We start from the raw sequence: 288,358 nt of genomic DNA, 5'->3' as shown, positions 1-288,358 counted from the left end.
CGTTAAAGGTAACCCATCATGATAATGTAGGTCATCCAACAATCGCCTACCTGATGTGCAATATAGTAGGAGGCCCAAAATTAAGTTCTTTTAGATCCATGCCATGTACTGGGAAGCGGGAAAAAAATTCCAAGTGCAAGGAAATTGGTGAAAACATTTTCTTGTGGGCTTGGATTTTACATCATTGACTGTGCACCCCAAATGACATGTCTACTTTATTCTTTGGGTTGGTACAATTAAGGAGATATCAAATTTATATAGGTTTTATAATGTTTTCATACATTTACAAAAATTAAAACCTCCTGTACAAAAAAAAAAAATCTTCATTTTGCCATATTCTAGCGATAATAACTTTTTCTTACTTCGGTGTACGGAAGTGTGGGTGGTGTCATTGTTTGCGAGATGATATTTCCAACGCTACCATTTTGAGGACTGCATGGCCTTTTGATCACTTTTTATTACACTTTTTTATATGTTACAAATTGGAAAAAAAGTGTAATTCCAGTGCTATGAGCACTATTTTGCGTTACAGGGTTAAACGGTGGAAATAACAGTTATTATATTTTGATAGATCAGACATTTTGAGATGCGGCCATACCTGACATTTATGATTTTACTGTTTGTTTATATCAGTTCTTTGAATTTTTTTTAGGTTTTTTTATTCGTTTATTTTTTAAACTTTTAAAATTTATTTTTTACTATATTTCTGAACCCCTAGGGTACTTTAACCCTAGGTAGTCTGACTGATCCTATTATATACTGCCATACTGCAGTATGGCAGTATATATGTGGATTTTCCATGTCTTCTATTACAGTGTACAAATCGCTAACAACAGACTTTGTATGACCTGAGGCTGTTGTGGTAAGAAATCTCTATTCCCTGATGGCGTCACGGGGAACGACGATTTGACCCAATATGGTGGCGCCTACATGCTGCCAGCTTTTTAATGTTGGTGGCGATCGAAGCCTGTGAGCCCTCTCCATAAGCCCGCAGCTGACATGTGAAGTACTGTTACATCACATGTCAGTAAGGGGTTAAAATATAATATAACTATCCATGCTATTTTTTTTGCTGAATAAACATCAAGGCCCTTTTTGTTGCCCTATGCTTTATCTGCTGTAACCAGCTCCTAAGTTATACTATTCCACAGAGTCACAGTTCTTTTAGTAAAGAAGCCTCTGGAGATTAAAGAGATTTTATCCAGATAGAGACTATCCCCCTTGTCTTTTTTTCAACTTTTTTCAACATTTTTATTAACCTCTTAAGGACGGCCTACATTTGTGAAAGAATACAGAGTCCAAGTAATTGAAGAAGAAGACTCAGGACCTAAGGCATCTTTTTGCGGAAAGAGTTTGGAGCTGTAAAAAAGACTAACAAGGGAAAGAGGAAAGGGAGGGGGAATCAATGGGTCCAAGGTTCAAACCTCAAGTTAGGTAGGTGAAAACACTCTGTCTTCCAAACTGCAAGAAAAGAATCCATCCGGTCATGTAGATTAGCAGAGAGGCGCTCCATAGAACACACATCTCTAATATGGGAAAGGAAGTCTGCCGCAGACGGGAGCTACCCTTTTCCAGTAGAGTGAGATAAGGTTTTTAGATGCTGATAGCATGTGGACAAACAATTTAGACCTAAGTTACCACAAACACTTTGGTGGTAAATTCAGAAGAAAAGCTAGTTCTATCCTAACTTCCATTAGTATTTCCAAAAACACCTGTAATACGGATCAAAGGGAAGTATGTTCAGGAAATATGGTATTGGAAAGCTTCAGTTACTTGACTGTGCCAGAAGACATTAGGAAAAGAGGAGTTCAGGATATGGAGAAGCTCAAGAGTGTGGTACCACATAAAAATCTTGTATTGGTTCTCTTTATATGCTGTGCACAGACAGCAATTCAGGGCCTTGTCCCAGATTATTTATTTTATCTTTTTATTCTTCTTCTCTTTTACAGGTATATATCTCTGATTGCTGAATACATTTTTCACCCATGTAGGTGGGACACAGACCAGGCAGGCAGCCTACTGACCATGCAGGCAGGCGGCACACAGGCAAGATGGGCAGGCGGGAAACAGTCGAGATGGGTGGGCTGCACACAGGTGAAATGGACCAGCAGGCCGCAGAAGGGGTGGGTGAGTGGCAGGCCTAACCACATACGTAGTTTGCAGGCAAGCGCCTAGAGATGGGTTGTGCTGGGTTCATGCCGTGCTGTGTGCCACTGTAGGTGGCAGGGGTAGGGAAGGGCCAAGGAGAACGTCAAATATAAATTTTGTTTCACCGTCATCCCGGGCCCCTGGGTAGTGAGGGCTCTGTAGTAGCCACTACAGCTACTACGGCTGTTGTTACGCCACTGTCTGATTGCTAAATAAATTTTTTACCCATGTACTCTGTCTTTTAACCTACTCTCACCTTCTGCAATTGTATATATCTCTGATTGCTGAATACATTTTTTACCCATGTTTTTAACTCAGTCTCACCTTCAGCAGTGCTATATATATGTTAATTACCTTTGTATTGCAGGTGTCTGTTTCTTTCTCTAATATTTAACCATTTTCTTTCCTAGCTAATTTAATTAGTTTATTTTCCCTGTTTAGAACTTGATCCACATGTGTTATGTCTCCTAAAATAATTGTTTTACAAGCTAAATCACTCACCTTTGTACACCACTCACACACTCTTTACTTTATGTAACCATAATAACTTATCCCAGTGTTCTGTTGTGAAGCAAGAAATGACTTCTTATATATCTTTGAAGCATCTTTTATCTCTTCTCTATCTCCTTCTGCTTGCTGCAGGGGACACCTCTCCTAACCCAGGCACACCTAATACTTATTTTAATACCTCACACAGAAACCCTAATTAACTTGCCTTCTCCTCCAACTGTTACCCCTTTTAAATGTGCTCTATGGAATGCCTGCTCTGTGTACAATAAACTAGAATCGGTTCATGACCTCTTTCTTTCCTTTGACCTGCTGCCCATCACTGAAACATGTACCCAGCAGGATGACTCTGCCTCCTGTGCAGCATTGTCTTATGGTGGCTTAAACTTTTCTCACTGCTCCAGACCTGAGAAAAGGCAGGGAGGAGGGGTAGGCATACTACTCTCTCCAGGTCGTTCCACCTGTACCCTCTCTTATTTTCTCATCTTTTGTGGTCCACACCCTCAGACTTTTCCACCCATTATTTCTTTGGGTGGCTGTAGTACGCCGTCCTCCCAGCTCACCCTATCAGTTCCTTGCCCACTTTGCCTTGTGGCTCCCTCACTTTCTATCCTGTGACATTCCAACCATCATCATGGGAGACTTTAACATCCCTATTAATACTCCTGTTTCACCTACTGTCTCTCAGCTCTTGGCACTAACTACTTCTCTAGGTCTTTCTTTTTGATTCCCCCACTCATAATGAGGGAAACATCTTAGACTTGGTCTTCTCCCGACTTTTTTCAACATCTAATTTTAGCAATTCTTCCTTTCCACTTTCAGACCATAACATTCTTTCTTTTACTTTCAATAATCCTTCACCTTCTCAGAATCCTTCCACCCATCACTCATACTGGAACCCACGTGTCATTGATACTCACCAACTCACAGAAACCTTACAGTCTTTAGTAATAATAATAATTCATTTATATTTATATTCCTAATTATTTATATAGCACAGACAGATTACACAGTTCTACACAGAGCTTGCCAAATCTGTGTCTGTCCCCAATGGGGCTCACAATCTAAATCAACCTACCAGTATGTTTTGGAGTACGGGAGGAAACTGGAGGAGCCGGAGGAAACCCATGCAAACATAAAGAGAACATACAAACTCTTGTTGAACTGGATGGGACTTGGACCCAGGACCCCAGCACTGCAAGGCTGTAGTGCTAATACCTGAGCCACCGTGCTGCCAAATACTGTCCCCCATCTCCTCTTTCACCTGTCCAAACCTGGCTACTATCCATTATAATCATACTGTCAAAAGCGCTCTAGATGAGATTGCACCACTCTATATCCGAAAACATAGACACAGGCAACCTCTGCACTGTTTCCTTCGGCAGTGTTTCAGGATTTTCCCTCATTACTGCCCCATTGGACAAACCATCAGCAGATTTGGTTTCCAGTATCATCTCTATGCTGATGATACCCAGCTGTATACTTCTACATGTAACATCGCCCGTGCCTTAATCCAGAACACTAGTGAATGCATCTCTGCTGTCTCATCATGTCCTCTCTTTTCTTGAAACTTAATCTTTTTAAGACTGAACTTATCTTCCACCATCTACTAACCGACCCAACGATGATTTCTCCATCTCGGACTTTGGGATCTCTATAGCACCAAGGCAGCAGGTCCACTGTCTTGAAGTTGTGCTGGTCTCTGACCTTTCCTTTCCACCACATATTCAATCTCTTGATTGCTCTTGCATCTCTAGAATCCGCCCTTTTCTTGCACTGGAAACCTCTAAATTGCTAATAGTTGTTCTGATTCACTTTCCACTAGACTACTGTAACTCCCTACTAACCGGTCTTCCACTCACTAAACTCTCTCCTCTACAATCTATTCTTAATGCAGCAGCCAGGCTAGTCTTTCAGACCAAACACTACATGGATGCCTCCAGTTTGTGCCAATCACTGCAATGGTTGCTCGTCTCCTCTGGATTCAGTTTAAAATAATAACACTCAACCCCAAAGCTCTGCATGATGCTGCACCTCTGTATCTCTCTTCTCTCATCTCAGTCTATCCCCCAACCCGTGCTCTTCAATTTGCCAGTGATATTAGATTAATCTCTACCTTAATTTGAACCTCTCATGCACATCTGCAGGACTTTTCCTGAGCACCGAGCACCAAATCCCTTGATTGACCTTCCCCTGAGTATTAGACTAGTACCCATTTTCCAAAGTTTCAAACGTGGTCTTAAAACCCATCTTTTTAGATAAGCCTATCACACTTGCTAACTGCATGAAATGTGAACTCTCTCTTTACTAATCTATCCTATGTCCTCTACCTTTGGTTATCTGGCAAACACCAGATATATTGCAAGCTCCAGGCTTTTCTGCATTCATTTTCAACATGGAAATGTATATAAGATGTGGGATGATGGCTGGTTCAAGCAGCATAATTTTTATTAAATTATTTTATACTGTTCCCTTATAAATAATAGCTGGACCATTATACAAGCTCTTATACCTCTTGTGTCACCCCCTCATCCTCATAGGCTGTAAGCTTTTGTGAGCAGGGCCCTCACCTATTGTTCCATATGAATGTTTGTACTCTGTAATGTAATATTATATTTGTATATGTCCCCTATGATTTGTAAAGCGCTGTGGAATTTGTTGGCGCTATATAAATAAAGATTAATATAATATTATTATTACGATAGAAATGTGCCCCTTGGAAGGGAGCATTGTAGATAGATGCACTTAAAAAAAGCACACAAAAAGGGTATGGACTTCTAGAGCAAAGTGAGGGAACACAAAAGTGCAAGAGACTCAAGTGTAGGTAAATAGTAAGGTGTTAAATAGAACAAGGTAACTTCCTCACCTTCTGAAAGGAAGAAACAGGCATGTAGGTAGATTCTTTGTTGTCTCAAGGAGGAGTGGCTGGTAGTGGGAATAAGGTTTCCGGAGTTAAACGTCAAGGAGTTTAATTTACTTGCAAACAAAAGATATCCACTGTGGTAGCGCATCCTCACGGTTATCAAATATTTAATTTTACAATCAATGGGTATATAAAGACAACGTGTTTCGGCATTGGACCAATGTCTTCATCAGGTTAAAAGCACATATGTACAAAGAGATAGCAGTGTATATGATTAAAAGCCTTATATACATACAAACAGAACCTCTTTTTCATTCTGTGTGTGACATCAGAGTCTCACTACAGGGTATCAGCTTTATCATAGGATGCACTTGTCTGTCTCCTCCTGTGTTTTTTTCCTTTATTTATAAAAATAACCAGGAGCAAAGTTTGTTTTCCACACAGCCAATAATGGATACAACTATATACAAACAATACAAAAAGAGAGGCTTGGATTCATATAAATACATCAAGAATAAATAAATAAACAAATAGGTAAATGTGAATAAATACATAGACCGTTCTGTAGCCGCATGAGCATAAAAATGAAACTATCCTACCTATCCTACTAAATGCATAAGAGGGAAGGATAAAAAGTATATATCTCAGGAAAGTCTTCTTAAGGGGATTTTTGGTCCTCATGTGTAATTAAATTGGTCCAATGTTAGACTGTGGCGTTCAAATTTCGGAGCTGACGATATTCCTGCTACTAAGGCTCAAAGGGTTCCCAAAGTCGCTTTCCTCCAAGGTGGAAGTTGGTTTGTTCTATACTCCGGTAAAAGGTACATAAAAAGGGGAGTTCTTTATCAGCAAGAGGGTTGTTTATTTTTAGAACTAGACCCAGAGGCAGTATCCATTTTAGTTTTCTAATGTTTCTATAGATTCATTCAGACCTTCAGGTGTTAGATTGTGCAGCCTATAAATCCAATATGCCTCCTTCTTGTTTAGGGCAACAGCTCTATCTTTAACATCTGTATGGATTTGTTCAATAGGAACAATGGAAACGCTATAGAAATCTTTATCATGGGCCAAAAATAGATGTTTAGATGCGCTTTAGTTTAGGAAGCCTATTTTTGTTTTATGCCTATGCCCATTTAGTCTTGTTCTCAGAGATTGTGTAATTCGGCCCACATATTGTAGCCCGCATATGCAATTGATAAGATATATCACAAATGATGATTCACATTTCATCCTTTGTTTAATGGGGAAGGATTCCTTTGTGATGTTGGAGGAGAAATGTGTTCATTTATCTTTGATCGTTGTAGAACAAAGACATTTCTTATGTTTGAACTTATAAGCTCCTGTCCGGGTTTTATACACAAAGAAAAAAAAACTGCAGAAGACAGACAAGTGCATCATCCTATGATAAAGCTGATACTCTGTAGTGAGGCTCTGATGTCACACACAGAATGAAAAAATTTGGAACAGTGGAGGAACATAGAATAAACTTACAATATCGCTAAGGTCAGGTAAGGTAAGTCAGGTAAGTCCCTTAGGGTTAGGCAAAGTCCAGTGGTAGGGTGTGCTAAATCCCTGATGTGAAACACTTTTAGGGTATGCCAGAAGCTGACAGAGGAGGACACTATATTAAATCGTCATCAACATATCTGCCAAATATCCATTCTGAAAGCCATAGGGGCTAATAAATCAGGAGCTGGAATATCCAAAGGTGGAACTCCTATCAAGATCCCTGGATGGACTGTGGCCAACCACAACCTGATTTCAGTCCAGCAGCTGTAAGCCAGGAGAGAGGTCCAGGATACTAGATGGCAGAGGTGTGCTGCATAATAGTAGAGAAGGAAGTCCCAAAAACATAGATTGCATACTTTGTAAGCTAAAGACTGGGACAGAATTGGAAGAGCCTCAAAAAGGTAAAGAAACTTTGGTAATATGGACATCTTAGTGCCTGCTATCCTCCCCAGGAGGGAAAGGAACAAGGGGCACCTATTATTTATCTGTTTACAAACGAAATGGGGAAAATAGGGATTGTTAGGGTGAGGTGGACTCCTAAATAGATGAGGACCTGAAGACCGTGACCTGAACAACAATGCGAAAGGAAGCACAGTGCAGAACTCCTGACACCAATTCTGAGAACTAACCTGTATTGCTATTGGGGATCACCTGCTAAGCCTTCGCTGCTTGCAGCTGCCAGACTAACTTCTGCTGGGCAGCAGACCTTATGCGGCAGACTTTATTGGGGAGTGTAGGTACTGCGGAAGTTGAGGGACTGTAGTCCGTTGCTGCCTTCTCCAGCCTTGCAGCCTCGCTTCCTACAATTTAGATAAGAAATTCCGGGAGGGGGAGATGAGAGCAGGACTAGGAATCTCTCATCGCTTCTTCCTGTCATCTACGTGCACCAGGTGGTCAGAAATGTGATTGTGATGTGTATATGCTATATACACTCACCGGCCACTTTATTAGGTACACCATGCTGTATGTGTAATAATATGATGTATATATACTATATGTGTGTATAATGATGTGTTTATATTGTATGTGTATATAAGATATTGTATATACTGTGTCTGTAGAACATGTATATATATTGTATGTATAAGTGCATAAATGTGTGTGCATGAGTTTATATAAATGTGTGTATGTGTGTATGTGTGTATAAATGTGTGTGATTGCATTAACATGTGTGAGTATACAAATATGTATATTTTTAACCCCTTAAGGATGAAACCAATGTGTATGTTAAGGCTCAGACCTTTGATTTCAAAATCTGACTGTGACTCTTCTTGAGGTAATAAGACTTTTTTAAAGTGATTTTGAGATGGTTTTATAACTTTAAATTATAACTTTGCAGATTGGTTATGCTTGCGGGGGTTAAAAATTATTATCAAAACAATTTATCAAAAATTTGAAAAAATTGACATTTTTCAAGGTTTAAAATTAAACGGTATAATACAAAATTTTTGCCATTTGTCTTCTTTTTCTTTCCATAACGTTTTTTTACATTTGGTTATTTTTTACTGATGTTATAATGTTTATAGTTTTAGTAGCAACTTCTCAGATTTTCAAGAGATTTGAAAAAAATATATATTTTTGTAGACCAATTTAGTTTGGAAGCTTAAGTACTATAAAACCACATAAGCATCACCATTTTATGTTCTTAAAGGGAACCTACCACCACGGATCTACCTATCAAGGTAAATCGGTTGGTAGGTGCATCTATAGGACGTGAGGATAGTCCTTTTAAGGGCTAATCCTCACGTCTCCGCAATATTTTAAAAACTTTTATTTCGCTAATATGTAAATATTGTAAAGAGGCTACTGAAGCGTAACCGGAGCTGAGGCTACACGGCACAGCTATTCCACGCCCCAATAACCTCTTTGACCCTTCTACCAGAAGTCTTCGGCGTGCAGCTCCTTGTAGCTGTGTGCCCTCGTCTGCAAAACCTACCGCCTGTGTATGCGCAGAACAGCACGGCTGTACGGTCACTGCTCCAAAGCCGGTGTCAGGTTCGCTAGGGAGAATGCAGGGACTTCTGGTTCTTCTGGTGGTGCTAGCAGCGCTCTCCGACCCCCGGTGCGTATCCGCGCAAACTCCACCTCTCGTCCTGGGCAGCGGCTGCTAAGACCTCGCACTGTCTAGGAGTTGTGTTCGGAACTGCTGGGACATGTGGTACCTCTGCATGGTGCCTGGTTATTCTGCACCATTAGGGGTTAATTCCCAGAAGTTTTCCAGCTCCTATCAGGTTCTGGAGGTGGGGTTCTGGCTGCATAAATTGCAGCTTCACTAGTCACCTGTGCCAGTGTTTGAAATCCCTTCATCACTCGCTCTCTGCATTAGGTTGACTCGCTCTTTATCTGTATCTGTATCGTTGTGACCTCGGCTAGTTTTTGACATTGACTCTTTGCTTACTGACTTTGTTCTTGACGTACCCTCTCGTTGTGACTCCGGCTAGTTTACCACTCTTTTGTGTTTTATGTTTGTCAGTTTGTTTGTGTTTCCCTTCCCACACTTATCCAGTGTATTTCGAGTCTTCAAGTAGTCGCCCCACAGTTTAGCGTGGGGGGGCTATAGGTTGGGGCAAGCTCAGGGCACACTATCCCCTGTCTTCTGTGTTATCCAACCCTAAGAGAAACACTGGCCCACACATAGGTCTGCCTCCTGTATCCGACCTGCCACATTCACTCCTTCCATGGAGCCTTTGTCAGCTTTGGTCGCTCAGGTCCAGACCTTAACTAAGCATGTTCAGAGTCTGTCTGCCCATCTTCAAATGCAGGTTTCGGGGCAGAAAACACCGCCACCTGCACCAGAACCTAAGGTTCCACTCCCTGACTTGTTTTTTAGTGACCCTAAGAAATTTTTTTCATTTAGGGAGGGATGTAAACTTTATTTTTCTTTAGACCCTCACTCATCGGGCACCGAGACACAAAGGGTGGGCGTGGTCATTTCTCTTTTGCGCAGTGATCCGCAAAATTGGGCCTTCTCCCTCCGACCTGACTCTCCATCCCGCTCTTCTCTTGATGCTTTGTTTTCTGCTTTAGGCCAGATTTATGACGAACCTGACGGCCAAGCACTTGTAGTTTCTCACCTTAGATCTCTGTGTCAGGGAAAACTGACGGCGGAAGATTATTGTGCCCAATTCAGACAGTATGTAAAAGACCAATTTATGTCCGGACTGTCAGACCGAGTACAGGACTTAGTCTTAGCTTATGCCGAGCCTCAGACATTAGATGAAGCTATGATTCTGGTCATCCGAGTTGATCGTCACCTAAGATCCAGGTGATCACCTCGGGTGTCCACTGACTGTCAGCCAGCGGCCAGTCTGTCTCCAGGCCATCAAGAATTGGAATCCATGGAGCTGGATAGCATCTCTCCTGCACAGCGGAAGCAACATCAAATAAGACACTGGGGCACATTTACTAAGGGTCCGCAGCCGCGAATCCGTCTGGTTTTTCCCGAATATTTCCTCTTTGCGCTGTATTTCACGGAATTGTGGCGCACGCGATCGATTCTTGGCGCCGACTTTCGTGCGACAGAAATCGGGGGGCTTGGCCACCGGACAACCCGAAGGATTCGGAAAAACCGCAGAATTTAAAAAGCCATTTGTGTCGCAAGATCAAGCACTCACATACACCAGAAAAAAGCAGGTGAACTCCGGCGGACCTCGGCGCAGCAGCGACACCTGGTGAATATCGGCGCACGGACCTTAGTGAATCCCGGCAGAACCCGAATCAGCGTCGGAGAACCCGCCGCTGGATCACGACTGGACCGGGTAAGTAAATGTGCCCCACTATCTTTGTTTCTGCTGTGGAAGTCCTGATCATCAGATACACACCTGTTCCAAGAGGCAGCAGCAGGAAAAAACTTCCGCTCCTAAGCAGTAATCGAGGGGACTGCTTAGGAGCTCAGGTACTCCCAGTTGTGTCTAGAATGTATTTACCTTGTACGGTTAAGTTTCAATCTGTTTCTTGTACTGGTCGCGCCTTCTTGGATTCAGGTGCTGCAACTAATTTAATTGATTATAATTTTGCTTCTCAGTTATCTGTGTCATTGATTCCATTGTCCACTCCTATCCAGATGTCAGGTGCGGATTTGACCCCTCTACATGCAGGGTTGATAAAATTCTGAACCGTGCAGATAAAGCTTGTGGTAGGAGCTATGCATGAAGAATGGTGTTCTTTCCTAGTTATGGAAAATTTGTCTGAAAATGTCATTCTTGGTTTACCCTGGCTCCAGATGCATAATCCGGTAATTAATTGTGAAACTCTGGAGCTGGTTCATTGGGGTCCTCACTGTAAGGATCACCTGTCCAGAGTTTCATTATGTACAGTAGTGGCGGAAGATCAGAGTCTTCCAGGTTTTCTCTCTGATTACTCAGATGTGTTTTCAAAACCCTTGTCTCAAGTCCTTCCTCCTCACAGGGAGTTTGATTGTAAAATTGACCTTCTTCCTGATGCTAGATTGCCAAAGGGTCGTATATATAACCTGTCAGTACCAGAACGGGAGTCACTAAAGAGTTATATTGATGAGAGTTTGGCAATCAGACATATCAAAAAGATGGTGGTTTACGGCCGTGCATTGATTATAGAGAATTAAATAAGATAACGGTAAAAAACTCAGGTCCTCTCCCCTTGATCCCGGATCTCTTAAATCAGGTTTCTGGGGCCCAAGTTTTCTCTAAATTAGATGTGAGGGGCTTATAACCTGATTCGGATCCAGGAAGGGGATGAGTGGAAGATCGCATTTAATACACCTTTGGGACACTTTGAATACCTGGTTATGCCCTTTGGTTTGAGTAATGCCCCAGCGGTTTTTCAAGGGTTTATGAACTCCATCTTTCATGATTACATCGGTGTGTTTACGGTGGTATATCTGGACGATATTTTGATTTTCTCTCCTGATATGGTTTCTCACCAGCAACGTCTCCGCCAAGTACTTACCAGTTTGCGCAAAAACCACCTCTTCGCTAAGCTGGAATAGTGTGTTTTTTGTGTCCAGAAGGTTTCCTTCTTAGGTTATGTTGTTACTCCCTCTGATGTACAGATGGATCCGAGTAAGGTTCATGCGCTCACAGACTGGGTTCGCCTACCAATCTGAAGGCCTTACAACGTTTTTTAGGTTTTGCTAACTATTATTGGAACTTTATTAAGAACTTTTCCATGATCGCCAAACCCCTCACGGATCTAACCCGTAAGGGTGCTGATCCGAACAATTGGTCCCCTGCCGCTTACTCTGTGTTCGAAACTCTAAAAGCGGCATTTGCGTCAGCCCCAGTTTTGGTTCAACCTGACCTCTCTCTACCGTTTGTTGTGGAGGTAGATGCCTCCGAGGTTGGAGTAGGTACAGTGTTGCAGTGTTATGATATTGGTAATCGGGAGCTCCTTGCCATTAAGTGGGCATTTGAAGTCTGGCGACACTTTTAGGAGGGAGCTCTTCATCCGATAACTGTGCTCACGGATCATAAGAACTTAGTATATTTGGATACTGCTAAGCGCTTGAACTCACGTCAGGCTAGGTGGGCCTTTCTCTCGCTTTAATTTTGTGGTCACCTACCGACCTGGGTCAAAAAATGTGAAGGCTGATGCCTTGTCCCATAGCTTCAGGACTCCTGAGGTTCCAGAGGCTACTGACAGTAATATTTTGTCTCCAGCTGTCTCCTCCCATCTCTCCTCTCAAATTTTAGCAGGACAAAGATCTACACCTAAATTATTTTATGCCTATATCCAGACCTTATAAAAACCATCTAATTAAGTAGACAACAATTGTTGACAAAATATATGTTTTATTAATAGTTAATACACAAATTTTACAGACGTATGATCACCAAGATTAAAACCAGCCCATTAAAATAATCCCTGGTGGACTAAAAAAAGTGCATGGCCATTCCTGTAGTAATAGTATCATAATACAAGTAAATACATAGCCAGAGGGACAATAGATATAATATTACAATCAGGATAATTAGAATAGACAAGTTGAAGAAATGTTACACCGGTCACACAATATAGTGCTAATGAACCTCCAAAATATATAGTTTCGTGTGAACACTATTACCCCTAATATATCACTGGCTATATACAGTATGGATCCTGGTAGGCAAACGCCTAGTAAACACAAATATATAACTATATAAAGTGCATAGTGCAGAGAAATTCATGTATACCGACCAGGCAGCATCATGCTCAGGAAAAATGGCGATGAACCACAAAAACCCCGACGCGCGTTTCGCCGTCGCTTCCTCAGGGGGTGATCTACACCTAAAGACCTTCCGGAAGGCAAATTATTTGTTCCTCTTTCTTGTCGTTTGAGATTGTTGGAGGAGACGCATTGCTCGGTATTGGCAGGTCATCCGGGAATGCGGAGTACCTGGGATCTCTTAAAGAGAAGTTAATGATGTGCACGCATTTGTTCAAGCCTGTCAGGTCTATGCGCGAGGAAAGACTCTCAGGAGACATCCTGAAGGGCCTCTTCTTCCGCTTCCAGTTCCCACCAGGCCATGGTCTAAAGTTTCTATGGATTTTGTCACTGATCTGCCAGCATCTCAAGGCTATGCAGTGATTTGGGTGGTAGTGGACCGTTTCTCTAAAATAGGACACTTCGTTCCATTAAAAAAGTTACCTTCAGCTGAAGAGTTGGCTGAATTGTTTATACAGAATATTGTACGCCCCCATGGTATACCAGATGATATTGTGTCAGATAGGGGCGTACAATTTGTTTCCAAATTTTGGTGAGCATTTTGTTCTAGACGGGAAGTGAATTTGTAGTTCTCATCGGCATTTCACCCTGAGTCACCCTAATGGTCAGTCCGAGAGAATGAATCAGGAGATGATTCAGTATCTGCGACTCTTTGTCTCGGACAGTCAGGAACAGTGGGTAAAATTTCTTCCGTTGCCAGAATTTGCTATTCATAATCACTGTAATTCTTCCACTCAGGTTTCTCCGTTTTTCTGCAATTATGGTTTTCATCCTCGTTTCTCCTTTTCATCTGTGCCTGTCTCTAATATTCCTCGGGCGGAAGCTATTACATCCAAGTTGGGCACGCTCTGGTCACAAGTTCAGGAGAATATTCAGAGGGCACAAAATTCTATGGTCCAACAGACTGAAAGAAGGCACACTAACTCCGATACGTTTGTGGTGCGGGATAAAGTGTGGTTATCCACAAAAAACCTTAAATTGAAGGACCCCTCTTTGAAGTTTGCGCCCAGGTTTGTAGGTCCGTTTGTTGTTACTCAAGTTGTTAACCCGGTTTCCTTCAAGATTACTTTTCCAGCAGGGTGGCGGGTTTATAACACCTTCCATAAGAATCTTCTGAAGCGCTATTTTGAGCCTGTTTTGCCTCTTCCTGACCCTCCTTCTCCATCTATTGTGGAGGGGAATCTGGAATTTGTGGTGGAAAAAGTTGTAAATTCCAGATGGGTAGGTAACTCCCTGCAGTACCTGGTCCATTGGAAAGGTTTTGGTCCTTCTGGTGGTGCTAGCAGCGTTCTCCGACATCCGGCACGTATCCACGCAAACTCCACCTCTCATCCCGGGCAGCGGCTGGCAAGACCTCGCACTGTCTAGGAGTTGTGTTCGGAACTGCTGGGACATGTGGTACCTCTGCATGGTGCCTGGTTATTCTGCACCATGAGGGGTTAATTCCCAGAAGTTTTCCGGCTCCTATGAGGTTCTGGTTGCATAAATTGCAGCTTCACTAGTCACCTGTGCCAGTGTTTGAAATCCCTTCATCACTCTCTCTCTGCATTAGGTTGACTCACTCTGTATCTGTATCGTTGTGACCTTGGCTAGTTTTTGACATTGACTCTTTGCTTACTGACTTTGTTCTTGACGTACCCTCTCGTTGTGACTCCGGCTAGTTTACCACTCTTTTGTGTTTTATGTTTGTCAGTCTGTTTGTGTTTCCCTTCCCACACTTATCCAGTGTATTTTGAGTCTTCAAGTAGTCGCCCCACGGTTTAGCGTGGGGGGGGGGGGCTATAGGAAGGGACAGAGGTTGGGGCAAGCTCAGGGCACACTATCCCCTGTCTTCTGTGTTACCCAACCCTAACAGCCGGAACTGCGGGCCTCCTGGTACCTGAGTGGCTGGCTTTGGCGTGGCCTAGCGCAAACTCGTAGTCCAGGTAGAACTGGCCTCGTCAACGCTGGGCAGGTCCAGTGAAGGGATGCAAGAAGATGGATAGGCCACAATAAGGTAAAAGTTCTCCCTGGGGCACTCCAGGTTTATGTGTGATGTAGAGATCCCCGATTAGATAGTAGAGGGGAGGCCCGTATTGTTAGCCGCAAACAGGAATCAAACCTGGAGACAAGATGTAGTACATCATACTTACAGTCTTTTTACTCAACGACTTCAACACAGCAAACGTAACAGGCTGAAGTAGAGGTACTATCTGCCAACATCCGAGGTAGCTGCTTGGATGCAGTCTGGCAGCCTAGATAGTTTCACAGCCCAGATTCAGGAACTTGGGGCTTAGGGCAGACTGGCCTGAAGAGGGGAGATTGCCCTCAGGTAAGAGACAGCAGAGGCAGGCTGCTAGTTTACAGGCCGTGTGTCTAAGATTGTTCTGAAACTTCCAGCCAGAGGGAGTATATCAAATCTCCACTCTGGGCGGGTTTCAGACATCCACCAATAGGGAACCTTGGGCAGAAAATGATTCACAGTAATGGAGCACAACAAGGTGAGGTAACAGGGTCCTGTCAACCGACATAGACAAATTTGTATAAGAAAGGGAGAACTCCCCAAAATAGTTTCTTAGGAAGATATATGTAACAAACAGAGAAAGAAAAGAAAGAAGAAAATTCAACCGATGGGGGGCAGGGGAGGGGGCTCTGACAAAGGACTAGAGACATGAGGGAGAAGGTATCTAAATTAGCTAAGTAATGGGCACTTCCTGTTATGGAAGCTATCTTTTAACAGACATTTTGACCCGTCCAGTAGTCATCCCATGAGGCCAGGCAGATAATACTCAGCTGCATTACCAGTTATAGGCAATAGATGGTGTCAAATATACAAGACTCTTAAACGCACCTAGCTCTGTACAATGAAATTGGCCAGATACCATTGATTGACCAGGGACCAGATAAGTTGTTAAATTTATTACAATGGCAACACTCCACAGGAGGGCTTAGAAGGTATGGAGTGGTCGTCGTAGCACAGACATTTCACAAATGTTTTTTTTTGCAGTGTGCAGCATTTGTAGATTCCTGAGGGACCAGTACAGTAAAATAAAAACTTAACAATGACCCCTTTTTGCAAACTATATCCCACAGGTGAAGACCCAAAGATAATACAGAATGTATGGTGTAGAGTAAAAATAGCATTATGCCATTTTAATCCATATATATTGGGGCACATTTACTTACAATACCGCTGGAGTTTACTGAAAGTGCATTGTCTGTCTAGAATGCAGCGTGCAGCGATTCACTAAGATCGTGCGCCTGAAATCATAAATGTATGGCTTCACCGCTCAGATCCTACAGAGCTCACCATCTTTTTTGTGGTGTATCTTTAACATAGAACAATGATAGAAGAAAAGACATTTGCGGCACTCACCCGTTAGAAGTTACTTTATTTCGATTTCAGAGTAAAATCAGTCCGACATGATTCAGCCAAAGTGGGGCAGAGGTAGGAGCAGGGGGTCAAGCAAGGCGACAGCCGTTTCGCACCGTCCGGCGCTTTCTCTAGCTTTGCTTGACCCCCTGCTCAAGCATCTCGGACTGATTTTACTCTGAAATCGAAATAAAGTAACTTCCAATGGGTGAGTGCCGTGAATGTTTTTTCTTTCTTTCATTGTTCTACGATATCTGCATCCTACACGCTGAGCACCACCCTCACGGTCGTTTCATGACTTTTTTGTTATACCATCTCTGAAGATATAAACACACTGGGGCAGATTTACTTACCCTGTCCGTTCGCGATCCAGCGGAGCGTTCTCTGCGGTGGATTCGGGTCCGGCCGGGATTCATCAAGGTAGTTCCTCCGCCGTCCACCAGGTGGCGCTGCTGCGCTGAAAAGCATCTGAACGCACTCAAGTTCACCGAGCCGGACCAAGTGAAGGTAAGCGCGTCCCAAGCGACACTTTTATTGTTTTAAATGCGGCGGTTTTTCCAAATCCGTCGGGTTTTCGTTCGGCCACGCCCCCCCGTTTTCCGTCGCGTGCATGCCAGCGCCGATGCGCCACAATCTGATCGCGTGCACCAAAATCCCGGGGGAAATCGGCGCAAATCGGAAATATTCCTTAGTAAATGACCCCCACTATAGGGAGTTACGATAGTGCCCCTGTTGCAATCACTACTTCGTCTTTTGTATCTTTAACATCTTTAACAAAAAAAGGCAAGTTGGGCCACAAGGTCAGACTGGCCCTCCAGTGGATCGGTGAATCCACCGATGGACCCGCACACCTGGCTCTATGGTAGGGGTCTTTGTCCCCATAGGAGGCCGATGCCAGTTATAGTAATAGTCCACAATGTGGCTGGTACCGCCCGCTTGTGTAGTACTACTAAAGTGAAAGCTGTCAGTAAGACTTCCCTGGTGCACGTTGCTCTTTGACCCAGGATTCACAGCTATTGGATGATGAGATCACGTGGCCGCGCATCCTGTCCCACTCTGTTCTGACTCCCGCAGCACAGAAAAGAGATCCCAGAAGAGAACCAGAGCTGGTGTCATGGGTTATAATTTAGGATAGAGGAATTACAGATAACCTTGTCCTCTTTTGCAAAGAAGGTACTAAGTATGGATGGCACTGGGTAAGTTAATACAAAATTTAGGTATATCGGTATCTAGACTTCAATGTGTCAGGTTATGATAATCCTGACCCCAAAACTGGGTAAAGACTTGAGATATCCTGACTATTATCATCTGTTATCTCTAGTTACAGCTGTTGTTAAAATCATAGTCAAAGCATTAGATAACTGCCTATTAGGGATGCTCGTGTCTCTAATACATCCTGATCAATTAGGCTTTATGTCAGAAATGTCCACTAACCTAAATAAAAGATGCCTATATTTGAAATCATTTTACACAAGAGAAGCAGAAACAACTCCACCAAAGAAGGGTGAGCAGCATGTGGAATAATCACAGCTCCATGTGATTTAAAGGAAACCTACCACTTCTGAAGGTAGGTATGAGATACAAACACCGGGCACCAGCTCAGGGTGAGCTGGTGCCGGTGCTTAGTCTCGTTAGTGTTAAAACCGCGGTATCGCGGTTTTAACACTTTTGAAACTTTCTAGCAGAAACTGCTTCGGCGCTTCGTGCACACGATCGTGCGCGCGCCTACATTGGAAACGCCGCAGGCGTTGCGCGCGCACGGTCGCGCGCAGCGCCGAAGCAGTTTCTGCTAGAAAGTTTCAAAAGTGTTAAAACCGCGATACCGCGGTTTTAACACTAACGAGACTAAGCACCGGCACCAGCTCACCCTGAGCTGGTGCCCGGTGTTTGTATCTCATACCTACCTTCAGAAGTGGTAGGTTTCCTTTAACTTGGAAAACACTTTTTACCATTTTAATTTTTGCACAGGTAATTTATATACTTAAACTTGCCTTAGATCCCGGTGTTGCCCATGATACTAAATAACTGCTCTTAGCTGTCACAAAATAGAATAGGTTAACAAAAAATATTTTCTATCTAGCTATATATCTCTCCCTGTCTGTCTCTAGCTCACTCTCCCTCCCTGCCTCTCACTCTGCCTGCCTGTCTTTCTGTCTCTCACTCAACCTGCCTGTCTCTTACTCTCCCTGCCTGTCTCTCACTCACTCTCCCTTCCTGTCTCTCACTCACTCAGTCCCCTATCCTGTCTCTCACTCACTCTCTCTCCCTCACTCACTCAGTCCCCTATCCTGTCTCTCACTCTCCCTGCCTGTCTCTCTGTCTCTTACTCACTCACTCACTCACTCTATCTATCTCTCACTCACTCTCCCTGCCTGTCTCTCACTCACTCTCCAGTCCCATCATCCTCTCCTTCAAAGCTGCTTGTGCGTGTCCAGCGACAGGCTGCTTGCTGCGAATCACGTGTGTGCTTGACTACAATATTCTCCCCCGTGTCTCAGTAGATGAAGGGGAACAAAGACTCCACAGCACAGAGAAGTTTGCATGCAAGCGTGACAGAAAAATTAGGCAGGATTACAAGTTACTGAGGGGATGGGGATGAGGGAGGGGGGTACACAAATGAAGGTAGGGTTTTATATATTATTTTGATTACTAGAAAAAGGGCCAGAATTTTAAACTTCATAAAATGTTGGAAGTGTATTAAATTCACTATATTCACACAACGCTATGATGGACCTATATACGTCCGACATATATATGCCACAAATATGTCCCCCATAGACAGCAATGGCCGCACGGCGCCGTACTGGACCGGTACGATGCCGCACGTGCGGCACCGTACCATCCCGTGTCCGGGAGAAAGATAGCACAATTCAAAACCCTCAAAGGGGGTAGTTTTACTGACCCTTTTCGTATTTGGCCACAGGTGGATAGGGTATGCGCACTATTAATTAATTTCAAGAAGTCGCCCGGCTAGCGACCAAAAAAACCCTTTTCTTATCAATGCCGTATGCCATACAACACTGTGGAGAGGGATGGGGGTGAGCAATGCCGACGTGTGCCCGCCAGCTACTATATGGCAGGCACACGTTGTGTGAATGTAGCCTTAGGAGAAAATCTTATGAGGGGCAATGTTATGACCGGACAACCCCTTTAAGCCAGCTACTTAAGACAGTTCTATGGCTGTTGTTCTTATGCTCCACTTGCTGTTAGCAATTTAAAAAAAAAGTTGCATATAAAGCCGCAAAATGTTTACTCCATGAGTGTGTAGTGGCTATGCAAGTGAAATCTGGCTTTACACAGCGTTACACTAGCCATGCTTCTAAGTTTAAACCATTATATAGAGGTGGGGGAACAGCCACATGCAATTTGTTCAAAACAAACAAAAAAAAACTGCAGCTTTTCACTGCCAAAAAGTAAGGAAAATCCTATAATAAATGTCCATCAGTTCGTCCAAACCAGCTTTCAGCCGATGAACATCCTCCATAGACTGCACTATACTATGTATACTGCTACATACTGAGAACATTGTAGAATAATGCAAGTGCTGTAAGTAGGGTGAACCAAAAATAATATGTCTCATGTATATTGATCAGACAAATATATTAGAGGTGAGTTCTCCTATTTTTGTAGGTAAACACAAAAAGATATCTAGCTAAATGGATACATAACATATCACATCACTTTAAAGGAAATCTACCTTCAAAATAAAGCATGATAAACCAGGGAAACTCAAAATCAACTTTTAAAATTCTTTTAATGAGCATAAAGGGCTCTAGTGGGTGTTTCCAGAGCCCCTCAGTATTGTAGCTTCACATGCTTTTACAATGAGCAGAACATTGGCTTCTTCCCCTGCATTTCCTGCTGCTAGGTAGAGAGTAGGGAAGTCAGTGACAAGTTTGTAACAGCCTGTTAATCTTCAGCACTGAGCAGCTCAGACTCATTAGCATAATTTTAAAGGTTGATTTTAGCATGAAGGAGACCGAGTAAGAGCCCCTGGTTTATGATGCTTGATTTTGATGGTAGATTTTTTTAAGATAGGAGATAGCTTTCTGTAAGTAGGAAATGGTTAGCATGATGAGATCAAACAAGCATTTATTTAGTTCTAATTGAAGACCATAATCTGTACTAGTGTTGAAGTCCCTCAGGGTATATAGGATTGTGTACTGCAGGCTGACACTGAGACACTTACATCACCCACACAGCTGCACCCACCTCCCATGCTGAGGCAGGGCCTGGGTGCCGGCTAAGCGTCTGCGACTCCATAGCAACCACCTCACTGCCTCCATCTCTACCCAACACAAGCAGCTCCTGCCCTCGCCATCCGGGGAGGACTTCCCTCCATATACCGCTCTCTCTGAGCTTTCCATACACTTGGCAGCTCCACACGATGTGACTTTCTCTTCGGCGTTCAGGTAAGTCTCCCTCCTGTCAGCGTATTATTTACATTGCTTTGTGTGTTTCGTTTATCTGCTGCTCCAGCTTAGGTTCACATATAACAAAGTATATGTAGCATGTGCTGCAAACTCTGCAGAAGCCCTGCCTTATTCTCTCTTCCCGGGCGTTGTTTGTGTTGAACTGTACATGATGCTTTACCGGGAGTACAGTGGTGACTATTGTCCTATGTCATCCCCTGACCAATTCATAGGGACGTTTACAAGACCCTAAACCCCGTCTTTCATCGTATAAATCTGATATTTTGGATGTCTTTCCTGTATATTCATTATTTCTTGTCACAAACTTGCAGTGTTTGGCATGTTACAGGAAAGCCTGTAATAAAGCTTTTTGAGCATTACCCTGTGCTGTGCCCGGCTTCCTATACAAGTGTCCACACGAAGTGATCACCTCACACGTCAGCGCGGTAACAACAACACAGCGGCCTCTGGGTGCAGGCACGGTGCTGCCCAGGACTGTGGAGGCGGTGGCACAACTTGTTCAGTTGTTGGGTGTCCTTCTACTAGGTAATTTCCAGGGGCTCGGGGTTATCACCGGTTCACGCAGGAATTAGCAGTCGGTCCCGGAGCCGTATACTTATGTTATCTTGTGATGAAGACTAGTGCTCATTGCCATGGTGACAATGCACGCCGCTCTCAGTCACTCCCTTGCTCTGCGCGTGTCACGTTACATAGTGATGGCCGCCATGTGCCCGGTATTGTGTCCTCATAGTTGGTCCTGAATTATTCAGGCTGGTAGAACATGTGCCCTAAACTTACCTATGTATGTCATTTGGGAACCACGGGAAACAGCCACAAATACCCCACAACAGTCTACAGCAACGAGACCTACCCAGGGATAGAGGGAACATGGACAGGTGCCCATAGAAAAGTGGCCATATATGTGCCAGCCTAATCACAAAGAAATGACTGCACTGCCCCCTCCAGCCCCCAGGAAAATGCTTCATGTCAAAAATAGGATGTTTTTTAATTTCAATTTTCTTATTTTTCCTATAAAAATATCAAAATTCCATTAGTACTTTTTTTTATATCCCACTGTGTATGATATGGAAAATCATGATGATGTGACAAAACTCTCATAATCCTTCCATTATAAAACATTATGCTGTATCATACTCAAGGTAATGGGGCACATGATAAATCTGGGTCTAACTTGGCAAAGAATAGCACCATAGCCTGCACCTGAACAAGCAACACCTCGTGCCGGCCCACTGCACGGCACCACGCCCAACAGGCGTACAGGGGGTAGAAGTTGCAATTCTTGCACAAAAAATCACAACTTGTATACCAGTTTTGGGCATACAAGCTATGATGTGCTACATGATAAATAGTTCATGATTTAGAAAATAATCTCAGACAGCATGAAATTTTATTTATCAACCATACTTGACCATGTTTGAGAGAAAGTATTGTCCGATTTCTTTTTTTTATTTTTTTCACAGCCGGTTGGCATCCACTTAGCTTCCTTTTTGGCCCATCTGTCCATTTTTAATGGTTGAGTTGCATCTGTCTGTCATCACTTTTTTTTTTTACAGTAGCTTTGTGACACTCTAGAACAGTGGTGGCTAACCTATGGCACGGGTGCCAGAGATGGCACTCAGAGCCCTTTCTGTGGGCACTCAGGCCATCACCAGAGCACTCCAGGTATCTTTCTGCAGTCCCAGACAGCACAGGACTTGCTGTTCACAGAGCTATTTTAAAGTGACAGTGCTACCTGGAACTACTGGAGGAGTGTAAAGGTGTGGAAAGATCTGGATTATCATTGTAGCTCCTGCTCTGGCCCTGACAATTCATCCTGTTTATGGGATCATCCAAATTTCTTCTATTTTCTGCTTTATTGGTGTCCTCAGGGGGCTGATATCAATGAAAGCTGTGACAGAGAAGGGAGTATAAATCACAAATGAAATTTCTGTGTTGGCACTTTTTGATAAATAAGTGGGTCTTGGTTGTAGTTTGGGCACTCGGTCTCTAAAAGGTTCGCCATAACTGCTCTAGAATATTTTAGCAGCCGGTTTTTCGTGGACAGCATTTCATAAAAAGTTTAAAAAACCTAATTGAGTTCTGATCCCTATATTAGTTTTGTCCAGAATGGGTTTACCATTATTCACCTCTTTGTTTACCTGAATAAAGAAATATAAATAAACAAACTTAACCCCAAGCTCATTTGCGCCTTGATGACCAAGACTTATTTTTATCATGTGGTGTAGGGGGCATTTTATCCCCCTGTCACTGCCTTGCTTTTTCCATTTTACTTTCTGTTTATTGCTCCCCACTTTCAAAAATCAAGGCAGCGGCGATCCATCGTCATGGCAGCCTCGTCATTGTAATGAATGAGAAGGAAAATCCCCATATAATGCAATACTGTAGTACGGCAGTATATGATAGGATCAATCAGACAACCTAGGGTTAAAGTACCCTAGGGAGTCTGAAAAATAGTAAAAATTAAAAAAAAGTTAAAAAAAATTATAATAAAAAAACCTAAAAATTCAAATCACCCCCCTTACCTTAGAACTGATATAAATATTAATAAACAGTAAAAATCATAAACACATTAGGTATCGCCGCGTCCAAAAATGCCCGATCTATCAAAATATAATAGCAGTTTGTCACTGCCTTTAACCCCGTAACGGAAAATAGTTACGAAAATGGCACTTTTTTGCCATTTTTAAAAATATAAAAAAATCAATAAAAAGTGATAAAAAGGTCGCACAGTCCTAAAAATGAAAGCAATGAAACAAGTCGCAAAAAATGACACCACCCACAGCTCCATAAACCAAAATATGAGAAATAAGAAAAAGTTATTGGCGCCAGAAGATGGTAAAATTAAAAATTATATATATTTATATATTTAATTTTTGTAAATGTATGAAAACATTATAAAACCTATACAACTTTGGTATCCCCGTAATCGCACCGACCCAAAGAATAAAGTAGACATGTCATTTGTGGTGCACAGTGAAAGCCGTAAAATCCAAGCCCACAAGAACACGTCGCAAATGCGTTATTTCACCATTTTCACTGCATTTGGAATTTTTTTCCCGCTTCCCAGTACACGGCATGGAATATTACATACCATCATCATGAAGTGCAATTTGTTATGCAGAAAATAACCCGTCACACAGGTCTTTATGTGTAAAAATAAAAATGTTATAGATTTTTGAAGGGGGGGGGGGGTGAAAAATAGAAATGAAAAAAACAAAAAAAGGCCAGGTCGTTAAGGAGTTAAAGGAGTTATTCGCATGTGGGTTCTATTTTTATGCTTTCACTGTACTGTCCATATAACACCTCCCCTTTATTATTTGGGTAGGTACAATCACTGAGATAACACATTTATATAGTTTTGTTATGTTTGAATACTATAAAGAGGCAATAACATTTTAGACAGTAGTTCTGGAAACATTATGCAGCAGGTTTACAATGAGCTTTGTGTATTCAAAGAAATGCTGTAAGTGGATTGCGAAGAAGGTGTGTTTATGGCAAGCCAGGAGTATCTATCCAGGGACCCCATACATGTTCAAACTTTGTACTGTACCATCTGATATGTTATCGCTGTCTATGTTACCCAAAACACAAACAATAGTAGTAGCCGGCAGAACCATTCCAAACACTCGTGACATGAGGTTCAATACGTCTTTCCAGAATTGCCCTAATCTCCGGCACTCCCACATCATGTGCATTAAGCGTGAATCATCTCTTCCACACCTAGGGCATCTGGCATCTCCACAGAGGCCCTGAACAACCATTGTGGTGTGCGATATACCCTGCGTAATAAATAAAGTTGTGACAGTCGGTGGGCTTCACATGGTGTTAACGAGGGACCCTCTCCAGTATATCCGACCACTGCTCTTCGGAGATTGTAAGCATGTTTGTCCTCCTCCTATTTATTATGGATAATGAGAGGGTTTTGTTTGTGACACTCTTCAAGTAGTATGGTATATATTCAAAAACAATCTTTTTAACAGCTCTTTATCCTCAGCTCACATTCCTTAACTGTCTGTATCTCTTATTCTAAAACACACAAAACCACAAGCCTGATGCAGTTTGAAAGTCAAACTCTCCGCCTCCTTGACTTTATACAACCAATTTACATCTCACTTCAAAGTTGATTTTCTGGATGATGCCACCACACTGGGTCATGAAAGAAACAAAAACTATGAGGTGTTACGCTGCTTGACCATTTGCTGGTAGTGGTTTATTAGGCCATTTGCTGATGACAGGCTACCTTACATTACCTGCTCCCCTGCCAGAAGTGTTTGGTGAGTCCCAGGGGGTGACAGCTGTATCCTGTGTCAGTCTCATTTCCTCCACACAGGAGGATGGTGTGGAGGATAGGAAGATTGCATAGGCACACACAGGCAGCAGCTGCCCCCTACCTTGGGACTCGCCACACGCTGCTAGCTGGGAGACAGGCAATGTAAATCAAACTATCATAAACTACTGAAATGATTCAGAATGCTGACAAAGCATTTTTAAAATCAGCATAGCATAGGCTATTGGAACTTGTCACCAGCGTCGGCTCCAGGGTAAAGTAGACCCCTGGGCGACAGCTTTGTAGTAAACTCACATGGCGGCAGAGGTCGCACTAACATATTTCTAGAAGGGTAATAATACTCCTCTTACTATTTTTGAGGAGTATTTTTAGCCAGGAAAGAGTATGAAATTTTCAGTAATACAAGTATATAACTCATAGCTGTATATAATGTTGATAGACGCTAATTATATAATCATGTGTCAGTATCTTCTGTGTTTAAATAGCAAATTGAGGCAGTTATAGTGATGTTACATCATGCATTGCCCAGACTGGAGCTGACGCCACCAAACCCCCTAACCACAGTCACCGAAACCTCCCACCACCACGCAGCGGCCCGCCGAAACCTACCACCACCGCGCTGCGGCCCGCCGAAACCTACCACCACCACGCTGCGGCCCGCCGAAACCTACCACCAACACACTGCGACCGCCAAATCCTCCCACCACCACACTGCGGCCGCCAAATCCTCCCACCACCACACTGCGGCCCGCCGAAACCTACCACCACCACACTGCGGCCCGCCGAAACCTACCTCCACCACACTGCGGCTCGCCGAAACCTACCACCACCACACTGCGGCCGCCAAATCCTCCCACCACCACACTGCGGCCGCCAAATCCTCCCACCACCACACTGCGGCCCGCCGAAACCTCCCACCACCAGACTGTGGCTAACGCCGCTGACACCAAACGTCCAGACTGTATCCCCCTCCCCATGTGACCAGACTGTGGCAGCCGCTGCCGAGCTCCAGTGGCCAGACTGCAGCTGACACTGCAAATCCTCGATAGTTGCTTTGTAAAATGCTTTTTTTAAAAATAAATTTTGGTTTATTTTTTTTGGTGTCTGTGTTGGGGAGGAGGCGTTTTTTTTTTTTTAGGTTTTTTATTAATTGAATTTGCGTCTGTCATTTTTTACGTGTTTTTACTGTTTATGCAGTCCTGTTTCACATACACCTCATGCCACCTCAGCACCAGACACGCAGTCCCACATAACATACACCTGCCACCTCAGCACCTGCCAGACAAGCAGTCCCACGTAACATATACCTCATGCCACCTCAGCACCCGCCAGACACGCAGTCCCACGTAACATATACCTCATGCCACCTCAGCACCAGACATGCAGTCCCACGTAACATACACCTGCCAGATACGCAGTCCGACGTAACATACACCTGCCACCTCAGCACCTGTCAGTCCTATGTAAAATACACCTCATGCCAACTCAGCACCTGCAAGACATGCAGTTCCATGTAACATACATGTCTCCCCTGACCTTATCACATCCACTCCTATCAAGCCCCCTCACCTCCATACACATGTATGCACACAGTACCTGTACACGTTTTACTTGCAGGCAGCCATTACAGCTCTACTTCCTGTGAGGAGACTGCGTAGTAAACCACGCCCCCTTCCCTGATGCTTCGCCCCCTCCCGTGACATCACGGCTACCCGGAGCAGCTCCTTTCTAGAGGCTACCAGCTCTGTAGTGTGTGCTGAGTAGTGCCGGCCCACGCGCTGCCAGTGTAATGTCCTGCACACCATTGCTGTGCGCTCCGGACCGCTCAGCTCACACACTACAGGGGATAATTGCCAAGCGTACTTTGACGCTTGGCAATTATTCTGGGGAGTAATGGCGCCTCATCATGCGTCTATGACGCTTGGTGAGGCGTTAATGCGATCTCTGCATGGCGGCATTAAAAATTCAGAGACTAAATATTTCCTAGGTTATTATGATAAACACCCCCTTATGATTATTTTATATACAGCCCACTCATGGGTATTTTATATAAAGAACCCCCCACTCACACCCTATGGATTCATTAGATACAGCCCCCCTCAACCCCATGGTTTCCTTGTACAGCCTAATATGGGTCCCAGCAGCTCTGGTCCCTGGCACTTGCCTCCATTGTCTCCTCAGCTTCCTATTTCTGCAATAAGGGTTGCACTACAGAGAGAACAACACTAAATATTTGGTGGGCCTGCCCAATAGCAGAAAGATTCTGGAATCGGACAACAAACCTAATATTGGAATTTATTGGTTGTAATTTTCCTCAACACCCTAGAGTTTGTCTGTCTGTCATGGCTGCTAGTATATTTTTGGCAAGTGCAAGTGTTTGGTAAATTGAAGGAAACCCAATTTAGTCTTCTCCAGAGTTATTGATTGCGATAAATTCTCACATAAGAAAAGGGAGTCATTAGGTTTGACACTATGGATCAGTTTCAGAAAATCTGGTCCCTCATTGTCCCTATTTATAATAGAATGGGAGGAAATTTATCAGGGCTTGCCCTGAAACAATAGTAATTACTTGCAAACTGCCAGAGGTGGAGTGGAGTGCCCCCGCCTACGCCCTCAGTATAGCCTCTGACCATTCAAGTCTGAACAGTTCTACGCCAAGCAGGGCCTGATCGCACTCCACCACTAAAATAATGCTATTCAAGAATGACACCTGCTGTCAGGAATAGGAAATTGCGTTCCTTTTATTCTTTTGTTTTTGTTTTCTTTTGTACCTGCAGAATGTGCTGTGTGTTCACGCATGTGTTTATTTTTCATGTTTATGCCTGTGCATTTCAGTTATATTTACATGCTACTGTGCCTAGCAAACGTTATGCTTCAGTCAATAAAGTTTATACATACTAAAATAAAAATCCATTTTCACTGTGGCCAGGATTACAATATATTGATAACATTGTAGATGGACACGGTCCCCTACTTGCTCAATGGCCTCTACATAAGTTACATAAAAGTTACATAAAATATGTAGAAATCAGACTATTATGCCTATGATTCATCTAGCTTCTACATAATAATTTCTCTGAATACTGTGTATAACAGCTCAGTGTAACTGAAAAATAAAAAAAAAAACTGCTTGTCTTGTCTTGATACCAATAACAGGACATGTAATGTTCAGAAAGTGGTTATAAAAATAGAAAAATATTTCACCATATGGCTAGAACTAATGAAACATAAAATGAAGATGACACCTCACATTCACAAAGGATCCATTAAATATATTTTTTATTTTTTGACCATGATCTTTATTTATTTGCCTTTTAGTATTGTGTCTCCACATCAGTGTCTACAAAAGATGTACTCTTCACGTGATAAGAAACCAGATCCTTTTTATAAACCTCCAAATCCTGCCCAAAAGACAAGCGCTGAAATAATAAATGAAGCCAGAAATTCTCTTCGGACACTGAAAACTAAAAGACCTTTCACACCAAGAGAAGATCAAAGGAAACTATTTGGTACTTTATCATCTAGGACACCGGACAACAGGCCACCTTCATCATTCAGGTTAGTTCTAACTACGGTAATTCGATTTTTTTTGTTAAAAAATTGTGCTGAAATGTTCCAAAAAGTCAAGATATTCTTGGTAATATGAAAAACATTCAAATAACACCTCCTAGATCTAAATGAATGAAATATTCTCATTGAATACTTTGTTCTGTCACGTCTGTCACATGTGCTCAGTGTGAACCTGCTTTCAACTTTGAAGAGCACTGGGCAACAGTGGTGAATTTGCTAATCCTGGTCTTCTCTGGGCAAATGCTTAGCATCCTGCACGGTGTTGGGCTGTGAGCAAAACCCCAATCTGTGGACGTCAGGCCCTTATACCATCCTCATGGAGTCAGTTTCTAATCGTTTGTGCAGACACATGCACATTTGTGGCCTGCTGGAGGTTATTATGCATGCCTCTGGCAGTTCTTCTCCTTACGCAAAGGAGAAAGTGGGTTGCTGCTGGGTTGTTGCCCTCCTACGGCCCCCTCCACGTCTCCTGGTGTACCGACCTGTCTCCTGGTAGCGCCTCCAGACACATCAAACCTTCGAGCCACAGCTCGCTTTGATGTGCCATCCTGGATGAGCTGCACTACCTAAGTGGGTTGTAGAGTCCTTCTTATGCTACCTCAAGTGTGAAAGCATCACCAACATTCAAAATTCACCAACATATCAGCCATAAATCATAGGTCCTGAGAAGTGGTCGGTGGTCCCCATCTGCAGAACCACTCCTTTATTGAGTGTGTCTTGCTAATTGCCAATAATTTACAACTGTTGTCTATTCCGTTTGCACAACAGCATGTATTATTGATCAGTGTTGCTTCCTACACAGTTTGATTTCACAGAAGTTTGATTTACTTGGACTAATATTGAGTTGTTCAAGTGTTCCCTTTATTTTTTTAGCAGTGTATATCTGTTATCCGCAGTCCTTCAATTCTTACTACAACTGATTCTAAATATGTAGTGTAGTTTCAAATTGGGGGGTGGGGTGTCACTTTATGTTCTGGTATTGCAGTAACTGCTTCAGTTAGGTGCAAAGGATGAACCTGACCTCTGCACCTAACACTGTACAAGGGAGCCGCCATCTTTAAATTCCGATCAGTGCCTACTGTGACATCATTCGAGGAAGCTGCACAGTTGCAATGAAAGCTGGAAGACAGTTAGAGACTCCCTTAGCTGTCACTAGGCATTCTGTAGTATAGAAGCAGTATGTTTACAATATAGTGCAATTCAGTTCTATTTCAGTATATTGTATTCAGTGACCAGACCCCCTATAGTTCAAGTACCCTAGGGCGCCTGAAATAATAATTAAAAAAAAAAAAAAAAAAATGTAAAACTTTATTTATGCCATACATTGAGGAGCACAATATTTAAAAAAAAATAAAAACTGTATTTGTATTTAACATCCTTCAAATGAAAGAGTTAATAATTATTATTCATTAACTGAAAAATAATAGTTATGGGTTTAGGATGGTGATGATGAAAAATGTAGATATATCCTCGGTCTTAAAGGCCAAAAATAGGTAAGTCATGAAGCCCCTACTGGTCGCCTTCATTGGTTTTAGAGGCACTTTTTAAAACGGCTCTTTTAAAAATCAAGCTGATGCTTAGGGAGTGTTGTTGTGTTTGAATTGCCCCTTAAACTTTCTTCATACTAGAAAAACCAGGCTCCCTGTGGTCCCATAACTTGTCATGGTGCAGAACTCTGTTTCCTGCGATAAAAGAGGGCCAGTACCGCACAGCCCGCTGTGTATGGAGTAACATGGTCAGAGAACCAGGATGCCCATGCTAAACCCTTTACATTGCTGTTTTCTATAGAAAAACAAGTTGCTGGATGAAAAAACCCAGTCTATTACGTTATTTCATGCTGGATGCGACTGAGTAGACTGGAGCCACAAGTTGGCCTCCACCAGCCAGTATATGTCTATGTCCATGTATGTACTTTTCCCCTATGTTAAGATGAGATTTTGAAACTCACTTTACCATGTCATGTAGAGTTATTATTTGTGAATTTCTACTAATGTGTCAAATCTTAAAAAAAAAAAAATTATGTTTTTTTAAGGAAGGCTTTGTTTTTTGGCAGGACAGTTGCTATGACTTTTATAGATCAAAGTAGAAGTTAAACACAATAGAAGAAATCCAAAATCTCTCCCTCACTTGTTATCGCTTAGCCATAGAGCCACACTTTTTTTTGTTTATGGAGATTTCCAAGGATCAGTTGTGGTGACTAGTATCTCAACACTTCTATGACAATTATGATATATTGATTTACCTCTGTGGTCATCTGTAGAAAAAAACCCACCCAGAATAGGTAAGTATCATGCAGTCAGGAAAGCATCTTACAGTGCTGGATTCAAGACTCTCCAACACTATTCTTATACATAGTAAGGTTAATTTTCCTTTAAGATAGAAAGGGAAGATAGATTTTAATGGGAGACTGGGACTTGGAGACGACAAACCGGACAGTAAGCCTTAAAGGACACCTGTCATCAGGTCTCTGTTACTATTTCTGTCACCTCTACCTGTTGGAGCAACTCACAAGGATTCCATCACAGCCTTTATCTAGTCAATTCATACATTAATCATTGTAAAATCATCTTTTCTTTATTATGTAAATGAGGCAGGTCACATGGTCAGAGGCAGTGATGTTGCCCCTGTAACCCCTCCCCTGTGTATAAAATTTTGTAGAAGTTTTCATAATTTAATCCATTGTAAGGGTTAACCAACTTCTTAAGAGTCGTTTTAAATGTGGAGGGACTGTGGCTGTGAACAGATGTGTGTTGTTGCAGCTGCCCCCCATTTAACTGCATATTATCCTATTTTCCTGACTTTGTTTATCCACTGCTCTGCACCTTGGTGACCAGAGGGAAGATACAGGCATGTCAAGTTCCGACAAGAAGCTAGAACTTTTACATTTAGGTGGTATTAACTTACCATCTCCTTTTAACAAGCAGATGGAAGCACTAGAAGCTCCACTAGCTCTGGAAGAACTGGAGGAAGCCTTACCCTCCTTCCAAAATTATAAGGCCCCGTGCATGGATGGCCCCCCTGCTAAAGTATGTAAAGAACAGAAAGATATCCTACTGTGTAAAACACTGGAAATTTGCTTATGAAGTTGATTGAGTAAAAGATTAATACAGAGAAGAAGTATTGTGCTTCTTAACCCCATAGCGCAATAAGACGTACCCTTACGTCTTACTGCGCATGGGGGAGTATGAAGAGGGCTCACGGGCTGAGCCCTCTTCATACTCACCGGGCATTTGCTTCATAATGAAGCAAACGCCCGTCGCTAACACCCGCGATCGGTGCTTGCACCGATCGCGGGTGTTAACCCTTTGATCGCCGCCGGCAAAGCTGCCGGCGGCATTAAAGAGCCGGCGGCGCGTGGGCGCCGCCATCTTGGCTCCGATCGTCACTCCCCGTGACGTCACCGGGGAGCGGCGATCCGTTGCCATGACAGCCTGGGATCACACAAAGATCCGAGGCTGTCATGATCGAGGCTATCTATTACAATGTGCGATCTGCACATTGTAATAGATGGTATGCAAAATCCCCATATACTGCCATACTGTAGTATGGCAGTATATGGTAGGATCAATCAGACAACCTAGGGTTAAAGTACCCTAGGGAGTCTGAAAAATAGTAAAAAAAATAAATAAAAAAAAGTAAAAAAAAAAAAAATTATATTAAAAAAACATAAAAATTCAAATCACCCCCCTTTCCCTAGAACTGATATAAATATAAATAAACCGTAAAAATCATAAACACATTAGGTATCGCCGCGTCCGAAAATGCCCGATCTATCAAAATATAATAACCGTTTTTCACTGCGTTTAACCCTGTAGCGGAAAATAGCGCCCGAAGTCGCAAATGGCATTTTTTTGCCATTTTGAAAAATAGAAAAAATTCTATAAAAAGTGATCAAAAGGTCGCAGAGTCCTAAAAATAGAAGCATTGAAAACGACATCAGAAGTCGCAAAAAATGACACCACTCACAGCTCCATACACCAAAGTATGAAAAAGTTATTAGCGCAAGAACACGGCAAAATGAAGAATTTTTTTTCTGTACAGGAGGTTTTAATTTTTGTAAATGTATGAAAACATTATAAAACCTATCCAAATTTGGTATCCTCGTGATCGTATTGACCCAATGAATGAAATAGACCTGTCATTTGGGGCGCACAGTGAAAGCTGTAAAAACCAAGCCCACAAGAAATGGCGCAAATGTGTTTTTTCATAATTTCCACTGCATTTAGAATTTTTTTCCCGCTTCCCAGTACACGGCATGGAATATTTAATACCATCACTACGAAGTGCAATTTGTTACGCAGAAAATAAGCCATCACATAGCTCTGTACACGGAAAAATAAAAAAGTTATAGATTTTTGAAGGTGGGGAGTGAAAAATAAAAACGCAAAAACGAAAAAGGGCCTGGTCCTTAAAGGCAGAAACACCTGTGAGTATTTGTGTTCTGACCCACAGCTTTAACTATATACAGTTCCCCTTTAACAACTATATACAACCCCCAATAATAACTATATACAGACACCCATAATAACTATATACAACCCCTATAATAACTATATACAGACACCCATAATAATTATATACACCCCCTATAATAACTAACTATATACAGTCCCCCTATAACAACTATATACCTCTGGAAATAACTATATACACCCCCCTATAATAACTAGCTATATACAGTCCCCCTATTATAACTATATACACATCCTATAATAACTCACTATATACAATTGCCCTATAAAACATATTTATAGTCCAAGGTAAAATAATAAAATTATACTTCACCTTTCTCCGTTCCGCCTGATGCGCACCGACCTCATTGTCTTCCCTTGCAGTGTCCTTCGGAGGTGTACCAAGATGGCAGCGCCCTGCTGACAGGAAGCGCAGTGACGTCACACTCTGCGCTGGCTCATTGCTGTCTCACATTGCGCCGGTACCAGCAAAGTCAAAGTGGCGCCCGGGAGCCCCCCTTCCCCCCTATAATCCAGCCCTGGTGCAAATTGCCACTATCTTTGCTTGACAGAACCAATCTTATGAAGATGATATTAATATCTGTTGACCATTATTAATTCTATTATTTATTATACTCAATGCGCCTATCTGGCTCCCCCTGAGATATTTCTTTAAATTTCAGGCATTGTTTAGAGGAAAGATTCACATTTACGACTCTATAGTCAACAGCCTTCATATTCTTGAGCTGTAACCCTCCATCTCTTTGAGAATTCCAAAATACAATGGATAAAGGGGTTTATACAAAGCAAAAATCTGTGATGAAATATGATTAAACTGTGGGATGAGTGGCCTGGTGTAATTAAGGCAGTTGGTCATGTATCCTAAACGCGTTATATGCCACTATAGTTTACCAAATAACATTTGAGAGAGAGACTTGTATAATGTTACATTCCAATTTGGGGAGTTATCTGGAGGGAGGGAGAAATCGAGGTCTACATGAAATTACATCCAAAGTTCTAAGCCTCATAACATCCTAAGAAAATGAGAGTGTACATTAAAAGCATTCCAACACAAAGCAGACATTCAGGAAATGTTTGTTATTAAGTTACTTGGGTGCTATGATTATATGGAAAGCAGAAAATTTTGGATTTGAATAATTTTTTCCGTTATTTTAATAACTAAATGCAAAAGACATCACCCAAATCTTTCAAGTAACATGAAGTACAATGGAGATATGTATGAATGTGACAGTTCTCTTCTGCTGCTCTGATGCTTGATGATGAATCAGGTGCAGTATAAATCTGGTGCTTTGTACCTCCTATTACTTGGTCTAGTTTGCTGTGCCACAATGTTGAATTTTCTGTTGCACAGGCTGAAATTTGTGCCGCTCTGGCTATTATCGGTCTGGTCATTATTTACAGATGACACGCTCCTTTTTCGTATAAGTTTGAAAACTGCCTAAAATGGTATCATTTGCTTGTACTATTCTGCTCTTTCACTTCTGTTTTTCTATCATGCACCACTTCCCAATTAGCCTTGGGTTTTAGAAACCAGCACAATAGTGCACCACCCGATCTCTGCTCTACATTGTCTGTTTGAAAGACCCTGGGCTAATGGATGATGTGTATGCACTTCAACATTCAGAGCATAAGAAAAAGTGTCCCAGAACATATCATCTTAAAAATGCATTTTGCTTGCCATGATCCAATGATTATTTGGCATCTCTGCTCTTTTGTTCTGACCTTATCAGAACCAAGCTACAGTATAGTTGGCTTAGTGGTTCTTAAAATAAAGTGTGTTTTTTATTTCACCCATATCTGTACAATTTTTATTGTTAGCATTCATAAGCTATTTTAAATGATAAAGAAAATGTTAGTGTCTTAAAGAACAACCAACCAATGAATGTGCCAACTGCATAACACAAGCATCTTGGAGATCTGTTGTTATTTTACCAAAGCATATGGTTTCAGTTTAGTAATGTCTGATATTACTTCAACTCCCACATGCTCTTGTTTTCTATGTGAGATAGTTAGTCATAACTATTTATATAAAATTTCATGTTGAAATGAACAATGCACCAGTGTATGATTCAAGTACTATTAATCGTCAGTTAATCAAATACTACAATATGATGGATATTCGTTCTCTGCGACAGCCGTGTACTATGAGTGAAAGTGGGGCCCCAAAATAAAACTATTCTATGACCAGTCACAGTCAGGAAGAGGCTCCCTTTAGTATGGTAAAACAAACTGTAATATGGGAGAATTTTATAGGAGATAGATATATGATAGGGAGATTGATGGGCAGCATGGTGGTTCAGTGCTTAGCACTACAGCCTTGCAGTGCTGGTCAACATCTGCAAAGAGTTTGTATGTTCTCTCTGTGTTTGTGTGGGTTTCCTCTGGGTCCACCGGTTTCCTCCCACATTCCAAAAACTTACTGGTAGATTGATTAGATTGTGAGCCCCATTGGGGACAGGGAGTGATCTGGCAGCTCTGTGCAGCACAGCGTAATCTGTGTACGCTATATAAATAAAGAAATTATTAATTATAATGATTATGATAAAGATAAATATGAAAGATGAGATTTCTAGATGCAGAACTATAAAGTATATTACATATACAGTACAGATGGATATGAAAGATAAATATAGCAGAAAAGAGAGAAGCAATTTTTACAATTTTGATGTTTACAAATAAAATCGAAATTACAGCAAAAATAATTAAAGTAAACCGCAGCAAACCACATATTTTCTAAAAGCAGACACTTTTTTTCAAAAAGACGTTCATTTTCAAAATTGCATTAAAGAGTTTTTAGACATAGGCGCCTTCTTGCAATTTTGATTCAAACTGAAACATTTTATGAAACATACTTAAATAAAATATACAGTTCCGACTTACATACAAATTCAACTTAAGAACTAACCTACGGACCCTATCTTGTATGTAACCCGGGGACTGCATGGTATTCTCCCTTACACAAAGGTAACACAAATAAATAACCATAAACCAAGCTAATGAGATAACAAAAGTCACTGGGAGATGTGCGCCATTATATTAGCCGCACAATAACACAAACCTTCCTGCTTCATAAGAATGAGAGTGAGAACGTCATAACATAGGTGTAAATAATGGAGGATGGTGTGAAATAAAAACTTTAATCCAGAACATGTGTGTATTTTTTGTGTTACATATAACTTTATGGACATGTTCTGGGTTGCATTGTTCATATATAATAGCGACATTAGGCGAAGAGGATTGAATGCTCATCAAACAACCACAAAATAAAAGGCAAGAGTGGATAGGAGAGGGTTAAAAACATGAATATTAGTTGATAATATCCCTTATCAAAATGTAGTAACATATAAGGTGAATATTTCTATTATCTGTGAGGTTCAGCAGCTCCTGTGTACAGTGATTTCTCTCTGTAGCCTGATGGCTAAGTTTCAGGAAAATGGAGATATTAACTAAATGTCATTGGGAGTGATTTTTATATATTAAAATCGCACCTGATATTCTCACTTTAAACCTGAATATCTCTGGATCCATGGCACTTAGAACACAATTTTACATTCATTTGAAAGAAGAGATTCTCCTCTTTCAGGCGCCCACCCGTAGGGCCGGCCCTGCCCACTGCATACGAACATGCTTGGTATAGAGAAACGGACCTATCTGCTAATCAGATCCCACAGACAGAGCAAGGTGCATTGAATGGGAATCCTTGGATCATAGTAATATATAATGCACAGAGTCCCTGTCTGCTGGCCAAGCTGCAGTACCAACATGTGGTGGCGCTGCTGTTTGGCAGTCAGACAGGGAGCCTTTTAAGGCTTTCCTTATAAATTACGTATTCCTTTTACTCATTGTGATAACAAATTTATATAGGTTTGTTAACCTCTTAAGGATCAGGCCATTTCCGTTTTTTGCTTTTCCATTTTTTTACTACCTGTCTTACAAATTGTACTTCATAGTGAAAAAAATTCCAAAAGCTATGAAATTGTAGAAAAAAAATACATTTGCCCCATTTTCTTGTGAGACTGTTTTAACGGCTTTCACTTTGCACTCCAAATGACACCTCGTGTATTCTTTGGGTCATCAGGATCACAGGAATACGAATTTTTTATAGGTTTTATTGTGTTTTTTATCGAATCAAAACCTTTTATACATAAAGATTTTTTTTAATTTCGCCCTACACTCACACCATTAACTTTTTTCATACTTTGGTGTACAGTATTTTTATACTTACCGTATTTTTTGGACTATAAGACGCACTTTTTAGCAAGTGGGAAGTGGGTGATATGAAATCTTAGTTTTTTAGCATTTACTTCTTAAAGTTTCCTAGGTGCTTGAACCCTAGGTTGTCGGATTGCTGATGCAATAATGCATACAAACATATATGAAGAGAGTTCAGCCCATAAGGCCTTTCCATAACCCATTAATGATTCCATGGCATACTATTCTATCATGGATCATTAAGGGGTTAAGAAAATGTAAAAATAAACTGTGGTAAACTTTTTATAAAAAAGTTTGTATCCTCGTTAGTATTGCATTGTGTTACTTCCTCATAATGGTTGAAAATTGCATAAATAGTATCTGAGCTCGGTGCTGTTCTATATTTATGCATGCATTTACTTCCTTATTCTATATTTAAGTTTTCATAAACTGATAAAATAGCTTGAGTAGCCCTAAACATACAAATCCAAATAGAGACTGTAAGTATTCCTAAAAATATATGCTATCACAAAAACCAGCCACACAGAACCACCAGCCTTGAGACCATAATACAATACCTTAGAGCAGTGGTGGCGAACCTATGGCACGGGTGCCAGAGGTGGCACTCTGAGCCATTTCTGTGGGCACTCAGGTTGTCACCCCAGGACAGAGTTCAATGGACAGGAACAAATCCACCAAATCTTCCTGCAGTCCCAGGCAACTTAAGAGATGCTGCTCTCAGTGCTATAAAGCGACACTTCATTGGCTGTTTGGAACTGTGGGAAAAGTGAGAAGTAGTGGACAGGGCTGCATTATCTTTGGAGGTTATCTTGCCGGACCCTTTATTCTTCCTCTACAGAGAGACCCTGGAGAGAAGCTACAATGATAGTCTGAATTTGTCCTCCTTCTTTTAACTGTATTGGGGGCCTCATGGGCTAATATGATGGAAAGATGTGGAAGAACAGGTAGCAATAAGTTACTGCTTAAAATGCCATGTTGGCACTTCACAGTAAATAAGTGGATTTTAGTTGTAGCTTAGGCACTTGGCTTCCAAAAGGTTTGCCGTCACTGCCTTAGAGAAACCTACAACCCTACTTCACATCTGTCTGGATGCAACAGAAGAGCAATAACCCATTATACTACACTGTATGGGGTCACAGTACGGCAGTGCACAGTGTCCACTTCTGCACAAAATCACTTTATATTAATCTGATGTTTCCAATGTTTCTTTTTTGTGTAGGTTGCTATCACAACTATATCTGTTTTATAACATATAATAGCTTAGTAATACACTAGGGTTAATACACTAGGATGAACCTTAATGCTCAGTTTTTTTTAGCATTTACATTAATATATCATTTTCCTATAGAATGAGTTGAGGCATGTAATCTATTGCTCTAATTTCGCATAAAATGTAAATGCTGTATAACTAAAGTGTTAAATCATTCCTTCCCTCTTTCTTCTCAGACTAAAGACATCCTTCTACAATGTAGAATCTACTGTACATGTACGCTAACTGGTATAATTTCCATTCATGACATGTGCAATCACATCTTCTTTCTGTTTTTGCAGCCTTCATTCCTGCAGCTTTGAATCTCCTGATTCAAGGCCGGTGTCTGGAACGCGTTTAAGCCCTTTGCCACATGTGAGTATCTTACTACAATCTCATTTTTAAACCCACTATAGAGATGTCTTAATGATGAACTAAACATTTTTATTTGTTTTTACCTGTATATAAGCCAAGGTACCTAATTTTAACACAAAAACATTGGGAAAACCTATTTACTCGAGTATAAGCCTAGAGTAGGAAATGCATTGGTCACAGCTTCCACCCAGTATATAGCTAGCCAGCCCGTCAATGCCCTCTAGTATAAAGATAGCTAGTCCCCATTATATATCCAGCCAGCCCATACCCCAGTATATAGCCTGCCAACCCATGCCTCCTAATATATAGCCTGCCAGTCCCTTGCCTCCTAGTATATAGCCTGCAGCTCCTGCTCCCAGTATATAGCCTGCAGCCCCTGCCCCCAGAATTCAGCCTGCCAGCCCCTGCCCCCCAGTATACAGCCTGCCAGCCCCTGCCCCCAGTATACAGCCTGCCAGCCCCTGCCCCCAGTATACAGACTGCCAGCCCCTTCCCCCAGTATATAGCCAGTCAGCCCCTTCCTGAGGTATACCCATCCAATAAGGAAATAAAAATATGTGGTCTTCTTTCATACGTCCCCGAGCTGGGTTTCTTCTTTCCTCCGTTGCTTCAGCTCCTCTGCGCGTCCTCTGCGGACGTCAGCCGCTTACTGACTGCCGATGGCAGTGTGCGCACTATAATGTCAGCAAGTGGCTGACATCATGGTGCGAGTGAATGCATTGCGCTGCGGGCCTGGAGCCAGAGCATCGAAGAAAAGAAGAGGACCTACTCAGGGACGATGGAAAGTACAGATTTATTTTTTTAACAGACTCGAATATAAGTCAAGTTAGGGTTTTTCATAACATTTTTTAAAAAAGTCTGCCTATACTCGAGTATATACGGTATTTCAGAAATTAATAGCACAGTTGATGATGGTAAACTTTGTAATATACGTTATTAACCTCAATGTTGCAGAACTTTCCTGTTATAGAGGTTTGTTTTCTGCAGTATATGGCTGGGTTCACATCACTTTTTTTGCCATACATTGTAAGGACACATCAGGGGAATTCGGTATCAGGTATGTAGGTCAGTGATTGGCTTCTGCTTATATGGACAATAACCTCACTGGGCACGCGAGTCTTGAGGAGGGAAGCAATATGCTGCATCCACTGCCCATAAGCTTATATTGCCTCTGCTGAGCTCAGGGTGGAACAGGATGGAAAAATGTAGTTTGCTACGTCTTTCTATGTTGCCTTTTTTGCCAGTTACAACGTGTAGTGGTTAGACAGAGGTAAAAACTATGCCTCCATCTGCCACTGTGGGACACATTTACTAAGGGTCTGTGGATCGCATTTCCGTGGGGTTTTCCGACTATTTCCCTTTTGCGCCGCGATCGAATTTTGCCGCAATTGGGCCGACTTTCATGCGACACAAATCGGTGGGCATGGCCGTCGGACAACCCGACTGATTCGGACTAAGCGGGGTTTAAATTTCAAATTGTGTCGCAAGACACGCACTCACATACACAGGGAAGAAGAGGGAGAACTCAGGCGGACCCGAGCGGGGAAGCGACACATGCAGGATCTCGGGCGCACAATCTTGTTGAATCGCGGCAGACTTCATCCTCGTCAGACAACACACCTCGGGGATCACGAAGGAACCGGGTAAGTAAATGTGCCCCTAATGTATACGCTCAACGTATACGTTCTGAGTTTTCCCGACTTATACGCTGAGCGTACACAGAAAAGGCAACGTGAACCTAGCTAAACTTGTACTTCCTAGGGGTACCATTTTTACTCCTTGTGGTGTTCTGTGAAGCTGTTAATGTGTACTATGAAGCTATAATGCCTCTCTGATGACGGGCTAAATGTGTGAGGTTTAAACAGTTCAAGGGCTATTCTCATCTAGGCATTGACATTTAATTAAATTCATCTACCATTTCTTCAGTTGGATGTTATAAAAATGTACCTGTGTGATGATAGTTTCAATTAAATGTAGCCATGTTGTCCCTAAGAAACAAGATTGTTGTCCTTGGATACGACCACTGCTGCTGGAGTGATTGCGCAAAATAGTTTTTGCATAGGAAATATCTGTGAGTTACTGCATGTCCCACAGCCATCCTGTGGTAATGAGCGTTGGTCAGGCAGGGCGGAATAGCGCATGAGTGGCCACCACTGCTAGGCTGTGGGGTAGTCATTACCTAGGAAATATATCTTGTTTCTAAGGGACAATATGGCTACATTTATGGAAAATTATCTTCACGCTAGTATTTTTTTTAATAACATGCAATTGAAGAAATAAATGTATATGGCAGATGAATTACATTAAATGTGAATACTGAAATGAGAATATGACTATAAAGAAAAATACTTCTTTGTCCTGTTTTTCCCTACCCTCTTCCCCTGCAGTGAGCAGTGTATATGAGAGCAAAGAGGGTAAATCTTAACCACTGACACACCTGAAAAAATTTCTATTAATTTGGCTCTTTAGACAATGTTCAGACGTTTTTATGAAGTTGAGTAAAAAAATGAGGAGCCGTACATGTCACTTATGCTTACTCTACCTTTATTATACAAACCTGATTTTTGCTTCAAAAGCTGCATCAGAAAACATGAGAATGCAACCTTAACCCTTTAACAACCCGTGATGTAATAGCACGTCATGAGTCGGCTGCGGGTGCATGGAGAGGGCTCGTGGTCTGAGCCCTCTCCATAGCCGGTAAGTCTTTGCTGCATATCTCCTGGGATCGTCGTAATACCTGGGATCGTCGCTAGCACCGATTGCTTGAGTCAACCCGCACATCGCCGCCAGTTGCTTCAAAAAGATGGCAGTGCATGGGCGTGACGTCCTCATTTGCTATGACAGAGTTGGGTCTTCCGAAGACCCGAGGCTGTCTCGTTTTAATCCATTGATTACCTGTGCGATTCACATATTGTAATGAATGAGGAGGAAAATCCACATATACTGCCATACTGTAGTATGGCAGTATATGGTAGCATTGATCAGACAACCTAGGTTTAACCCCTTAACGACTTGGCCTTTTTTAGTTTTTTCACTTCCATTTTTCACACCCCACCTTCAAAAATCTATAACTTTTTTATTTTTCCACATAAAGAGCTCTGTTATGGCTTATTTTCTGCGTAACAAATTGCACTTCGTAGTGACGGTATTTAATATTCCATGGCGCGTACTGGGAAGCGGGAAAAAAATTCCAAATGCAGTGAAAATGGTGAAAAAACACATTTGCGACGTTTTCTTGTGGGCTTGGATTTCACAGCTTTCACTCTGCGTCCCAAATGACATGTCTACTTTATTCTTTGGGTTGCTACGATCACAGGGATACCACATTTGTACAGGTTTTATAATGTTTTCATACATTTAAAAAAATTAAAACCTCCTGTACAAAAATTTTTTTTTTGATTTTGCCATCTTCTGGCGCTAATAACTTTTTCATACTTTGGTGTACGAAGCTGTGGGTGGTGTCATTTTTTGCGACTTTTGATGGCGTTTTCATTGCTATCATTGTTAGGACTGTGCTACCTTTTGATCACGTTTTATTAATTTTTTTATATTTTCCAAAATGGCAAAAAAATGTCATTTTTGACTTTGGACGCTATTTTCCGTTACGGGGTTAAACGCAGTGAAAAACCGTTATTATATTTTGATAGATCGGACATTTTCGGACGCGGCGGTACCTAATGTGTTTATGATTTTTACTGTTTATTAATATTAATATCAGTTCTAGGGAAAGGGGGGTGATTTGAATTTTTAGGTTTTTTTAATATAATTTTTTTTTTTTAAACTTTTTTTTACTTTTACTTTAACTATTTTTCAGACTCCCTAGGGTACTTTAACCCTAGGTTGTCTGATCGATCCTACCATATACTGCCATACTGCAATATGGCAGTATATGGGGATTTTACTCCTCATTCATTACAATGTGCTGATAGCACATTGTAATGAATAGGTTAAAACGAGACAGCTTCGGGCCTTCGTGAGGCCCGATGCTGTCATGGCAACGGATCACCGCTCCCCGTGACGTCATCGGCGCCATCTTTTTGAAGCCTCCGGCAGCATTGCCGGAGGCGATCGCGGTGAAAGCACCCGCGATCGGTGCTAGCACCGATCGCGGGTGTTACCGGTAAGCCTTTGCTGCAATATGCAGCAAAGACTTACCGGCTATGGAGAGGGCTCGGCCCGCGAGCCCTCTCCATGCACCGGGACCCGGCGTCGGGAAGGGGTTAAAGTACCCTAGGGGTCCAAAAAATTGTAAAAAAAATTATAATAAAAAAACTAAAAATTCAAATCACCCCCCTTTCCCTAGAACTATTATAAATATAAATAAACAGTAAAAATCACAAAAACATTAGGTATCACCGCATCCGAAAATGCACTTTTTTGCCTTTTTGAAAAACAGAAAAAAATTCTATAAAAAGTGATCAGAAGGTTGTATAGTCCTAAAATGGTAGCATTGAAAAATTCATCAAAAGTCGCAAAAAATGACACCACCCACAGCTCCGTACACTGAAGTTCGAAAAAGTTATTAGCACCAGAAGATGGCAAAATTACAGGTTTTAAATTTTTTGTACAGGTTTTAAATTTTTGTAAATGCATGAAAACATTTATAAAACCTATACAAATTTGATATCCCAGTGATCGCACCGACCCAGTAGGCAAGTCATTTGTGGCGTACAGTGAAAGACTTAAAATTTTTCACCAATTTTACTGCATTTGGAATTTTTTTCCCGCTTCCCAGTACACAGCATAAATACCAATAAATACCATCACTATGAAGTGTTATTTGTTATGCAGAAAACAAGTTGTTACCTGTAAAAAATAAAAAGTTTTATAGATTTTTGATTGTGGGGAGCAAAAAATGGAAATTAAAAAGGACAGGTCTTTAAAGGGTTAAAGGATATGTACCACCAGGATAAAGGATTGTAAACCAAGCACACTGACATACTGTTGTTAAGTTTTTAGAAAAAAAGTCTTATTCATCTCCTACTGCACCAAAATAGAAAACAAAGTTTAGGTAGAAAGAGATAATAAAGCAGACCAATGACCTAAGGACACCCGACTTACAGACTAATCCTGGTAACCTCTGGATTTTGGTAGTTTATTATACTTTATACCCAGGCTAAAGTATAGCTGTAAGAGTTATCCAATGTCTTACTAAACTTGTATTGGGAGTTTGAATGGACTAAAGGACTAATAAGGAGCTTGTAGTAAATAAATGCCTTGCTTGTCTGCTTTCAACATGCTGAATTGCCTTGAGTCTCAAATAAATTTAACTTGGGCTTTATATCAGCAGAAACCAAAGGTGTCATTCTAAAACTGTTCTAGAACTGTGTGCTACAGAACCAGAGAGATGGGCCGTTGAAGACATAGACCGGAATTTGATATTTATTTGCAGCTCACATTCCCAACTATATTTGCTTTGATGGCCTGTATCTCCGGTTGTAGCTGTAGCTACTGTAGCTTACAGAAACATAAAGTTTCTGAAGTGTTTTGAAAGATGAGATCCTCATCTTCACAAAGACACCATGGTTCTAGTTGCCATAGTGCCCATGATAGGAGCTCAGCTTATCAAAAATCTGTAAATGCAATTTTTTTTATAGGTATTCTGTCACATTTTAACAAAAGAGGGAATGCTAGAAAGGATAAGTATATCCTTCCTGAGTGGGCCAATATTTTAGTTATATAAAGTATGGTGACGGAAGCCCTGTATGTGTTGGTTTGACATGTTGTAAGTTTCACCCCTCTACACCAATCACAATTATAGAGCCAAGAGCTCTCCCATCAGGTGGACATCAATGGGCAGTCTGGGGACCTGTGGACCAATTTCATCCACTAAAGTACATCAAGGTAGCTTAAGACACACGTTTAAACACTATGTTATTTTCATTTCATAGAAGCCTAAACTTCCATCTCCAGATACAGAGGATGAAATTACAGCAGCAACCCCCCAGCCTCCTTCGCATGCAGTGCCACTTAGAAAGCCTAATCGGACACGCGTATTGATTGCTTCATCTCATGGAAATATTGTGGCCGATTCTAGAAATCACTATGTAAAGGGTATGTCTGTATTTTTCACTTAACCCCTTAAAGAATACTGTTTACCACCTTTATTAACTCATTCCACTCTACTGATTCTGGCATAGTGGGAATGGGTAAGATCAGTGGAGCAAGACTGTTTGCTTGTTTGCTCAAACCGTTAATCACTTATCAGACAGTCTTATTTGTAAGTTAAAGGGGTTGTCCAGTACTAAACTTTCCCTAACTATTCTACATCTACCTGCAATCTAACTAACGTTGTAATATACTTACCTTTTCAAAAGTGTCTTCTTTCCGCCGCTCAGGAGTTGGTGACGTGACGCCAGGTCTTCTCTTTTCTCCACTTCCGCCGACGTTACTGCCACTTCGCTCTCAACTCCTGCGGGACGGATGGGCGGGGTTTTGGTCCTCTTCAGAGTCTGGGAGCTGGCGTTGTTGAGTCTCCATGATGCATGCGCAGTCGGAGCGACACTTTGCTCTGTCTACTTCCCAGCATAACTCTGCAGGTCCCCAAAGTCACTGTGCATGCTGGCAAATCCACACGCTCTGCAATCCACTGCAGGTGCTGCGGATTAGGCGAGAACTTTAGCAGTAGTGTAATCACTTATAGCCACATTGAGAAACAATATGCATATATACCTGTGTTCACATAAGTCATAGGGCAATGGTCAAATAAGAGCTTCCTAAAATTAATGTGTGACCAACCCTATGACATACTGTATGTGAACACACCAACATACATGTACCATCACATATGTGGTGGGGGAGGTGGGATATGTTTGTCACGTATGAAGTAGTATACAGCCAGCTCCCATGTAGTATACAGCCAGCTCCCATGTAGTATACAGCCAGCACCCTGTAGTATATAGTCAGCACCCTGTAGTATACAGCCAGCCCCCTGTAGTATACAGCCAGCCCCCTGTGGTATACAGCCAGCCCACTGTAGTATAGAGCCAGCCCCCTGTAGTATAGAGCCAGCCTGCCCCCTGTATTCCAAGCACATAAAAAAAAAAAACTTAATACTCACCCTCCGGCGATACTCGCCTCCGATGCTCGGAGCGGCTCCCGATTCTCAGCATGGTACCCGGTGGCTTCTTCTCTAGCCGGCAGAGTCGCGTCCATGCCATCTGCTGGCGGGCACACACTATGATACGGCTGTCTCGTCGCTGATGACGTACCTTACAGCACAATGCGCTGTGGGTAGTGTAGTTTCTGCAGCAAAAAAACATCCATACAGGAACTGGGAACTACAAGGAGGACACTTCTAGTTTAGCGGGGTAAAAGAAACTGTGTCCCTTTTACCATTTTGAAAACAAAGTTAATAAATGATTCTAAGAATTGTTGTTTTTTTTTTTAATTGTGTACACATACAGGAGACAGTTTAATTTCTCATACACAATTTATGAAAGAGAGAACCTCTGAAGAAGAAGAAATAACTTCGCTTTCTCCCGACAACCCTCAAACCCAGCTTGCCAATAAAACTTATGGGAACCGAGAAGCACAAGGAAAAACCGAAACAACAAATCCACCAAATAACAAGACCTGGTTTGTTTTCTGAGAATGATTATTCATGTTTTAGTTACCAACACTTAGTTTTGACTAATTCACACTATACACACTGCTCAAGCATTTAAAGGAACCTTCTGCCATGAAAAGACAATATGATCAGCAAGCAACATGTTAAAGAGCTGGTGAATTTGAGCAGATTGTGAGATATATATGTGGGGCTGTCCTTTCTGTGTTTGATATCCTCCATGAGGGGCTATGCATACAGGGTTCGTAATCGTTCACTGATGGGTCTGTTTCTAGGCTAATCGAAAGCAGAGAAAATATAGGGTATACTGAATCTTATTTTCACAAATCTATATGCTTTTATGCTTGCACAAAGTGTTCTACCAGTGGCGTAGCTAGGAATGAGTGGGCCCCAAAGCAAATTTTTATCTGCCACCCCCCCGACCACAGCACCTCCTCTCATCTCCTGCCCATTTTGCACATATAAAAGGCCCCACAGAACACACACACTTCCACCTAGTTGCAGAGAAGATCTGGGGGTTCTCTATGTCGCTGGTCTGTCGGAGTACATCCGCTGAGCCAGAAGGATATAGAGAGGGCTAAGGGAGAGACAAGAGGCGCTGACCTCGTGAAATACGTAATGGACTTGATTGTCAATGATGATGAAAGGTTACTCACCTTGTACTAGATAGAGAGAGCGTATAGAGTCCCATATAGCAGACAACGATCCCCTGATAGTATGCAATCCCCGGTCCAGAGTACGGGGTTGTAAACACAGTATAATAGGAATCCCAAGTGAAAGGCAGGAGTGGATCAGGCGCTTGGGAAGAAAGGTAAAAAACCTCTAGGAATCGGCAAGTTTTAGTTCCAAAAAATAAGGTTTTTTATTGTGTCTTAAAAGATTTTTTTTTATAATATTGTTTTTAAAAAAAATCTTTTAAGACACAATAAAAAACCTTATTTTTTGGAACTAAAACTTGCCGGTTCCTAGAGGTTTTCTACCTTTCTTCCCAAGCGCCTGATCCACTCCTGCCTTTCACTTGGGATTCCTATTATACTTCCACCTAGTTGCAGTTGACGCGATGTCGGGTGAGTCGGGTAAGTCAGTCACGTGACCAGGGCAGGTTGGATCAGATGGTGGGCGGACTGCGGATGCTAACAAGGAAGGAAGGCAGGTCTTGTAAGCACTGTGGCCAGCTCCAGTTTTGTGACACATCGTCCTCCCCCGTTGCGCCATAGACGGGCAATCATATGTTATGATTTGGTAGTTCACCAGGGGCCCCAGCTTCTATGCTTCTATGTTCTACAAAAGCACTCCACTTTCAGAATCATGTAATTGAAACCAACTGCTTTGATTGCACTGATGGAAGTGATGTTAGTGTCTGTCTAGCCTTGAGGTCATTTAATATTTTCCTTACAGTTAACAAATCTGAATGTCTTTTATAAGTTCCTTGAGCAGTTCACTCATTGACTATTTTTTAGTTTAGAAATCCATAAATTATTTTCTTGCAGCTCTTAGCTGTTAAGACAGACCTCTAGTTGTAATAAAATGGTTTGTCTTTAAAGTGTGCAGTTCTACCCTATATCTCAGTAAAAACTGAAAAAATTGTGTATTTTAATTTATAAATATATTTGTTGTTTTTTTTTTATATTTTATTTTATATTTGTTTATCAAAACATTTGGAAATATTAAAGTTTTTTTCTTAAAAATTAACTAGAATACAATGAACCACCTAGGTCAGTGATGGCGAACCTTTTAGACAGAGGGGGTCATTTACTAAGGGCCGATTCGCGTTTTCCTGACGTGTTACCCGAATATTTCCGATTTGCGGCGATTTCCCCTAAATTGCCCCGGGATTTTGGTGCATGCGATCGGATTGTGGCGCATTGGTGCTGGCAAGCACGCGGCGGAAATGGGGGGGGGCATGGCCGAACGAAAACCCGATGGATTCGGAAAAACCACCACATTTAAAAAAAAAATGTGTCGCGGAGCTTGCACTTACCTTCACTCAGCCCGGCTCGGTGTATTCCAGTGCGTTCCGGGAAACTTCAGCGCAGCAGCGCCACCTGGTGGACGTCGGAGGAACTGCCTTAATAAATCCCGCTGCTGGATTGCGAATGGACCGGGTAAGTAAATCTGCCCCAGAGTGCCCAAACTACAACCAAAATCCACTTATTTACCGCGAAGTGCCAATGTGGCATTTTAAGCAGTAACTTCTTGTTACCTGCTCTTCCACATCTTTTAATTGTATTGGTAACCTGAGGCCACCAATACAGTTGAAAGAAGGAGGGAAAATTGAGACTATCATTGCAGCTCCTCTCCACAGTCTTTTGTACAGGAAGATTGGTGGGTCCAGCAGGATGACCTCCAAAGATAATGCATTTCTTTCAATACCTTCTCACTTTTCAAGCAGTTCCAAATGTTGCTTTAATATAGCGCTGAGAGCAGCATCTCTTTTAAAGAAGTATTCTCACCTCACCTACTACAGCTTATTCAATCCCTTACCCCCCCAAAAAAAACATCTCTTCAATTCATTGTTATTTTTAAAAAATTACCCATATTTTCATAATATACTGTAAATATGGATTATCTCCCCTAGTAAAAGCCTTTTGTTGACACTAGATGCGGCCACCGCCGCTCGCCAGCAGCAGTAGCTGCGCAGTCTCTTAGAATGAGGCTTCTCTGAATCTGCCGGGAATATATGAACATGCATAGCTAGTGCATGTGCAGTTTACATATACCTCACTCACTAGATCAGGACCGCTGTAGTGCAGTAGCTTCACAGTTGTCCTGCTTATTCAAGCCTTACCTCAGGACAGCTGTAAAGCTACTGTGCATGCCTGGCAGTCTTCCTGATCTTGCGGGTGAGGAGGCCAGGAATATGTGAACTGCGCAGGTGCCATTTAGAGTATATTATGGGAATACATGTCATTTTTTTAAAATAGCAATGAATTGAAGAAATGTTTTTGGGGGTTAGGGATTGAATTAATTGTAGTAGGTGAGGTGGAAATATCCCTTAAAGTTGCCTGGTCTGCAGAAAGATTTGGTGTATTTGTTCCTGTTTGATTAACTCTGTCCTGGGGCAATGGCCTGAGTGCCCAAAGAAAGGGCTCTGAGTGCCACCACTGACCTAGGTGCAGTGAAAACTGTTGCAAAAAGGGCAACAAAAACCTTTGTCAGTAACATAAACTTATATTCTTGGAATATTAAAAATAAAAAAACTGAAACCTGTAAAGATACTCGAAGTGGGTATGGGTTAACACACTGCCTGCTGTATCTCTGTAGCTGAGACTCATATATGGAGAGGGTATCGGTCACTTGCATCTTAATAAACTGGATATAGTTATCCATGCAAATTGCCTGTCTCAAAGAATAGGATACTTTTTAATACATCACTATTGATAGAATGTTTTTATCATCTTCATCAATGTAGTAGGCATCAGAAAAAAAGTTATCAGCAGTGTATATTGACTTTAATTTATATGACCATTTATTAACGGTTTAACTAAAAAAAATTCATAAGCAACATTTGACCTTAAAGGACACCTGTCATCAGGTCTGTGTCACTAGTCCTGTCACCTCTACCTGTTGGAGCAGCTCACAAGGATCCCATCCCAGCCTTTATCTAGTTATTTCATACATTATTCATTGTAAAATCATCTATTTTTTATCATATAATTGAGGCTGGTCACATGGTCAGAGGCAGTGATGTCACCCGTTACCCCTCCCCTCTCCTCCCCCTGCTCATGTCTGTGTGTAATGTATAGTAAAGCATGGCTAGTGTGTGTCCTGCATCTGCTGACATGCTGCATCCTCCTAATACACAGACATCAGCTACACATGTATCTGACATGTTCTGCTGTAACATGGCTGCCTGGAGCTGCTGTATCTCTCCTAAACACACACACACACATGCACACACAGTCTGCAGGGGGCACCAGCACCAGGAAGCACATCATTATACAGCCTCACATCATTATACAGGCTGTCAGTCAAGCACTGGGGGTGTGTCTGTGCCTCCCACTCATGAATAGAGTGGACAGCTTGAATATGCTAATGCTTCATTGGACATTTCGCAGGTCATTTGCATACAGCTTTAGGACCTCATTGCTTAGGTTTACAGGCATGTAGAGGGACAATGAAGGTATAGAGGCAATGCTCTCTAATGGCAGTTTATGAAAATATATTTAGTTTAGGGGGGTTATTTTCCATGACGGGTTCTCTTTAAGACTTCACATTAATTTTCCTGCCTCAATATGGCAGGGGATGATGTTCTGTCACCAGAGACCAGATGCCAGTCTTGACTTTAAACACTTAATAAATAATATAATAAATATAATTTGTCTTTTTTGTACAAATGAAGACCTATATGGTGCAAATCAGGCAACCTAAACATTGGTTATCACTGTACAAAAGCCAGTAAAACAATTCTACTTGAAAATATCTGAATGCTGTTATATAAGGTAGATGCTGTCCACTGGGCCATACTCTATGCTGAACATATGCCTTTCAAAAGCAGTTTACTTAAAGTAAATCTACCATCAATATCAAGCATGATAAACCAGAACCACTTACTCATAGACTTGGGCACCGTTAGTGTGGTAATCTTCTTATATTCTTTATCTAGATTACCACAGTCACAATGCCTTGGTCTATGAGTAAGTTTCCCTGGTTTTTCATGCTTCATTTTGATTGTAGGCTTATTTTAAATACTGGCAGGTTGTTTTTAAATCTCCTAGCATTTCTCACATTTCCAGCATTCAGGGACATAGTAATCAAGTCAGACACTGTACTGATGAAAAGCCTTTCAGCATGCAAGATAGAAAACTCAGTGCAGTCCTGGACCATGCAGTAAAGTAATACAATCCATAAATTGTTGCTGGTTCATAGACCATTATTTCTAAACTTAGTAAAGAGTAAGTAAGAAACACCAATTTGTTTGATTATAAAACTACATTAATTTACAGTACTGTGTTGCTATGCTTTTTTTTCAAACATTAACCCTCATACTTTCTATTGTTGTCTGTTTAGTGACATTGGTGGAAAAAAGAGCAAATCTACATCTCCAAATGGATCCAAGAAGTCCTTACTAAAAGGTAAAAATTTTTTCAGAATACAGAAAAATGTCGCCACTAGCACATGTCTCCACTATTCAATAGCCAATCCATCCAAAGATACCAGGAATATCGAATCAAATGTATAAATGGTGGTGCACAACCCTCAACAACAGGCATGTAGAAACTGATGAAATAAAGACAATAGAGGTGGCAATCACCAGCGATACTTCTTTATTGAGAATTCGCCATAGGACAGGGAGGGAAGCCGGACACGAGCTGATGATGATGGGCCGTTTCACGTACTCCTGCACGGCTAGATTAAGTGCAGGATTACGTGAAACGACATATCGCTGTCAGCTAATGCCCGGCTACCCTTCCTGCACTTACTAAAAGTTAAGATCACTATTATGTGTTTGATTCTTATACCCTAGAATTTCTATTTATACATATCTTCAGTAAAAGAAAGTAAAATGGTATGAGAAAAAGTCTTATGTCTACCATGTATATACTATGTATATGTGATTTATCTTAGTATGTTATTGTCCATTTATCAATAGAAAACTTCTAACTGTTTTCAGGTAGCACTACAGTAGAATAAACATCATCAGGGCCGAATTAAAGGGGGGGGGGCGGGTTGCACACCCTGGGAACCCCACTGCTTTGTCCTTAAAGGGGCCCCCACCAAATGTGGGCAATGTAGGGGGTCGCATGACCCGTCAAATTGCCCACAGTATACTTTAGGGATGCTGTATATAGTTATAGAGGGCTGTATATAGTTATTATAGCTGGCGCTGTATTTAGTTATTGGGAGGCTTTATATAGTTATAGGGGGGCTGTATATAGCTATTACAGGGGGCTGTATATAGTGATTACTGGGGGGGGGGGCTGTATATAGTTATTATAGGAGGGTATTATACGGGGCTGTATATAGTTATTGCTGGGGGCTGTATATGGTTATTATCGCGAGGCTGTATATAGTTATTATGGGGGGCTGTATATAGTTAATATGGGGGCCTGTATATAGTTATTATCGGGGGCTGAATAAAGTGATTCCTTGGGGCTGTATATACTGGGAGCTGTATATAGTGATTACTGGGGAGACTGTATATAGTTATTACTGGGGGGCTGTATTTAGTTATTATAGGGGGCTGTATATAGTTATTGCTGGGGGCTGTATATAGTTATTATTGGGAGGCTGTATATACTTATTATAGGGGGTTGTATATAGTTATTATAGGGGGCTGTATATAGTGATTACTGGGTGCTGTATATAGTTATTGCTAGGAGGCTGTATATAGTGATTACTGGGGGGATGTATATAGTGAATACTGGGAGCTGAATATAGTTATTGCTGGGGGACTGTATATAGTTATTGCTGTGGGCTGTATATGGTTATTATTGGGAGGCTGTATATACTTATTATAGGGGGTTGTATATAGTTATTATAGGGGGCTGTATATAGTGATTAGTGGGTGCTGTATAAAGTTATTGCTAGGAGGCTGTATATAGTGATTACTGGGGGGATGTATATAGTGAATACTGGGAGCTGAATATAGTTATTGCTGGGGGACTGTATATCGTGATTATTGGGGGGGCTGTATAAAGTTATTGCAGGGGGGACTGTATATAGTGATTACTGGGGGGGGGCTGAAAATAGTGATTCCTTGGGGCTGTATATACTGGGAGCTGTATAAAATTATTTTAAGGGCCTCTGTATATAGTGATTACTGGGGAGACTGTATATAGTCATTACTAGAGGCTGTAGTTATTATAGGGGGGTATTATAGGGGGATGTATATAGTAATTATCGGGAGGCTGTATATAGTTATTATAACTGGCTGTATATAGTTATTATAGGGGGCTGTATACAGTGATTAGTGGGGGCTGAATATAGTGATTACTGGGGGCTGTATATAGTTATTGCTAGGAGGCTGTATATAGTTATTACTGGGGAGCTGTATCTAGTTATCATAGGGGGTATCATAGGAAGCTGTATATAGTTATTGATGGGGGCTGTATATAGTTATTATTGGGAGGCTGTATATATTATAGGGGGTTGTATATAGTTATTATAGGCGCTGTATACAGTGATTAGTGGGGGCTGAACAAAGTGATTACTGTGGGCTGTATATAGTTATTGCTAGGAGGCTGTATATAATGATTTCTGGGGGGGATGTATATAGTGAATACTGGGAGCTGACTGATAGCAGTCCATTCTTGCACAATCAATGCTTGCATTTTGTCACAATTTGTTGTATTTGTTTGTCCACCCAACTCTTGATGATTGACCACAAGTTCTCAATGGGATTAAGATTTGGGGAGTTTTCAGGCCATGGACCCAAAATCTCTATGCTTTGTTCCCTGAGCCATTTACTTATCACCTTTTGCTTTATGGCAATGTGCTCCATCATGCTGGAAAAGGCATTGTTCATCACCAAACTGCTCTTGGACAGTTGGGAGAAGTTGCTCTTGGAGGACATTCTGGTACCGGTACAGCCAGCCACCCCCATGTAGTATACAGCCAGCCACCCCCATGTAGTATACAGCCAGCCACCCCCATGTAGTATACAGCCAGCCACACCCATGCAGTATACAGCCAGCCCCATGTAGTATACAGCCAGCCCGCCCCATGTAGTATACAGCCTGCCCCATGTAGTATACAGCCATCCAGCCAGCCCCATGTAGTATACAGCCAGTCAGCCCCATGTAGTAAACAGCCAGCCGGCCTCCCCCATGTAGTATACAGCCAGCCAGCCACCCCATGTAGTATACAGCCAGCCCCATGTAGTATACAGCCAGTCCGCCCCATGTAATATACAGCCAGCCCCATGTAGTATACAGCCAGCCACCTCCATGTAGTATACAGCCAGCCAGCCCCATGTAGTAAACAGCCAGCCACCCCATGTAGTATACAGCCAGCCAGCCACCCCCATGTAGTATATAGCCAGACAGCCACCCCCATGTAGTATACAGCCAGCCAGCCACCGCATGTAGAATACAGCCAGCCCACCCCATGTAGTATACAGCCAGCCAGCCCCATGTAGTATACAGCCAGCCAGCCACCCCCATGTATTATACAGCCAGCCGCCCCATGTAGTATACAGCCAGTCAGCCCCATGTAGTATACAGCCATTCAGCCCCATGTAGTACACAGCCAGCCAGCCCCATGTAGTATACAGCCAGCCACCCCCATGTAGTATACAGCCAGCCAGCCACCCCCATGTGGTATACAGCCAGTCAGCCCCATGTAGTAAACAGCCAGCCAGCCTCCCCCATGTAGTATACAGCCATCCAGCCAGCCCCATGTAGTATACAGCCAGTCAGCCCCATGTAGTAAACAGCCAGCCGGCCTCCCCCATGTAGTATACAGCCAGCCAGCCACCCCATGTAGTATACAGCCAGCCCCATGTAGTATACAGCCAGTCCGCCCCATGTAATATACAGCCAGCCAGCCCCATGTAGTATACAGCCAGACAGCCACCCCCATGTAGTATACAGCCAGCCACCGCATGTAGTATACAGCCAGCCCACCCCATGTAGTATACAGCCAGCCAGCCCCATGTAGTATACAGCCATCCAGCCAGCCCCATGTAGTATACAGCCAGTCAGCCCCATGTAGTAAACAGCCAGCCAGCCTCCCCCATGTAGTATACAGCCAGCCAGCCACCCCATGTAGTATACAGCCAGCCAGCCACCCCCATGTAGTATACAGCCAGCCAGTCAGCCCCATGTAGTAAACAGCCAGCCACCCTCCATCATGTAGTATACAGCCAGCCACCCCCATGTAGTATACAGCCAGCCAGCCACCCCCATGTAGTATACAGCCAGACAGCCACCCCCATGTAGTATACAGCCAGCCAGCCACCGCATGTAGTATACAGCCAGCCCACCCCATGTAGTATACAGCCAGCCAGCCACCCCCATGTAGTATACAGCCAGACAGCCACCCCCATGTAGTATACAGCCAGCCAGCCACCGCATGTAGTATACAGCCAGCCCACCCTATGTAGTATACAGCCAGCCAGCCCCATGTAGTATACAGCCATCCAGCCAGCCCCATGTAGTATACAGCCAGTCAGCCCCATGTAGTAAACAGCCAGCCAGCCTCCCCCATGTAGTATACAGCCAGCCAGCCACCCCATGTAGTATACAGCCAGCCCCATGTAGTATACAGCCAGCCAGACCGCCCCATGTAATATACAGCCAGCCAGCCCCATGTAGTATACAGCCAGCCACCCCCATGTAGTATACAGCCAGCCAGCCACCCCCATGTAGTATACAGCCAGCCAGCCAGCCCCATGTAGTATACTGCCAGCCAGCCATCCCCATGTAGTATACAGCCAGCACCATGTAGTATACAGCCAGCCAGCCACCCCATGTAGTATACAACCAGCCAGCCACCCACATGTAGTATACAGCCAGCCAGCCACCCCCATGTAGTATACTGCCAGCCAACCCCATGTAGTATACAGCCAGCCCCATGTAGTAAACAGCCATCCAGCCCCATATAGTATACAGCCAGCCAGCCCCATGTAATATACAGCCATCCGGCCCCATGTAGTATACAGCCAGCCACCCCCATGTATTATACAGCCAACCACCCCCATGTAGTATACAGCCAGCCAGCCACCCCCATGTAGTATACAGCCATCCGGCCCCATGTAGTATACAGCCAGCCAGCCCCATGTAGTATACAGCCAGCCGGCCCCATGTAGTATACAGCCAGCCGGCCCCATGTAGTATACAGCCAGCCGGACCTATGTAGTATACAGCCAGCCAGCCCCATGTAGTAAACAGCCAGCCAGCCATCCCATGTAGTATACAACCAGCCAGCCACCCCCATGTAGTATACAGCCAGCCACCCCCATGTAGTATACAGCCAGCCACCCCCATGTAGTATACAGCCAGCCACCCCCATGTAGTATACAGCCACCCCCATGTAGTATACAGCCAGCCAGCCCCATGTAGTATACAGCCAGCCAGCCCCATGTAGTATACAGCTGCCAGCCAGCCCCATGTAGAATTCAGCCAGCCAGCCCCATGTAGTATACAGCCAGTCAGCCCCATGTAGTATACAGCCAGCCAGCCACCCCATGTAGTATACAGCCAGCCCCATGTAGTATACAGCCAGTCCGCCCCATGTAGTATACAGCCAGCCATCCCCATGTAGTAAACAGCCAGCCACCCCATGTAGTATACAGCCAGCCAGCCACCCCCATGTGGTATACAGCCAGACAGCCACCCCCATGTAGTATACAGCCAGCCAGCCACCGCATGTAGTATACAGCCAGCCCACCCCATGTAGTATACAGCCAGCCAGCCCCATGTAGTATACAGCCATCCAGCCAGCCCCATGTAGTATACAGCCAGTCAGCCCCATGTAGTAAACAGCCAGCCAGCCTCCCCCATGTAGTATACAGCCAGCCAGCCACCCCATGTAGTATACAGCCAGCCAGCCACCCCCATGTAGTATACAGCCAGCCAGTCAGCCCCATGTAGTAAACAGCCAGCCACCCTCCATCATGTAGTATACAGCCAGCCACCCCCATGTAGTATACAGCCAGCCAGCCACCCCTATGTAGTATACAGCCAGACAGCCACCCCCATGTAGTATACAGCCAGCCAGCCACCGCATGTAGTATACAGCCAGCCCACCCCATGTAGTATACAGCCAGCCAGCCACCCCCATGTAGTATACAGCCAGACAGCCACCCCCATGTAGTATACAGCCAGCCAGCCACCGCATGTAGTATACAGCCAGCCCACCCTATGTAGTATACAGCCAGCCAGCCCCATGTAGTATACAGCCATCCAGCCAGCCCCATGTAGTATACAGCCAGTCAGCCCCATGTAGTAAACAGCCAGCCAGCCTCCCCCATGTAGTATACAGCCAGCCAGCCACCCCATGTAGTATACAGCCAGCCCCATGTAGTATACAGCCAGCCAGACCGCCCCATGTAATATACAGCCAGCCAGCCCCATGTAGTATACAGCCAGCCACCCCCATGTAGTATACAGCCAGCCAGCCACCCCCATGTAGTATACAGCCAGCCAGCCAGCCCCATGTAGTATACTGCCAGCCAGCCATCCCCATGTAGTATACAGCCAGCACCATGTAGTATACAGCCAGCCAGCCACCCCATGTAGTATACAGCCAGCCAGCCACCCACATGTAGTATACAGCCAGCCAGCCACCCCCATGTAGTATACTGCCAGCCAACCCCATGTAGTATACAGCCAGCCCCATGTAGTAAACAGCCATCCAGCCCCATATAGTATACAGCCAGCCAGCCCCATGTAATATACAGCCATCCGGCCCCATGTAGTATACAGCCAGCCACCCCCATGTATTATACAGCCAACCACCCCCATGTAGTATACAGCCAGCCAGCCACCCCCATGTAGTATACAGCCATCCGGCCCCATGTAGTATACAGCCAGCCAGCCCCATGTAGTATACAGCCAGCCGGCCCCATGTAGTATACAGCCAGCCGGCCCCATGTAGTATACAGCCAGCCGGACCTATGTAGTATACAGCCAGCCAGCCCCATGTAGTAAACAGCCAGCCAGCCATCCCATGTAGTATACAACCAGCCAGCCACCCCCATGTAGTATACAGCCAGCCACCCCCATGTAGTATACAGCCAGCCACCCTCATGTAGTATACAGCCAGCCACCCCCATGTAGTATACAGCCACCCCCATGTAGTATACAGCCAGCCAGCCCCATGTAGTATACAGCCAGCCAGCCCCATGTAGTATACAGCTGCCAGCCAGCCCCATGTAGAATTCAGCCAGCCAGCCCCATGTCGTATACAGCCAGTCAGCCCCATGTAGTATACAGCCAGCCAGCCACCCCATGTAGTATACAGCCAGCCCCATGTAGTATACAGCCAGTCCGCCCCATGTAATATACAGCCAGCCATCCCCATGTAGTAAACAGCCAGCCACCCCATGTAGTATACAGCCAGCCAGCCACCCCCATGTAGTATACAGCCAGACAGCCACCCCCATGTAGTATACAGCCAGCCAGCCACCGCATGTAGTATACAGCCAGCCCACCCCATGTAGTATACAGCCAGCCAGCCCCATGTAGTATACAGCCATCCAGCCAGCCCCATGTAGTATACAGCCAGTCAGCCCCATGTAGTAAACAGCCAGCCAGCCTCCCCCATGTAGTATACAGCCAGCCACCCCATGTAGTATACAGCCAGCCCCATGTAGTATACAGCCAGCCAGCCCGCCCCATGTAATATACAGCCAGCCAGCCCCATGTAGTATACAGCCAACCAGCCACCCCCATGTAGTATACAGCCAGCCAGTCAGCCCCATGTAGTAAACAGCCAGCCACCCTCCCTCATGTAGTATACAGCCAGCCAGCCACCCCCATGTAGTATACAGCCAGCCAGCCACCCCCATGTAGTATACAGCCAGACAGCCACCCCCATGTAGTATACAGCCAGCCACCACATGTAGTATACAGCCAGCCCACCCCATGTAGTATTCAGCCAGCCAGCCACCCCCATGTAGTATACAGCCAGACAGCCACCCCCATGTAGTATACAGCTGCCAGCCACCGCATGTAGTATACAGCCAGCCCACCCCATGTAGTATACAGCCAGCCAGCCCCATGTAGGATACAGCCATCCAGCCAGCCCCATGTAGTATACAGCCAGTCAGCCCCATGTAGTAAACAGCCAGCCAGCCAGCCTCCCCCATGTAGTATACAGCCAGCCAGCCACCCCATGTAGTATACAGCCAGCCCCATGTAGTATACAGCCAGCCAGCCCGCCCCATGTAATATACAGCCAGCCAGCCCCATGTAGTATACAGCCAGCCAGCCACCCCCATGTAGTATACAGCCAGCCAGTCAGCCCCATGTAGTAAACAGCCAGCCACCCTCCCTCATGTAGTATACAGCCAGCCAGCCACCCCCATGTAGTATACAGCCAGCCACCCCCATGTAGTATACAGCCAGCCAGCCACCCCCATGTAGTATACAGCCAGCCAGCCAGCCCCATGTAGTATACTGCCAGCCAGCCACCCCCATGTAGTATACAGCCAGCACCATGTAGTATACAGCCAGCCACCCCATGTAGTATACAGCCAGCCAGCCACCCCCATGTAGTATACAGCCAGCCAGCCACCCCCATGTAGTATACTGCCAGACAACCCCATGTGGTATACAGCCAGCCCCATGTAGTAAACAGCCAGCCAGCCCCATATAGTATACAGCCAGCCAGCCCCATGTAATATACAGCCATCCGGCCCCATGTAGTATACAGCCAGCCAGCCACCCCCATGTATTATACAGCCAACCACCCCCATGTAGTATACAGCCAGCCAGCCACCCCCATGTAGTATACAGCCATCCGGCCCCATGTAGTATACAGCCAGCCAGCCCCATGTAGTATACAGCTAGCCTGCCCCATGTAGTATACAGCCAGCCGACCCCATGTAGTATACAGCCAGCCGGCCCCATGTAGTATACAGCCTGCCAGCCCCATGTAGTAAACAGCCAGCCAGCCACCCCATGTAGTATACAACCAGCCAAGCCACCCCCATGTAGTATACAGCCAGTCACCCCCATGTAGTATACAGCCAGCCAGCCACCCCCATGTAGTATACAGCCACCCCCATGTAGTATACAGCCAGCCAGCCCCATGTAGTATACAGCCAGCCAGCCCCATGTAGTATACAGCTGCCAGCCAGCACCATGTAGAATTCAGCCAGCCAGCCCCATGTAGTATACAGCCAGCCACCCCCATGTAGTATACAGCCAGCCACCCCCATGTAGTAAACAGCCAGCCCCATGTAGTATACAGCCAGCCAGCCATCCCCATGTAGTATACAGCCAGCCACCCCCATGTAGTATACAGCCAGCCACCCCATGTAGTATACAGCCAGCCCATCCCCATGTAGTATACAGCCAGCCAGTCCCATGTAGTATACAGCCAGCCATCCCCATGTAGTATATAGCTGCCAGCCCCATTTAGTAAGCAGCCAGCCCCATGTAGTAAACAGCCAGCCAGCCACCACCATGTAGTATACACCAGCCCCATGTAGTATACAGCCAGCCAGCCTCATGTAGTATGCAGCCAGCCAGCCCCATGTAGTAAACAGCCAGCCAGCCACCCCATGTAGTATACAGCCAGCCCCATGTAGTAAACAGCCAGCCACCCCCATGTAGTATACAGCCAGCCCCATGTAGTAAACAGCCAGCCACCCCCATGTAGTATACAGCCAGCCCCATGTAGTATACAGCCAGCCCCATGTAGTATACAGCCATCCAGCCCCATGTAGTATACAGCCAGCCAGCCCCATGTAGTATATAGCTGCCAGCCAGCCCCATGTAGTATTCAGCCAGCCAGCCCCATGTAGTATACAGTCAGCCAGTCAGCCCCATGTAGTATACAGCCAGTCAGCCCCATGTAGTATACAGCCAGCCAGCCCCATGTAGTATACAGCCAGCTAGCCCCATGTAGTATACAGCCAGCCAGCCACCCCCATGTATTATACAGCCAGCCGCCCCATGTAGTATACAGCCAGTCAGCCCCATGTAGTATACAGCCAGTCAGCCCCATGTAGTACACAGCCAGCCAGCCCCATGTAGTATACAGCCAGCCACCCCCATGTAGTATACAGCCAGCCAGCCACCCCCATGTAGTATACAGCCAGCCAGCCACATGTAGTATACAGCCAGCCAGCCACCCCCATGTAGTATACAGCCAGGCAGCCTTATGTAGTATACAGCCAGCCCGCTCCATGTAGTATACAGCCAGCCCGCCCCATGTAGTATACAGCCAGCCCGCCCCATGTAGTATGCAGCCAGCCAGCCATCCTCATGTATTATACAGCCAGCCAGCCACCCTATGTAGTATACAGCCTGCCAGCCACCCCATGTAGTATACAGCCTGCCAGCCACCCCATGTAGTATACAGCCAGCCCGCCCCATGTAGTATGCAGGCAGCCAGCCCCATGTAGTAAACAGCCAGCTGGCCTCCCCATGTAGTATACAGCCAGCCCCATGTAGTAAACAGCCAGTCAGCCCCATGTAGTACACAGCCAGCCAGCCCCATGTAGTATACAGCCAGCCACCCCCATGTAGTATACAGCCAGCCAGCCACCCCCATGTAGTATACAGCCAGCCAGCCACATGTAGTATACAGCCAGCCAGCCACCCCCATGTAGTATACAGCCAGGCAGCCTTATGTAGTATACAGCCAGCCCGCTCCATGTAGTATACAGCCAGCCCGCCCCATGTAGTATACAGCCAGCCCGCCCCATGTAGTATGCAGCCAGCCAGCCATCCTCATGTATTATACAGCCAGCCAGCCACCCTATGTAGTATACAGCCTGCCAGCCACCCCATGTAGTATACAGCCTGCCAGCCACCCCATGTAGTATACAGCCAGCCCGCCCCATGTAGTATGCAGGCAGCCAGCCCCATGTAGTAAACAGCCAGCTGGCCTCCCCATGTAGTATACAGCCAGCCCCATGTAGTAAACAGCCAGCCACCCCCATGTAGTATGCAGCCAGCCCCATGTAGTATACAGCTAGCCAACCCCATGTAGTATACAGCCAGCCATCCCCATGTAGTATACAGCTGCCAGCCAGCCCCATGTAGTATACAGCCAGCCAGCCCCATGTAGTATACAGCCAGCCAGCCCCATGTAGTAAACAGCCAGCCAGCCACCCCCATGTAGTAAACAGCCAGCCAGCCACCCCCATGTAGTATACAGCCAGCCACCCCAATGTAGTATACAGCCAGCCACCCCCATGTAGTATACAGCCAGCCAGCCCCCCCATGTAGTATACAGCCATCCACCCCCATGTAGTATACAGCCAGCCAACCCATGTAGTATACAGCCAGCCCGCCCCATGTAGTATACAGCCAGCCAGCCCCATGTAGTATACAGCCAGCCAGCCCCATGTAGTATGCAGCCAGCCGGCCACCCCATGTAGTATACAGCCCGCCCCATGTAGTATACAGCCCGCCCCATGTAGTATACAGCCATCCCGCCCCATGTAGTATACAGCCAGCCACCCCCATGTAGTATACAGCCAGCCAGCCCCATGTAGTATACAGCCAGCCAGCCCCAATTAGTATACAGCCAGCCAGCTAGCCCCATGTAGTATGCAGCCAGCCAGCCCCAATTAGTATACAGCCAGCCAGCTAGCCCCATGTAGTATACAGCCAGCCAGCTAGCCCCATGTAGTATACAGCCAGCAAGCCAGCCCCATGTAGTATACAGCCAGCAAGCCAGCACCATGTAGTATACAGCCAGCAAGCCAACCCCATGTAGTATACATCCAGCCAGCCCAATGTAGTATACATCCAGCCTGCCAGCCCCATGTAGTATACAGCCAGCCAGCCAGCCCCATGTAGTCTGGAGATGCCATGGAGAGCGATCTGCCTGCAACATCCTCCAGCATGATTGGTTTGGCAGTGAGTCAGCAATGGTAGACCTCATGTGGCTGGAGTGTGTCAGCAGTTACTGCAAGATGAAGGCATTGAATCTATGGACTGGCCTGATTAAGTCCAACTAAGCACATCTATAACATTGTGTTATTTTGTTGTCAGCACATTAAGCTTTGTACAAGTATTCAATGAGAATATTTCATTCATTCAAATCTAGGATGTGTTTTTTGAGTGTTTCTTTTTTTTTTAGCATTATATATAGACCGTGATGTGATAGCAATGTGATCCCTCAAAGTATTATAGAATATACTAGATTTTCTGAATCAAATTTTATATAGTACTCTCTGAATAAATCAATATTTTTATTTATTTTATATATATAAAATATATATATATCTTTTACCTGCTACGTTAACCCCTTGCCGCTGAGCATTAGCGCCGCCATCTTGGCTATGATGGTTACTCCCTGTGACATCGTTGAGGAGCGACAATCCGTTGCCATGACAGCTTGGAGTTTGTACGAGGCATTGTCATTCTAGTGGCATATTGTACCAGATCATCAGTAAATCCACCGTATATTGCAATACAGCTGTTAAAGTTAAAGTGCTTAAGAGGTCTTAAAAATAGTAAAAAAGAAAAGCCAGACTTACCCTTGTCCCCATATAAAATGAATACAGTTGCGACCCTGCTTCTTGGGCCACAGGTTTTTTTGATGATGAAACTGCCTGAATTTTACCACACAGACTTGCCAAAGATGGGGCAAAAACTGCTATCACGGCTACTGATAATGATTAGTCGGGTTTTTGTCACATAGTTGTAATTCCAAAAAATGACATTATAGCTTCTCTGACTGTATATCTATGTTATATTAGATAGTTTGAGAATCATAATTTTACTATCCTCCCAGTAGGCAGAACATGTATTTTGTCTCTAGGTGTCTATGTGATGCTGTCCTGGGGAACAAAGGGATAGATAGCCTCACACAAAGGAAGTACAATGTAAATATCAAGATGGTGTCTGATCAGAGCACTTCTTTTATGTACATGTAATTGAGTAAGGGTTGTATGGATAGGAAAAAGTTTTGCTAGTATGGCTCCTTAAAGGGGTTTTCCCACGAAAGAAAATTCTCACATCTCAATCCCTAGTGATGTTTACACAATAAAGATCATTTTAACCCCTAACTTTACAATTTTACTTAGTTTTATTACTGTTTTAGGTACTATCACTCCCTAGGCTGCTCAGTGCAAAATCCCAGGGTGTGGGCGATGACTGTCTAAGCAGTCACATAATGATCCCACTAGTTCTGTGGGGTGACAGTGTGGTTACATTATCAGGGTACAGGTGCATATACACTTTCATCTGGCTTCTGACATTGTACTAAAACACTGACACATAGAAAGATAGAGATGAAACAGATCAGAGATGAGATGCATAAGATACCTATTAGACAGACATGACAGACAGAGGCTGACAGACTTTTGCAGTGTTACACCTTTTCCCCCGGAACACTTATCTCCTTGTAGTTTGTAGTTTGCTGCTCCTCTCTCTTCTCTGACAGGAAGTGAATCAGTGAGTGTCTCTGAGCTCCGTGCAAGGTGCGTGGCTACAGGCTCAGAGCAGAAAGACTTAGAAATCTCAGCAAACACGGCTGTTACACAGAAATCTAAGATGGTGGCCCAACCCTAAAGTCAGAAGGATTATTGGGTTGTGTCTAGGGGCAACTGACATTGTGTACACCAGGATTGATAGAGACAGGTTGGACTTATATCTGTGAAAATGCTGTTTTTTTGTTAATAACAGTAAATTAGATAATGTGTTATTTTGTTAGTCTGAGTACATATAAGAAACTTGTCTTTGTGGGGATACCCCTTTAAGTATTTCTCTTGTATACATGAAGTATAGATGGGCACCAAGAAAAGTTTAACCAAAACTCATGGTAATTTTTTAATTGTAAAAAAATTACTTGTAGTTCTAATGTTTTAAGCAGTGGTGGATCAATTGTTCCATGGGCCCTGGGCTGTTCTCACAACTAGAGCTCCCCATCTTCCAAACCAACCACTCTTTATGCTTAGGGTGCTGTCACACATAGCTATTTGGCTCCATTTAGAAATGGAATCAAAGCGCATGGGGGTGTGCCATGGCCTGATCTCATGGCATGCATTTCCATAGAAAGCACAATTGACTGGGCCGTGGCACACCCCGTGCGCTTTGATTCCTTTTTAAAACGGAGTCAAAGTGCTACTTGTGACTGCACCCTGGATCTTATACCTTTTTTTTCAAAATTTTTTCTAGTCTCAGCTGGCAACAGGAAAGGCCTTGTTGTGATGCAGGAAGCATGTTATCAATCACATGCTTCTTGCAACTCTTAAGGTCTTTAAGAAATGCATGTTAGGAAGGCAGGACAAGGAGAGCCCTGTGGAGGCTTTGCGGTAAAATGCTCCATCAGCGTTTCATCCAATCTCAATTACAGTGGTTCGGCCCGGCTGCCGGGTACAGGATGGTGTCAGTGATGTTGCTGCTACAGGATGTGAAAGTGTATTTGCAGTGGCGCCACTGACTTATTTAGGCATCCTATAATCTTCAGATGAGGCCTGAGTTTGGGCAGGCATGGGCCCCTGGCAGTCGAGTGCCCTGTGCCCCCATCCATATGAAGATCCGCCATTGTTTGTAAGAAATAAATAGTATAACTGTGTCTACTGGACCCCCAATACAACTTGCATCAACTTTGCACTAGCCATAGGAGCAATATTACACTGTTTGGTTGAAATATTTCTAGAAATGTGTTTCTGTAGAGATTGTATTTTTATAGATTGGATCATTGATTGCTAGAGAAACCTAGATATGGAGGAATGCCCTCCTTAAGGAAATATAATGTCATAATAGTGTGCAGGAACAGGTTAAATGAGAAGAACATGATATACATTTTGTGTAAAATGCCTTTCTTTAGCACCATAGTCTACAACTGATGATAATATTAGCACCGTTCATATTTGATTCATATATGATTATTTTGGAATGTAAATTGGCTCATGTTATATATGTATTCTTGTCTTCCTATCTATTTGTTATTGTCTGTTCTGCAATTTCCCTCTTGCTACAGTAAACAATTGCATGCACTGTTTCATAGTTATTTGATAACCCCCCCCCCAGTAATTCATTATTCACATTTATACTGTAATCGTGGTTGTAGAATTTTATAATCGGCAGGCTTTTAGATGTGTTTGTCAAATTATTTCTTTTTGATGTGGTGCACACTAGAGGAGACAGTCATGGACGTTGTACAATTTAAGTATATGTGGGAGAGGCTGTAAACTACTGCAGTGTTGCTAAGGCTCCTGAAACTCTGTGCTAAAAACAGTAGCCAATCGCTGAAGGCTGGGTAGTGTTTTTGTGACCAATAGAGTTGTGTGTGTTCTGAGTACACTACTGAAACCGCAATGACTCTAAAATCTTCAATTCTCATTTGTTTTTTTTAAGTTTCCTGAGTGATATATGTAAAACCACATCTGAGTTATTGACATTGTTTGAAACAGAAAAATAGCTGCATATAATTGTGTAAAAAACATATTTTTATTAAAGGAAACCTACCACTTGAAGTGGCAAGTTTCAGATGGAAATACCGAGCACCAGCTCAGGGTGAGCTGGTGCCGGAGCTTATTTTTGTTAGTGTTTTAAACCGCTGTATTGCGGTTTAAAACACTTTTTAAACTTTATAGCCGGCGCAGGGAGGTACGCGCTCGGCGCTTACCATGCGTGCGACCGTGCGCGCGGCTACATAGGAAGTGAAGGAGAGCCGCGCGCATGGTAAGCGCCGAGCGCGTTCCTCCCTGTGCCGGCTATAAAGTTTAAAAAGTGTTTTAAACCGCAATACAGCGGTTTAAAACACTAACAAAAATAAGCTCCGGCACCAGCTCACCCTGAGCTGGTGCTCGGTATTTCCATCTGAAACCTGCCACTTCAAGTGGTAGGTTTCCTTTAAGCCTCAACTCACTATCGGTTAAAATCCACATGCTCTGGGCTTGTCCTGCTTACCTTGGCTTTGGTAATGTGTGGTACCAGGGCTTATTTTGGCACATTTCCCCCCCCCCCACCTCCTCCTCAGTAGCCTACCTCTATTCCCCCACTATATTTGGCAGGGGAATAGAAACAAATCTGACAAATCCACAGATTCTGAGAGGCATTGTCTGCATCTAGTACCTTATAGAAGGCAATCTTTTGCATAAAAAAGAGGACTTTATTTTGGGTTCCCCCATTCATGACGTATCCCTGCTGATTCATGGCCAGATGTCTTTAGCTCCATGCAGCATCTCAACCCAGCTTCGCTAAAAATACCACAGTCACTTACTGTATAAAGTCACCTAGATAAGAACACTTTGCTCCTAAACAATATATACACCCTCACAACACAACTGACCTCACACTCCCACACATTTAAAACATCCCTTCATTAAATACTGTGTGTGTATATATATATATGGCTGCCTTCAATGTATTTAAAGGCTTTAATATACAGCCCCCTCCAATTAAATTATATACAGCTCCAAAATGCAGATCTCCTTCATCTTAAATAAAATCGGGCCCCACATATACAGCCATCCTAAGTTATTTATATACTGTATCCCATATACAGTTTAATTATATACAGCCTCCCTTATAGTGCTCCCAGTTTAATTACTATCTGCCTGGCCATATTAATATCCCCCCTCAGTTTTATATTATACAGCCTCCCATGTAGCCTCTTCCTCCAGTTCAATTACTATCTTGCCCCCAAATATAGATTTCCCCAAATCAGTTTTATTATATTCAAAAGCCCCCCCCCTCACGTCAGTTATATACATCCTCCTAAAAAGCCACCTCCAATTTATTTATATTATATCAAGTCCATATATATTCCCCCATCAAGTTTATTTATATACAGAGGCCCCCCAGTATAAATAGTATCTGTCCCCCATATGTATTTACTGTTTATATAATATGTAGATTCCTCTCAGTTTCATCAATATTTTGCCAGCAAAAATAATAAAACTTATACTTACATACAGTCCATTGGCTCCCACAGCTCTCTTCTTCTCGCGGCTCTTGTCCAGCGCTTGCTCCCTTCTGAGACACAGGAAGCGTGACATCATCACACGCCACCTGTGTCCCTGCACAGTACCGAGCGACGCAGGCAGCTGGATAGGCGCTGCGTTGGTATGCATATAAATCGCACCTCTGCGATAAATTGACAGGTACAATTTATTTTCCCAAAGTGTCCACAATAGTAGTAGATTTTGCATTTTAATAAAGCTTTGAGCCTGTGTGCTAAGTATGGGGTTTGCAAAGATCTTAACCCCTTCACGCTCTGCGGCGGATATATCCGCCACAGAGCTATGAAGGGTGTATGAAGAGGGCTCACGGGCTGAGCCCTCTTCATACAGAGATGGGCTTTGCTGCATATCACCCGCGGCCGGTGCTTGCAACGTTCACGGGTGTCAACCTTTTCTCTGCCGCCGGCAAAGTCACCAGCGGCACTTAAAACTTGGCGCAACATGGGCACCGCCATGTTTCTTCTGATCGTCGCTCACCCGAACGTCATCGGGGGGCAGCGATCGGTTGCCATGACAGCCTTGGGTCTTTGTCAGACCCGAGGCTGCATGGTTTCTGCAGATTCGTCACAATGATCCAATCATTATAATTAATCATATCAAAAACGCCATATACTGCAATACAGTAGCATTGCAGTATATGGTAGGAACGATCGGACCATCTAGGGTTAATGTACCCTAGAGGGTCTAAAAAAATAGTGAGAAAAAAAAGAAAAAAAAATTTGCAAATGTAAAATATTAATAAAATATTAAAAATTTAAACCCCCCTTTCCCTAGAACTAATATAAAACATAATAAACAGTAAAAATCACAAACACAATAGGTATCGCCGGGTCCCAAAATGCCCGATCTATCAAAATATAAAAACGGTTATTGCCGACGGTGACCTCCAAAACGGGAAATGGCGCCCAAATGTCTGAAACGCGGCTTTTACACCTTTTTTACATGACATAACAAATGTAATACAAAGTGATCAAAATGTCGCACAGTCCTCAAAATGGTAGCATTGAAAACATCAGCTCATTTAGCAAAAAATGGCATATTACACAGCTCTTTACACCATAGTATGAAAAAGTTATTAGTGTCAGAATATGGAAAAAAAAAAAGTAAATTTTATGTACACATTGGTTTAATTATTAAAAATGTATTAAAACTCAACAAAACCTATATAAATTTGGTATCAACGTGATCGTACCAAACCAAAGAATAAAGTTGAGGTGTTATTTGGTGCGCAAAGTAAAAGTCGTAAAAACTGAGCCCACAAGAACGTTACGCACATGCGTAATTCCACATATGGAATTTTTTTCCTGCTTCGCAGTATACGGCATGGAATAATAAATAATATCACGAGAAAATAAAATTTGTTATGCACAAAATAAGCCCTCACACAGGTCTGTACATGGAAAAATGAAAAAATTATGGATTTTTTAAGGTGGAGAGTGAGAAATAAGCGAAAAAAACCTGCATCCTTAAGGGGTTAATATCAGCTGCCGGTAATCCTAATAGTTTGTGAAAAGAACATGAGAAATGTATGTTTCTTTTTCATCTTCACCGTTAGCTAAGGTTTAGGGATTTCCATTCACTAATGTCTAGGCAGCTGTAATGGCTGCTGTGGTGAAAACTTTTAGAAGTATTTATATTTCCTAAGAATCATAGTAAACGGTGGTTATGAGAGGGAAGACTAAGAACCCTAATTCTTAATAATTTAGTTTTTGCCTCTGCAAAAAAAAAATCCTGCAAAATAATAGAACTTAAACATGGGTTAAACATAATTCATTCTCCGAATTAGATAAAATGTTCACTATGTTTTTGTTCCTTTAAATTCAGAAATTGATTCACCTTTGAATGAATTAGAAACTGAATGGGAGAGAAGTTACTGGGATGAACATATTTCTCCAATTTTACAAGATCTGGAGGAAGTACAGCAAGGTAATGAGATTGTTGATGTATTTTATAACACAGAATATTATTAAATAGCATTTGTCAGCAGATTTCAAAGTACCATACATACCATAAAGGAAAGACCTTATGTGGCTGGTGTTCATGGACTTTCATGAAATAATGATGAGCATTATGAGCATTGTCTGTGAGCATTTTTTGGCTTATATACTAGTAAGTCCAATAATATTCTATTTCTTGAACATCGGAAATTGAATCCACATGCCTTCAACAAGAAGACTGTGGGGAGAAAGTTTAGTCTCAAGGAAGTACTTCAATAAGAATCGTGGGCCATGCCACAAGTTAATTTTTTTAATTTAAAGTTATGACACCTTTGCCCACCAAACAGTGCAGTGTTACATATTCAGCTTTTTAATACCGGTTATGTCTACATATGCAGGATAAGAGTAGTACTGCTGCATAGTCCCATATATACTGATTGTTGAAATGACGATTCCAATTTATTGATGTTTTATTGAAGTTAATTGATTGATTCCAAGTTCTGAAACAAAAAGTCCATACTTATAACAAGATATGTGATATAGGTCAGCATCTAATCGCCTGGGAAATTCCACCTCTCTACATTAAAGCGAACCTTTTTTACAAGGAAACTCATTTTCACAAAAGATCGGTTGCAGAAGCCTATAACAGCTGGATTGGGAAGTTGTCTTTCTGCCTTTTCTGTGCATTTGCATTACAATATAATTGTGAGTTTTAATTTACCTTGCACCCTGAGTCCCAGGTTTCCTTTGGTTTCTATGCATTTAAAATAACACTTGTCTTGTCTGTGCTGCTCACTCCTCAGCTCTCAGCCATGTGACCTCTGTCCTTGTATGAGTGAAGGAACAGGAGGGAGGAGTTGTACAGGAGCACTAAGGTGGGGGCTGAGAGTTGAGGAGTGATTTAAGCAGCACAGACAAGTACAGACATGTTTTTTCTTAATGCATCCAAAACAAAACAAACCTGGGACTCAGAACAGGATTTTGTCAGGGTGTAAGGTACATTAAAACACACAATTATATTGAAATGCAAATGCACAGAAAGTCAGAAAGGCATCTTTGCAATGCAGGTGTTATGAGCTTCTGCAACCCATCTCGAGTGAAAATGAGGCGCCTGGTGACAGGTTCCCTTTAATTTGTCTCTTTTGCGGAGGAGGCATAGGAGGAGTCTGTTTCCTTAATGCTAAGCGGATGATGAGTACACATTGTTTACATTCTTCCATAGAGCAATGTACAAGCAATCTGCAGAGCATCTTTAGAATAATAGAGGGAATACTGCCAGCGGGCATAATGAAAACAATTCTATTAGTACATACTGACAACTTGTTGAGTGGATTTGGTGGCCCTGGTCTTGGATCCTAGGCTTCCAGCACAAAAATAAATAGTTTCCAAAATGTAACTAAGCTCAAATTGTTTACATCTCTGGGTAGACAACTGGAGAAAGTACCCCTCTATAACCAGTTCTGTAGCATGGGAACCTCTGCTTGATGAAGGTTAGCTGATACACGTATAATTTATTAAAATACTTGCAAAATGACATTTCCCTTTTAAAAGTTTAATAACAGCATTAAAAGTGTCCAGTGTTAAAAGGAACAGATATCAGATATCATTTCTCATTACACCCAAGCTCTGGTCATCAGGAAACATATGTGGATGGATAAAGAACCTGTATAAATTGTATACATTTATTTGTAAAACGTGTTACTGTATTATAAAAATGAAGTGAATGTTATTAAGTAAAGCCTTCATTATTCAGTTTTAACCAGAACTGAAACCTGATCGGATGTAGGAAATGTGAATGTTTCTTTGATTTTATCACTTTTTGTTAATGTTCTGCTAATGTTCTCCTCTGGCTTGGGTACTTTTCCTTTTGAAGTTCTAGGAATTTCCTTCTATGTATTTTATTGCATTGCAATTACTGAATTGGCAAAATGCGTGTTCATATGTACAAAGAACCAAAATGTCTGGTACTGAGTAAACAATGTGAAGATATGGTTTTAAGATACATAGTTATTTTGGACAAATTAATATTCAAGAGGAATTTGTAATTCTGGGAAAACCAGAACATATATCATGTTCTTTTCGTCATGACTACTTCACTTCATGACTACTTGTTGTAGTCCTGTATAATAAGGGCATTTTTTGTGTTTTTCCTTTATTGCATTCTATTTTTATTTTTCCATCAGTGTAACTGTATGAGGTCTTGTTTTTTGTGGGACAGGCCATAATCTGTAGGCGGTAATACAGGCTAAAACCTGGGTGGTCACTGGTGATCTATGAGAGATAATATGTAATGCCCTCGCCCGGTGAAGGTTTCTTAATCAAGTGCATCCCAATTTATGAACCTAACACGTCAAATATTTAAGAATCCTTTTTATACGCTTCTATATTTTATATAAAAAAAGCGGCTTGGTTTTAAAGGAAAGGAAACATGTGCCAAAATTGTGGCTTATGTTTGTGGTATAAATAAAGCCAACTGTGCATAGTAAGACCAGTCCTATATTGTATTGTATTTATCATGGAGATAAAACTGGCACACTTTTGCATTGACATTTATGCAGTATTGTTAAATTGTCGATTCCATTGCAGTTAAAAGGTGGATAAATATAGAGCTTCCTAACCCTTATAGTACTTGTATGCTTTAAACGTTGTGTTAATACACCAAATACAGACTTCTGTAACATTGTGACAGTCGCACCATTTTTATCACCCAGTATTTCATGGTAAGAAATCCTCAAATCTTGCAATGAATCCAAACCCATTTATTGATACATTTGAGCCAGACTGTCTAAAATGCCTTATGCCATTCTGGCTGACCTCGGTGCAGTAGCGACACCTGCTGGATATTGGGCGCACGACCTTAGTGAATCCCATCAGACCCGCGGGATCGCGACTGGACCGGGTAAGTAAATGTGCACCATTGTGTCTGATGCTGGATGACAAAACTGGCATATAAGACCGTTGAGTTGTACTTTACTGCTTTTATTAATCTGTCTGTTTTTGTCACATGGACTTTTTTCCCTGTGAGGTCATCCCCCTTTATTGTAAGTCAGAAATGTGTCTAAAATGGTCTAAAGCCCTTAATGTATGTGGAACAAAGCATTTCAGTCAGTTTTTTTACTACAGAATTCTGGCGCAGACCGCTTGATACATGTCCACCAGTGTAGTACTCTCTGCACTTGTCTATTCACTGACACATTGATAAATCTCCCCCATTATATATATAACTTTTATTTTTTCTAAAAACTATTATCCACATTTAATTATGCTCTTGTTTTTATTGATTTATGGCAGATGGAAACCCTGAAGACCTCTGCAGCTTGTGTGTCAAGTTGTGGAAGACTTTGGATGATGGCAACATGTTAGGAAAGAAATGCAAAAGACGGTCTCACATCTTGAAGATTTTGTACAAGTTGGTTGATGTTCATTCTGATAGACTTGGTCTTACCCTGGCTAAGTTAATCTTTGAGGTAAATATACAAAGTTTTATGCAAAGCAAGCAAATTGGATTTGTTAAGATTGAATTTGTTAAAGGGAATCCATCACAACTATTTAACTACTGGAACTAACTCATATGTTATATTGGGCTGTGCCCACACATGCCACCCATATCTTTTTTAGTGTTCAGTTTCTCAGTTTGCAAGCAAGATTTTCACTTTAGAAATGTCCAAATTGGTTTGAAGTGCTTTAGCAGAGAAACTCTGGGCTCTGCCCCTGGGCGGACTGGGAATTTAAAATGGCCCTGGAAAAAACTGTAAAAGTGGCCCCATTTTATGGGCGGAGTCAAAACAAGTGGGTGTGGTCAGATAATGTGGGTGGGGTTATAACCGACAAATTGTTGGTAGATGGCCTTAATGCAAAACAAGAACATCTTTTGCTAGTAAGTGAATCTAATGTGCAAAGAATGTGACCTGTCGATCAGTAAATGATGCAAACACACGACCCAGTAAGCCTTATATACCTTTCTCCTATGTACAGGAATATAACTACTATAATACTGCCCCTATGTATAAGAATATAACTACTATAATACTGCACCTATGTACAAGAATATAACTACTATAATACTGCCCCTATGTACAAGAATATAACTACTATAATACTGCCCCTATGTACAAGAATATAACTACTATAATACTATATATACATATATACACAGATGCGAACATGCAAAAAATCTGTATTTATCATATACTGCACAGAAAACACATGAGAGATCCTCACCTATTGCATCCAGTGACATCAGGTGACGTGTCCTCGGATTGCACTCGTTCCTCATCTTCTCCTTTAGTTCCCCCATCACCTTGTCTCTTCCTCCAGGTACACAGCTTTCCTGCAGAGTTTACCACACAGACGTCTTATGTTCTGCACTTTCCCATTGTCCCTTCTTCTGCTACCACCAATACTGTGCCCCAAATACTGTAATAGAGCCCCCTGAAATATTAGTACCACACAAATAGTGCCCCATAATGTAAGGATAATTTATTTCTTCTTTCTATCCTTTAACCTCCTTAACCCCCCACCCCCACCCCAGTATTGATAGAGCTCCAACTATGACCCAGGTGTAATACTAATGGCCCCGGCCTACCCCAGTCATAAAATTAATGCCCCCAGCCTGCCCAGAATCAGACAGAATCAATGTCACAGTATGATGCAGGTACTATAGATTAGATGAAAAGTTGTAGGGAGTACAGACCGGCCCCGCACCAGCTCCGGACCGGCCCAGGACTGACTGGCCCACCGGGAAAAGTCCGCCCCTGGCTCTGCCTCCACATCTTGCTGGGCTCAGGATTGACGTAGGTGAAGGGTGAAGGATGAGAGAACTCCAACACCAAAGTGCACTCTTGGTGCACTCCCTCCTACTCCACCTGATCAGTTGCTGTTCTTTATGAAGAACTTGTGAATAAAGATTATGGACATATAATCGGTGAGTGCCACAGTTTTCTTCATGCTTTATACCCCTATGTTCAAGCATTGGAGAAGGCACTGGGTGGTGGCAGTGTAGCAGGGATTGTTGTTATTGCCGTGGAGCCGGTTCCCTGTGGTGCTCTTCTCACAACCCTAGGAGCACTTCAGCCTCATTTGCATTTGCCATATTCTGTAACTTTTGTTTGCTTTGTTCCAGTTGCGAGTAAGTGGCAAAAACCTCTTGAACATCTGCAAACTTGTATTTAAAATAAGCAGAAGTGAGAACAATGATTCCCTCTTCCAAAGTGATAACATGATGGGTGAGATCAGTTTTTCCCATTTTATGCTTCTCTTTTTTTCAAAAAATGTTAATGTGCCAGATTTTGTTTTTATTACTTTAGTATGACTTATTTTGTTGCATTTTTATATGTAACATTTTGCTTATTAGAATACAGGGATGCAACCTTTCATCTGATTTAAAGGAAATCTACCATCAAAATCAAGCAAGACACTTGCTCATAGAGCAGTCACTGTAACTGTGAGCTTCTTATATTTTTTATCCGTGGCCTCCTTTTCTTCTAAAAAAAACATTTAAAGTTATGCTAATTAGCTTGAAGGGCTCAGGGGGTTTCTCCAGACCCCTCACTGTTATAGTTTCCCAGGCTGTTACAATGAGCAGAACAGGTCTCCCCCTCCTCCTGCACTTCCAGCTGATACTAGATTACAGATGTAGAGGGAGCAAGCAGGGGGAAGTGTGATTGATGGTAGTTTTTAAGCCAAATTAATACACTATGTCAGAACCTGGTTGAAATTGATTTTCTTCTTCTTTAATTGTTACTTGGATAATCCATTCACATGTTAATTAGTAGTTATGCAGAAATCCATGTAATTTCAAAAGGTTCACTTACTGTGTTTTGCAACTGTATGGGGGACATGTATCTGTTTTTATATGTTTTTTTCCTCCTCTTTTTGCATGTTTTTTTCTACATTTTTTCTGGACTTTTAAGGTGCATTTTTGCTTATATGACAAGGTCTTAAGAAGTTAACAGCTGGTTGTGTCTGCAGTGATCCTGCAATGTATCTTTCCAAGACAGATGTTTTCTTTGTTTTACGACTTTTTAGGTGCAAAACGAAGTACAATTGACCCCATGTTTAGTTCCATACATGCACCTAAAAAGTCGACAAAAAATGTAAAAAACCTGCAAATCGGAGACAAAGATGAAAACAGATCAGAACAAATCACAACGGCAAATTTAGAAAGATACATAGGACTGGTAACGTATGCCGACTTCAGCCAACTTTTAAAAGTCGCAAAGGAAAACAAATGATACATGTGCCCCTATGTATTGCAAAGCCTAAATGTGTATCCATAGACGTCTTATTTGTCTTGCTTTTATAAGTTGCTCTGGCCGATGTTTTCACAGGTGTGCTGCTAGAAGTCCTGCAGAATGAAGATGCACATGCCAACAGTGAAGCTTTTTTGTATTGTTTGGGAACTATAAAATTCCTGTCTGGGAATACATTACTACTCAATGAATTACTCAAAAAAGAAGCAGTGGAAATACTAGTAGAGTTAATGGAGCAGATTCTCCATTTCAACACAGTTCCAGAAAATATTTCAACAAATATGAGCCATCTACTAGTTCAGGTCAGTAAACCTGTAATACCTTGTTTACTAAACTTGACATTTGTATGATAATCATTATGTTATATTAACCTATGGACTCATGCACTACCACTTGCATTTTCCATTAGTTTCTGAGCATTCACATTTTTACTTGTCCTTGGTCATGCTAGTTTTTGGAGTTAGATTTTCTTTGTGATTACTTACTCACAGATCCAGGCACCATGCCTTTGGTAACCTTCTAATATTTGTCCATTTACTCCTTCCTTCTAAAATAAACTTTAAAAATTATGCTAATGAGACAAAGTCTCTGTGGACGTTACCAGAGCCCCTCAGTGTTGCAGTTTCACAGGCTGAAACCAATATGTCTCTCCCAAGCCCTGCTCTCTCCATCCTACCTCTACCTGTGTAATCTAGTAGCAGCAGAAATATTCACCAATATCATGTGAGTTTAATTTTGTACAAGGAATCTAGAATTAAGCTACATTCACACGACTGTTGGGGGGCATATATATATACAGGGGCCATATAGACTCCCCCATAGGCCGGCAATGGGCGCACTGTGTGGTACGGTGCCACACATGTGTGGCACTGTACCATTCCGAACCCGGGGAAAAGATAGGACATGTCCTATCTTTCCCCATAATACGGCACCGCGTATCTCTATGGAGAAGGGCGGAGGCGAGCGCCCTCTCTCCCGTGCGCCGAGGTGTGCCCACCATGCCAAATAAGACATTCAATTGGGTCGATTGTATAACAGCGACTTTGCACAAAATTTGGTCTCCAAAACAACATGATGAGCTGGATTATGGTAGGGAGGGATGGGGAGCACTTTTTTGGCTATACCTTTTAGGGCATAACAGTACACCGATCTAGGGACGATTCGGGTACTGTCCTTGTCAGGACGGGAGCATCTGGGGTGGTAGGGACAGCTAAATATATAGGGAGAGAACATTAATCCCCCCTTAGGTCTCTCAAGGATACCCATCCTGCAGCCAGATACTCCACTTGGTAAGACTGCTCCATTTTTAAATGTTTGTTTATTTACTGCATTTATAGATACAAGTGGTTTTTAAAGTGATTAAGTAAAAGTTAAGTTTTAAGGGACCAAGTCCGATGCTTTAATATACTGGATTATGGGCCCACTGGATTCTTTAGGATGAGGTACACATAAGTAATGAAACTTAACCGGATGTCCCCTTCCCCTCTAATTCTAATCCCTCAAACACTTTGGGATCCATCTCTTACCTAACATTTATTGGTTGAACTCTCCCTCACTACTGAGGTCCATTAAAGCTGATTTATGTAATTTATGGATTAAAGGTACTTTTAATTGGTTGCGACATTAAATGTAATACTAAATATACCAAACACCAAACATTTTGTACCTTTTTCAAGTCTTTCCCACTCTTTTCAAGAGGATGTGCCCTTGTCCTACAGGCCAACGGGAACAAGGTGGACTGGCGAAGCCACCAGTGAGCCCCTTACAGTACATCATACAGATATTCAGCATACAACCACCCTATTATAATATGGAAAAGATTATCTAGTAAACTCCCTGGTGTAAAACTCTGTAAGTGACGGTCTCCGACCATCTCCGCCTCTGACTGTCCCTGACTATCTCTGTCTGTCTCTGACTATATCTATCTGTTGCTGACTGTCACTGATTCTGGTTTTCTCTGACTGCCTCTGTTTTTGACTGTCTGTCTCTGACTGTCTTTGTCTGTCTCTGACTATGTCTGTCTTTGACTACCTCTGTCAGTCGCCGACTGTCTCTTTCTGTCTCCATCTCTTACTTTCTCTGACTATCTTTGTCTCAGACTCTCGTTTTCTCTGTCTCCGACTGTCACTTTGTCCGGGGAAAGATTTATCGTAAGTGTCTGAGAGCAGAACTGTTCTAGTTGCTCATAGCAACCAATCAGAGCTCAAGTTTCATTTTCCCACAGCTGTTTATAAAATTACAGGTGATCTGTGATTATTTTCAAGGTGCAACTGGAACATTTTTACCTCAGACATTTCTGATAAATCTCCCCCTATCTATGTATCATTATCCATATTACCTCACACATACACTATACTCATTGCCTATAGTAATCAATTAAAGCTCAGAGCTCATATTAATGACCTGTGGCAAAATGGCAACCAATCACAGCTCAGCTATCAAAAATGTTCACTTATAAGCAGTGAATCCCCAAAGGGATTTTTCCATTCCACATGGACTCCTAGTGGCCATGCAGCAGAAATCGGCCATATGCCTATTGTTATTTTACTTCATCAGTCACATGCTTATTGTATAGAAACTGTATAATGTTCCTGTTTAAAAAAAATTGAGAAAATGTTTTCGTGTTACTGTCACTCAGCTCACCGTAACACTAAGGAACCTTGCGGATCTTTCCCAATCACGTCCAAAGTTTCTTGCAACTAATGCCTTCATGAAGTTGTGCAGTCTCTTGGAGAATTATATATATGATAAAGATATATGCACAAATGTTTCTCGAATACTAAGGTATGGATCATTAGTTTTCATAATTGTTAATTGACAATACATTTTATCATAAACCATGGGTTTCTCTGCAATATATTACCATATATTATGGCAAATCACAGTTTCCTACATAATGTTTCTATCCCTTCTTTTTTTGTAATATTATTTTTATATAATGTGCTATAAAGTGTCTGATTCAGAATTTACCTTGTCTTCACATGTACATTGTTTTGATAAGCATTTAGTTTAAATAGATATCTATTTGCTGAATACAGGCAGTCCCCGGGTTACATACAAGATAGGGTCTGTAGGTTTGTTCTTAAGTTGAGTTTGTATGTAAGTCGGAACTATATATTTTGTATACAAGAAGAGAGCGTGTCAAGACAACCAAACTATAAGCAAAATATCAAACTTTATTTACACATACTAAATTTTTGACAAACACTGACCAGTTTAAAAACACTTAAAATGTGTGACAAGTACACAAACACAAAAAGACTCAATGGGATGAGAAGGTATAGGAATCATCCCAAGGAAACCACCCTGGCTACAACAAATCTTATCTGGTGTTGATAAATATATACAATAAGAGCTCCCAGAGGGAATCAGCTACATAAGGTGAATAGTAACACAAAAGTACAGTAAACTTTCCTACATAACAATATTTACTGTACTTTTGTGTTACTATGCACCTTATGTAGCTGATTCCCTCTGGGAGCTCTTATTGTATATATTTATCAACACCAGATAAGATTTGTTGTAGCCAGGGTGGTTTCCTTGGGATGATTCCTATACCTTCTCATCCCACTGAGTCTTTTTGTGTTTGTGTAATTGTCACACGTTTTAAGTGTTTTTAAACTGGTCAGTGTTTGTCAAAAATTTAGTATGTGTAAATAAAGTTTGATATTTTGCTTATAGTTTGGTTGTCTTGACACACTCTCTTCTTGTATACAATTGTTGGCATTCTATGTCTATAAAACAACCGGTACATATTGGCTGTGCAGGGCCCACACTCTTTTGTTGTGGAACTATATATTTTATCATTGTAATCCGAGCCAGAACTTTTTTGGTCTCTGTGACAATTGGATTTTAAAAATGTTGGGTTGTCATAAGAATCAGGATTAACACTAAAGCTTCATTACAGACACCTTTGATAACTGTTACAACTGATCATTGTAGCCGAGGACTAAAGCACAATAAATTACCAATATCCAGAGGTCCGTTTGTAACTAGGGGTCGTATGTAAGTCGAGTGTTCTTAAGTAGGGGACCGCCTGTATGTTGAAAATGTGAATTCACATAATTCTCTCCTTATAGAAAGGGCTGTACATACATTAATTACTGATGTTTTTGGTTGTTTTTCTTTAAGCAAACTTTCTCTCTACCATGATTGTTGCATGGCTTTGGCAGAATGCTCCGGCTGTTATGCCATTATCTTGTCTGCACTAAACAAACATCCAGATAAACAGGTTTGTTACTTTGTTTTCATTCCTATTTAGTGAATTAACATTTTCTTATTTATTTTCAATAAATCTCTTCCATTAGACATGTCTCTGCTTGTATATGTACCTGTACCTTTGCCTCCTTTGAGAGCTTCAGCCTTTCCCTGTTCTCTCCATGCTGTCCTTTACATACATATATACACTGCTTCCTGTTTCTTACTCCATCAGACTGTTCTCATGGCGTCTCCCACTGTGCCTCTTTCTGTCAAAGTCTGTCCCACTGACAGACTCAGGAAGAGGGTAGGGGGGTGAGCAGGGTGAGTCTTAACTCTCCTGCTTCAGCCCTCTCCTATTCATCAGTGTTCAGATATGTAAACAAAAAACCAAGAAGAGTTTTCAGACAGCAGTTAAGTAGCAGGAATGCTTAATCACTTGATGAACATTCTGTGATTATTATTAAAGGGGTTGTCCACTTACAGCAGATAATTTTTTGTGCCAAGTAAAGTTGTAAAATTTTCCAATATACTTTATGTATAAATTCATCATCATTTTCTATATTTACTTCCAGTGGATTGAAATTGGGTCCTTGATCATGTGATGGAAAAGCAGATGCACGAGCCGTTATTATCACAGCGAGTAATCAAAGCTGTGTGATACTAACTTGCATTTCCATCACATGAATATGGACAGATTTCTATCCACTGGAAGCAAACATAGAGGCTTTCAATAGAAGGACAGCAAGCAGAAATATTGAAAATGGTGAGGAATTCATGCAGAAAGTTTATTGGAAAAAAGGCACATCAGCAACATATATAAAAGAGTGGCCAACCACTTTAAATCTGAGAATGTGTTTAAGTTCATTTTATGTGATCAAGCAACACAAAGTAGGTAGGTTGATGAAATGAGAAACGAGAGCATTGCTTATGCAGCATTTCCTTAAAGGGAACCTACCACCACGAATCTACCTATAAAGGTAGATCGGGTGGTAGGTGGATGTAAGGGACGTGAGGATAGCTCTTTTTAGAGCTAATCCTCACGTCCCCGCTAACTTTAGGTACACTTTATTCCCCTAATATGTAAATTTCGTTATGCGGCTACTGGGGCGTGGAGTAGCCGGCACGAGGCTACACAGCGCGGCTACTCCACGCCCCAGTAGCCACATTACTCCTCCTACCCGGTTGCTTGCGGCGCGCAGCTCCTCGTAGCTGCGCGCCCTCGTCCGAGAAGCCGGCTACTGCGCAGTAGCTCTGGCCTCGGAGCTGGGACTGCTCAGCCGTCGGCCGGCGTTCTGCGCATGCGCAGAACGCCATCATGACGGACGAGGGCGCGCAGCTACGAGGAGCTGCGCGCCGCACGCAACCGGGTAGGAGGAGTAATGTGGCTACTGGGGCGTGGAGTAGCCGCGCTGTGTAGCCTCGTGCCGGCTACTCCACGCCCCAGTAGCCGCATAACGAAATTTACATATTAGGGGAATAAAGTCTACATAAAGTTAGCGGGGACGTGAGGATTAGCTCTAAAAAGAGCTCTCCTCACGTCCCTTACATCCACCTACCACCCGATCTACCTTTATAGGTAGATTCGTGGTGGTAGGTTCTCTTTAAAAACTACTTTTCCCTTATTTATTAAACTAAATTTCTTTAGGTTTCACACATGTCATGGCAGCAACTCATAGCTAGGTGGACGCTAACAAGACTTTTTTTTAGCCACATACACAGTATCACTTTAGTTATGCAGAAACAAAGTAAGTGTACAGATCGTTCTGATTGAATGTTTTTTAAGACCTGCTGCAGCTGGTTCAGCAGCTAATCGCAATACAGGCTATTATAAACCACTGTGAAAAATCTACTAAAATCCACCTCCCCTTGAAACCATAGGGCATTTTTCCCCATTCACGTTAAAGAAGCAATGTGAACTATAAATTGATGGAATCTGCTGGACATGTTGGGCATGTCAGTCAAAATTGGAAAGCCTAAATGAAGATTTTAACACATTTGTATATCAAATTTTGTCATGTGAACATATCTAAATGTTCTTGGGACTTCAACAATGCATGAGACCCCACTTCCTTTTCCTAAATTCACCCAACCAACCCCTTCTCTTTGGCTTCCTCAGTCTATTACCCCGAGGGACGCTTAGGGAATCATAGTTGGTTTACCACAAGAGCAATTTTCAGACTGGTTAACATTTGACCCCTTGAAGCTCATCCCATGTAAATTAACATTTTACAGTGCTGGTCCTTCTGCCTGTAGAACGTTAATCTGCGTAAAGTGATTATATTGAGGAAGAAGGCAGCACAGCAGAGATGTGTCTCTCACACACTGCTAGTAATAAAAACTGTGATAGCACCTCCCCCCCCCCAGTGCAATAAAACTATCCATTACCTCCCCATAGTTTGTCCAGTAAATGCAGTTTAGTTTGTATATAGTATTTTTGTATATAGTGTACTGTATACTGAGAAAATCAACCTGTAATCATAGTCATAGCAAACCATAGAATAAATATTACCTATTATTTTTTTGGCACTGCGGACAAAAAAATCTGAAAATTCTAAACAAGTATTTGTTTTTATTGTCCTCCACCAAGAAATGGTTAAAAAAACTATCATCAATAAGCTATAGACACCTCAAAATAAAGCATCTGAATAGAACATCTGACCCTTCAAAAAATAAGTCCTCAAATGTCCCCATTGCTTAAAAAAAATAAAAAAATTGTATAGCCTATTCAATGTGATGTTGTAGATCTGCTTCTGAATGGCTCTTGAATGTACTATCGAGTTTACCAACACATATGGGGTATTGCCAGAGCTTTTCAATATTTGATTTATTGTTAATGTGTATTTTTCGGGCACAAAAGAAAGTAATTTCCCAAAAAAATACCGTATATACTCGAGTATAAGCCAAGTTTTTCTGCACAAAAAGATGTGCTGGCTTATAAAAATGTGTACTCGCCTCCCGTCGCCCCCCCGGCAGGTCCTCTTCTTTCCATTGATGTCTGGCATCGGCTCCACGTCATGATGTCAGTCGTTCGCTAACATACTATTGTGTGCGCTGCCAACGGCACACACTATGATGTCGGACATCGATGGAAAGGAGAGGACCTGCCGGGGGGTGTCAGAAGGTGAGTACACATTTTGTATTTTTCCTACAGGCTATACACTGGAGGGGGGGCTGCTTGCTATATACTGTGGGGCAGGACTGCTTGCTATATACTGAGGGGCAGGGCTGACGGCTATATACTGGTGGGGCTGGGCTGCGGGCTATATACTGGTGAGGCTGGGGCTGCAGGCTATAAACCTGGGGGGTGGGCTGGAGGCTATAAACTGGGGGGGACTAGGGCTGCAGGTTATAAACTGGGGGGGGAGGGGCTGCAAGCTATAAACTGGGGGGGTAGGGGCTGGCAGGCTATAAGCTGGATGGTAGGGGCTGCAGTTATATTTTGAGGGGCAAAGGGCTGGCTATATACTGGGGGCAAAGGGCTGGCTATATACTGGGAGCAAGGGGCTCTGGCTATATACTGGGGGCATGAGTTGGCATCCTATATACTAGGCTTATAAGTGAGTCAATAGGTTTTCCTATTTTTTGTGTTAAAATTAGGGGTCTCGGCTTATACTCAGGTGTGTTTATACTCGAGTATATACTGCACAATTTCTTAATTGCACTTCCATTCTGTTTCAACCCCTGTGAAACACCTAAAGAGTTTACCTAGTTTCTAAAAGTTCTTTTAGAACTTACATACATTAAGAGGTATAGTTTCTATAATTTCTGGGTTTTTACTGTTATTTAGACCTCTCAAAGTCAAAGTTTTGTTGATTTTCATGAAAACATGTAAAATTGCAAGTTTTAAGCCTCATAATATCTTTAAAAATTAGAGGACATAAAAAGAATCATGGCAACATGAAGCAGATATTTGGCAAGTGATTGTCATGTTATTTGGGTGGTATGACTATCAATCTAGAAAGCAGAAAGTTTTGAACTTTGAAAATGGAGAATTTTTAAACATTTTATTCAGATTTTCATTTTTTTATAGCTAAATGCAAAACATGTCACCCAAATTTTTCAACTAACAAAGTATAATTTATTGCGAGAAAACTCAAAATCCCCTGGATATGCTAAAGCGTTCCAAAGTTATAACCACTTATAATGAAACACGTTAGATTCTAAAAATAGACCCTGGAAAACTGGCTTCAGAGTCAAGGGGTTAAACCAGACAGGACTGGATTCTTTCACAACGTAATAATACTGGAGCAATGGGCTTTCATATCCTCTATTGCACACTGCTCTGAGCCAATTCTTCCATATAACTAATGCCCTGGCACTAGATATCTCTGGCTTTTTGCTTTACCTGTTATACTCCTTCTAAAAGGAGCAGGGTACATCAGGGGGATGTGTGACGGTTATCGGCCTGCAGGCATAGATCAAGTAGGTTGGTGTTACAAATGTTAAATATAGCTTAATATATGTCACATTGTGTGTTTAATGCAATGTTTACTTTAATATAAAAGGGGTATTCCAGGAATAAGCATAATTCATATAGAAATGGGTCATTAAAATATAACCTAATATGTTATTAGTTGCTGATGACATAGACAGTAATGGAGTATTAAAATGCTACTGGCCCTTTAATAAGTCAGTTAATTTCGTCCGTGCGGTCCGTTGTGGAGCAGACACAGGATTAGAAGATGGCCGCTGGTCACATGTCCTGCACCTGCCTGGGCAGGTCATGTGATCACCACTAGGTTTGGCTGTAGTTGGTTGGTTGCAGTGCATCTAGTATGGCCAGTGTTTTGGTGATGGCAGTTACACATCATTACTATGGTAACAGAGGTAGAATGCCTGTTAGATCATCACTGGGAGCAGAGCATAAGAGGGAGGAGGAGTTACTAAGAACTGAAGGATCTTGGGACTTGTAGTTTCCAGTGGCAGCCATCTTGGTGATAACTCCTCATACTTTAGAGAAGCCATAAATTTTGTAAATCATAAAATCAAACTATTTAAGCTCCATTTTGTGACTAATGACATTGAGTATTGTTGTATTCATTTATTTATATCATCATGGGTTTTTGTGTCAGACGTTCATATTCTCGGAATATGTCTTTTTTTAAAATCAGATATTTCTTTATTTATTTTCAATTTTTAAGAACATATAAACAATAGAAGAAAAACAGTCCCGGCTATAAATTTTAAAAAGTGTTTTAAACCGCGATACAGCGGTTTAAAACACTAACAAAAATAAGCTCCGGCACCAGCTCACCCTGAGCCGGTATTCGGTATTTCCTTCTTACACCTGCCACTTCAAGTGGTAGGTTTCCTTTAAGGCAGCACCATATCTCGCCTATTGGCCTATATTAATTTGTAACAGCCTTTTCCTTAGTATTTCTGCTGATACTACTCCCGGTGTATCCAGCCATGGGCCCCATAGCTTTTCATATTTGCCTTCTGTCTTCCTTTTTTTGTATATAGCCCTCTCATTTATTAACATCCCTTCTACCTTCTGAAGAAATTCCATCTTTGTAGTGGAAATCGGTTGAATACACCTTGCTGCAATTGATTTCCTGGCCATGTATAATAGTCTCCCCACCGCAATCTTGCCTAGGTGTTCAAGGGTAACTTACTCATTACACCCTAACTCGCATGTAAAGACATTCCTAGGGACCGAAATTGCATTTGCTCTATCTATCAGTTCCAGCACTTTCGCCCAAAAGGCTCGTATAACAGGGCAGTTCCAAAACATATGTGACCTATACCTCAATTTCTTCAGAGCACTTTGGGCATAATGCGTTTGAGCGCACCCCATCCCGGAATACGTCTTTAAGTATAGATTCTATTGTCCAGTGGTGGCAATTAAGGCCTTCTCAGTGAAGACCCAGCCAGGCCATCGACTCAGCACAGAGTTCACCAGACAGACTCAAAGAATCTTCCTGCAGTTCCAGATAACTCAAGATATGCTGCTCTCTGCTCTATTTTAAAGTGACACATCCTTGACTGCTTGGGACTGCAGAAAGAGTAAGGAAGGGATGGATTATCTTTGGAGGTCCTCCTGCTGGCCTCATGTTTACTCCTATACAGGGGACCCCGGAGAGTAGATGTACTGGTAGTCCAAATTTGCTTCTTCTTTCAACTGTATTGGTGTTTTCAAGAGGCCAAAAGTTGTGGCAGACAAGTAGCAATGACTTACTGCCTAAAATGCTGTGTTGGCACCTTGTGATAAATTATTGAGCTTGTTTGTAGTTTTGGTACTCTACCTCTAAAAGGTTTGCCAGCACTGCTATAGTACATTAGTACATAGGAAATCTGTTTACAGCTACAACAAAGTTTTCATTTGATTAGTTTCAATTCCCACTAGGTTTACACACCCATCCACTGAGCAACCCAACAACAACAGCATTAAGGAAAGCATGGAAAAAATCAGTCTGCCAGTATTTAATACAAGCAAGATGGGATAATCCTGTGGGAAAAGCCATTTTTTATTTGAGACAGACACAAACATTTCCTAGAAATCTGAATGTAGCTGGCAGAGTGGCTTGCTATTAAAGCAGTGACTGTGATAATTTATTGCCATACCAATCAGTTAAGTCTCTTACTCAAGTTTTATATTTTCAACTAACCAGGACTTGTTATTGGAGTATATTTAGTATCTCACTGGTGGAAAAATACACAGGTATCTGTTGACATTTAGTCAGTCAGTGGGTGTTTATGGGTTAATCTAGCCCTACATTTGGAAGTATTTTGTCTTTTTAACCCATTCTCGACATTTGACGTAATAGTATTGCATGGTGGGAGATGCATTCCTGCGTTATTAAGTACTATTATGTCAAGCTCCTGTTAACCGTTTACACTCCGTGGTCACGCTTGATTTAGACCCCCCTTTGGATGTCTGCCAGGGGCCCCGGGGCTGCGCAATCTTCTGGGAGCCTGCTAATGCCTTCTAGCAGGACCTGGGTGTAACTCACAAATTGTAATAGATCTGTTTTATACTATGTTATATGAATGAGAGCTTGAACAAGCGATCAAAGCATCACTTGTTTAAGCCAACCTGTTTAAAAAAAGCTTAAAATATTTACTAAAGTTTTTGTAATAAAAAATAATTAAATAAAGTAAAAGTCCCCTAAACACAAACATCCCCTGTTCACATCTAATAAAATAAAAACCACAAAGTCGCCCAAAAAAAACTTTCATATTTGGTATTGCCACATTCGTAACAATCTGTACAATAACTCAGAAACAGATTTATAAAAATGGGCGAAAAGTGAAAAGGTGAAAAGTGGCTTTGGCGGTAAGGGGTTAAATCATGCATGGCATTGCATACACTTTATATGTAGCAGCAGGGCACTGCTTAATAGAAACCAATGTATTGACAAACACTGCTTCTTAATATACATTACTCTCTTATTCTGTCAAAAAAAACTTTTACTTTTTTTTTTAACATTTCTAATGAAACTTTGCACAACTTATTTTGTACTCGGCTTATAGCAAGTTGATTTTTAAAATAAGCAGGACTATGAAATTAGTTGTGAATAAGAACAGAGAACAGCATGCTGTAACTAAGATTCTTCACGGTTTATGAACTCTTAAACCGGTTTTCAGGTTTGACTACAGTGATCTCACTAGATAGGAATAATATTTGCATGTTTATCACATGTCAGAATGGATGCAGCACACTGTAGGGATAGGAAACATGATGATGGGTCTATAAAGCAGTAATAAACACAGATTTTACAGTACAGATAATAAACCTTAATTTCTCTCAATATCAAGTTCTCGTAAAGGGAACATGTCATCAGCAATTAGCCTAATAAACCATTACCAGAATATTATCGGTAAATTATAGTTTGTTTTTTTTTTTCATTTCTTTTGTTGTTTTTTGCTTTGTTCCCAGTGGGATGTGGGTATATATATATATATATATATTAATCGTGATAGAAAGAAAATAAAAAAGCAAAAGGTGTGGGTGTGGGAGGTCTTCAATTTATAATAGGTTAATAAGATAGAAATGTTATGTAATTTTCATTCTGTATTTTTTAAGGTATATAATGGGATTTATCAAGCTGTCTGAAAGTCAGAATATTCCTAGTTGCCGTGGCAACCAATTACAGCTCAGCTTTTATTTTACCAGTGCTCATGAATATTTTAAAGGGGAGCTGTGATTGGTTGCCATGAGCAACTAGAAATATTGTGACTTTCAGACAGCTTGATAAATCTGCCCTTAAATGCCTAATGGTATGTTAAGATTTTGCAATGTTAACATCTTGACTATAACCCGGACTATAAATATGTTGGTTAACATTTTAATGTTTTGATGGAATTTTGATTCAATTTAATAAAGAGACTTTATAAAAATAATAATAAAAAAAAAACTGGTTAGTAATCTCTCTGGATGCAGTACCATCTGCAGTGAAGTGCGCTTTCTCAGGAAAAGAGAGCTGGAGAGTGTTAAACTCCTTTTATTGCAGCATAACCCTTGGAGCGTTGACACTTGTGGTTGAAACCATGTGCTAATCATTTATGCCCTAGAAATCCAAGAATACTGTCTATGTGCAGTTTGTTTAGTGGAGTAACATGCTAAGGGTATACCTTATATCCTAAACAGCCTATTCACTCATTATAACCTTATATACTCGAGTATAAGCCGGCCCGAGTATAAGCTGAGGCCCTTATTTTACCAGCCCCCAGTAGTATATAGCCAGCTAGCCATCTTTAGCATATATAGCCAGACAGCCCCCTGTAGTAGATAGCCAGCTAGCCCCCTGTAGTAGATAGCAAACTAGCCCCCTGTAGTAGATAGCAAACTAGCCCCCTGTAGTATACAGCCAGCCAGCTAGCCCCCTGTTGTACATAGCCAGTCAGCCCCCTGTAGTACATAGCCAGTCAGCCCCCTGTAGTATATAGCCAGACAACCCCCTGTAGTATATAGCCTGCCAGCCCTTTGTAGTAAACAGTCTGCCAGCCCTCTGTAGTATACAGCCTGCCAGCCCTCTGCAGTCTACAGCCAGCCAGCCCTCTGCAGTCTACAGCCTGCCAGCCCTCTGTAGTATACAGCTTGCCAGCCCTCTGTAGTATACAGCTTGCCAGCCCTCTGTAGCATACAGCCTGCCAGCCTTCTTTAGTATACAGCTAACCCCCTTTAGTATACAGCCAGCTCTTCAGTATACAGCCAGCCAGACCCCAGTTCGCCCAGCACATAGAAAAATAAACCGACATACTCCCCCTCCGCTGGTCCCTGCTGCACAGTGCGGCTCCCCGATGCTCCCGTCCCCATGGCTCCTCTTCTTTCTTCTCTCTGCTGTAACAGCCGGCAGAGACGCGTCCACTATGACTTCATCAGTGTTGACACATCATAGTGTGCGCCAGTCGGCAGAGCACATGGCCGTGCCTCTGCTAGCTCTTACAGCAGAGAGAACACTGAAGAAGAGCCAAAATGTAAATTTTTTTAATAGACTAGTGTATAAGCCGAGATGGCATATTTTTTTTGTACTGAAAAACTTGACTATATACGGTAGATATAGTAGATACGGTAGATCTACTACGGTAGTATATACGGTAGATGATTTTTAGTTGAATCAACTGATTTCCATTGGATCAGTCAATTATCTCATTTGTACACAGGGCCTTCAAAACCTCCTCCAACAGCAGTTGTTTTTTTATTATTATTATTATTTGCTCCTTTTGCTTTCAAGATATTGGCTGCTTGCTCTACATTTCTCCCTTTTTCATATTTAAATATGTAATTACCAAGTGTACATATGTGTGGGGATACCAAATAACCACTGCAGTGGTCTTCCAGAGCAAAGGCACTCCAATAGAGTAATCTAATAGATCGAAAATCCAGCACTCTCCTTTAGTTGTAAAAATGAATATTCTTTATTGATATTCCATTTAAAAAAGAGAAACATACTTAATGTGTAGATCATGCAAGCTTACATATAAGAAAGATATTTTTATATACAGTTATCTCTGCACTAGCCTTGCCCCGCAGACACTATGTAATAGTGGGACAGTGGAGGTGCTAACAGGTAATATACAGGTGCCTAACCTGTACCAATATACAAAAAGGGATTGAAATTAAAACACCTAGCACCAACTCGCACTGTACACCAGATATACAATAAAAAAGAGAAACATACTTAATGTGTAGATCATGCAAGCTTACATATAAAATTGGAAAATATGTCATTTTCTGATTTTATATGCAAGCTTGCACAAAAAGAAAGGAGAGTGCTGGATTTTTCATATATTGGATTACTTACCCAACTTACACGGGACATTTATCCGAGCACCGTTCACAAAGAATATGGAACTTGTTGGTGAACCTTCTGGATCTACTCTAATTGAGTAACCAGGTCTATTTCTTGACACAAGCCGAGGGTTGCATGTTCAAGAGAGGTTTCCAGATACAGATGGCCAAGATCCTTTTCATTATACAATCATGAAGTTTTGGAGACTTAAGACAAATGATGCTGTGAAGGCTTTTTGGTAGAATACATCTCTGAAAAGTTCTACATACTGTAAAAATTACATAGATTTCTGAAAGTCTTATATTTGTAGCCATTTTTCAGCTTACCGAAGTTTTTTTTTAAATTACCTGTTTTTTCTCTACATTTTATGAAAGCAAAAGTAGAAAATGTGGCACAAATATACCTTAATATTTCATATTAAAATTCCAAATTTTATTATGAATCCAAAAAAGATATACAAACATTGAAATAGACCAGATACAATTAAAAACACGTAACAAGTGTAAAAAGTGATATATTCACCCCAAAGACACCCTAGCTGCCCACAACAACAATAAATCAAGTATTCCTTGTTAGTACACTGAGTAGCCTATATCATAAGGTCCCAATACCTCTTGTAAATGGATTGGTGTCATGAGTAAACAGTTCAAGTGAAAACCTAGAGCTTCATTCAGAAATTATTGGTCACTTATTTCTAAATCTGATTTCTCCCTAGGACCTTCTTGTGCGCATGGTTTTCACACTTGGAAATCTAACAGCTAAGAGTGATACAGCTCGAAAACAATTTCATGAACTGGAAGGAAGCATTAAAACTGTTTTATGTTTACTGCACACTTACTGTGACCTTGATAAAAAGTCACAAAGTACAATGTCTTCTACAAAGCAAAAACACGAGGGCCGAAAGCAGCCCACTGAAGTAGAAGACGTATTAATTAAAATAGTATGTCTTCTGGCTAACCTGTCCGTCCATCCGAAAGTTGGTGAAGACCTGGCAGCTGACCAAAATTGTGTGTTATGTTTGATGCAGATTATTAGTAAGTGCTGCTTCTAAATACATTTATTTTTACCTCCAGTACTTGGACACCGCAGTGTAGTGCCAGATCTGTTGTACAAAGAGAGCCTCCAATATAAATGTTGGAGTAACATGCATGCTCCAATAAAGGGTACCTATCATGCTAAACTTTGTGTCTGATCTGCCAGCATTATGTCATTTTCCAAGAGGCTACACCTAGAGTTCTTGTCATAGATTCTGTATAAAATCTGCTCATCTCCAACAGCTATATAACATGCACTGCAGAATGGCATGGTGCGCATACAAAATCCCCAAAAAGCCCTAGTTAGAATATTCATGTGTAAAAGGATTACATGTATCTTAAGGATTTCAGTAATGTAGCCTAATCGAACAGCACAGGACGTTTTTGATGCATGGAGTCTCAGGTGGATTTATTATTCATTGACTTTTTTAAGCTAAAAAAAGGTGGCAAAAAAAATCACAAAGGCGTTTTTTTGGCAATTTTTGTTTTTTAGAATAAAAAAATTGCAAAGGCCTTTTCCCGCCACTCAGAAATAATGGCTTAAATATAGACCCTCAACTAGTGCAATGCCATGTAAAGCCAAATTTATGACTTGCAATTTATTTATTTTTTTAAATATTCACAAATAAATCGCAAGGTCACTCCAATTCACTCCAATGTGAGGCTGCAAGGAGCTGTGTTTGTATCCAATACACAACAGTACAAAATTCTATGGCAATTTCTCTGAAATGTTTAAAGACTCTCTTGCCCTTTTGACTAAAATCCTCAGTTTTCTAATTATTTCAATATTTTTAATGTTTTTCATTTTTTACTTTTCAATTAGAATACAAGCAAATAGATGAATGTGAAGAATTAGTGATCAATACTCTGGCAGCATTGAGCAATTTATCTTACTATCAAAATGAGAGCTCTGTAATGAGCAAAATGAGAAAGGATATTTCTAATTGTAAGTGTTTATATATATTTTATGTCGTATTACTCTAATTGAAGTGTTAATGTTTAACTACATTAGAGCTAAAGAGTTTACCCCTTCATTTTCAAGTCTGTTTTTCTATAATTGATTTAGTTTTTTATTGCTATATTGATAGAGCTGTTACCTTTTCGTTTTCTTTGAAGAGTTTAAATAATAAATATTAATATTAATTCCTTTATTTATATAGCACACACAGATTACACAGCGCTACACAGAGCTTGCCAAATTGGTCAAATAACATGTTTACTGTTATATGAATTGTTATGTTTGTGGTAAAACTACATTTCTCAATTTTAACCCTGCATATGGCAAATTTTAGGTTTTTAAATATGGCACTGAAAAAAATTTTGTCCAGTGAAATTGATTAAAACATCTGAACATGGCCAGATGCATCTTGGATTAGCTTTTTTTCATAGTAGTAAGAAAACATTGTGCCTTTGTATTTAGAAAAAAATTCCTGTCAATTTTCAACAGGTTCTTCTTAGTTGTAGCACTAATCCTGCTTTTGAAAATCTGATAAAAATTTTTGTACATTTTTTCTTACAGTGCTGCTCAAATACATGCTGTCTAACAACATGGAGGGAATACTTGAAGCTACTCGGGTATATGGCAATCTGTCTCAATACGAGGATGTGCAGGATTTCATTTTGGAACATAATGGTGAGTTGTATGCCATCTGTCTACTGACATACAGTATATTGTTGGCATCTCTTCACATCGGTATACATAACTACAGGCGGTACCCTACTTAAGAACACCCGACTTACAGACGACCCCTAGTTACAAACGGACCTCTGGATTTTGGTAATTTACTGTACTTTAGCCTTAGACTACAATAAACAACTGTAACAGTTATCACAGGTGTCTGCAATGAAGATTTATTGTTAATCCTGGTTCTTATGACAACCACACATTTTTAAAATCCAATTGTCACAGAGACCAAAAAAATTCTGGCTGGGTTACAATTATAAAGTATACAGTTCCGACTTACATACAAATTCAACTTAAGAACAAACCAAAAGAACTTATCTTGTACGTAACCCGGGGACCGCCTGTATTCAAAAAAACTGTTGCAGTCTAGTTACATCTTTTAATTCATTGAGGTAGATTTATCATTAGGCAGGCTTTTTGGGACAGTTCTATGTCTATTTTTGGAGCTTCACTGCCCATCACATTCATTTAAGGTGGCTTTTAAGGTGGCCCTTTAATAAATGTTCTTATGCTCTACCTGTGTCTGGGATTTTTCTTTCAAAAAGTTCCAATAAGGTGCAAAATGCATAAAAAGTTGTAACGCATATACCAGCAGGGGCAGGAGTGACTATGAGACTTTATTTGTTACTTTAAAAAAGTCATGAATCCGGCTTTGCACTAGCAGTAGTTCTATGTTTACACCAGTATAGTGAAAACTGTGATGAATTGATACAAAATACTAGAAAATGTTATAACTTTTCCTTAATCAAGACTTTTTTTTTAATTATTATTTTGTTGAAAGTGGACAACCCCTATAACTTACAAATGATTGCACTAACCTATACTTATACCAATTGTTTAGCTCTAGTATGACATCTAAATAATCTGCAGTAGCTAATAGTTAATCTAGTACAGTCTTGTTGAGGTCAGCATTTCCCCTTTTTTTAGGAAATAAGATTATAAGAACATGGAAAAATTGCCTTACAAGTAGAAACCCTACTTTCTTAGGTCGGTTTCACTGGAATGTGTTTAGTCCTTGAAAGACAGAAAGTGTTCTGCCTGATTTCACTTAATGAGCACTGTCCTGCACCCCCACAGGATCTACATTTTCAGTACAGCATCATTCTCTACACCGTATGAATACAGGAATTTCATTGTATGGTAGTCCATGGTAGTCGTTCTTTACTTCAAAATGATAAAACTGACACGGTCCGTAAAAATTAAGTTCCATCTTTATTTAAGCGTACTCGGTAAAAGTACAGTAAGATACAGTAGGTAAATATCATCTTATACGTTTAAGACAATTTTGGTCCTTAATCATAGATGTCCAACTTTGTTGTGAACACACCCTGACATATATATTTGTTTACTGAACTTTGTCCTGTGCTACATGTTCTTTACAGAGCCTGGTTCTGGTGCCATATTTTGCACATATCCTAGTTTTGTAGCTTTATTCTCCAAGGAACCCATTTCTGGTGCTGCATTCAGTGGTTCTGTGCAGATCCTAAATTCTGGATTTCTATACAGATCCTGGTGCTGTATTTTTGTATGAATCCTTATTCTAATACTGTAACCTATTTATTGAGCCCTGTTCCAGTGCTGTATTTCTGTGCAGAGACTGGTTCTGGTGCTGCATTTCTGTACAGAGCTCGTTTCTGGTGTTGTGTGTATATACAAAGACTGCCTAGTGTTTACAGCAAATGAAATAAGTATTTAATTTCTAAGTAAATATATTTTTACTGTTGCCATTACCATGAAATCCTCACCACATTTTGGTAACAACCCATCCCGTCGACAGTGGCAAAGAAATCAAACCTATGAAATGAGCTAAGTTCCTGTCTTCTATTTCTGTAAGCAGCTCAGCTGACCTAGATGAAAATGCATGAACTTTTAACCTCTGTAACTATGTGAAAGTCTGTGTGTTTCTGTTTTCTACTAGTATATAAATTCATAGTTACCTTACTGGATTCTGGACAACAAGATGTCTGCTTCTCTGCCTGTGGGGTACTGATTAATCTGGCCACAAACAGGAAGAAAAAAATGTTACTGAAAAAAGAAGGAGCTGTTGAAAAGTAAGAAATGTTTCTTTCTTCCAAACTGGCTATAGATTATGCAGTCTATGCTTAATTTTACCACACCTAATTTTACCACAAAAATCTTGGAAAACATATTGATTTGAGTATGAGCCTAGGGTGCAAAATGTATTGGTCACAGTGTCCCCTCAATAATGAAATGCCCTGCAGCAGCCTCCGCTCACTAATGAAATGGCCTCCATCAGACCCTCTTAAAATAAAAAAATAAAATTAGTACTTGCCTCCATGTTCCCCGCTGCTCCTCTATGCACTCACGTTCCTGTGTAATAGCACGGGCAGAGACGGGCTTGTAGATTTAGCCTCATTACACTTGAAGTGCTCATGTGAGCACCTGTGTGTGTGCTTGTCTAGGAATGCTGCGGGGGGTTGCAGAGGTCAGAGACACTTCTGGGAGCCGACACGAGAAACTATTCATGAGAAGAATCTGTCCTGCCCGACCCTAAATCAGAAAATTTATGGTCAGAATTATATCTGTGAAATTCTGTATTTTTGTTAATAACAGTGAATTAGAGAATGTGTTATTTTGTTATCCTGAGTACATTTAAGAATCTTGTCTTTGTGGGAATAACCCTTTAAGACAAGACAATGTTTTATTATGAACATAACCTGAGTTCTTTTATTGCAGATTGGTTGAGTGTTTGCAGGACTTTGGTTGCTCAGACTGGCAGTTGGCTGGCTTAGTGTGCAAAGCTTTCTGGAATTTTGTGGACAGTACAAAAGATGTAGGACTGTACCTTGGATTTGAAGAGACCAGCAAACTTTTAAACCTCTTATCATCCTTCCTTGGTAAGATAATACGGGGATTGTATACTGCATTGTATTCTGCCCCCTTCAAAGGAAATCTACCATCCAAATCAAGCATGATAAACCATGGACACTTACTCACGGGTTCTGACACTGTGATTGTGGTAATATTATGTTCTCCATGACTCCCTTCCTTCTCCCTTACCACCGCCCATCTGTGTTTTAGCTACACAGTCTGAAGCACTTCCCCCTACCACTGTGTGGTCATTGGAGGTGGGACATCAAAATCCTTCTTGGTAGTAGCTAGGAGGGAATCTGAACCCCCAGATACTTTTATGGAGTGAAATGGAAACGTTTCTGTGACCTGTCTCACCAAAAGGTGTAGAAGGATCTTTTTGATGTGAGTTAAGCAAATAAGGGACATGGTCTTTATGGTATTATCACAGGCTTCTTGCCGAAACCCACTGTCTAAGGGGGGCATATGAGAAACCAACATCAAATAAGCATCCCTGGTCTAGCTTTTAATCCACATAAAACCATAAAAAAATGTATTTTAATGTATAACTTTGGTATCATAACTCAACAACACAGCATTACCTTAAATACCATGCAAAACTTCAAGGGAAGCTTGGAATTTTTGGTTTCACTGTACGCCCCAAATTACATGTCTGCTTTATTCTTTTTGGTCGGTGCAATCACGGAGATACCAAATTTGTATAGGTTTTATAACGTTTTCATACAATTACAAAAATTAAAACCTCATACTTCGTTGTATGGAGCGGTGGGTGGTATCTTTTTCTGCGACATTTTCAATGTCATTCCGACTGACATTCCTACACCTATGTATGCTCTGTGCTTTTAACCGAATAAAGCTTTGGATTAACTAGTCCCTATGCGTGCTGGATGCCTTTTCTAAAGATTTTGGTGGACATGAGGCTCAGGAATTGAGAGAGGTGAGCTGGACTCTTTTCTTTAAGATTTTTTATACAGAGCTGAAGTGTACACTTCAACTCTACCACTTCTGTCCCCTTCTCAGCACTGCTACATGACCTGACCCTCAACTCTGCTATAATGTAATAGGGCAGATCATGTAGCAGCAGACAGCAGTGCTGCCAAAAACGTTCAGGGAACACGACACAGACCTGGCTGCGCTGGTGCTGCTGCTTAATGATGCTGGCCAGGAGTCGGGACACACTGGGTGGCATGGCTGCTGAGGTGGCGGGCGGCTGACTCCACTGGCGCGCTAACGACGTCACACCTCACAAGGTTAGCAGCGCAGTGCCAGCCTGTGCGCAACCCCACCCCTCGCCCAGCAGCCTCTGCGCGGTACAAAAATTCTGTGCTGCGCACGCACAACTTGGGGAAGCGAATCCTCATTACGAGCTGCTGCGCACAGTGCAGCTAACCTACATTCTCAGTGCCGCCCCCTCCTCCTGCCCGACCCTCCAGCAAGCCTCCTGGACATGCAGTGGTCTAGGTTATTTTAACATGGCATGTCCTGGCTTACAGTATCACCCGCCTACAGTCCTGCTGGCTGCCGCTCCCAAACTGTCCACCAGGTGGCGCCGTGCGAGGCGAAAATCTCAACTCGTCTCATGGGTGGTGCGCCCCTACATGACAGTAGTCCACTTCAATCTATCACACTAAAATCTGCCATATATTTACGTGGTGTGGTACTGAAGGGGTTAATTTAACAAAATTAACCAAAAAAAGCCCAGACAACCCATTTAGATTTCTAAAACAAATGTCTAAGAAATTCACTTATAAATTATTTGTGATTTTAGTAATTGTGAATGTTACCCATAGATGTTCTTGTTAATGTTATGTTATTCAATTACAGATGAACAGACTGCACTTGATTGCCAGTGGAATGTAGACATAATGGATTATCAAAGGGAATGCTGGGAAGCAGAATTTAAACCTGTTGCTTCACTGCTATTGGGCAAAATTCAGAGCCATCATTCTTTCCTGGAACCATTGCCAGGTCCATTGTAAGAGTGCATTGGAAGAGTATGAACATTCTTGGGTCATCTTGAAAATGTGTGCCTTCTGCCTTATCTTGTGATTCTGAAACCATAACGTAATTTGTTTTTTTTTATGGAGCAATTGGCTGTGGTGTGGATCTTACTTTCTATGGTGATTTTCTAAGTTTTTTAAGTTATACATATATTTTCTGTGGACAATAACAAACGTTATATCAGCCACAACCACTGATTCTTGACATGTTTTTTGTTTTATTGTTAAGAAACATTACAACTATCATATTCTGAGTAAGTGCTAAAGAAACATGAAACAAGATGCTGATTGCGTGCACACTATTACTCTGTACCTTTTATAGTCTTACTGCCAGAAGCAATTGCTGGCCCTGCAGCCTTCCTATGTGTTTCTCCAGATTACATTTCAGGGAATTTGATTGGTTTTATTGAATGAGCTTAACAGTTTGACAATCATATATACAATATTTACGATGGCCCACATACAGCGTATACTGTGTCACAGCAGAGACTGAAACATAGCATACAAAAAATTAAGATTGGCTCTAAGCATTTACGGCACACAGGAGTTTTCACATAGACTCCAGTTTTCCATGTTAATAATTTGCATACACCAAAGTCAGTAAAATCTAAAAATGGGTTCCACATGACCCCAGGGGAGTGATTTGCCCCAAGGAAGATGTTGTGCTCTAGATCTCACCGCAGAAAGTCCATCACGTCCAGCATTGCCTGACCTATTGTCACTACATTCTTGCAGTAAAGATATTAGACTTCTGCTTTAGTAGCCATCGCTGCTGCAAACTATTACACATCACAGGAGATACTCTGATCATTTTCTGCGGAGACCTTTAAAGAGGCTATTACAAGAGAGCTGCTTGCTCTTGGTTCCTAAAGTGGATGATGAGACATCCCATCCACATATTATTGGTACGTTCGATGAGGCTCACACTAAATTATGGAACATCCTGACAAAATACTACGGTAGGGTATTTTCATAAAGGATGATGATTTCCACACACATTTAGGCCCTAGAACACTTATCAGGTACCATAAGGGCAAAAGTTATTATGTAAGACTATGGGGGTAATTTATCTGTTTGTTTTGGCTAGTTTTTGCCTGTCTTTTTCCGTCTGCTTATTTGGTAATTTATCAATCTCACTTTTTCCTTTTTCCCACAAGACGATGGCACAAATGCGGTTTCTTGTAAATTTTACCACAACAGTTCTGTACACGGAAAAATAAGTTATTGATTTTTGAAAGTGGGGAGTGATAAAGTAAAATGGAAAAGGCCCAGTGGCAAGGGGTTAATATGCCCCCAAAACCACATCATAAAAAGTTTACAAATTCTCTGGGATAAGGGTTTGTGGTACCTGCCGCACACGTGGCATTTAGGTTACATTTGGAAACGCAATCCAAAGGCTCCACTTGTGATCACATATTTTGGTAACATTGTGTTTCCAACACGTTAACTAAACGGAAAGTAAATGCAATCTTACCTCAACGTGTGATGGCAGGTGGAGCCTTTGGTTTTTGTTTCAAAACGCAAACAAAATGCCACGTGTGAACGTGACCTCAGGGGCTCTACAAACACATCTTGGTACCTGAAAACTATCCTGTCCAACAAAAGCTCAATGGTGCTCCTTCCCTTCTGCGCTTCGCCATGTGTCACATAAGCGGTGTCCTCTTACTTGGAAAAAAGCTGCACAATATATTCCTTGATGCATTTTCTACTTTTATTCAGTTAATGTGGGTACATTTTGCAGCTAAATGAATGTGCTAATCATGAATTTAGTGAATTCCAAATCAAACCTTCATTTAGTTCATTTAGTATTTCTGTACAATCATGAAGGGTTAACAAGCTTCCTACCTGCTGTTTTGAATAATTTGAGGGGTGAAGTTAATAGAATGGGGTGATATGTGGGGGGTTTCTATTAACAGAACTTCCAAACCCCTATAGACATATAATAGTTACTAAAATAATTGATTCTAAAATTTTCTTTAAAAATTTGAGAGAATGCTGTGCGATTTCTGATCTTTCTAGTGTCCAAATAAAACAAAAGGACGCTTATAAATGACGCCAACATAAAGCTGAGATATGGTAGTCAGTAACTAATTTGGTTTGAAAGACTTCCAGTTTGAAAAACAGAACATTTTGAAGTTTTAAAATAGCACATTTTTTGATAATGTTTTCCAAATTTACATTTTTTTCATAAATAAATTCAAAATATATCAACCAAAATTCCCCACTAGCTTGAAGTACAAAATGCCACAGATAAACAAACTCAAAAACAATTGGTAAGTTAAAGCCTTCTAAAGTTATAACATGATAAAGTGGTGGTTTTGAAAAATAGGCCTTGGTCATCAAGGCGCAAATGAGCTTAATCACTAAGGGTGATGTCACACATGGTTTTTAGGACGTTTTTGGGCAGTTTTCAGTTAGTGCGTTTTCAGATAGTAAAAAACGCATGCGTTTTTGTCCGGTTTTCAGAATTTGCACAATTAAAAACGGACAAAAAAACATGCATTTTCAAAAAAATCAGATCTGACAATGCCCTAAGTAAAAATGGCCTAAAAACGCCATGTGTTACATCACCCTAAGGCAGTGGTGGCGAACCTATGGCACGGGTGGGCACCCGGGCCATTTCCCCAGGACACCAGACAGGACTCAAAGAATCTTCCTGCAGTTCCAAGCAACTTAAAAGATGCTGCTTTCAGTGATATTTTAAAGTGATACGTACTTGGGACTGTAGGAAGAGTGAGAATGTGTAGAGAGAGACGAATTATCTTTGGAGGACCTTCTGCTGGCCCCATTGGTTCTCTGTGTAGAGAGGGACACTGGAAAGAAGCTACAATGATGCAAATTTTCCCTCCTTTCTACTGTGTTGGTGTCGTCAGGAGGCCAGTATGATTGAAAGTTGTTGAAGAACAGGGAGCAATAAGTTACTGCTTTAATTTTTGGTTGGCACCACGGGATAAATGAGGGAGGTTTGGGGTTGCAGTTTGGGCACTCGGCCACTAAAAGGTTCACCATCACTGTCAAGTATGGTTTCATCTTGAGTTTTTTGTATCAAAAAATGTTGCAAACTTGAAATGATTAATGCCATTTGGGACATTTAGCAAATCTGAAATATAAGATAAATGTGTTTTACTGGAGAAAAACAAATTGTCTGGTGGACATTTAACAATGTCCCCAAAAAGGCAGAAAGGGTGAGAGGCATCATAAACAAAAAAAATGATATCACTATAGAACCTTATTGAATCACAATGGAACCTTATATAACAATTAAGTCATATGACATCACAAATGAAACATGGTAAACATTCAAACATGCAGCCTTTTTTAAATGGATTGAAAACGCATGCTTTAAAACCGTCCAAAAACGTGACTTGTGGCACCACCCTGAGGCTACGTTTATATGTTCGGTTTTTCAGGTGAAGTTTTTGATGTCCAAACCATGGAGTGGAGTGGAGTGAAAAAGAACAGCTTCTCACCGATATGTTCTCACCCATTATCATCCACATCTGCTTTTGGCATCAAAAACTGCATATGAAAAACTGAACACGTTGCAGTTATAACTGCATAGCAATCAGCTTTGAGGTGGTTTTAGGTGCAGTTTTGTTAATTTAACAGGTGAAAGATCTGAACTGAACGAGTGAATTTGATTCTGAAGGAGAAACCTGCTCCACAAATGTCTTTCATTTATTATATTAACAAAACTGCACCTAAAACCACCTTAAAGCTGATTGTGACGCAGTGACTGCAAGTGTGACCGCAGCCTTAACCCCTTAGCGCTCTGCACCTTTGCTGTACTGTGCGGGCTCCTGCAATTAGCGCTTCAGCGCAGTACGGCTACAGTGCAGGGCGTCAGCGGTAATCTACCGCTGACATCCCTGGGTAACACCCGCGGTCGGAGTGGGCTCTGACAGCGGGTGTTTAACCTTTTAAACAGCACGACTGCAGCATTTAACTTGCCTTTGGGGGCGGGGGCGGGGGCTGTCTTTCCTCCACGATTGCCCCCCGCGCCGTTTTTGATCATTGTTATGGCAGCACTGGGGTCAGATCAGGACCCCAGCACTGCCTGCAGGCATTGCCAGTGATGTCATCTTCAAGGCACAGTGACAGCCTGTGCATATGTATAGGCTGACACTGCTAATACCCTGCAATACAACAGTATTGCAGAGTAATATCAGGAACAAGTAATCAGATGATTGCTTGTTCATGTCCCATGGTGGAAATAGTAAAAAAAAAAAAAAAAAGTTTTTCAATAAAAAATAAAATAAAAATGTCCCATAACATCTAGAGAAATAGAATGCTAAAAGAAGTCTAAATCATAATACAAACCCCACATATATAGTATCACCGTATCCGTAGATTAAAATTAATTATTGAACCCGTATGATGAACGTGGTAAAAAGGTATTAAAAAAAAAAAAACCCTTTAAAAACCCTCCAAAAATTTTTACCTATTGAATCCCACAAAAATGCAATAAAAAGTGATCAACAAAACATATGTACTCCAGAATGATGCTGCTGCAAAGAACAACATGTCCCGCAAAAAAAACAGCTCGGAAGCCAAAAAAGTAAAAATGCTATGCCACTTGGAAGATATCAATGCAAAAATGATCCCCACATTAGGGTTTAATTTGGCAAATTTAGTAAAACACAAGAAAAAATATTCATGTACGGTTTCCCTGTAATCATATCGACCCATAGAATAAAGATAACAGGATTATTAGGCTAAACGGTGAACACAAAAAAAAAAGTAAAAAAAATCCAGTACGGAATTGATGCTTTTCTACTCCTGTCCTCAAAATAAGTTCCTTAATTTTCAACAATGGGTGATACCAACCCCAAGATGGTAACACTGGAAAAAGCAACTCATCTCGAAAAAAAAAAAAAAAATGCCATCACATGACCCCAATAACGAAAAAGTGAAAATGTTATAGCCTACAAAAGGGGCCAATGAGAAAACTAAAATCCTGGCAGCTGCAGGGCTCTCCTTCCTTTCTGCACCTCGCTGTGCCCCCATAACACAAGTAACGACCACATGTGGGGGATCTCTGAACTCAGGAGAAATTGCAGAACATATTGTGTGGTGGGTTTTCTCTTTTTATCTTTTGGAAATGTGTAAATTTTAGTGCTAAATGAACGTATAACCGACAACATTTGACAATTCTAAATTTCACCTCCATTTTGATTCAATTACTATGAAGATCAAGGGGTTAACAATCTTCCTAAAAGCTGTTTCTAATAGTTTGAGGGGTGCAGATTTGAAAATGGGTTGGTTATATAGGGGGTTTTAATGCTAAATATGTAAAATTTCATTCAAAACAGTATTTATCCCAAAAATACTAAATTCTGAAAATACAGGAAAAAATTTCCAAAATTATGAAAGTGTTAAGTAGACAAATGGGAAATGTTATTCAGCAACTTAATCACTAGGCAACACCCACCCACTGACCAATTTGATTTAGACTGCCCAGTGACCGTGATTGAGTCATGACTGATCTATATCATGACAGATGTAAGTCAGGACAGATCCTCTCCAGCACCGCCATTCTGCATTTGGTGGGATTGAAGAGATACATGTGATCTGTCCTGTAGGTACTGTTTCACAATCAGTGTTATTCCCAGCACTGTCCGTTTTTGTAAGCTTACCATGTGTTTGGCTAGTTTTAATCTGTTTCACAGCTGCTTACATTTCTAGAAATGAAGATAAACAGGTTCAAACTAGCCAAACGCATGGTAAACATAGAAAAGTGCAAGCATTTTCTGTTTCTGTGACAACACCCCAATCCTCCTGTGCTCATCGGTTCTAACAGACACACAGTCCAAACAGGAGCATTGTGTTCTGTGTGAGACATCAATCCTGGAAGACCAGCTGCACCAAAAGTCCTGTCCTGCCAGCACCATAACACCCCTGAGGCTAGGAGATAGGCATGTCTCTTTATGCTCAGGTTTCCTGTCCCAAGGTGGAGGATCCCTCTCAGTTATTAGCGTCTGAAAACCGCAAAACAAATTTTTCTGTGCACATTTAATACATGAAAACACCTTTATAAATTTTGTATCACCGTGATTGCACTGAACCAAAGAATAAAGACGTACAGTGCAGCTGGGGCTCACTGTTCATCCGAATATACTTCTAGTTGTATCAAGAAAATAAATAAGCACAAAATACAACTTTTTATTTTTCTTTATTTAGAAAATATCAATAATACTGAAAAAAAAAAGCTTCAAAAGATATTTACCAGTCTATACAAACACTTCCATACAGCTATGTTTTCATTTAACATTCACATCTTGATCAAGTCTGAAACTGTAAACCCCGGGTGTTATTCAGCAGCAAATGACTAGTGAATCAGTCCAACTGCATCCCTCTACCCGACTGCTGCCATAGAATAAGCATTGTGATCATCCAGAGTGTGCATCCCACTACCAAGAGATATTCCACTTTCCCTGTAGTCAGCGGACTGAACAGACCTTTTAAAGCATGAAGAGAACGGTGTAGAAACACGCACATTTTAAAGGAAGACAATTTCAAATGTAATATTTCACAGCTTATTGTACAGCAACACACAGCCAACGATTCAGCTGTTAATCTGCCAAGTATGAGATGTGAATATTTCCCCTCTTTATGGCAAATTCATGCACAAGTGTATGAGAATAGACATGTGCAGTATATTTTATAACAAGGCTCAGGTTGTAGCAGTATCCATGTGTGTTTTAGCTTGTCTTGTCAACAGGAGAGCAGCACCACTAGTCCCAGTGGGAAAACAAAGCACGCATTTCCCATTCCATCCTCTATACTTCCAAAGAGTCCATCACTGCAAAATCACACAACACTGCTGGATTGGAAAGACCAGACATGTATGTGGTGATGGGTTGCAGAGCAACATTCAACTGTCAGCCCAATAGATACCAACCAGCTGATATGATGGGAATTATGGCACAATGGACTTCTGAAAAAAGTAGCTACCAAAAAGGCAAGGGAACCCGGCAATCCAGATTCCCTGTGGAACATTCAGTATTGGATTCACTGAAGACTGAAAAGTCAGGTCATATACCAAGTTATTGCTCGCAGAGCATAAAGGAGTTCAGCTTGCATTCTCGCTTCCATAAGAAGCAAATTAACATGAACCTGTAGAACAAGAAAAAAGAAAAAAATGTGTAAGAGTACATAACGAGCTGAGAATGCTACATAATATACATTATATTTATATAAGATACAGCTGAAGTTAGAACTAGAGGAAAGCAGTAAATAGGTCTCAGTATCATTAGGTAACGCAGTTACTAGTCAGGGTTATTAGGAACTGAGCTATGGAGGTACATTTGACCATGGCTCACCTTCTCAGAATGCCTGAACTGCCTCCAGAAGCTGTCATACATTCTTTTGGTTGTCTTTTCTGGACTACACACCACATTTTTAATGTAAACTTTAAAGCTCCGGTCCAGTAACTGATTTATTTCTCCGTAGTCATAATCATCATATCTGTGAATAAGAAAAATATGGTAAGATGTGCAAAACAGACTACATTAAAGGGAACTTGTCACCAGGGACCTCATTTTGACTAAAGACAGGTTTCAGAAGCCCATCACACCGGCATTGCACATAAGTCTTTCGACTTTTTCTAAGCATTTGCATTACAATACTGTCACACTGTGTTAGGGTTCTGTCAGGGTGTAAGCCATATGTGTAGTCCCATGGGTTGGGCTTTGGTTTGGATGCATTACTCATTCCTCAGCTCTTGGCCCCACCTTTGTTCTCCTGTAAAGCTCCTCCCTCTCACAGATGTCATCTCACCAGGCTGGAAGCTCTGTGATGGAGCAGGAGGGAGGAGCTGTACATGAGCACAAAGGTGGGGGGGCAAGAGCTGAGCAGTCTTCAGCACAGACATGTCACATGTTTTTTTTAATGAATCGAAACCAAAGCCTAACCGCTGTGACTTCATAGGATTTTGTCAGGGTGCAAGGCAAGTTATAACACACAATTATATTGTGATGCAAATGCTTGGAAAAGGCAGAAAAACATTTGCACTGCAGGTGTCATGGGCTTCTGCAACCTGTCTTTAGTGAAAATGAGGTCCCTGGTGGCAGATTCCCTTAAAGAAAAGCACCAAAATCATACAAGTAAGTAGGGAGTTATGGTGTTCTTGTTGTGTACGAAATCCATCTGATATCCAGGCATCTCAAATATGGATTAATTTTTTTCATTCTTTGATTTTTCATTCACTACTACATGACTCAAAACTAATATTAAACAGAAAATCTCTTACCTTATTCCAAACATACAATGCACATAGTTCCATATGGCCCGCCGCAGTGTTGAGGTATCTACATCATTGTGCATTGCCATGGTGTTATAAGTAAGGTTATATGCAATATGAAACTTTTCATCTAGTAGCTGCCCAACGTCTGGATAAAGACGATTAACTAAGGAGTAGCCATGGTCTTCCCAGCTGAAATCCTGGTGGGGGTGGGGGGTGGGGGGGAAATAAAAAATAAAATCATGATTAAACGTTATTATGTTCTACCATTTATATTGAATTTTTAAGACAATAATTCGTTAAGCAGCACTGAGATATATATATTATATATATGTTCCAAGTCATCACACAACAGTCACCAGTTCACCCAACAGGCAAAATGACCAACTATGGGGTTTGTGTGGTTTCCTCACATGGTGCAAGTTAGTTACTATAAGCCAAAACCAGGAGTTGTAGAACAGCCAGAAAAGGTGCAGGTCTTTCCAGCAACTCTACAGAGGTAAGAGGTATAATGGAAAGATCTGCACCTGTTCTCGATGTTTGACCTCTCCGAGTTCACAATGTCAGATGCAAATAACTGAATAAGATCTAAGCGAGATGTGAGCGAGGCCTGATTGTACTAAACAAAAACGCTGAGCATTCCGCTATATTTTGTCCAGCGTTTTTGATGAAATCAGCAGTGCTGAAGCGCTTTGGAAAAATACAGATTTCAGTTTTCTTCACTTCCCATTGGAAGCAAGCAGTTCTGTGCCAGCTCATGAAGGGGACTTCCCTCTATGATGTTCATAAACACTTCATTATATAAAGAAATGATCTTGTCTGAAGGCCTACCTGTACTCGGAATGTGGGAACATGCATCCCACGACGGGAGAAGTCTTTATAGCCATAACTTGTGTCTTCAAAATGTTTTGAGACCTCTCTGCCAGGAGGAGGGTCTTCATCTTCTATGAAGAGTAGCAGACAGACAATCATCTAATGTGCCAATACTATAAAGCTTACATGCCTGTGTTGAAATGGTACATAAAATAAGTTTGTAAGCCATCTATAGAAAGCATTTGTACCTATAGCAAAAGTGAGCATGCTCTCAGTCTTCTCCCTTTCAAAACGAGTAGCCATTTCTTCCTGACTTGCTTCTTCTTCGTCTCTACATTCTTGAAGCAGTTTCATTTTTTCCATAAGAACTTCCACTTCAAAAGAAGAATCTGAACTCTATAGAATACAAATAGAAAAACAATTCATCTAAATTCAGGAAACATATCATGTGCTAAAACATAAAGGGGTTCATATATTCAGGGGTGCTCAGGTTTTCCTAGCCAAAGAACTTAAGGCCCCCAAAATTCAGGAAGAAACAGTCTATACAACATGGGCTATATATTAACATATGAAAACAAAATCACATCAACCTACATAACTAACCAAGGGCAAGAAACGCATACATCTTGACTAGTCAGGGAAAAAGGGGCAAGGCCACAAAAAAATTTTTTACTCTTAAATGCGTACACAGCCAACTTACTAGGCTTCCTGCTGTATGGCGGCTCTCATCCCCTCTATGGTTGCCATTGGTAATATCACAAATGCAGTAGTTACCGACAGAAGGTGGGCGGAAGGTGTGCCCCCCATCACTATGAATTTCTGGACTTATTCCACAACCAAAAGTGAAGGAGGCCAATGAGTGATAATGAGCAAGAAGAACGACTGCATGGATCAGCTCAGCCAAAGACCAACTATGCTCTCCGGTTTTTAGCAATTGCTGTAAAATACAAAATAAATATCAGTCTACACCAAGACAGCCACAAAACTGGAAAACAGGTTTTACACCATGAGTGCTGGTCTGATAAAGATGAAGTGAGCAGTGTTTACCTCAATGTGTTCTTTTGTGATCAGCCAAGGACGGTGTGCCAGCAACTTGTTCAGCTCTCCCAAGTTACGAAGCTTTAGAGGAGCATTCTCAAGACCATTTAACCACTTCTGGTCTCCTCCACTCTGGATGAAGTCATTGACATGTTGGTTAACAAGGTAAGAACACTGATGCCTAGCTGCAGCCTAAAAGAGAAACAGATTGAAAAATCAGTACATTGTAGGAATATCCATGTGGCCCTGCATTATTGATGTACGGTACAATAAAACTTCCCAAAAACCAAATCCCTCTTTTTCCTGAGCAGTCTTCTGGTTATGTATGGCATCTAGCAATTGAAAATTAATATTCTATGAGAGGACTGCAAGATTTCCTTATTCATCTGAGATTACAGGTGTTCCTTCTGTGTTTATGATAAGCCTGTGACCACAAACTTTACTTACCATAATCCCTATGTAGTGCTGATACGAGGCAGGTAATGGGCCATCCATCTGCAGTAAGTAATGCTGGGTCTTTAGAAAGCTTTCTAAGTACTGTGGGTGAAAAACCATCACCAGGGTGATATTATCCAGGCGCCCCATATCAGAAAAAGCATCAGCAAACATGGAGTGCATATTGGAGTCTTCTGTTCCAACTTGCAGAATCTATAGAAAGTGCACAGACAGTTGGAAGGTTAAGCTGAGTAACTGCCATGGACTATACACCATCTATGGGAATGGATAAATTCATCAGCGAAAACTTCCAAGGTATGGAGTACCTCGGTGTCATAGTTACTATGCATATGTAAAAATACACACACAGAACAGGTTTCTACTTGATTAAGTGGGAACAAGTCTTAAAAGAAGTAGAAATCACCAACCTCTTCTTCAGGGAGAAATCTGCTGGGCCCTTGACCAACTGGACGGGGTATTCGGATGCCCAATTCCTAAAAGATAGATCAAACCAAACATTAATGTCTCTGCATGGTATTAAAGGGGTATTCCCATTTCAGCAAATTAATGTTTTTATGATAAAAAGTTATACAATTTTCCCATATCCTTTCCTCGGTTTTCTGGATTTCGGCTTGCCATTCTATAGAAAGCTTCTGTTTACTGCGGACAGAAATCTGTCTGCACGGCTCGCTATATCACAGAAGAATCAAAGCGCCATTTACTAACAGTAAATAAAGCAGTTTTCTACAGAATGACAACATAGATCTAGAAAACAGCGAGTAATGGATACAGGAAGGTTATTGGAAATTTGTATAACTTTTTATAATACAAACAATAACATTAATTTTCTGAAATGGGACAACCCCTTTAAGGGTTCACTTCATACAGGTTAATTCACTGCTGCAAGACAGCGAACTCATTGACAGGTGAGGGAACCCTGTGCAATGCCAACCAGAAAAAGGAGTATACTTTTCTCATGTATCATGGAAGGGATCTCTGTGGTACACATTGGGATGCAGTGACAACCTTAGATGCCATTTAGTGCCCATAAGAAGAAAGAAATGTGGATCATTCCCAGTATATTGTTTACTAAGTGATGGCATGGTATTCCACTGGAAAGCACCAAATACAAGGTGGGCCTTTCTATAGCCCCACCATCATCATCCCATAGATCTGTACATAACAATGACGTCTTCACCATCTGCCACATACATACGATTCATGCAGAAATCATAGCTGCCAAGACGCAAGTGTATTAGTTTGTTATCCTAGTTACTCCCCTTTGTTTCCCTACAGATGTCCTGGGCTTACTGCAGAGACCATACAGTAGGGATCTGCTGTATGTGAGGGCTCTTATGCGCCATAGGACACTATACTTGCACCGGACCTGCCCCTACATGTCTCACCAGACAATCGCTTACAATACGGTCTCCTCATACAGTAAAACGCTTTGTCCTTAGTTGATGCAACACTGCGAAATCGCAGACACAGGCAGCTGCCCGATCTCTTCAATGAATGACAAGGGCTTTACTAGAGAGCGAGGACGACACAAAGATCCCAGAGACGATCGGCACATTCCTAGAAAGCGGCAGTGCCCCAGACCAGACTGCACACGACGCGTCTTCGCTCCGTTGTTTTTGGGGCTCACCTTGACTTTGTTGTTGCACACTCCGCTGCAGCGGCTGCAGATGATTTCCGGAGCTTGCACAGTAGTGGCCCGTGGTGACAGCCTCATGTTATAGTAGTCAGTGACACATACACAGCTCTGGGCACTGGGATAGGATGGACCTATTGTTAGGACTCGTCCAGCGCAGCTGAACCTCCTCACAGCCTCTCTGCAGCACGGACGGCGAGCACTGCCCTGCTCCAAGCTTCATAAACAAGTCCTGGTGGGCCGCGGCCAACGCTGCCATACACACCCCCACAGGAGGCTTGACCAATCCCAATACACTTCGCGTTACCAGCTCCGCCAATGAGGGGAGCTGTCAGCAGCTGATTAAACGAGGCGGGGCCCGGGGGCAGCCTGACGTAATGTGGGCGGGAATCCAGTCTGTGAAAAACAAGATGCTCTGAAAAACACCAGGCTCTGCAAACAGCTCTCTCTCTCTCTCTTTTTTGTCTTAACTCCTTGCAGGCTGGAGCAGTGCGCAAATACACATATATACACACACTGGTCAACTCTCCTTCCAGGGGCTCAAGGCTGCTTCAGAAATGAAAAAAAGCAACTCCTATGTAATTGAAGCCCACATCTCTGCACATAAAAAGTACACAGGGGGGAAAGCCTTTGCTTTTTGTGTTATTCTTAATCCAGTGGCCACACAGTCAATGCATATTACAGCCCCGATGCAGACCTCATACACTTGTTAGGGTAAATTTTTCTGTCACACTTGATTTCAATGTAGGCCAGGTGACAAAAGGGGAATATAACTTACTCACTGCTACTGAAACACCACCATTTTGTCATAAGAAGTAGCCTAGGCAAATTATTTACAGTAAAAAAAGACTCCTACTGTGTAGATCTAGTACTGCACACATCAAGGGTACATTCACATAGCCGTATTCCCCCTGGCTGCGTACTGCTGTGCGCTGAACCGCATAGTCACCAACAGATGAGTCTCCTTGACGCAGGTTCAGCATTGTAGTCTCAGCTGAAGACGCCCGTGAAGGTTCCTCAAAGACAGACCGGAACTCAGCGAAGGAGGTGATGTTAGCCGTTACCGGGTCTTTTCTGTCCCAGAGAGGAGTAGCCCATGCCAGGGCCTTCCCGGAGAGGAGGCTGATGATGAATGCCACCTTAGACCGTTCCGTGACGAAATTAGCAGGCATAAGCTCAATGTGCAAGGAGCACTGGGTGATAAAGCCCCTGCACAACTTGGGGTCCCCATCATACTTTGAGGGCGCGTTCACACGTTGCGTTTTGACCTGCGTTTTCATTGCGTTTGAAACGCATATACAACAGCTGAGGAGGGGCGATTTGCCTAATTACATCACTGTTAACATTTCCATTTACAAAACGCATCGTAAATGCGTTAACGCATGCGTTAACATTGCGTTTACAAACGTAAACGGTAATGTAATTAGGCAAATCACCTCTCATCATCTGTTGTATATGCATTTCAAACGCAATGAAAACGCGACAAAAACACAATGTGTGAACGCGCCCTGAAGGTATGGAGAGTCTCAGCCTAAGTTCAGTGGCAAGCAGGCAAACTGGAGTAGCAGAAGAAGCAGCAGGAATCTGACGCTGTTGCTGGGTGGCAATCAACTGCTGCAGCATGGCTGTGACGTGTCCGAGCTGTTCACCTTGCGTGGCAATCTGGACCACAACGGTGGTAAGATCAGCCAGTTAAGGTAGCGGAACCTTGGCACGGTCCATCTTACTGTCAGGCTCCAGAGGTAGTGGACTCGGTTTCACCAGAGCCTGCTGCAAAGCGGGTTGGACTTGCTGCGGCTTGGTACCACCATGTCATTCCAAAAGTTCGACTTTGTCCGCAGTGGCAGCCAAGGCGAGGTACACAGACGTTAGGCAGAATCATAGTTGGGAGGTCAAGGAACAGGATCAAAGTCAAACACGGAACCGGGTCAAGGGTACAAGTTTTTTCACTGGCATAGAGCACGAAGATCTGGTAGGGAAGCCAGGAAGGGGCTGAGAATTTAGGTTGAGGGCGCGTGCTGGGCTGTAGAGACGTGAGAGCCTTGGCTGAGGACAGGGGAAGGGAAGCCCCATGCAAATATCTGCTATGGGGCCCTGCCTCTCCTAGTTACGCCCCTGGATCTGTTCCTTTGGTGGTGGTCAAGTCTGGTATTGTGAATCACTGCTGCTTATTGCAGCCTTCTGATCGTGGGTTGTCCATTGTCTGGGTCGTCCATCAATTGCTAGATAAGATGTTATAAGCACATCTTGCACACATTGAGTAGATGGCCTGGAGAATATGTCCACGAAAGCCTTGGTGATATTGTGTTGATATTGACATCATTAGCTAAAAATAGTTGATCAACAAGCTCAATAATATAATACTTCCACTGTCTGCAGAATAACTGGTTTTCAGGCTGCATCATGCAAAAATCAAGCCTGAGTCACTTTCCACTGTGCAAACATCTTGTCAACTGTAGGTTACATATTTCTTTCAGTCTGAACATGACCTACACAATAGTAGAAGTAAATAATGAAGACATCAGGAGCGCTCTCCATTGGTCAAACCTTACCACCTCATAACAGCTGACTTCCTATTCATCACACCTCTATACAGATGTATTTTCCAGCTCACATGGAGTGTGGTTTCTCAGTGTGACTTGGTTGTCATAAAAGTTGTTCTGGTCTCAATTATTTATACAAAACAGATTTTTTTTCTACAGAAATGTCTATACATTTTCATCCTAATATGAATACATCATTAACATACATGCTACATGCACTGAGGGTGGCTGCATATGACCATGGCCGCTCTGAGGATGGGCCATTTTCTGTTTTTGCTTTTTACTTGCCATATTCTAAAGCAGGGGTCAGGAACCTTGGTGGCTGAGAGAGCCGTGAACGCCACATATTTTAAAATGTTATTCCGTAAGAGCCATATTATATGCACATGCCCCTCAGTAAATAGGTAGTCCAAGCAATCTACGATCTACATCACACCCGTGCCCTTCTCCATGGTGGTGCCCCTTTCAGAGTTCACTCAACTCACCACTTCTCGGCTCCCATCCCGGCTGGCTAGCGCGCGCGAGCCGGCACTCTCATATTTAAAGGGCCAGTGCGCCGCTGATTGGCGCTGCCCACTTCCCGGGTTCCTATAAAGACCGGCGGCTTCCAGCATTCCCCGCAGAATCTTAGTGCTTCATGCCTATGAGGAAGCTTTCCACAGTGTTTCCTTCCCAAGTGTTGACCTCCCATTGTGACTCCGGACCTGTTCCTGATTCTGCTCCTTCGCTGCCAGCCCTGATCTCTTGCTCAGTCCCCAACCTCGCATCATTGCCGCCTGCCTTGACGGTCTGCCTGACCACGAGACTGCCTAGGGATCCCGTACCTTGAGCTTGGCTTCCACCGCGGACAAGTCACGCCTGTGGAACGACCTGGTGGTACGACGTTGCAGCAAGACCATCCTGCTTTACGTCACGCTCTGATGAAGACCGGGTGCCACTTAAATTCCGGGTCCAGCTGTCTGCTTACATCATTGTCCACGGTGGTCCAAGGGGTTCACTACTCCATATCCTGACACCCACAACATGCCTCCCAGTAGATAGGTAGTCCCAGCACATACCCCCAATAGATAGGTAGCTACAGCAGATACTCCCAGGAAATAGGTAGCCACAGCACATGCCCCCCCCCCCCAAGTATATAGGTAGCCACAGCACATGCCCCCCAGGAGATAGGTAGCCACAGCACATGCCCCCCAGGAGATAGGTAGTCACAGCACATGCCTCCCAATACATAGGTAGACCCAGCACATTCCCCCAGTAGATGGGTAGCCACAGCACATACTCCAAGTAGATAGGTAGCCACAGCACATGTCCTCCAGTACCACAGCACATGCCCCCCCAGTATAATGGTAGCCACAGCACATGCTTCCCAGGAGATAGGTAGTCACAGCAAATGCCTACCAATACATAGTTAGCCCCAGCACATACCCCCATTAGATGGGTAGCCACAGCACATACTCCCAGTAGCTAGACAGCCACAGCACATGCCCCCAAGTAGATTGGTAGCCACAACACATGCACCCCAGTAGATAGGTGCTCACAGCAAAAAAAAAAAAAAAAAGAATATTCACTTACCAGTGCTCCCTGCAGCCAGCTCCTCATCACTCCCACGCTCTTCTCTTTGACCCAGGCTCAGGCGGTAACATCACTGCCTGTGTCCAGTGATCAGTCTAAGAGACACAGCAGTCATCACTATTTATGAAAGATCTGTCTGAGAGCCGGATGCAGCCAACAAAAGAGCCATATCTGGCTCCCGAGCCGTAGGTTCCCTACCCCTGTTCTAAAGGCTAGGTCTTGATAACAGTGGGACACATGTTACTTTCTAGTGTCATTGCTTAATGTATTCGGAGAAGGGAAAAACCTTCTTTACACTTGCAGCCCCCTATTATTCTTTGGGTACATAGAATCATAGGCCGCGGTCACACGTACCGCTAGCGCACAGCGGGAGGTCCTCGGCCTGAACGCACATGAGTTTCCAGGGAAACGCATGCGATTGATAAGCTGATCGCATGCGTTTAAGGGCGCGTTCACACGTTGCGTTTTGACCTGCGTTTTCATTGCGTTTGAAACGCATATACAACAGCTGAGGAGGGGTGATTTGCCTAATTACATCACTGTAAACGTTTCCGTTTACAAAACGCATCGTAAACGCGATGTTAACGCATGCGTTTTGTTAACGGAAATGTAATTAGGCAAATTACCTCACATCAGCTGTTGTATATGCGTTTCAAACGCAACCAAAACGCAACGTGTGAACGCGCCCTCACTGGAAACGCATGTGCATTCGGGCCGAGGACCTCCCCCTGTCCGCTAGCGTCGCGTTATGAATGGACGCCTAGCGGTACGTGTAAGGCCCCTTCCACACTAGCGAGTGTGATGCGATGAACTCGCATCACACTCGCAACGCAAGCTGCCGGGAACGCACGGCCCGAACGCTGCACCACGGGAGTGAACTGACATGCTGAGTTCACTCCCGCGGTGCAGCGTTCGTGCCGTGCGTTCCCGGCAGCTTGCGTTGCGAGTGTGATGCGAGTTCATCGCATCACACTCGCTAGTGTGGAAGGGGCCTAACCGTGGCCATAGAGGTAGTAAATTTGTTCTTTTTTAAAATGACATTTCTCTTTATCGTTATATTGTGACACCATTAATCTTTCTATATTTCATATTTCAGTTCTGTGTAAGGTATCATGATTTGAGGGATACGCTTTTCACTGATACCATTTTGGGAACTTTTTTGATAAAGTTTTATAAAAATTGTTATGGATGGTAATATGGCAAAAAAGCCATTTAGTGCTGTATGGGATAATTATTTGTATGATTAAATATAGGTATCAGGTATTTTCAGACATGTTTTTTCTTATTAATTTCATATTCATATGAGGGGGTTTGTGTCTATGTACACTTCCTAGTGATTGTATTTAATATTCCATGCCATGTACTGGAAATCTGCAAAAACATTCCAAATCTGGTGAAACTGACGAAAAAATATTTGCGCCATTTTGTTTTAGACCTTGTGTGATAAATGTGACCAGGAGGATAGGGCCATATCCTACTCAAATCCCCCACTTTCCCCCAGCCTTTGTTTCATTATCCTAATGGTCCATCTCAGCCCAAGGGCAACTACATTTTTGGATTTCTTATCGTCAGAAAATCTAACATTCTTGGGTCCAGAGATATAAATATCTCTGGATAGGACCATAGCAAATGGGCCAGGTTTGGTATCAATGTGATTCAGGGATTCGCCTGGATTGCATCACCCTAAGGCTATGTTCACACTGCCGTTGCCCGCCTGTACCGCACCGTAGCGGGCAACGGCAGTGCACGGGGAGAGGAGGAGGAGGTGAGCGCAGCTCACCCCCGCCCCTCTCCATAGGAAGTAATGGCGCATGGCGTCGTACTACGGGTAAAGATAGGACAGGTCCTATCTTTTTCCCAGGTACGGAGCGGTACGGTGCCGCACGTGTGCTGCACCGTACCGCTCCCGTAGGGTGCCGTGCGCCCATTGCCGTCTATGGAGGACGTATATCGGCTGTATATACGTCCTCCATGCGTTAGTGTGAATGTAGCCTAAGACTTCCCCTTGAGAAGCTATGATTTCTCCAGGGTTCTGGATGTAATACCAGGTAGGATGGACCCATGACCCCTCCTTGGGGTAGACAGAGGTGTGTCTGCACCTGATATAATCAGAAAAACCCTGATGCTGCTTGTCTTAAATCCTATATATATTTAGTATGTTTTAGTAGATTAAAATCTTTTGTACAAAATTTTGTTTTGCATTTTCCCCTATTCTAAGGCCAATAACTTTTCATACTTTGGTGCACAGAGCTGTGTAAGGCATAATTTTTTGCAGAATGAGATGACATCTTCATTGCTTCTGTATTGGTAAATGGCAAAAAAAAGTGGCGTTTTGGACATTTGGGCTCTATTTTCCGCTTTGGTTGTTCATTTCCGGGAATAACAATACCTAACATGTTTATGATTTCATTTATTAATTTATTTTTATATCAGTTCTAAGGGAAGGAGGTGATTTTACTAAAGAATGGAGGATGTGCACTCTTATATACATATTTTGCTGCATATTGTACAGCATGACATGTATATATGCTGTAGACTCGCGCTTGTCATAGTAATGCTCGCAATGATGTCACCCAGGGGCCATCTGGACCAAGATGGCATTCAAATGCTCCTGTTTAAATGTTAGTGATGAGTGTTTGCTGTATTATGCAACAAACACCCAGGGTGCATGAAGATGGATCAGCCCATGAGCTGGTTAAAGGAAATTCACCATCAAAGTCAAGCATAAGTTAAACCAGGGAAACTTGCTCATAGTTTACTCATAGATCCAGGCACCGTGACTTTGTAACTATTTGTTATCCATGGCCTCCTTCCTTTAAAATTATGCTAATGAGCCTCAAGGGCTACTGGGGCAGTTCATGCTGAAGATTCACAGGCGAAATCCGGGCGGACTGGGGATCCTCGGTCGGCTTCGGCCTTCCCTGCTGGCTGCCATCCGGTCCGCGTCGGGGCCACCGCACCACGATCCGGAGGTTCGTGTGCGGCGGCTGAAGAAAAACTACACATCTCTGTGTCCTCGAGGTCGAATGACGACTTCCGGACGCGACCGGAAGTGGCGTCAAAAAAGGCGCAAAGCATGTCTGGGAGTCGGGAAGGCCAGCGGTAGCCTCTTCAATGGGGGATGGGCTCCCCATTAAGGTATTTAAAGCGGGCTAGTCACGTTGATCTTAGGTCTAAGATCTCTGTGGATTACTGCTGGTTCTCGTGTCTCCTGCGCTTTGGTAGTCTCGTTATGGCTGATGAAGCAGACCTGACTTTCCTGCATCCTCCAGTCTCAGTAAGTGGGGTAAATTGTGCAGGAATGGATTTTATGTTATGTAAAAGATATCGGGTCACTTATTATCCTCCTATTGCCTTTTAGGAAAAAGACCATGGGTCTAGGGGAAAGGGCAAGGAGGATAAAGGGGATAAGGCTAGTAGGCCTGAAAAACCCGAAAAATCGGAGAAAAGCAGAGTAAAGAAATGCAATATATGTTTTCGTTCTATGCCCGAATCTTACAGGAAACCAATATGCAAAACCTGTATAGATAATTTTATGAGAGAAGAAAAAACTTCTTTCCTGGATGAACTTAAGGGATTTATTGAAGAAAAAGTAATATCTTCGGTAGCTGCGGCTACATCCAGACCTCCCCCATGTAAAAAAGCGAGAATTGAACCTGACTCATCGCTATCTGAGGAAGGCGAAGATTCTGAGGTTCCGTCATGTTCCATGTTTGAAGGTGATGATCTGACAGACTCGCAGGAGTCAGTTAAAACTGTGGATTCAAGACACCTGTTCCAAATAGAAGAGTTGGACAATCTCCTGAAGGCCATCAGACAGACCCTAGAGATAGAAGATGTTCTTCCTCCAAGATCTAAGGAAGAGGAATTGTTTGGTAGCCTAAAAACAAAACGTCAGAGGGTATTTCCTTTAAACTATACCCTAAAGGAACTTGTATCTGAGGAATGGCGTGTACCGGAGAAGAGGATAGTCTTGTCCAAAAACTTCAGGAAATGGTTAGCATTTGAACCGGAGGAATCAAAGCTATGAGATTCCTGTCCCAAGGTAGATGGTGAAGTCACAAAGATTGTGAAAAAAACTGACCTCCCATTCGAGGATTCAGCGCAGCTAAAAGATCCTATAGATCGAAAATCGGATTCCCTATTAAGAAAGGCTTGGGAGACGTCGATGTTAAACTTAAAATCTAACCTGGCGGCTACGTCCGTAGCAAGGAACCTACTCTACTGGCTCAATGAGCTAGAATCTGACATTAAGGAAGGAACACGGAGAGCAACTATCCTGGAAAATTTTCCGTTACTAAATCCTAGCGGATTCCGTGGCAGAAGGGATTCGGTTTTCTTCCAAAGAAGGACCTCTTAATAATTCAACTAGAAGAGCACTGTGGTTAAAACAGTGGAGTGGAGACATGCGATCAAAGACGAAATTGTGCAGCCTACCATTCTCTGGAGAGTTTGTGTTTGCTCCAGAACTGGATACGATTCTTGAGAGAGCCTCAGACAAGAAGAAGGGGTTTCCGGAAAAGCCAGCGCAAAGGAAACTGCCCTTTCGGGACTTAAAAAAACAAAAAGACAGAAACAAAGGAAAGAGGGGGCGCTGGGGCTACCTAAAAGGAGGTAAAGGAAGGGGGTTTCTCTTCTCCACTCCCACAGATACGAATAGAAATAGAAAACAATGACGCCAGAGTAGGAGGAAGGTTCTTAAAGTTCAAAGAGAAGTGGATAAAAGTTACTTCAAATTCCTGGGTTCTGGATATACTACTCAATGGATACAAAATAGAATTTATCAGTCTTCCTCCTACGAGATATATATCACCATCTTCTTCTATGTCCTTTACATCCCAAGGTTTGATCTGGCAAGAAGTGTTGTCTTTGTTATCAGCAGGGGTAGTGACTCCTGTTCCAAAAGATCAGGAACAATCTAGATTTTATTCTTCTCTTTTCTTGGTGAAGAAACGGTGCAAACAGATTGATTCTGAACCTGAAGCGACTCAACGACTTCATCATCTACAGGAATTTCCGGATGGAGTCGATAAGATCTGCCACACACCTCATTCACAAAGATGCGTTAATGTGCACTATAGATCTAAAAGATGCATATTATCCACCCACTTTCACAGAAATTTTTAAGGTTTGCGTTCTTATCTCCAGTTCCAGTTTTGTGCATTCCCCTTTGGCATATCCTCAGCCCCAAGAACCTTCACCAAGGTGATGGTAAAGGTAGTGGCCTTTCTCCGGCAACGAGATGTACTTCTCGTTCCCTACTTGGACAATTTACTTATTATTGGAAAGACCTAGAGAATTTAATTTCATCAAGAAATTGCACGATAGAAACCTTAGAGAATCTGGGTTGGATATTAAATTATCAAAAATCAGAACTCTTGCCAGCCACAATAAAAAAGTTTCTGGGTGTAGATCTGAACTCGAGTTACCAAATGTCATTCCTTCCACAGGAAAAGGCCGTACACATCAGGAAACAAATAACGAGGTTCAGGAGAAGATCTACGATCTCAATCCGAGAAGCCATGAAGGTTCTGGGATCCTTGACGGCATGTATCTCCTCAGTGGCCTGGTGTCAGGCACACACCCGGATCCTTCAGGGGTGGATACTGAAGTCTTGGAACAAAAGACAGGAAGATCTAGACAAAAAGGTCTTGATCCCTCCTGCGGTAAAAGAAGATCTCCTATGGTGGTTGGAAGAAAAAAACATGAAAAGAGGGATATTCTGAACAAACAACCCATACGTGTCTATTCAAACAGACGCAAGTCAGAAGGGATGGGGTGCAGTAATGCCTCATCATTTCTCCCAGGGTACCTGGACAGACAAGGTGGCCAGAAGGTCTTCCAATTATCGGGAACTGCGTGCAGTATGGGAGGCTCTCAGCTCAAATGTATCTCTCTTAGCCCACCATCATCTTCTGGTCTTATCAGACAACATGACAACCGTATGTTATATAAAAAGACAAGGGGGAACCAGATCCCCGCTTCTGAGCACTCTAACTCAGCGAATATTTTCTTGGGCAGAGGATCACGTCTTCTCGATATCAGCCACTCACCTAAAAGGGGCAGAGAATATAAAAGCCGATTTTCTCAGCAGGGAGAAAATTCTCCCAAACGAGTGGTGTCTGAAAAAAGGAGTCTTCCACAGCCTGGTATCCCGCTGGGGAAATGATCAGATAGACCTATTCGCTATGAGAAGGAACACCAAGTGCCATCACTACTTTTCGCTAGAAAAAGGGGAGAGCAAGGAAAATCTAGATGCGTTCTCTCATCCCTGGAACGTTCCCCTAGCCTATGCCTTCCGCCCTATTCCCCTGATCGCCAGAGTTCTTGCAAAGAACTATATTCATCTGCCCGAACTGGGCGGAGAAAAGCTGGTACCCGCTATTAAAAAGGATGTCCCAGCAGGATCCGATAATTCTTCCGCTGTCATGGGACCTGTTATCACAGGGTCCGATACATCATCCGAACCCGGGAAGGTTACAGCTTGCAGCCTGGATCCTGAATCCAGCTACCTAAGATCTCAAGGACTTTCCAGTAAAGTTATCAAGACTCTAAAGGCAAGTAGGAAACCAGTCACATTTGCTATTTACCATAAAATCTGGAAGAAGTTTTCTTCTTTTTGTAAAGACAACCCACCTATCCAATCTAACCCTAATTTTTTACAGGTCCTTGGTTTCCATCAAGGTCTGGAGTTGGGACTATCCATCAGTACCTTGAAGGTCCAGGTATCGGCTCTTAGCGCCTTTTTTGACCAGCCACTCATTGAACACAGGTGGGTTAAAGTAAAGTTTTGCTGTCTAGGTTTATGGATGAAACTTTGTATGTGATTATAACATACTAATAAAACTGTTGTATCCTCCTCAAGTGTGGTTATTTTGAAATCACTGGCGGGAGGATGAGGGGAGGGACCTTTTAACCTCTCTTCTTCCTGTCCCTGCAGAGGTCAAGGGCATCCTCCAGGTGGGCCGTCATGGTGGACTAATGGAAATGGAATTACCGGTAGGTAACTAATTCATGATTTTATGCATCTCCATAGACTTGAATGGGGCATGAAAAATGCATGTAAAAAGTAAAAATGCATGTAAAAGTAGAGCATGCTGCGATTTTTTTCACGCGTGTGAAACTTCAGGGATAGGTTTATTCTGTAGTCTTGAAGGAACAGGAGAGGGTCTAACACCTACTTTTCAATGGGACAATACTGTTGTGCTTTTACAGCAGAATCCACCATTCTCATCATGTGGTTGTGTATGATACTGTAGCTCAGCCTCCTTCAAGTAAGGGCTAAGTAGTGCTTCGGTACCACATATAGGTGAATTGTTAAGAACAGTGTTGTGTTGCAAACTAAGAAGGTTCAAAGTTTCAGAAAAATGCAGCCCCTTTTCCTAGGTGATGATTGGATCTCTTTCAAATAGCAATAATAGAAATGAAAAAAAGTTGCTACACAGAAACAATTGCTTCTTTCCAATCTAACACCCAGTATTGCTGTTATGTTTCTAGATTGCTGCTTGGGTTAGATATCCTGACTAGACCAAAGGTGCTTCCCTTTCACTCTGCTCTCATGCTATAGTTGTGCAGAAGGTCATTTACTCGAGTAGCAGCGGAAGGGTGTGCAGTGTATCCTTTCCTTGCCAAGTCATGTCACTTATGCTTGCAGGAGAGCCAGACGTCTCAGAAGATTTTTATTTCAGTTTTTCCTGACTACAGACTAACTTTACATTTAAAACATTTCTCTAAAAAATATGGCCAACTAATCCAATAAAGAATGATTTATTACACTATGATTAAGAAAGTTCTCGTCAGGCAAATGAACCCCCTAAACTAAATATATTTTCATAAACTGCCATTAGAAAGCATTGCCTCTATCCCTTCATTGTCCCTCTACATGCCTGTAAACTTAAGCAATGAGGTCCTAAAGCTGTATGCAAATGACCTGTGAAATGTCAAATAAGTCATTAGCATATTCAGGCTGTCCGGCTTATTCATGAGTGGGAGGTACAGCCATACCCCCAGTGCTTGACTGACAACCTGTATAATAGTGTAATGACTCCTCCATGTGCTTCCTGGGGCTGGTGGCCACACCCCCACCTTCAGCCTGTGTGTGTATAGGAGAGCTACAACAGCAGCCATGTTATAGCAGAACATGTCAAGTACTTGTCTAGCTGATGTCTGTGTCTCTCACATTTGTATTAGGAGGGAGATCATGTCAGCAGATTAAGCACAGACACTGGCAATGCTATACATTACACACAGACATGAGCAGGGGGAGGAGAGGGGAGGGGTAACGGGTGACATCACTGCCTCTGACCATGTGACCAGCCTCATTTACATAATAAAGAAAAGATGATTTTACAATGATTAGTGTATGAATTGACTAGATAAAGGCTGGGATGGATACTTGTGAGCTGCTCCAACAGGTAGTGGTGACAGAAATAGTGACAGAGACCTGTTGACAGGTGTCCCTCAAGGGTAATGTCACACGTTGCCTGTTACCTACAGACTTGCACGTAACACTGAAGCATTCCAGTGGATGGGATTTATGACAATCCCATACACACATTACAGAAAAATCTTTTCACCCGCAGCAGCTAAGCGACTTACCATTTAGTGCTGTGGATGCTGTTGCCGAAATTACCAATGTCCCACCAGAATTACAGCATTATCCACATCAGAAACAAGCCGATTGTGGCTTCTTTCTGATGCTTGTGGAATAACGTTGTTGAAATGGCTTTTTGGCCAAACCCCCTCCCACTTGCATTTTGCATGCATTTAAAAACGCAAGAAGAAAATGGCACGTGGGAAACCACCCTACGGGTGCTGCCACCCGGTGCATTCTTAGGCCGTTGGCACATGTGGCGCTTTGAACCCATTTTTGGGCCATTTTTAAGCAGTCCGTTAAAAAAACCTCATACGTTTTTGAAAAAGCATCAGTTTTTGTCCGTTTTACCCCAATTATGATAATTATGGTAATTGGGAAAAGCGGACAAAACCGAAAAAACTGATGCGTTTTCAAAAATGCAAGCTTTTTTTAGCGGACTGCTTAAAAACAGCCCAAAAACGGATTCAAAATGCCACGTGTGCCACTGGCCTTAGAGTGATGCCACACATGGCGTTTTGAACCCGTTTTTGGTCCGTTTTTAAGAAGTCTGTTTGAAAATGCCCTAAAGCCGCGTTCACGCATGGCGTTTCGGTTGCGTCTTCATTGCGTTTTGAAATGCATTACAACAGCTGAGGAGAGTTTACAAAACGTATTGTAAATGTGATGTTAACGCATTCATTTCATTAACACATGTGTCAACATAGCGTTAACAAAAGTAAGGCAATGTAATTAGGCAAATAACCTCTCCTCATCTGTTGTAATGTGTTTCACAACGTAATTGAAATGCAAACAAAACGCAACATGTGAACGCAGCCTGAATATTACAATGTTACACACTGATTAGTGGCTGCTGTTAGCTGCAAGAAATGCTCCTCAAAAACAAAAGCTGTATTAGCTATCCATTTATAATACGTTAGTATTTAAGTATATCCTGGTCTTGGCTGGAGAACTGTAGCACGAGTGAAAGAGACTGTACTTGTCACAATAAGCTGGCATACAATCACGTCATTGAACAAACATCATGTGCTGTAAGGAACATGAAAACACCTGTGTTCTTACCAAAACTGTGCAGCACACATTACAAAGTGTTTGTGAGACTCTCATATCTGCTATGTCAAAATCTCCTTTCAATAGGTCTCAGCACACAAAATACATCATTTCCTGACTAAGGCCGGTGCCACACGTGGCACTTTGTCTGCGCTTGCAAACGCAGACAAAGTCGAACCCACCGGGACGGGCCTCGGCCCGATCGCATCGGCGTTTCTATGGAACCGGCTGCGATCAGGAACGAGCCGCCGGTGTTTTGCATTTAATTTAACGCAAAACACCGGCGGCTCGTTCCCGATCACAGGCGTTTCCATAGAACCGCCGAGGCCCGCCCCGGTGGGCGCGACTTTGTTTGCGTTTGCGGTTTTTACGATCTGAAAACGCAACTAAAAACGGCCCAAAAAACGGACTAAAAACGCCATGTGTGTCATCAGCCTAAGGGCGTGTTCACACGTTCCGCTATCGTCGCGTTCATAACGTGACGCTAGCGCACAGTGTGCGGGGCTCAGGCCGATCGCATATGCGTTTACCGGGAAACGCATGCGATTAATAACCCGATCGCATGCGTTTCTCTGGATACGCATATGCGATCGCCCCAAACTCCGCCCCCTGTGTGCTAGCGTCGCGTTATGAACGCGGCGCTAGTGGAACGTGTGAACGCACCCTAAGGCCGGCGCCACACAGGGCGCTTTGTCTGCGCTTGCAAACGCAAACGCAGACAAAGTCGCGCCCACCGGGGCGGGCCTCGGCCCGATCGCATCGGCGTTTCTATGGAAACGCCAGCGATCGGGAACGAGCCGCCGGTGTTTTGCGTTAATTTAACGCGAAACACCGGCGGCTCGTTCCCGATCGCAGGCGTTTCCATAGAACCGCCGAGGCCCGCCCCGGTGGACGTGACTTTGTCTGCGTTTGCGTTTGCAAGCGCAGACAAAGCGCCCTGTGTGGCGCCGGCCTAAGGGTGAAGACACACATGGCGTTTTTGGGCCGTTTTTACTAAGTGCGTTTTCAGATCGTTAAAAACGCATGCGTTAAAAAACGCATCGGTTTTTTTAAAAAGGCATGAGTTTTTTTAAAACGCGTGCGTTTTTGTCCGTTTTTCATTGCGCAATTTCGGAAAAACTGACAAAAACGCATGCGTTTTTAAAAAACAAATGCGTTTTTTTAATGCATGCGTTTTTAACGATCTGAAAACGCACTTAGTAAAAACGGCCCAAAAACGCCATGTGTGTCTTCACCCTTAGGCTGTTGCCACACGCACCACTTTGTCTGCATTTGAAAACGCAAACAAAGCCGTGCCTACCGGGGCGGGCCGATCGCATTGGCGTTTCTATGGAAACGCCTGCGATCGGGAACGAGCCGCCGGTGTTTTGCGTTCCTCGGCCCGAATTGATAAGCCGAACGCATGCCCAACGGCTGGTGCCACACGTGCCGTTTTGTCTACGTTTGCAGATGCAGACAAAGCCACACCCACCGGGGCGGCCCGATCGCATCAGCGTTTCTATGGTAATGCTGATGTTTTGCATTAAATTAACGCAAAACACAGGCGGCTCGTTCCCGATCGCAGGCGGTTCCATAGAAACACCAATGCGATCGGCCCGCGGCCCGCCCTGGTGGGTGTGGCTTTGTCTGCGTTTGCAAACGCAGCCCGAACGGTATGTGTGTCACCAGCCTTAGGGTGATGGCACACGTGGCGTTTTGAACGTGCGTTTTTGATGGACAGCTTAAAAATGGGTTAAAAATGCCACGTGTGCCACCACCCTTAGGCCGCCACCACCCGTTTTTGGACATTTGAAAACACATTTTACCAATTCTCTTGATTAAAAAAGGTTAAAAAAATGATGCGTTTAAAAAACGAATGCGTTTTTCAAAGGACTGCTTAAAAACGGCCCAAAATAGGGTTTTATAACTACAAAATGCAGACCAACTCACGTTTCAGAAGACAGACAGATGTTTAAAAGGATGTGTTTTCCTGGACCACCAGATACAGAAATACACATTTTCTAAAATGATGTGTAGGAAAAGCTGTGGAAAGTGGCTGGTTTCTGTTGCCGCAGCAAGGGGCACAGCTCAATGTTTGCATCAAAAGAGTTTAATTCACTTCCCTGGGGCCACGGTAACGTTGAGGGCGCGGTGACACGGTGGGTTTTGGTTGCGTTTTCAGCTGAACCAGCTGAGATGAGGTGATTTGCCTAATTACATTACTATTGACATTTGTTTTTACAAAATGCTGTGTAAACGCGTTGTTAACGCGTGTGTTAACAAAATTGTTAACACTTTGTTATCATATGTGTTAATATTGCATTTACACTGCGTTTTGTAAACGCAAATGTTAACAGGAATGTAATTAGGCAAATCACCTCAGCTCAGCTGTTGTAATGCGTTTCAAAGCGCAAGGAAAATGCAACCAGAATGCACCGTGTGACCGCGCCCCAAATGTTATTTTTTAGTTTAGACACATTAGAAATCTTCTAATGTATAAGACATTAACACCTGCAACAGCAAAGTCTCCACATGAGCATTACATCAGTCTTCAGCACAGTGAATTATTTATTTCCTGCCTGGCACAAGATCAGAACATGGCAGCCAGGATTAAACTGCAAACACAGTCAGACTGAGGAATCAGTGGCTTACTTAGTTCCAAGGGCTTCAACCTTGATCACATGTTGACGTAACATTGCGTTTCCATAGCATTTGCTAAAACGCAATGTTACTTCAACAAGTGATCAAGGCAACAGATCTTGTGAACGCGCCCTGAGGATTCATAACGCGACGCTAGCGCAACGTGTGAACGCGCCATCAGGGTTTGGATATTTTTCTTGTTTGATCAGTTTTCAGTAAGGTTGTGTTCACACATGGCGTTTACATTGATGAAAAGCAATACAGCAACTGAGGAGAGCCAAAAAAAGTAAAAGAAAACCAAGTAAGGGCGCCTTCCCACGTGGCGTTTTTCTTGCGGTTTTAAATGCATCCAAAACAAAAGTGGGAGGGGGGTCTGCCTAAAACACGTGCGTTTCCAATGAAGCGCATGTGTTTCAATGCATATGCGTTTTGGCAAAACTTTAGTTTTGGATGCGTTTAAAAACGCGAGAAAAACACCACATGGGAAGACGCCCTAAGGGTGAAGACACACATGGCGTTTTTGGGCCGTTTTTACTAAGTGCGTTTTCAGATCGCCATTTTTGTTTTCCTTACTGCGTCTGTTGAGCGTTATTAATGAAGTGTCATCACCACAACATTGTCCCTTTTCCGTCTTTTTTCCGGGCACAGCTTTTAAATCCCGACACTCTTCCTGCGCTTCTAGTTTCCTTACGCTTTTTGCGCACACTAAGAGCTACATAAAGCAGGTCTACCAAGTTCTACTTCACCTTCATTAATATCTTGCAGCAAAATCTAACATCCCAGTGTAAATTACCTCACAATCGTACACCTAAAACACAGACCCTGCACAAAACATGAGAGAAAACTGAATGAGAAAGTTTTACAGTCTCTAAAACTGGAGGTTTACATTGTTGGACAGGATATGAATACTACACAGGTGGGGTAAGTGAGTTCACAGTCTACATGGTAAAACAAACGTAGAACTGATGTGAAATATGCAGTTGTTATGATGAAATTTAATGAGTCTCTGTTGAAATCTAATTTACGAGACCATTCAGAATGATTTTTAAACATCTCTTTTGCACAGCACATTTAACATCTATTTCAACCAAGCCTTCTTTGTCTTTACTTTTATTTATCTTTCTGCCCATTTAGGAATTATATTGCTTCAGAAAAGGTGCAGTCAAAATGAATTGTTTCTAAGATGAACCCTTTTCTCCAGATGGATTAGAGAACACTGAAATATTAGAAAGGCCATGCCACATACAGTAATACTGTCATTTTATCAGAATGCAGCAAACATCCAATATGGTGACTGATGGGACAGGGACAGGGGAGCCTACATTCAACTTGTAAACATCAGTTTTTTAAATCAACAATATTAAATATTTTTTATAATTTTATAAATATTTTTTAGAATATAACTGATATATTTTTAAATAATATCAGTGTAATGTCCAACTTTACTGACTCTACAGCCCTGGAAGCCATACCAGGTAATTTCAAAGAATAATTCCATGCAAATGGCTTCTCTATCTATCTACAGAGTTGTAACCAGAAGAAAATAGGCCTCAAAATAATTCCTTGATTTACCATCTAGCCATAACTTTTCATCCAGAATTTGATTACATTACACATATAAAAGGGTACTCTCAGAAATATCACTACAATCTACATAAAGGATATACAAAATACTCAAAATATTCCGGCCATATTTAATGTTTCTATATATGTCCATCTTAAACCTTGTGGCTGCTAAGAATACAAGTGAACTAAGTTTAAAAATACATGTGTGTGTCATTTACCACAAGGCAAACCTCTTACAGAAATTCTAAATTCAATATGCCCTGAGGAAAATGTTAATCCCTTGTTCAAATATTTTTGACACATTTTCTTCACAAACTCTTTATACATCATATGATATATTTCACTATTCATTCTTAAACTGGAGACTAAAAGTAGGCCAGTTGAAATTAACAAAGCAAAACACTGTACTCACCTTTACAATGCCCCCTGTAGGTCCTCTTCTTGCTTTGGATCCTCTTTGGGTCCTTCGGATCCTCTTCAGGTTGTTTCCCCGGCACACACAATGACGCCGGCCGCTTGCTGACGTCATTGTTTTTGAGCTGCCGGCATCGCGAGGGGACCTGAAGAGGAGCGGAAGGACCCAATGAGTCAAAAACGGGGGAGTCAAAAAGGTGTATACAGTGTTAATTTTTTATAGACTCGAGTATAAGCCGAGTTATGATTTTTCAGCACAAATTTTGTATGTACGGTAATAACAATAAATGCAAAATAACAAGAAAAAACCCTGTTTGTCACTGAAATGCTGCTGAAAATCGGTTTCTCTGCAGAAAGTTCAATTTGGCAACCATGCATTTTTTTGCTCTAAAACACGGACTGAAATATTAAAACTGACACACCCATCTGAATGAGCTGAAAAGGCAAAAAAAATCAGAGAAGAAATAGAACAGCTGTTGTGGAAAGCAGTTATAGGACCTGCTATTAAACTGGTAAGGACCACCTGCTGCCTTCAGCTGTCCAAACTGGTGCGTTCACACGTTCAGTTTTTCATAAGCAGTTTTCGAAGCCAAAAGCAAGTATGGATCATAATGGTTGAAACTATATCATTGAGAAAAGCTGCTCCTAATCTTTTTGCACTTCAGTTTTTCAGATGCAGTTTTTGATTAAGAGTGAATGACCCACCCTTAGGTTGCTGTCACACAATCACTTTTTTATTGCATTTAGACAATAAATCACCGGGTGCTGATTGTATGTGTTTGCATACAAACGCATATGCGATCGGCCATAGCCCAGCCCAGTGCGTTTTTATTCTGTTACAAAATGGAATCAAAATGTGATTGTGTGACAGAACCCCGAGGGTGATGCCACACATGGCGTTTTGAACCCGTTTTTGGTCAGTTTTTAAGCAGTGTGATAAAAAACCGCATGCGGTTTTTTAAAACGCATCCGTTTTTGACAGGTTTTACCAATTATCTAAATTAAAACAGGTCAAAAACGAATGCGTTTTTTACCGCATGAGGTTTTTAATGGACTGCTTAAAAATGGGTTCAAAACGCCAGGGGAGGAGACAGAAGACCACTTTTGACATCCTTTGTCCACATTAGGCCGGTGATACGTGTGACATATTTGCATATTGGCTTTTTCAATGGGTTTTTGGTTAAAGTGTCTTAACTTGGCGTTTTCTCCCCTGCATATTTTTTGTCTGCATTTTTGAGGTGCGTTTTCAAGGCAATTCGGTTTTTGAAAACGCAACTGCAAGCAAACATTTAAAAAACCCATCCACTTTCAATGCGTTTGAAATCGCAACAGAAACGCAACAAAAACACCGGCCTTACAGAGTATTGAAACGTTACAAATTTCTCATGAAGGAAAGGACTAAGTTCTAAGTTTTGTCATTTACTTACATAAATGCAGTAAGATACAGTGACCCAGAAATAAAAAAAAGGGAAAAAAAGCAATTTGGTCAGATAAGATTATTATTAGTACACCATAGGTATCAGCCTGTTCGAACCAATGCCTTTTTGAGCACTACAGTGGTAGAAAATCGCAGCCTCACAATCTTTGTATAGATGCTTAGCTGGTCATTACAAGAGTAAGTTCAAACCCACCAATATTTTTCCTTTATTATTAGAAGATTTCCTGTAATTCATATCTGAACATATAAAATGTGAAACGGGTGACATGTATCCCAACACTAATAATCTCATTAGAACTGACCCCAAGCTTTAGTGACATGGTATCGACATTACAATGAGAAGTATGACAAAACAATAAGACTGCTCTGTACTGCATACAGCAACTACAGTACATAACGCAATCTTGTAAGGATTTGCCAAGTCACTGTTGCTTAAAAACTATGACCCAGACAGGAGAGGTCATTATCTGGAACATATCACTACATATATTTCATAATCACAATTGTTTGAAACTGCTTTTAAAGCACAAAAAATGCCATGTAGGACGTTTTAAACAGCAGACTTATTATATTACCGTATATACTTGTGTATAAGACAAGTTTTTCAGGACAAAAAATTAGCCGTAAAAACCTCACCTCGGCTTATACACGAGTCAATTTAAAAAAAAAAAACATTAGATACTGTATATACTCGAGTATAACCCAACCCAAATATAAGCCAAGGCCCCTAATTTTACCACCAAAAACTGGGAAAACCTATTGACTCGAGTAAAAGCCAAGGCTGAGAAATGCATTGGTCACAGTCTCCCAGTATATAGCCAGCCAGCCCCCAGTAATATATATTCAGCAAGCCCCCAGTAGTATATAGCCAGCCAAACCCCTGTAGTATACAGCCAGCCAGCCCCCTGTAGTATACAGCCAGCCAGCCCCCATTAGTATACAGCCAGCCCCCTTAAGTGTGCAGCCAGCCAGCCCCCTTAAGTGTACAGCTAGCCAGCCCACAGTTTACCAAGCACATAAAAAAATAAACTTACATACCTTCCGGCGGTCACCGGGGCTGGCTGTATACTTAAGGGGCTGACCGTATACTAAAGGGGGCTGACTATATATTGGGAGGCTGTGACCAATGCATTTTCCACCCTCAGGATATACTCGAGTAAATAGGTTTTCCCAGTTTTTGGTGGTAAAATTAGGGGCCTCTGCTTATACTTGGGTCGGATTATACTTGTGTATATACGATAAATAAAATGTGTATAATCATACAAACCCAATAGTATACAGCATTGTGTAAAGTAAAATCAGTGCTGCCTTAAAAATGCTTAACTTGATAAACCCCTGAAAAATAGGGCCTAAAACAAGCTAGGGGACAGCTGCAGATGTGCAGAACTCTCATATCATCATGCCCACTGAAGGAAATTTTACTGCAACCACCAGCCTAAAAGCCAATAGAGAAAAAATAGTCTAGAGGAGCACTGCTAAATATCAATTTCACCAAAGGATGCTTGGTGAACTACATGTAATGTAGATAGAAAAAAAATTAACAGCACTACAAAAATGTGGAAAAAAATCAAAAAATTTTTCGAAGCGCTGTTGACTTTTTCTGTCTATAAAACTATTTCCTTTCAGGGGTCAGACACTTTCTAATTATATTTAACAAATATACAGGAAACTGATTTAATCCACCTACTTATACAGAGTACAGTCTAATTCGCTAATAATATGGCACTCCTGACTGACTGGAACATGGCTGCTGATGGAGGGATATCCGCTGAAAATACTGACCATGGCATTACACGCAAGCGCATGTGCTGAGCCATACACTGTGTTGGCATCATTAATAAATGATAAAGCGCGATAGCGAAACACGTGTCGGGGTCATTTGCGTGTGGTCCATCTCTTTGGTATGGTTTTCTATTTAAGTCATTTATTTTGTGCTGCTTCATTGGTGTCTTTTTATGTACTGCACTCACCATGTGATATTCGCTGTTCCCTATCCTTATACCTGTATGGGACCTATTATTGTATATTGACTGTATTACCTACTTCCATGCCATGTAGGCGATTAATTCTTGGACACGTGTATTTTAAACCTCATTGTAGTCCATCTAGCATTGTCTTTTAATGACTGTGTTTTTATGTCTCAATAAAGAATGATATTTGGTTATATCTTGGAGGGTTGACCCTTCTTTATTTTCAAGCATTTGGTGGTATTCATTCATGCTTTTGGTAGTTTTTCGGTCCTCTACCATAAAGCTAATCATTTTTGGTGTATACATCAGTAATGAAGGCATCATTAAAGGGGTTCATATTATCATAGTATATAAGGCTGGAAAAAGACCCAAGTCCATCAAGTCCAAACTTTACGCATTAAATAAATGTTTTATTCCCATAACCCGTGATATTTTTTCTCTCCAGAAAGTCATCCAGGTCTCTCTTGAACATGTACATAGAGTCCGCCATAACAACCTCCTGCGGCAGAGAGTTCCATAGTCTCACTGCTCTTATAGTACAGAACCTTTGTCTATGGTGATGGTAGGATCGCCTCTTCTCTAGGCGTAGAGGATGCCCCCTTGTCCTGGTCACAGGCCTAGGTATAAAAAGATCTTTGGAGAGATCCTTGTACTGTCCGTTCAGGTATTTGTACCTTGTAATGAGGTCTCCCCTCAGTCGTCTTTTTTCTAAACTGAATAATCCCACATTTTGTAATCTGTCACTGTATTCTAATCCCCCCATTCCCCTAATAATCCTGGTTGCTCTCCTCTGCACCTGTTCCAGCTCTACTATATCCTTTTTATACACTGGTGCCCAAAACTGTACATAATATTCCATGTGTGGTCTGACCAGCGATTTGTATAAGGGCAAAACTATGTCCTAATCATGAGAATCTATTCCTCTCTTGATACAGCCCATAATTTTATTTGCTTTAGCAGCAGCCGCCTGGCTCTGGTCACTAAAATTAAGTTTACCATCCACCAATACCCCTAAGTCCTTTTCAGCTCCAGTTTTACCAAGTGATTGACTGTTTAGAACATAACATACTTTTTTGTTTCCATAGCCCAAGTGCATAACTTTACATTTATCTACATTAAACCTCATCAACCATTTCTCTGCCCACTCCTCAAGCTTCCACAAATCCCTCTGTAATGCTAAACTATCAGCCTTAGTATTTATTACTTTACACAGCTTAGTATCATCTGCAAAAATTGAAATTTGACTGTGTAAACCCACTACAACGTCATTAATAAAAATATTAAAAAGAATATTAAAAAGGGTTTTCCAACTACAGGTGGTCCCCTACTTAAGGACACCCGACTTACAGGCAACTCCTAGTTACAGACCGACCCCTCTGCCCCTTTGACCTCTGGTGAAGCTCTCTGGATGCTTTACTATAGTTCCAGACTGCAACAATCAGCTGTAAGGTGTATGTAATGAAGCATTATTGATGATCCTTGGTCCAATTACAGCAAAAAATTTTGAAGCTACAATTGTCATTGGGGCAAAACATTTTTTTGGTCTAGATCTACAATTATAAAATATAAAGTTCCGACATACATACATATTAAACTTAAGAACAGGGTGTCCCTTAATGCAATCCATCGGAGCCGCTGCAGGAGACGAATAAAGCTTTATTTTTTTAGAAAGCCCTCCCCAGTCGTTCTGCTGATTATTTTGAATAGTTGGACAACCCTTTTAATCCTTTTTATGTATGTGTTAGCCAAGTACAAAGTAGTGACATAGAGTTTTCTGGACATGGCAGGAAGGAAGTTGTGTTTCCACTAAAGGTCTTCTTTAAAGAGAACCTGTCACCAGAGACCCCCGCCCTCCCACAAACCACATGGCCAACAATGGCTAGCTTGACTGTTTACTGTATATGACATCAATAAAAGTCTTTTTTTTAGAGACTGCCGGCTCTTATCCCATGGAAAGAGGGATCAGTGGAACATGTGTAAGACATCTAAAAGGTACTGTGTGTCACTGGTGACAGGTTCTCTTTAAGATCATGCCCCACATTTACCAGACTTTAAATGCTTCAGATGTATCATAGTGGGTCAGGTTGAAAAACATGGTATATACAATGCCTTTAAGAGGGTTTACATTGCCTATTTGTTGGTCTGTACATACTAAACTTGTTACCAAACAATGTTAACTTTTTTTTCTATAAATCTTTTTTATTTTTGTTTTAAGAAAAACAGTAACAAGTCGCTTAAAATTCAATGACAAGCATGGTACAAATCCAATCCAGTATGACAGTTAAGTACAGAGCATTGTAAAGTGTATATATCTTGTCAGTGGTAATGATAAATATTAGTTATATTTAAACAGTTTAACAGAGATGAGTACATAAAATATTAAAGACAATTTTGATTAAAGCTCGCTTGTCCATCCGAATATCTTCATAGAGTATTGAAGACCAAGTGTAGAAAAATATTGGTAACCTTGTCATATCTAAGTATGGAGCCAGTGTAAGGGACTCAGGTTGTTAGTGTTATGTAGATTCTATTGTTAGTGTGGTTTAGTTGCTAATGTTGGCCAGTTGTTGGTGGGTTGGAAATCCTAAATGTTCGCAAAAGAAAGCCATAATTTTTCAAACTTGTCATGGCTTCTTGCTTCCCAGCTTGCTAGTTCCTCCAATCGGTAGATGTAATTGAGGCATTCTAACCATTCTCTAATGGAGGGTGGTTCTTTTTGTAGCCATCTTGGGGGTATGGCTAGTTTGGCTGCTTGGATTAAATGTGTTTCAAGATCTCCCTTACTGGGGTTCCAAGTATTATTGGGAAGCTAAAGCAATACTGATTCAGGGCTAAGTTTGATAGTTTTCCCCATTATAGTGTTGACGAGTTGTCCTATCTCCTGCCAGAAACGGTATAGTTTGGGGCATCTCCAGAAAATGTGGCCAAGAGTTCCCCCCAGTATTTCCACATCTCCAACAGGTGTCTGTCTTTAATAGCCGCTTTTGCACCAGGACTGATGGAGTGTTGTACCAGCGTGTCATAAGCTTATAAGAATTCTCCTGTATTTTAACTCAACGAGAGAGGCCGTGTGACCTAGTGTGTATCTTTTTGATTTGAGTAGTGCCCAGAGTGATATTAAGATCATTTCCCCAGGCTCTGGTGTAGCTGTGTTGCCTTGGCCAAGTATATAGTCATAAACAATGTTTACTTTTAAACCATGTCCCTCTCAAAAAAGTCACACCCCTCTAATCCAAGTCATGCCCCTTGTTGGGCCATGTGAAAATGAATGGCCTAAAAGTAGGTAAAAAACGATGATGCAGAAAAGTGTAAATGTTATGCCACATTATATCTGCAGACACATTTGTAAATCTGATCAATGACTGCACAATTAAAAATCTTCCTGCATTTAGAAAACATATTGATGCTGCCAGGTTTACATATTTTTATTGGTGGGCTGTCAAATGTGAGTACTAAAATATTATATGTAAAATCTAATTAACCTTAACATTGATAAAAAGGCTTTTCTCTAGTCATTTACTGCTTTAATTAAGCTGCAAAACATGTTGTTTTCATGCTATGATGGGGACACCGTGTCCTAGTGTTACAGCTGGTAACCACACTTTATTTGTTTCTTGCATTTATTATGCCATGATACTGTCATGGAAGTGAACACAAAGTCCGGGGAGCGGCAGTCAAGATACAGGATTCACTTGTAAAGGTGCACATTGTATACAAGTCAATGAATGAAAAGAGCAACATGCAAGTCGATAATATTTAATAGTGACATCATCCAGAATTATATACAGGCAGTCCCCTGGTTACATACATATAGGTTCCATAGGTTTGTTCTTAAGTTCAATTTGTATGTAAGTCGAGACTGTATATTTTATAATTGTAGATCCAGCAAAAAATTTTTTTGTCCCAGTGACAATTGGAGTTTCAAAATTTATTGCTGTAATTGGACCAAGGATTATCATTAAAACCTCATTGCAGACACTTTACAGCTAATTATTACTGTCTGGGACTATAGTAAAGCATTCAGGAAGCTTCAACAGAGGTCACAGGGGGGGTCCACAGAGGGGTCCATCTTTAACTAGGAGTCGTCTGTTAGTCGAGTGTCCTTAAGTTCGGGACCGCCTGTACTGACATCATAAAGCCTTACGTAAATGAGACTTTACAAGTTCATGTAAAGTGCAGAAGCCTTACCATTGCTGCAAAACCCTGACTCCTTTTAAAGCACTCATACCCATAGTGAATATATATTCAGACATATTTTTCACATTTCAACAGACTGCTTTGGGAAGGCACAAGGCTCAAACATGAGCAGGAATAGGAATTAGGACATAGACAAAAACAATGTTTTTGTGTATGTAGCCTTAGGCTCTGTTCTCATGTAAATTTTTGCTACACTAGATAAATACTTGTACATATGAATCCTAATAAATAACACAACTTATAGGAGTGGCCTCACCATTTTTACACACAATAGTTTTTGGATGTTAAGGACTTTAGAGCTGTTGAGATCTTAGCAACCAAATTTTTTACTGAGCCTCATGAATTTTATAGGTATTTCTAAACATATCCTTAAACATATCCTTAATTGTAAAGGGTTTGTTCAACTCACATTTGAAATAATACTTTAACTGCAATAAGGGACAATAACAAGATAAAAGGAACCAAAAAGCATGGTCAGGAATCCGAACCACTTCTCCTTTGTCCCATGTCATGTACTGTTTCTTTTATGTTTGTAATATGTTTAAAATGCAATAAAATTATGATAAAGAGCACTAATGTGGCTCTAGACAGGAAAAAATGTAAAAACATGGCTGCAATATTACAAAAATCAGTTTGTATACCTATATGCAACTCATCTGAAGTCCAATCAGGTATGGAAGTAGCGAACTTAGGGAACTACAGGCAGAAGTTTTTTGGTCTCTGTGACAATTGGATTTTAAAAATGTTGGGTTTTCATAAGAACCAGGATTAACAATAAAGCTTAATTGCAGACAACTTTGATAACAGTTATAGCTGTTTATTGTAGCCTTAGGCCAAAGTACAGCAAATTACTAACATCCAGATGTCCGTTTGTAACTAGGGGTTGTCTGTAAGTCGGGTGTTCTTAAGCAGGGGACCGCCTGTACAGACATTAAAGGGGTAATCCAGGAATAAGCATATTTCAAATGGGTCATTAAAATATAAGCTTATTTGTAATTAGTACTGGAGAATTAAAATGCTGCGGGACCTTCAATCAGTCCTCTAAATTTGTCCCAGTGGAAGACAGAGGACAGAAGATGGCCGCTGGTTACATGTCCACATCGCTTGTCCTGCACCTGCCTGGGCAGGTCATGTGATCACCACTATGTTGGGCTGTAGTCTAGTATGGCCAGTGTTGTGGTGAGATGTCATCTCAGTGAGGTAATCTGCACTGATGGCAATTACACATCATTACTATGGTAACAGAGCAGGACAGTCTGTTACATCATCACTGGGAGCAGTACATAAGGAAGGAGTTACTGAGAACTAAAGGATCATGGGACTTGTAGTTTCCAGTGGCAGCCATCTTGGTGATAACTCCTTCTACTTTAGAAAGCCCGTAAAATTTTGTGAATCATAAACTCAAACTATTTAAACTCCATTTTGTGACTAATGACATTGATTTTTGTTATATTCATTTATTTATAGCATTATGGGTTTTTGTATCTGATGTTCATATTCCCGGAATACCACGTTAATTACATTAAGATTTGTTGTATTCATTTATTTATAGCATTTTGGCTTTTTGTATCAGAAGTTCATATTCCTGGAATACCTCTTTAACATTTCCCTTTGTTTTACTTTCAAAGGGGTTAATTCCAGGGGTTGCTATCAGGCCACACAATGCCTTTTTGGAACCCTAAGAGAGACAGAGAGAGATATAGTGATAGTGTGTGACTGGCTCTGCAACATTATTAACCACTCCCTTGGGAAGGAGGGGATGAGAGTGAGCTTAAATAAGGACTCCAGGCTGGCTATTTGATTGTTTGAAATTTTCCGGTTTAAAGGAACCGCTTTATCCGTTTCGCTGGAACCACATATTGCTCCCCAAACCATGACACTTCCTCCACTGTTCCCAATTTGTTGACAAACATAATGGGGCAGTTTTATCAAGTGTCTGAAAGTCAGAATATTTCCAGTTGCCCATGGCAACCAATCACAGACACTTGATAGATCTGCCCCAATGTTTCTCATCAAATAAAAAAAAAAAATTAAACTTACCGTACTTTTATCACTAAAATAAACTGTAGCCCAAAGATAAGTTTAGCCTTTTAACTCTTTCTGGTAATCAGAGGTTTGGTCTGCAGAGTGGGCTTTCAGTCCAAATGTTCTTAAATGTCGAGATATTGCACAATGAGACAGAAGCAATTCCAGCTGCAGTGTTGAAATGATTACCCATGGAGAGTCTCTGCATTATCTTGTCCTCGCTTGTCTTTCCGGAGCAAACAACTGTCTTGGGGTACTTGAATAAGTGTGTGATGTTGTAAAGATTCCGAGCCGTAAGTAAGATTGATGGGCCATGAGTAAGAGCATATAACGTGCTCGAAGCGCATAGGCGAAGATTTGTAGCCCTCGCTGTGGACGCAGTGCTCTTGCATATGTGATGATGTACTGTCTTCATTGGAGTCAATAAAAAAATCGACAAAGATTTTCTACCACTTGCGCTGGATCGTAATACCTATTGGATTCTCTCCTGTTGGACACGCTGGTCACGTGCAGATTCGAGCTGCCGGAGTGAAAGTCTCCTTTTAAGAGTCTCTTATCTGGTGAGCGTTGCCAGCTTTCCATGCATTTTTTTCTTTTTCTTTAAACGATGATGGCCTTCATCTGGACAAAATGTTTCTGGAGGGTTTCAGTAGCATTGGAAATGCACGCCATTTCTGCAAAGTCAGTGGGGCAGATTTACTTACCCGGTCCAGTCGCAATCCAGCGGCGCTTTCTCCTACGATGATTCTGGTTCTGCCGGGATTCACTAAGGTTGTGCGCCCGATGTTCACTAGGTGTTGCTGCTGCGCTGAAGTCCGCCGTAATTCACCTTCTTAGTCTAGGTGTATGTGAGTGCTATTTTTGCGACACAATTTTTTTTTAATTCCACGTTTTTTCGAATCCGTCGGGTTTTCCGACAGCCATGCCCCCCGATTTCTGTTGCGTGAAAGCCAGCGCCGATGCGCCACAATCCGATCACGTGCGTCAAAATCCTGGGACAATTTGGCAAAATTCGGGAAACCCGGCGGAAAACCGCGATTCGGACCCTTAGTAAATGTGCCCCAGTGAGTCAAAGTCAGCATGATTTTAGAAATTAGTTGGACAACTCTGTTGGTTACTCCTCTCTAAACTTCAGCAATTCCAACAGAATTAGCAGCCTGTGCCAATGACTGTTTATTCACACATGACCACTCATGACACTGACTGGTTCAGCCATCATGAGAACATAACATTTTCCAGATAGTTGGGAAAATAACTAAAGAGTACTAGGGTTGGGTGTACTTAATTTGCCCCCCCCCCCCCCCCCAACGAAACAAATGCTGCAAGTAAAACTTGGTGAACAAGCAATCCCTGCATGCACACAAAAACACAACTGAGACTGAATGCAGGAAGAATGGCAATAGAGCAGACAAGAATAGTGGGTAACACCCAGAGCAGGTCTCTAAAACTCTCACTATAAAATAAATACAGACAAAGGGGAACAGACATTAAAGTGGTGAGAGAATACAAGAGAATAGACAAACTTCACAGAATCTCTCACCACAATCAAAGAAACAAGCTCCTTAGTAAAGATAGATGTGTTAGACTTGCAGGTTTCCAACAGTTAGATTTATAGTCCGGTGTATGTGCAGTGTTAAATGCTATCAGCTGTGTGTGCTCTAAGCGAATAGACTGCACCAGTCGCACGTATGTTTAACATCTGCTCAATTTCTGCCTTTTTGCGATGTTTTTGCACAGGAAATTTTCAGATACCTCAAACATAAAATTGAGCAAAAACTTCCTCTGTAGAAGCAATGGACCCACATACACAACCTCCTTTCTTTTGAAAATTCTCAGTTGATAAATGTAGTGTTGCACACTCTGTGGTGTATTTTTTCCGCTATTGTGTGACTTTAGAGTTGTGTTTTTTTCTTGCTGAAAAAAACATGTTTGTTCAAAAATTAGCGACAATTATACGCCAAGAAGCTACATAGGACTAATGATAAATCTCCCCCAATGTGTTAATGTAATTAGTTAATAAAATGCAAAGAGGAAGGAGGGCATCAGCGGCAAAGGGTTAAAGGCCACTGTACTGCCTTGCATCCTACACTGGGAATTCTGGGTAATAAATATGCACATATGTTTACCTGGGTGTTAGAAGGGAAATGTTGCCTCAAAGCTACCTTCAAGGCAGCCCCCATTTTCAAGAAGTCTAGTGACTAGTGTATCATGCTTTCCTTATCACACCATGGAAACATATCAAAACCCTCTACATAAAAACCTGCTTGTGGACTACCTGTTAATTGATGAGCAGGTCACATAACACAACATTTGATGTATGTTATTTCATAAGAATTTATAAGGTTTAGACATATCCTAGAATCATGCTATCCAGTGAAATTATATAACCAGTTCAGTAGAAAAGGCTTCTTTATTACCTCCAGTCTGTATCTCAAGTAATTCTTGCAGTCGTTGTGTAAGATATTATAAAAAACGTAAATATTAAATTAAAAGTCTTTTTTACATAATACATTTTGTAAAAAGGCCAACTTCTATTTACAATGTGCTTTTTGTTGAAACGTAAGATAGCCGGCATCACATTATCAGATTAGCCATCCTCTAAAACAAGTGCCTTTTTTTCTTTTCTAAAGTTTTTGAGAGTATTCCTTTTCCACTCCTTGTTTTATCTACGATTTCTTCTTGTAAATGGAATCAGGCAGGCATGGGTAGGTGCTTGCCTGGGGCACCACCCTGCTACCTGATTTGGGGGTCTCAATCCCACACCAAAAATAAATCAATCAATGGTATGAGCATACCATTGAATACACAGTAACGGCTCACTGTCTGTGCCCTCTGCACAGTGACGTTGTTGGTGCCTCCTGTGTCATGGAATGGTCACAGGTAATGGTAACACCAGAATTCCTCTGTCCTGTGTGAGAAGATAGGGTGTTGTTCTAAATGTTACAGAGGTTTGCTGTGCTCCTTTCAAAGGGGAATTGCTGAGCTACATTTTAAAGTCGAGTTCAGTGCTGTATTTTAAAAGGGGGATGCTGAGTTAAAGGAAACCTACAATTTGGAAATGGTCTTGCTGACCCACACTAACCTGCACATAAGTGGAGCTGAGCTGATGCAGGCACATATTTTGGTTAAGCATATAATCCGTCCGTTTCGTTATATAGATTCTTATCTTTGCTAATCACCCACTCGGCGCTTCTCTGTGCGTCACAGCGCTTGGGCATTAGCATAATAGGGCAGGCATGTAGAGTGCCGTCACTCTGCGAGCCGGCAGTGACACTTCAGGGGTCTCCTCGCCGAAGTCTCGCGATAGCACGTTTGCAAGACAACGATGCACATGCCCTAATTCTCCTGAGCGCTTGGTGACGTCACCGGCTCTCAGGAGCGAGGAAGAGAAGGTGGGGGAGGCGGGGACGGCACTCTACATGCCTGCCCTATTATGCTAATGCCCAAGCGCTGTGGCGCACTGTGAAGTGCCGAGTGGGTGTTAAGCAAAGATAAGAATCTATATTTATAGGGAAACGGACTGATTATATGCTTAACCAAAATATGTGCCTTCATCAGCTCAGCTCCACTTATGTATAGATTAGTGTGGGTCAGAACGACGATTTACAAATGGTAGGTTTCCTTTAAATTCCAAGTGGAGTGCTGTGCTATATATCCTTTGATATGTAGGGCAGTGCTAAATTTCTACTGGGGGCGCAGTGCTAAATTTCTAATGGAGGTTCCGTGCTACATTTCCAATGGGGTGGTGTGCTAAATGTATACAGTCCTTATACATTCATACCTTTGTGTTCGTTCCATGCCAAAACTTCACTTTAGATTTATGCTAATAAGACTGAAGTGCTTTGGCAGAGCACATGAAGGCTCTTACTCCACAACTTTATAATGTTGCTGGAGGGGGAAGGATGACAGGAGGCGATGGACAGTGGCAGTATTGAAGGGGGTGATGTTATTACAGTGTTGACAATGCTCTGAGGTGCCCTGCTAACAATCTCCGAAGCCATTCAGCCTAATTTGCATATTTCTATAGTTAACTTTTGGCACAGAAAAATTTATTGATACAAAAACACAGAAAAGACTTGGTTGACCATTTTATTTGTTAATATACTGCGGATTATTTGTGTAATCCTTTGAAACTGAAGTAGTCCACACCAGGTACAGTTCTGTAGAACAAATAAGACTAACAAATAAGACTAAGACTCCCCCTTGTTGCCAAGGGGGAGTGGACATGCTCGTTGCCAAGGGAGAGAGGACATGCTCATTGCCAAGGAGGAGAGGAAATGCTCATTGCCACGGTGAGAGGACATGGTCATTGTCTAGGGCAGGGGTCCCCAAACTACGGCCCGCGGGCCACATGCGGCCCGCGGACCGTTTCTATGAGGCCCCCGGCAGTCAGGCAGGGGCTTCCGTCCGTCCGGACAGGAAGCTCCTGCCCGTCACAGTATAGTGCTCGATGTGGCCGGAAACGGCCGCTCGAGCACTATTATTGCAGGTGGAGCGATGTGGCCGGAAAACCACCCCGGCGCACATCACTCTTTGAACCTGCATGCGCGGCCGCGTGATGACGGCCGTGCACCTTTTCCTGTCCGGCAGCCGCAAGAAGAAAGAAGACGCGAGAGCCAGAGGTGAGTATAGGATTTTCAAAATTTTTTTTAAGCAGCAGTAAAAACATTGCGCCAGCGGGGGGCCCTAATATATGAAATAATTCATGATGGGAGCATCATATAAAATAACTAATGGTGGTGGGACATATAAAATAACTAATGGTGGGGGCAAATAAAAAAAATAATAACTAATGGTGGGGGGCATATAAAATAACTAATGGTGGGGGCAAATAAAAAAAATAATAACTAATGGTGGGGGGGATATAAAATAACTAATGGTGCGGGGGGGGGGGACATATAAAATAACTAATGGTGCGGGGGGGGACATATAAAATAACTAATGGTGTGGGGGGGGGACATATAAAATAACTAATGGTGGGGGGGTATATAAAATAACTAATGGTGCAGTGGGGGGACATACACTCACCGGCCACTTTATTAGGTACACCATGCTAGTAACGGGTTGGACTCTCTTTTGCCTTCAGAACTGCCTCAATTCTTCATGGCATAGATTCAACAAGGTGCTGGAAGCATTCCTCAGAGATTTTGGTACATATTGACATGATGGCATCACACAGTTGCCGCAGATTTGTCGGCTGCACATCCATGATGCGAATCTCCCGTTCCACCACATCCCAAAGATGCTCTATTGGATTGAGATCTGGTGACTGTGGAGGCCATTTGAGTACAGTGAACTCATTGTCATGTTCAAGAAACCAGTGTGAGATGATTCCAGCTTTATGACATGGCGCATTATCCTGCTGAAAGTAGCCATCAGATGTTGGGTACATTGTGGTCATAAAGGGATGGACATGGTCAGCAACAATACTCAGGTAGGCTGTGGCGTTGCAACGATGCTCAATTGGTACCAAGGGGCCCAAAGAGTGCCAAGAAAATATTCCCCACACCATGACACCACCACCACCAGCCTGAACCGTTGATACAAGGCAGGATGGATCCATGCTTTCATGTTGTTGAAGCCAAATTCTGACCCTACCATCTGAATGTCGCAGCAGAAATCGAGACTCATCAGACCAGGCAACGTTTTTCCAATCTTCTACTGTCCAATTTCGATGAGCTTGTGCAAATTGTAGCCTCAGTTTCCTGTTTTTAGCTGAAAGGAGTGGCACCCGGTGTGGTCTTCTGCTGCTGTAGCCCATCTGCCTCAAAGTTCAACGTACTGTGCGTTCAGAGATGCTCTTCTGCCTACCTTGGTTGTAACAGGTGGAGATTTGAGTCACTGTTGCCTTTCTATCAGCTCGAACCAGTCTGCCCATTCTCCTCTGACCTCTGGCATCAACAAGGCATTTCTGCACACAGAACTGCCACTCACTGGATGTTTTTCTTTTTTGGACCATTCTCTGTAAACCCTAGAGATGGTTGTGCGTGAAAATCCCAGTATTTCAGCAGTTTCTGAAATACTCAGACCAGCCCTTCTGGCACCAACAACCATGTCACGTTCAAAGGTACTCAAATCACCTTTCTTCCCCATACTGATGCTCGGTTTGAACTGCAGGAGATTGTCTTGACCATGTCTACATGCCTAAATGCACTGAGTTGCCGCCATGTGATTGGCTGATTAGAAATTAAGTGTTAATGAGCAGTTGGACAGGTGTACCTAATAAAGTGGCCGGTGAGTGTATAAAATAACTAATGGTGGGGGGCATATAAAATAACTAATGGTGTGGGGGGCGGAACATATAAAATAACTAATGGTGGGGGGCATATAAAATAACTAATGGTGGAGGGGCAGCATAGGAAATAATTAATGGTGGGGGTATAGGTAATAATTAATTATGAGGGACAGTCTAGTAATTAATAGGGGGGCAGCATATTCAATAATTAATGGAGAGGGGTCCCAGTATATTAATAATTAATTGACCTAATTAATTAATTCATTGGGCCAGTATATAAAATAGTTCACAAGGGGGTGCAGTATATTAAATAATTAATTGGGGGGGGGCAGTGTATTACAGATGCGGTCACATGTACTGCTATTTATCCGGCCCTCCAACGGTCTGAGAGGGACAATGAACGGCCCCCTATGTAAAAAGTTTGGGGATCCCTGGTCTAGGGAGTAGGGGGGACATAATCGTTTAGGTCTAGGTAATGTTTGTTTCTTCGTAAATGTGCCCCAATGTGTGCACAGGTCTCCAGACTTGTCCTACACATCCCCCACAACATATAGTACTTTCCAAACAAAAACAACATGCAGTTAGAATTGCTGGCCTCAGACAGCCGGCCCCTGTTCTGTAAGCTGCTTAGAGTAGGTGTATTGTAGCAACTGCATAAACACAAGTTTAAAAAAATAAATGCAGCACAATGAAGGAAACCAAGCTCAAGGCAGAAAAATTGCTCAATTTTAAAGTTTTGGTTAAATTTTAACATTTTTGCTCAATTTTATGTTTTGAGGCATCTGAGAGTTTTCTGTGCAAAAATATTGCAAAAAGGCAGAAATTAAGAAGATGTTACACATTTGTGTAGCCACACAGCACACACATACTCATACTCGCATCAGAAGGCATTTAACACTGCATCAGACTATAAATCAGATTGTTGGAGACCTGCCCGTCTAACACATAGACTTCTGCACAAAATTCTGCCTATTGATAAATCTCCACCTGAGTTCCTGCTGGCAGCAGTGTGAGGAGTGTAAAGCTACAGACAGATACTTCTTGTGTTCTTATGTGTGATCTCATGGATCTCATCATCTCTGATCTGTCTCATCTCTCTTTCTATGTGTCAGATACTAGTACAATGTTCAGAAGCTAAATAAAAGTGTATATAAACCTGTACCTTGATAATCTAACCACATTGTCAGCTCACAGAACTAGATGGATCATAAAGGGGCTTATTTACTAAGGGTCAACGGATCACATTTCCGCCAGACTTCCCGACATTTTCGGGATCTGCGCCGCTGTTACAGGTATTTAGCAGGGGATTGTGTCACATGTGTCACAGCGGCGGCGGCTTTCATGCGACAGAAATCGGACAAACCAACTGATTCGGACTGAGCGCGGGATTTAATATTCAAATTGTGCCACATCCAATGCACTTACATACACTGGGAAGAAGATGGTAAAAATGGCGGACCTGAGCGGGGAAGCAACAGATGCAGGATGCAGGCGCACAATCTTAGTAAATCGCGGCACAGTGCATTGTCGTCAGACAATGTACTTTCAGAGAACTCCGATGAGCCGGGTAAGTAAATGTGCCCCAATGTGTTTGCTTAGAGAGTCCCTGCCCAAACTGGAATTTTGCACTGACCATCACAGGAGCTAAAACAGCAATAAAACTGACACAAATTAAGGGGTGTGCTGTCGGACTGTCAGACTGACTGATTAGAGTGTGGTATTTAACTTTTAAATTGTGTCGCAAGCCCTAGCCCTAAGATGCACCACTAAAAAGATGGTCAACTCTGTCGGACCTTAGCGGAAAAGCGTCAATTCTCAATTTTGGGCTCAAAATCTTAGTGAATTATAGTGCATTATAGTCGGACAAGCACTTTCTCTGAACTCCAGTAACCGGGTAAGTAAATGTGCCCTAATGCGTCTGCTTAGAGAGTCCCCACCCACACTGGAATTTTGCACTGACCATTACTGAGTGATAGGAGCTAAAACAGCAATAAAACTGAGTAAAATTGTAAAGTAAAGGGTTTAACTTATCTTTATTGTGTAAACACTAGGGAATTGAGATTTAAGAATTTTTTTTTCGTGTGCACCCCTAATGCAGCAATGATACCAACTCAAATGTGACTTCCGTAAATAAAGCTGAAATGAGTTAGCAGTGGGATCGTAAACGATAAAACAGTTTTCTTCTGTAACCTTATAATTGCAAAATTCTTCTCTGGCAAAACATGGTTTTGTGCTGAACCTGTGTTGAACTAGTGTAAAATCAGGAGGACTAAGTCTTTAATAAAGGGGTTTTCCCATGAAAGAAAATTCTCAGATCTCAATCCCCTAGTGATGTTAACACAATAAGGATTTTTAACTCTTTACTTGACAATTGTACTCAGTTGTATTGCTGTTTTAGCTCCTATCAATCCCTAGGCTGCTCAGTGCAAAATCCCAGGGTGTGGGCAGGGGCTCTCTAAGTAGACACATTATGGTCCATCTAGTTCTGTGAGCTGAAAATGTGGTTAGCTTATAAGGGCACAGGTTTATATACACTCTCATCACTGGCTTCTGAACAGTGTACTAGTATCTGACACAGAGAGATAATGGCTTGTGGGAGATTTGGCCCAGTAGAGACCGTGGTAGCGGGGTGCTGTGATGCAGTTCAAGACAGTGACACCAAGGTACAGTCCAAAACAGGTCTCGCCTGCGTTTATTGCAGCAGCAAAATAAAACAGCCTTTACATTCAGGCATTACACAAACAAAATCCTACCCGTCAGGGTGCTAACTAAACAGAGTTTCTCTAACTCATCACTAGTACATAAAATAAGTCGCTGCTCCAGGCACAGAGGTCAGGGCTGCGTGCTCTCCAGCCTCCTTTCAGAGAGAGACCACACTCTCAGCTCTGCTGAGCAGCTTTATGCAGACTGATTAGGCTGCTCCCATCACCTGTGTCCAAGGTGCTGGACAACACAACCTCAGCACTCAGGCCTCGCATACTATGAAAACCTAGGGGAAACATACCGCCCATCCACAGTTAACCCCTTCAGTGTCTCACATACCCTCCCCCTCTGTTTGACCCTGTGGGGGCGAACACTTTTGGCCATCAGACAGTGGGTACGAGACAGGGCATCGGCATTCCCATGCAGATTTCCTGCTCGATGTTCTACTGTGAACTTGAAATTTTGTAACATTAGGAACCACCTTGTGACCCTGGCGTTCGTCTCTTTAGCGTGACTCATCCAGGGGAGGGGAGAGTGATCGGTCACTAGTGTAAACTGTCGCCCTATCAAGTAATATCTCAGGGATTCCAGAGCCCATTTTATCGCCAAGCACTCCCTCTCAACTATACTATAGTTCTTCTCAGGAGGTGTGAGCTTGCGGCTCAGGAATGTCACGGGATGTTCCTCACCCTCCACTACTTGGGACAGGACAGCCCCTAAACCCACGTCAGAAGCGTCAGTCTGTACAATAAAGGTTTTGGTTAAGTTAGGGGTGATCAGTACCGGTCCCTCGCACAAAACCGTATTAAGTCGCTGAAACGCCCCCTCAGCCTCTTCACTCCACTTTACCATTACCGACCTGCTACCCTTGGTCAGGTCAGTCAGGGGTGCCGCTATTGTCGCAAAATCGGGAATAAATCGGCGATAATAGCCCTCACTTGCTTTTTGCTCACAGGTCTTGGCCACTACTGTATCGCCTCCACTTTATTTACTTGGGGTTTGATGACACCTCGCCCAATACGGTACCCCAGGTAACAGGCCTCTTCCAGACCAAACACACATTTTTGGGGGTTCGCTGTCAACCCTGCTGCCCTCAGGGAGTCTACCACTACTTGAACCTTAGCTAGATGACTCTCCCAATCGTTACTATAGACTATGATGTCATCCAGGTAGGCCGAGGCATATCTCCGGTGAGGTTTTAGCACGAGATCCATTAACCTCTGGAATGTGGCGGGAGCCCCATGTAGCCCAAAGGGGAGTACCACATACTGAAATAGCCCATCAGGAGTAACAAAAGCTGTCTTCTCTCTAGCCCTGTCAGTAAGGGGTACCTCACGTATGGCAAACATCAGATAAGGCAACAAACAATCCCAGTCCTTCCCATCTTTGCTGACCACCTTCTTTAGCATCCCCTTCAAAGTCTTGTTAAACCACTCGACCAGGCCATCTGTCTGGGGGTGATATACAGAGGTGCGGAGCTGTTTAACCTGCAGTAATTTACACATCTCCTTCATTACTCTAGACATGAATGGGGTACCCTGGTCAGTCAAGATTTCCTTGGGGAGGCCTGTGCGGGAGAATACCTGGAACAGCTCCCTAACAATGTTTTTGGAGGTGTTCCTTAATGGAATCGCCTCTGGATACCGAGTAGCGTAGTCCAGGATAACCAGGATGTACTGGCGCCCCCTTGTGGATTTGACTATGGGGCCAACCAAATCCATTGCAATCCGTTCAAACGGCATCTCTATGATTGGTAATGGGACCAGAGGACTCCTGAAGTGGGACAAGGGGGCAGTAAGTTGGCACTCAGGGCAGGAACTACAATACCGGTTTACCTCCTCCCATACCCCAGGCCAGAAAAATCTCTGCAGGATTCTCTCTCGGGTCTTCTCAGCACCTAAGTGCCCTCCCAGCACATGTTTGTGTGCCAAATCTAGCACCATCCTACGGTGAGATTGGGGTACTACAAGTTGCTCAACCTCCTCATCCTGTATCTGGTCAACCCTGTACAACAGTTCCCCAACAATCACCATTCGGGGGTATATTTTGTCAGCCCCTGGTATTTGGAGTACCCCATTTATCACTTTAACATTCTCCCGCGCTTTAAATAAGGTAGGGTCCTGTAGCTGTGCAGCCCCAAAATTTTCACGGGAAATCTCAAGGTCCGGCATGTCGGCCCCCTCCTCGTGACCCTCGACCTCACCAGCTAGGACCTCTAGGGGAGAGAATTCATCACCGGGGGTCACCCCTAATGCTGGTGTGGGCACATTGGCCTCGAAGGGTTCAGGGGCCAAGGCTGGGCATATCCGATGTCCATTATCTGTAATAGCACCTGAGGTGGGTCTTCGTCTGCAGAGGTCACAAAACACCGGTAAGTCTCTGCCGATAATAGCCTCATGAAACAGGGTCCCCACCACCCCCACTTCATGGGTGATAGTACCACAAGGTGTATGTAGGTTGATGACGGCAGTGGGATATTCACGAGTGTCCCCATGTATACATAACACTCCCACTTTACGCCCACTGTACAGTCCAGGATCAACCAAAGTTCCCCGCACCAGGGTGACCAGACTCCCCGAGTCTAGCAAGGCTTCCACCGTGTGACCACCGATCGTGACCATACACACTTGGGGTTCTGCATCTGTGACTGACTCGGCTGCCAGAACCGGCCGGGCAAACAGTGACACTCGCCGGGTCTGGTTGCAGTCCATTGGCTCCACTGACAGGGGACAGTTGGCAGCAATATGGCCCATTTCATGGCATCGCCTGCACTGGATACGGCTATGACCTCTGTCACGAGCCTCACTGGGTTTCTGTGTATCCAAGCCCCCCAGTGGACCCCCTCCCAACCTGACCTGTTTCCCTTTTTCTGCAGTCTTACCAGATGGTTTAGTGGCCTTGTCACTGGCACTGCTTCGTGTGGGAGAGATAAGTAGAAGATCCTCCGTAGCCCGATATCTCTCTACTAGGGACACAAGTTCCTCAGCATTTGTGGGACCGGCCTGTCCAACCCATCGCTGGAGCCGAGAGGGCAGAGAATGGGTGAACTTGTCAAGAACCACTCTCTCGACCATCTGTGAGGGAGTGCAGTCCTCTAGTTGTAGCCACTTCCGGACGAGATGGATCAGGTCATGCATTTGGGAGCGCCCACTGGTGGACCCGGCTGGAACGAACTTGTATGGTGACCCCAAGACGAGCCAGAATCTCCGCCTTTAGCTGGGGGTACTCACGGGCCTCCGTTTCACTCAGGTCGTAGTAGGCCTTCTGTGATTCACCTGTCAGGAACGGCGCCAGGACATCTGTCCACTGCTCAGCTGGTAACTCCTCTCGCTCAGCTACTCTCTCGAACACAGTGAGATACGCCTCCACATCGTCGGTCGCCGTCATCTTTTGTAAAGCCTTCTGCACTGCAGCCCGTGCGGAATGCTGGACAACCGGATACCCTTGCAAACCAGTATGGGACCCCTCAGTAGTCGTCGCTTGCGGTGCTGCCATAACGCCAGAAAACTTTTCCATCATCAGCTGGAACATGGCTCGGGACTCCTCCTGCTGGAGCATGGCTTGCTGCAGCTGCCGATCAGCCCGGGACTCTTCCTGCTGCTGGCGGGACCTCTCCTCCTGTTGCTGAAACATGGCTTGCTGCTGGCGGGACCTCTCCTCCTGCTGCTGGAGCATGGCCTGCTGCTGCTGCCGATTAGCTCTGGCCTCCTCTTGCAGGTATTTAATAAAGTCCTCCATCTTGGCTTTATCCTGCAATTTGCCTGCTGCTTTCACCCAGGCCATGCACTGTTGCAGGATGTAGCGAGCCTTTCAGGTGTGTGTCTTTTGAACTGCCCGCATCCTCCACCATATGTGGGAGATTTGGCCCAGTAGAGACCGTGGTAGCGGGGTGCTGTGATGCAGTTCAAGACAGTGACACCAAGGTACAGTCCAAAACAGGTCTCGCCTGCGTTTATTGCAGCAGCAAAATAAAACAGCCTTTACATTCAGGCATTAAACAAACAAAATCCTACCCGTCAGGGTGCTAACTAAACAGAGTTTCTCTAACTCATCACTAGTACATAAAATAAGTCGCTGCTCCAGGCACAGAGGTCAGGGCTGCGTGCTTTCCAGCCTCCTTTCAGAGAGAGACCACACTCTCAGCTCTGCTGAGCAGCTTTATGCAGACTGATTAGGCTGCTCCCATCACCTGTGTCCAAGGTGCTGGACAACACAACCTCAGCACTCAGGCCTCGCATACTATGAAAACCTAGGGGAAACATACCGCCCATCCACAGTTAACCCCTTCAGTGTCTCACAGGCTCTATGGATGAGCTGAAACATTGCACCTTATTTTGCCATGGATGAATAAAGATCACCTTTATACTTACTGGAGTGCTGCCTCATTGCATTTTTTTAGAAAGAGAGATGATATAGATCAGAGATGATGAGATCCATGAGATGCCTATTACTCACAATGACAGTCAGCTCTCCTACATCTCTGCTATTCCACAACACACTAGAACTGCTATGCCTTCCTGCTCTACTTCCCCCGATAAAAACTGTCTGATCTGTCTGCAGCTTGTAGTTCTCCTCACACTGCTGCCGGCAGGAAGTCAGTGTCTGTATCAGTGTGAATGTCCTGAAGTGTAGGGGGCGGGGCTAGAGTGCAGGAAGCAGAGAGAGAGAAACTCAGCTTCATGGCCGGTGCACAGAAATCCAAGGTGGCTTCCCTGACCTTAAGTCAGAAGTTACAGGGTCGTGTCCACAAGGACTGATAGAGACAGGTTGAAATTATATCTGTGAAATACTGTATATTTGTTTATAAAAGTGAATTTGAGAATGTGTTATTTTGTTATCCTGAGTACATATAAGAAACCTTTAAAGATTGGGACAAATGCCAACAGTAGTGAGGGAGTGCTCACCGTGTTGAATCAGTCATATTCCAAGTAGTAAACTTTAAAAGAATCTGGCAACTGGATAAAGATATTTCAGATGCCCAGTTTTTCCCTAACACAATTGAGTATTCTTATAGGGAAATTACATAAAAATATTGATGCTAGTGAAGGAAAATTGCCTGCCTGTCTCTCACTCACTCTCCCTGCTTCTCACTCCCTCTCCATGCCAGTCTCTCCATCTCTCCGTCACTCAATCACTCTACCTGCCTGTCTCTTTGTCTGTCAGTCACTCTACCTGCTTATCTCTTTGTCTGTTACTCATTCTCCCTGTCGGTCTTTTAGTCTTTTAATCACTCTACCTGCCTGTCTCTTTGTTTCTCACTAACTCATTCTCCCTACCTGTCTTTCTTTCACTGTCCCTGCCTGTCTATCACTCACTCTAGCTGACTGTCTCTCTGTCACTCACTTATTCTCCCTGCCTGTCTGTCTCTCACTCACTCTCCCTGCCTGTCTCTCTCTCTCACTTACTCTCCCTGCCTGTCTCTCCATATCTCACTTTCCCTGCCTGTATCTGACTCACTCTCCCTGCCTGTCTCCCTGTCTCTTACTCACTCTCCCTGACTGTCTCTCTGTAACTCAATCTCCCTGCCTGTCTCTCACTCACTATCACTGTCTGTCTCTCTGTTACTTACTCTCCCTGCCTGTCTTTCTGCCTTATTGTCTCTCACTCTCCAATCAAAGCTCAGAGCTCATATTAGTTACCAATCATGGCAACCAATCATGGCTCAGTTTCTAACTGCCACAGCAGCAGCAATGGCTCCTGTGTATGGTGGTTAATAAGTGTATTTTGGAAATCGCAGGGTGAAAATGATGATTTTCCCTGAGTCACAAAATTTGGTGATTGTAAATTCAACGGTGCTGATTCCTTTAATTGACATACACACACTCAGATTTATATATTAGATAAAAATCAGACTATAGTGTTCACCAAACATATCTGTTTTCCCAAAGGTTGTCTGACAATGAATGGTCTATCCCCATTATAGCTCACAAATAGAAGATTGTGAGGGTCTGACAACTAGGCCCTGCAACAACAAATTAATATTAGAGGTATGCACTGTGCCAGAAGCAGATTGCACCATACACTGTAAAGTGGTGCAGCTGCTAAAAAATATTTAGTTGGTTCAGTTCCTTTAAGGTCACTTTTACATGGTATTTCATAGGTAACATGTGAATTAACAGTTTGAATAGACTATATTTGGTTTCTAATGTTTGACTCTTTTTATAATTAACAGCATAAAATATAATTTTAAATAAACCGTGAAAAAACAAAAAGAGTAGGGGAGTGTACAGAATTTCTGGCAACTTCTTTTTCCACCAACAAATAAAAAAATGACATTCTGAAGGGAAGTAGTGATATGACAGTGGGTGTTTATAGACAGACACACAGGAAGGTGTAGGAGAGCATGTACTGTACACTGTATGCACATGACAAGGTGTACTTAGGTCAGGTCAAGCCACAATAAAGACCCAGGAGACTGATGCAGGTTCAATGAAAATGTCGGAAAAAGCAGGTGCTTAATATTTCTCTCTAGCCCATTTTTAAAGATTTTACTAAGAAATTTAAGACTCTGTAAAAAAGTTGCTGTTCTACATTTGTGTACTTATCGGCACTCATTTGTCTTTGTTGAAATATTTCACAATATATATACTGGAGATGAAATTTATAGAACAAACAATTTCCTAAGTGTCAAGTTCATGTGAATATAGCATGAGTAAAATACCAGTGTTTTGAGCGTATTTCATAAATTACATATATTCTAACAGTATAAAATGTAATTGTGATAATTGAAAGAGAACACTGATCAAAACTAGAGAAACCTTTTAGATACCTGCAAGGTATAAGTGTTAATAATGTTTAAGATCATTTAGTCTGAAAGCCTACTTTACAGAGACCAAACCTCCCATAACTCAACTTTGCTAAGGAATATGTATGAACAAATGAGAAGTAGTAAACATTACATTTAGTGATGAAAGCAAGTTTGGGTCTGATGGGAAACATTATGAGTGTAGACAACCTGGGCAAATAGTGAACCCAAAGTGTGTAAAGAAGTCAGTGAAATGTGGTGGAGGAAGTGTCAAGCTTTGGGAAATGTTTTCTGCAGCAGTAATCGGACCTCTCATACAGCTACATGCCAGAGTGACTGCAAGTGTGTATCAGAGCCTTCTTCAATAACACGTGGTTCCTTCCTTGCGTTCATCAATCAGAACCAGCAAGAAATTTTCATGAAGGATGATGCCCCCGTCACACTGCAAAATGGGTAAATCAGTTCCTTGAATCAAAGAACATTGAAACAATTAAATGACCAGAACAGAGTCCTGAGCTAAACCCAATAGAAATCCTGTTGTTGGCAAAGTTATGGCCAAGAAACCCAAAACAGTCACAGAGCAGTGTGAGAGACTAGTGATGTCTTGTGGCTGCAGATGTGCTTGAGTCATTCACAACAAGGCCTGTGGACTCCCTAACTAATTAGTGACTGTTGTAACCTTCAGTTTCTCTGTAATTGCTGTTATCTAGATATGATCATCATATTTTTTTGCAAAATAAAAGTTTTAAGTTCAAATACTTTGCTAATTTTGTAAAACGCTGTTTCAGTGTCATGGTGTACCCCTTACAAAAAATCTATGTAGGTTACATTATTTCTGGAAAAAAAATCAAGTGATCATACATTGTTCTCCAATTTAGATCCATAGTGTATAAAATATCCATGGGTTTAAAATTAGTCCACCAGTGTTTTGACCATACAAACCTGCAAACAGTGTTCGGTATCTGCCCCGGAGAGCTGTGTATCATTTTGTATATAGTTACTAGCAGAAGGATTTGTTAAAATACATTGATATTCCTGAACTGTAGCAGGAGTTGGAGCACTGGGGTGCCCTGGTCTTTTAAAATTATACTAATAAGCCTGAAGGACTTCTGGGGGTGTTACCCCTCTATGGTGAACCCTCACAGGCAGTTACACTGTCTCGCCTCCCCCCTATGCTTCTTATAGCAATTCCCCCCTCCCTCTGTGCATGATTTTACCTCACACAGTTGGAGGGGGGAGTGCCCTTCAGATCATTAGCATAATTGTAAAGTTTGATTTTATAAGGAAGCAGGCCATAGATAACAGTGATTGCCAGAGTCACGGGGCCTGGATTTATGAGTAAGCATCCCTGGTTTATCCTGCTTGATTTTGATGGTAGATTTCTTTTAATCAATAGCAAATACAAGTGCCCCATATGAAGTGCATGTATAGTTTGGCACTTGACTCACTTTCTAAGTCTATTTGTGCACAATACAGAACAGCTGCAGAATTCACTCAGTTGCAATTTAGCATCCCTTGCTTTAAAAAACAAACTAAATTTGTCTGATTTTGGTGTATACCATATTTTTGCCGCAGCAGGTGGGCCGAGCTTATCATTGGAATTGCAATGGTTAAATTGGATCGGAATACACAGTAGATGATGTGCATGTGACTTGGGGGAGGTACATGGAGACTTTTTTGTCATTTCTCTAGGTTCTGCTGCAGTAACTTTGTTGCAGACTTTGATACCCACTTTCTCCCTAGAATAACAATCCCCCATATGTGGTGGTAATCTGCTGTATGGGCACACACCATAGCATTAAAGGAAAGCTGCACCCTTCAGAGCAGATTTGCCTTGTCACTTTTTAAAGGCTATACAATCTTTATTTTTTACGACAATTTAGACATATAAGGGGTTATTTTCTGCAAGATTAGATGCACTTAAAAAAAAAACTTAATTTTAGTGGGTCATTATCTTATTGATGAGAGTTTATTACCTCTTGAATGTATGGAATAAGAGAAAATAATTTTTTTGGGGGCCGTTCCCTGTACCAAAAAATAACATGTTATCTTTATTCTATTGATCACTACGATTACAGTGATACCTCATTTACATAGTTTTATATATATTTTTACAATTTTACTGAAGAAAAACTAATATCGAGAAAATCTCATTTGTTTTTGTGCCACTATCTTCTTACAAACATAATATAGTATTTTTCAGTTGACCAAGAATTAGGGCTCATTTTTTAAGTGTTGAGTTGTTCTTTTCAGTGGTACCATTTTGGCGCACATAACTTTTTTTAAATCACTTTTTGTAGTGCATTTTTGTGAATGGATTTTAAGAAAACTTTAAATTTTTGGCAAGTTTTTCAGTTTTTTTTATGTCGTTTACCATGCGGGTCCAATAATTTTTCCAATTTATTGTACAGATTGTTACAGACAGTTTGCTGATTCCAGGTCCTGCCTAGAGGCGGGGCACGGCTTGGTGAACACATTGCGCAGCCCTGGGGAACTTGCTGGGGCTGCCCTCAGAAGATCGTTTCCCCCCGTGGTGACCATGGCGTGTAAGGGGTCAACACCATTGATTCTAGGCTAGAAGGGTATTAAGTTAAAAAATCCAAATATAGTAGTTACCGTTTTTCAGTGGTACACGATGGAATTCTCTTTACTAAAGTAAGGAGCCTGTTGTTAAAAATTTGGATAACATCCCTGCTTACCTCTCTATAGATTTATAGACTGCCCATAAACTTTACATAAATGTCGCCACAATCTACTGCTTTTACTTGGATCAAACTAATGTTTATGAGGTCAGCCATTTAGGTACATGGTTTTCATACCAAAGGTAATTCAGCCTGCAGGGGGTTTATACTGTAGGGGACTGAATGTGTTATCTATGCAGTTAGTTGATCACAGATCTGAGATCAACTAACTCAAATATTAAGAAAGTTTTTCTGTGTGTGTTATTAGCTCTTGTTACTAAGCCTGGCAGACTAACTTTTAGTGCTCCTCCTTCCTGGGTGTCTGCACCTGTCTGCCTGACTTGCTATTGGTCATTCTGTTTCTAGGCTGATTCCTTTGTTCCTTGGGCAAAGTTAAAAAACTAACCTGTTTGTCCTGCCGTGCTTCACGCTTTCACTTTATTTGGACAAAAACAATTTCCTCTGTGTGAACTTGCAAAAGTGATTGAAGAGAAAGTACGCAGTGACGAATTCTGCCGACAGTGCTGCAGTTTCTCCATATGGATCTAATGCACAGCATGATCAGAAGTCAGTCTAAAATAGAGATTTTAGTGATTCCTTATACTTTACAAATACTAAATATTTATAAAGTAATAATAGATGCCAGACTTACTTCACCTATCCCCTGTCTTCAAGTGCCCCGACAGACTCTATATCCTGGCAATTTGAACTCTTGACTTTGACATATGATGATATTCATATGACTGAACCTAAAAAAATTTTTTTGTTTTTTTTGGAGATGGTATCTGCAACAAACACATTTGACAACATTGCTGGTGGCCAGAATTCACAGTCAGGTAGTGGATGCAAAGAGGTGCAACAGGATTTACAGATGTTCAGTAAAATGAGAGACTTTGCCAATTAAGGGTTGGATAAAGTGTTTTAAATTTGTGTTTTCTTTCTTGAATTTTTTGAGGTGCGGTTTGGTTTTTTAAAACACATGCGTTTGGGGTCTGCGGTTTGAAACACATGCGATTACATGCACAAACAACAGTGAGAACAATATCACTGCGATTTAACAAATTCCAACAGACACAGCTTCATGCAATAACTCACATTAAGCATTTTTTAAAAACGCAGCCAAACATTTGAAAACATGCGTAAAAACCATTGTAAGGCCCCTTCCACACTAGCGTTGCATTTCACGCCAGGGTGCAATGCGTGAAAAACTGACGTTTTTGGCTGCGTTTTTGTTCCATTTCTCCTTGGAGTCATTAGCGATTTTGCGTTTTTCACGCGCGTGGTGTTCGCTTTTTTTGGGGTTTTCGGTGCGTTTTTCACGCACGTTTTTTAAGTCAATTGGACTTTTTCAAAGGGATCATGGTTCGGGAATAAAATGTTTTATTTAATTGAAAAAGAATGTCTTCAGATAAGTTAGCAGATGTATGCAAACATCTACAATCTTTTCTTCACTGTTCCGTGCGTATATTATCTCCCGACAAGTTAGCAGATGTGAAGAACAGTGAAGAATAGAATAAAAACAGTGAACACAGGATCATTTAAGTGAAAAACACAGTAAAGAACTCAGTGAAGAATAGATTACAGATGTTCGGCACATCTGCTTACTTGTCGGGAAATATGCGTGGAACGGTGCGAACAAAATAGCATGTGAAGAACAATATATATGTGTGAAGAACACATTGCAGATGTATGGAAACATCTGCAATGTGTTCTTTACACACATATATATTGTTCTTCACATGCTATTTTGTTCGCACCATTCCGCGCGTATCTCCCGACAAGAAAATAGCGCCCAAAGTCAACCATGCCACTTTTCTGCAATTTTGAAAAATTATAAAAAGCGATCACAAGGCTGTGCAGTCCTTAAAATGGCAGCATTGAAAACGGCATCAAAAGTCACAAAAGATGACAAAAAAGGCCAGGGAAGGATACTAAAAATTGTGTGTAAAAAATGAGACATGAATTTAAGTGGTGCCCGCACCTCTTTTCCCATATTTATAAAGGCAAAAATAACACTGGCTGTAGCGCTATTTTTGCTGTCATAGATAATGGATGTATAACGGAAAGGCAAACTTGCATACATGCATGTCAACTGGAACGGATGGGGAACAGAAGGATTAGCCTAATAAACTTGGTCTAGCCGATACGTTCTCGTTTTTGAGTTTTTCTCTTTCCTTCTGTTGAAACAATCAACAAAACAACAGTGCAGATGTCAACTGAGCCTAAGAAGTTATTAAGAACACTGCACAACTGAACAGCCTCTTTCCTTAAGTTGTGTATTATGCTTTAATTACTAAGCAAAATCTTAGAGTTTTTTAATCTGGAGATATGGTTGTAGCAGGATGAAGAATCTCTACACCCAATTCTTCCTTACAGCTTTATAATGGCTAACCAAGAAGCAGAGCTGGACTGTGATAACATAGTGACATTCTTTTGAACTTCCTGCCTATGCCAACTACAGTTCCATCCCATCCTGTTCTTTGCATCCTATGGGAAGTTCTGCAACAAAAAAAAAAAAAACGCTCACAAAGAAATTGGTTGTGTCAGCAGAATGCAAGCAATGCAAGAGATGACAAGAATATCTTGGCACTGTAATTTTAAATTTGCGATACTCATGGAAACTAAGGTACATACACACACATGTAAATGTATAATGGATCTTATGTCATACTAAGCAAAGTTTGCTAACACATCAGACATGAAAGCTTGTTCAGTCAAAAAATGATCAGTACAAAGCAAGCATTGTACACTTTTCAGCTCTCTTCCAAACATATAATTTTTTTTTAAAGTGTAAACTTTACATCCACACTAGTCCTGTGGCCCAAGATGCTTTACAAAACATCATGCACTGGCAGACAGTTGTATAAAATGCCCTCTATTCAGCTAGTAAACTTGGGCACACTTACCAACTGTCCCAAACACACTGGTCATGATGTGAACATTCACATTTTTTCCCTTTATTTTGTAACCTCTGCATTTACTCAGAAGCATACCAGAATAACTGATGCATCAATTCCTTTAACGGGAACCTGTCACTACATTTTCACCAATACAGTTAATGACAAGCTCACATACAGCCCAAGAACTAATTGACACCGTTCTTTTAGCTAACAATTGTATCCCTTACATCCTCATAAATCAACTTTACATTACACAGTATTACCTGGCATCAGAGGGGGTGTGTCCTGCTCAGCCGACCTATCCCATCTCCTCCTCCCCTTGTCTCTTCTCAGCATGTCATGTGAACAGGGTGATATGCTCTAATGTTGTCACATGTCATGTGATCAGATATATACATGGGGTGGACTTAGCAAATGTAACAGGACCTTTTATGAAATCACCCTTATCATGTGACATAAGGTGGCCAATGATGTAACAGAGCTCTCTCAATGTTCCATACAGCAGTGAGACCTGCCAATCAGGAACAAGGAGGCAGGGCAATGCAAGTAACTACTGAATATGCAGGGCCTCATTGGACTCACTATGTGTGATAGACTCACAAGTCTTTATTTTAGCTGGGTTAATTTGTATTAAAGGTTCTATATAAGATCAGAGTTTACTATATGTAATAGTTGAGCAAGTCGCCCAGCTCCAAAATATCCCACAAGTGAAATCTGCATTTTAGGGAATTTTTAAGCTTTCCAGATAAACCTATTGGTTTTCAGGTAATTTTAGAGAGAATTAAATTTTTATCTTCATGCAATTACGTAGGTAATTGGTGCACTAAAAACAGCTTGTGTCCGGTTCATATATTTTCCCTTTCTCCAGAATTAGTAATGATTGGTATTGGGTAGACATTTGAAGAAAAAGACTTTCAATCTTTTCTTCACTTGCATAATATGCTGCATGGCCTAATACTGTAGGTATGCACTAATAGTAGACCTGGGGGTCAGAGTGTTTGTGGGGATGCCAACCAGTGGCAGAAAGAGGTCATATTCCTCTAAAAACTTTAACCAAGTCACATTAAGGGTTAATCATCCAAGAGTTGAGGTTTTTGCATCCTGGATGATAGAGCAGGAAAATAATTTTGAATACAGAGGCTAGCACCAGCTTAACTTGGCATAAGCCACATATGCAGGAGCCTCGACATGCTCTGGAAATAAAAACATATGTACTGGTTTAAAGCCCCAGTGACTGCTGTGAATTATGACATCAATAACTTATCAAAACTGTCTCAGGGTAAACCCAAGTTTTGTGATGCAAAAATGTTAGTGAATAGAGCAGAAGCTATAGTGGCTTTGCGACAAGTAGCTTTGTGCTGTACTTCTCTTTCTCTGCATCAGTTTCCTGCAGTTTAGCCACAAACTGTAGAAAGAAAACGCAGACTTTTATTCTTGCAGTTCAATCTAAGCAGGGAGTTTCCCAGCTAAAAGTAACTAAAATAGAACAAAAGTTATTATTACATAGAAGCCTGCAAAAAGTACAAAATGTATTTTTATAAATTTAAAGGGACATTCTTAGTATAATCCATCAATATCAATATTGTGGGGGTCAAACTCTCAAAATAAATAGGACTACCTTAAAGTACCCCAGGATAACACACCTATTACCTTGGTGCTACTCATGAGGTTTGCAACAAGTATAGCTTATGCCCAAATGACACAGAGACATGTAAAAATAAAAGTGGGTTCTCCACTTTCTGCAAATAATTGAGATCTATAAAACAGTGAGGAATTGATACACATTGGGCCACATTTATCAAAAAAATTGCAAACTGTCCAGTGCGTGTGGAGTATTCAGGGTGCACCAGAGTCATGAATTGTGGTGACATTCTTCATGAATCTGGTGCACCCTGCACTGCTCTGGAAGTGTGCACCTTTTTTTTGGTGCACTTTGTTCATACTGCAGAACTGTGACGGAGGCACAATTGTGGCGCATGTCAGGCAGAATTGTGGTGCACGGTCCAACTAAGCACTAACACTTCCCTGGCACAAAGATTTCATAAATACATGTGCAAGCTGTTTGCACGTTCTTTATAGTGCAAAGGTAGACAGAAAACTGGTGCAAACACAAAATAAATGTGGGCCAGTGTATACCTAAAGATTAGGCCATGACTTTAGAGTGCCTGAGCAAGGCCTGTACCCCAAGGTTAACTGCAAATGCAGTGGAATGGCTGCAGAATTTATGGCTGCGGGAATTACGCAGCCATACCTCAAGCATTGCTTTGCCTGGTCTCTGATGCATTCTATCTCCCGATTTTTCCACTGCAGGGGCACACCTTAAATGGTTTTTCCCATGAAAGAAAATTCTCAAATTTCAATCCCCTATTGATATTAACACAATAACGATCATTTTTAACCCATTACTTCACATGACTTTCTAAGCAGACACATTATGATCCATCTAGTGCTCTGTGCTGACAATGTGGTTAGATTGTTAGGGTACAGGTTTATATACACTTTCATCTGGCTTCTGAACATTGTACTAGTCAGACACATAAAAAGAGAGATGATGAGATCTAGGAGATGCTTATTGCACACAATGACACAGTCAGCTCTCCTACATCTCGGCTATTCCACAACACACTATATCTGCTGTCCTTTCTGTTGTGCCTCCCTAGATAAAGAACTTATCTGTCTGTTGCTTGCAGTTAACCTCACGCTTCTGCCAGCAGGAACCCAATGTCTAACACAGCAGGAAGTCAGTGTGTGCATCAGTGAGTGAGCTCCATCCTGCACTACAGAGGGTGGGGCTAGAGGGCAGGGAGCAGAGAAAGAGAGAAACTCAGCTCCACGGCCGTCACACAGAGATCCAAGATGGCTTCCCCGACCCAAAGTCAGAAGTTACAGGGTCGTGTCTAGGGGCAACTGAAATTGTGTACACCAGGAATGATAGAGACAGGTTGGAATTATATCTGTGAAATGCTGTATTTTTGTTTATAACAGTGAATTAGAAAATGTGTTATTTTGCTCTACTGAGTGCATTTAAGAAACTTGTCTTCGTGGGAAAATCCTTTCAAGTTTTGCAGTTGTTTGCACTACAGATATTTTTCACAATGTGTGTATGGTTTTACTGTATTAAAGGAAATCTACCACTAAGGCCACATTCACACGATGTATGCCCGCTGTACTACGGACGTACATGGGCCCTGCAGAGGAGCAGGGGATGAGTGTGCGACATCGTATTCCGTCGAAAGATAGGGCATGTCCTATATTTCTACGGGCTACGGAACGGTACAGTGCCACACGTGTGCTGCACCATACCGCTCCTGTGCAGCGCCGCGAGGCCATAGAAGTGTATGGGAGATGTATTTACGTTGGCCGTATATACGTCCCCCATACGTTCGTTTGAATGTAGACTAACTTAAATCTAAATTAAACATACTCACCTGTCGTCCCTGTGTGACATTAAATCACTCTCTAGCATGGGAGAGAGAGGTGCGAGAGGTGTGAATAATTAGCAGCCCGGAGTGCCAGACATTGAGTCCCCATGCTCCAGGCTGCTCTTATTAAATCTTTTTTTTTTTAGGTAATCATGGATCAAGGTGAAGAGGAAGACAGGTGAGTATGTTCAGTTTAATTTTGAGTTAGTGGTAGATTTCCTTAAAGCTACTGTATTATGCCATGCAGCAAATTTGCAGGTAATATGCTATGTGCATGACACCCTGAATGGTACTGCCAATCAGCAACAAATAGGCAATCACTTGTCAATACTTACTACAACTGAACTTACAATAAACAATAAACATACATTTACAAATTTTGATTATTGGGTGGGGAGACATGGTAAAAGTACCAATCCTAGGGAGATAGAGCAGATAAAGGTTCTAATTGTCCTCTATGCTTGGTAGTACCCTATCACCTAAGTCAGCCTGTAATACACTTATATAATTGTTCTTTGGCTGCCTATGGAAGCGACATGTGATCCCTGAGCCATCACAGGGTGTGTTAACTTTACATCTAGCTGCAGGCTCTGTAAAAAAAACACATAGACATAGGAAATTGTAATGAAATGCCATAGCTACAGATTTTATCACTACCTTGGCAGTATGAGTTTAGTTTGAGCTTTCATATATATTAGTTTATATTTGCATAAGTTGGTGTTTATGTACAGCAGTCATACAGTGGGGGAGGTGGTTGTTTATGTACCATTTCCAGCAACACTCCTCACATAGGCGCACGTTTGACTGCAAATCACATGTTACGTGGATTGTGCTACAGATTTTTTGCTATACACTGAAAAGGAGAATTCTGTTACAATCTGCTGCTATTCTCAAAGAAATAAGGGTATATTTAGTATATACAGGTGGTCCCCTGCTTAAGAACACTTGACTTACATACGATCCCTAGTTACTGGTAATAACAGATATTGGTAATTTATTGTACTTTAGTCCTAGGCTACAATCATCAGCTGTAACAGTTATCACAGGTGTCTGTAATGAAGGTTTATTGTTAATCCTGATTCTTATGACAACCCAACATTTTTAAAATCCAATTGTCACAGAGACCAAAAAAGTTCTGGCTGGGATTACAATTATAAAATATACAGTTCCGACTTACATACAAACTCAACTTAAGAACAAAACTGCAGACCCTATCTTGTATGTAACCCGGGGACTGCCTGTAGATTTATCATTGTCTGTTGCTGAACAATAAACCTGTCTAAATTTAAGATTATCTAGCATCATTTTGCACTTTCTCATTGGTTAAGATCATGCTGGAAAACAGCTCCAAGCATCCTTTCATGGGGTCACAACCTTTTTGTCATAAAACACTTAATAAATTTAGTTCAGGACATTTTAGTTTGCGTTTCAGCAAAAATTACTCTCATCATCGCCGGGTTTTAATGTACTCAGCCCTCCACTGTGATCGTACCTCCTGCTCTCATCCCGTTCTCTCCTTGCCCAGCTCTCTGACATCACATGGCCAGCTCCAAGGCAGCTCCAAGCTCCCCAGATGGGTGCAGGAAGTTACGATCGTAGAAGGGAGTGGAATAATTTATCATCTGAACGCCTTCAGTACATTTACATATTTTTTAAAAGTTGTTTTCTCTGCAAACGTGCCCTTACTTTATGCACTAAAACACTTACTAAATGGCCACATAATGCTGGACATTACCATCAGTAAAACTGATGGTAGATGTCCTTTAACTGTGCCCTGTGTTGCCAGGGCATAAATCTACATTCCTCAATTTAACAACATAATGCACTGCATTGGGATATGGCATTCAAGAGGTTAAGGCGGCAAATTATTGGCCCATGTCTCCTACAGTCTTGGGGTCAGAAATTATCAGCTAATTGTAAAAAAATAAATAAATCACAGTAAACAAAATGCAACCTTATAATTTGTTAGTACTATTCAACGTAAAATGAACCACACTGATCATAGGCATCATAGTGACTTCGTTTATCGGCAAAAGCATACATGTTTGGTATTGTTGTAAACATGAGAGCAAAGGGATTATGCTCTGCTATAAAGTTTTGTTTGTTAGAAGTAAACATTTAAAATGATAAAACTTAAGAAAATGTTTTTTTTATTTATTTATGATAAGTTTCCTCTCATGCCACACCAATAGATGACATTTTGCTGTCGTCATTCAGGAGCTTTGGGCATGTTACTGGAGCATTAGAGGTATGTATAGAATTAGGGTCTCAGCGTGCTGAAGAGGAGGAGGGGTGAGCGGTGCATGGCTCCCGGCCGTAAACACGGTTCAAGATAGAGCATGCTCTATCTTTTACCTGTGCACGGTACAGTACGGTCTAAAAAGCTACATTCTACCTTTTGATAGAACGGGCATATTGGGATGCGGTGATAGCTATCATGATTATGATTTTTATTGTTTCTTTACTTTTATATGTGATCAAGGGAAAGGGGGGGGTGATTTAAAATGTAACTTTTTTTTTTTACAAATTTTTTATATTTAAATAGTTTTTGTTTTTTTTACCATTAGGGTCTGATTGCAACTACTATATACTGCAATACTACTGTATTGCAGTATATAGCAATATTCCTGCTGATCTCTAATAGCCTTCCATCTGCTGGCTATTAGAGATCATTACACACGGTAAGCCTACTAGTCTCAATGAAACTCTAGGCTGCCATGGTAACCGATCGCCAGCCACCCTCCAATGACGTCATGGGAGGGCGAGTTCAACTGTGACTCTTAAGAGGTTAACAGCTTAACATCACCGAAGTAACACGGAAGTAACAGACGCGCATCAGCTGTCTTATACAGCTGATACCTGCCGTGTATGAAGAGAGTTCAGCCTGTGAGCTCTCTCTACACCCCCCGCAGCACCAGGACGTACTTCTGGTGCAGGTGACACAATTGTGCCGCATGCAACATTTTGTGGCGCTTACTGCACTATACCCGATGCAACACAAAATTCAAAAGTGTATGGCATGCTCCAGGTTAAGGGTGCACCAGAAAAAAATGGTGCACTCTGTCAGAGCAGTGCGGGAGCACCAGATTCATGAAGAATGTGCACCAGAAATAATGAATCTAGTGCACACTGCACACTACACACTGCACGGTTTTCAGTAAATGTCTTATTTTTGGAAAAAATCAGTATATGTTCGGACTTGCCAGCAATAGTACATGTAGTCAATGGGCAGTCCAGGGTTAAAAGTGTCTAACACCAAGATCCACTAGAAGCTGGTAAATACATGCAAATCATGAGCACTGAGAAAAACACCAAACCTGTTTCACCGCCTTCAGCCTCCTCAAATACTTCACCTTATTTGTCCTGAGGTACGGTAAGTTCATACATAATGTTATTGTGATTGATGTAACTTGCTTCTCTATCTTATATTGACACATGCGGTGGAACAAACAGTAATCATTTGGAAAACTTCTGAATAGTATAGAACACAATACTATAGGAACTATTATTGCATTATTGCATAAATCTGGATAGCGGATATCTGGAGTTGCTGCACCATATTGAAAACACATGGTACAATGCAGTAATGGACCAAGGAAAGGTAACAAACAAGACGCCCGTGGATGCCCTAGGCTGTAACAAATTTCATTCTCAAAGCTAACAAACAGAAGTCTCAACGGTCAGGACTAAACAGTCAAAGGCTAGAGTGGTGATTCGCAAGGAGTTGCGATTATTTCAGGAATTGTACAACAAAAGACTTGTGTACAAGAGCTGACAAATCTCCACCAGAAAAGATAAGCAGAAAGTCTAGATCAGTGAAGTTTTGGCAGGGAAGGAATCAGAGGTCGCATTAACGCCTCACCACGCGTCATAGACGCGTGATGAGGCGCCATTACCCCCCAAAATAATTGCCATGCGTAAAAGAACGCATGGCAATTATTCCCTGTAGCGCGCAGGCTGAGCGGTTCAGCGCGCGCTGCAAATGACGGAAATGTCTATAGAGCGATCGCAGCGCGCGCTGGACCGCTCAGCAGGACACGTGACTCAGTGTCAGGGGCGGGCAGGAGAGACCCGCAGCGAGAGCGCAGGCCCCAGGCGAGGCATGTGGGCAGCGGGGCTGCCGCTCCCCGTCCTGCTCCAAATGCTGCCTGCGTTTATGTGATCGACGGGACCGGGTGAGTGTGTGCAGTGTCCTGTGTGAGTGTGCTGTGTGAGTGTGCTGTGTGAGTGTGTGCAGTGTCCTGTGTGAGTGTGTGCAGTGTCCTGTGTGAGTGTGTGCAGTGTCCTGTGTGAGTGTGTGCAGTGTCCTGTGTGAGTGTGTGCAGTGTCCTGTGTGTGTGAGTGTGCGATTGTGCAGTGTCTTGTGAGCGTAGTGTGTGTGTGTGTGTGCGCGCACAGTGTCTTGTGAGCGTAGTGTGTGTGTGTGTGTGTGCGCGCAGTGTCTTGTGAGCGTAGTGTGTGTGTGTGTGTGCGCGCGCAGTGTCTTGTGAGCGTAGTGTGTGTGTGTGCGCGCGCAGTGTCCTGTGAGTGTAGTGTGTGTGTGTGTGTGTGTGTGTGTGCAGTGTCCTGTGAGCGTGTAGTGTGTGTGTGTGTGTGTGTGTGTGCAGTGTCCTGTGAGCGTGTAGTGTGTGTGTGTGTGTGCAGTGTCCTGTGAGCGTGTAGTGTGTGTGTGTAGTGTGTGTGTGCAGTGTCCTGTGAGCGTGTAGTGTGTGTGTGCAGTGTCCTGTGAGCATAGTGTGTGTGTGTGCAGTGTCCTGTGAGCATAGTGTGTGTGTGTGCAGTGTCCTGTGAGCATAGTGTGTGTGTGTGCAGTGTCCTGTGAGCGTGTAGTGTGTGTGTGTGCAGTGTCCTGTGAGCGTGTAGTGTGTGTGTGTGTGTGCAGTGTCCTGTGAGCGTGTGTGTGTGTGCGTGCAGTGTCCTGTGAGCGTGCAGTAGTGTGTGTGTGTGCGTGCAGTGTCCTGTGAGCGTGCAGTAGTGTGTGTGTGTGCAGTGTCCTGTGAGCGTGTAGTGTGTGTGTGTGCAGTGTCCTGTGAGCGTGTAGTGTGTGTGTGTGCAGTGTCCTGTGAGCGTGTAGTGTGTGTGTGTGTGCAGTGTCCTGTGAGCGTGCAGTGTGTGTGTGTGCAGTGTCCTGTGAGCGTGCAGTGTGTGTGTGTGCAGTGTCCTGTGAGCGTGCAGTGTGTGTGTGCAGTGTCCTGTGAGCGTGCAGTGTGTGTGTGCAGTGTCCTGTGAGCGTGCAGTAGTGTGTGTGCAGTGTCCTGTGAGCGTGCAGTAGTGTGTGTGCAGTGTCCTGTGAGCGTGCAGTAGTGTGTGTGCAGTGTCCTGTGAGCGTGCAGTAGTGTGTGTGAGTGTGCAGTGTCCTGTGAGCGTGCAGTAGTGTGTGTGAGTGTGCAGTGTCCTGTGAGCGTGCAGTAGTGTGTGTGAGTGTGCAGTGTCCTGTGAGCGTGCAGTAGTGTGTGTGAGTGTGCAGTGTCCTGTGAGCGTGCAGTAGTGTGTGTGAGTGTGCAGTGTCCTGTGAGCGTGCAGTAGTGTGTGTGAGTGTGCAGTGTCCTGTGAGCGTAGTGTGTGTGCGCGCTATGTGTGCTATGTGTATTACAGAAATTTTCATACTCCTCCTCGGGTAAAAATACTCCTCAAAAATGGTGAGAGGAGTATTTTTACCCTTCTGGAAAAATGTTAGTGCGACCTCTGGAAGGAATAAAGGTGCTGTTACACAAAGGGCTTTGACTCCGTTTAGAAATGGAATCAAAGCATATGGGTGTTTTCCCACAGCCCAATTACATATGTGTTTCTATGATAACGCATATGATTGGTAAGAAGTACCCACTGTCTTGTATTGTCTAAATGCAAGACAATGGGTACTGGTTACCGATTGCATGTATTGCCAAAGAAATCCATTTGCAATCGGCTGTGGCACGCTCCCATATGCTTTCTAAACTGAGTCAAAGGGCTTTGATTCCATTTCTGACAGCACCCTAAGGCAGACAAAAAAAAGTGAAAAGTCAAGTCAAGCAGACATGAAATATGGCACAACAAACTAAGGAACCCATTACTTTCCACTCTAGACTTAATGAAAAAGTTTGAGGCCTCATTCGCAAGTGAATTTGCGAATATAGTTTGGTAGAATTGTTTTATTCACTTTCTTTAGCCCAAATGATTTGATTTGGCCATGTGTTAGCTGCACAACGGCTAACCTATAATCCACTGACTTCTATTGGGCATATTGACAGTGCTGAGCAGACTGTTTGGTCATGTGAATGGAGCATCAGCGGTGTCTACAGAATTAGGGTGCGTTCGCCTGGTCATAACTGGGAGAGCATATAGCAGTGTGCTGCAGAGGAGGATCCACGGTGCACACCGCCCAGATAGAGCATGCTGTATCTTTTCCCTGTGCGCGGTACAGTACAGGACCCTGTTGGGTCATATATCTGGCCGCTATACAAGTCCCCACACGGCCAGTGTGAAATGGCATTTACTGGACTCCAGTAACATGACCTTCCATCGGCTGCAGCAATGGAGGGACATTAAAGTCTCTTCAGCTCATGTCCAAGACTGAGGAGGATAAAAGTACCAGGCAGATTTCCAAGTTTGGGGCTTTTTGTGTTAAATTGCCTCTACAAGTGTCTAAGACGCTTCTACAGTCATTAATGCAACATCTGGAGCCATGTATCTTGTTGTATTCTCCATATTTTGAATCCCAGCAATTCATGACTGTACCACAATCCGCGCTAAGAGCATGTATGTCCATTTCCTTTATTCATAAGGAATTGACTTAGCCAGGGAAACCACAAAGTACCAACCAGGGGCATTTAATTGACCTTTTAACGCTGCATGGTGAAATAGCCTGTCTGAACCTGTCACAGACTGAGCCCTCCCAATAAAGAGGCGGATGTGACCTTCTAAGTGCTATGGTCGAACCTAACTGTGCCACCTTTTCGAACCCTGATCTTTGTATTCACCCCCCCCCCCCCCCCCGATGTTAGCAGAAACACAATCAAAATAAATTTAAAAAACCTTATACAGTAAATTTCCGAACAGAGGAAAAGAAGCTCTGTAAACTGAAAAATAAATATTGATATGTGGAAAAAAAAAAAGGCTTTTGAATGTGATTTGGCATCAGAGGTTTGCAGTCTTCTTTTACCTAAAAATTGTTTCCCTTATGTTCCCATAAATCAACGTTATCTTATATTCTCTGATATGAGAGAAGGTGTGTCCTGCTCGGTCGACCCCTTCCATCTACTTCTCACCATGTCATGTGACCAGGGTGACATCATCTAAGGTCCTGATTTGCAATATCTGCCCCATGTATGTATCTGATCACTTGTTGTCCACCAACTTGGAATCAAGAATAAACATGCCAAATTTTGACAGACATGATATAAAAAATATACTTATAATGGAAGCCATGTTATCATGATTAAAAGCGGAACAACTCAGTTTTGATAAACATCCAAAGTAAATCATTAAACTAGCCCTGTCACCTCTTCTGATTTATCTGTTCTATGGAATAATTGCAATCCATATGAAATAACAATTCTGGAAAATCTACCAATCTATTATATTTATTGCTGCCATGTGTACTATAAGTGGTTATAACTTCGGAACGCCTTAAAATATCCAATTTTAAAATTGTTTTCTTGTGACACTTAGTACTTCATGTTAGTTGAAAAATTTGGGTGGTATGTTTTACGTTTATTTATGAAAAAAATTATATTTTGTGAAAATTTGTAAAAATTCTTGATTTTCAAAATTCAAAATATTCTACTATTTCCATGAATAGTCATAACTGCATACTCTCATTTTTGTAAGATGTTATGGGGCTTTGAACTTTAAGTGCGATTTGAGGGGCCTGCTATTGAGGGGCCTGCTCAGATTTCAAGTCACTTTAAGAGAGCTAAATAAAAGTAAAACCCCATAAATTACCATGGATACCCATTATAGAAACTACGCCCTTTAATGTATGTAAAACAACTTTCATGAAGTTTGTTAACCCTTTAATTGTTTTACAGGGGATAAAACAAAATTGTGTGCAATTTAGAATTTTTAATTTTTTTGGCTAAATGAATGAGTTTTTCAAAAAATGTACAAATTTTCAGTGGATAAAATACCAAAATGCTCCACAAACTTTGATACCCAATTTCTCCTGAGTACACCAATACCCCATATGTGGTGGTAACCTGTTGTATGGGCACACGCCAGGGCATTGAAGGAAAGCTTCGCCATTCCGAGCAGAGTATGCATTGTCCCTTTATAACGGCTATACAATCTTTATTTTGTTTGGCAATTTGGACAATTAAGAGCTTATTTTCAGCAACATTAGATGCACTTTACAAATACTTCATTTTAGTTGGTCATTAACATATTTATGAGATTTTATTAACTCTCAAATGTAGGTAGGGAAAGAAAATCGTAAAATTCTGGTTTCCTTTCTTCTTGTATTTTTGGGGCCATACACCGTACAAAAAAAAGAAAATATTGGGGCTCATTTACTAAGGGCCCCGCGGACCGCACTTTCGTCAGACATCCCGTCAATTTCCGTTTTTGCGCCGCTGGGACAGGGATATAAACGGGGTTTTTGGTGCACGCGATCGGATTTTGGCACAATCGCACTGGCTTTCATGCAACACAAATCAGGAGGCGGGCCATCCGACGATCTGACGGATTCGGACAAACCACAGGATTTCATTTAAAAATTGTGTCACAAGCCCTGCACTTACATACACCGGGAAGAAGAAGGTGAACTCCGGTGGACCTGATTTGGGAAGCAACACATGCAGGAAATCGCGCGCACGTTCTTCTTGAATGGCGACAAAGTTCATCCGCGTCGGCCAGTCCAGATTGGGGATCGCGCAGGTACCGGGTAAGCAAATGTGCCCCATTATCTTTATTCTATGGATCACTACGATTACGGTGATACCTCATTTATATAGATATATATATATTTGAAGGCAACCTATTATAGAATCTAATTTATTTTCATATTGCCATGTTTTCGGAGACATAACTCTTATATTTTTTGGTTGACAGAGCTGGTTTAGGGCTTATTTTTTACGTATTGAGCCCTTTTCAGTGGTACCATTTTGGCGCACATAACTTTTTTTGATCACTTTTTGGAACATTTTTGTGAATGGATTTTATGAAAAATGTTCATTTTTGGCAAGTTTTTCGGTTTTGGTTTTACAGCTCAACGAGCGTGTCCAATAATGTCACTGATTTATTGTACATATTGTATTGTTTTTTTCATGATTTCGTGGTTTTTGTACTTTATTAGGCTTGTAAAGGGAATGTTGGTGTTTAGGGGACTTTCACTTTATTTAATTAATTCTTTTTTTATTAAAAAATGTTTTATTAGGTGTTTTTAACTTTGTTTTTTACTTATTCCTGTAACACAGTGTAATACAGATGTATGTTGCAGCCTGGTCCAGCTAGGAGGCAGAACCCGTTTCCAGGCAGAGGATAGCGCAGCCCCGGGCACTGGCAGACTCCGGGGCTGCCATCGGAACCACGGATTCCCCCCTTCTCCCCCCGGAGGAGTCCAATCCAGTATAGAACACCATTGCACGTTGTGGTCAGCGTGACTGCGCTGTGTAAGGGGTTAACGTCGGTAATTGGAGGAAACCGCGATCGTGGTAGTTGGCGGCGGATGTCGGCTATAATATAGAGCCAACACCCGCAGCTTTTGGCACCAGCGCTGTACGTCCAATGTCGGTAAGGGGTTAAAATTGAGCAGTATAACAATATGGCAATGGTCTTCTGCACCAATGAGCGCTTCCATCAGTTATGGAAGCGCTCATTGGACTCTGACTGTCGGCAGAGTGAGGGTGCAATTTGAGACCTGAAAGTCCACAAGGTGTGCACCCCTTCTCCGAGCTTTTAGTTGAGATGAGTTTGTGCTGCACATTATGTATAGGCTCAGTAGTGAAGCTCCTTCTCTTCAGATCAGAAAATGTCACTGGGAAGCAATGCCCACCAAGATTGTGAAGTCAGAGTTGGGGACTCGGTGTCCATTTTGGTGGCATTGGAGTCGGAGTTAGGAAAAGTAAGGGGTCGGGGTCGCAAAAGCCGTGATTTCTCTTTCCTTTCAAATCTGCTTTTCACTGAAATTCCAATAAATTTTGTTTGCAAGCAACAAGAATAACTGAGGTATCAGATTACATAGAACCTCACTGCAGATGGAAGGTGGAGGAGCTAGTCACAGGAGTAAATTTTCCTCCATTGCAAAAATCAATAATTCAAGTCAACACAAGAAACTTTATAATGTATTGCATCAGAGAAAGGTCTCTCTTCCTCCATCATCCTCCCTACTTCCTTCCTAAACTGCTTCTTAAATATCTGCGTAAATGTGTCTTGTTCATGGGAACCTATTAACAAATTTTGTCATATCAACCCTTGGTTTTTTTTCAAATAAAAAGTCCTAACAATCTACATCAAAATTTGAAAATATACCTGTCTCATTCCCAGAGAACAACATCCCCATGGCAGAGCAGCAGCAGGAGCGGAGCAGCAGGGGAGAGAGAGGGGGAGGAGAAAGGCACAGACTCTGGCCAATCCCCGCTCGGCTTGTAAATAGCCCTGGAGAGAAGACAGAAGATGAAGGCTGCTGGCAGAGTGTGTGAAGAGGAGCTTGTATGTGTCTGACCTGTAAGTTCTCTCTGGAGCACAGGATAAGATAAGTGATTAGTGCTCCCTGCCCCCAGGTCTCTGTTATCACACTCTTAACCCCTTGTTGCCTGGTATATAGAGGCTGCTGTACTTTATCCCACAGACCAAGCTCTTGTGGCCATTGTACAAGGACTGTCACCACCTGTGTCCCCTCATCCTCCTCATAGATTGTAAGCTCTTGTGGCCATTGTACAAGCACTGTCATCTCCTGTGTCCTCCTCCTCCTCATAGATTGTAAGCTCTTGTGGCCATTGTACAAGCACTGTCACCACCAGTGCTCCTCCTCCTCATAGATTGTAAGCTCCTGTGACCATTGTACAAGCACTGTCACCTCCTGTGTCCTCCTCCTCATAGATTGTAAGCTCCTGTGACCATTGTACAAGCATTGTCACCGCCAGTGCCCATCCTTCTCATAGATTGTAAGCTCTTGTGACCATTGTGCAAGCACTGTCATCTCCTGTGTCCCCTCTTCCTCATAGATTGTAAGCTCTTGCGACCATTGTACAAGCACTGCCACCTCCTGTGTCCCCTCCTCATAGATTGTAAGCTCTTGTGACCATTGTCACATATACTCATAGCTATACAGCCCTGGTAACTCTTGAGACCCCCTGACTACGTGCCAGCATAATTCTATCTAAAGATAGACGGCGGTGCCAGGGAGAGGAGGAGGGGGTGAGCGCTGCTTGTCCCTGTCCCTCTCCAAAGAGAAACATGGCTGCACTGCACCGCCCAGTTACTTTACTGTTACTTTATTAAATATTTTAGCATACTATTTGGGGAAAAAAACATTTTTTCTTGTTTTTCCTCCTCTAAAACCTATGTGCGTCTTATGGTCCAGTGCATCTTATAGTCCGAAAAATACGGTAGATGTTATTTTAAAAATTACCTGTGTGAAGATCATTTCTAATAAATGTAGTCATATAGTCCCTTAGAAACAAGACTGTGTCCTTGGATACAAACACCTCTGCTGGAGGGATTGCATAAAGAAACAAAAGGTTTTTGTTTATGAAATGTCCAGGAGTCCTTGTGTGTCCCACAGCCGTCCTGTGGTAATGACCGCGGAATACAGGAGGTCAGGCAGTACTCAATAGTGCATGTCTGGCAACCGCTGCCAGAGTGCAAGGGTGGTCGTATCCGAGGAAGTCATTTTGTTTCTAAGGGACGACATGGCTGCAATTATGAGAAATTATTTTCACACAGGAAAAACATTTTTTAATAACATCCATTTGAAGCACTGTTTACATATGGCAAATGAATTCAATTAAATGTGAATGCCCTGATGAGAATAGCCCTTTAAGTGCCGGATATCACTGTGACTGTACATTAATGGACAATACTGTTGTATGAGTGACAAACATAGATGCATACCATATAAGATAAAAATTCTGCTAGAAAAAAAAACTGTACTTTTCCAGAAAACCATTCTAACACCTGTGTTGCTGTGACAAAGGAACCACCCAGCCCCATTGAAATCATTCTTGGCAGCCTAAGTGATTATGAAGAACAATGGGACTCTAAAGCATCAAAGTTATCAATCTCCACATCTTTTTTATGGCTACAAATGTGAAAAAGGAAACAGATGCCATAGAGCCTTTTAAAAGTATGCAGTTGCATCATACAATGCCTTTTCACACCAAAAGCCATAAATAAAATGCATGAAGTTATTTTAAGTATAATAAGATAGAAGAATATCATTTACCTATGGCATTAGAGTCACCACTATATACCATATATACTCGAGTATAAGCCTAGTTTTTCAGCACAAATAATGTGCTGAAAAACCCCAACTCGGCTTATACTCGAGTGAACTCACCTTCTGATGCTCTCGGCATCCATCGCGGCTCCGACATCGGGTCCTGGTCCGTCACAGTCTTCGTGATGTCAGCCGCATCGGCACACACTATGATGGCAGCTTGCGGCTGACGTCATGGTGCCGGTCCGGGAGGGGCTGGCAGGCTGTGTACTCGAGGGGGCAGGCAGGCTATATACTCGAGGGGGCAGACAGGAAGCCTATATACTCCAGGGGCTGGCAGGCTATATACTTGAGGGGGCTGGCTATATACTCCAGGGGGCTGGCAGGCTATATACTGGGGGGGGGGGCTGTGACCAATTATTTCCCACCCTCGGCTTATACTCGAATCAATAGGTTTTTCCAGTTTTCCAGTGTCAAAATTAGGGGTCTCGGCTTATACTCGGGTCGGCTTATACTCGAGTATATACGGGTATATTATCCTGTCCTGTTATTCAGCACACTCCTAACTTTTTTTATAATTTGATGTACGTAGCTGTGTTAAGGGTAATTTTTTGGATGTTTTTTGCATTATGATGTTCATCATATAGAATAATTTGTTTTATTATTTCAATAGATCATAATTTTGGACACATGGATACTTAATATGCTTTTATCATATTTTTTTGTTTATTTTTATGTGTTCTAGGGTAAGGGCAGTGATTAGAATTTCACCACATGCTGCTGGCAGGGAGCCAGATAACATGAATTGAACTTTTATAAACTACGGAAATGATTCAGAATGCAAATCAACACAGCATAGGCTATTGGAACCTGTCACCATATAAAAATCACATTCCTGGTGGCAGGTTCCCTTTAACAGTTGATATCTCTGGATATCCAGCACCTAGAAACATAACACAGAGGAAAAACACCCTGCGATTCTAGTTGTCAGGGATACAGAGTTATATCCTTCTGAAGTGTGTCCACCCCTCCAATCACTCAATCCTATTCGTCTAACGTGGCTACCTATTAACACTGCAACCCAGAACGTGTCCAAATAAATGCATGTAATATGAAAAAAACACATTCCTAAATAAAGTTTTTATTTCACAACATCCCTCTATTATTTACTGTATACCTATGTTATGGTGTTCTTATTCAAACTCCTATGAACCGCAGAAGATTCCGTTATTGCACTGCTTATACAATGGTGCACATATTATACCCATCTAAAAGTGACCTTTGCTTTCTATTTAGCTTGGTTTATAGATGTATAGTTTTTTATTTGGTTTACCATGTGTAAGGGAGTGTAACATAATGGGGCAGATTTATCAAGCTGTCTGAAAGCCCATGGCAACCAATCACAGCTCAGTTTTTATTTTAAAAGTGCATATTTTAAATGGGGGCTGTGATTGGTTGCCATGGGCAACTAGAAATATTCTGACTTTCAGACAGCTTGATAAATCTGCCCAAATATGTATGTGTGAAGCTCAGTGCAATTTTGTATTTATTTTTCATTATTATTTGGTACATCCTGCAAATTTAAAAATTCCTTTGCTGCATATACACATGTGAGGTATGTATGAACTCACATCTTACTATAGAAAATTTTACATTTTCATGTAATTTTTGCATTTTATTACAGTTTACTGCAAACCTTGATGAAGGTATTTGTGTGTATTCATTAAAAAGTAACTTTTGTATAAAATGTAAGCTGTGTTTTCTGAAAAAAATGTTCTTGACAGGATAGGAGCTTTTTTACTTTGTGTGTTCTATAATTTTAAATATATTTGTGGATTGCAACCAAATAATACTTGCTTTTGGTTTTAGAACTATTGTGAATGTAAATTCTTCTTGATGTTGTGTAAAAGTCACATCCAAGCAAATATAAGTCAGAGTGAGCAAATTTTTATGCATACATATATATGTTTAAAGAAAAAGAGCAGCACTCCAGTATGTTGAAAGTTCAAAGTGAATGGTGGTCCTCTTTATTCCATAAAAAAAATACATGACAGCGACGTTTCAGCTCAACATGAGCCTTTCTCAAGCAAAGGCTCATAAAAACAGGATAAAAAGTGATCAAAAAGTAACATTTATCCCTACATAATACCAATATAAGTACAGCTTGTGCAGTAAAAAACAAGCCCTAAAACAGCAGTGTAAACAAAAAAAAAGTATGTCCAGTTTGTGAATTTCTCACAAAATGAGTGCTATATTCTGCAAAATAATTAATAATTCACCCGTGAAGAAGCAAAACAGGGGATGAACCAGCAAACAATTTCAGTTCTTAAAGAGAACCCGTCATGCAAAATAACCCCCCTAAACTAAATATATTTTCATAAACTGCCATTAGAGAGCATTGCCTCTATCCCTTCATTGTCCCTCTACATGCCTGTAAACCTAAGCAATGAGGTCCTAAAGCTGTATGCAAATGACCTGTGAAATGTCCAATGAAGCATTAGCATATTCAAGCTGTCCACTCTATTCATGAGTGGGAGGCACAGCCACACCCCCAGTGCATGACTGATAGCCTGTATAATGATGTGAGGCTGTATAATGATGTGCTTCCTGGTGCTGGTGGCCACGCCCCCTGCAGCCTGTGTGTGCTTGTGTGTGTGTTTAGGAAAGATACAGCAGCTCCAGGATGCAGCCATGTTACAGCAGAACATGCCAGATTCATGTGTAGCTGATGTCTGTGTCTCTGTGTATTAGGAGGATGCAGCATGTCAGCAGATGCAGCACACACACTAGCCATACTTTACTATACATTACACACAGACATGAGCAGGGGGAGGAGAGGAGGGGTAACAGGGGTGACATCACTGCCTCTGACCATGTGACCAGCCTCATTTACATAATAAAGAATATATGATTTTATAATGATTAATGTATGAAATAACTAGATAAAGGCTGGGATGGGATCCTTGTGAGCTGCTCCAACAGGTAGTAGTGACAGGACTAGTGGCAGAGACCTGATGACAGGTGTCCTTTAAGGCACAATGCCTTCCCATGTGGTATCTATACCAAATTGCTTGGCTATCAGATCAAGATATAAAAAATATAGTGCCCTTAACTCCAGTCAAAGGCTACTTTTAGCCACAACGCACATCCACAAGCCACAAGAGGCATCCCAGGCAATGGAATTGTTATATGATTTAAACATGGGTAAGATCTTATACCTCATGGGAAATTGATCCATTAGTTATCATACCACTTCTGTTATTGGGCCCATATAGTTCTATGTAATAAGTACTTTTAATTACATCACAAGTCACTTTCTAGTGGTCGGTATTTTCTAACCAATCAAAATTATTATATACTGAATCCTACGCTATTGGCAACATTTTGAACACTGATCTATTTCCATGTGAAGCCTGGGATTCCTTCTTTATCTGTGTTTTACCACCTGTAGTTTATATGTACTTTTTAAATATTGTATTAATAAAGATATACTTTTTAATCTTTTCAATCGTAGTGCTTGTTTGGTTCATTCACAAGGGCACTATAGGTTTTATGCTCTGCAAAACAGTCACTGTGGCAACAAATACTACTTTCACAGACCAAAATTAGCTAAATTTCCCTATTTACACATAACCTGCAGATCTGAACAATTTCCAACAAATGGAGCCATCATGATTCCCCAGATCAGCAGACGCGGTAAAGCAAGTTAGACTCTACACAACTGCATTGTATGCCCCACCTGTCGCAGATTCCACTTTATATGGTGAAAAAAGAGTGGTCAAAACAATGGACACCTGAGTAGAAGTAAAAGGAGCCACAACGTCAATAGGATGTGATGTCCATTATGCGGTGGATTCACCACTGAAGGTCCGTTTGGAAATCTTCCTGTTGCCAAATGACAGTTGAGTTATATAGCCGAACGAAAGCAAAGCTCTACTGCACAGGGCTGAAGACTTTCTTTTGAGGGCCATACTTACAGCATGACAAATATACTTATAGTAACAACTGGATTTTACCTTTAAAAGTTCATATAAATGTCCATATAAGGTAATGGACCACTAAGGTTCACACTGACAAGTACAGGATTAAAGAAAATTATGTGAGTGGCTACTCAGTACGAAGCCCATGAAGACAGAATGTTCTCATGCTAGAGCTGATGTCACTCATCTTCTCAGTGACTGCGGATTACATGTCAAACCACATCCCTTCCAGACTGACAGCTGCATCATCTGGAACATGGAAACTGTCACATCAACTTTATTTAACCTCACCTTCTAAGTTTTGTTTGAAACACTCTGAATTGCTGTATGCATCTATTGTATTTGGCAATGAAGATCATTCTACATTACTAGTTTTGATATGTACCCTTACCGTTTCTGGATTTCCTTCAGATGGTGCAAAAATAGTATAGTTAAAACCCCATAAAAACTGCATTGGAGATATTTCCACTCATATTTGATGCATTTTCTGATGCATTTAATGGAATCTGGATTCTCACAAACTGCAGTTCCTGGCACCTGCTACTACACAGGGAACAGAAGTTCAAAGTGGCTTTAAAGTGTCATTTCAAAAAACTTTTGATATGATATAGGGCAGGTAATTATAAGCACTTTTGCATTTGGATTAGTTACCCGAATCTTGCCCCTTCCTCTTGTATTCTGCAGACTTCCCCTAGATGTCAGTAACTGCTCAGATAGCTGTTACTATGGACATTCTGTCTTCAGGAAGACTACGGAAAGAGAGACACGCCCCCATCCCCCTCCCTGCACACAGCTGATTACCTCATAGCTCACAGCTGATTACCTCATGTGTCACTGCCCCAGCACTGTCATGTGCAGGGAGAAGCCCTGACTAATGTAGTGACCAAACACCTAAACTTATCTCTCCTCAGCTTTCCCTACAATAATCCAAACAGACACAAACTGCAGCTCTCCCTCCCCCCATCACCTCACACAAGGAAGTGGCAGGAGACACTCTACAAGTCTACAAGCTGTGCCCTCATGTGCTGTTCTGGAGTATTACATAGACAGATAGGTACATAGCTAGATAGATATGAGATAGATATGATATAGATAGGATATACACAGATAGATATGAGATAGATAGGATATAGATAGGATATACACAGATAGATAGATGATAGATAGATACGAGATAGATAGATACGTGATAGATATTAGATAGATATGAGATAGGTAGATATTAGATAGATAGAGTAGATAGATAGATATATAGATATTAGATGGATAATAGATAGATAGCTATGGTGTCATTGGTCAGCAGTGTGCGCTTGTGATGATGTCACAGGAGGCAGGCTCCACCCCTCCATCTTGCTGATTGTAGTTTTTTTGAGAGCTGGAAACCATGGTTGCTATGGGCCAAAAGAGGTACTAAATGAGGACCGAGAGGCAAAATACTTTGAGGAATGATTCCCAGGGACACTGGGAGCAGAATTATGTATTTTAGTTTTTTGCTCAGAATGATGGTTGCACTTTAAGTGGGGAGTCATTCTACAGTGGCTTACCCCAGTGTGATGAAAATATAGAATACACAGCAAGAGGGTGGAGGGTTCATTTCACAGTGTTTTTGTTTCACAGGGACAGTTTCACATGACCCTGATATCCCCAACCAACCTTATCTGCATAACTTAATTAGCTCTCTGGAAGGTATGGACTTCAAAGGAAGACATGCTGGAGAGTGTCATTTACTCAAGCAACTGACACTTTCACAGACCTGGTGGTACGGACAGCCTTTATAGAGTTCCCTCCAAAACTACATTAAGAGACATCAAAAACATCTAACTTATCGAGCCAATATGCTGGTTATGGTTTCATGGTCCATCCCAGCCCAGGGCCAAATACATATCTGGGATCAGGGCAGCGAGGTGGCCATATACATGGGCTTCAGTTTGTTCTGGCGGTCTTGGAAAAGGAAATATACAGAACTCTCAATGGGAGCATGGTAAGTGGGTCATGTCTGGTCTCTACAGAATCCAGACGGATCTGATGAGACCAGAGCCCTGATCCTATGACGTCCCATTGAGAAGCTAGAACTCATCCAAGGTCCTGGGTCTGATTTAAGGTTGGATGTTCTCTAGAGCCATCTAGAGGTGTCAAGGGGTCTAGCTACAGCTAATATAAGCAAATCGCCTGTTCTGCCCTGTGTCTGCCGGAGGGATTTATTTACCATCACATTAAAAGCAGGAAGGATCTTCAAGTGTGGACTAACCTTTCCCCATTAGACCAACACAAGATAACTCATGCACAAATTGGTTATACTTGTAGTGCTCTACTTGTAATCTACTCTGTTAACTGTATATATCTCTATTGTATATATTGTTTTGTCTAGTTTGCCTTTAAGGCAATTAAATATGTAATTTAACCTGCATTGTTCTTTTATCTCATTCCACAAATATCCACGTACGTGTCTTGGTTATATACATGCTACCAGGTTGACTCTTCACCCTATACGGAGTGGGCTTGTATCAAAACGAGAAGTTTCATTTACTTGCAAGCAAAAGATATCCACGCAGTAGCGCATCCTTACGGTTATTAAATATTTAAAGGGGTATTCCGGGAATATGAACGTCTGACACAAAAACCCATGATAATATAAATAAATGAATACAACAATACTCAATGTCATTAGTCACAAAACGGAGCTTAAATAGTTTGATTTTATTATTTACTAAATTTTATGGCCTCTCTAAAGTAGGTGGAGTTATCACTAAGATGGCCACCACTGGAAACTACAGGTTCCATGATCCTTTAGTTCTCAGTAACTCCTCCTACCACTTATGCTCTGCTCCCAGTGATGATGTAACAGGTTTTCTTGCTCTGTTACCATAGTAATGATGTGTAACAGCCATCACCACAACACTGGCCATACTGGATGCACTGCAACCAACCGACTACAGCCAAACGTAGTGGTGATCACATGACCTGCCCAGGCAGGTGCAGAACATGTGATGTGGACATGTGACCAGCGGCCATCTTCTGTTCTGCGACGGACCGCGCGGAGGAAATAAACGGACTGATTAAAGGGCCAGTAGCATTTTAATTCTTCATCACAGTCTATGTCATCAGCATTTTTCTGCTAAGGGGAGCAAAATTTTAAATAACAACTAATTACACATTAGCTTATATTTTGAGTATCCATTTGCATATGAATTATGCTGATTCCTGGAATACCCCTTTAATTTTACAATCAATGGGTATATAAAAACGAGACCAATGCCTTCATCAGGTTAAAACCATATATGTACAGAGAGATAGCAGTGTATACGATTAAAAGCCTTATACACATACAAACAGAACCTCTTTTTCATTCTGTGTGTGAAATCTAAGATGTATCCATTATTGACTGTGGAAAACAAACTTTGCTTGGTCTGCTTGGGACATGAGTGTCCGGGTTTTATAAACGAATAAATAAATTTGAAAATAAAAAAACACAAGAAGACAGACAAGTGCATCATCCTATGACAGTGGTGGCGAACCTATTGCACGGATGCCAGAGGTAGCACTCAGAGCCCTTTCTGTGGGCACCCAGGCCTTCACCCCAGCACAGAATTTGCTAGATGTTACTCAAGGCTTCCTCCTGTGGTCCAAGACAGCCACACAAGAACGTGTGGATAGAGATTGGAGCTCCTGCTCTGGGTACCCTGATTCTTCCTCTTCAGGGGACCCTGGAAGGAAGCTATGATTCAAATTTCTCCATCTTCTTTCTATTGTATTGGTGTCCTCAGGACGCCAATATGATTGAAACTTGTGATACAGCTGGGATCAATAGGTTACTGCCGAAATTGTCATGTTGGCACTTTGCAACATAAAAGTAGATTTTGTTTGTAGGTTGGGCACTCTGTCTCTAAAAGGTTCGCCATCAATGTCCTATGATAAAGCTGATACTCTGTAGTGAGGCTCTGATGTCACACACAGAATGAAAAAGAGGTTCTGTTTGTATGTATATAAGGCTTTTAATCATATACATTGCTATCACTCTGTACATATGTGGTTTTAACCTGATGAAGACATTGGTCCAATGCCGAAACGCATTGTTTTTATATACCCATTGATTGAAAAAATAAATATTTGATAACCGTGAGGATGCGCTTCCGCAGTGGATATCTTTTGATATTTGATAACCTTATTCCCACTACCAGCCGTTCCTCCTCCAGACAACAAAGAATCTACCTACATGCCTGGTTCTTCCTTTCGGAAGGTGAGCAAGTTACCTCGTTTTATGTAGCACCTTACTATTTACCTACACTTGAGTCTCTTGCGCTTTTGTGTTCCCTCGAGTTCCTCTAGAAGTCCATACCCTCTTTGTGTCAAACGAGAAATTGGAGGCAATTACTGTAATGATAAGGCTCTGTTTCACTAAGGCTAGTGAAAGGACTGGACTTTCAGCCATTCAGGGTTGTGAGCGAGTGCTGTGCCATACCAGAGGTTGTGTGGATAACTCTATCTCAGTTCATGTGCCTCCCGAAACCCATACATTTAGGGAGTGTCTATTAAAAACAATAATTAATTGGCCTTGGGTATCCTTCAGGGGGCCAAAACGGCACACACAACCTCAGCGTGTATCTCCAAGTTTAGTTTATTGATGCAGTTCTATAAGCTATGTGTAGATCATAGAGGGAAAGAACATATGGTATCTGTTTCTCAATCCATTCCTAGTTTTGTCCTGAAAAACGGCTGTGGAAACTCACCTTATGATATCCATACATATATGATATAAATAACATCTCCACCTCTATGAGCTATCTAAGTACATGGAATATCCAAATAGTATACTAATATTTATGCATTGTTAAAAAATGGAGGCAATATTTAACTTAGTAAGAGTTCCCCCTCTTGGAAGTTCACAGGGTCACAAACACAGCTTACTACAGCCATTGTTCTAATCCCCTGATGGAGAAACACTCCTCCATTGTTGTTGTAGCCTGTTTGGGCAGTCCAGCTAAATTCTGGAATTGCTGAAGCAGCAGACATTAGACAGACAGCTCCTTTCTCCAACATAAATTTCACACAGGGCTGGCTGTTTGCTGGCTTTTACTCTAAGGCTTGTAAACAATCCTGTATCTGAAAAAGCATGCAGAAGGAGAAATTGAAATCAAATATGAGGTCATTAGGCAAGATTTACTGTATATCATTTCTCCATAAGGCATCAAATAAATGCACTTAAATCTTCTAAGCATACAGTACAGACATCAATTTTCATGACTGATTCACACTGAAGACATCAACACTATGAAGTCACATATGTGAACTTGTATACTTAACCCCTTCCCGCTCAGCGGCGGATATATCCGCCGCTGAGCGCAGTGACTTGACCGGCATCGGGAAACACGGGGTGCCGGCTGTAACATATAGCTGGCACCCCAATGTAACACCCGCGATCGGAGTGGGCTCCGATCGCCGGTGTGTAACCTGTTATATGCCGCGGTCAGCGCGACCGTGGCATCTAACATACCTCTGAGGGGTCTTTCCCCCACGATAGGCCCCCCGAACCGTTTTGGGGGGGCGCCGCTCGCTGCTATGGAAGTGCTGGGGTCCGATCGGGACCCCAGAGATGCCTGCAGGCATTGCCAGTAAGACGTCATCTTACTGGCACAGTGCCAGCCTATGCATATGCATAGGCCGACACTGCTAATACCCTGCAATACATAAGTATTGCAGAGTATTATCATGAACAAGGAATCAGATTCCCATGGTGGAAACAGTGCAAAAGAAAAAAAAAATGTTATTCAATAAAAAATAAAGTAACAAATCAATAAAAATGCCCATAAGCCGCATAATATACACTCACCGGCCACTTTATTAGGTACACCTGTCCAACTGCTCGTTAACACTTAATTTCTAATCAGCCAATCACATGGCGGCAACTCAGTGCATTTAGGCATGTAGACATGGTCAAGACAATCTCCTGCAGTTCAAACCGAGCATCAGTATGGGGAAGAAAGGTGATTTGAGTGCCTTTGAACGTGGCATGGTTGTTGGTGCCAGAAGGGCTGGTCTGAGTATTTCAGAAACTGCTGATCTGCTGGGATTTTCATGCACAACCATCTCTAGGGTTTACAGAGAATGGTCCGAAAAAGAAAAAACATCCAGTGAGCGGCAGTTCTGTGGGCGGAAATGCCTTGTTGATGCCAGAGGTCAGAGGAGAATGGGCAGACTGGTTCGAGCTGATAGAATGGCAACAGTGACTCAAATCGCCACCCGTTACAACCAAGGTAGGAAGAAGAGCATCTCTGAACGCACAGTATGTCCAACTTTGAGGCAGATGGGCTACAGCAGCAGAAGACCACACCGGGTGCCACTCCTTTCAGCTAAGAACAGGAAACGGAGGCTACAATTTGCACAAGCTCATCGAAATTGGACAGTAGAAGATTGGAAAAACGTTGCCTGGTCTGATGAGTCTCGATTTCTGCTGCGACATTCGGATGGTAGGGTCAGAATTTGGCTTCAACAACATGAAAGCATGGATCCATCCTGCCTTGTATCAACGGTTCAGGCTGGTGGTGGTGGTGTCATGGTGTGGGGAATATTTTCTTGGCACTCTTTGGGCCCCTTGGTACCAATTGAGCATCGTTGCAACGCCACAGCCTACCTGAGTATTGTTGCTGACCATGTCCAACCCTTTATGACCACAATGTACCCAACATCTGATGGCTACTTTCAGCAGGATAATGCGCCATGTCATAAAGCTGGAATCATCTCAGACTGGTTTCTTGAACATGACAATGAGTTCACTGTACTCAAATGGCCTCCACAGTCACCAGATCTCAATCCTATAGAGCATCTTTGGGATGTGGTGGAACGGGAGATTCACATCATGGATGTGCAGCCGACAAATCTGCGGCAACTGTGATGTGATGCCATCATGTCCATATGGACCAAAATCTCTGAGGAATGCTTCCAGCACCTTGTTGAATCTATGCCACGAAGAATTGAGGCAGTTCTGAAGGCAAAAGGGGGTCCAACCCATTAATAGCATGGTGTACCTAATAAAGTGGCCGGTGAGTGTATAAAGAGACATATAACCCCCCAAAAAGTCTAAATCATAACACAAACCCCACATATATAGTATCACCGCGTCCGTAACAACCCATAGAATAAAAGTAAGTCATTATTGAACCCGTACGATGAACGCCGTTAAAAAAAAACTGTTAAAAACCCACCAAAAATGATCATTTTTACCTATTCAATCTTACAAAAAATTCAATAAAAAGGATTAAAAAAAACATATGTACTCCAGAATGATACTGATGCAAAGTACAACATGTCCCGCAAAAAAACAAGCCATCAACCAGCTCTATAGCCAAAAAAGTAAAAATGTTATGCCACTTGGAAGACGGCAATGCAAAAATGATAGATTTTTCCCCACATTACGGTTTTATTTGACAAATTTAGTAAAACATAAGAAAAAATATTCATGTACGGTATCCCCGTAATCGTATTGACCCATTGAATAAAGATAACATGATTATTAGGCTAAACAGTGAACACGAAAAAAAAAAAAAAGTAAAAAGTCCAGTACAGAATTGATGCTTTTCTACTCTTGCCCTCAAAAACTAGTTCCTAAATTTTCAACAATAGGGGATACCAACCCCAAAATGGTAACAATGGAAAAAGCATCTCATCCCGCAAAATAAATGGCTTCACGTGGCCCCAATAACGAAAAAGCCCAAATTTTATAGCCTACAAAAGGAGGCAACAAGAAAACTAAAATCCTGGCAGCTGCAGGGCGCTACTTCCCTTCTACGCCTCGCCGTGCACCCATAAAACAAGTAACGTCCACATGTGGGGGGTCCCTGTAATCGGGAGAAATTGCAGAACAAATTATATGGTGGGTTTTCTCTTTTTATCTTTTGGAAATGGTTAAATTTTAGGGCTAAATTAACGTATAACCGGCACAATTTGACCATTCTAAATTTCACCTCCATTTTGATTCAATTACAATGAAGATCTCAAGAAAAATCTTCCTAAAAGCTGTTTCTGATAGTTTGAGGGTGCAGATTTGAAAATAGGTTGATTATATAGGGGGTTTTGATGCCAAATGTGTAAAATTTCATTCAAAACTGTATTTATCCCCAAAATGGTCAATTCTGAAAATATGGAAACTCGATATTCGATTTGTAAGCCACGCGACATCAAAATAAATTATCCAGACATTTCAAAAATTATGAAAATGTAAAGTAGACATATGGGAAATGTTATTCAGCAATTTATTTAGGTGGTAAATCTATCTGCCTGAAAACGTGGTGATTTTGGTTTTCTTTTTTTTGTAAATAAACGCAAAACATCCAACATTTACCACTAAAATGAAGTACAACATGTGGGGAAAAAACAATCTCAGAATCGTTTTGACAAGTAACAGTATTCAAAAGTTATAACCATATAAAGAGACGCAGGTCAGATTCCAAAAAATCGGGCTGAGCCTTATGCTACAAAATGGCTGTGTTCTTAAGGGGTTAACAAAAAAGTGTGAAACAACTGAAAATGTATCCTCAATTCTAGGTCCTTGAAAGTCGCCATCATTTGCTTTGATTACTGCTTTGTACACTGCTGTACAAATGTGGCATATTAGCGCTTGTATTTATGACTGCATGGCCAAAGAGGTCGCACTAGCATTTTTAAAAAAGGATAATAATATTTCTCTAACTGTTTTTGAGGAGGAGTATGAAATTTTCATCAAATATATAACTCCTAGGCGTGTATATATAGTGTTAATAGACGTCTCTTAATACAAGGAAAAAGTTAGATCTCCTGTTTTCTGTACTTAAAAGGGTTTTCCCTTTACCACTACTACCATAATTATAGTAACATTACATCCTGTATTAAACAAGTGGTGCACAACCTTTTTATGGTGTGTTCACACATGGTGTTTTCAAACACATCAGAACAGCTGAGAAGAGGAGATTTGCCTAATTACATTGCTGTCAACATTGTGTTAACAAAATTCATGGGTCAATGCAATTTTATTGCACGTGTTTTGTAAACTAAATGTGTTACGGCCCGTATGCGATGTATTTCAATAGAGAGGGGAGGGGTCACCCCCTCCTCCTCTCCATGGTGCCGAACACATGCCTGCCTGGCGGGCACATGTTTGTGTGAATGCAGCCTTTTTGTCTCATCAAAAGTTTCAACCTACAGAGTGGACTATGGCTGACGGTGGCACTCAGACCAGCCTGGGGCTGATGCTGCTGAATTTTTATTTAACTTATTTTTTGAGGTTTTGTAACATAACTCAATTTTTTTTCCTTTTTGAAGCAATTTTTTTTAAATTTTATTTACAGAGGCACATTAAGGAGGGAACACATAATATATGTTTTACTTAAATATAGATGACAGATAACAGTGATCTAATGGTAAGAGCCCATAGGATCAGTGTCATCAGTGATCTGTATACAAAGACATGCAGAGAGGATGCATTCAGCACCTTCCCTGCATGCCTCTTACTGTATCACTGTAATAATCAGCCCCCTGTCACAGTACACGATTGGGTCACATAGACAGCTTAATCCTGTTGATGGCTGTGTGCACAATCGCACACTGAGATTGGAAGTGGCAGATCAGGAGCACAGCCCTGGCAACAGGACCATGGTGTACACCGCAGAGAAGAAATCCTGGACCCACCCTCCTCTCCACCCCTTGTTTGGCACCCCCTGGGAGAGACTTCGACAGTCAGTGGAAGTCTCTCCCTATTCTGCTTCCAGCCACTCAGCACTGCAATCCTGCAAAGGATATTTTCCTCTTTTGCAGGATTACAGCCGGCGCCGTCACTGCTTGGAGGCAGCAGCCTTATACTTATACGCTTGGTGATTTTTTGGGGGAGTAGATCATAGACACGTGTAGAGGCTTTATCAGACATAGTCATGCCTTTTTTTAATGAAACATGTCAAAAACATGTTCCTAGAACAGTTTGGTATTTTCCCCCTAAATTTCCATTTTCTATATTTTCAATACTACAGCTACAGACCACCATCATCCCATGCAGCCACTGATTTCTCTCCCTACTGTGGCTCTGTGCCGCAATGCAAAAAAAATGTACCAATTTTATTGTCCCATAATATGCATTTCTGATCTCCTAATATCATTTATGTATGAATTGTTTAACAACAATTATTTGGGAGAACTCCTTAGACAGGGTGCTAGATCTTCTTTAAAGCACATTTCACTTTCCATAGCTTCGTAGTCTAGTGTGTGATTATGAGGTTTCTGGCCCTTATGGTATCTGAGCTACGAATCTTGGTAGCATCTGACAGTTCAGAAAACAGTGCCCCAAATTTATCAAAAGTGATATAACCTGTCTTTGTGCAGTTTGCCTCACTCATGTGCAGGATGCACCAGAAAAGTCAATACTGGACACGGCACTGCTATGGAAAGTGTGTACACAGTTGCACCTTTTTCTTTTTGGTGCACTCTCATTATACAGCGTGTGACAAAATTGTGTCAAAGTGTAGTCATAAATGTGATGCAAACTAAGAACACACACCAACACATCCCTTTAGGTGCACAGATTTGTAAAATATCAGACAAAGTGCAGCCGCGACACAAAAGTGGTGCAAACACTTAAACACTTAAATCAATCCCTGCATTGATTCAACATCCTTGATACTTACTTTAGTGCTTTTTTTAACCCCTTAGCGCTCCGCGCCGTAGCTGTACTGCGCAGCTTCCGATGATTAGCGCTCAGCGCAGTACAGCTACGGCGCAGAGCCGATGCCGGTTCAGCGCTGCATGGCAGCCGAACCGGCATCGTTAGCCGCGGGATTTCAGCGGTAATTTACCACTGACATCCCCGGCTAACACCCGCGGTCGGAGTGGGCTCCGATCGCGGGTGTTTAACCCGTTAAATGCCGCGGTCAACGCGACCGCGGCATTTAACTTGCCTTCTGGGGGTCTTTACCCCACGATCGGCCCCCCCGCACCGTTTTCGGGGGGCCGATCGCCGTTTTGGCTCCTCTGGGGTCCGATCGGGACCCCAGAGAAGCCTGGAGGGTTTACCTTTAAGATGGCGTCTGTGACGTCATCTTAAAGGCAAAGTGTCAGCCTATGCATCTACATAGGCTGGCACTGATAATACCCTGCAATACATTAGTATTGCAGAGTATTATCAAGAACAAGCAATCAGATGATTGCTTGTTCATATCCCATGGTGGATCATGTAAAAAATGTACAAAATAATGTTTTTCAATAAAAAATTACTTTATAAATCACTAAAAATGTCCATAAGCCCCAAAACATATAAAGAGACATATAACGCTCAAAAAAGTCTAAATCATAACACAAACCCCACATATATAGTATCACCGCGTCCGTAACAATCCGTAGAATAAAACTAAATAACTATTGAACCCATATGATGAACGCCGTAAAAAAAAAACGTCAAAAACCCGCCAAAAATTATGATTTTTACCTATTATATCCACTAAAAATGCAATAAAAAGTGATCAACAAAACATATGTACTCCAGAATGATATTGTTGCAAAGAACAACATGTCCCGCAAAAAACAAGCCATCAACCAGCTCTGTAGCCAAAAACATAACAATGTTATGCCACTTGGAAGACAGCGATGCAAAAATGATAGATTTTTCCCCACATTAGGGTTTTATTTGGCAAATTTAGTAAAACATAAGAAAAAATATTCATGTCTGGTATCCCCGTAATCGTATCGACCCATAGAATAAAGATAACAGGATTATTAGGCTATACGGTGAACACGAAAAAAAAAAAAGTAAAAAATCCAGTACAGAATTGATGCTTTTCTACTCATGACCTCAAAAAAAAGTTCCAAAATTTTCAACAATAGGTGATACCAACCCCAAAATGGTAACACTGGAAAAAGCATCTCGTCCCGCAAAAAAAATGCCGTCACATGGCCCCAATAACGGAAAAGCGAACATTTTATAGCCTTCAAAAGGGGGCAACCAGAAAACTAAAATCCTGGCAGCTGCAGGGTGCTCCTTCCCTTCTGCGCCTTGCTGTGCCCCCATAACACAAGTAATGTCCACATGTTTTATGGTGAGTTTTCTCTTTTTATCTTTTGGAAATGTGTAAATTTTAGGGCTAAATGAACGTATAACCGACAAAATTTGACCATTCTAAATTTCACCGCCATTTTGATTCAATTACTATGAAGATCTCAAGGGGTTAACAATTTTTGTAAGTGCTGTTTCTGATAGTTTGTGGGGTGCAGATTTCAAAATGGGTTGGTTATATAGGGGGTTTTGTTGCTAAATATGTAAAATTTGATTTCAAACAGTATTTATCCCCAAAATAGTCAATTCCGAAAATACGGAAAATCGCTATTCGATTTGTAAGCCGCGTGACGTCAAAATAAATTATCCAAACATTTCAAAAATTATGAAAATGAAAAGTAGACAAATGGGAAATGTTATTCTGCAAGTTATTTAGGTGGTAAATCTATCTGCCTGAAAACGCGGTGATTTTGAATTTCGAAAATGGCAAATTTTTATAAAAATTCATCATTTTTTTTTTTTTTTTGTAAATAAACGCAAAACTTATCAGCCAAAATTTACCACTAAAATGAAGTACAACATGTGGGAAAAAAACAATATCAGAATCGCTTTGATAAGTAACAGTGTTCAAAAGTTATTACCACAGGAAGAGACACTGGTCAAATTTCAAAAAAAAGTTGCGAGCCTTAACCTGCAAACAGGCTGCGTCCTTAAGGGGTTAAACTCTCTGTAAATCTTAACTTCCATGTCTGTGCACTGATGAATAGGAGTGACCTTCAGCAGGAAATTATGATTTTTCTTGCTCCTCCCCTCTTCCTCTGTCAGTGAGATGGACTGTATGTCAGAGGACAGCATGGGGACAACAGGGAAAGACTGAAGCTCTCAAAGGAGGCAAAGGTACAGGTACATATACATGCAGAAACATATCTAATGGAAAAGATTTATTAAAAAGTGGCCGAACCATTTAATAAATACATGTGCAAGCTCCAAACACTTTATTTTTAGTGCAAAGATAGATAAAAACTGGTGCATACACAATTATATATCTGAGCTAGTGAGCTATGAATCCTGCTAGCAAGTTGGAATTCAGCAGAACATTTCAAATTGAAAATTCGATAAGCAAGGCGGGAGGATAATAAGTAAGTGGAGAAAGAGCAACTTCTCTGATATGATATATACACAAAACGATTTGTTTCTGTAAAGTTCGTTGAATAGTAACCATTTAAGGATCTGGAATATCTATTGACATATCGGACCACTTTTATTTTTAGGAAAGCTGGAGATTTATTACAAAAACAGGAAAAAATAAGGCAAATAGCACTGTGCTTTCCTAATGCTGATGTCACTTCTTTCCAGGAAAAAGTGCAAGTCACTATAGTCAGATGTCACTTATTGAACACTGAGTGCATAACCTAGATTAAAATCTGCTATATACTACATATAACACCTGGATTGATCCCTGTTGATGCAGCAAATTGGTAAGATGAAATGTTTTCTTTTTTTGTTCATTAATGTTCACTCTGCACCCCAGCTTGACTGAAAAAACAGAAATGTAGATAATTTTGCTAATTTCTTAAACAAGAAAAACTGAACTCACACAAAATTATCAAATGACCATTAGTCGTCGGACCCTTTGCTGTGACACTCATATTTAACTCACTTGCTGTAAATTTCCTTCTAATCCTTCTTGAGATGGTTCTACTCCTTCATTGGAGTCCAGCTGTGTTTAAACTGATTGGACTTGATTAGGAAAGGCACACACCTGTCTATATAAGACCTCACAGTGCATGTCTGAGCACATGAAAATCATGAGATCTAAGGAACCCGGCCAAGGAGCTCAGAGACAGAATTGGGGCAAAGCACAGATCTGGCCAAGGTTACAAAAGAATTTTGCAGCACTCAAGGTTGCTAAGAGTACAGTGACCTCCATAATCCAAAATGGAAGAAGTTTGGGACAACCACAACTCTTCCTTGACCTGGCCACCCAGGCAAACTAAGCAATCATGGGAGGAGAGCCTTGGTGAGAGAGGCAAAGAACCCAAAGATCACTGTGGCTGAGCTCCAGAGATACAGTAGAGAGTTTGAAGAAAGTTTCACAAAGTCAACTATCACTGAAGCCCTCCACCAGTCGGGGCTTTATGCCACAGTGTGCCAACAGAAGCCTCTCCTTATATAAAAGCCTTATACAGTTTTAAAAAAAAAAACACACAGAGGACTCCCAGGACTCTCTAGTCTGATAAGACAAAGATTAAACTTTTTGGTGTCAATTCTAAGTGGTATGTGTATCCCCAAAGTGTTCATCACCTACCAAATACAATCCAAACAGTAAAACATGGTGGTGGCAGCATCATGCCATTGGGGTGTTTTTCAGCTACTAGTTGCAGTTGAAGGAAAGATGAATGCAGCCAAATACAGAGATATCCTAAATGAAAACCTCTTTCAGAGTGCTCTGGACCTGAGACTGGCCTGAAGGTTCACCTTCCAACAAGACAATGACCCTAAGCACACAGTTAAAATAACTGGAGTGGTGGCTTCAGAACAACTCTCTGACCATTCTTGACTGGCCCAGCCGGAGCCCTGACCTAAACCCCATTAAGCATCTCTGGAAGGACTTAAAAATGTCTGTCCACTGACAATCACCATCCAACCGGAGGGAACTGGAGACAATCTGCCAGGAAGAATGACAGTGGATTCTCAAATCCAGGTGTGAAAAACTTGTTGCATCATTCCCAAGAAGGCTCATGACTGTACTAGCTCAAAAGGTTTTTCTACTGAATACTGACCAAAAGGGTCTGAATACGTATAACCATGTGATATTTCAGTTATCCCTGTTTAAAAGATTAGGAAACATATCTACATTTCTGTTTTATTTTTGAGAAGTTTGGGTGTATGTTAATGAGCAAAACATTTTTTTAAAGGGCTCTGATCTTTCCCACTGCACTGTGGGTGTCAATAGGGACATACAAATAGCCTCAGCTCCAAGCACATCATATTACATTACTTTGGAATGTATTGCTTTTCTCTGAATTAGAAGCACAGTGATTATTTTGACACACTAAAAGCAAACTGTTTTGGTATTAATATCTGAACATAGAAAGTGTTGATGTGTTTGCTTCTAGTAAGGAACACCAACTCCTCTTGACCTAAGTTTAGCTTTTCACTTCTCTCTGCCAATGAATCTTGTTCAACCTTAAGCAAAACACATCTGAAAGTCTGCCTTGTTCTCCTGTGTAATATGCAACGCTTTGCAATGTACTGTGCAGTCATGTGATGTTTTCAAGATTGGAGTGGTAATCTTCTAGGAATCTGTTCAGGAGACAATACCCCTCATTTTCTTGCCTGCCCTCATTCTCAGAATCTGTTTTTGCTGCTTATTTTACTTTTGTGCTACATTCCAGCAACAAATATCAACCCTGTCAACCAATGGTTTTACTCAGAAAACTTGCTCCAACATAGTGACAGAATGGTCAGTTCTGATTTGAGGGGTATTTAGTGATGTATGTGGGGGACACAGCATTGTCAGTTCTGCTGCAAGAGGTATTTACTGATATACGTTAAGGTCCATAATTATTTGAACACTGACTCAAATTTCGTTTTTTTAACTGTTTACTGAAACATATACAAGGTCTAGTTATAAAATGGACATGGCATTCTGATACATGCGTTTTAGACTGAGTTCTGGAAGGAGTTTCAACACCTTAACATGTGCCAACCTGTTTTTAAAGGGACCAACAGTAATTGGACAATTGATTTAAAGGCTGTTTTATGGGCAGGTCTAGGCCATTCCTTCAGTATGCAAATAAATTAGTTATTTCATTAGCTCATTGATGAGATTTTATTAACTCTTAAATGTATGATCGCTTGTTCAAGCTCTTCTTCAGCTAATACAGTGTAATACAGATGCATTACACTGTATTATGCAACACATTGAGCATGCTGCGCATGCTCATTGTGTTACGGCCGGATCCTGTCAGAAGGCAGGACCCGGCTCCCGAAAGAAGCAGTGCAGCCTCAGGGCACTGGCATACCCCGGGAGGGGGTGGGGACGGGGGGGTCCAAGTTGGCACACGGGACCCTAGCACGCGTGTAAGGGGTTAATGCCCGTGATTGGAGTTTCCTCTGATACTAGATCCGGTACTAGAGATCCGGTACTAGAGATGAGTGCCAGCTGTAACATACAGCTGGCACCCGATGCTTCTGGTACTGGCTTCTTTTCAGGTGCCAGCTCCTTTCAGCCGGTGCCAGAAGCAAGACATAATAATACTGCAAAATGCGGGAACGCACCTCCCGCTTGGCAGTATTATTACGTCAAATGTGGGAAGGGGTTAAATATATTTTCACATTTATTACCATATTATTATTATAGTATATACAGCATACTTTAAATCAGTATGCATGAATCACTGTACTCTTTAAGTGTGTAGTGATATATGTGACCTTTTTTACCGAACAGCTTTGGGAACATTTTGATAAGTCTTTACAGATTTGTTTTGCATATCAGCATTTACATGCAAGTGCATGCTCAGATAATCAGATACGTTTTTTTGTGATCTATAAGTATACAAGTGTTTCCATAGAGGCTGTAGACAGTAAATGGCAAGATATTTTTGACCAACCTTTACAAAGTTGCTTTATTTTTTTATTTTAATGTGTGTGCGCTAGGACTGTATTTATACATGTTCAGTAAATTCCTAGGAATGTATGTGCCTATTGGGATATCTCGAATGGTTTAGCAATTTACTTTTCAGAATACATTCCTTTCCTCCTGAGGAAAACAGGGCCCCACAACAGTCACGTATGTCACAGGATTGGACTAGACCCCATCACCTCAGCCTGCTAGTATTACTTAAGTAGTGAATTAGCATTCCTACAGAATAGTGTTGATCTAAATAGCGCTGCTAAGCATGCAGACAGTGATGGCTCTTATGGAGCTTACTGCATCAGATATTGTGACATTGGAGCTTTTTTATTAAGGGTCCCTTGGCCGCATTTTGTCGGGTTTCCCGACTTATCGGGGATCGCGCAAGGGATTGTGTCGCACGCGATCGTTATGTGTTGCAATTTCACGCAACACAAACCGGGGGTGGTGGGGGTGGTAGGCTGGCCTTCGGATCAACCATTGGATTTGGACTACGCGTCGGATTCAACAATTCAAATTGTCTCGCAAGACATGGACTTACATGCACTGGGAAGAAGAAGGTGAACTCCGGCAGACCTGAGCGGGGAAGCGACAGATGCAGGATATCAGGCGCACGATGGTAGTGAATGGCGACAGCTGTTCATTCTCGTTGGGGATCGTGCCGGGACAGGTAAGCAAATCTGCCCCATTATCTGCTATGTGTGCTGCAATGCCATTTACTAACATTTCAATAATACATCTACTGTATTAACTCCTTAAGGACGTTTTTGCTTTTTCATTTTTCACTCCCCACCCTTAAAAACCCATAACTTTTTTATTTTTTCCACGTAAAGAGCTGTGTGAGGACTTGTTTTCTGCGAAACAAATTGCACTTAAATGTTTTTTTGGGGTAAAAAATTTGCACTTCATAGTAAAACCCAAATGCTCGCAATTGGTAAAAAAATTGCATTTGCAACCGTTTTCTCAAGGGCTTGGATTTTACGGCTTTCACTGTGCGCTCCAAATGACATGTCTACTTTATTCTTTGGGTCGTTACGATCACGGGGATTCCAAATTTATACAGGCAGTCCCCGGGTTACATACAAGATAGGGTCTGTAGGTTTGTTCTTAAGTTGAATTTGTATGTAAGTTGGAACTGTATATTTTATCATTGTAATCCCAGCCAGAACTTTTTTGGTCTCTGTGACAATTGGATTTTAAAAATGTTGGGTTGTCATAAGAGCCAGGATTAACAATAAAGCTTCATTACAGACACCTCTGATGACTGTTACAGCTGATTATTGAAGCCTAGGACTAAAGTACAATAAATTACCAACATCCAGGGGTCCGTTTGTAACTAGGGGTCGTATGTAAGTCGAGTGTTCTTAAGTAGGGGACCGCCTGTATAGGTTTTATTGCGTTTTCATGCATTTACAAAAATTAAAACCTCCTGTACAAAAAAAGTCTTAGTTTTGCCATCTTCTAGCGCTAATAATTTTTTCATACTACACTGTAGTGTGTGGTGTTGTTTTTTGTGACTTTTGATGTTGTCAATGCTACCATTTTAAGGTCTGTACAGCCTTTTGATAACTTTTAATTGAATTTTTTATATTTTGCAAAAGACAAATAAGTGGCATTATCGACTTTTTGACTGGTTTAAACACTGGGAGCAGCGATACCTAACATGTTTATGATTTTAACTGTTATTTATTTTTATATCAATTCTAGGGAAAGGGGGGTGATTTGAATTATGTTTTTATTATTTTATTTTTTTTAACTTTTTCTCTTTTTATATACAATTTTTCAGACCCCTAGGGTACTTTAACCCTTGATTGTCTGATTGATCCTTTCATATACTGATAAGATCACTATGTAAATTAGGTATTAACCCCATAAGGAGGTGGCCAATTTGTACGGTAAGGCTCAGCTCTTTTTTTTTTTTTTTAATCTGACCAGTGTCTTTTAATCTGACCAGTGAAAATCACTTTTCAACACTTTAGCATATCCCTGTGATTTTGAGTTTGTTTTCTCGTGAGATGAGAGTTTATGTTCATTTACTGATGTTAGAATGTTTATAGTTTAGTAGCAAGTTCTCAGATTTTCAAGAGATTTGAAAAAAGCTACATTTTTGTTTACCAATTTAGTTTGGAAGTGCCCTATAAAAGCTTATGTACTATAAACAAGTAACACCATTTTATAAACAACATTTGAGAAGTCTGTTAACCCTTTAATTCTTTCTTAGGAATCAAACAAAAATAGATTGGAATTTCTTACATTTAAATTTTTGTATAAGAATATTCTTATTTAGCCCTAAAATGTACACATTCAGAAGGTATTAGTGGTAAACATTCATCCCAAAATATTTGGACTGTTTCTTCCGAGTACAGCAATAGCTGACATGTGGATGTCAACTGCTGTTTCACCGCACATTGATGTCCAGAACGGAGTTAGAGCTATTTGGTTTTTGGCTGGCTCATTTGGTTACAAAAGTTGTGTGGTGCCACAGAGTACAGTACTTGAAGAGCCCCTAAAGTATCAGTACAATAGAAAACCCACAAAGATTAAACCATTTTAGAAACTTATCTGGGCATGTGGTGAGCATTTTTAACCCAGAATTACCGGACAAAATGTAATACAAAGTGTTAAGGAGAGTTAAAAGTACATTTTTGTTCTCAAATATCATGTTCATGCCAATGTATTTTGCCACAAATGGGTCAGGTACACCTAGTGCAGTCACTTTATCTGTATCAACTGATCCTGGGCACTAATAACTGTTGAGCGGCAGTTGTGTGCAATTTCTATTTATCTCTTGTCATGTGTGGAAGCTCTCTCAGCGGGTGAGGGCTGGAAGGCCATCAATTGCTAATAAGGTCTATGGTTCTAGCAATGGCCTCCATGGGACTTTGCTCAATCTTTAGTTCCTTCCTCCCAAACTGGACCCCCAGTGAATGGCGCAACTGCATGTATCTATAGAAGGTGGTAGGAGCTAAATAAAACTCTTGACTAAGGAATGCAAAGGTCTTGAGAATTCAAATGTGCCATTGTAGTGACAAATGTATTCGGCCCAACTCATACCACTGGAGACAAAAACCTCAAAAATCATTCTGCGGGTTATCCCGGTTATTGCAATACCCCATATGTGGCAATAATTTACAGGTTGCACACACGGCAGGGCTCAAAAGGGAATAACTGGCATTTGGAGCACAGACATTTAACATATTTTTTTCTTTTTGGCATCATGAAATATTTGTAGATGCCCTTAGGGAACATTAGCCTTAAAAACCCCTGAGCACTGACCCTATTTTATGGGTGGCTTCAAAGCACGTCCTGCTCACCGCCATGCGGAACATCAGGTTGTGGTACAATATGGGGTCCACTTATGGGGGTGTGCATAAAATGAAGTGGGGTTTGTTGTGCAGCATAGAGATTGGTCTGGACTACAATTAAATTTAATAGCTTCTGGGGGCGTGGGCTGGCCGTGGAAGTGGGAAGTCGCACACAGCCGAGCTCCTCCACAACCTCAGCACTTTTTGCTAATTCTGAGCATCCTGAATATAGGAAAGGATCTAAAAAAGACCCATCTGGTCCCCCTGTACCTGTGGCACCCACCAAGTCCACGGGAACTTCTTTGGAGGCAAACCACCACAGCCAAAGATGTCTGTGCTGGCAGTCACCTCCGCTCCAGAAGGCCAGCACCACAGCCCAAGGCTCTGTCCCCAACATCAGAGCCCACCAAAGGCAACGCGCACCGGCAACCCACTGCCACCCGACCCACTCACAGTGCAAGAGCACACAGCAGAACTACAGCTCTCCCTGGGAGTGCAGCCTTTTCTGCCTGCCCCCATCACCTGGGAAGAGATCACGCTGAGCCCGCAATCCCCAGGAGACCACCGGAGCACTTACTAAGACGCCCAGGGCACAGCGAGTACCTGTACCCACACTACCCCAGGACGCTGGGAACAGGCAGTACACACCCCTGCTTCCACAACCTCAACCCCCGCAGGGACAACTACCCACACCCTGGGGCACCCGACCTCCTTTGACCAAGACCAGGCACAATCTTCTACTAATCAGGGGTTCAAAATCATGCAAGACACGATTCAACAGCACCACTTGCAGTTACGTGCGCTGCAGCAGCACATGGACGATATTGAAAACAGGAGCAGACGCAACAACCTTCTAATCAAAGGTCTGCCTGAATCTATCCAACACGCAGGTTTATTCTCCACCATCAATTAAATTCTCAACTGGGTCCTAGACATTGGGAGGCAGCCAGACTGTCATGAGATGTGAGTACAGGCCCATCCCTTCCAGATGGCAGAATTACGGATTGAATCCTTCAACGCCCAGGGACTGTACTCCCCTTCAAAAAGATCACAGGTACTCCACCATTTCCACAGACACAGAGTTCAGATTTTATGCTTGCAAGAGACCCACTTTAGGGACATGCCACCAACATCAAACACAAACATTTCACCTCATGCTTCGCCAATAACAAACAGATGGGGCAGATTTATCAAGCTGTCTGAAACTCAGAATATTACTAGTTGCCCATGGCAACCAATCACAGCTCCCCTTTAAAATATTCATGAGCACTGGTAAAATGAAAAATGAGCTGTGATTGGTTGCCATGGGCAACTAGAAATATTCTGACTTTCAGACAGCTTGATAAATCTGCCCCAATGTGCTTCAGTGGCTAGCTTCTTCTTCCATTTGAAACATTGTTTTATCTGACCATGCCCCAGTCTACTGCACACTTAAACTCCGATTCCTCAACAGGAAGGAATGGCTGTGGAGACTTAATGAATCTCTCTTCCTTGACCCATTGGGGGTCATTTACTAAGGGGCCGATTTGCGCCGATTTCCCCTGAATTGCCCCGGGATTTTGGCGCATGCGATCGGATTGTGGCGCATCGGCGCTGGCATGCACGCGACAGAAATGGGGGGCGTGGCCGAACGAAAACCCAACGGATTCGGAAAAACCACCGCATTTAAAACAAAAATGTGTCGCGGAGCTTGCACTTACCTTCACTCAGCTCGGCTCGGTGTATTCCACTGCGTTCCGGGGAACTTCAGCGCAGCAGTGCCACCTGGTGGACGTCGGAGGAACTGCCTTAATAAATCCCAGCCGGACCCGAATCCAGCGCAGAGAAAGCGCCGCTGGATCGTGAATGGACCGGGTAAGTAAATCTGCCCCATTATGTACTGCTCAGATCACCAGTACCATCTCTCATTTTGCCATGCGATGGACCCTGCTCCAGCACTGACACAGTGGGAAATTCACAAAGGCTACATCCGAGGGGTCTTCATTAAACACGCTGCCTGCCTTAAGTGCAAAAAAGCACACACATTGAGGACAGCACTGGAGCAGGTCTCCTGTCTGGAGCTGAAACACAAACAAGCCATGTCCACCCCAATACTGGGCGCCCTCTGGACATTACATTCTCATGACTCTACTACACTTTCTACTCTACCTCGTACAAACCATCCCAATCTATATACCTCTCTCCTAGTGGAAAAAGATTTTTGGAAAAGTGTTTTGGTCCATTCACCTGGTCCCCTGGTTGGCCCAGAATCCGGATACTCTAGTTTGTCCTAAAGACATGGGGGGAATCGGCCTCCCCGACTGCCACCTCTATTATCTTCTACTGTAGGACCTCGAAAACATGGGTGGGACTAGCACAGACAATTTACCCCACGGACCTAACAACCCTCCCATGGACCTGGATCCCAACGTCTAGAGATCCCACCCCCTCTCATTCACGGCTCACACTTTACGTACTATGAAAGGGGACCCCTACACAGAATTGTGGACAACCCCACATTTCCAATGGTACAACGGGAGTCTCCTTTCTGGCTAGTCAACGCAGTAACCCACTCAAATTTCCCCAGGTTTTAGCAGGATCTATAATCCAACCCTTGCAATTCTTGATTCAGAACCAGACTCCCACACATCAACTACAATACAATCAACTTAAACACTTAGCCTAGCCTCTACCCCCACACCCTATGCCAGCGATGGCAAACCTTTTAGAGACCGTGTGCCCAAACAACAACCAAAATCCACTTATTTACCATGAAGTGCCAACATGGCATTTTACGCAGTAACTCATTGTAACCTGTTCTTCCACATCTTTTAATTGTATCGGCCGCCTGAGGCCACCAATGCAGTTGAAAGAAGGAGGGAAAAATCATTGTAGCTTCCCTCCATGGTCTCTATGTACAGGAAGAATGGTTGGTCCAACAGGAGGACGTCCAAAGATCTTCTGACAAAACATTTTAATTTTTCCCGCAGTTCCAAACAGTCAATGAAGTGTCGATTTAAAATAGTGCTGAGAGCAGTTGCCTGGGAATGCAGGAAGATTCGGTGGATTTGGTCCTGTTTGGTGAACTCGGTCCTGGGGTGATGGCCTGAGTGCCCACAGAAAGGGCTCTGAGTGCCCCCTCTGGCACCCGTGCCATAGGTTCGCCACCACTGCCCTATGCCATCTCTTTCATCTACAAACTGTTAGTTTCCACACAGTCAAACTCCCTCCCCTCTAATGTGCGGCATCTGCAAAAATGCATCCATTTTTGACAGGTTTTACCAATTATATTAATTAAAACTGGTAAAAAAAACTGATGCGTTTTCAAAAAAGCATGCGGTTTTTAACACATGCGCTTTTGGACGAACTGCTTAAAAACGGACCAAAAACAGGTTCAAAACGCCATGTGTGGCATCACCCTAAATTGTATTACCTTTAACCAGTAACCATATAACTAATAGTAACTGATAGTGATGCAATAGTAAACATAGGCAGGCTATCCTTGTCAGATAATAGCTCTCACTTTTTCTACTTTTTTTATTTTACCCGGATCTGCCAAATTCCTTGTGGAGCAGGGGAGAATGTGTTGATGGAGTCAGTGGGGCACATTTACTTAGAACAGTGTAGTGTGTAGTATGTGCAGTGTCCTGTGCAGTGTGCAGAGGGCACCGGGTTTAGGATTTTTGGTGGCCCCTGCATTTCCTCCACGCAGTGCACCACATTTTTTGTGCACCTTTAATATGGGTATGCAACAAATTTCTGTCAGATTCCGCATAAAAACCTGGTGCACGGTCCGAATGAGCGCCGGAAAGCCCCGTTCAGTGTAGAAATTTGTGTTGTGTGAAGAGTAGTGCAGCTGCGCCACCAAAACGGTAGCGTGCAACACTAATGTGGCTTGGGCACTTCTTAAATACATGTGAAAGCAGTTTGCACCTAAAAGAAGACCGGCACATTGCCCTTAATAAATGTGCCCCAGAACATTTACACAAGCGCATGGACATGTAACTAATATGCTTACATATATAAGTGACATGTGTAAAAAATACATACATAAGACATTTTGACGTGTTTTCTCCATGTTGTACATGTCATACATGTCAGTCACATGTAAGGGAGGATGGCAGATGAATGACAGGACACAGATGAATGCTAGATGAATGACAGGACACAGGGCTCTGCAGCTTACCGGATGGAGTTCTTGTTCTTCCATTGCAATGAATTGGCCTCTGTGCCCTGCCGTCCAGTCATCAGAGCTGGCAGTGCCCTTGGTGAAGAGGAAGGCAGCTGAGGGTGCTTGGGGCAGCTGAGGGAGCTTCTTCATAACTTGATCCTCTGCCATGATGATCGCTGATGCTGGGCTCAGTGTGTGAGGGAGGGGTAGCAGCAGGAGGACGGAAGGAACTCTGCACACTTGGCCTTTACTCTGACCTCCAGTATATCACCAGTATATCAGGGACATGACGGGGGCAGCTTATCCAGGGGAGGGGAGGAACGAGGGCAGCTAGTTCCAAACAGCAGCGTTGAGCAGGGTTTGGTTGGGCTGGAGGACAATACAGGCCCAGGTGATACCTCTTTTTTACCTGGTTCTCCCAAATTGTGGATAACAGTGATACTTTCCTCCACGATTGCCGTTGGTGCCAGACCGCTAATCTTGCACTTAACAGGGGATAATTGCCAAGCATACTTCTAAACATAGCAATTATTCTGGGGAGTAATGGTGCATCATCAGGCGTCTATGACGCTTGGTGAGGCATGAATGCGACCCCTGAATACAGTAGTATTGCAGTATATGGTAGGAATGATCAGACCATCTAGGGTTATGTACCCTAGAGGTTCTAAAAAATAGTAAAAAAAAAAGTTTCAAAAATAATAAAGAAAAGTTAAAAAACCTAAAACTTCAAATCACCCCCCTTTCCCTAGAACTGATACAAAACGTAATAAACAGTAAAAATCACAGACACAATAGGTATTGCCGCGTCCCAAAATGCCCAATCTATCAAAATATGGTGACCCCCATAATAGAAAATAGCACCAAAGTGTCCGAAACGCGACTTTGCCACCATTTTGCGTCACATAAAAAATGGAATTAAAAGTTGTCAAAATGTCGCACAGACCTCAAAATGGTAGCAATTAAAGGAAATATACCATTTGATTTGATGCATTATGAACCAAACATATCTTGAGAATGCTGTAGCTACACTGATGCAAGATCATATCCTAATATAATCCCTGATCTGAGTGGTTTTGCTGAAAAAACAATTATGACATGCAGGACCTTGGGAAAGCTGGATTGAACTATTCCACAGATTGACCGTTCTCATAGTAAAAAAGCCCTGTCGCCTCCGGTGATTAAACCTTGATTTCTCCAAATGGAGACAGTGCCCCCTTGTCTTTTGATTTGATTTAATCTGAAACAACTTACCACCAGAGGTCGCACTAACATTTTTCCAGAAGGGTAAAAATACTCCTCTCACCATTTTTGAGGAGTATTTTTACCCGAGGAGGAGTATGAAAATTTCGGTAATACACATAGCACACTCACAATTCACAGCACACACTCCCCACTCACGGCACACAACACAACACGGCACACACTCCCCACTCACAGCACACACTCACGGCACACAACACCGCACACACTCCCCACTCACAGCAGAGCACACACTCACACTGCACACACTCCCCTCTCACAGCACACACCACAACACCGCACACAACACACTCTGCACACACTCACAACACACACTCACACACTACACTCACCCGGCACTGCTCTTAGGCCCCGTCGATCACAAACGCAGGCAGCTGCGGGCAGGTAGAGATGGAGCAGTGCTGCTCCCCGTCCTTCTCCATCTCTACCTGCCCGCAGCTGCCTGCGTTTGTGATCGACGGGGCCTAAGAGCAGTACCGGGTGAGTGTAGTGTGTGCTGTGCAGTGTGAGTGTGTGTTGTGAGTGGAGTGTGTGCAGTGCTGTGACGTGTGCGCCGTGACAGCGGCACACGGGACAGGAGGAGGGGGTGAGCGATGCTTACCCCCTCATACATACAGCATGTACACACATACAGTATATACAGACACGCTGCATACACAAAACAAATACGCATACGTACAGCATAAACACACACAGCATATTCATACACTCACAGTGCACACACACGCCATACACTCACACAGCATATTCATACACTCACAGTGCACACACACCATACACTCACACAGCATATTCATACACTCACAGTGCACACACACACCATACACTCACACAGCATATTCATACACTCACAGTGCACACACACCCGCACACGCCATACACTCACACAGCATATTCATACACTCACAGTGCACACACACCAGCACACGCCATACACTCACACAGCATATTCATACACTCACAGTGCACACACACCAGCACACGCCATACACTCACACAGCATATTCATACACTCACAGTGCACCCGCACACGCCATACTCGCACAGCATATTCATACACACACCATACACACACAGCATATTCATACACTCACAGTGCACACACACCCGCACACGCCATACACTCACACAGCATATTCATACACTCACAGTGCACACACCCGCCATACACTCACACAGCATATTCATACACTCACAGTGCACACACCCGCCATACACTCACACAGCATATTCATACACTCACAGTGCACACACACCGTACACTCACACAGCATATTCATACACTCACAGTGCACACACACCCCCCATACTCACACAGCATATTCATACACTCACAGTGCACACACACCATAAACTCACACCGCATATTCATACACTCACAGTGCACACACACCCCCCATACTCACACAGCATATTCATACACTCACAGTGCACACACACCCCCCATACTCACACAGCATATTCATACACTCACAGTGCACACACACCATACACTCACACAGCATATTCATACACTCACAGTGCACACACACCGTACACTCACAGTGCAACTGCACATACCATGCACAAACAGCCCATACTCACACAGCACATACACTCACAGGGTGCACACACACCATATACACAACACAGCACACACACACACCACAGCACACATACAGACACAACACAGCACATGCACAACACATACACACAGCACATACATAGAGGGACTTACAGTCGGCTGTCTGTCGCATTCGGGCGCAGGAGCCGGGAAGCAGAGAAGCCGAGGGGAGAAGAGGAGCCAAGCAGCGGACGAGGGGGGAGGGGGTCAGGGGATAGCGGAGAGCGGGGGAAAGAGCGGCATCGGTGACAGCCCCGCCCCCCCTTCTGATGGGCCTGGTCTCAATGGCGACCGCGGACGGTACGCCACTGCCCACATGTCTCCCCTGGGGCGGGTGCTCTCACTCCGGCCCGCCCCCAGTCACGTGTCCCGCTGAACGGCCCGGCGCGCGCTGCGATCGCGCTACTGACATTTTCCTCTTTTGCAGCGCGCGCCGGGCCGTTCTGCCTGCGCGCTACAGGGAATAATTGCCAAGCGTAACTTTACGCATGGCAATTATTTTGGGGGGTAATGGCGCCTCATCACGCGTCTATGACGCGTGGTGAGGCGTTAATGCGACCTCTGCTTACCACCATATTTTTTGTATGGACCATTCATATATTTATATAAATTAATCATGTGCCCTCGTAGTCGTCTCTTTTCCAGACTAAATAAATCTAGTTGTTTTAATCTTTCCTCATAACTAAGACCCTCCATACCCCTTATCATTTTTGTGGCTCTACGTTGAACCCTCTCCAGCTCCAGGGCATCCTTTTTATGGACCGGTGCCTAGAACTGGACAGCATATTCCAGGTGTGGCCGAGCCAGTGCCTTGTATAGTGGTAATATTACATCCCTATCACGAGAGTCCATACCACTTTTGATACATGACAAGATCCTACTAGCTTTTGAGGCAGCTGATTGACATTGCATGCTGTTATTCAATTTATGATCTACTAGTACCCCCAAGTCCTTCTCAACAAGGGACTTTCCCAGATTTAATCCCCCAAGGACATATTTTGCCTTTGGATTATTGGCCCCCAGGTGCATAACATTACATTTATCCACATTAACCCCTTAAGGACGCAGGGTTTTTTCGCTCATTTCTCACTCTCCACCTTCAAAAATCCATAACTTTTTCATTTTTATGTGTACAGACCTGTGTGAGGGCTTATTTTGTGCGTAACAAATTTTACTTTCCCGTAATGTTATTTATTTTAACATGCCGTGTTTACGGCGAAGCTGAAAAAAAATTCCAAATGTGGAAAAATTGAAAAAAAAAAACGGCACGTGCGTCACGTTCTTGTGGGCTCAGTTTTTACGACTTTGACTGTGAACTCAAAATAACACCTCAGCTTTATTATTTGGTTCGGTGCGATCGTGGTGATACCAAATATATATAGGTTTTATTGTGTTTTAATACATTTTCAATATATTTTCAAAAATATATTATTATTCCATTTTTTTATGTGATCTAAAAAGGTGTAAAAGTCGCATTTCGGACATTTGGGCGCCATTTCCCGTCTCGGAGGTCACCGCCGGCCGTAACCGTTTTTATATTTTGATAGATCGGGCATTTTGGGACGCGGCGATACCTTATGTGTCTGTGATTTTTACTGTTTATTATGTTTTATATCAGTTCTAGCGAAAGGGGGGTGATTTGAATTTTTAATGTTTTATAAATTTTTTTTATTTTTTTAACTTTTTAAATTTTTTTTATTTTTTCACTATATCTTGGACCATCTAGGGTACATTAACCCTAGATAGTCAGATCGTTCCTACCATATACTGCAATACTTCTGTATTGCAATATATGGCATTTTTGCAGCTCATTCATTACAATGAGCCACTGGCTCATTGTAACGAATCTGCAGAAGCCATTAAGCCTCGGGTCAAACGAAGACCCGAGGCTACCATGGCAACCGATCGCCGCCCCCCCCGATGACGTTCGGGGACGCGGCGATCGGAATAAAGATGGCGGCGCCCGCACGCCGCCGTCTTTTAAATGCCGCCGGCGACTTTGCAAGCACCGACCGTGGTTATTAGCGGTGGGGGTTTGCTGCAATATGCAACAACCCCCACCTCTGTATGAAGAGGACTCAGCCCGTGAGCCCTCTTCATACATTCCCTATACCTCTGCGCCGTAGAGCTTTAAGGGGTTAAACCTCATTTGCCAAGTGGATGACCAAACACTCAGTTTGTCCAAGTCCCCCTGCAGCCTATGAACATCCTCCATAGACTGTATTACACTACACAGTTTGGTGTCATCTGCAAAAATAGACACAGTGCTATTAATTCCTACCTCTATATCATTAATAAATATATTAAATAGTAGTGGGCCAAGCACAGAACCCTGAGGTACACCACTCATAACTGGTGACCATTCCGAGTAGGAATCATTGACCACAACTCTCTGGATATGATCCTTCAGCCAGTTTTCAATCCAATTGCAAATTATTTCTGCCAAACCAATAGCCCTAATTTTACCCATCAGGCGTCTATGAGGGACAGTGTCAAATGCCTTTGCAAAGTCCAAGAACACAATATCCACAGCTGCTCCTCCATCCAGGCATCTGCTCACCTCTTCATAGAAGCAGATAAGGTTAGTTTGACAACTTCTATTCTTAGTAAACCCATGCTGGCTGTCACTTATTATACTATTTGATGTCACATACTTCAGTATGTAGTCTTTTACTAACCCTTCCAATACTTTCCCCACAATGGAAGTTAAGCTTACAGGCCTGTAATTGCCTGGCGAAGTTCTAGAGCCCTTTTAATATATTGGCACCACATTTGCCTTGCGCCAGTCACTTGGCACCACACCAGACATTACGGAATCCCTGAAGATTTTAGACAGTGGTACAGCAATAACAGAACTGAGTTCTTTAAGAACTCTGGGGTGTAACCCGTCTGGTCCAGGAGCTTTGTACACATTGATATTATTGAGCTTGGATTGGATCATGTCTACATTCAGCCAGTCTACTATATTACAGGGTGCATGACCCGCACTGGCACCACCCAAGTCAGAAGTTCTCTCTTCTATTGTATAAACTGAGCTAAAAAACCTATTAAGTATCTCCGCATTCTCTTGGTCTCCAGTCACCGATGCCCCATTTTCAGAATAAAGGGGTCCAACCTGTTCTGACCCATTTTTTTTTGCATTGATATACCTAAAAAATTTCTTGGGATTTGTTTTGCTATCTTTAGCCACCTGTCTTTCATTTTGTATTTTGGCTGATTTGATTTCCTTTTTACAGATTTTGGTAAGTTTTTTGTAAGTATTGGAAGCCTCAGGTGACCCATCAGATTTATATTTTTTAAATGCCCTCTTTTTAAACATTAATTGTTCTAGTTACAAAGCTAAGGTTTCAAAGCATGCATTACAGAGGTGGGCCATGGGGGAGAGTCTGTTGTCATGTTAAGATTTGGTGGATAAGCAACTAGTTTAACATTTTTATCTTTCACCCTATTGTTCATGATTTGTTGTTACTTTGTTGAACGCTGGTGACCTCTATGATGTGAACTCCATCTGCTTGTGTCAATTCAAGATTATGAAACAGAAGGGCTTGCCTTGTGTTTATGAAATGTGAGGGCAGGGTGGATCCTTCTGTACTATGTACGGCCAATCACAGGGCTCTAGCAGTGGACGGTCCTCAGAAATCTGAGCCTCACATACCTCTATGAAAGGTTCATTTTACTTTTGACAAAACAGGAAACAAACTAAACCTGAGGTGGAAAATGTTACTAATTTGTGGCCATTTATTTGATAAATGCAACAGTATGCACAACCTCAACCCTATCTTGCTAGTTTCACCCAGATACTGCTCCAGGTCTGATGTGATGAGGTCAATGAGAAAAGATACACAGTTTTCTGGGCTTACAAAAACAAGAGATATGAAAGAAATAACAATGATAGTAAGAAAAAAACATTAGCAGATACTCCAAGCTTGTTCCATACTCTCTGCAGCTGTGACCTTGTCATAGGAGATAGATTTGCAAGATGTCTTCATTAGTGATAAGCACATTGGCAGAAGTAAATCTTGTCTAGAAAAGTGTAATGGCAGCTCTTTTTTATAAAATTACTAGCTGTAGCTCCTGGCATAGCCCGGGATAGTAAATATCTGCTCTTAGCTATAACAAAATTAAATCACTTAAAGAGGACCTTTCACCCAGAAATTTGGCACTTAGAGCTGCTTACTAAAGTAAGCAGCTCCCAGTACTAAAACAAACGCCACAGTGTTAGAAGGATAGCGTTATCAGAAACCTCTGAGAACGCTATCTAACACTGCGGCAGAGTACAATGTAAATGCCGGACCGCTATCAAATTGTTAAATGTCAATGCAAAAACAAGCAAATTTCTCACAAAATGAGTTCTATATTCTGCAAAACAAGTTAACCATAAAAAAAGCTTTATAAATGGGATTTCCTCGTAATTGGTAATTAGGTGAACGTTCAGGGAGAAAAAAAAAATTGCTAAAAACCATAAGCAAGAAGTAAATTATTTTTACCACCAAGAAAGAGTTAACAAAATATGATTATTAGCTATTGAACCCCCAGGAAATGATGTACCTGAAAAATGGATCTCATCCACAGAAAAAAAAATAGTCCCCCATATGTCCAAATTAAGAAAAAATAAACTAAAAAGAAACCTGTAAAATGTGACAATGCAGATCTGCTGTGAAAGGCACTCCTTCCATTCTATGCCCGGCCGCGCGCCCATACAGCAGTTACCACCACATATGGGGCATCCTCATACTCAGGAGAAATAGGGTATCAACCTTTGTGGAGTTTTTCATCATTTAATATTTTCTGACGGTTTAATTTTTGGTCAAAATTAATATTTTGTACATTAATACAAAATATAGCCTGTAAATTACACCTCCGATTTGTTTTAACCCCTGTGAAACATCTGGAGTTAATGCACTTTTTAAATTTTTCACACTAAAGGGTGCAGTTTCTAAAATTGCATAATTTACAGGGTTTTACTGCTATTTAGGCCTCTCAAAGTCACTTAAAGCTGAGCAGGTGCCTCTAAATAAGGGTTTTGGGATTGCACCCTTAACCCCTTGCCGCTCTGCGCCGTAGCTGTACTGCGCTGAGTCCCGCGAATAGCGCTCAGCGCAGTACAGCTACTGCGCAGAGACGATGCCGGTTCAGCGCTGTACAGCAGCCGAACCGGCATCGTATGCCGCGGGATTTCAGCGGTAATCTACCGCTGACATCCCCGGCTAACAGCCGCGGTCGGAGTGGGCTCCGATCGCGAGTGTTTAACCCGTTAAATGCCTTCTGGGGGTCTTTACCCCACGATCGCCCCCCCCCCCCCCCCGCACCGTTTTCGGGGGGGGGGGGCGATCGCTGTTTTGGCTACTCCGACGTCATCTTAAAGGCAAAGTGTCAGCCTATGCATTTGCATAGGCTGGCACTGCTAATACCCTGCAATACATTAGTATTGCAGAGTATTATCAAGAACAAGCAATCAGATGATTGCTTGTTCATATCCCATGGTGGATCATGTAAAAAAATGTACAAAATAATGTTTTTCAATAAAAAATTACTTTATAAATCACTAAAAATGCCCATAAGCCCCAAAACATATAAAGAAACATATAACGCTCAAAAAAGTCTAAATCATAACACAAACCCCACATATATAGTATCATCGCGTCCGTAACAATGCATAGAATAAAACTAAATAACTATTGAACCCATATGATGAACGCCGTAAAAAAAAACGTCAAAAACCCGCCAAAAATTATGATTTTTACCTATTATATCCCACTAAAAATGCAATAAAAAGTGATCAACAAAACATATGTACTCCAGAATGATATTGTTGCAAAGAACAACATGTCCCGCAAAAAACAAGCCATCAACCAGCTCTGTAGCCAAAAACGTAACAATGTTATGCCACTTGGAAGACGGCGATGCAAAAATGATAGATTTTTCCCCACATTAGGGTTTTATTTGGCAAATTTAGTAAAACATAAGAAAAAATATTCATGTCTGGTATCCCCGTAATCGTATCGACCCATAGAATAAAGATAACAGGATTATTAGGCTAAACGGTGAACGCGAAAAAAAAAAAGTAAAAAATCCAGTACAGAATTGATGCTTTTCTACTCATGACCTCAAAAAAAGTTCCTAAATTTTCAACAATAGGTGATAGCAACCTCAAAATGGTAACACTGGAAAAAGCATCTCGTCCCGCAAAAAAAATGTCGTCACATGGCCCAAATAATGGAAAAGCGAAAATTTTATAGCCTTCAAAAGGGGGCAATGAGAAAACTAAAATCCTGGCAGCTGCAGGGTGCTCCTTCCCTTCTGCGCCTCGCTGTGCCCCCATAACACAAGTAACGGCCACGTGTGGGGGGTCGCTGCACTCAGGAGAAATTGTAGAACAAATTTTATGGTGAGTTTTCTCTTTTTATCTTTTGGAAATGTGTAAATTTTAGGGCTAAATGAACGTATAACCGACAAAATTTGACCATTCTAAATTTCACCGCCATTTTGATTCATTTACTATGAAGATCTCAAGGGGTTAACAATCTTTGTAAAAGCTGTTTCTGATAGTTTGAGGGGTGCAGATTTGAAAATGGGTTGGTTATATAGGGGGGTTTTGTTGCTAAATATGTAAAATTTAATTTCAAACAGTATTTATCCCCAAAATAGTCAATTCCGAAAATACGGAAAATCGCTATTCGATTTGAAGGCCGCGTGACGTCAAAATAAATTATCCAAACATTTCAAAAATTATGAAAATGTAAAGTAGACAAATGGGAAATGTTATTCTGCAAGTTATTTAGGTGGTAAATCTATCTGCCTGAAAACGCGGTGATTTTGAATTTCGAAAATGGCAAATTTTTCTAAAAATTCATCATTTTTTTCTTTTTTTTGTAAATAAACGCAAAACTTATCAGCCAAAATTTACCACTAAAATGAAGTACAACATGTGAGGAAAAAACAGAATCGCTTTGATAAGTAACAGTGTTCAAAAGTTATAACCATATAAAGAGACGCAGGTCAGAATCTAAAAAATGGGACTGAGCCTTAACCTGCAAACAGGCTGCACCTGCTGACAACCTCAAAATAACATTAACTGTTTATGTTATAATATAAAATCGTTTCCCTTACATCCCTTCTTTGTTTGAACTTGATGGACGTATGTTTTTTCAACCACATTAACTATGTAACTATGCACTTTAATTATTTATGTAATTACATAGATGTGTTACATCTAGTCTATTTGTCCATGTGTCCTAATAAGGGGAAAATAGCCCTTGTGATATTTAGCAAATGAAGTGTATTGTAAAATTCCATAATCCTTCAAAGTTTTGTCTAGCCTTTATTTCTACAAAATTTAATTTTAGAGGTGTATGTAGAAAATAGACAAGAGCATAAGGTCCCAGCAAGAACGATGGCTGTTCACCAAGCTATGTTCAAGAGTGCTATTAACCTGAAGAGCTTCTATGAAGAAATTAGCTGATTTTGGAAACTGTGGTTGGAAGATAATGTTTACATAACTTCTCCCACAGTGCATTTGGCTTTAGCACATCTGGAAGCCTTGACTTTTGCTGATGAAATCAAATGAAAGATGAGAAAACTAGGAGTTACTAGTAAAATATTCAAACTAGAGGCCAAATACACTGGCAGGAACTGAGTGCAAGTTCAAGACACACGCTGTTAAGTTGCAAGTTTCTCAAATCCACATCAGTATGCAAATAGGGATAGCCACAGCTTATATGTGAAATTCCAGCCCAAAATTTAATATCGGTGATACCAAAAATTGTATACATGCTGGTTCCAATGTATTTCCAAAGATGCATTATACATAGGTTATAATTATATTGCTAAATAATACTCACAGTTGACTATATTGTAGAATAAACAGTTATCTTCACCTTACAACTTAGGGCTCAGTCAGACGGCCATCTGTGGGATACATCCCCATAGACGGCATTGCCAGCACACGGGCAAAAGATAGAGCATGCTCTATCTTTTCCCGAGTGTGCAGCCATGTGCCGCTGTTTCCTATGGAGGGGGGGGGGGCACCCCCTCCTCCTCTCCAGCGCACGGATGGCGTGTGAAGACCGCCGTGTCAGTGTACCCTTAGATCCATAGCAGGACCATTGGCTGGACATGAATTGATGTTCATTAGCATACTAAAAGCAATCTGACTGATTATATATATTTTGATGTTAATAATGGGCAAATATTCCAGGCTCAAGAAGTCTAAAACTGGTAGAAATATACCACAAAACACTTGAAGCTGTAATTGTATCTAAAAGTGGTCCTAAAAAGATTTCACCACCATTACCATATGCACACCATACTTTACAAAACACTTTTTCGTGCCACAAAAATGCGATACTTTGCGTTTCTCTGTTTTCCATAAGATATTAATAAAATGCATTCAAGTTTATGGCTGTATCTTTTAAAAATTAGGAACAGTTGACTATTAATTAATACTTTTGCAACCCATTGTATTATGTAGAAGCACAGTGGAGAACATAGTTCAGTGGTGGCGAACCTATGGCACTGGTGCCAGAGGCGGCACTCAGAGCCCTTTCTGTGGGCACCTGGGCCATCACCCCAGCACACCAGACAGGACTCAAAGAATCTTCCTGCAGTTCCAAGCAACTTAAAAGATGCTGCTTTCAGTGATATTTTAAAGTGATATTTACTTGGCTACTTGGCCCTGTGTAGACAAGGCCAAATTATCTTTGGAGGACCTAGTGCTGGCCCCATGATTTTCTGTGTAAAGAATGGCACTGGAAAGAAGCTACAATTATTTGTAGCTACAAGCTACAAAAAAATTTCCCTTTCTACTTTGTTGGTGTCCTCAGGAGGCCAGTATGATTGAACGTTGTTTAAGAACATGGAGCAATAAGTTACTGCTTTAATTTTTGGTTGGCAACTCGCGATACATGATGGGGGTTCGCCATCACTGACATAGTTGATAAGCAAGTGACTGGTATTTTCAAGGTTGCAGTGGGGAGATGCACCCCCATGCTGTGATGCTGTGTAGGACATTAGAGCACAAACTTCTCCAGCAAACAGTTGCGGCCAGCAGAAGATCTGACCTAGTGGAATAGCATGTGCACTGCTTCTGCCCTGCCAGTTTCTGATGGGTACTGCTGTCAGTGAGTATTCATCTGAGCATGCACAGGGCGTCAGTCCACCAATTCTGTATTCCGAATATAGTGGTGAGGAAGGACCAGGTTGGGTCGGGAGGGTTTTGATCAGGGGGTTACCATCACTTTTTTAGGTAAGCCTTTTTTAATGGATCGCTTTAAGATTTGCAATATATATTTTTTAGATATGATATGGATGAGTTGGAAAATCGTGTATAAGGAGGTAACAAAGCTGAACTCTTGCACCAGCATCCATGAACATCTAGCTATGTTCTTGTGTACTGTGCATATTGCTATCTGGTATTACTGCACTGTAGAAGAAGGCCATGCAATCTCTACATAGAGATGTAGCTTGATGTATTCTGAAAGAAGACATTCCAGAGGTTTGTGCAGGGAAGCCAATAGAAGATAAACAACAGAGTGGTACCATGCCTGAGAGCCCCAGCCAGCTTATGTATAGTGTGGGGGTGGGTTGTTTTGATTTTATTCTCTCTTACTGTTGATGAATAACCAAGACAAGGCTTCACATGTCATCAAGAACATGGAGCAATAAGTTACTGCTTTAAGCAACAAAACACATGAGGAAAGGATTGGAAAGCACTTTCTCTTTATCAAAACATCACAATGTGGCTAGAGACAAGTATTCAAAAGGAAAGAAAAAAGTTTCAGACGGGCCCTCCCATCTGCTCAAAGAATCTTCATACTTTTTGAACATTGTGAATGCTGTTCTTACTCATGGTCAAGTTGAATTTGTATGTAAGTCTAACTGTATATTTTATAATGGTAGATCCAGACAAAAAATTTTTTTGCCCCAGTGACATTTGGTCTTTCAAAATTTTTAGCTATAATTGGACCAAGGATTATCAATTACAGACACCTTACAACTGATCATTGCAGTCTGGGACTATAGTAAAGCATCCAGAGAGCTTCACCAGAGGTTACAGTGGGCAGAGGGGTCCGTCTGTAACTAGGGGTTGTCTGGAAGTCTGGTGTCCTTAAGTAGGGGACTGTCTGTACTGCAATACTACTGTTTTGGCATATGTCATTTTACATAGTATTCATTACAATGAGCCACTGGCTCATTAAAACAAATCTTCAGAAGCCATGCAACCTCGGATCTGACAGAGACCCAAGGCCATCATGGCAACCGAGCGCTGCTATCCGTCCCAGGGAGCGATGATCAGAACAAAAATGGCGTCGCCCATGCGCCGCTGTCTTATAAATGCTTCCGGGGGCATCAAATGAGTTAATATGCAGCAAACATGTATGACACAGAGTGTGAAAAGGTTAAACAGTAAAGTCTACCTTTTCATATGATATCACCCAAACACAAATTAAAGGAGTGATTAAAGGTGGACATTAAATTAAAGGTGTGAGTCTCCTGTTTAACCCTTTAACGAACATGCCCTTTTTTTGTTTTTGCGGTTCCATTTTTCACTCCCCAAATTACATGTCTACTTTATTATTTGGGTTGGTACAGTCACGGGGCTACCACGTTTATATAGGTTTTATAGTGTTTTCAGACATTTACAAATATTAAAACCTATTCTACAAAAAAAACTTTGAAATCTAATGGCGCTAAGAACTTTTTCATACTTCAGTGTACAGAGCTGTGTGTGGTGTCATTTTTTGCAACTTTTGTTGACGTTTTCAATGCTACCATTGGGAGGACTGTGACGCATTTTGATAACTTTTTATTGAACTTCTTATATTTTGAAAAATGTCAAAAAAGCGTGATTTTCGACTTTGGGCGCAATTTTCTGTTACATGGTTAAACACCGGGAATAACCTTTATTATAGTTTGATAGATCGAACATGTTTCCTTTCTTTATTGTTTATTTATATTTACTGTATACACTCAAGTATATGCTGACCCGAGTATAAGCCGAGAACCCTAATTTTAACACAAAAAACTGAAAAAAAAACCCTATTGATTCTAGTATAAGCCGAGGGTGGGAAATGCATTAGTCACAGCCTCCCCAGTATATAGGCTGTCAGCCCCTGTAGTGTGTAGCCAGCCAGCCCCTGTAGTGTATAGCCTGGCAGCCCCTGTAGTGTATAGCCTGCAAGCCCCTGTAGTATATAGCCTGCAAGCCCCTGTAGTATATAGCCTGCCAGACCCCTATTATATAGCCTGCCAACCCCCTATTATATAGCCTGCAGCCTATGCCCCCCAGTATATAGCCTGCAGACCCTGACCCCAATATAATGCCTGTAGGAAAAAACAAACAAACAGTGCTCTCACCTTCTGACGCCCTCCCCCGGCAGGTCCTCTTCTATATAGTGATGCTCCGGCATCGGCTCCGTGTATCTGCGCTGTCCGTCGCAGGTACCATGACGTCAGCTGCTCGCTGACATCATAGTGTGTGCCGATACCGGTTCACATAGTAAAACGTCAGCGAGTAGTGATGTTACAATTCCTGCAACGGACAGTGTTGGGACATGGAGCCGATGCATCGCTGTATAGAAGAGGAACTGCAGGGGGGGGGTCTGAAGGTGAGTACACGGTTTGGTTTTATTCTTGACTCAAGTATAAGCCAAGGTGAGGTTTTTCAGCACATTTTGGTTACATCCACACTACAGTAGGGGGGACGTATATACAGCCGCCATATATGCGGCATATATACGTCCCCCCCATACACTTCTATGGGCTCACGGCGCCCTACAGGAGCGGTACGGTGCAGCACACGTGCGGCACCGTACCGCTCCGTAGCCCGGGAAAAGACATGTCCTATCTTTTCCCGTATTACGGCGCCGCGGCCATACATCGCTATGGAGAGGGGCGGGGGTGAGCTGCGCTCACCTCCTCCTCCTCTCCCCGCGCTGCCGTGTGCCCGCCGTGCTACGGTGCGGCGGGCTCACGGCAGTGTGCATGTAGCCTTTCTGTGCTGATAAACTCGGCTTATACTCGAGCCAGCCCTACAGTACATAGCTAGACAGCCTCCCCAGTATATAGTCTGCCAGCCCCTGCCCCCCTAGTATATAGCATACCAGCCCCTGCAGTATATAGCCAGCCAGCCCCCCCAGTATATAGCCTGCCAGCCCCTGACCCCCCAGTATATAGCCTGCCACCCCCTGATCCACCAGTATATAGCCTGCCAGCCCCTGACCCCCCAGTATATAGCCTGCCCGCTCTTGTAGTATATAGCCAGCCCACCCCAGTATATAGCCCGCCAGCCCCTGTAGTATATAGCCAGCCCACCCCTCCAGTATATAGCCTGTCAGCCCCTGCAGTATATAACCAGTCAGTTCCCCCAGTATATAGCCTGCCAGCCCCTGCAGTATATAGCCAGCCCATGCCCTAGCCCCTGACATTGATCACAGCCTCCAGCCAGTATAAAGCTGACCGGCCCATATCCGCCAGTATATAGCCTGCCAGCCCCTGCAGTATATAGCCAGCCAATCCCCCCCAGTATATAGCCTGCCCATACTCCCCATTATATAGCCACCAGCCCTGAGTATGCCAAGCCTTTGATTTTTTAAAAATTAACACCGTTATCACCTTTCTGATGAACCAAACAAAACAAGAAAAAGGTGGGATGCGTACACAAGGCTAGACAGAAATAACAAAAAATGTTTATTGGATAAGTAGCAATTTTAAACACAATCAAGACGGGACAACAATAAATATAAAAAACACTTAAAAAGTACACCAGAGGGGTGTACAAAGCTGCCAAGGGCCAAGTTGCCCTAGAAACCCCCTACTACAGTCTGCCAATAGTAGAACTACAGTAACCATAAGGACCAGAATATAAATAACCATATAGAGCTAAAGTGCATCATTTTTTGCACTTTAGCTAAATATGATTATTCATATTCTGGTCCTTATGGTTACTGCTGTCATCATCCACATAACTAATATCACAAAGGTTAATCAATATACAGGCAATCCCCTACTTAAGGACACCCGACTTACAGACAACCCATAGTTAAAGACCACTGCGACCTCTGGTGAAGCTCCCTGGAAGCTTTAATTTAGTCCCAGGCTGTAATGATCAGCTGTAAGATGTTTTAATAAGAAGCTTTATAAATAATCATTGGGCCCATTACAGCAAAAAAATGTTAAAACTCCAATTGTCACTGGGGCAAAAAAATTTTTTTGTCTGGATCTATAATTATAAAATATACAGTTTCGACTTACATACAAATTCAACATAAGAACAAACCTACGGAACCTATCTTGTATGTAACCCGGGGACTACCTGTATACAAGAAAAATGACAGAAATAAAGCATACAATGTGATGCAGATGTGACTCCCTTACTCCCTCTTTTTGGACATTGACTGGTGATTTTGCTACTGATTGTGAAGTCACCAGTCAATGTCCAAAACGGATAAGAAGGGTCAAGGCGGCCCCGTGCGTTCCACCACGTGTAGTGGCTTCCTCAGGGGTAATGTGAAATATATTGAACAAGGTGTATGTGTAATACTCATGTTAGATTGGCCAATCCTAACAGGGAAGTAATTACCTGCTAACTTGTGTGTAAGTGCAAAGGCCATGGCGTCCGGATCCATATCCCGTGAGTGCAGATTGTATCTTTATGTGTTGAATAGTCAGTTGTCACAAAGCCTTTGGTGATTGTTCTTCATACTGGTGTATTTGCACCAGACCCATGATTAGGCACATTTTGCTGTGCATTTGCTACAACAAAAATAGATTTATTTATACATACTCATGATTGATGTTTTGATATTTGTGGGCCAATCTATGTTTTGTTTTTCATGTGTATTTTCTGGATGATGTCACAAACATGATATAGAATGTGTTAGGCTGCTTGACAACATACTGCTAGTGGGTCTATTAGCTCTGCTAGTTTATTAATTCTGTTCAGGTACTGCCGACCACCAGGATTTATCAGGAGCACTTAGCGCCGGGGCATTATTTTTATTCAACCTGTTGCTGTCCCTTGATGAAAATGCATATCCTAATTAGGTGCTAGTTCACACAGCAGGTGGTATACTTTTAACAAAATTATTTCATTATGTGTGACCATCAGACAGTTGAACGTCATAGACCAATTGCCTATGGACCCAGTGACCACTGACCACCGATAGAAAGAGACGTTAAAACAGACAGGTGTAGAAGCGGTTACTTAGACCTCCCACAGTTAAAGGGGTATTCCGGGAATATGAACGTCTGACACAAAAACCCATGATGCTATAAATAAATGAATGCAACAATACTCAATGTCATTAGTCACAAAACGGAGCTTAAATAGTTTGATTTTATGATTTACAAAATTTATGGCCTCTCTAAAGTAGATGGAGTTATCACTAAGATGGCCACCACTGGAAACTACAAGTCCCAAGATCCTCCAGTTCTCAGTAACTCCTCCTTCCTCTTATGCTCTGCCCCCAGTGATGATCTAACAGGTTTTCTTGCTCTGTTACCATAGTAATGATGTGTAACAGCCATCACCACAACACTGGCCATACTGGATGCACTGCAACCAACCGACTACAGCCAAACGTAGTGGTGATCACATGACCTGCCCAGGCAGGTGCAGGACATGTGATGTGGACATGTGACCAGAGGCCATCTTCTGTCCTGTGTCTTCTCCGCAACAAACCGTGCATAGGGAAGTCAACTGGGGGAGCCAGGGTTCTTGCTCTGGTCGAGGACCACCCATCTTACACTAGAGAGCCTAATAACCATATTCTGTACTTAAAGGGAAATTCCGGGAATATGAATGTCTGATAAAAAAAAAACAGAATTGCTATAAATAATTGAATATAACAAACCTCAATGTCATTAGTCACAAAATGGAGCTTAAATAGTTTGATGATATGATTCACAACATTTTATGGCCTCTGTAAAGTAGCCAGAGTTATCACCAAGATGGCCACCACAAGAACTACAAGTTCCATGATCCTTCAGTTCTCAGTTCCTCCCTCTTTATGCTCTGCTCCCAGTGATGATGTATCAGACTTTCTTGCTCTGTTACCATAGTAATGATGTGTAACTGCCATCACTGCACATTACTTCACTAAGCTGACATCTCACCACAACACTTGCCATAGTGGATGCACTGCAACCAACCGACTACAGCCAAACATAGTGGTTATCACATGACCTGCCCAGGTGCAGAACTTTTCATGTGGACATGTGACCAGCGGCCATCTTCTGTCCTTCCTTTGTCTGCTCCGACGGAGGAAATCAACGGACTGATTAAAGGGCCAGTAGCATTTTAGTTCTCCATTACAGATGCAATTTTCTGCTAAGGGGAGCAAAATGTTTAATTACAACTAATTACATATAAACTTATACTTTACGGACCCAATTGTATATTAATTATGCTGATTCCTGGAATACCCCTTTAAAGTATGCTAGTTAGGCTCTCTATTGCCACATAAGTAGTAGACCTTGTCTGAAGTGACTGCTTGGCTCCACCCATCTGACATTACAGTTTAGAAAATTATAACATTGATTACTCAGAAACTATCCAGCCATTAGGCATGTAGGGAATGACACACTTGAGCTTTGCTACATCGGATATTTGTACCTTCATGTACCATTTTATTTGCACTTTAGCTCTATATGGTCATTCATTTTCTGCTCTCTAGGGTCACTATTGTTTACATCTAGGCAGATTGTAGTAGGGGTTTTCAGGGCAAATTGGCCCTTGGCAGTCATGTACACTTCCTTGGTGTACTTTTTAAATGTTTTTATATTTATTGTTGTCCTGTGTTGATTGTGTTTCATTTTTGTAAAAATAATAAAATCTTTGTAGCTTTTTGCCTAGCCTTGTGTACGCATTCTATCTTTTTCTTGCTTTGTTTGGATTGTATAGCCTTATTGGGATGCGTTGGCTCACGTATATGTATATACTTAGGTAGTGCCTGTCCTCTATATTTTTTGTCTACTCAGAAACTGAGAAAACTGCAATTTTGTCATTACCAGCACAGAAGCGCCTACTAAAAGATGCAAAGAGTTGGGGTTGGTAAAGGTGGGGAAAGTTTTTTGTGATCAATTGAAATTTTGTTTTGAGGATTAGAATTTGGCACATCTTTCATATATTTTATATTTTATTCCTGTAATGGGAAGTGAGTTATGAAGAGACATACCTGAAAAAACAAGGGAATGTATTCTTCATGTGAAGTGGAACACTAGAAGGAATGTTGTTCTTTACCCTGATCCCTCTAACTCCACCTCTTCAAGAACTTGTTTTTCAGTCATGAGATGTTCCGTGTATGTATGTGTATCACAATCTTGCAAAACACTCTGCATCTTGCCTGCACTTTGTGTCCTACCCAGATGATCCTTTTCAACCAATTTGTTACCAGAGTATTTATCCCCTTCCTTATCCAGGAGGGTTTTTACTTTAGTTTAGGCAAATAACCATTATTATTACTTTAACCCCTTAATGCAAAAAGACGTTCCTGAACATTCTGTTATGTAGGGGGGAGTATGAAGTGTGCTCATATATTGCCGCATCCCAAAATGTCTGCTCTATCAAAATATAATAATGTTTTTCCCTGTGTTAAACCCTGTAACAGAAAATAGCAGCCAAAGTCAAAAATATCACTTTTTTTTACCATTTTGCAAAATATAAGAAATTCAATTAAAAAAGACCGTACGGTCCTCAAAATGGTAGAATTGAAAACGTCAAAAGTCGCAAACACACAGCTTTGTACACTGTTAAAGATATTACACTGGACTCAGACGCCATCTTACATATTGTCGGACATTTTAAAGATTCAGCATTATTTCACATAACTTTGTGTAGTGATAACTAAGCTTGGGTGTTTCCCTCTTCAAACAAAGACTTAGTGCTCACTAGCACCACCTAGTGGAAGGTATCCAGGTGGACATCTGGACATTTGGTTTATGTGAAGTTTCAGTATTTGCATGTAGCCAATAGTATTAGACTCCTTTGTGTGCTTACATCCAATAGTGTTACATTTCCTGGGTGAGAACACCCAATTATAGTTGTTGCTTTCCTAATTACACGCCTTATGTAAAGTGCCTTATGGTTTTCTATAACTGTGTCAGCCCCACAATAAAGTAGCAGTCTTGTTGCTAACTTCCTGCAAGGACAGGTCTTGTCTTTTCATTCAAGTTAGTCAATTCCAGTGCTGGACACAGACTCATTTAATTTGAAAGTCACCTTACAATGATTAGGGGTTTGAGCCCCAGATATAAATCTATAAGAACACGAAGTATGAAAAAGTAATTAGCGCCAGAAGACGGCAAAATGAAAAAAAAAAAAAATTTTGTACAGGAGGTTTTCATTTTTGTAAATGTATGAAAGAATGTACCCAAAGAATGAAGTAGACATGTCATTTGGGGTGCTCAGTGAAAACCGTAAAATCCAAGTCCACAAGAGAATGGCGCAAATGCATGTTTTCATCATTTTACTGCATTCAGAATTTTTTTACCACTTCCCGGTATACTGCATGGAATAATAAATATGTCAATATAAATTTGATACACAGAAAACAAGCTCAAACACAGCTCTTTACATGGAAAAATAAAAATAGTTATAGATTTTTGAAGGTGTGGAGTGAAAAATGAAAGCGCAAAAATGAAAAAGGGCCTTGTCCTTAAGGGGTTAATAATAGTTTAATTCAACATACATGCTACATATTACACATATTAAAATAGACTAAGCATAAAAGCTATTGTTTTTATTATTGAAGGGGAATAAAATAAAAATGATGAAAAAACACCCCAAATGTTTCCATTTTTATATGATATTTTTTAGTGGAAAAAATACTGAGGCAAAATTTTGGAAGCCTTGCAGTGTGTAAGTATGTATAATTTATTTCTAGTTTGGCTCAACACACGGCAAGAAATAACTGGAGCAGATGCATTTGGGAGGCTATTTTTTATTAGACCACTATAATGGTCTCCGGTGTATGCAATGCAATCCTAGCTGTCTAGAAACAGTGCCAGTGCCATTGCCTGATTTTAAAGAGCCGCCAGCTATATACTGACTGTAACAGTATAAAGTTGTATAGCAGTAGGTTAAAAATAAACTAACAAATAAATCCACAGAAAGTCATCACATTTTTTGCAAAAATGTTGGCATTATGCTTTCATCCTATTATCCCCAACCTCGTGAAAAGATCAAGTAGGGTTTCTGCCTGGGTCAAAACCATCTCTCTGGTGGGGCTCTTCTCTTATGTCAAAAAGGCATTTGATAGGGGGCGAAATGGGTCTTCCTGGAGATGGTCCCCCGTAGGGTTGACCTAAGCCCTAAAATGCTCCAGAGAATATTGGCTTTTTATCATGACCCAACAGCTTTAGGCTACATTCACACGGACGTATGAAAACGTCCGTATCCGTACCGTTTTTTTACGGGTTACATACGACCACATTCATTTCAATGGACAATACGCCTAACCATTTATATTGCTGTTTTTGACACTGTAGCGTACTGTACCGTATACTAGCCGTCTAAAAATATAGAGCATGTCCTATTTTCTCCCGTATTTCAGTTCCGTATGCCTTAGAAGTCTATGGGGAAGTATAAAATACGGGTCACATACGTGCTGCATATGGATGAAAAACGTCACGTATATACGGGCTCATACAGGCTGTAAATACGGGACTGAAGAAATCATACGATCGTGTGAATGTAGCCTAAGTATGAGTCAATGATATGCTCTCAGCCCCTTTTTGCATCGCCAATAAGACAAGACAGGGATGCCCCCTTTCCCCCTTCCTGTACCTCTTGGCGATGGAACCCCTAGTGAATGCCATCAGGAGGAGCTCAGATATTAAGGGCCTAAGGCTACATTCACACTGCCGTTGCCCGCCGTACCGTACCGGGCAACGGCAGTGCACGGGAGAGGAGGAGGCGATCGCAGCTCACCCCGCCCCTCTCCATAGGAAGTTATGGCGCACGGCACTGTACTACAGAGAAAGATAGGACATGTCCTATCTATTTCCGGGGTACGGAGCGGTACAGTGCCGCAAGTGTTCTGCACCGTACCTCCTGTAGGGCGCCGTGCGCCCATTGCCGTCTATGGGCATATACACGTCCCCCATACGGCAGTGTGAATGTAGCCTAACAGTCAACACACTCAAATCCGAGCTCCTCAATATCTCCTTACCCCAAGAGTAGCAGAAACATGTACCATCGGCCTTTTCCTTCAAATGGACACACCCTGCTATTCACATATATCCCCACAGATCTGGAACAACTATTTAATCTCAACTATGCCCCTCTATTTCTGAGCATCGAACGGAATCTCAAGAAGTGCTCCAAGTGATCGGTCTCATGGTTTGGCAGAATCAGCATTCTGAATATGGACGTTCTCCCCCATCTTCTCTAGCTATTTCAAACCATGGCTATTCCTCTTCCAAGGAACGTCTTCGCACCATCCTTTGTTTCCTCCTATCCCATTCCTCCCCTCCCCATTTGTATTTTGCCTTACCCCTGTCTTGTTATACCCCCTGTCTACTCCTTTCTCATGTTAATCTTGTCAATGGCCTGTTGTGGCCCACTCACGTTGTACATGATTTTAATTCCTTTTTACGTTCTTGTTTGTTGTACCCTACTTGATACCAGTATGTCCCAGGTATCTGAAATGCCTGTCATCAACTATGTGATTTTTCAAGGACAGACAGAAGAGTGGGTCATGCCAGAGGGAGCACACACAGCATCTAAGTGTGCTTGGTTTACAATCATTCCTCCTGGTGGTAGATTTTCTTTAATTCACATCACCTGGCTCCCTGCCAGCAGCATTTGATAAGTCACTGGGGGGGCGGAGCTGGATACAGGCACACACAGGCTGTAGCTGCCCCTCCCTTGAGACTCAGCACATGCTGCTGGCAGGGAGCCAGGTAATGTAAATTAAATGTTTATGAGCTGCTGAAATTATTAAGAATTCTGTAAATTCAAGCAAAGGCTATTGGTACCTCAACCATCCAAAAATGACATTCCTGGTGACAAGTTCACTGTAAAGGGGTATTCTGGGAATATGAACGTCTGACACAAAAACCCATGATGATAAAAATAAATGAATACAACAATGCTCAATGTCATTTGTCACAAAACGGAGCTTGAATAGTTTGATTTTATGATTTACAAAATGTATGGCCTCTCTAAAGTAGGTGGAGTTATCACTAAGATGGCCACCACTGGAAACTACAAGTTCCATGATCCTTTAGTTCTCAGTAACTCCTCCTACCACATATGCTCTGCTCCCAGTGATGATATAACAGGTTTTCTTGCTCTGTTACCATAGTAATGATGTGTAACTGCCATCACCACAACACTGGGCATACTGGATGAACTGCAACCAACCAACTACAGCCAAACATAGTGATGATCACATGACCTACTCAGGCAGGTGCAGGACATGCGATGTGGAGATGTGACCAGCGGCCATCTTCTGTCCTGTGTCTTCTCCGCAACGGACCGCGCAGAGCAAATTAACAGACTGATTAAAGGGCCAGTAGCATTTTAATTCTTAATAACAGACTATGTCACCAGCATTTTCTACTAAGGGGAGCAAAATTTTAAATAACAACTAATTACATATCCGCTTATTTTTTAAGGACCCATTTGTTTATAAATTATGCTGATTCCTGGAATACCCCTTTAAGTTTAAAGTGGATCATCAAAGGGGTTAATCAGAAGAGATCTTGTCACAGGTGCCCGTGCATAGGGCACATATGCCGGCTCTGTACAATTTAATGGACTGGCGCACAGATGATTGCTGCTGGCCAGCTGCCTTACCTGATAAATTCCCAGCCCCTTCCTGTGTCCCCTGCCAGATCTTTGTGCCTCATAGCCTTAGAGAAAGCTTGTCTGATACCCTGTGCGATTATCCTGATTTCCTGTCGTGACCTCAATTCCGTTCCTGACTTTGCTCCTGTGCTGCCCGTCCTGACCTTCTCCTACCTCCCCTACTCTGATCCTGTGTTACCTTCTCGACCTCCTGCCTTTTCCCGACCACTACCGCTGATCCTGACAGATCTCTGGTTAAGAGATGGGTACTAGCTGTCATAGTAAGGCAGTGCACATTTCACTACCTGCTGCAACAGAATTTTATGCAGGGAATGATTCAATAAATTTTTTTTATATCATCACTTAGGCCAAGTTTTTAAGCATTTCTATATTTCTTTTCTGCTATGGTTGAGGAAAAAAAAAGAAAAATTGATCCATTAAATGACAGAACCCTAAAGATTATAGTAGGATCTTTTGGTTGTCTGTTATCCTACCTTTCATTTACCTGACAAAAGTCTTGCAGTCTTTTAATCTGCCATTTTAAAGGCTATGTGAAAATAAACTAAGGCTTTCTCTTGAAACTTCCATTTCTAACATGCAGGTAGTTTTGCATAGAGAACATTGAGGACAAGCAGCACATAATTAAGCTCATGACAGCTGCTAATAGTTACTCCTCTGCAATCATATTAATATTATTTTGCATGTATCAGGTAATATCCCATTTTATATGAATGCAGATTACAAGAGATTCAGGGGTGTTCACCAAATAGTAAAATACCAGTGGCTTTCTTTTGGATGGATCCAAACCACTGGAATAGTTTGAGGTTTGCCAAGACAGCATACCTCATGAAGACCACAATATTCAGTGTCCATGTATCTTTTTTTCTAGGAACAGCTGGTGTTGTGTTACTGTCACAGCTGTAAACAAATTCTGCCCATGTAACTTAAGATGACAGTCCGATGTGCAGGACATGTTGTGTCCTCTGATAGAGGAAAAAGGCAGTCTTTCTTTATAGGTGTTTATGCAATCCTGTCTGACATTGGCCCTCACATGGCTCAAGTAACAAGAGGCCGCAGGATTTTTCCATGAAGTTCTTCTGCAAGTAATGGAAACAGTACAAGAAACAAGTACTAAAAATAAGTGGATCTAATACACATTGCAACAACTGATTATGGAAGCATTGCTATGCCATCAAACTGCATGCCTGTTAACATATTGGGTTACAGTAAGTCACCAGCCAATAATACAATGGCAGATATGAGGCCTTTCAAAAACAGCAAAGTAGGAATAGAATAAAGGGACTTGCCATGTCAATATTGATATTGATGATATTTATCATTTTCTTCTTTGTTGAAAAGTAGAACTGTAGAAGCACAAAAATTAAACATTTCAAGAAAACAGTTAAAAATAATAAGAATTAAAGGAAACCTACCACTTGAAGTGGCAGGTTTCTGATGGAAATACCGGGCACCAGCTCAGGGTGAGCTGGTGCCAGAGCTAATTTTTGGTAGTGTTTTAAACCGCGGTATCGCGGTTTAAAACACTTTTTAAACTTTATAGCCGGCGCAGGCTGCTACATAGGAAGTGAAGGAGAGCCGCGCACATGGTAAGTGCCGAGCGCGTACCTGTCTGCGCCGGATATAAAGTTTAAAAAGTGTTTTAAACCGCGATACAGCGGTTTAAAACACTAACAAAAATAAGCTCCGGCACCAGCTCACCCTGAGCTGGTGCCCGGTATTTCCATCTGAAACCTGCCACTTCAAGATTTCCTTTAAATAATGTAAACTAAAGTAACCAGAAAAAATGCCATTACAGACATACAGATCATAATGCCAGCTAGAAAACACTGGCAGATGCTTCCACCTTCTGCAAGGAACCTAATTGTCAATTACATCCAGAAGAAGTTTCCATGGACCACCTCTGCAGGACAAAGTGTCCTGTATCAGGGATAAATGGGGCAAGGTGGGGGCGGACAGCTACATATGGTGCATGACATGTATCTTAAAGGAAACCTACCACTGGTAATGGTAGGTATTAGCTGTAAACACCGCGAGCTAGTGCCGGAGCTTACCTTTGCTAGTGTTTTAAACCGCTAAATTGCGGTTTAAACACATTTTGATGAACAGACCCGAAGCAGCTTTGGCGCAGCGCCGAAGCTACCTCGGGTCTGTTCATCAAAATGTGTTTAAACCGCGATATAGCGGTTTAAAACACTAGCAAAGGTAAGCTCCGGCACTAGCTCACCCTGAGCTGGTGCCCGGTGTTTACAGCTAATACCTACCATTAGCAGTGGTAGGTTTCCTTTAATTACTGGTAGGGGGTGCTCTGCAGAAATATGTGGGCTCAGCATAAGGTAATGGGTAAGACCTGCTGTGACCAGTGGGAGGAATAGGGGCTTCAGTAACAACTGGTAAAAAGAATTGGTTTGGTAGTAATAATGATGGGAAGAGATGTATTCTGTTTTAGATGTATTCTGGTCCCTCCATTATAGAGGTTTTTTATGAATATTATTGGAAAGAGAAGAAGCTCTGCTGCTACTAAAAGTGGATGAGCTACTACAGCGTGCAAGATTTTTATAGAATTTTTTACCAGTAACCCTGCAAAAAACATGAAACGTGAAAATGAAAACTGAGGGTTAATTTACCGTAGCTGGATCAAAACCAGACCCCTGTTCTCCTGATTGACCCTCACTGATCAGATTGTTATCCCTTATCCTGTGAAAGGGTTCATTTTACTTTCATAAATTGAAAAGAGCAGATTGAGTGAATAAATCTAAACTATCAAGTCTGTGTTTGTACAAAGAAATCAGCAGAGGGCGCTATCTAACAGCAGTTACATCTATTTACATGCTCTTCCTGTTCAAGTGCACTCGACATCTCAAATCTATTTTGAAGAAATTCTGAGATTTTTAATATTTCTTGCTGTTGTGCGGACACAAGGAATAAGCAGTGACGATATAGTCACAGTCAATGATATCATAGTTGTGGACACCTATCAGACTAAAATGTAGTCAGGACAACAAATAGTGATAAATATGGAAATCATTTTCTTGGACTTCTCGTCACAAGAACTGAGGCCAGTGCCCCCTTCCTCACAGAGGGCTACTGCCATTGCTATTAAGCCAGAAGAAACTACTCAAGTACTATTATGTGTCTAGAATAATTAACTGTTCTAAGTCTTTAAAGAGAGACTGTAAGTCAAATTAACTAAATATACAAAAACTAAATCTATTTCCATAAAAGCCTCTATCTCTTCATTGTCCCTCTACAAGCCTGTAAACTTTAATAATCAGGTCCTTAAACTGTATGCAAATGACCTGAGATGGGTCCAATAATCCATTACCATAATCAGCTGTCCAGCTTATTCATGAGTGGCAGGCACAGCCACACCCCCAGTGCTTGACTGACAGCCTGTATAATTATGTGACACTCCTGGTGCTGGCTCCTTTATGTGCATCCTGGTGCTGGCACCCCCTGCAGCCTGTGTGTGAGATAGATACTCCTATACACAAGACTAACAGCCTGTATAATGATGTCACACTTCTGGTGCTGGCTCCCACGCCCCCTGAAGCCTGTGTATGAGATACTCCTATACACGTGACTGACAGCCTCTATAATGATGTGACACTGCTGCTGCTGGCTCCTCTATGTGCTTCCTGTTGCTGGCGCCCCCTGCAGTCTGTGTGTGTATGAGATACTCCTATACACGTGACTGACAGCATGTATAATTATGTTACACTCCTGGTACTGGCTCCTCTATGTGCATCCTGGTTCTTGTGCCCCCTGCAGCCTGTGTGTGAGATAGATACCCCTATACACAAGACTAACAGCCTGTATAATGATGTCACACTTCTGGTGCTGGCTCCCACGCCCCCTGCAGCCTGTGTATGAGATACTCCTATACACGTGACTGACAGCCTCTATAATGATGTGACACTACTGGTGCTGGCTCCTCTATGTGCTTCCTGTCGCTGGCGCCCCCTGCAGCCTGTGTGTGTATGAGATACTCCTATACACGTGACTGACAGCATGTATAATTATGTTACACTCCTGGTGCTGGCTCCTCTATGTGCATCCTGGTTCTTGTGCCCCCTGCAGCCTGTGCGTGAGATAGATACTCCTATACACAAGACTAACAGCCTGTATAATGATGTGAAACTTCTGGTGCTGGCTTCCACGCCCCCTGCAGCCTGTGTGTGTACCAGATACTCCTATACATGTGACTGACAGCCTGTATAGTGATGTGAAACTCCTGGTGCCGGCTCCTGTATGTGCTTCCTGGTGGCCATGCCCCATAAAGCCTGTGTGTAAGATAGATTTCACTGATATCTCAAAATGCAGCCATGTGTAGAACACAGCATGTCAGGTACTTGTGTAGCTGATGTCTGTGTCTCTCACATGTGTATGGGAGAACAGAGCATGTCAGGTACTTGTGTAGTTGCTGTCTTTGTCTCTCACATGTGTATAGCAGAAGATGTCATCTACTTGTGTAGCTGATGTCTGTGTCTCACACATGTGTATAGGAGAACAGAGCATGTCAGGTACTTGTGTAGCTGATGTCTGTGTCTCTCATATATGTAGGGCAGAGGAGAGCATGCCAGGTCCTTGGGGAGCTGATGCCTGTGTCTCTCACATGTTTATAAGAGAACAGAGCATGTCAGGTACTTGTGTAGCTGATGTCTGTGTCTCTCACATGTGTATGGGAGAATAGTGCATGTCAGGTTCTTGTATAGCTGATGTATGCGTCTCTCACATGTGCATAGGAGAACAGAACATGTCAGTTACTTGTGTAGCTGATGTTTGTATCTCTCACATGTGTATTGTCGAACACAGCATGTCAGGTACTTGTGTAGATGATGTCTGTGTTTCTCACGTGTATAGGCGTACAGAGCATGTCATGTACTTGTGTGGGTTATGTCTGTGTGTCTTACATGAGCATAGGAGAACACAGCATGTCAGGTACTTGTGTAGCTGATGTCTGTGTCTCTCACATGTGTACAGGAGAACAGAGCACGTCAGGTACTTGTAGAGCTAATATCTGTATTTCTCACATGTGTATAAGAGAACAAAGTATATCAGGTACTTCTGCAGGTGATGTTTGTGTCTGTCACATGTGTATAGGAGAACAGAGCATTTCAGGTACTTGTATAGCTGATTTCTGTGTCTCTCAGGTTTGGGTGCTGGACAAGGTACCCTCTATGTAATTTATACATATATTTAGCATAGAGCATCTCAACTATCCAATGTATTTATATGATTATATTAATACATTATGTAACAAACTTATAGCTGTGGTGGGCCCAAGGTATCCCAGTCCGCCACCGGTGTCTCTCACTCTCTCCGGGAGTGGACACCCCTGCCGTTTTCCAATTTTTTATAATTTTTATAACCTGCAACATAAATCAGAGTTAAAGGAAACCTACCATTTGATTTGATGCATTATGAAGCAAACATACCTTGAGAATGCTGTAGCTACACTGATGCAGGATCATACCTTGGTTAAGCCCTGAGCTGAGTGGTTTTGCTGAAAAAACAAATTATAACATTCAGGACCTTAATCAGCATGGCTGTCTCGATCAACACTGAGCTTGTAATTACAAATGGAGGTTAGTCAAGCATGACTAATCAACCTGAGCTGGATCACTAATACACAGCAGCTGGTGCAGCAATTGATTATTCTGTCTGGCAGGGAGAAAAGTGATTGCATCATCATCTCCTGCAGAGAAAAACTCTCCTGATACCAAAAGCACAGAAGCAAGCGCTGAAGGAGCCATAGAAGGGGCAGAGCTTCATTATCATAATGTTATATCAGTTTTATTAGCAAAACCACTCAGCACAGGGATTAACCCAGATATGATCCTGCATCAGTGTAGTTAAAGCAGTCTCAAGTATTTCTGGCTCAAAGAAACACCATTGCTCTTTCGTATACAGTATATAAGAAAAATTTAAAAAAACATAAATTGTCAATTTATGTCCCCATAGTGTTAAGTGTCTATTGACCACGGATACATTAGGGCTCATTTACTTTGAACAGTGCAGTCTGTACTATGTGCAGATGCCTGTGTATAGTGCAGGATTTCTGATGCACGTTCTTCATGAATCTGACGCTCCCTGCACTGCCCTCACAGAGTGCACTACTTTTTTTTTTTGTGCACCTTTAACATGGGGCGTGGAACACACTTCTGTTGAGCTTTGCATGATAAATGTGATGGTCTGAATGAGCACCAGAGAGCCACTTTTAATAATGAAGTGTTTGTCGTGTAAAAAATAGTGCAGCAGCAACACAAAAGGGTCGTGTGCAGCACAGATGTGGCGCAGACACTTAAATACCTCTGCAAGCAGTTTGCACTAGAAAGAACGTGCAAAGTCAAATAGAAAACTGGTGCACAGCCCTTAGTAATGTAGCTACACAACAATTTCAGCACTACTACATTTCAGCATGTGCATGAGTAAATTTCATATGTAATTAGTGCAAACAGTCTGTTTAAAACCATGAAAAAAAACATATCTGCCAGTACACCACGGAGGGGGAGTTATGTTTGTATACTGGGATGCCGGGACCTGCATGTCATGGACAGGTTGATACTCTAGTACAGTGATGGCGAACCTTTTAGCGGCCGAGTGCCCAAACTGCAACCCAAAACCCCACTTATTTATCGCGAGGTGCCAACCAAAAATTAAAGCAGTAACTTATTGCTCCCTGCTCTTCAACAACTTTCAATCATATTGGCCTCCTGAGGACAGCAACACAGTAGAAAAATAAAGATGGGATTTGCATCATTTTAGCTTCTTTCCAGTGTCCCTTCTCCTGCTCTCAGACCGGCATGGAAGAGATTGATCTTCTGTGTAGCAGCTTTATCACCTCTGTGGTGACGCTCCCCTGCTCCAGGGGACTTCTTCTTGTGGAGCGTTATTGGGCTGTGCAATGCCGCTGCCTACAGGAAGCTGCCAACTGCCGTCTGACGCAAGATTTTCATCTTGCCTCATGGCAGATGTGGCCCTGGGTACCAGTAGAAAGTACAATTTTTCTCACATATAATAAGCTCACATGTAGCTTTGGAAACTAAAAAAAATCTAAAAGTTACGGCTAGTAGAAGGACAATAATGAAAACGGAAACGCAAAAACCACACAAAAAAAAACTTGGTATTGAAGGAGGTAATGAGAGGAGGCTGAGACCAATGCATTTCCCTGCCTAGGCCTATACGCTAGTAAATATGTTTCCCCAGTTTTTGGGCTTATATTCGGGTCAGTTTATACTCAATTGTATATACACGGTAAATTAAGTAAATGAGATAAATTCTCAATTACACAGATACATACATACCTAATACCTACCATATATACTCTAGTATAAGCCTAGTTTTTCAGCACCAAAAAATGTACTGAAAACCCCAAACTCGGCTTTTACTCGAGCCAAAAAAAAAAATCAAAACTAACCTTTCCGGCTTCCCCTGCTGCTGGCTATATACTGGGGCAGAAGGCTGGCTTTATACTGGGGCAGGGGGATGGCTATATATTGGGGGATATGGGTTGGCTGGCTATATACTAGGGGGGCAGGTGCTGGCTATACACTATGGGGCAGGGTCCAGCAGGCTATATAATGGGGAGGCTGTGACCAATTAGGGGCCTCGGCTTATACTTGGGTCGGCTTATACTCGAGTATATACAGTAATTTATCTGTGTCGTATGTAGCCTGGTTTCACTTCTTCAGCAAGGGCCTCGACAGTGCCATACATGTGCAGCCCTGAGCCTGAAGTCCTGTTGCATTTTAGATGTATAGCTCTGACATGTCTCCAGCTCAAGAGGTTAGCCAGTGGCATGGAAAGTGCATGTCAGCTGTAACTTAAAGGTGGCAATGGGCTACAACATAAAGAGTCCTCATAGCATGCAAGATGCACTACTTTATCATCCAGTGTTATTCTCTAGATTCTGAAGATAAATATATGGTGTATCCTTTTGTGTTTTGGAAATAGGCAATCGTGTCCCTATTTGAATACGTGCTGCCTCGTCATCCAGCCACTGTCAGTTGTGGACATAAAACACATACAATTTTTTCTCCAAACCCATGCACCGCCTATCCATTATGCTGATTTGTTGTATGACCTGAACCAATAGGTGTTGCTATTGATGTCACCGTGAGGGTGGAGGTACATCCTTTAAAGTCAACATTGTCTTGGCTTATTATGGAGCCGCTGCCATGTTATTTGTTATTTCTCTGTGATATAATGTTGACAAACTCTCCTGATGAGCCCAATAAGTACTAAGGAGAAACACGTTGACAGGTTATGAATGAGAAAGAATAAAGAGATACAGGATATGATAAAGTAGTGCATCTTGAGTGCTATGAGGACTCTTTATGTTGTAGCCCATTGCCACCAGTAAGTTACAGCTCCTTGTGCTTGAACAAACGCCTCAGTGTTAGAATGACAGCGTTACCGGAAACCTTGCTCCATAGGTCGGCGGTGACTGGCGCTGGTCATGCGGTAGTCACCTCTCCTAACCACGCCCCAACCCCGCCCCCTCATGAATACATCGGACCACTTTGCGAGCGGTCCGATGTTTACATTGTACTTCGCCGCGGTGTTAGATAGCGTTACCGGAGGGTTCCAGTAACACTATCACTCTAACACTGCGGCGTTTGTTCAAGCACTAGGAGCTGCTTACTTTAGTAAGCAGCTCCTAGTGCCCGATTTATGGGTGACAGGTCCCCTTTAATGGTTAAATTAGGCAGAAGCTACATCGCTTTTTTTTCTTTTGTCTCAAATAACAGAAGAAGACGGAAGTAGAGCACTAAACACCAACAGAAGCCTTGAACTTGGATATTTCAAAGGGGTTGGTCACTCATATAAAACTTTATCAGGGAAAGTAAAAGACCCTAATAGGTTCATCCATATTATACTTACCTTGTCTTTCACTGCTGGGAACAGTGCATCAAGTGATCAGGCTACAGGACTACCTGTCAATTCCCATGTGCTGCTGATGGAGGGGGGCATGTAGTAATTACTGTATGCCCTCTCCATCATAACCACTTCTATATGAGTCGTCAGGGGTGTGCTATCTAGTCAGTTATAAGCAGCGAGTTGAGTAGGCGTTGCCATACTTGGATTACTACTCAGCAATTTCTACACGGAATTACAAAGGTTTAGCACCACATACAGTTACGAGCAAGGATATTAGATATATTACAAATGCAATTATTCAATGTAACGACCAAGTCTTTTTCTTAAAAGTGGGCACATTGTGTGCTGAAAAACCAGCCAATTACCAGATTTCTCATCATATGCTCCAGTTTGATGGACACTCGCTACACCAGATTTTTTTTTTTAGATATATTAGATATATTAGAAATGCAATTATTCAATGTAACGACCTAGTCTAACCTTACAAGCCATTTTCTTAAAAGTGGGCACATGTCCTATCTTTCTACATGATGCGGCGCTGTGCACTGTATATTCCTATAGAGGGACGGGGGTGAGCTGCACTAATCCCCTGCTCCTCTTCGCAGCGCCGAGGTATACCCGCCGTACTACGTGTGCATGTAGCCTACATTGATCTATAGCTACTATATCTGTCTATCTATCCATCCCTCAATTCAATATTTTATCTATCTATCCCTCATAATAGTTGCCATCTATAGATGTCTAATTTTTACCTACCTATCTGTCCACCTATCAACCTACCTACGTATTGAGCTCTCATTTCTAACTGCCTATCTACTTATTGATTTCTCATTTCTATTTACCTACCTATCAATCTATATACCTATTAGTCTCTCATTTCAATTTGCCTACCCACCACTATACCTCACATTTACCTATCATCTTTTCTTCTATCAATATATTAACTATTTCAGTCTATCCATTTCTGTCTATTTCTTCATATTAAAAAATGTAAAAACTGACACTTCCCATCTGTCTGTCCCATTGACTTCAATGTAAAAATAGCTTAATGTCATCCGTTATGGTCAGTTTTTTTTTTCTTACGGAAAAAAGTACTGCAAGCTTCCTAATTTTTTCCATAAAAAATACTGAAGATTAACGGATCACTGTACAATGGATGACATAAACATTTACATTGATTTCAATAGGATATGAAAACAGATCCATTCAATTTCCATTTTTTACTTTTTAAAGCGGAAACTAGAAACGGAAATACCATTGGAAGTGTGAACTGAGCCTTAAAGAAATGTTTTGGCAGAGATCATAAGGTCTTATTGGTTGTGTTTTATATGACAAGTACTATTGTTCTATTAACAGAAGAAGTGACAGTAAGAAACAAAAGTAAGATGTCCAGCACTCACCTGCACCTTGCTCAGAGTTTCCAGACTCTTCAATCTCACATCTGGAAAAGGACACCTCCTGGAGAGCATCAGCAATCTGGCCAACATCTGGTTCACTTCTGAAGGTCCAGGAGTGGCCACCTCATCCATGACAGGTCCATTGAGGCTTATGCTGGTCTTTACTATTTCTTCTATGTTCTTCATGGCCAGCTGTCTTGTCTGCAAGTCCTTACTGCACAAACCCTCCCAAGTCAACTTTTCATCATCTGCCATGATCCCTTACTGTATATACTGTACCTGCTTTTCCACAAGTTACTGAGTCCTGCTGTCACCCCCCTGTGCCCACAAACAATAGATTCCCCCGGCAGCCAGATGTGCCCACTTCACATGGAAAGTCCGGATAGAGGGCGCCGAGATTAACCCCTAGTGTTCCGCGGCCGCTCCTCCTCACGTGCGTTTATATCCCGCGCCCAACTCTTTCTTCCCATGAGTCGTTCAGTCTTGTGGATGGTACTTTTCCATTCAACTCCTGTTTCCAGATCCTTCCTGCAGCCTCCGAGTCTCCTCCTCAGTGTAAGAGGCGGGCTCTGGGCCCGCCGCCGCCTTGGCGGGCTGCCCACTAGTCAGTCCTTCGGTGACAGGATAACGTTGCTGTGTGGAGTCCTCTGTGACATGCAGCTTCAGCTTTCGTGTTGTAGAGCACAAGCCTTACTGAGAGCTGCCTCTGCAAAGTTTACTTTCAGGACTTGTGTCAGAGAGGACAGGGGTGGCTTGTGGTGGTGACATGTCTGTGTGTAATAAGCCACAAGGATGTGAGCATTTCTGGTTCACCTTGTTATCAGGTTCCAGCATCATTCCCAGTATGGAAACTCAGTATTGTGTATATGGAGCCCAGATCTACCAGCCCAGTCATTTCTCACCCACGACTACCGTGTAACACTTCATCATTTGTTCATTGCTGCAGTAAAGATAATCACATTTGGGGGCAAAAAAGTAACGGCAGCCCTGTGCTACCATAGCCATTTACCATTTTTGTGTTTCCGCTTTATGCTCCTATCCCACAAGCCAGAACTTTTTTTCCCTTTGCAATGCCACATAGAGGGCTTGTTTTCTGTGTAACTAATGATAATCTCTCGTGGTAACACATAATGTTCCATGCAGTGCTTTGTGAAGCTAAAAAAAAAAACTAAATATGGTGAAATTGACAAAAAAAAAATAATTTGCAGCATTGTTTGTGGGGTCACTATTTAAGGTTTTCATTTTGCAGTCAAAATGGCGACGCATCCCCTTTAGGCCGCGGTCACACGTTCCCCTAGGGCACGGGGCGGTCCAGGGAAACGCATGCGATCGGTTTATCAATCAAATGTGCGTTCAGGCCGAGAACGCCTAGCGGAACTTGTTCTTTGGACAGTAAGATCACAGAGATACCAAGTTTATATAGGTTTTATTATGTTTTTATAATTAAAAAAATTTTTAAATCTATTTAACTACACCTATGGGTGGGGTCACATGTGGCCTTTTGAACCCTATTCTAGTCATGCGTTTTCAGTCTGTAAAAAAAACACATGCGTTTTTTGAAAACGCATCCATTTTTAATTAAGATAATTGGGAAAACCGGACAAAAACGGATGCTTTTAACGGACTCACACGTGTGACACCACCCTATAACATTTTTATACTTCAGCGAACAGAGCTGTGTTAGGTGTGTTTTTTCCACAACAAGCAAGCCATTTTGGGGCACCATACAACCTTTTGAACACTTTTTATAAAAATTTTGTACAAAAAAATATCTTTGTTTCGCCATCTTCTGCTAATAACTTTTTCGTACAGAGCTGTGTAAGGTGTCATTTTTTTGTGAGAAGAGCTGACATTTTCATTGCTACCGTTTTGGGGGCTATCCGTGTTGCTATAATATCCTGCTGGACAGTCATCACTACATTTGGCTCCAGTCTAGTTAGTTTCCTATGCTGTCTTTAACCCCTTTAGAAAGCTGTCACAAACTTGTCCAGCAACTGCGCCACCACAACCAGACTTGGCGCAAGCTGTTAAACTGGGTGAGTGGTGGCGTGCTAACCCTGCGACGTACATGCAGGCTATAGCCATGCCTACAGCAGATATAACTTCCCTGACAAGAGCGAACCCACTCTCAGGAACCTAACTGAAGGATCCTGAGAGACCCTAAAAAGTGAAAGGGAAGACTTGCTTTAAAGGGGTTGTCCGAGAGTTCTGGAAAAAAACTAAAAGAGGCCGGGAGAGGGCTGCTTAAAAAAATAAAGTCCTACTACTAAAACCCTACCATCTGGGTTTTGATCCAGTTCTATCTGACTGCTTATCTGTCTGTATATTTTTTTTTGTCCCTCTGTGTCATGTATCTCCCTGGTCTATCTCTGATTTCCTGTTACCTGTCCGCTCCATCATCCAGCAGCTGCCAGTTAAAGGGGTTGTCTGAGTTCTTGAAAAAAACTAAAGGTGGCCGGGAGAGGGCTGCTTAAAAAAATAAAGTCCTACTTACCTTCCGGAGCCCCCTGGTATCCAGCGCTGCTGTCACTCCGGTCCAGGCGCCATGTAAACAAACATGGCCGCCAGAGAAGTGCAGGACTCAGTTTCCGTCCAGAAGCTGAGTCCAGCGCTGCTCCGGCAGTCATGTTTGTTTACATGGCGCCAGGACCAGAGTGACAGCAGCGCTGGATACCGGAGGGCAGTGGAAGGTAAGTAGGACTTTATTTTTTTATAAACTTCAGAACAGATGAGGTCGGCACTTTTTGTTTCACCGGGAATCTTTAAACCTTTATTTAAACATGGTGACACAGCAAGTTACAGGTATTAACACATACCGTATTTTCCGGACTATAAGGCGCACTTAAAAGCCTTGGATTTCCGTGGAAATCCAAAGTGCGCCTTATAGTCCGGTGCTCCGTATGTATGGCGCTGGGCAGCGGACCATACTTACATAGGTCCCCGCTACCGGAGACAGCAGATCTCCAGCGGGAACTGCAGACCACGCGGCACGAACAACTTCTGCCGCGTGGTCTGCAGTTCCCGCTGGAGATCTGCTGTCTCCGGTAGCGGGGACCTATGTAAGTATGGTCCGCTGCCCTCCTCCACCTCCCCCTCACCTTCCCCGCTCACCTTCCCCGCGTTCCCCATCGCGTCTCGGCGTCGCGTCCCGTCGGGTCTCCGCTCCGCCCCCGGACCTCCGCCACGCCCCCGTACCCCGCGCCTTATAGTCCGATGCGCCTTATATATGGAATTATTACATATATAAGGCGCATCGGACTAATGCGCCTTATAGTCCGGTGCGCCGTATAGGGCGAAAAATACGGTAAGTGCAGAAAAAAGCATCTTCTTACGAGTTTCTGACCAATAAGGTCCTTAGTCATCTATGACTAACGCGTAAGAAGATGCTTTTTTCTGCACTTATGTGTTAATACCTGTAACTTGCTGTGTCACCATGTTTAAATAAAGGTTTCAAGATTCCCGGTGAAACAAAAAGTGCCGACCTCATCTGTTCTGAAGTTTATGTTTGCTTGGGAGAAGAGAAGTACTCTCAGAGGACCGTGCACCTGGAGTTTTGAGCAGGTTCGTTTGGTGTGTATTCACACACAACAGTGACTTTATTTTTTTAAGCAGCCATCTCCCGGCCACCTTTAGTTTTTTTCAAGAACTCGGACAACCCCTTTAACTGGCAGCTGCTGGATGATGGAGCGGACAGGTAACAGGAAATCAGAGATAGACCAGGGAGATACATGACACAGAGGGACAAAAAAAATATACAGACAGATAAGCAGTCAGTTAGAACTGGATCAAAACCCAGATGGCGGCAAAGGCACAGAATCGAATAGCAATAGAATGGTAGGTAACTGCGTCAGATTGCCGAGCACTGCGCTCACTGATCTCCGTCAGCTCCATAGAGATTAATGGAGCAGAACGGTCATGCACGGCCGTCTGCTCCATTAAGCTGACGGAACGACGAGGGGTGTGAAGGACCCCTTGTTCTCGCAATCTGTGGGAGTCCCAGAACTGAGACTCCTACTGATCAACAAGTTAGGCCCTATCCCATGGATAGGGCCTAACTTTATTTTGTGGGAAAACCCCTTTAAAGGACATCTACCACCATTTTCTCGGTTGTAGACTGTCCTATAGTGGACCCTCATTACCTGTAGCGGATGGCTGAGCTTTTTTTCAGCTTCCTCCGGGGTTCTCCCAATACCTAATTTACCACTCCCAGCCCTCTCTGCGCAAGACAGCTGGTGAAACTCTGCCGGCGGCATCGGAAAGGATAATGCCCACAATCAGTGCTAGCACTGATCGCAGGTATTAGTAGTGGGTGTTTGCTGCAAGATGCAGCCTCAGCAAAGCTGTGCTGTACATGTAAGAGGCAGAGTGTGGAAAGGTTAAAAATGTTTTTGAAGGCTAGTAAGGTGATCTGTGATACTGGAGCATAAGCGGTTGTATCCTATGCCTGACTGTATACAATCAAGTTTTTCATGTGTTTGGGATGGAAATTGTCCCATCTGAGGTATGTTGGGCAGTCAATTGGTTTGTGGTACAGTGATGTTTCAATGTGATTGTTCTGTATTTTGGACAGAAAGTCACTCTCCAGTAGCCATGAAAAAATCGGCCTCTTGTGGTGGCATTTTACTCCCTGTTGCGGTTCTAGTTTGCTATAAGTAGATATTGTCACCAAATGAAAAGTAGTTATGAGTAAGAATAATTTTTTGAGCCCTACCATAGAATACCTTCTCTTTCAACATTGGGAGAGAAAAAAAAAGAACTGCACCACATATCCACACATTGATCTATTGCCTCTAGGTTACATTTACAAAATGAACTCATGGCTCTCAGTTACGTTGGTCAAAGCCCACTAACCACTTCATGGTGACCTTGTTGTAGTGGACACCTACGCTTTTAGGTGCTGCATCACATGGCATCTACTGCCTCTGGAACACAGCACCAGCAGGGACCAAGACCCAGTTGCCCTGCACAACCCATATTGCACGACGGTGGAAAGCAGTGGATACACAGGGAAGGAGCCAAAATTCCCTTCTTTTAGCCCAAAAATGCTGCAATTGGCCAGTTAGACTTGACTGGCCAATTGCAGCGATCGCCGAGCGGGACCATCCTATTGGCCGGGTGACATTATTAGAAGGTTCTCCTGCCTTCAACACCCGAGTGTCATCATGATATCACCATGTCCTGTGACACGCGATGTGCACTGTGCGCTCACGCCATACTAGTACAGAGCTGTACGGCACAGAGCACCAAGGTGTTAAAGGCATCTGTTGGATACTTTGTTATTGATGAATTCGTCCATACATCTATATCAATTAAAATTCAATATTTTCATAAATGAAAATTACTAAATGGAAATCTGAACACATATGTAAACTTGGCCTTAGCCTGAAATGAAATAAACCTGCACAGGACAGTGTGTAATTTGAGGGCTGATAGCAACAAGCTGTGTGGCATTGTTTGTGACTCATAGAACATTGAAAATGACCAGCCATGCAGCAAATGTAAACAGGACTAGGACCTGCTCTTTAACCCCTTAAGGACGCAGCCAGTTTACAGCTTAAGGCTCAGTCCCATTTTTTAGATTCTGACCTGCGTCTCTTTATATGGTTATAACTTTTGATGATGAAATGATGAATTGTTAGAAAAATTTGCCATTTTCGAAATTCAAAATCACCGTGTTTTCAGGCAAATCGATTTACCACCTAAATAACTTGCAGAATAACATTTCCCATTTGTCTACTTTACATTTTCATAATTTTTGAAATGTTTGGATAATTTATTTTGACGTCACGTGGCCTACAAATCGAATAGCGATTTTCCGTATTTTCAGAATTGACTATTTTGGGGATAAATACTGTTTGAAATCAAATTTTACATATTTAGCAACAAAAACCCCCTATATAACCAACCCATTTTCAAATCTGCACCCCTCAAACTATCATTTACAAAGATTGTTAACCCCTTGAGATCTTCATAGTAATTGAATCAAAATGGCGGTGAAATTTAGAATGGTCAAATTTTGTCGGTTATACGTTCATTTAGCCCTAAAATTTACACATTTCCAAAAGATAAAAAGAGAAAACTCACCATAAAATTTGTTCTACAATTTTTCCTGAGTGCAGAGATCCCCCACATGTGGCCGTGACTTGTTTTATGGGCGCACAGCGAGGCGCAGAAGGGAAGGAGCACCCTGCAGCTGCCAGGATTTTAGTTTTCTCGTTGCCCCCTTTTGAAGGCTATAAAATTTTCGCTTTTCTGTTATTTGGGCCATGTGACGGCATTTTTTTTGCGGGACGAGATGCTTTTTCCAGTGTTACCATTTTGGGGTTGGTATCACCTATTGTTGAAAATTTAGGAACTTTTTTTGAGGTCATGAGTAGAAAAGCATCAATTCTGTACTGGATTTTTTACTTTTTTTTTTTCGTGTTCACCGTATAGCCTAATAATCCTGTTATCTTTATTCTATGGGTCGATACGATTACGGGGATACCAGACATGAATATTTTTTCTTATGTTTTCCTAAATTTGCCAAATAAAACCCTAATGTGGGGAAAAATCTATCATTTTTGCATCGCCGTCTTCCAAGTGGCATAACATTGTTACGTTTTTGGCTACAGAGCTGGTTGATGGCTTGTTTTTTGCGGGACATGTTGTTCTTTGCAACAGTATCATTCTGGAGTACATATGTTTTGTTGATCACTTTTTATTGCATTTTTAGTGGGATATAATAGGTAAAAATCATAATTTTTGGCGGGTTTTTAACGTTTTTTTTTTACGGCGTTCATCATATGGGTTCAATAGTTATTTACTTTTATTCTATGGTTTGTTACGCACGTGGTGATACTATATATGTGGGGTTTGTGTTATGATTTAGACTTTTTTGAGCGTTATATGTCTCTTTATATGATTTGGGGCTTATGGGCATTTTTAGTGATTTATAAAGTAATTTTTTATTGAAAAACATTTTTTTTTACATTTTTTTACATGATCCACCATGGGATATGAACAAGCAATCATCTGTTTGCTTGTTCTTGATAATACTCTGCAATACTAATGTATTGCAGGGTATTAGCAGTGCCAGCCTATGCAGATGCATAGGCTGACACTTTGCCTTTAAGATGACGTCACAGACGCCATCTTAAAGGCAATCCCTCCAGGCTTCTCTGGGGTCCGATCCGATCTGGGTTCCAAAACAGCGATCGCTACCCCCCCCCCCCCCGAAAACTGTGCGGGGGGGGGCGATCGTGGGGTAAAGACCCCCAGAAGGCACGTTAAATGCAGCGGTCGCGTTGACCGCGGCATTTAACGGGTTAAACACCCGCGATCGGAGCCCACTCTGACCGCGGGTGTTAGCGGGAGATGTCAGCGGTAAATTACCACTGAAATCCCGTGGCTAACGATGCCGGTTCGGCTGCTGTCCAGTGCTGAACCGGCATCATCTCTGCGCAGTAGCTGTACTGCGCTGAGCGCGATTCGCGGGACTCAGCGCAGTACACCTACGGCGCAGAGCGCTAAGGGGTTAATTTGGTGCACAGCATCGTGCACAAAATAAGGGTGGACTAACATTGTCGGTTTTTTCACATCAGTGATTTTTTTAATTGAACCTATTTTGGCTTATGGACACATATAGTTTGGTTTATTCTTCCTGCCTTACGGTGCAATCACATGTTCATTTTTTCAGCTGCAGCTTTTGATGTCCAAACTAGGAATGGTGAAAAAAAGAGGAGGTGCAGCTTCTCTCAATGATACGAGACACACCCTGATTTTGGCTTCAACAAACTGCAGAATCTGAACATGTAAACACACACTTCAGGGTTTTTTTTTCACTGATCAGTGGTCAAATCGACGCCGCGTTCACACGATGTGTTAAGTTCTTTGACGCATTCCAAAAGCTTGAATCGGGATCACATACTGAGGTTACAATCAGTGTAGGACTGGTGTACCTTGGGCCCACCAGAGAAAATTTGGGGGGGGGGGGGGGGCACCCTTCATGTAATAAGAAAGACTACTCCTAATTGAAGTGTAAATCACGTTCTATCAAACATTAGATACAGAGCCAGAATCGAGGTCCATATATAACTGTTGCATTCAGCCAAGGTTGCAGTCAAATATGCTTCCCCACAATGGCAGTGTGAATGCACCCTAACTGTGTCCAATCATCTCTGGGAAAACATCTTATTATATTACAGTGAACTGCGACTGTAGCTCCATGTATGGCTGTGAACTGCTGCTGTAGCTCCATGTATGGTTGTGTACTGCTGCTGTAGCTCCATGTATGGTTGTGTACTGCTGCTGTAGCTCCATGTATGACTGTACTGCGGCTGTAGCTCCATGTATGGCTGTGTACTGCGGCTGTAGCTCCATGTATGGCTGTGTACTGCGGCTGTAGCTCCATGTATGGCTGTGTACTGCGGCTGTAGCTCCATGTATGGCTGTGTACTGCGGCTGTAGCTCCATGTATGGCTGTTTACTGCGGCTGTAGCTCCCTGTATGGCTGTGTACTGCGGCTGTAGCTCCATGTATGGCTGTGTACTGCGGCTGTAGCTCCATGTATGGCTGTGTACTGCGGCTGTAGCTCCATGTATGGCTGTGTACTGCGGCTGTAGCTCCATGTATGGCTGTGTACTGCGGCTGTAGCTCCATGTATGGCTGTGTACTGCGGCTGTAGCTCCATGTATGGCTGTGTACTGCGGCTGTAGCTCCATGTATGGCTGTGTACTGCGGCTGTAGCCCATGTATGGCTGTGTACTGCGGCTGTAGCTCCATGTATGGCTGTGTACTGCGGCTGTAGCTCCATGTATGGCTGTGTACTGCGGCTGTAGCTCCATGTATGGCTGTGTACTGCGGCTGTAGCTCCATGTATGGCTGTGTACTGCGGCTGTAGCTCCATGTATGGCTGTGTACTGCGGCTGTAGCTCCATGTATGGCTGTGTACTGCGGCTGTAGCTCCATGTATGGCTGTGTACTGCGGCTGTAGCTCCATGTATGGCTGTGTACTGCGGCTGTAGCTCCATGTGTGGCTGTGTACTGCGGCTGTAGCTCCATGTGTGGCTGTGTACTGCGGCTGTAGCTCCATGTGTGGCTGTGTACTGCGGCTGTAGCTCCATGTGTGGCTGTGTACTGCGGCTGTAGCTCCATGTGTGGCTGTGTACTGTGGCTGTAGCTCCATGTGTGGCTGTAGCTCCATGTATGGCTGTGTACTGCGGCTGTTGCCCATGTATGGCTGTGTACTGCGGCTGTAGCTCCATGTATGGCTGTGTCCTGCGGCTGTAGCTCCATGTATGGCTGTGTACTGCGGCTGTAGCTCCATGTATGGCTGTGTACTGCGGCTGTAGCTCCATATATGGCTGTGTACTGTGGCTGTAGCTCCATGTATGGCTGTGTACTGCGGCTGTAGCCCATGTATGGCTGTGTACTGCGGCTGTAGCTCCATGTATGGCTGTGCACTGCTGCTGTAGCTCCATGTGTGGCTGTGTACTGCGGCTGTAGCTCCATGTATGGCTGTGTACTGCGGCTGTAGCTCCATGTATGGCTGTGTACTGCGGCTGTAGCTCCATGTGTGGCTGTGTACTGCGGCTGTAGCTCCATGTGTGGCTGTGTACTGCGGCTGTAGCTCCATGTGTGGCTGTGTACTGCGGCTGTAGCTCCATGTGTGGCTGTGTACTGCGGCTGTAGCTCCATGTGTGGCTGTGTACTGTGGCTGTAGCTCCATGTGTGGCTGTAGCTCCATGTATGGCTGTGTACTGCAGCTGTAGCCCATGTATGGCTGTGTACTGAGGCTGTAGCTCCATGTATGGCTGTGTACTGCGGCTGTAGCTCCATGTATGGCTGTGTACTGCGGCTGTAGCTCCATGTATGGCTGTGTACTGCGGCTGTAGCTCCATGTGTGGCTGTAGCTCCATGTATGGCTGTGTACTGTGGCTGTAGCTCCATGTATGGCTGTGTACTGCGGCTGTAGCTCCATGTGTGGCTGTGTACTGCGGCTGTAGCTCCATGTATGGCTGTGTACCGCGACTGTAGCTCCATGTGTGGCTGTGTACTGCAGCTGTAGCTCCATGTATGGCTGTGTACTGCGGCTATAGCTTCATGTATGGCTGTGTACTGTGGCTGTAGCTCCATGTATGGCTGTATACTGCGGCTGTAGCTCCATGTATGGCTGTGTACTGCGGCTGTAGCTCCATGTCTGGCTGTGTACTGCGGCTGTAGCTCCATGTCTGGCTGTGTACTGCTCCTGAAGCTCCATGTATGGCTGTGTACTGCGGCTGTCGCTCCAGGTATGGCTGTGTACTGCAGCTGTAGCTCTATGTATGGCTGTGTACTGCGGCTGTAGCTCCATGTATGGCTGTGTACTGCGGCTGTAGCTCCATGTGTGGCTGTGTACTGCGGCTGTAGCTCCATGTGTGGCTGTGTACTGCGGCTGTAGCTCCATGTGTGGCTGTGTACTGCGGCTGTAGCTCCATGTATGGCTGTGTACTGCGGCTGTAGCTCCATGTGTGGCTGTGTACTGCGGCTGTAGCTCCATGTGTGGCTGTGTACTGCGGCTGTAGCTCCATGTGTGGCTGTGTACTGCGGCTGTAGCTCCATGTGTGGCTGTGTACTGCGGCTGTAGCTCCATGTATGGCTGTGTACTGCGGCTGTAGCTCCATGTGTGGCTGTGTACTGCGGCTGTAGCTCCATGTATGGCTGTGTACTGCGGCTGTAGCTCCATGTGTGGCTGTGTACTGCGGCTGTAGCTCCATGTGTGGCTGTGTACTGTGGCTGTAGCTCCATGTATGGCTGTGTACTGCGGCTGTAGCTCCATGTATGGCTGTGTACTGCGGCTGTAGCTCCATGTGTGGCTGTAGCTCCATGTATGGCTGTGTACTACGGCTGTAGCTCCATTTATGTCTGTGAACACGCCCTCAGAACCTTTTCTTTTTGTGTCCACTGACAACATTGGACCAGTAGAAAAAACTGAAGTGTGAAAAAAAGCCCATTAAAAAATGAACGCGACGATAGCGGAACGTTAATGGGGGACATTCACACCCACTTGGCATGAAGGTTTTTTTAGGGGTAAATAATCGCAATTCTTAGTGGTTGGCAAGGAATTACTATTATTTCAGAGCTCTCCCACTGTGTGATGTGCACGATTTGTGCAGCTGGCTTACCACACACATTTAGGGTGATGTGTCTGCGGTCTAATAATGTAAGAATCATGTAATAATGTACAACATGCAGCTGTGTAGTGGTGTGTCACCTATAGACTGCTGTGACCCCAGTACCACCTAACAGATAAAGAGCACCGTGCGGGGGAACGCCATGGATTACGTATAACATGATACCATAAGAATCAACAGGTTCTTGTCGCTTGAGCAATTAAACCTTCGCTCTATTCCCGGCTCACCAATGACATCACAGACACAAAACGGCCATGTGTCCTTTTACCCAATTAGCATCTTTGTATCATGTTTTCCGTTGAGTACAGATTAGCGCAGTAATTCCATTGGTTAACGTTCTAAATACTGTCAAATGACAGTAGATGGGCGGGATGTCGTGTGCTGGGTTACCCAGGCCCCGCCCCCTGCGTTCTGTATACAGTGTACTGAGAGCCGTTGCACATCAGAGGGTCCGGAGCTCAGGTAGGTGTTGTGGTGGTCTAGTATGCGGTGGGACAGGGTGGCGGGTGTGTAGTGCTGAGCAGCTTCTGGTGTATGTAATGCACATCGCATCTGTAACGTTTTCATTCATTGGTGGATTAGAGCAGCTGATACATCTGCTTATAAATCCCGATGATTCATGGTACACAGCTGTTATAATGGCGTTGGCATTTATATACTGTCACCTTCCACCTATGGACCCTATTCACGCAGCAGGGTGCAGCAGTAATTTCATCAGCTGCATCATCATTGCTTAGGCTTTGTGGCTGGGGGATGCACTATGTTAGTGTATATGTTCCATCACTTGGACAGTGCAGAGCTTTCATTTCATGATGAAGTGCAAGGACCATATTTTCCCATGTGGGAGTTTTCTGGTGCCCAGTCATTTAATTGGCATATAGTGCCAGGACAAGTGCTTACAGCAGTTGCCACTTCACCCACATTTCTGGCTGAGAACAGAAGTATCTGTCCGCCATGGGCATCAATATGCACTTGGTATTGCCATTTTACATCTGATTGCACATGGAAGCGATATGTGTAATATTAGGCCAACGATACAGATTTGAAATAAAAAAATAGTTGTATTGAATGGGGTTGTTTTTACTGCATGTGCATGGATTTGTTCCAGTCTTCCAGTTCACACAAGTGAGACAATTTCTGACTTTTCCAGTTCCACCTACAATTCAGTGGGGTAAGGTGCAATAATTAGATTAACATAAACATATTTGACCAGCTCTAGCTTCCCATTCCCACAGTTTAGATGTATTGTATAAATTTCCAGATAAAGGCCCTGGTCACATATTCTGCTAGCGTTGCATTCATAACGCAATGCTAGTGCACAGGGGGCGGCCTCTGCCAGATCGCATATGTGATTCCAGGGAAATGCATGCGATCAGTAACCATACCTGCTTTCTTGTATTGTTTAAATGCAAATCACCGGGGCCTGGTTAACAATCACATGCATTTCTGCGATCGGGCCGAGGCGGATTTGAATAAAAAATGTTTTATTTTTAAAAGGTTAAGCAGCTATGAGAATGCACTGTGTGACTACACCTTTTGCATTCTGTCAACATTGTGTTTTTGTAAATGCAAATATTAACAGCAATGCAATTTGTTCTCCTATGCAATCTTTCTTACACACCCCCCTTATGCAGCAGGCCGGGGTTGGGCAGGAAATTAAACCCTGGCATGAGAAGGGACTGTTTAGATTCGCAGACATTGTGGACTACCGAGACAGGAAGATATTGCCTTTTGCCACCTTACAGGATAAATTCCACCGCCCGCATACGGCCAATTTCCACTACATCCGAATCAGGCACTTCTTGCAGTCTCTGGACAGTACGGAGACGGTTTCGGCACCCACTACGTTTGAGCACATTTGCAAAACTGCCGTCCACACATCTGGCCTTATATCGGATATCTACATGATACTATTGCACCCAAGCTCAGATGAACCCATCGCACATCCATACATGGCCAAGTGGGAGAGCATAGTGGGGGGACCAATATCTCAGGACACATGGCAACTGATTTGGAATAGAGCGGCTAAAACCTCCTTGTGCGCTACACATAAGGAGAATCAGTACAAACTGATGTTACAGTGGTATCATACCCCATCCTTGTTACACAGGTTATTTCCAGACACGCCAGACACTTGCTGGCGATGTGGCTCGACTGGGGGAACTCTTCAACTCATCTTCTGGATGTGTCCATTGGTGCAGCCTTTTTGGCAGGAGGTAAAGACTCTCCTCCGGGAGGTCGTAGTGGTGGACATTCCACTCTCCCCACTATATTACTTGCTGAATGTCTCTCCTCAGCCCATGGCCAAGACGGCCACAAAACTGAGCTTGCACATACTCACAGCCGCAAGGTGCCTGATAGCGCAATTCTGGAAAAGGCAAGCCCCCCCCTCCCGTATGGACCTACTCTCCAGGGTAAGGGAAACTCGCAGTATGGAATATCTGACTGCCTCCCTGAATAATCGTATCCCATTGTTCGACAAAACTTGGGAACGTTGGGACCGCTACTGGATAGAGGAGCGGACAGGAGAGCGAGAGTGACTTGGTCATCCCTTTTGTTTCTACCCAAGTGTTGATTGTTGTCATGGTGAGTTTGTATGACTGTCTTTTGTTGGTACCCCCCCCCCCCAACCCATCTAGATCGATTAGGCATATTGTTGATGCCGTCCTAGGTAATTATTTAAATGCCAGGAAAACCTTACACTGTCAGGCTTTGCATTCTGGTATGCAAATGGGGAAATTTAAGCTGTCAACATTTTTTTGGGACAAGACTTGTCTTTCGGTTGTATTATTGTTAAAAACTTTAATGTGAAATATGTGCATGTTAACCTTTTTGTTATATTTTTTTGAAAAATGATAATAAAAATACAATTATATACAATTATATAAAAAAAAAAAAAAAAAAAAAAAACAGGCAATGCAATTAGGTAAATCTCCTTTCCAAGTAAGTCAGATGTTTTTTTTTGTTTTTTTTCTTGCTTGGTACAATTTTTCCAGTGATTTTGTTTAACCGCTTATCTCCTTGCATGTTTTCCACGTCAATGCCCAGCCAATTTTTTTTTTTTTTGTCAATTCCTTAAAAAAGCTCTAACTTTTATATTTTTGGGGGGGCACAAATGTATTTTTAATAGCACAATTTTGGAATTCATATTCCCTGCTGATGAACTTTTATTAGCTCTATATGTGCTGCTTATTAAAAATAAAAACTAAGCAAATCTGTTTTTTTTTTCTTTTCTTTTTTTTTTTAATGAACATTTTCTGACTTTCCTCGGACCTGAGCGTGCAGTCACACGTACTGCATGGGTATGCAGCGCTAGGGTACGGGGATGGCCTTGGCCTGATTATGTATGCCTTTCTATGGAAACTCAAGCGATCTGCAATCAGAATGCAGTGTCTTCCCTTGTTTTAATGCAAGACACCATGTTCTGGTTACCGATCGCATGCGTGTCCATAGAAATGCATACGCTATCGGACCAAGGCCCGCCCCGATACCATAGTCATATGTGTGACCGTACCCTGCTCAGCTCAGCTATACCAAATTTATAAGATTTTTTTTTAAAATAACCTTCCTTTACATTATGAAATACTTTTTTTTGGGGGGGAAACTTTTTTAATCGCCATCTTTAAAGGGAACTTGTCACATATACAGTAAGTGACAGTTTCCTATAGAGCCTTATTATCTTATACTACCTGGAATCAGAGGGGGCTTGTCCTGCGCAACCGGCCCCTCCCATCTACTCCTCCCCATGCTTTATGTCTCCTTACTATTCAGCAGTTCAGGTCATGTGACCAGGTTGACATAATCGCAGGTCCTTTAGCCTTTTAACATTCCCAAACTGTACCCTGTGTTTGTATCTGACCACATGAATTCACATCAGCTTCCATGGACTTCTACTTTTCTCCATCCTCCATGGAGGCTGCTATGGTCTCATATGACCACATACATGGTCTCACTATGGTCAAATGAGATGACATGAATGTAACACAGGGCACTGTGTAAAAAAAAAAAAAAAATGACCCACTATTTCCTATAAGTAAATAGCTCTTTGTATGTCTGTATTTGATTATTATCAGACAATCCCTAAGAACAAGGAGGCAGAGCAGGGATTTGAAGTGACACAGAGCTGTCAGTCAATATAATGGGGTGTGAATCACTGCCACCTGGGAGAGGAAAAGAGTCACAGTCAGAAAAGCTAATTGCACATCAGAAAAATTGTTGTAATTAAGGTACAGTGCCCCACTGGCAGCTAATTTTAGGCCATATTGGGGGGGGACTTGTAACCCTTTAAAAGCACGCGTTGTTAGTCAGGGTGGTAAAATTTTGGTGACAGGTCCTCTTTAACCCCTTAAGGACGCAGCCATTTTACAACTTAAGGCTCAGTCCCATTTTTTGGATTCTGACCTGCGTCTCTTTATATGGTTATAACTTTTGAACACTTTTACTTATCAAAGCGATTCTGAGATTGGTTTTTTCCCCACATGTTGTACTTCATTTTAGTGGTAAATTTTGGCTGATAAGTTTTGAGTTTATTTACAAAAAAAGGAAAAAAATGATGAATTTTTAGAAAAATTTGCCATTTTCGAAATTCAAAATCACCGCGTTTTCAGGCAGATCAATTTACCACCTAAATAACTTGCCGAATAACATTTCCCATTTGTCCTCTTTACATTTTCATAATTTTTGAAATGTTTGGATAATTTATTTTGACGTCACGCGGCCTACAAATCGAATAGTGATTTTCCGTATTTTCAGAATTGACTATTTTGGGGATAAATACTGTTTGAAATTAAATTTTACATATTTAGAATCAAAAACCCCCTATATAACCGGACCCCAGAGGTGCCAAAACAGCGATCAGCCCCCCCGAAAACGGCGTGGTAAAGACCCCCGGAAGCCCACTCCGACTGCGGGTGTTAGCCTGGGATGTTAACGCTATTCGCGGGACTCAGCGCAGTACAGCTACGGCGCAGAGCGCTAAGGGGTTAAAGCTTGCGTGTGGTTCTTCAGCTAAGGAAACTCCATCCATAAAATTAGAAATTGTGGATGGGTGGAGCTGTTTTTACTGCACTGGTTAAATTCCCCCTGGATACATAGTGCTTGTCCTAGTCTTGTTACAATCAGTAATTGGGAACTTGGCAAATGGCTACAGCCTATTTGCCATTCAGTTCCTCTGTTAGCTTACATGGCCAAATGCTTTCTAGATTTTTCTAAATGATCTGGGTGCAGAAGACCTTAGTGTGACTACTATGCATAATAGGCAGGATTCACATTTTTCCGTGACCATGGACGTGAGAAGGGCCATGGTCTGATCGACGTGCTGGGAACTGAACTCATAATTGATTAACTTGCATTCAAACAATAGCTCATGATTGGCTGTCCAAATAACACCTCTGGTTACTACAAGGGTCTAATATATTTGATAGGTTAACACTGACGTCTTCTTCTGACTGGTTAAATCTCAACATATATGTTACATAATGTATATTAGCTATTAAGTCATTGCTGGCAGGCGCACAATTTATCTAATCATAACACATGGCTACTAGCTAGTGAAGAGTCAGCAAGTTTAGCAGGCAGCCGGGCGCCATCTTGTTATTTTTGTTCACTGAGACATTAGAAACACTTAAAGAAAGTAGTCTTTATCCAGCATCTTCTAGTGATATCTTTTGGGGAAGCTGACATCCCCTTCATCAATGCACAGAATTCTTGTTTCCCTTAGGGTGCGGTCACACGTACCACTAGCGCTGAGTTTACAAATGCAGCACTAGCGTATGGGGACAAGCTTCGTCCCTATCGCATATGCGCTTACATGGAAATGCAAGTGATCAGTATCCATAACCAGGTGTCTCGCATAGTTTTAATGCAAGACACCAGGTTCTGGTTACCGATCGCATTGCAATCGGGCAGATGCCCGTCCCCGTATGCTAGCGCTGAGTTTGTAAATGCAGCTCTAGTGGTACGTGTGACTTCAGGGCGCATACACACGATGTGTTGCGTCGCGTTGTGCGTTGCGTTTTTGACGTATTCCACTGGCTTCAGCCTTACATGCTAAGGTTACATTGTGTTTCCACTGCATCTGCGGGGATAGGGTCTGTATCCGAACCCCTGGCAAAATACATTGACTGGCTTCTACGCCCTCTTTTGAAAGATATTCCCTCATATCCAAAGGACACGAATGCCTTCCTTACAGCGCTTGATACAGTCAGTTGGCAGGAGAACTATAACTTAGCCTCAATAGATGTCGAGAGCTTATACACCCGTATCCCTCAAGATCAGGGCGTGGAATGTGTGCGCTCGGTATTAACCGACATTCAGCAAAATGAGGATTACACACAGTTTGTCTGTGAAGGTTTAGATATTATTCTTAGGCATAATGCCTTTATGTTTGATGGTCGACGGTTTGTGCAAAACACCGGAACAGCCATGGGCACACCGGTTGCCTGCACCTTCGCAAACATCTTTCTAGCTGTATTCGAAAACAGATACATCTTCACCACTGACAACCCCTTTACAAAACACATTATCACAAAACGACATTTTTGTAGTTTGGGGAGGTACTGAAGCGGAGTTTTTTGAGTTTGTGTTGTTCCTTAATAACCATAATACAATGGGAGCAAAAGTCTTGATTTCTTGGACCAGAGAATAGAAGTCAGGGACAACCAGTTGATAACCTCTGCATATAGAAAACCCACAGCTACGAACGCCCTCCTTCATTACCATAGTTTTCACCCACATCACACAAAAGAAGGCTTACCTTTTAGCCAATTTCTCCGTCTGAAAAGACTCAATAGTGAAATGGTTAACTTCGAAACACAGGCGGCTGAACGAAAGCAAAGACTAGCACATCGGGGTTAATCTATTCCACTTTTAGAAAAAGCCCTTACCCGAACACGGGATACTCCCACTGATAGACACACACTGGAAAAGGGTGTCCCCGCCTCATTAACCATATCAGAGAAAGCCATAATGGCAATCCCGAAGTGTTAAGGTTTGCTGGTCTTGCCAAGGTAGAGATCGACCGCCGTGGACGAGATCGATCAAAAAATTTGTTACGCCTGGAAGCCAGATTTATACTGAGATACAATGCTTTGGGGAACATGGGACTTAATGACAGAAATGACCTCAGCGTCTTTCTCTGAGGAAGTCCATCCTGATTATATCTGTGCTTTTACTTACTGCATTGTATTGTATTGTTTTTGATTTATACTTGCGCTGCACTGTGTCAAAATTGTATTGTTTATCGTTGCAAAGACAACGCGTCCTCGGAGCGGATATATGACATCAGCCCTGAGTTCTCGCGTTGTCTGAGGCTTGAGAAAGCGCTTAGTGTGCGAAACGGCCCATCGCCTAGCCGTGGCGTGCATCCCCCCTGCCCTGGATTTGTTTCCCGAATAAAGTTTTTCGCTTTTACCCCGGTGAGTGCCACTCTACTTTTCTTTTCATGACGTGCATGCTAAGGTTACATTGCGTTTCCACTGCATCTGCTAAAACGCAATGTAACCTTAGCATGTAATCAAGACTGATGCCAGTGGAATGCGTCAAATACGTTAACATTGTTGCATTGCATTTCATAATGCAATTCAAGTGGTTGAACACGTCAGAGCACCCTAACACAGTGAATTTAGAGCAACTCTCCTTTCCACAGCTTTGAATTCCCCATGTGATGGAATCCTGGGACAACTGATGCGTACACACGGGGTGGATGTATAAGGGTGCTTTCAAACGTTCAGTTTTTCAGATGCGGTTTTTGATGTCCAAACCAGGAGTGGAGTGAAAAAAAGAGGAAGAGCACCTCTCAGTTGTATGTGCTCACTCATTATGATCAACACTTTCTTTGGCTTTAAAAACTGCATCGGAAAAACTGAACATGTGAATGTACCCTAAGACCGGCGGCACACGTGGCATTTTGGGGCCGTTTTTAAGCAGTCCGTTAAATACCGCATGTGTTTTTGAAAATGCATCCGTTTTTTGACCTTTTTTGTCAGTTTTCAATTGGGAAAAACTGTCAAAAAATGCATGCGTTTTTCAACAGACTGCTTAATAACGGCCCATAAACGGGTTCAAAATGCCACGTGTGCCACCAAGTGTTTTTGGCTGGATTTCTGATGGTTTTTCTGCAACTGCTCTGTCAATGTTGGGTTTTTTTCGGATTTAATTTGTCAGTGAAATTGCTGGGTTTTGTACCTCAAATTGTACCTCAGGTGTATCTCTCAATAAAAACTGCTTTTGCTTATTGAAAGGTGGTTTAGCGCCCAGTTTGGCAATTCTGTATATGAATCTGTGTTTGTTTTTTTTTTCTGTGACATTTACTCTAGGGCTGTGGAAAAAACTCCTACAAGAACTGGCACTTATAAGTACTACAATTTCAGAAAAAAACTGGATTGCTTCCCATTAAAACAGAACGAACAGGCCTGTTGGCATTGATAGCATTGTGTAGTAAATGAATCCTGGGAAATGTCCAATTATCAGCATGTAAGGAATAAAGCTCATGGAACTATTTTTGTGGCCTCTCCTTTAGGATAGGTCATGAAAACAGTGGGGTCCAATTCTTGGCACTCCTAATGATAAGCTGACACCACTTGTTTCAGGGTGCAGTCCACTTTTTTTTTTTTTTTAATAATAATATATTACGGCCAGCTTCTGGCACCAGCTCACGAATGAAGCCGGCGCCAGAAGCTGTGGGTGTCAGCTGCATATTGCATTTGACACCACACTCTAGCACCCGCGATCTGAGCCGACTCCTATTGCGAGTATTAACCCTTTGCACAGTTTTCAGTACACTGCTCTAAAATGAATTTGTTTTGTAGAGCAGTGTATTGATCAGAGCATTGCTGGTTCAAGTTCAAGTTAGTATAAAGTAAAAAAAAGTTTACAACATTAAAATAAATAAATAATTTTAAAAATATAAGCCCCTAATATAACACATTCCCATGCAAACACTTAGTAAAGCATAAAATCCGCAAATACACAAGAAACACATATTTGGTATTGATGCATCCATAACAATCTGTATAATAAAATAGAATCCTTACTGGACATGCACATAGAACCCAGTGGGAAAAAAAAACATGTTCCAAAAAAAGATGATTTTTAATGAATACTCTTAATAAAATGTTCTAAAAGTTATTTTAAAACGTTATGCACTTTAAAATAATACCACTAAGAACAACTCTTCTCGCATATAAATTAGGTATTAGGTATCTATGTAATTGTAGCGACCCAAATAATAAAAATAATATTTTTATTCGAGAGCTCACAGCCTGGTGAGCTGACATCAGTGGGAGAGGGAGGAGCTGTACAGGAGCACAAAGGTGGGAGCCAATAGCTGAGGAGCCTTCAGCACAGACATGTCACATGTTGTTTTTTGAAATGCATCCAAACCAAAGCCTAACCCCTGTGAATTGAGAGAGGAAATGTCAGGGCGTAAGGTAAGTTATAACACACAATTATATTGTAATGCAAATTCTTAGAAAAGGGAGAAGGTTATATTTGCAATGCAGGTGTGATGGGCTTCTGCAACCTGCCTTTAGTGATAATGAGGTCCCTGGTGACTGGTTCCCTTTAAAAAAAAAAAAAAAACATGCTAACGTACAGCAGACACTTTGGAAATGTACGTTGTAGGACTCGGCTCCAATACCAGGTAAAACTTCTAAACAACGTTGCCACACCAACGTGACTGGCAAAGAGCCTGCAGAGAGAACCCAAGTGCAGACCTACACCAATCTGACCTACACAAGAGTGGCAACTCTGTACCACACATTGCCACAGTTTCCAAAATCAGTTTGTCTGCTGTTACCTATAGATACCAGCAGAACGGCCTAATTCTAGAAAGTTCAAAAAGCTGAATGATATATCTAATTTAATTGTCGCTTGGGAAGGACCCAAAAAAGATATTGGGCGTGATCCAAAAGGGTAAATACAAAGTACGCCATTTATAATTGTGAAACATGCCCAGGAAGTTTTGATTGGTAAATCAAAATAATTTAAGAATCCACCTTACCTACCTCGCTACATTTAAAGGGAACCTGTCACCAGAAATGTTATTCTTAGCTGGTCCTAAATGGTAGGGCCATGCACAGATTCGAAGATAGTATGGCACAGGATTTGTTTGAGGCATTAGTTTGTGGCCGCAGCATCTTCTGATATCCATGGACACACTTGGCCGACAATTATTATACAAAGAGAAACCCTGCTTTTTTTCTGCAGTCACATAGGAATGGAGTTTAGAAAAACCCGGGTTTGTATAAGACGCACTGCCCAAATAGGTCCGACACCAGTTGTAGTGTTCAAAGTTTAGTTTATTTGTATGATAAAGGGACTACGCGTTTCGGGGGAGGTCTACCCCCTTCATCAGGTCCGTGGTAGATACTAAATAAAATTGTACATTAAAATAATGTTTATGTGTAAGATCATATAAAAATATGAAAATGCTTACTCATGCCAAAATTAAGATAATATATATAAACAAAAAATACAATGAATTTCGTAAAAAGTACATAAAATAGTAGTTGATGTAAGTAAATAGATTCATAAATTGATAAATTAATAAATTACTAAATTTATACATTAAAAATTATATATAAAAAAATTAAATAAAAAAATATATATAGAAACAGTAACAGGGAAAAATAAATTGATGAGTTGATGAGACAAGAAACAGTTACAAAGGAAATTATTTGATATGATAATATAACTGTAGATGAAGAGTGGTGAGGGAAATAAAATAGTAAATTATAATATAATAAGTGGAGAATTACCTTATGTGCCAAGATGATAAACTAGGTTGGGTGTAAATCCCAAAGTAGGTAAAGGACGGCTGTGGAAGTGTAAAGGGGATTTGAACATGTATAACTCCTCATATGCCAAAGAATAGGGTTGCAGAGGTGGGTAGAGACTTACTTGGTCCGAGGATGATGGTTGTCTGCTGGGATCTGGCGCAAAATGAGCGTCCCCTCTGATCGGGAGCTCTTTATGTGCGCTGGAGTGAAAAAGAAACTACGCGCATGCACAGTGGGCATTTGGATCGCTGCCGTGGTATTGAAGGAGCGGATAAGAGGATCAATTAGGCGCACGACCAGGGATACAGCAGAGCAGCTGCTTCTATCACTTATAATATAGTGCTAGTATGAATTGGGAATTAATGTTGATGCTGTTGGCAATACTGGCATGTGGGGGAAAAAAAGATGAAAGATTAGATGTGGGTAACATGGCGGAAAAGACATAACTTTATTCATCAGACACGAGGTACAAGAGGTACGTGAATACTCCGGAATGGCATTGTTCTTACTGATTCAGATGCGTTCAATAAGTTCATTCAGGCCACTGGGGGTCAGGGTATTTGATTTAAAAATCCCAAAATTTTCCCTGCGGGCTAGTTGGTTGAACCGATCAGGATGTGAGGCTGGAATTTGTTCTATAGGAGTCAATTTCAATAAGGATGGGTCTTTGCTGTGATGAGATGCGAAATGGCGGGACACGCTGTGTAGGGGATAGCCAGAGCTAATTTTGCTCCGATGCGTATTCATGCGTTCTCTCAGATTCTGGATGGTGCATCCTACGTATTGCATGGAGCATGGGCATTCGAGGACATGGATGACGTAGTCTGAGCCGCAGTTGATGAATTAATTAATCTTAAATGATTCTCCAGTGGACAAAGCCTTGAAGTTTTTCGTTCTGTTACACAGGATGTCACAAGTCTTACGTCTTTCTTTATTGCATTTGTAGCATCCTTTTAATTCTGGGAAAAGGGAGAGAGTGGGTTTCTTCTTTTCTATTCAAAGTCTTGTGGGGGCTAGGATGTTTTTAAGAGTAGGGGCCCTTCTGAAAGTGAGGTGTGGTTTGGGTGGGAGTAATTCTGAAATGTGTGGATCTTTTTTGAGGATGTTCCAGTTTTGTTCAAGGGTGTATCTAATGAGGTTGTGATCCGCAGTGTAGGTGGTGAAGTTGGACTTGTATGAGGGGGATTGTCCTTTCTTTATGGAAGATATCAAGCAGTCTTTTTGTGTAGGTCGGTTGACTTTTTGATAAGCGTTTTTTAGTAACTGTGGTGGATAGCCCGTTTCGGTGAATCAATCTCTGAGGATTTTAGATTGTGCCTGAAAGGTTTTGTGATCAGTACAGTTGCGGCGAATTCTTTTGTATTGGCCATATGGTACATTCTGTAGCCATTTTTTGTAGTGTGAGCTAGAAAAATCTAAAAAACTGTTTACGTCTACACTCTTAAAGAAAGTTTTGCTGGCAGGTGAGAGTTTTGTTCATCAGCTTGGATTAGGAGGTCCAAAAATTCAATTTGAGTACGAGATGTGTTGGCTGTTAATTCGATTCCCCAGGAGTTCTGGTTGATCTCTGTGACAAAGCTTATGGCTTGGGCCTCTGTGCCCTTCCAGATGATAAAAAGATCGTCTATGTATCTTTTAAAGAACTGGATCTGGTGACTGTAGTTGGTGTTGCCTGTAATGTAAGTTTGTTCGAAGCGGCCCATGAATATATTTGCATAACTGGGTGCAAATCTTGTCCCCATAGCTGTCCCCTTGATCTGTGAATAAATATTCTTTTGGAATATGAAGGTGTTCTGTTCCAAAATGAATTTGATGCTGTCCAAGATGAAATCAATCTGTGCTGGGGGTAATGTTGGATCTGTAAGGAGAGTCTGTTTTATTGCTTCGATGCCCAAGGTGTGTGAGATGTTTGTGTATAGCGAAAAAACATCCATCGTAATGAGGATGAAGTCTGGTTGCCACTGTATATCATCAAGTTCAATGATAAGTTGTGCCGAGTCTCTGAGGTAAGTGGGGAGGGTCTGGACGAATTTTTGTAATAGAATGTCTATGTATTCGGAGAGATTTGATGTGACTGAGTTGATTCCTGATATTATTGGGCGGCCCGGGTGGTTTAATTGGATTTTTGTGGATTTTAGGTAAATGGTAAAAGAGCGTTGTACGTGGGTTTCTTGGGATAATGTACTTTTTTTCTTTCTTTGTTAGAATGCCTTGTCCAGATGCTTGGTTAATTAATTTTGACAGGAGGTTGAGGTGTTCTCATTTCGGATCATGGGTCAGCTTTTGATAGTATTTGGTATCTGATAATATTTGTTGGCTTTCTGAGATATAGTCTACTTTGTCTAGGATGACTGCCCCTCCCCCCCGTCTGCTGGCTTTGTTACTATTGTGGGGTTTTGCATGAGTGCTTTCAGAGCTCTTCTTTCCCCGGGTTTGAGGTTGTGGTGGGTGGTTTTTTGTTTAGACCGGTCTAATGTTCTAAAGGTAGTGGAAACTGACGTGTAGAAAGTTTCGATATGGGGGCCTCGATTATGTGTGGGGTTAAAGTCTGACCGGGGTTTGAGATCGGTGTGGGTGTATGGATCAATGGTAGTTATGAAATGGTTCAGGTCAAGAAATAGATTAAATTCGTCTGACCTGGAGGATGGGCAGAAAGAGAGGCCCTTATGCAGAAGGTCTGTTTCTTGTGTTGTGAGTTCGTGGGTGGACAGGTTAAAAATTCTGATTTTCTGTTCTTTGGGTTTAGCGGTTAGAATCTCTTTTTGTTTTTGACCGTGGTGTGTTCCTCCCCTTTTTCCTCTGGTCTTTCTTTTCTTTTGGTTCTGGTTGTAATTGGGGTGAATATTGCGAAGATCGCTTTTTGGCTCTGTATTGGCATTATGAGTGTGTCTGTCCCTGTTGCTATTCGTGGTGAGTCTCTCAGGGTGTGGGGTAACTCTAAATAAGAGAGGGAGTTGATGGAGTCGGCGGAAGTGAGGGTATTGCTGTCCCTTCTTTCTGTGTTTGGTGAGATTACTGTGATCTGTGTGGCATCGGATGGTGTTTCCTTCTCCTCATTGTATATGGGAGGGGGAGAATGTTTGTTGGTTGGCATATCTAATTCGTCATATATTGAAAGTTGTGATGGGTTGATTGGTGTGTGTTCTTCAGTGTTATTGTCCCCTTTGGGTGTCATTTGTAATATGGGGGGTGTTTCACTGTTTCTTCTGCCTTTGATGGGGCATGTATTTGTGGTCATCTTGGGACTGTTTGGATCGGGGTTATTACAGGATCTGCAATTCTGATTGTTCCTTATTTCAGGGTTTTTTTTGTAGTTTTTATTAATATATACTCATTCTTTTTTAGGAAGAGGTGGGGTTTTTTTTTTTTTTAGAGACTGTATTTCTCTCTGGGAGGGGAGAGGAGGGATGTGTTTTGTGGGTTGCTGTTGTTGTTTGTTAAATGTGTCTCGGGTTGTTGGTGTGGTATGGTGGATAGTAGTGGGTGGGTTGATCTGATCCTGTTTGGTTTCCCAGAACCTATGTGCATTATTGGAGTATTCGTCCCTGTCACGTTTGAGGTTTTTTTTGTTTTTTTTTTTGAGATAAGGGCATATTCAAGTGATCTAAGCCTATTGGAAATGGAGATATTTAGTTCTGAGAATTTTGAGTGGGTTGTGTATTTATCTAAGGACTGTTTGATTGTGTTTATGGAATGGTCTGTTTGTTTAGTAATGGCGGATCTTTTTTCAATGATTCTTTCTAGCATGCCTTTTGAACAGGATTCCATATAGGATTCCCAGTTTTTTTAGAACGGGATGTCATCTGGAAGGGGAGACTTGAAGGGCATTCTAAGTCCACATGGTGTGATACCTTCTTCCAAATATATGTTAAGGAAGGTGATATCAATGCTGTATTTCCTTCTTGCATTCATCTTCTAGGGACAGGAATAAGTCAGTCATGATTTTAGTGAGTGAGTGGTTTTCGCTCACTGTAATATTATGGGTTGTTCTTCTACTAGTGTGAGAAAAAATGGAGAAATTCCCTCTAGAGGGTCTCCAACCGGATCCCCAGGAGAGGCCGGTTTAACCTGAAAAATAGGAGACACAGGTGGCGCCCCTAGTGCAATAGGTAATTTAAGAATGTGATGAGATAACAAAGATCTCTGCTCACCAGAAGACACCTTGTGTCTTATGCGTTTAGAGCAGATATTTGTTGTACCGTCTTAATCTTCGATGCTTGTTGGTAGGGTGTGCTGCGTCTTCCCGGAGTCCGGTACAGGATTGTGCCGGATAGGGAGTCACATAGGTATGGAGTTTAGAAAAACCCGGGTTTGTATAAGACGCGCTGCCCAAATAGGTCTGACACAGGTTGTAGTGTTCAAGGTTTAGTTTATTTGTATGATAAAGGGACTACACGTTTCGGGGGAGGTCTACCCCCTTCATCAGGTCCGTGGTAGATACTAAATAAAATTGTACATTAAAGCAATGTTTATGTGTAAGATCATATAAAAATATGAAAATGCTTACTCATGCCGAAATTAAGATAATGTATATAAACAAAAAATACAATGAATTTCGTAAAAGTACATAAAATAGTAGTTGATGTAAGTAAATAGATTCATAAATTGATAAATTAATAAATTACTAAATTTATACATTAAAAATTATATATATATAAAAAAAAAAAATATATATATATATATAGAAACGGTAACAGGGAAAAATAAATTGATGAAACAAGAAACCCACGTACAGCCCTCTTTTACTATTTACCTAAAATCCACAAAAATCCGATTAAACCACCCGGCCGCCCAATAATATCAAGAATCAACTCAGTCACATCAAATCTCTCTGAATACATAGACATTCTATTACAAAAATTCGTCCAGACCCTCCCTACTTACCTCAGAGACTCGGCACAACTTATCATTGAACTTGATATACAGTGGCAACCAGACATCATCCTCATTACGATGGATGTCTCTTCGCTATACACAAACATCTCACACAACTTGGGCATCGAAGCAATAAAACAGACTCTCCTTACAGATCCAACATTACCCCCAGCACAGATTGATTTAATCTTGGACAGCATCAAATTCATTTTGGAACAGAACACCTTCATATTCCAAAAGAATATTTATTCACAGATCAAGGGGACAGCAATGGGGACAAGATTTGCACCCAGTTATGCAAATATATTCATGGGCCACTTCGAACAAACTTACATTACAGGCAACACCAACTACAGTCACCAGATCCAGTTCTTTAAAAGATACATAGACGATCTTTTTATCATCTGGAAGGGCACAGAGGCCCAAGCCATAAGCTTTGTCACAGAGATCAACCAGAACTCCTGGGGAATCGAAATAACAGCCAACACATCTCGTACTCAAATTGAATTTTTGGACCTCCTAATCCAAGCTGATGAACAAAACTCTCACCTGCCAGCAAAACTTTCTTTAAGAGTGTAGACGTAAACAGTTTTTTAGATTTTTCTAGCTCGCACTACAAAAAATGGCTACAGAATGTACCATAAGGCCAATACAAAAGAATTCGCCGCAACTGTACTGATCACAAAACCTTTCAGGCACAATCTAAAATCCTCAGAGATTGATTCACCGAAAAGGGCTATCCACCACAGTTACTAAAAAACGCTTATCAAAAAGTCAACCGACTTACACAAAAAGACTGCTTGATATCTTCCATAAAGAAAGGACAATCCCCCTCATACAAGTCCAACTTCACCACCTACACTGCGGATCACAACCTATTTAATTTTTTTTATATATAATTTTTAATGTATACATTTTGTAATTTATTAATTTATCAATTTATGAATCTATTTACTTCAACTACTATTTTATGTACTTTTTACGAAATTCATTGTATTTTTTGTTTATATATATTATCTTAATTTCGGCATGAGTAAGCATTTTTATATGATCTTACACATAAACATTGTTTTAATGTACAATTTTTATTTAGTATCTACCACGGACCTGATGAAGGGGGTAGACCTCCCCCGAAACGCGTAGTCCCTTTATTATACAAATAAACGAAACCTTGAACACTACAACCTGTGTCGGACCTATTTGGACAGCGCGTCTTATACAAACCCGGGTTTTTCTAAACTCCATACCTATGTGACTCCCTATCCGGCACAATCCTGTACCGGACTCCTGGAAGACGCAGCACACCCTACCAACAAGCATCGAAGATTAAGACGGTACAACAAATATCTGCTCTAAACGCATAAGACACAAGGTGTCTTCAGGTGAGCAGATATCTTAGTTATCTCATCACACTCTTAAATTACCTATTGCACTAGGGGCGCCGCCTGTGTCTCCTTCTTTTTTTCTGCAGAGTCACTGCTCCTTACTTGTACAACATTGTAAGGAGATGTAAAGCTGGTAGGCATCAGCAGCTGAAGGCAGAACCTGTGATGTTGCAGAGTCCTGGCGGTGAATGTGGGTGGGGCCTGCCAAATGATGTGGTGAGCAGGAGGATGCTGGGAGTTTATTCTACTACCCTGGAAGTATGACTGGAACACCTCAATGGAGCTCTATAGATGACCTTAATCAATTTGAAAAACTGGATTGCATGTTACAGGACATATCTTTCAAAGGCAAGATTCCATTTTTTTCCTTTAAAGTATCTACAAAAAAACAAAAAGTTCTCTTTTTAAAATGCAAATACATTCATATATTCGCTGTGACATAGGCAACATATGACGTAACGTTGTTTTGAAGGATATCCTTGTGCCATCTGTCCTTAGCTAGTTTAATTCACTATCTATATTTTGGGTAGAATATGCTAATTTCTGCAAAATTTAGATCATTTAGGCAGATGGCGTGGCTGTTGAATTTCATGATAAAGACGAATGCAAATACTGTGAACATCTCAAAAATAGAATCAGTGAGATGTTTAAAATGGTTCATTTTGCCTGGAAATGTGAAGTCATCCTTCATCAAGTTATAAAGTGAAAGATGTAAATGAGTCATAGCATGAAGAATGAAAATGGGGAAGATGTATATTTATGGTATTTTCAAGCTATTGGGGCACATTTACTAAAAACTGTGCACTTTGTGCGGTTTGCCTGTTTAGTGTACAGACACGTCAGGCCCCTTCCACACTTGCGTTGCAGATCACGTCAGTTTGATCAGCTTGTGATCAGGGTTTGGTCAGTGAAAAACTGCACTCTGGTGCAAAATGTCAATCAGTTTTCAGTCAGAGTTTGTTCAGTGTCTCATTTTTTCACGCGCAATTTCAATGCATTTTTCACGCGCAGATAACGGAGCTCCATCTTTTCTATGGCAATTGATGCATGAAAAACTCATTGAACTTGAATGTGTCTCAGACTACAATGCATTTTTGATGCATCTCCATAGACTTGTATGGTGCGTTTTTGACACGCGTGACTTGCAAAAGTAGAGCATGCCGAGAATCCAAGTCTCAAAAAGCCTATTAATTACAATGGGTCAGAGTGCAATGCAAGTTCTTCACGCCAAAAGCATTCTCAGAAAACGTGCGTGAATTGTGGCACTCGTTCTTAATGAATCTGGTGCTCCCTGCACTGCCCCTACTTTTTTTTTTTTTTGGTGCACCTTTAACATGCGGCGTGCATACATTTCTGTCAGACTTTGCATGTTAAATGTGGCTCCATTTTAATTTTTTCACATTTTTCACACACACCTTTTATTTTCAACACTTCATCACTGCACCAATTGTGTTTCCACCGCACTTTATAATTCAGTGGATACATTTTTCTCATTTCCGCTTTATTCACATTACAATATATATAATCACCAGGTGTTTATATATTTTTTATGTATAACATTTCATTCTTTTATATATGTGGTTCAGTTAGATATTTTTGTCTGTGAATAGGTGTCTTGTGTAGGGTAAATGAAGTGTATGTTAATTTAGAATGTCCATTCACTATTATAAGGTAATATCAGTAATCATCTTAAACATCAGGCTTTGCATTTCTGTTTTTATCCTTGCCTATATCAAGTGGTGTTCTTTATAGGAGATTATGCGTGCTGAGTGCGCATGCACAGGCGGAACGGCAAACAGACCGGAGGTGCTGCCAATTGTTTGGCATCTCGTAACCATGGAGAATCTCCATGCTCGCGAGATGTCGGTCGCTTGCGACACTTCCGTTTCTCTGAGCTGGATGCGGTACTGTTGCACATGCGCCACAAATCAGTTGCATGCTTTTTTTGCATTACGAACTTTGGACACCACCTGATGGGTATTTTATCACTACGGGGTCGGCCTTACATCACCCCCAGATGAAGGCTTGACAGCTGAAACATGCGTTGGGGTCAGTGTGTGTCTCCTCTCTATGGGTAAGGGAATACGTTTCCTGGTGTTGTTACTATCAACACCATGATGTTATATAAGTTGTATTTCTTACAGGGTGTCTTAATATGATATATTCATTCTAATCTCTATTTAGTTTTATCCTGTGCATATATGACCACTATCTGTGCTGCCCATTGGTTGTATTAGTGTACTACTTTCAGATTGCCAGTGCTTGTTCAAGCTAACCTGTAAAAGTAAAGAAAAAAAGTTAAAAACACTAAATAAACACACTTTTTAATAAAAAGAATTAATTAAAGTTAAAGTCCCCTAAACACAAACATTCCCTATACACATCTAATAAAGTAAAAAAAAAAACTGAAAATCACCAAAACCGCCCACATATTTGGTATCGCTGCGTCCGTAACAATCTGTACAATAAGTCAGAAACATTATTGGACCCATACGGTGAAGGCCGTAAAAACAAAACCTGAAAAACTCGCCGAAAATGTAAATTTTCATTAAAAAAAGTTATGTGCACCAAAATGGTACCACTGAAAAGGACAACTCAACACATAAAAAAATAAGCCTTAACCCCTAGGCGCACCAGGACGTTATAGTACGTCCCCGGGGCTAGATGCTTAGCGCACGGGGACGTTCTATAACGTCCTGCTTCTGGCACCGGCTCACGAACGGAGCCGGTACCAGAAGCAGCGGCTGTCAGCTGTCTAGTACAGCTGACAGCCTGCGCTAACACCCGCGATCGGAGCCGGCTCCGATCGCGGGTGTTAACCCCTTACACGCCGCGGTCAAACATGACCGCGGCGTGTAAGGGTGTTTGCGCTGTGGATCGGATCCCCCGTGCCGCTTACCGGGGGATCCGATCCACTTCTGGGCAGCTCCGAGGACTGGCATGTGCCCCGGAGCTGCCCGGTCTCCATGGCAGTCAGACCCCTTCCGGGTCTGACTGTAAACTGTCTGAGCATGCGCAAGCTTGCTCAGACAGTTTACACTGCTCTACAATAAAATAGTATTGTAGAGCAGTGTATTGAACTTAAACCAGTGATCAGAGCATCACTGGTTCAAGTTCAAGTATGTATAAGTAAAAATATGCAAAAACACTTAACACTACACATTATAATAAATAAAAAATAAATACATAAAAATATAAGCCCCTAAAATGTCACTTTCCCATAAAAACACTTAATAAAGTATAAAAAACACAAAAACACAAAAAACCCCGCATATTTGGTATTGCCGCGTCCGTAACAATCTGTATAATAAAACAGAATCGTTACTGGACCCGCACGGTACACGCCGTAGAAAAAAAAAACGCAAAAACGTTCCGAAAAAAGATCATTTTTAATTAATACCCTATAAAAAATGCTCTAAAAAGTAATTTAAAAAATGTTATGCACTCCAAAATAAACCCACTAAAAAGAACAACTCTTCTCGCAAAAAATAAGCCCCTAACTAGATTTGTCAGCCGAAAAATAAAAAAGTTATGCATATGAAAAGATGATGATGCTAAAATGAACAAGATTTTCTCCAAATTGGTTTTTATTCAGTACAATTGAATAAAATACACAAAACCCCCACATATTTGGTATCCCTGCGTCCGTAACAATCTGCATAATAAAACAGAATCGTTATTAGATCCGCAAAGTTAACCCCGTAAAAAACAAAACAAAAAAAAGCTCCAGAAAAAAGATCATTTTCAATTAATGCCCTATAAAAATGCTCTAAAAAGGGATTTAAAAAATGTTATGCACTCTAAAATAAGACCACTAAAAAGAACAATCCTTCTCGCAAAAAATAAGCCCTTAAACAGATTTGTGAGAGAAAAATAAAAAAGTTATGCATATGAAAGACGGTGATGCTAAAAGTAACAACATTTTTGCCAAATTACTTTTTATGCACTAAAAATGGGAAAAAAATAAAAAATCTATATAAATGGGGTCTTTTTGTAATCGTGGCGACCCATAGAATAAAAATAATATACTATTTTTATGGTATGGTAAACAGCCAAAAAAAAACCCCATAAAAATCTTCCTGAAAAGTGATGATTTTCATTTCCTCCACCAACAAAGAGTTAATAAAATCTCACCAATTAGCCTATAGATTCCCCCAAATTACGTACCAGAAAAGTGCATCTCATGTGGCAAAAGAAATAAGCCCCTATAGGTCCACATTAAAAAAAGAAAAAAATTATAGCCTGTACAATGTGACATAGCAAATCTGATCTGGATGGCGCCTCCTTCCCTTCTATGCCCGGCCGTGCGCCCATACAGCAGGTTACCACCACATATAGAGTATCCGTGTACTCGGGAGAAATTGGGTAACAAACTTTGTGGAGCCTTTATTCATTTAATCTATTGTAAATGTTTAATTTTCCACCCAAAATGAGTGTATTGTGAAAAAATATTACAATTTGCAGACTGCACCTCCATTTTGTTTTAACCCCTATAAAACACGTAAAGCGTTAACAAACTTCTTAAAAGTGGTTTTTCATAAGTTGAGGTGTGTAGTTTCCACAATGGGGTATTTTACGAGTCCCACTATTATTTAGGCCTCTCAGTGTCAATTAGAAGTTGAGCAGGTCCATCTAAATACAGGTTTTGGTGATTTTACAAAAAATTTGAAAAATGATACCTAAATTCTGAGCCTCATAACATTCTAGTAAAATATGTGGAATCTTAAAAAACCATGCCAACATAAAGCAGACATTTGGGAAATGTAAGTTATGAATTTATTTGGGAGCTATGACTATCTGCATCAAAAGTAGAGAATTTAAAACGTTGAAAATAAAGAATTTTTCCAAATTTTTGCCAAATTTAGTTTTTTTTCATAACTAAACACAAAAGATATCATCCAAATTTTTAAACTAATTTGAAGTACAATGTGTCACGAGAAAACAATCTCAAAATCCCCTGGATATCTCATAGCGTTCCAAAACTATAACCACTTATAGTGACACAGGTCAGATTTGAAGAATGGGGCCGCGTCCTTAAGGCCAAAATAGGCTGTGTCCCCTAGGGGTTAAACTAGCTCTATCAACCAAAAAAATATTAAAGTTGTATCTCCGAAAAGATGGCGATGCAAAAACAAATGAGATTTTCTTTGAGGTTTTTTCCTGTAAAATATGTAAAAAACTATATAGATGAGATATCACCGTAATCGTAGTGATCTATAGAATAAAAATATTATAGTATTTTTAGTGTACGACCCCCAAAATATACAAAAAAAGAAACCCAAATTTGACAATTTTCTTTTCCTCCATACATTTAAAGAGTTAATAAAATCTCATCAATAAGCTAATGACCCACTAAAATGAAGTATTTGTAAAGTGCATCTCATGTTGCAAAAAATAAGCCCTAGTATGTCCAAATTGCCAAAAAAATTAAGATTGTATAGCCATTATAAAGTAACAATGAATGATCTGCTCTAAATGGCGCAGCTTTCCTTCGATGCCCTGGCGTGTGCCCATACAGCAGGTTACCACCACATGGGAATACACTGGAGAGACTGGATATCAAATTTTTTGGAACGTTTTGGAATTTTATACACTGAGAATTTGTACATTTTATGAAAAACACATTCATTTTCCTAAAAAAAAATTGCATCCAATTTTGTTTTAACCCCTGTAAAACAATTAAAGGGTTAACAAACTTCATAAAAGTTGTTTTACGTACGATGAGGGGTGTAGTTTTATAATGGGGTCATTTATGGGGTTTTACTTTTATTTAGGCCTCTCAAAGTGACTTCAAACCTGAGCAGGTCCCTCAATATGCCACGGAGGCATAAAGTAGACATTCGGTGAATGTTAGTTATTACGTTTTTTGCTGTTATGACTCATGTGTGGAAAAAGTAGAACATTTTGAATTTCGAAAATTGAGATCGCCGGCTGCGATCCTGCAAAATATTCTCTGCAGGATCGCAGTCTCTCCCATGGAGCGCCGAAACATAAGCGAGGGATGGGGGAGGAGCCAAGCAAGGGGTGGGGGAGGAGCCGAGCGAGGGGTTGGAGAGGGATATCTGTTGCTGGGGCTGTACTGCTGATCTGCCCCTTCCAAACTGTGTGCAATTGTGCGCACAGCCATTAACAGGTTTGTGCTGTCTATGTGACAACCCGATCGTGTAATTCTGTTATCTGTGATCTATATTTGAGTAAAGCAAGGAAGACATATATTATGTGTTCCTCCCTAAATGTGGCCCTGTAAAAAGACAAAAAAAAAAAAGTTATTGTCTCAAACCGCAGAAAATAAATTTAATAAAAATTTAGCAGCATAAGCTGGTCTGGTCTGGGGGGCGCCGTCAGCCATAGTCCGCTCTGTAGACAAAAAGGCTGCATTCACACATACGTATGCCAGGCAGGCATGTGTTCGGCGCCATGGAGAAAAGGAGGGGGAGACCCCTCCCCTCTCCATTGAAATGCATTGGGTACTGGCCGTAACACAGGGAAAGACATGTCATTTTCCTGTGTACGGAATGGTATCACTCCGTGCGGCTATTGCCATCTATTGGGGAGATATGTACAGCCGCAAGCTTGTGGTTGTACATACGTCCCCCATATGTAAGTGCAAACGTAGCCTAAGGGTGAGGCTATTACATGCGTTTTCAAACGCATCACAACAGGTGAGAAGAGATTTGCCTAATTACATTGCTGTCAACATTTCGTTTACAAAACGCATGCTATAAAATTGCATCTGCATGTGTTTTGTTAACACAATGTTGACGCAATGTAATTAGGCAAATCTCTTCTTAGCTGCTCTGATGTGTTTGAAAAGGCCATGTGTGAACACACCATAAAAAGGTTGTGCGCCACTTGTTTAATACATACTTGCTATTTGAGGGCGCATTCACACAATGCATTGCGTTTTTGACACATTCCAAAGGCTTCAACCTTGATCACATGTTGAAGTAACATTGCATTTCCATTGCATTTGCTAAAAAGCAATGTTACTTCAACATGTGGAGCCTATGGATGTGTCAAAAACACATAAAAAAACAATTGAATGCGTCCTAAAGGGGTTTTCCCGAGAATTCAAATTAGACCCTATCCCATGGACAGGGCCTAACTTGAATTTGTGGGAAAACCCTTTTAGGCACAGAAAACAGGAGCTGTAACTTTTGTCTTGTATTAATAGAAGTCTCTTAACACTAATATATAATATATATATACGCCTGGGGGGTTATACATTTATTAGTGAAAATTTCGCACTCCTCCTGGGTTAAAAATAGTCCTCAAAAATTGTGAGAGGAGTATTATTACCCTTCTGGAAAAATGTTAGTGCGACCTCTGGGGGAGGCCTTATATTACGAAGCTTGAACAAAATTCTACAAGGTCTTATTTTCGGGGGATGTCCTATTTTAGGGGAAACAGGGTAGTGAAAATTTCCCATGCTGTGTAATGTTACTTTACCCTTATTTTAATTCATTAAACCTTTGTGAATGCTGTTTGAGGAACTCTGCACAAGCTCCTAAATCTCCCCACAAAGCTTACGTAGAAAGAAGAAACGTATTTGCCTGCAGCCCCTGGAAGTTCATACAAACTAAATTTTCTCCAAAAATATAGATTTTTAGTAAAGCTGTGGAGATAATCTGGAGATCGTTAAAGGTGCCCTACATAATACTTTTTTTTTATTTGGGCGCTTTGAAAGCTGGTTGATTCCCTTTTAATGTGTCAATGGCTAGACATCAGAAGAGGCTTTCCTATTTTTAAAGCTTCCAAAGACCATTATACAGAGGCATGTATCCATGGCTTCCAATATTCTGTGTAATATTGGAATATATATTTAACTCTTTTCACTTTCCAGGCTTGGGAATCAAGCGCATTAAATGCATTTTTTTACCAATATAAGCTGTTTTTAATGTATATTGCATTATTTCTTGTAGCTTAAAATGGACTCCATGCTGAAGGACAGTTATATGGCTAGCTTTTCTTACCCTCCTGATTCTATTCCAATTGCGGATCTTATCGAGTCCAAGTCTGCATCTTCAAGACATCTGATATCATCTTCTTTAAAACATCACAGTCCTCAGTCATATGACATTCTTGAAGCTCCTAATGGCACAGGTAAAATGAAATTTAAGTTTTTATTTCTATATGTTTTTAGCTACGATCCTCTACCCAAGTAGATGGGCACTCTTCCTCCTTCAACTCTGCAATACGTAAACCTGATGAAGACACCGATACGGCGTCGAAAAATGTTATAAAACCGTTTTAGCTCATAAATACTGAAAAGTTCAACTCTCCTTTCATATATCCATTTTTCACTTGGAAGCACGCCCAACACCCTGTAACTACATGGGTTCAATACTTGTTTTGAATGTCATAATTTAGGAAATTCTATAGTCTCATCTCATTGCCAGTGTGGATTTGATGGGTTTTCACCGACTTCTGGTGAGAATTTTGTGTTAAAAGCACCTTTTTTATAAATATTTTTACTTGTACAATACTTATTTCATCCACTTTATATTGGCCATTCCATTACATTTTGGAATTGCCATTAAATCTGTGCAAAATTCATCACAATGTTTCACATCTCTTTTAAGAATGTCACACAGCACTGACAACAATAAAAGCTTTGGAAACTTTACATAATGATGACAAAATGTTGCATGACATTGAGCGGGTTTGTTACGGCAGGTGTAGAGCAAATGTGGGACAATTTGTTTTGACATTTGAAATGTTGCACTTCTTAAATGCTATTTACCTAAGTGCACTACAGGAAAGTTGACTGCTTGACCTCTAGTCAGTCATGGATTGGCTACCATCCAAGGATTCGCACAACACCCCCAATAAGTCTGAACAAAGTAAAAGACTGCCCAAGAAACCCTCCACAATTCTAGTGCAATTTTTTTCAGGTTCCCACAAAAAATGTATGAATATGCTGAACATATTGGGGGTCATTTACTAAGGGCCCGATTCGCGTTTTCCCGACGTGTTACCCGAATATTTCCGATTTGCGACGATTGTACCTGAATTGCCCTGGGATTTTGGCCCACGCGATCTGATTGTGGCGCATCGGCGCTGGCATGCACGCGACGGAAATCGGGGTGTGTGGCTGAACGAAAACCCGACGTATTCGGAAAAACCGCCGCATTTAATAACCGAAAATGTGTCGCTTGGGAAGCGCTTACCTTCACCTGGTCCAGCTCGGTGATTTTCAGCGCAGCAGCGCCACCTGGTGGACGGCGGAGGAACTACCTCCATAAATCCCGTCCGGACTCGAATCCTGTTCAGAGAACGTGCCGCTGGATCGCGAATGGGCCGGGTAAGTAAATCTGCCCCATTCTGTGTAAATATAATTTCCCTTTTGTGATGAAGAGGAATAATTGTTGCCTTGGTGCTTGTCTCACCTGGTAAGAGACCTAAAAACCCCAGAAATGAGACCATATTTACAATGAATCTTCTGCCCACATTATTGAAAACAAGCTATGCACCTGCCACTTCGCTGCCAGAGTGGTTTGTGGATGAGTCCCTAGGGGGCATTCCCTGTAGCATGCTGTGCTGCATAGTGATAATGATTTAAAACTAGGTTCCTTAAAAATGGATCTTTACATGGATTTTATAATGAAAAGTTTAACTTTGACATTTCAACAAAACAGCCCTTGTGTCTGCACTGAAGACTCTGCAAGAAAAGATTTCCCGGCTAGAAATTGAGAAATCTAAAGCCCAGAGCCACTTAACAAGGCTGCCCGTGGAGACAGCGGAACATAAGAAGGTTTGGTTTATCAAAGGGAAGAGTGACTCTGCTCAGCATGAAGCTGACAGACAGAAAAATGGTGAGCACTGTGTTTGGGTGTTGTCATATTTCTTGGGAATAAAGTATTTGGGGGAGATTTATTAAAACTCTTGGAGCAGAACTGTTCTAGTTGCCCATGGCAACCAATCAGAGCTCAGATTTCTGGAACAGTTTTCCCTCAGAAACGTCATGATAAATCTCCCCCTTTGTTTTTATATGCCATACTTTGCTTTAGTTGTTTTTAATATAGAACAACAAGGCTAAAGTGAATCGTAGAATGTTATCCCAAGCTTCCCATGCAAGATTGCAGATGCTATGTGTTTACTTAAAGAGAACCCATCGGGCAAATTAACCCACCAAACTAAATATATTTTCATACACTGCTATTAGAAAGCATTGCCTCTATCCCTTCATTGTCCCTCTACATGCCTGCAAACTTAAGCAATGAGGTCCTAAAGTTGTATGCAAATGACCTGTGAGATGTCCAATGAGTCATTATCATATTCAAGCTGTCCAGCCTATTCATGAGTGGGAGGCACAGCCACACCCCCAGTGATTGACTGTCAGCCTGTATAATGGTGTAATGGCTCCTCCATGTGCTTCCTGGTGCTGGTGCCCCCTGCAGCCTGTGTGTGTATAGGAGAGATTCAACAGCTCCAGGCAGCCATGCTATAGCAGACCATGTCAGATACTTGTGTAGCTGATGTCTGTGTCTCTGTGTATTAGGAGTATGCAGCATGTCAGAAGATAAAGCACAGACACCGGCAATACTTTACTATACATTACACAGACATGAGCAGGGGGAAGAGAGGGGAGGGATAACAGGGGTGACATCACTGCCTCTGACCATGTGACCAGCCTCATTTACATAATAAAGAAACATATTATTTTACAATGATTAGTGTATGAATTCACTAGATAAAGGCTGGGATGGAATCCTTGTGAGCTGCTCCAACAGGTAGTGGTGACAGGACTAGTGACATAGAGCTGATAACAGGTGTCCTTTAAGTGAAGAACAGAAACAAGAAATCCACCTTTTAGAACCAGAAAGTCACAGAGGTTGTCTAGTAGAACAAAATTCTTGCAAATAATAGTCTACTTACAAATAAATGCTTTTCAAGTACATTATACTGCAATGAAAAATGTTCACAATTCTATAAAATTCAGAATTCTGTCATAAACAGATTGATAAGTCTACCCCAGTGTATGTATTACATTGAATCATATGTGCATGTTTCTCTTCAATATATTAGATGTTATTACCCAGCTAAATGCAGCTGAAGAACGCTGCTTGCTACTTGAGAAGCAGCTGAACTATATGAGGAAAATGGTTTTGCATGCAGAAGTGGATAAGAACACCATTATGGATCAACAGGTACCTTTTTTGTGCTGTGTACATTTTACATCATGGGCTATTGTTAGTGTGTTTTCTATCTCATTGGCTACATGGCTTCCAGGAGTCTCTAATATTACAGTAACTTGTCATTCGTGCAGTTAAATTATCATTGCTGATATTTACTAACCTAGACATATATTTGCTCTGCAGAGGTGAGAACAATTAAACTTAAGTGGTCTTCCTCAATGTATCCATAGACTTTTCTAAAGCAAGATAACATACAGGACAAGCTGGAAAAGCTTGAGTTGTTAGAGAAAGAATGTCTCCGACTTACAGCCACTCAGCAGATTGCCGAGGTAAGACAGGTTTTACCATTACTATCTAATAGTTTAAAGGAAACCTACCACTTGAAGTGGCAGGTTTCCGATGGCAATACCGAGCACCAGCTCAGGGTGAGCTGGTGCCGGAGCTTATTTTAGTTAGTGTTTTAAACCGCGGTATCGCGGTTTAAAACACTTTTTAAACTTTATAGCCGGCGCATGGAGGTACGCGCTCGGCGCTTACCATGCGCGCGGCTCTCATTCACTTCCTATGTAGCCGCGCGCACAGTAAGCGCTGAGCGCGTACCTGCCTGCGCAGGCTATAAAGTTTAAAAAGTGTTTTAAACCGCGATACCGCGGTTTAAAACACTAACTAAAATAAGCTCCGGCACCAGCTCACCCTGAGCTGGTGCTCGGTATTGCCATCGGAAACCTGCCACTACAAGTGGTAGGTTTCCTTTAAGTGTAAACTTGGTCAAGGCAGTCTTGAAATGCTCTAGAGATTTATCACAGTGACTAGTGCTGGTTGGTGAATCTTTAAACTTTTTTTATATCACCTGTTGATTTAACATTTTTTTTATAAAAAATACATCAAATTTAACTTTGGCAAAAAATGTTCTACAAACAGAAAATATTTACTTTCACAATTTGTAAATGTAATAGGTGAACTTTTAAGACTGTCACAACCAGCAAAATATAGTAAAATAACAGATTAAAAGGCAAAGGTACCCCAATAACCTATATATTTTTCGAGAGCAGGCGACAATGTGGCTGCATTTGCCTTGATTAACCGGTGACAGCCTGTACTACCCTCGTGAAAAACTCAAATTATTCTAAAAAATGCATTGAAAATGCATTATTTTTTATATACAGTATTTTTCGAACTATAAGGCGCACCGGAGTATAAGGCGCACCATCAATAAATGCCTGCTAAAACGTCTAGGTTCACATATAAGGCGCACCTGATTATAAGGGTGAATGACCAGCAGGTTGCAGACCTGTGCACAGTTCAAGGCAGCTGTTGTATGTAAGTATGGTTTATATATAAGGCGCACTGGACTATAAGGCGCACCTTTGATTTCTGAGAAAATCAAAGGATTTTTAGTGCGCCTTATAGTCCGAAAAATACGGTAAATCTCAAATAAAAGCTAGGGTTTCTGCACAATTAGGCATTTAAAAATAATAACACAAAGTGAGCAGATTTATAATACACCCCAATACATAACATCAACAAGAATTTACTCTCACAAAAAATGTTAAAACAAACACCATTTACAGGCGGTCCCCTACTTAAGAACACCCGACTTGCATACGACACCTAGTTACAAATGGACCTCTGGTAATTGGTAATTTACTGTACTTTAGTCTTAGGCTACAATAAACTGTTATAACAGTTATCACAGGTGGCTGCAATTTAAGCTTCATTGTTAATCCTGGTTCTGATGACAATCCAACATTTTTAAAATCCAATTGTTAGAGACCTAAAAATTACAATTATAGCCTAGCATAGGCTAACAATACTGCTAGCAACCATATGTATTCCAGACGAAGAATAGCTGGGCGTTTAGCCCTTACAGAATAATACAGGTCCTCTTCTGGCCGTCCATGTTCCAGCTCTGGCTCCCTGTCTCTACGTGGTGCTGTCACTGGAGCCATGGCACACACTATGATGCCAGGGAGTGACTTGCGTCTAACGTCACGAATAGAGCGACGGCAAAGCGTGGAGACAGGGAGCCGGAACATCGATGGCTAGAAGAAGATCTGCAGGTGGGGGGGGGGGTGGAGGTGGAGGCATCGGAAAGGGAGTACACTTTTTTTTTTTTTTGTTTCCTTATAGGCTGGGCATTCCTCTGGAAGGGGCTGCAGATTATATATTGGGGCTGGCAGGCTATATACTGGGGACAAGGGGCTTCTGGCTATATACTGGGGGGCATGCACAGACTGGCTATATACTAGGTGGAGGCTTGGACCAATGCAATTCCCACCCTAGGCTTATACGCGAGTCAGTAGTTTTTCCCAGTTTTTTGGTGTTAAATTTACTGTATATACTCGAGTATCAGCTGACCAATTGTAACACAAAAAAAACTGGAAAAAAAACTATTGACTCGAGTATAAGCCGAGGGTGGGAAATGCATTGGTCACAGCCCCCCCACCAGTTTATAGCCTGCCAGCCCCTGCCCCCCAATATAATGCCCCGCGGGTCCATCGTAGGCACCATGACGTCAGCCGCTAGCTGACATCATAGTGTGTGCTGGCGCACATAGTGCGGCTGACGTCACGATGCCGGCGATGGACCCCGCGTGGACACCGAGCCAGTGCCACAGCCGCGATGTATGGAAGAGGACCGCTTTTTGAGTACTTTTTTTTTTTTTTTTTTTTTTTTTACAGGTTTTTGAGGATGTTTCACATATATCCTTGGCTATACATATGCCACCCTGTGAGGACATATGAGATACGTCCTTGGAAGTGAAAGGGTTAAAGGGACTATCTGATATTTAGAATTGAGGTATAATGGTGGTCATTTACTAAGGGCCCAAATCAGTTTTTTCTTGCGGTTTTACCAGAATTTGTTTTGCGCTGATTTTCCCTGAGTTGCCCCAGGGTTTTGGGGCACGCAATCGGATTGCGCATCGGCGCCGGCGTGCACGCAACGGAAATCGGGGGATGTGGCCGCATGAAAACCCGACTGATTCGGAAAAACCACCGCATTTTAAAAAAATAAATACAATTTGTCGCTTCACACGGGCATACCTGCACCGGGCCTTCAGTGCATTCCGACGAACTACAGCGCAGCAGTGACACCTAGTGGACATCGGGGGAACTACTTTAGTGAATCGCCGGAAGACCCGAATCCTCCACACAGAGCGCGCCGCTGGATCGCAACAGGACCGGGTAAGTAAATCTGCCCCAATGTGTGTGCATTTCCTTGCCACAGAGTACAACATTTTCCTAACACATTTTCATTTGCACCACTCTCCAATCATCATCTATTTTATATGACATGTTGTGTACTATGCTTTGTATAATTTCTTAATATATAGTGGGGCTTAAAGGACACCTGTCATCAGGTCTCTGTCACTATTTCTGTCACCTCTACCTGTTGGAGCAGCTCACCAGGATCCCATCCCAGCCTTTATCTAGTCAATTCATACATTAATCATTGTAAAATCCTAATTTCTTTATTATGTAAATGAGGCAGGTCACATGGTCAGAGGCAGTGATGTCGCCCCTATTACCCTTCCCCTCTCCTCCCCCTGCTCATGTCTGTGTGTAATGTATAGTAAAGCATTGCTAGTGTCTGTGCTTTACCTGCTGACATGCTGCATCCTCCTAATACACATGTGTGATACACAGATATCAGCTACACAAGTACCTGACATGTTCTGCTATAACATGGCTGCCTGGAGCTGTTGTATCTCTCCTATACACACACAGGCTGCAGGGGAAGCACATCATTATACAGCCTCACATCATTATACAGGCTGTCAGTCATGCACTGGGGGCGTGCCTGTGCCTCCCACTCATGAATAAGCCGGACAGCTAATGACTCATTGGACATTTCACAGGTCATTTGCATACAGCTTTAGGACCTCATTGCTTAAGTTTACAGGCATATAGAGGGACAATGAAGGGATAGAGGCAATGCTCTCTAATAGCAGTTTATGAAAATATATTTAGCTTAGGGGGGTTATTTAGCCTGACGGGTTCTCTTTAAGTCGTGGCTTAAAATCAGGGAAAAAAACAACTATTTGGTAATTTGTGTCTTCCTCTTTGCCTCCTTTAGCTTGGTAATATTTCTTCTAAATGCCTGTCCCAGTGGCACGATCTCTGAAAATGTTGGAAATGTGGCTGCCTGACCCTTAGTAAATAAGTCCCATTGTGCTGTTTTGACTCATCTGGCACACCCTGGATGTTTGTTAGTCAGGCAGTTTGCATTACTTTTTATAAATCTGAGCCAATATGTCTTTTTCTTCTCCTATAGCCTCATTAGTGTTAATAATCTAATATGTAAAATAATAGCTTCTTGTCTGATGGCCAAAATTATTTTTTCCCCTCAGAGCAAAATTCATGAGCTGGAGGAAAAATTACATGCAGAGGAACAACATCGGAAATTAATACAGGACAAAGTATTCCAGGTTAGTTTCCCACTGTCAAGAAATGAGCTTCTATAAGTTCTCTTCATTCGAACAGTATATTTTATGGAGCTAAAAGTGTCTTTTGTCACATATTGAACATGGAGTATACTGCAACAGTGCAAGCAAAATGGCAAATGTATGAAAAGGATCCTAGCTGCAGAGCCTGCACATTTAGGCCAGACCTCCCTTAGTTCATTATAACTTTCGATGAATGGCCTTTGTTATGGCTCTATGAAAGCAGTATTTATAATATGAAGAAGCATGGCAAATGGTGACACAACAAGCCTCCTTTCAATTCTTTTGGTATGTTTTTTTCCTTTATTTTGGTGCCTTGGATGTATGAAAGTTGCAAATTTTTGCTAAGTTGCAATATTATGTGCGCCTAGAGGAGATTAATGAGAAGTGTCTGAGAGCAGCACTGTTCTAGTTACTCATAGAAACCAATCAGAACTCTGTTTCAATTTTATAAACCGCTGTGGGAAAATGAAAGATGACCTCTGATTGGTTGCTGTTGCCATCGACAACTAGAGCAGATCTGATCTCAGACACTTCAAATGCATTTTCCCCATAAACTTCAGTGCTGAGCAGATGAAGGCAATACAATGGTATGGATAGCTCAAGACTCTTCGACTTTTGTGCATCTTTTTTTCTTTTTTTTTTCCCCCAAAGTTGCAAAAATATTCAAACTCAAATGCCAAACATATTACATTCTAAAATAAATTAAACAAGCCCAAAACCCAAGATAAGTACAAAAACAGGACTAAGTTGTGCCAGAGTTCCAGTGGATTACAGTTTTTGTTACTTAATTGCAAACATTTTTTAGGAAAATGTACAATTTGAACAGCATTCTATGTGGTTTTTGAGCCTGTGTATTTATACAATTGTGTGTATATATATATTTTTATCCAGTTTTATACAAGTGAACAATCATCTAATAGTTTCAATGGTTTCTTTTGTAGAAGACCGACTGGATGTAGAAATTTCACTAGTATTACATGAAGAGTAAAGTTTTAGAAAATAATTCCATCAATTAGTTTTTTCCTCTGCATTTTGGATCTCTGTATGTATTTGCATAATAAGTGTTTTACAATAAATTAGTATCACAGGGAAAAGGACATAATGATAGAAAATGTTGGATTCAACTATTGACATGACTAGGTTAGTTCCCTGAACACCCGTCACACTGATGTCATAGAAATTATAGGGTGCTATGGAACAATGAGGCCAGAGTCTTCTTCTAACAGAGGCTGAGTCAAATGGCTGAGTGCCTGTCTGAAGCTTTGCTGTAGGGAAAATAAAAATTAAACAAGCCCAAAACCCAAGATAAGTACAAAAACAGGACTAAGTTGTGCCAGAGTTCCAGTGGATTACAGTTTTTGTTACTTGATTGCAAACATTTTTTAGGAAAATGTACAATTTGAACAGCATTCTATGTGGTTTTTGAGCCTGTGTATTCATACAATTTGTGTATATATATTTTTATCCAGTTTTATACAAGTGAACAATCATCTAATAGGTAAATACGGTTTCAATGGTTTATTTTGTAGAAGACCCACTGGATGTAGAAATTTCACTAGTATTACATGAAGAGTAATGTTTTAGAAAATAATTCCATCAATTAGTTTTTTCCTCTGTATTTTGGATCTCTGTATGTATTCGCGTAATAAGTGTTTTACAATAAATTAGTATCACAGGGAAAAGGGCATAATAATAGAAAATGTTGGATTCAACTATTGACATGACTAGGTTAGTTCCCTGAACACCCGTCACACTGATGTCATAGAAATTATAGGGTGCTATGGAACAATGAGGCCAGAGTCTTCTTCTAACAGAGGCTGAGTCAAATGGCTGAGTGCCTGTCTGAAGCTTTGCTGTAGGGAAAATAAAAATGTTAAAGAAAAAGATTTTCTTAATGTACCAAATATTACCTCTTTCATAGCTGGAAACTGTCCCAGAAAGGAACACAATCCTGTTATCAGCATCTGGTGAAAATACTTCCCAGAAGAAAGTACAGAACAAGAAGCCATTGCAGGTGATTTTCTATACTGCCTATATTTTATGTATTGCTATATTTCCAATGCAACATTGCCAACCAGTTTATCCCTATAGTGTTTAGTTAACATGAGAATGACTGTGTTACAAAATACTTCTATGCCCCATAAAATAAGAATTATAGAGCATCTTTTCTTGAAATTGTGCCATTGCTCTATAATATTTCCTGAATGTTTACAACTAGTTTGGCTAAAATTTTCATTACACTTAGTAGAGTCAGATGGGTAATATGGCTGATATGTATTTACTTTATGAAAGGTGGCTGACAATTCTTTGTGGTTCTAGAATAAATCCACTGTGACATTAAAAAAACTTATTTTGTATAGAAGAAAGCTGCTACAAGTAAAAGTGGTACTTCTGAGCAAAATATTTCTGTGAAAGCTGGAGATCTACCATTTGTAGCTGGAAAGGTGAGTTTATTATTTTTGTGTTCTAGAATGGAGTAGCACCTTCTTTCTGGTAAACTAAGTCCAGTTCTTTTGCTTTTAAAGTCTACCAGTACAAGCCATTCTCTTAGTGCAAATGTTCAGAGTGTTCTTCATATGATGAAGCATCGAAGTCTGAGCCCAGCCGTCACCCAGCAACGCTCAAGATCTGCAGGACGCAAGCCATGTCCTCGGATTGTAGGAGCCAGCAGAACCCCAGTATCCTATACTGCACAATCTTCTGGGGACAGCCTGACTGACTTACTGCTAGACCTTCAAGGCGAGTTAGAACAAATGAGCTTGTGAGTAACTGTTGAGCTTTCTTAGTAATAAAACACCCATAAGTGTACTATACTTGTTTTAGCAATTACTACATATACTCTGTCTATCGATATTTCATCTTATCCAGGAGCCTTTGGTGCTTTTGCTTCTGAAATAAAAACAAAATCGCGCTATATTTGTTGTGTTGCAGTGACTCCTGTTTCTTTTTTTCTGTGTTTCTTTTTAAGTGACCATCAGGAGCTGCTAAAACAGATAAATGATACGCAGGACAATGATTTGCGTGAAGACTTAGAGCGTGAAATGGATTTCCTTGTCAAACAAATGGAAACTAAAAGTGACCAAATACTTAAGCTGAAGAGACATCAAGCAAATGTAAGAATAAACTGGTCAAGTTTTTTTTTTTCTGTTGAATTGCCTTTGTTGATCTTGGCAACCAAAAAGCTAATCAGAGACTTAACTAGAATTGATTGGGCCCAATATCAAACTTTTGTGTGGGGCCCCCCCTTTGTGTACATTTTGATGTGCCAATATACTCGGCACCACTGCGAAAAGTTACCCTTCAGGAGGAGTGAACATCGACAGCAGTAACGTTCTGCAGATGCAGGGAATGGGCCATATCATTACATTCTATTAAACCTATACTTTTTTCCCAGCAGGATGGGAAAGTGCAGTCTTCTACACTATTCCATGCAGTGTTTCCTGCTGAACGCTATATATATTGAGTAGACATTGGCCAAAATAAGGCTTCACCTGCTTGTATATGTACACTATTGACACGTTCAGCATATGTCATTGAGCTTTCCAGGTCTATATGTTGAACATGTTAAATAAAGAAAAAAAAGAAGACCTGAAGAACGTAACCTGATTCAGTCCCACCTACCTATTAATGAATAGATGTGATCATATTGGTGATTTTAATAATCACCTTAATACAAATGCTTATATGCCTCACGCACGGGTAAATGATTACATACAACAATTTTATACACATCACACTTTATTCGGAAACACTAAAGCTACACTTTACATAAATTCACAACAAGGCTAAATTCAAATGTTGCGCTTGAATTTTGTCTTTAAATGAATGTCAAGCAAATTGGGAATAATTCCTCCCCAAATGCAAAAGTGGAGGACCTGTATCTTGAGGGCAGAGCACATGGGCCACATCATGGAATACACGCTTGATCAGAGCACAGGGGGCCACAGTCTGGAATACACCCACTGTGGGCAGAGCACAGGGGGCCACAGTCTGGAATACACCCACTGTGGGCAGAGCACAGGGGGCCACAGTCTGGAATACACCCACTGTGGGCAGAGCACAGGGGGCCACAGTCTGGAATACACCCACTGTGGGCAGAGCACAGGGGGCCACAGTCTGGAATACACCCACTGTGGGCAGAGCACAGGGGGCCACAGTCTGGAATACACCCACTGGGGGCCTTACATATGGCAAAAGGTAGAGCGAGCATGCTCTATCTTTTTTCCAGCAATGGCACAGTGTGTGCGCTCATCTTACCATGAACTTACAATGCACTTCTATGGCAGCCATATGCTAGCTGCTTTTGGTACGCGTACGGCGTATGGCTAGCGTACGGCCGCCATAAACGTTCATGTGAAAGGGTCCTTACACAGTATTAACTGCAGCATACTCCCTTTTGAAACAGTACCTTTTCTTCTTTCCTGTTGATCAAAAAATAGCCCACCACCAATTCCCAGAACAATTACAAAAAGGGTCAGTTCACTAAGAGATGAGGAAAAACCTGTCTTCATCATAAAGTGCTTTATTGTGTGCCCTAGTACCTCACAGCAGGTTCACAACTTCACATACACTTAGCCTCAGAAAGATCTCTATTTCTACTTCCACAGTACATTCCCTTCTGGCAGTAATCTTAATGTGAACAGCCAGTTCCACAGTGCTGTTTTCTGCTCCTGTTGGGGAACCTGGTAACAAAGATCAGTACTGAATGTCCAGTCATCAATATAAATTAAAAAATACTTGTATTTTTAAGTAATCCTTGGTTTTCTTGGTTGACAAAAAAGTATTGAAAAGCTTCTCTGACCCAACTGTGTGATATCTAAAAATAAAAAAGTTCCATGACCAACTGTTGCTAACTTTGAATTGCAGCAGTTGGACAATTTCCCATAATCTATGTACAAAGATATATGGCTTTCAAATGTGTTTTTGTTCTTTCAGGTTATAAGACTTAAAAAAGCAGCTCGGTCAATGAAGAAACTGTCTTCTAATGCTAGACGAGCTGTTGCTGGAGAGGCTTGCAAAGCAGATCTACCGGCCACCCCAAGAAGAAAGGAAATTCCAGCGACTACAAAGAAAAAGGAAGAAACTCCATCAAAAAGCACAACCCCTAACAGCATAGCTGCTCTCCAACTATTAAAAAATGTCCAAAAAATTCAAATGACGTTAAAGAAAGATGACATCATGTGGGAGAAATGACTTCTTAAGATTATCACAGCATTCTATTTATGTGTGTGTTTACATAAAGTTTGCCTGTATTTATTCTGGTGATTTTTGGGTGTCTACGTAATTTTGATATTTCAAATAAAGATTTGTAATTTTGTGTAAATCCTTTTTGTCCCAGACTCTTTTGTTTTTTAATTGATTTAATGACTTACAAGATTTGCAGAATAGAATTCTGGGGTCAAGAAATTTATATTATATATATAATATTACGGTATCGGCAGAGTTTTTCAGCACAAAAACTGTGCAGCCACCCCACCACCCACCCACTACTGATTAAATGCCCCATTCAGCCCTGCGATGTATAAAAAAATTAAACTAGCATACTCTCCTTTCAGCACTCCCCAGTGCTGAATGGCGAGGCATTTCATCAGTAGGATGGGGCTTGCTGCGTGGGGCATTTCATCAGTGGGGGGTTGGTTACATCAGGCATTTCATTGTGGGAGGACTGGCTGCAGAGGGGCATTACATCATTGGTGGTTGGCTGCATGGGGTATTTAATCAGTGGGGGCTTTGGTTGCATGGGACATTTCATTGGGGGATGGCTGGCTGCAGGGGACATTTCATCAGTGGGGGGGCTTGCTGCAGGGGGCATTTCATCAGTGGGGGGGTGGCTGCAGGGGGCATTTCATCAGTAGGAGGGAGAATTGTGTTTCTAGGTGCTAGAGAACCAGAGATATTCACCTTTTAAAGTGAAAATTTGGGGTGCGATTTTTATATATAAAGATCCCTCCTGACTGCACTTTAACAGTTAGTATCTGCGGTTCCCTGGCACTTGAAAAAGAAGTGAGATTCTAGGTGACACAAATCTGAAGTTCTAGCCCTCTGAAGAATTTGAAGAGGCTGCACACAGGAGCTGCTCACACCTCCAAGATAATGTAAATATTTGCTTTATATGTTGCAAAATTTTGATAAAGGGTAATGTTAACTAATGCAGTTTTCCCCAACCTTGTTGTATCTGGGGACCGGCTACACTTAAATTTTTTTTCCAGGGACTGGGGCCAAGTAACCCTCTTACCATGGTCATTGGAAAAATTATTTTGTGTGCCCCATAAATACTTCATATCTAACCCGACCCATATCCTGGAGCCCTTGGTCTACACTGTCCCCTATCCTGAGCCCCCCATATAGTGCCCTTTTTCCTGTGCTCCCCCACCCAATGCAACGTCCCAATCAGTGGCCCCCACCCAATGAAATGTCCCCAGCAGATTCCCCTACCAAATGAAATGTCACCAGCTGAGCTCTCCAATACAATGTTACCAGCAATGCTCCCCCACTAATGAAATGCCCAGCAGTGTTCCCCACCCCATTAAATGTTCCCAGCAGTGCTCTCCCCCATAAAATGTCCTAAGCAGTGCTCCTCCCATTAATTAAATGCCACAACGGAGGACCCATAAAATTCCCCCAGCAGTGCTTCCCCCATGAATTGTCCACAGCAGTGCCCCCCCCTGAAATGCCCCCAGCAGTACTCCCCCCCCTTATAAAATATCCCCAGCAGTGCCCCCCAACAATGAAATGTCCACAGAGGAAGCCCTATAAAAATAATATAGACAACATTTACCTCTGGCGCTCCTCTTCACCATGTAGCCTCGGCTTCTAATCATTTCAGGTTCCGGGCAGTGTGGGCATCAGCATAAAATGAGCCTCGGCTTCTAATGTACCCCGCCTTCTTATGATCTCAGTTT

General features: G+C 42.1%; 3 protein-coding genes and 1 long non-coding RNA gene across 16 annotated transcripts in view; 2 read left to right on the top strand and 2 right to left on the bottom strand.

Annotated features, from left to right (window-relative positions):
* Positions 1 to 98,725, top strand: part of ARMC2 (armadillo repeat containing 2) — a 108,269-nt gene extending 9,544 nt beyond the window's left edge. For 2 of the 6 annotated variants that reach the window (XM_072141819.1, XM_072141822.1), the window contains exons 2-18: positions 28,600 to 28,839; positions 39,087 to 39,159; positions 45,051 to 45,213; positions 46,566 to 46,737; positions 51,737 to 51,801; positions 70,095 to 70,196; positions 73,499 to 73,674; positions 75,330 to 75,432; positions 76,537 to 76,760; positions 79,097 to 79,242; positions 80,590 to 80,689; positions 91,609 to 91,927; positions 92,751 to 92,873; positions 93,447 to 93,560; positions 95,530 to 95,662; positions 96,309 to 96,469; positions 98,268 to 98,725. In XM_072141819.1, the coding sequence (XP_071997920.1) occupies positions 28,600 to 28,839; positions 39,087 to 39,159; positions 45,051 to 45,213; positions 46,566 to 46,737; positions 51,737 to 51,801; positions 70,095 to 70,196; positions 73,499 to 73,674; positions 75,330 to 75,432; positions 76,537 to 76,760; positions 79,097 to 79,242; positions 80,590 to 80,689; positions 91,609 to 91,927; positions 92,751 to 92,873; positions 93,447 to 93,560; positions 95,530 to 95,662; positions 96,309 to 96,469; positions 98,268 to 98,422 (2,569 nt within the window). In that variant the 3' untranslated portion in view covers positions 98,423 to 98,725. Of the gene's footprint in view, positions 1 to 20,773; positions 20,973 to 21,462; positions 21,519 to 21,845; positions 21,869 to 24,717; positions 24,868 to 28,599; positions 28,840 to 39,086; positions 39,160 to 45,050; positions 45,214 to 46,565; positions 46,738 to 51,736; positions 51,802 to 70,094; positions 70,197 to 73,498; positions 73,675 to 75,329; positions 75,433 to 76,536; positions 76,761 to 79,096; positions 79,243 to 80,589; positions 80,690 to 91,608; positions 91,928 to 92,750; positions 92,874 to 93,446; positions 93,561 to 95,529; positions 95,663 to 96,308; positions 96,470 to 98,267 lie in introns of those variants that run through there. The other 4 variants (XM_072141821.1, XM_072141820.1, XM_072141823.1 and 1 more) reach the window with 4 other exon arrangements.
* A 5,873-nt stretch (positions 98,726 to 104,598) lies between these two features.
* On the bottom strand, positions 104,599 to 238,195 carry SESN1 (sestrin 1). Of its 3 annotated transcripts, none has more exons than XM_072141826.1 (10): positions 237,684 to 238,195; positions 109,400 to 109,465; positions 108,984 to 109,184; positions 108,546 to 108,728; positions 108,199 to 108,435; positions 107,747 to 107,894; positions 107,517 to 107,626; positions 106,695 to 106,885; positions 105,766 to 105,910; positions 104,599 to 105,559 (listed from the first exon to the last, which is right to left on the bottom strand). In XM_072141826.1, the coding sequence occupies exons 1-10, from the start codon at positions 237,933 to 237,935 to the stop codon at positions 105,473 to 105,475; spliced, it is 1,620 nt and encodes a 539-aa protein (XP_071997927.1). In that variant the 5' UTR covers positions 237,936 to 238,195; the 3' UTR covers positions 104,599 to 105,472. The 3 variants fall into 3 exon arrangements, with proteins under 3 accessions (XP_071997927.1, XP_071997925.1, XP_071997928.1); XM_072141824.1 differs by having other exon boundaries at positions 107,517 to 107,629; positions 237,684 to 238,192; XM_072141827.1 differs by lacking the exon at positions 237,684 to 238,195 and adding an exon at positions 110,620 to 110,853 and having other exon boundaries at positions 107,517 to 107,629.
* LOC140121787 (uncharacterized) lies at positions 114,364 to 158,543 on the bottom strand. 2 transcript variants are annotated; one of them, XR_011854182.1, is made up of 3 exons: positions 157,629 to 158,543; positions 157,383 to 157,549; positions 114,364 to 114,835 (listed from the first exon to the last, which is right to left on the bottom strand). It is a non-coding gene; the product is annotated as an uncharacterized lncRNA (long non-coding RNA). The 2 variants fall into 2 exon arrangements; XR_011854183.1 differs by having other exon boundaries at positions 157,383 to 157,521.
* CEP57L1 (centrosomal protein 57 like 1) lies at positions 196,534 to 286,779 on the top strand. Of its 5 annotated transcripts, none has more exons than XM_072141830.1 (11): positions 196,534 to 196,943; positions 273,794 to 273,974; positions 275,510 to 275,686; positions 276,900 to 277,021; positions 277,240 to 277,338; positions 281,361 to 281,438; positions 283,378 to 283,470; positions 283,817 to 283,900; positions 283,982 to 284,217; positions 284,425 to 284,569; positions 286,392 to 286,779. In XM_072141830.1, the coding sequence occupies exons 1-11, from the start codon at positions 196,869 to 196,871 to the stop codon at positions 286,647 to 286,649; spliced, it is 1,548 nt and encodes a 515-aa protein (XP_071997931.1). In that variant the 5' UTR covers positions 196,534 to 196,868; the 3' UTR covers positions 286,650 to 286,779. The 5 variants fall into 5 exon arrangements, with proteins under 5 accessions (XP_071997931.1, XP_071997930.1, XP_071997929.1 ...); XM_072141829.1 differs by lacking the exon at positions 196,534 to 196,943 and adding an exon at positions 238,134 to 238,235 and having other exon boundaries at positions 283,820 to 283,900; XM_072141828.1 differs by lacking the exon at positions 196,534 to 196,943 and adding an exon at positions 238,134 to 238,235.
* Positions 286,780 to 288,358: the final 1,579 nt, after the last annotated feature.

This window comes from Engystomops pustulosus, chromosome 3, assembly GCF_040894005.1.
Source record: "Engystomops pustulosus chromosome 3, aEngPut4.maternal, whole genome shotgun sequence".
In the NCBI taxonomy this organism is placed as follows: Eukaryota; Metazoa; Chordata; class Amphibia; order Anura; family Leptodactylidae; genus Engystomops; species Engystomops pustulosus.
Note: the sequence above shows the minus strand (reverse complement) of the source record. Positions and strands in the feature narration are given on the sequence as shown.

What these genes read in the sequence shown, in the direction of transcription:
- SESN1 (XM_072141824.1), bottom strand. Translation starts at nt 237,935, where the DNA reads ATGGCAGATGATGAAAAGTTGACTTGGGAGGGTTTGTGCAGTAAGGAC. An exon ending in GCCATACAGCAGGAAGCCTA is followed by an intron (nt 107,895 to 108,198) that starts GTAAGTTGGCTG and finishes TGTATTCTATAG; the next exon opens with AGTTCAGATTCTTCTTTTGA. An exon ending in CATTGTATGTTTGGAATAAG is followed by an intron (nt 105,911 to 106,694) that starts GTAAGAGATTTT and finishes TCTTATTCACAG; the next exon opens with ATATGATGATTATGACTACG.
- CEP57L1 (XM_072141828.1), top strand. Translation starts at nt 238,149, where the DNA reads ATGAGTCGTTCAGTCTTGTGGATGGTACTTTTCCATTCAACTCCTGTT. An exon ending in CCACTCAGCAGATTGCCGAG is followed by an intron (nt 277,339 to 281,360) that starts GTAAGACAGGTT and finishes TTTTCCCCTCAG; the next exon opens with AGCAAAATTCATGAGCTGGA. An exon ending in TGAAGAGACATCAAGCAAAT is followed by an intron (nt 284,570 to 286,391) that starts GTAAGAATAAAC and finishes TTGTTCTTTCAG; the next exon opens with GTTATAAGACTTAAAAAAGC.